Source organism: Salvelinus alpinus, chromosome 13 (genome assembly GCF_045679555.1).
Source record: "Salvelinus alpinus chromosome 13, SLU_Salpinus.1, whole genome shotgun sequence".
NCBI classification, from domain to species: Eukaryota; Metazoa; Chordata; class Actinopteri; order Salmoniformes; family Salmonidae; genus Salvelinus; species Salvelinus alpinus.
The window spans coordinates 10,824,258-11,048,127 of record NC_092098.1 but is presented as its reverse complement, the minus strand read 5'-3'; the positions used below and the strand labels follow the sequence as shown (position 1 = coordinate 11,048,127).

At 45.5% G+C, this 223,870-nt stretch overlaps 4 protein-coding genes, 1 long non-coding RNA gene and 1 pseudogene across 15 annotated transcripts; 4 read left to right on the top strand and 2 right to left on the bottom strand.

Annotated features, from left to right (window-relative positions):
• Positions 1-34,994: 34,994 nt before the first annotated feature.
• On the bottom strand, positions 34,995-36,693 carry LOC139538027 (uncharacterized; annotated as a pseudogene).
• Positions 36,694-38,544: 1,851 nt separating this feature from the next.
• On the bottom strand, positions 38,545-43,592 carry LOC139537049 (uncharacterized). The gene is made up of 3 exons (XR_011667455.1): positions 43,365-43,592; positions 42,972-43,056; positions 38,545-41,571 (listed from the first exon to the last, which is right to left on the bottom strand). It is a non-coding gene; the product is annotated as an uncharacterized lncRNA (long non-coding RNA).
• Positions 43,593-47,437: 3,845 nt separating this feature from the next.
• On the top strand, positions 47,438-50,020 carry LOC139537048 (transcription factor HES-7-like). The gene is made up of 4 exons (XM_071337885.1): positions 47,438-47,575; positions 47,698-47,793; positions 48,237-48,327; positions 48,774-50,020. The coding sequence occupies exons 1-4, from the start codon at positions 47,510-47,512 to the stop codon at positions 49,571-49,573; spliced, it is 1,053 nt and encodes a 350-aa protein (XP_071193986.1). The 5' UTR covers positions 47,438-47,509; the 3' UTR covers positions 49,574-50,020.
• A 3,202-nt stretch (positions 50,021-53,222) lies between these two features.
• On the top strand, positions 53,223-57,947 carry LOC139537047 (7SK snRNA methylphosphate capping enzyme-like). Of its 2 annotated transcripts, XR_011667454.1 has the most exons (6): positions 53,225-53,523; positions 54,011-55,947; positions 56,115-56,333; positions 56,567-56,690; positions 56,806-56,911; positions 56,986-57,947. XR_011667454.1 is itself a non-coding variant. In XM_071337884.1 (5 exons), the coding sequence occupies exons 2-5, from the start codon at positions 54,052-54,054 to the stop codon at positions 56,838-56,840; spliced, it is 2,274 nt and encodes a 757-aa protein (XP_071193985.1). In that variant the 5' UTR covers positions 53,223-53,523; positions 54,011-54,051; the 3' UTR covers positions 56,841-57,947. The 2 variants fall into 2 exon arrangements, 1 of the variants encoding a protein (XP_071193985.1); XM_071337884.1 differs by having other exon boundaries at positions 53,223-53,523; positions 56,806-57,947.
• Positions 57,948-70,227: 12,280 nt separating this feature from the next.
• On the top strand, positions 70,228-179,737 carry LOC139537045 (disks large homolog 4-like). 9 transcript variants are annotated; one of them, XM_071337878.1, is made up of 22 exons: positions 70,228-70,318; positions 110,613-110,774; positions 119,087-119,143; positions 151,936-151,989; positions 152,151-152,201; positions 152,881-153,005; positions 157,946-158,115; positions 158,335-158,471; positions 159,007-159,148; positions 159,310-159,448; positions 159,719-159,953; positions 160,169-160,271; positions 160,373-160,487; positions 163,105-163,281; positions 163,634-163,676; positions 163,779-163,809; positions 163,970-164,017; positions 164,120-164,221; positions 164,341-164,513; positions 168,977-169,089; positions 169,220-169,311; positions 174,850-179,737. In XM_071337878.1, the coding sequence occupies exons 1-22, from the start codon at positions 70,289-70,291 to the stop codon at positions 174,954-174,956; spliced, it is 2,406 nt and encodes an 801-aa protein (XP_071193979.1). In that variant the 5' UTR covers positions 70,228-70,288; the 3' UTR covers positions 174,957-179,737. The 9 variants fall into 9 exon arrangements, with proteins under 9 accessions (XP_071193979.1, XP_071193977.1, XP_071193975.1 ...); XM_071337876.1 differs by lacking the exon at positions 70,228-70,318 and adding an exon at positions 96,518-96,821; XM_071337874.1 differs by lacking the exon at positions 70,228-70,318 and adding an exon at positions 103,720-104,152.
• Positions 179,738-183,945: 4,208 nt separating this feature from the next.
• On the top strand, positions 183,946-218,756 carry LOC139537044 (ephrin type-B receptor 4a-like). Of its 2 annotated transcripts, none has more exons than XM_071337873.1 (16): positions 183,946-184,919; positions 201,263-201,333; positions 201,530-201,811; positions 203,318-203,708; positions 208,095-208,247; positions 209,697-210,032; positions 210,161-210,285; positions 210,940-211,114; positions 212,982-213,081; positions 214,357-214,418; positions 214,558-214,671; positions 214,785-215,032; positions 215,597-215,812; positions 215,905-216,248; positions 216,738-216,896; positions 217,096-218,756. In XM_071337873.1, the coding sequence occupies exons 1-16, from the start codon at positions 184,841-184,843 to the stop codon at positions 217,199-217,201; spliced, it is 2,961 nt and encodes a 986-aa protein (XP_071193974.1). In that variant the 5' UTR covers positions 183,946-184,840; the 3' UTR covers positions 217,202-218,756. The 2 variants fall into 2 exon arrangements, with proteins under 2 accessions (XP_071193974.1, XP_071193973.1); XM_071337872.1 differs by having other exon boundaries at positions 214,354-214,418.
• Positions 218,757-223,870: the final 5,114 nt, after the last annotated feature.

The window sequence follows — 223,870 nt, the reverse complement described above, 5'->3', positions numbered from 1 at the left end:
AGTGGGTCTGTGGACTTCTCCATGTGAATATTAAAATCACCAAAAATTAGAATATGATCTGCTATGACTACAAGGTCTGATAGGAATTCAGGAAACTCAGAGAGGAACGCTGTATATGGCCCAGGAGGCCTGTAAACAGTAGCTATAAAAAGTGATTGAGTAGGCTGCATAGATTTCATGACTAGAAGCTCAAAAGACGAAAACGCCATTTTTTTTTTTGTAAATTGAAATTTGCTATCGTAAATGTTAGCAACACCTCCGCCTTTGCGGGATGCACGGGGGATATGGTCACTAGTGTAACCAGGAGGTGAGGCCTCATTTAACACAGTAAATTCATTAGGCTTAAGCCATGTTTCAGTCAGGCCAATCACATCAAGATTATGATCAGTGATTAGTTCATTGACTATGACTGCCTTTGAAGTGAGGGATCTAACATTAAGTAACCCTATTTTGAGATGTGAGGTATCACGATCTCTTTCAATAATGGCAGGAATGGAGGAGGTCTTTATCCTAATAAGATTGCTAAGGCGAACACCGCCATGTTTAGTTTTGCCCAACCTAGGTCGAGGCACAGACACAGTCTCAATGGGTATGGCTGAGCTGACTACACTGACTGTGCTATTGGCAGACTCCACTAAGCTGGCAGGTTGGCTAACAGCCTGCTGCCTGGCCTGCACCCTATTTCATTGTGGGGCTAGAGGAGTTAGAGCCCTATCTATGTTGGTAGATAAGATGAGAGCACCCCTCCAGCTAGGATGGAGTCCGTCACTCCTCAGCAGGTCAGGCTTGGTCCTGTTTGTGGGTGAGTCCCAGAAAGAGGGCCAATTATCTACAAATTCTATCTTTTGGGAGGGGCAGAAAACAGTTTTCAACCAGCGATTGAGTGCTGAGACTCTGCTGTAGAGCTCGTCACTCCCCCTAACTGGGAGGGGGCCAGAGACAATTACTCGATGCCGACACATCTTTCTAGCTGATTTACACGCTGAAGCTATGTTGCACTTGGTGACCTCTGACTGTTTCATCCTAACATCGTTGGTGCCGACGTGGATAACAATATCTCTATACTCTCTACACTCGCCAGATTTAGCTTTAGCCAGCACCATCTTTAGATTAGCCTTAACGTCGGTAGCCCTGCCCCCTGGTAAACAGTGTATGATCGCTGGGTGATTCGCTTTAAGTCTAATACTGCGGGTAATGGAGTCGCCAATGACTAGGGTTTTCAATTTGTCAGAGCTAATGGTGGGAGCCTTCGGCGTCTCAGACCCCGTAACGGGAGGAGTAGAGACAAGAGAAAACTCAGACTCAGACTCCGACTCGCTACATAATGGGGAGAACCGGTTGAAAGTTTCTGTCGGCTGAATGAGCGACACCGGTTGAGCATTCCAACAGCATTTCCCTCCAGAAGCCATGAGAAAGTTGTCCGGCTGCGGGGACTGTGCGGGGGGATTTATACTAACGTTACTATCTGTACTTACTGGTGGCACAGACGCTGTTTCTTCCTTTCCTACACTGAAATTCCCCTTGCCTAACGATTGCGTCTGAAGCTGGGCTTGTAGCACAGCTATTCTCGCCGTAAGGCGATCGTTCTCCTGTATATTATGAGTACAGCGACTGCAATTAAAAGACATCATGTTAATGTTAGTACTTAGCTTCGGCTGTTGAAGGTGTTGACGAACCATGTCCAGATAAAGCGTCCGGAGTGAAAAAGTTGAATGAGGGAAGAAAGTTGCGATGGAAAAACTAAAAATATAAACGGTAATTAAAAACAAAACAAAAAAAACGTAAAACACACAGCAACACGTCTGCAGACTCAACAAGTAAGCTAGTGCTTTCTTAGTCTTGTGACAAACAAAAGCGTGACTCTCGACCGATAGGCGGTGAAGTTAGTATGGTCGGTCTAGTCAACGTGGTACAGTAGTGGGTTGAGATAAACGAGAAAGAGAGTAATTCTACCCTTCCAGGTAGAAAAGCTAGTTGGTAGGATAGCCAGGTTAACTTAGCCTTGCAGCTACACTAGTCAAGTTTCAGTATCTAGCCGTGTGATGCTAGCTACCACAGGAGGCAAATGGAAGAAAAAGCGGAAAAGCTCATTCTTACCCAAAGCGAAAATGTTCCTTTCGGTAAAGTCCCCCAACACAGAAGACGAGAGCTGAAAAACCTGCGCTCGGTGCTGTAACCTCGCAGGACAACTGCGAACAGTTGAACAGGAAAACAGATCAAGATGTGCTGAGGAGAGCTTAGAGTAGTACTCTTCATGAGGAAGAGGTGAGAATGACCAGAGGACGGCGAGTTTCTCCTTATCGTGAAGGGAGGGGCTCACCTCATTTGCCACTCAACCTTTCAGTCTCTGTCAGACCTTGTGTAATTGGTTCCTCGAGCTTCTGAGATTCAGATGAATCCAACATGTGAGACATCGAAACAAATAACTGTAAGAAAACCTTATATTTACTTTATGATAAGGTTTTTGTCACTGTGGATATATCTGAGGCCCTTTTGAGTAAAGTTTCACACAAGATCTACTTTCACTACCAATTCATAACTGCAGAAAAATCCTTCCATATTTTTGCTCTTATCCTTTCTTTCCACTTTGCATGTTTTACTTTCTCTGGGAAACAGGTGGGAACTTTACACTTGGGCAAAACCAGGCCCTTAGACAAACAATGAAAAAGCAAATGAAGCACAGCCTTAGGCAATCTCCTAACCGAGTAGGGTGGAAGAGACTTTAGGGAATGTTGTGTGTGTCCTGTTCTCACACATCAGATTATGTATCAACTGTGTTGGTGAGGAACTCTTTCGCCAAGGCAAAAAGAAACAGAGAAACCTGGACCCTTCATCTTCATTACTAGGAGTAGAAAACACCCCATAACTACACTGATCCTCTACAACTGTACATATGCCTACCATGCGGCCTAGAGAGTTGGAGACGGATGAGCCTCTCCTGCATGGTCCTGTAGTTTAGTGGTGGAGATAGCAGCTGCTCTTCATAGGGTTTCCCGCTGTGAAGCCTGAATAATTCAGCTAGTCCCATGTTACCAAAGTCAACAGAGCTGCCCTCCACTCCAAGCCCTGGGGACTCACACCACCAGAGCCTTCTGTTTACTGGGGAGGAAATAGAGGACAATACTACTACAGCTCAGCCAGACAGGAGGCCTCAGCTCAGTTAACTTTCAAACACTCCCAATGTGGAAGAAGATGCTTCCCCTCATTCTAATGTACCCAGTTTTCTCTCTTTGTCAGGGAAATAGTCAATCCATAACTCTGAGCTATACATATCATCATAGCCTATTCCACCCTGCAAGCTGAAGGGAGTGTGAATGCTCATTCTGAATTGAGTGCAAATCCAGCTGTTCTCATAAAACAATGTGTAACTTTCCATTTCATTAAATTAAATTGTTTTCAACAGAATATTTCTTCAAAGGCCTTTGGTAAAATAATCGGACAGGATTCTAGTGCATATTGCCTTTTCAAAGTCTAACCAGAAAGCTTTGATCTTAAAAAGTGTGTTGTCAGTCACAGGCAAAGTCAATACTTCATCAGCCAGAGCAGACATCAGTCAAGCCTAGTACCACACAATGTATTAGAAATAGATCATTGGTGTGGTGAGTCGCAGGATATCCTTCTGCAATATGGTTCGTTCGACAAGGACACCGCAAGTGCTGTTCAGAGGGTGGCTATGAGACACACATTTGAATGCAAAATAAGGCTGGAGGTGTTGTTAAGTGGACACTTCACACTGGGCATAGACGTCAGTTCAACGTCTAGTTTTGATATACATTTAGTTGAGTTGCCAACTAACGTGAATTTAACGTGAAATCAACAAAACATTTCACCATGTCATTGGATTTAGACAAAAAATGGTGTGGAAAAAAATACAAAATTCTCTTACATTGATTACTTATTTCAAATCCAATCAGTTTTCCCACGTTGATTCATCATCATCACATTACATTTTTTTCATTGAAATGACATGGAAACACCATTGATTCAACCAGCAGTGGGTTGGGACCCAGGGGGAGGGGTGTGTATGTCACTGTGTGTGTGTGTGTGTGTGTGTGTGTGAGAGCACCATGTCACGTCAACACCATATGTGGCATTATCAGATTTAAAGAAGAACTACAGACTCAAATCCCCATCTGACGAGGATGTGATTGGACATCCATCTGTAAAAGAGAACATTAACAGCTTCCTGTGGACCTTGATCTGCTCTCTTATACGTCTCATGTCAAAAATTAGATCCCCCCCCCCTCCAGTCCAAACTGATTTAAATAAAACGGTTGAATACCTCCTGCTTCTAAAAAGACACAGGGGTGGGTAACTCCAGTCCTCGGGGGCCTGATTGGTGTCTCAGTTTTGCCCCAGCCCCAGCTAACACACCTGACTCCAATAATCACCTAATCATGATCTTCAGTTTAGAATGCAATTTGATTAATCAGCTGCGTTTCCTAAAGATGGAGAAGAAGCGTGACACTAATCAGGCCCCCGAGGTAGAGAAACCCTCTCCAAACATGTTGAACAGAATGTTTAGGATTTTGTCTGGCATTGTGACAGCAAACGCAAAGTAGACAGTAACTTAGACCAACCAACATTTTGATCTCTGTCAAAAGACCATTCAGCACATTACCGCAATCGGACTGCTTAAGAAGATTATAACCTAGTATTTGACTGCCCAACTACCTTTATAGCATCCATAGTTTACATATTCAACAACTGAAATCAAACTAAGTCAAAATACTTTCTACTGAAGAGTATGCAAGTTTAATGAAATAATTGTGATATTTGGTTCTTTTTAGCTGTGATTAATTTCTCTACTGTGAAAACGTAATATATTTTGGAGATAGGTTGCCAATATATAGGCTGCTATTGCATTTGATCAGCAAACAGTATCATATCTATAGATCTGTGGGACATACACTATATATACAAAAGTATGTGGACACCCCTTCAAATGAGTGGATTCGGGCTAATTCAGCCACACCCACTGCTGACAGGTGTATAAAATCGAGCACACAGCCATGCAATCTCCATGGACAAACATTGGCAGTAGCATAACCTTACTGAAGAGCTCAGTGACTCTCAACGTGGCACCGTCATAGGATGCCACCTTTCCAACAAGTTTGTCAAATTTCTGCCCTGCTAGAGCTGCCCCAGTCAACTGTAAGTGCTGTTATTGTGGAAACGTCTAGGAGCAGCAACGGCTAAGCCGCGAAGTGGTAGGACACACAAGCTCACAGAATGGGACAGCCGAGTGCTGAAGCGCGAAGCCCGTAAAAATAGTCTGTCCTCGGGTGCGACACTCATTACCGAGTTCCGAACTGCCTCTGGAAGCAACTTTAGCACAATAACTGTTCGTCAGGAGCTTCATGAAATGGAATTCCATGGCCAAGCAGCCGCACACAAGCCTAAGATCACCATGCGCAATGCCAAGTGTCGCCTGGAGTGGTGTAAATCTCGCTGCCATTGGACTCTGGAGCAGTGGTACGTGTTCTCTGGAGTGATGAATCACACTTCACCATCTGGCAGTCCAATGGACAAATCTGTGTTTGGAGGATGCCAGGAAAACACTACCTGCATGCAAAGTGCCAACTGTAAAGTTTGGTGGCGGGGGAATAAGGGTCTGGCGCTGTTTTTTTATGGTTCAGGCTAGGCCCCTTTTCCCTAAAGCATACAATGACATTCTAGACGATTCTGTGCTTCCAACTTTGTGGCAACCGTTTGAGGAAAGCCCTTTCCTGTCTCAGCATGACAATGCCCCCGTGCAAAAAGCAAAATCGAAACGGTTTGTCGAGATTGGTGTGGAACAACATGACTAGCCTGCACAGAGCCCTGACCTCAACCCCATCGAACACCTTTGGGATGAATTGGAATGCCGACTACGAGCCAGGCCTAATCGCCCCTGCAGCAATGTTCTATTGGAAAGCCTTCCCAGAAGGTCGGAAGCTGTTATAGCAACAAAGGGGTTGACCAACTCCGTATTAATGACCATGACTTTGGAATGACATGTTTGACGAGCAGGTGTCCACATACACACCTGGAGAGTCATGGCCAAAGGTATCTTCCAGTGGAGGCTCCTCAGAGGAGGGCCATCAAGTAGCAGTACCTAGCTAGCTACCAGCTTGAGTGGGCAGTTTTTGCCGACAACACTACCGCAAATGTTGCTGAGTTTTTGTTGAAGAACCCCTTTCATTCTCTGGGGTACACGGAAAAGGTGCAGATTAAAAGCGAGGGTCGACCTCTGCCTGAGATCAGTTTCATGAAGAAGGATGCAAAGGTGAGGGCGTTCAATACCAATTGGTATCAGAAGTATAGCTGGTTAACAGGGAGCCTTTCATCAAGCCGATAAATCCGTGATAATCGAAGACTTCAACAAGCATTTCTCAATGGCTGGCCATGCCTTCCTCCTGGCAACTCCAACCTTGGCCAACAGCCCCGCCCCCCCCCGCTGCTACTCGCCCAAGCCTCCCCAGCTTCTCCTTTACCCAAATCCAGATAGCAGATGTTCTGAAAGAGCTGGAAAACCTGGACCCATACAAATCAGCTGGGCTTGACAATCTGGACCCCCTATTTCTGAAACTGTCCGCCGCCATTGTCGCACCCCCTATTACCAGCCTGTTCAACCTCTCCTTCGTATCATCTGAGATCCCCAAGGATTGGAAAGCTGCCGCGGTCATCCCCCTCTTCAAAGGGGGAGACACCCTGGACCCAAACTGTTACAGACCTATATCCATCTTGCCCTGCCTATCTAAGGTCTTCGAAAGCCAAGTCAACAAACAGATCACTGACCATCTCGAATCCCACCGTACCTTCTCCGCTGTGCAATCCGGTTTCCGAGCCGGTCACGGGTGCACCTCAGCCACGCTCAAGGTACTAAACGACATCATAACCGCCATCGATAAAAGACATTACTGTGCAGCCGTCTTCATCGACCTGGCCAAGGCTTTCGACTCTGTCAATCACCATATTCTTATCGGCAGACTCAGTAGCCTCGGTTTTTCTAATGACTGCCTTGCCTGGTTCACCAACTACTTTGCAGACAGAGTTCAGTGTGTCAAATCGGAGGGCATGTTGTCCGGTCCTCTGGCAGTCTCTATGGGGGTACCACAGGGTTCAATTCTCGGGCCGACTCTTTTCTCTGTATACATCAATGATGTTGCTCTTGCTGCGGGCGATTCCCTGATCCACCTCTACGCAGACGACACCATTCTATATACTTCCGGCCCTTCCTTGGACACTGTGCTATCTAACCTCCAAACGAGCTTCAATGCCATACAACACTCCTTCCGTGGCCTCCAACTGCTCTTAAACGCTAGTAAAACCAAATGCATGCTTTTCAACCGTTCGCTGCCTGCACCCGCACGCCCGACTAGCATCACCACCCTGGACGGTTCCGACCTAGAATATGTGGACATCTATAAGTACCTAGGTGTCTGGCTAGACTGCAAACTTTCCTTCCAGACTCATATCAAACATCTCCAATCCAAAATCAAATCAAGAATCGGCTTTCTATTCCGCAACAAAGCCTCCTTCACTCACGCCGCCAAACTTACCCTAGTAAAACTGACTATCCTACCGATCCTCGACTTCGGCGATGTCATCTACAAAATAGCTTCCAACACTCTACTCAGCAAACTGGATGCAGTTTATCACAGTGCCATTCGTTTTGTTACTAAAGCACCTTATACGACCCACCACTGCGACCTGTATGCCCTAGTCGGCTGGCCCTCGCTACATGTTCGTCGTCAGACCCACTGGCTCCAGGTCATCTACAAGGCTATGCTAGGTAAAGTGCCGCCTTATCTCAGTTCACTGGTCACGATGGCTACACCCACCCGCAGCACGCGCTCCAGCAGGTGTATCTCACTGATCATCCCTAAAGCTAAAACCTCATTTGGACGCCTTTCCTTCCAGTTCTCTGCTGCCTGCGACTGGAACGAATTGCAAAAATCTCTGAAGTTGGAGACTTTTATCTCCCTCAACAACTTTAAAAATCTGCTATCCGAGCAGCTAACCGATCGCTGCAGCTGTACATAGTCCATCTGTAAACTACCCACCCAATTTACCTACCTCACCCCCCATACTGCTTTTATTTATTTACTTTTCTGCTCTTTTGCACACCAGTATCTCTTCTTGCACATGTTCATCTGATGATTTATCACTCCAGTGTTAATCTGCTAAATTGTAATTATTCGATTTATTGCCTACCTCATGCCTTTTGCACACATTGTATATAGATTCTCTTTTTTTCTACCATGTTATTGACTTGTTTATTGTTTACTCCATGTGTAACTCTGTGTTGTCTGTTCACACTGCTATGCTTTATCTTGGCCAGGTCGCAGTTGCAAATGAGAACTTGTTCTCAACTAGCCTACCTGGTTAAATAAAGGTGAAATAAAATAAAATAAAAAAGCCACCTGTATTGCTGGCCTTGCCTGCTTTTTGGAAAGTCTGAGTCTTGGGCGAAAGAGGGTTACAGTGACTTGAAGAACATCGATCGTTCAGCTAAACGCCAAAACAAAATCAGGGAGCATATACACGCCGACATCAAGCTTCTGGGAAAAAGCCGCATCGATCATGACGAAGGTCTGCGTATTCAAACTGCGCAACACAACGAGAAAGTTAGGAGAAACAGGGATGTTCTCAAGCCGCTTATCAACACCACTGCGTTTTGGGGCACGCAAGAAGGACACGACGAGAGGGAAAGTTCCGCTAACAAGTGCAACTACAAGGAGCTTGCAGCTGTAATTGCACTTTACGATGCTTTACCTGCTGAACATATGGAACATTCTACTGTGTTTCTGGGATGTCGAAACCAATTAACCTATTTAATCCCCTATTTAATCCTATTAAATCAGTCACAATAGTGACCGTAAAAAACGTTATCAGTTATAAGGCTCTAAAAATGTTAGTGAATGATATATCAATGCATTTCCAGCAAATATTGAAATAGTAAAGTGTCTCAATGAAATATATGCAGTGTCACCTGTTTAGTGTAAATTGTCACATGACCAGAGCTGTTTCCTACCTGGTTGCACCATGAGAAGACGAAGGCTGCATCAAACTCTCAAACAAAAAGGTTAGTAAAGTATGTTAACATTAAGATAGGACAAAGATTTTTTGGTACACATCATCTTTAAGGTGTCTAGTATTGATACATGTATTTGCAATTACTCGGCTTTGTTCAGTGTGGTCATAGAATGAGTAAACATGTTGACGGCAACAATAGTGATCGTCGGGATAACACAGTGCATCCAGGTATACACATACTTATACACATACATAGTTCTTGTTCTACCTAACTTTCTACTCTGTACTTTCGTTTAGTTTCACTTTGAGTCAAGTTCTGGATATGTTGGATCTAGGTGACTGCCCAGACAAGGTCAGATATGGACTATGAGGGGGAGACAGGCCATTTGCCAGCCAGGCTGTTGAATGTATATGCTGAACCTATGCAAACAGATCATGACAGGAACAACGTTATCAGTGATGATGACCTACCCCTCACCACCGCACACTCTCCTCCCTGAGACTGGGTTGGATCATGGACCCAGTGTCGTTCTTGGTGTTGCAGAGCAATCTCAGGTGCCTCAAGGTTGCAAGTTCCTTCATGTCAACCTCTTCACTTCGCATGCACTCCTCGATGGAATTACAAAAAGAGGATATGGTCGCTCTGGAACGGAGGCAAAATCGTCTGTTTGATGTCCCATTCAAGCCACAGAAGGACTTCATGAAGTTACCCCGGGGAACCTCTGAGGTTCTGACCCAAGGAGACAAGTTGCTGGTCCGTTAGAAAGACAATAACATTGTCACAGTGGCATCAAGCATGGAGGAGAAATGCAGTGAGACCTCTGTCATGAGATGGAACAAGGAGTGACGTGCCTTTTGGCAAAGTCCCACAACCAAAATGCATCAACCGATACAATGAGCACATGGGTGGTGTTGAACTTCACAACCAACAGGTTTCAAGATACCAAATCTCCATCAGGTCTAAGAAATGGTGGTGGCCCATCTTAGCACGGTCTCTCAACAGTGCACTCATAAACAGCCATTTATTTTACAGGGATGTTATGGGAGGGACCATCAACCTGCTCACCTTCTCATGGATAGTGGCACAGTCTCTTATGCAAAGGTTTGTCACGAAACCACTGAGCCACGGAAGGAGATCTCTATTGGCTGCTACTGTTGAAGATCAGGCAAGATATGACAAAGCTTCTCACTGGCCAATCAACGCGATGCACCAGTTCCAGAGATGTCGTCATTGTGACAAACACACTACCTATGCATGTGAGAAATGCAAAGCGCCACTGCACATTGAGTGCTTCAAGATATACCAGTAGAAAATGAGATAAAAGCGAATGAAAAAGGACTGAAAAAGCCAATAAAATAGAAAAGTCAATAAAGGGTGAGGAGAAGCAGTACACCGGACTCTAGGAAGAAAAGAAAAGTCGACAGAAAAGGAAAAGAGGATGGAAAAGAGGATCAATTGATTCAAGACATACTGTATGACAGTAGGTCTGACTGGTCGTAGTTCAAAATAGTGATGCACAAACTAATCGTGCACTTGGTTCTGAAGCCTACCTCTATGATATATAATATACACTGCTCAAAAAAATAAAGGGAACACTAAAATAACACATCCTAGATCTGAATGAATGAAATATTCTTATTAAATACTTTTTTCTTTAAATAGTTGAATGTGCTGACAACAAAATCACACAAATATTATCAATGGAAATCAAATTTATCAACCCATGGAGGTCTGGATTTGGAGTCACACTCAAAATTAAAGTGGAAAACCACACTACAGGCTGATCCAACTTTGATGTAATGTCCTTAGAACAAGTCAAAATGAGGTTCAGTAGTGTGTGTGGCCTCCACGTGCCTGTATGACCTCCCTACAACGCCTGGGCATGCTCCTGATGAGGTGGCGGATGGTCTCCTGAGGGATCTCCTCCCAGACCTGGACTAAAGCATCCGCCAACTCCTGGACAGTCTGTGGTGCAACGTGGCGTTGGTGGATGGAGCGAGACATGATGTCCCAGATGTGCTCAATTGGATTCAGGTCTGGGGAAAGGGCGGGCCAGTCCATAGCATCAATGCCTTCCTCTTGCAGGAACTGCTGACACACTCCAGCCACATGCGGTCTAGCATTGTCTTGCATTAGGAGGAACCCAGGGCCAACCGCACCAGCATATGGTCTCACAAGGGGTCTGAGGATCTCATCTCGGTACCTAATGGCAGTCAGGCTACCTCTGGCGAGCATATGGAGGGCTGTGCGGCCCCCCAAAGAAATGCCACCCCACACCATGACTGACCCACCGCCAAACCGGTCATGCTGGAGGATGTTGCAGGCAGCAGAACGTTCTCCACGGCGTCTCCAGACTCTGTCACGTCTGTCACGTCTGACCGTTTGAGCAGACACATGCACATTTGTGGCCTGCTGGAGGTAATTTTGCAGGGCTCTGGCAGTGCTCCTCCTTGCACAAAGGCGGAGGAAGCGGTCCTGCTGCTGGGTTGTTGCCCTCCTACGGCCTCCTCCACGTCTCCTGATGTACTGGCCTGTCTCCTGGTAGCGCCTCCATGCTCTGGACACTACGCTGACAGACACAGCAAACCTTCTTGCCACAGCTCGCATTGATGTGCCATCCTGGATGAGCTGCACTACCTGAGCCACTTGTGTGGGTTGTAGACTCCATCTCATGCTACCACTAGAGTGAAAGCACCGCCAGCATTCAAAAGTGACCAAAACATCAGCCAGGAACCATAGGAACTGAGAAGTGGTCTGTGGTCACCACCTGCAGAACCACTCCTTTATTGGGGGTGTCTTGCTAATTGCCTATAATTTCCACCTTTTGTCTATTCCATTTGCACAACAGCATGTGAAATGTATTGTCAATCAGTGTTGCTTCCTAAGTGGACAGTTTGATTTCACAGAAGTGTGATTGACTTGGAGTTACATTGTGTTGTTTAAGTGTTCCCTTTATTTTTTTGAGCAGTGTATAATGTGTATATACAGTTGAAGTCAGAAGTTTACATACAATTAGGTTGTATAACCACTCCACAAATTTCTTGTTAACAAACTATAGTTTTGGCAAGTCGGTTAGGACATCTACTTTGTGCATGACTTTTTTCCAACAATTGTTTACAGACAGATTATTTCACTTATAATTCACCGTATCACAATTCCTGTGAGTCAGAAGTTTACGTACACTAAGTTGACTGTGCATTTAAACAGCTTGGAAAATTCCAGAAAAGGATGTCATGGCTTTAGAAGCTTCTGATGGGCTAATTTACATAATTTGAGTCAATTGGAGGTCTACCTATGGATGTATTTCAAGGCCTACCTTCAAGCTCAGTGCCTCTTTGCTTGACATCATGGGAAAATCAAAAGAAATCAGCCAAGACCTCAGAAAATAAATTGTAGACCTCCAAAAGTCTGGTTCATCCTTGGGAGCAATTTCCAAACCCCTGAAGCTACCACGTTCATCTGTACAAACAATAGTAGGCAAGTATAAACAGCATGGGACCACTCAGCCATCATACCGCTCAGGAAAGAGATGTGTTCTGTCTCCTAGAGAAAAGTGCAAATCAATCCCAGAACAACAGCAAAGGACCTTGTGAAGATGCTGGAGGAAACGGGTACAAAAGTATCTATATCCACAGTAAAACGAGTCCTATATCGACATAACCTGAAAGGCCGCTCAGCAAGGAAGAAGCCACTCCTCCAAAACCGCCATAAAAAGTTAGCCTACGATTTGCAACTGCACATGGGGACAAAGATCATACTTTTTGGAGAAATGTCCTCTGGTCTGATGAAACAAAAATAGAACTGTTTGGCCATAATGGCCATCGTTATGTTTGGAGGAAAAAGGGGGACGCTTGCAAGCCGAAGAACACCATCCCAACCGTGAAGCATGGGGGTGGCAGCATCATGTTGTGGGGGTGCTTTGCTGCAGGAGGGACTGGCGCATTTCACAAAATAGATGGCAACATGTGGCAGGAAAATTATGTGGATATGTTGAAGCAACATCTCAAGACATCAGTCAGGAAGTTAAAGGTTGGTCGCAAATGGGTCTTCCAAATGCACAATGACCTCAAGCATACTTCCAAAGTTGTGGCAAAATTGCTTAAGGACAACAAGGTCAAGGTATTGGAGTGGCCATCACAAAGCCCTGAGCTCAATCCTATAGAAAATTTGTGGGCAGAACTGAAAAAGCGTGTGTGAGCAAGGAGGCCTACAACCCTGACTCAATTACACCAGCTTTGTCAGGAGGAATGGGACAAAATTCACCCAACTTATTGTCGGAAGCTTGTGGAGGCTACCCGAAACTTTTGACCCAAGTTAAACAATTTAAAGGCAATGCTACCAAGTACTAATTGAGTGTAAACTTCTGACCCACTGGGAATGTGATGAAAGAAATAAAAGCTGCAATAAATCATTCTCTCTACTATTATTCTGACATTTCACATTCTTAAAATGAAGTGGTGATCGTAACTGACCTAAGACAAGACAGGGAATTTTTACTAGGATTAAATGTCAGGAATTGTGAAAAACTGATTTTAAATGTATATGGCTAAGGTGTATGTAAACTCCCGACTTCAACTGTATAAGAATTTTGATGACTCTATAGGAGAAATATGTTAATTCAGTATTCATCACATTATCCCACCGGTCACAATTATTGTATTCTATTATGTATTCTATAAATGTTGCAGCAGCTTAGGCTACACCTAAACATTAGAGATATCTTAACCCTCTTAGGCCTCACTCCCTCTTAGGCCTCACTCCCTCCTATCTGAGATATCTACTGCAGCCCTCATCCTCCACATACAACACCCGTCCTGCCAATCACATTCTGTTAAAGGTCCCCAAGCACACCCATCCCTGGGTTGCTCCTATTTCAGTTCGCTGCAGCTAGCGACTGGAACGAGCTGCAAAAAACACTCAAATTGAACTGTTTTATCTCCATCTCATCATTCAAAGCCTCAATCATGGACACTCTTACTGACAGTTGTGGCTGCTTTGTGTGATGTATTGTTGTCTCTACCCTCTTGCCCTTTGTGCTGTTGACTGTGCCCAATAATGTTTGTACCATGTTTTGTGCTGCTACCATGTTGTGCTGCTACCATGTTGTTGTCATGTTGTGTTGCTACCATGCTGTGTTTTCATGTGTTGCTGCCATGCTATGTTGTTGTCTTAGGTCTCTCTTTATGTAGTGTTGTGGTGTCTCTCTTGTTGTGATGTGTGTTTTGTCCTATATTTGTATTTTATTTTAAATTTTAATCACAGCCACCGTCCACGCAGGAGGCCTTTTGTCTTCTGGTAGGCCGTCATTGTAAATAAGAATTTGTTCTTAACTGACTTGCCTAGTTAAATAAAGGTTAAATAAAAAATAAAGATCTGACATGTATGGGATGAAAACGAGACAATTTTTCAGTCCTATCAACTGTAGGCTACTAATAAGAGCAAATCCATCCAGCCTATGTGCGCTGGCCCTTTGGTCAGGGTAACTAATTGATAAGGTTATGTATTTATAGTCCATTTTTGTGTCAGGAGAAAATGTGAATGTGATCAAATGTGGTTAATATTCAAAATTGGGCTGGTTAGGCTGCCTATACGTTTTCAATCCAACATAGTAGTGATGACAGATGTGAGTAAAAATGGTATATGGCCTACAGTTGAATAGGCATGCATGATACAAACATGCATAAAGCTCAGCCCTGTGAGTTCTATTGTCAATTGTTGTCTCTGTGTCTGGGTAGAGGAAATCCCCCTCCTAATCTAGTCTGAATATAATTCACAAGTATAAGGTAGCTGCAGTTTGACAGGGTTTTCAGCCCCCTCCCCCCATCTGATTAGGAAAAACTGGTCCCATCATAGCCCTTATAAAAACCTTTTTACAACGAATTAATCATTGTCATACCTTATAGGGGTCCAGAGTTTTTCTAGTTAGGTTAACATATAAAGAAAAACTCCAGGCCCCAAGGGGTAAAAATTGCCCCACCGCTCTGGGACCTACGGTGGCACCAGTCTGCTTGCAGTTGTCAGTTGTCATCAGGTATGTGGATGATCAGGGCTTTATTCAGGAACGTTTCTTGGGATACTTTGATGTGTCAAGTGGGCGAGATGCACAGTCTGTGTTTGACTTCATGGAGAAACTTGTTGTTCAACCTACGATGGCACAGCTATATTGGAATGTATCTGCTATTTGTATTTACAGCTAAGTCCCCTCCTGTTCCCTGTTTAAGAGATGATGACAGCTCCACTCCACTACCATTGTCAACTCTCTCCTGACATGAACTGAAGCCACGTCTCATGTGCCCACTCATTCACTGGTGCATTGAATGTTTCCTCTCCAAGCACTGTGAGTACCCCTATCAATTTTCTCTCCTTACTGTATGTAGAGTCAATCACAAACACAATCACATTATTACACATCAATGATTTTACTCCTTGCTTGGACTAACTCATTCTTAGGTCTTTTGTCTATTGTTTTTTTGTCTTCCCAGTCAAATCCTGTCCTGCACTGAAGTCAAGCCTCTGAACACCTCAACTCATGCCTCATATCTTGATTCAACCACTGCTGTGATCCCTTCCCAAAACGGTGTCAGTAGCCCTCTCATTCCCATTCCCTATAATATTGTAGTATCCATGTCTTTATTAAATGCTTTAGGTTAAAATAACCTAATGATTTTTGAAACACACTTTGACGGCTGCATGCGTTCCACGCCTACATCGTGGGTCTCCCACCCTCCTCAATTTTTCAAGTCACCAGCCTCCATTGGTATCTTCATATCACAAACCCTGCTGAGTTGAAGACTAAACCTAAGAATTAAACAGTACACTATAGGTTGCTTCTCCCTGCCTCTTTTTTTCCAAGTCTTCATTTATGAATGTACCCAGCTGCGCCCCTCCCCCACCATGCTCACTTGCCTGCCCTCAATCAAGCCTTGTGTCAATATTAATCAGCGTGTGGTGTGCCTGCTAGCATAGAGACGCATGAGTTCGTAGAGCGCACCTATCAGCACACAGGGTCTGACACAAAGACCCTATCCGTGACGGCTCTGGCCTGAGCAAGCCCCTCCCCCTGACAGCTGGGCTATTGTGTGATGTGACACTGAGGCTGCCTTGTTTCCCTTGGCTAAACCAGTTCAATAACTAATCTCAATGCAGCCAGCAGCAGCTTTTTCAACGCGAGTTTTGCAAACGAAGAGGACAACGCTCTCAGACCCAACGGCAATGCATAATCTGCTTGCCCTGGAGCTGTGCATGGGCTCAATAACAAGTTCACTTAACTAAAAGTTCACTTGGGCCGTCTGGTCTGGAGGCCTGCTTAAACCAGTAGGTAGATACAGGAGCTCCCAATGACAACACACACCATCTAGATTGGTCAAGATCTGTCATAATAATTCATTGCAATTTATTCTAACATAATATTCATATTTGATTATAATAGTTTATCAAGCACAATCCAACAGAATTGTATACGCTCTCTCTCTCTCTCTCTCTCTCTCTCTCTAATGAGAGGAGAGGAAAGAGAGGAGATGGGGAATGAATCATGGTAATGGTAATCATTGAAAGAAATAGATTTGGCTATTTGTTGCACAAATTGGCCCCCAAAGCTTTGAATGGGGCCCCTAGCCGTGTCTCCTTAGAGAGCAGAACATCCATCTAATTTTCACCAGGTCAAAGCGGCACCAAGCCATTAGGTTTCCAGGACGCTGAACATAGCTACGATATAGCGACAGAATCCATCATTACAGCTGGCCCATCCAAATGATAGTACTAAGGTGAATTATCTATGAAACATTATACTACTATTAAACTATTATTTCAACAATGCTGAGCATTTAATCCACTGCAGCTAGATGACACTCACACTCCAGTGTTTCCTAATAGTTACTATGCTCCTTCACATAAAATGGATGAGGACAGACGGTGATTGCCCCCCCCCCCCCCCCCCCCCGCACGGCTCTCTGCACTACAGACAGACATGAATGAATGAAAGGAAAACTGTTGGCCGAGAAACAGGGGCACGCGAGTTGGCTGTCCTCTCTTCCGTTTCAGCGCTCCCCTGCCTCAGTCACCACACTTGGGCAGGCTCCAGGCTCGTGCTCCTAATGGAGGATCGGCTCTGCTCTAGTCTGACGGGCCACAGGAAGGGAAGCACATGGACCTCAGCGTTCTGCCTGGACTCACAGCAACAAAGAGGGCCCGTCTGGAGCGGTTGGGACCTCAACCCTCAGGGAGGGCAGATGGTGCCCCGGGTCCGGCAGTTCATTAGCATTAGAAAAGAGAACCCGAGAGAGGGGGGGACAGGTACCCTCTCTACCCTCTCTTAGATTAGAGCAGGGGGGAGACCCTCTTCTATCCAGTAAATTGGAGCACAAAGGGAGACATGGTGTCAAGCTGTCGACACATGTGAGATACACGCCATTCATAGCACAACTCAAAGCAGTAGAACAGAGAGCCAGAGAGTCCAGCCTCCTTCCTGGATGGAACACAACCCAATACCAGATGCAACTGACATTTAACACAATTACTAACTTCAGTAATATTCACTAAAACAACTTTCAAAAGTGCTGCATCAAATTTCACAAGGATAACTTGCTCATCATGTGTTCATACAAGCCCATAAAGCAAAGTGGTCACTGTTTACAGAGCGTGATGTCTTTGTTTAGCCAGCATTGTTGTCCAGTTTACAGCTATAGCCCTTTACAAATGACTAAATATCATTTTATACCAATGGCTCATCTCATATAAACAACGTCATACTGCAGAGAACAGCCCAACCACCCAATCAACATGTGACCTATCAAATCAAATCAAATTGTATTGGTTACATACACATGGTTAGCAGATGTTAGTGCGAGTGTAGCGAAATGCTTGTGCTTCTAGTTCCGACTGTGCAGTAATATCTAACAAGTAATCTAACAATTTCACAACAACTACCTTTTACACACAAGTGTAAAGGAATGAATAAGAATATGTACATATAAATATATGGATGAGCGATGGCCGAACGGCATAGGCAAGATGCAGTAGATGGTATAGAGTACAGTATATACATATGAGATGAGTAATGTAGGGTATGTAAACATTATATAAAGTGGCATTGTTTAAAGTGACTAGTGATACATTTACAGTCGTATGAAAAAGTTTGGGCACCCCTCTGAGGCTGCATAATAATTTACTCTGTCATCACAGAAAATGATCACAGTGGCATGCCATTCATTTTCTAATAAAAGCTGAGTACTGGGGTATTGTCCAGACAAAGATGTTTAGTGTAGCAATATTAAGTTGTATGAAATTAAATCAGATGTGAAAAATAGGATATGCAAAAATGTGGGCACCCTTGTCATTCTGTTGATTTGAATACCTGTAACTACTTAGCACTGATTAATTGGAACACACAATTGGTTTGGTGAGCTCGTTAAGCCTTGAACTTCATAGACAAGTGCATCCAATCATGAGAAAAGGTATTTAAGGTGGCCAATTGCAAGTTGTTGTTCTCTTTTTACACATCTATGACCTGAAAACAAAGATTGTTCAACATTATGGTTTAGAGGAAGGCTACAAAAAGCTATCGCAGAGATTTAAGCTGTCAGTGTCCACTGTGAGGAACATAGTGAGGAAATGGAAGACCACAGGCACAGTTCTTGTTGAGGCCAGAAGTGGCAGGCCAAGTAAAATATCGGAGAGGCAAAGGCGAAGGATGGTGAGAACGGTCAAAAACAGCCCACAGACCACCTCCAAAGACCTACAGCATCATCTTGCTGCAGATGGTGTCACTGTGCATCGTTCAACAATTCAGCGCACTTTGCACAAGGAGAAGCTGTATGGGAGAGTGATGCAGAAGAAGCCTTTTCTGCACACACGCCACAAACAGAGTCGCTTGAGGTATGCAAACGCACATTTGGACAAGCCAGCTTCATTTTGGAATAAGGTGCTGTGGATGAAACAAAGATTGAGTTATTTGGTCATAACAAGGGACGTTATGGATGGCGGCAAAAGAACACAGCGTTCCAAGAAAAACACTTGCTACCCACAGTAAAATTTGGTGGGGGTTCCATCATGCTGTGGGGCTGTGTGGCCAGTGCCGGTACTGGGAATCTTGTTAAAGTTGAGGGTCGCATGGATTCCACTCAATATCAGCAGATTCTTGGGAATAATGTTGAAGAATCAGTCACAAAGTTGAAGTTACGCTGGCGCTGGATGTTTCAACAAGACAACGACCCAAAACACTGCTCAAAATCTACCCGGGCATTTATGCAGAGGAACAAGTACAATGTTCTGGAATGGCCATCCCAGTCCCCAGACCTGAATATCATTGAGAATCTGTGGGATGATTTGAAGCGGGCTGTCCATGCTCGGCAACCATCAAACCTAACTGAACTGGAGATGTTTTGTAAGGAGGAATGGTCCAAAATACCTTCATCCAGAATCCAGACACTCATTAGAGGCTATGGGAAGCGTCTAGAGGCTGTTATTTCAGCAAAAGGAGGCTCTAACAAATATTGATGTGATTTTTTCTATTGGGGTGCCCAAATTTATGCACCTGTCTAATTTGTTTTGATGCATATTGCACATTTTCTGTTAATCCAATAAACCTAATTTCACTACTGAAATATTACTGTGTCCATCAGTTATTTGATAGATCAAAATGAAATTGCTGATCCAAACACCCAATTATTTATAAATGGAAATCATGGAAATTGTCAGGGGTGCCCAAACTTTTTCATACGACTGTATTACATGCAATTTTTAATTATTAAAGTGGCTAGAGATTTGAGTCAGTATGTTGGCAGCAGCCACTCAATGTTAGTGATGGCTGTTTTACAGTCTGATGGCCTTGAGATAGAAGCTGTTTTTCAGTCTCTCGGTCCCAGCTTTGATGCACCTGTACTGACCTCGCCTTCTGGATGATAGCGGGGTGAACAGGCAGTGGCTCGGGTGGTTGTTGTCCTTGATGATCTTTTTGGCCTTCCTGTAACATCGGGTGGTGTAGATATCCTGGAGGGCAGGTAGTTTGCCCCCGGTGATACGTTGTGCAGACCTCACTACCCTCTGGAGAGCCTTACGGTTGTGGACGGAGCAGTTGCCTTACCAGGCGGTGATACAGCCTGACAGGATGCTCTCGATTGTGCATCTGTAAAAGTTTGTGAGTGTTTTTGGTGACAAGACAAATTTCTTCAACATCCTGAGGTTGAAGAGGCACTGTTGCGCCTTCTTCACCATGCTGTTTGTGTGGGTGGACCATTTCAGTTTGTCCGTGATGTGTACGCCGAGGAACTTAAAACTTTCCACCTTCTCCACTACTGTCCCGTCAATGTGGATAGGGGGTGCTCCCTCTGCTGTTTCCTGAAGTCCACGATCATCTCCTTTGTTTTGTTGACATTGAGCGTGAGGTTATTTTCCTGACACCACACTCCGAGGGCCCTCACCTCCTCCCTGTAGGCTGTCTTGTCGTTGTTGGTAATCAAGCCTACCATTGTAGTGTCATCTGCAAACTTGATGATTGAGTTGGAGGCGTGCATGGCCACCCAGTCATGGGTGAACAGGGAATACAGGAGAGGGCTGAGAACGCACCCTTGTGGGGCCCCAGCGTTGAGGATCAGCGGGGTGAAGATGTTGCCTCACCACCTGGGGGCGTCCCGTCAGAAAGTCCAGGATCCAGTTGCACAGGGCGGGGTCGAGACCCAGGGTCTCAAGCTTAATGACGAGTTTGGAGGGTACTATGGTGTAGAATGCTGAGCTGTAGTCGATTAACAGCATTCCTATGGTCCAGATGGGTTTGGGCAGGAATCTGCCCTACATGGAACGTGACCTCACTTTTCTCACAGTGCTGCCCAGAGCTCTCAGTCCAACAGGGGCCATGGCCTGGGCTGTTGATATCTTTGGCTGGGGATTACATTGTGTTTACCACCAATAAACCAGTTTGACCTGAGGCTCTGGACTGAGCTGAAACCACAATGAAATACCAGCCTATCTGTCTCAGAACCTTTCCCAAGCAACAGGCCTACATAGAGCTGAACAGCATCCCTCTTTTACAGGTCATACATACAGGCTCACTCAACCCATGCACATTATTGAAAAGAAGAAAAAGAAAGAAAGAGGGAGAGCACAAGGGAGACAGCATGAAAGCAGGCGAGAAGCTGCCCGTCAGGAAGACAGAATGCTTTCTGATCCTTGTGAAGTTGTCTCCCCCCTGTGTTCATTTAGGCAAACAACCAGTGTGTTGTCCCCATGATTGCAGACTTATTAACAACATTACGGTGGTCAAGTTGGCTTCAAGTTCGATACTCGTTTGACATTCGCGTCTAATAATGTTCATAATAAACAAACGCCAGGACGTGAAATGATCATGTTATCTATTTGGAGCACAACATTTTGTGAATTTATTTGTTACATATATTCATTTTTTTGTAAAAATCCAAAAGTATGTATTTGGCTATAAAAACACTGATTGTTTACATAAATCAACACAAAAAAACGAATGAAACCACACAAATCTGAATTTTGTAAATAAAGGAATTGTAGAGATTGTTTGCATTATAAAGATGCGTATTTACAAAACTGTATGACGGGAAAAACTATGCTTTGTAAGCCAAGTTCTCTTATCTTAATGCAAAGAAAATCTAAGGTAGAAGTGGGATGGCACTACAGAAGGAGGTTTCTGGGTTCAAATCCCATTTGGGCTATCCCTTAATTAAATTCGCTACACTGGTGTCACAGGTGGGATGACACTACTGTGATACCATCATAGGCATGCCAGGGCAAATGGATTTGAGATGAGGTGTGGGGGCGCTACTGGACTCACAGTCACAGGTTTGTGGTTTCGGAAACCAATTTGGGCTACCCCGTGAATTCACTACATTCAGGCACGTGCACAGATGGGGTTCTACCAGTGACGAGCACATGCCCCTTTTCCCTCCCACTCGCCAAGTGCCATTTTGGGTGGTGGTATAAAACACAATTCTATACAGTTTTTGGAGTTGTTGTTCTGAACCCACTGGCCAAAAGTCGGCGTGACATCGTCAAGTTCATCACCCTCCACCCCCACACCGTCCTTTGGTTGTGCCTGTTGGTCTGCCATGTACGGAGCTCACGCCTGTTTCCCAGCCTGCCCTGTACAGAGATTGCACATGCCCGGTATCAAAACATACATGGTTTGAGATGCGGTCACCAGTTGAGTATGTGCAGCTAGCTTCCTATTTTAAATATCAACAGTACTGCCACAGCAGAATAACATTTGAATAACACTTGATAACACTTGATTTACATCGTCATCAGCAGTCGGTCTGGTTTGGCTGATAACCTCTGCGCATCAGAAAGACACAGTAGAGAAGAGCGGCTGCATCTACGACCCTCTGACCCAACTCCATCCCTTCCTCAGTCGGGAGTTACACATCTACGACCCTCTGACCCAACTCCATCCCTTCCTCAGTCAGGAGTTACACATCTACGACCCTCTGACTCAACTCCATCCCTTCCTCAGTCGGGAGTTACACATCTACGACCCTCTGACACAACTCCATCCCTTCCTCAGTCGGGAGTTACACATCTACGACCCTCTGACTCAACTCCATCCCTTCCTCAGTCGGGAGTTACACATCTACGACCCTCTGACACAACTCCATCCCTTCCTCAGTCGGGAGTTACACATCTACGACCCTCTGACACAACTCCATCCCCTCCTCAGTCGGGAGTTACACATCTACGACCCTCTGACCCAACTCCATCCCTTCCTCAGTCGGGAGTTACACATCTACGACCCTCTGACTCAACTCCATCCCTTCCTCAGTCGGGAGTTACACATCTACGACCCTCTGACCCAACTCCATCCCTTCCTCAGTTGGGAGTTACACATCTACGACCCTCTGACCCAACTCCATCCCTTCCTCAGTCGGGAGTTACACATCTACGACCCTCTGACCCAACTCCATCCCCTCCTCAGTCGGGAGTTACACATCTACGACCCTCTGACACAACTCCATCCCTTCCTCAGTCGGGAGTTACACATCTACGACCCTCTGACCCAACTCCATCCCCTCCTCAGTCGGGAGTTACACATCTACGACCCTCTGACACAACTCCATCCCTTCCTCAGTCGGGAGTTACACATCTACGACCCTCTGACCCAACTCCATCCCTTCCTCAGTCGGGAGTTACACATCTACGACCCTCTGACCCAACTCCATCCCTTCCTCAGTCGGGAGTTACACATCTACGACCCTCTGACCCAACTCCATCCCTTCCTCAGTCGGGAGTTACACATCTACGACCCTCTGACTCAACTCCATCCCTTCCTCAGTCGGGAGTTACACATCTACGACCCTCTGACCCAACTCCATCCCTTCCTCAGTCGGGAGTTACACATCTACGACCCTCTGACCCAACTCCATCCCTTCCTCAGTCGGGAGTTACACATCTACGACCCTCTGACTCAACTCCATCCCTTCCTCAGTCGGGAGTTACACATCTACGACCCTCTGACTCAACTCCATCCCTTCCTCAGTCGGGAGTTACACATCTACGACCCTCTGACCCAACTCCATCCCTTCCTCAGTCGGGAGTTACACATCTACGACCCTCTGACTCAACTCCATCCCTTCCTCAGTCGGGAGTTACACATCTACGACCCTCTGACACAACTCCATCCCTTCCTCAGTCGGGAGTTACACATCTACGACCCTCTGACCCAACTCCATCCCTTCCTCAGTCGGGAGTTACACATCTACGACCCTCTGACTCAACTCCATCCCTTCCTCAGTCGGGAGTTACACATCTACGACCCTCTGACTCAACTCCATCCCTGCCTCAGTCGGGAGTTACACATCTACGACCCTCTGACCCAACTCCATCCCTTCCTCAGTCGGGAGTTACACATCTACGACCCTCTGACACAACTCCATCCCTTCCTCAGTCGGGAGTTACACATCTACGACCCTCTGACCCAACTCCATCCCTTCCTCAGTCGGGAGTTACACATCTACGACCCTCTGACCCAACTCCATCCCTTCCTCAGTCGGGAGTTACACATCTACGACCCTCTGACTCAACTCCATCCCCTCCTCAGTCGGGAGTTACACATCTACGACCCTCTGACACAACTCCATCCCTTCCTCAGTCGGGAGTTACACATCTACGACCCTCTGACTCAACTCCATCCCCTCCTCAGTCGGGAGTTACACATCTACGACCCTCTGACTCAACTCCATCCCTTCCTCAGTCGGGAGTTACACATCTACGACCCTCTGACTCAACTCCATCCCTTCCTCAGTCGGGAGTTACACATCTACGACCCTCTGACTCAACTCCATCCCTTCCTCAGTCGGGAGTTACACATGTGTGTCAGGGCAGCAGCAACACAGGTAGTTTGGACTCTTGCTAACCACCATATACTAAAATATCCACACAAGCCACTAGCCAGCCGTATATTGGGAGTTAGAAGATTATGACTTTTATATTATTAAGTCATTTTTAAAGAATTTAAGCGCATTGAAGATAAATCAAAATCAGTAAGAACAGGAAATCAACCTAGCCTAATAGCAGATTTACATCGATCAACATCAGTGATCAGCTGATAGCCCACCCTCTTTTCCAGATGTCAATCATGTCTTTAGGAGGCATAGAGTTTGTTGTTGCAGAAATAAGTTGGCCTAGAAAATGTAATTTTTTTTCCTACAGAGGCAGTTGATATCTTATGAATTTTGAGATATGAATTATGAGGCTCGCTTTTTTTTATTTTGAGCACATGCCCTCTGAAAAGTCTGTTCACCACCGCAACTACACTGATATCACAAGTGGGATTTCCCTCTGTCTGGCTGCTCTGAATAGACTCTAAATATACCATAGAAGCTCTTACAGACTCCAAAACAATCTCTATACAATGTTTACACCTTAAGGAAGCCTTATCAAGACAATTTAGCATTGTGAATGCAATGACATTTTTAGTGATCATTTATTATTCATCGACAGGCTTCTCAGAGTAGGCTGTAGATATACCATACCAGCTCTCACAGACTCCAAAGCCACTTCCACACAATGGGCAGAGCTTGGGGAAGCATTTTGAAGACAATTTAGAGTTGTGAATGCAATGGTATTTAAAAACAACATACATTTTTGTTATATCTAGGTTGCATACAACCTCTCACAGACTTCTAGCTTATGTCTGTTTAAAATGTAGGCTACACATTATAGAAGCCTAATTCAAGTCAGTTTAGAGTTGTGAATTCAATTGTATTTTTTGTTCAAATGTAATATTTCTCTCTAAAACATTTTCCTGTCTGGGTACTGTGATTATGTTGTACATAACCTTTTATAAACTGGGTGGTTCGAGCCCTGAATGCTGATTGGCTGACAGCCGTGGTATATTAGACCGTATACCACGGGTATGACAAAACATGTATTTTTACTGCTCTAATTACGTTGGTAATCAGTTTCTAATAGCAATAAGTCACCTCGGGGTTTTGTGGTATATGGCCAATATACCACGGCTAAGGGCTGTATCCAGACACTCCGCATTGCGTCATGCGTGGAACAATTAATGAAATGGACACCCCCCCTTTGTTTTTACACAGACTATTTACTTAAGCAATAAGGCTGGAGGGGGTGTGGTATATGGCCAATATACCACGGCTAAGGTCTGTATCCAGGCACTCTGCGTTGCGTTGTGGTAAGAACAGCCCTTAGCCGTGGTATATTGCCCATATACCACACCCCCTCGGGCCTTATTGCTTAAGTATATCTGTTGTATATAACCAACCTTAGGCCTAGCTAGGCATAGTCAACAACACAAAAAACCAGACAATGGGCCCTGCGGTGAAGCTAATATAACACTGTTAGTGTGTTACATGAATAATCAGCCGTAGTCTCTTGATATGACTTGTATTCACAATGTTCTTCAATCACAACAATTATATTCCCATGTCGAGTGCACAAGCTAACAGCTAGCCAGAAGGAGAACTACAAGATTTGAACTTGTAACTTCTGTTTTCTACTATACATTTCCTGTCTTAACCCATTAGCTATCTCTTTCCACTAGGTGGCAGTATTTACTCTTACAGATCATTCCCCCCTCATGAAGACGTTTACTAATTTCAACATCGCTATGCCGAAGTCGCTCCGCCATTTCCTGGTTGCTAAAATTCTAATAGTTCGCCTAATTTCAGTTTATGTGACAAACAAGCAAGTGTAGTGTAGAGCATCATTGTGACATCTAAACGACAGTGAAACATATTTTCCATAACAAAAAATATAGAATTTCCAGCTGTTTGAAGCTGGCGTCAAATCAAATCAAGTTGTATTTGTCACATGCGCCGAATACAACAGGTGTAGTAGACCTTACCGTGAAATGCTTACTTACAAGCCCTTAACCCACAATGCAGTTCAAGAAATAGAGTTAAGAATATTTACTTAATAAACTAAAGTAAAACATTTAATAAAAAGTAACACAATAAAATAACAATAACGAGGCTATATACAGGGGGGTACTGGTTCCCGAGTCAATGTGTGGGGGTACAGGTTAGTCGAGGTAATTTGTACATGTAGGTAGGGGTCTTATGGCTTGGGGGTAGAAGCTAAGGAGCCTTTTGGGCCTCGGTACCAAGTATACAAAACCGAAAGTAGAAATAGCAAACATAGAACAGGTCTACCACTTCTTAGACTTGCTTTCAATGCGAATTATAGATCTATAACCCACATTTCTATGTGAATTTGGTGGTCGCCAAAAAAAGTTGCATATTGCAGCTTTAACTAAAACAGGTGAATTTCCCCAAACATCAAACGACGGGCGTAACAGACACCGGGAATTTTCAACTTCAGTTGATCTTCTTCAAAACTTAACACCACTCCAGTTATTACTCATTTTAATGGCGCCCTGCTCCAGAGAGGAAAGCAAGTCACAGTTATTGTCCCCAATCGTGTGTTACAGAGCGCACACTCCCTCTGGATGGCAGAAACGCAAAAAATCAACACCATTCAACTTCGAGTCACAAAAAATCAACACCATTCAACTTCGAGTCACTTTCACCGACCCAACATTCCCCAACCTCTTCTCCACCCAATCTGACACCACATATGGATCTGCCCGAAGGCAAGGATCAATTCTTTCCAACAATCTCACTCCCACTGGGCCAGAATCATCTTTGTCATCATAAGGACAAGGCTAAAACTCGGTGGTCTTCACCGCACCTCCCACCGCAGTTAATTCATCCTCACTCTCGTCAGGTTTCATTTCCTTCTGTAGCTCTTCCAAAAGTTCTGTGTGATCCACCACTCCATATTCACTCAAAATGTGTTTCTCAATTTTCCCTGTCCACCATATTTTCCTTCATCAGATGTTACAGAAGGCTTGTGTCACGCCCTGGCCTTATTTATCTTTGTTTTCTTTATTATTTTAGTTAGGTCAGGGTGTGACATGGGGGATGTATGTGTTTTTGTATTGTCTAGGGGTTTTTGTATGTTTATGGGGGCAGTGTCTAGTATAGGTGTTTGTATGTCTATGGCTGCCTAGATTGGTTCTCAATTAGAGGCAGCTGTTGTTCATTGTCTCTGATTGAGAGCCATATTTAGGCAGTCATATTCATTGGGTATTTCGTGGGTAATTGTCTATGTCTATGTTGCATGTTAGCACTTAGTTTGATAGCTTCACGTTTGTTGTTTTGTTATTTTTGTATAAGTATTTGTTTCGTCTTCATTTGATTAAAGAAGATGTATTTATATCAGCTGCGCCTTGGTCCACTCTTTCACGTAACGACGATCGTGACAGCTTGTGCATTCCCCCATTCCATATTTGATTATAATATGTTCCACTTTTCTCATTTTTTCCCCTGTCAGCCATCTTACCCCCACCTAATGGCCACTATGAGTTAAGAGCAATCAACCAATGAAGAAGAAAATTAGGTGGTGGGCCGAAGCCGAAAAGAGTGAAGTTGATCGATCCCAGTCGAGGGAGGAACTGATTTTATATATATGAAAGTAAAACATTTTTATGATGACTATAACATTTGTTGACACCTTCAACTCTTGCACATTTTCTCATAAAAAGTATATTTAAACACTGTCTGCTCAGGCAAATTTGCCCCTACTGATAAACATGGACAATCAGTACTTCTGTACATACCCGTCATGAAGAAGGCAGCCAATGGCCTGCTTCTATCTACGATGTAAACCCAGCCTCTTGTGAAAACGTGAGCTGCTGTCTGATGAAGAGGAACAGATATGGCTAGCTAGCTCCGAAAGACTGAAATAAGATAAATATCTGTTTTTGAGTGCACTTAAGATATGTAGCATGCTAATATACGAATATACAACAATACGAATTGTCTTGATCATATGAAGAGTTAACGCCACTGACCATTTAGCCAATTTATTGACAGCGAGGCCAATATTCCAGTTTGACTAACCTAGCCAGCTACTGTGTAAATGTAAATTGTGTTTCATTAGCTAGCTATCTCTTCGTCTGTGAATTCCATTTTGTATAATGTTTATGGCAAGATTATATCTCTTATTTCAAGTAACTAGCTGCAGGGTTAAAGAAACATTCAATCATATACTTTGCATAGAAACCCAAATATGTGTGTGTGTGTGTGTGTGTGTGTGTGTGTGTGTGTGTGTGTGTGTGTGTGTGTGTGTGTGTGTGTGTGTGTGTGTGTGTGTGTGTGTGTGTGTGTGTGTGTGTGTGTGTGTGTGTGTGTGTGTGTGTGTGTGTGTGTGTGTGAGATGGAGGAAAATTACCAACCTATAAGCATTCTTCCAGTCCTATCAAAGGTAGCTGAAAGATGGGTGGCTGATCATCTGACTGATCTCATTCAGGGCAACTCTTTACATCAAATGCAATTTGGATTCAGAACTAACCATTCTACCGAAACAGCCAATTGCTATTTTCTGGATTGCATTAAATCTAAACTGGATTTAGGTGGTGAAGTCGGCGCAGTCTTTTTGGATCGTGAGGTTCTCCTATCTAAACTATCCTCCCTTAATGTGTCCACTGAAGTTATTAGTTGGATATATTCCTATTTGACAAACAGAAGTCAAAGGGTTCGTTTGGGGGACACTCAGTCGGACTCTCTTTACTATAACACTGGGGTCCCACAAGGGTCAATATTAGCCCCCCTTCTGTTTACCATCTATATAAATGATCTCCCACTTGCTTGACCACAAGTTAACATGCGGATGTATGCAGACGATACAGTTCTGTATGTACACTCCAAAAATAGCCAATTAGTTGTTAACAAGTTAACTGAAGCTATGGTACATGTTTCTAAATGGATGAGTAATTATTGCCTGCATTTAAATATCGACAAAACAGTTTGTTTGTACTTCTCTAAGAAATCCATTGATTCTTCCCAATGAGCTGTTCTTGTTAATGGGGAGAATCTGAAAGTTGTGTCTAACTTCAGGTATATCGGCATCATTTTGAACTCCCAACTCGACATTTAAGAAACGTGTGAAGAAGGTGGTTAACACGGTTAAGTTTGGATTGTCCAACCTTAGGTTTATAAGACCTTTCCTTCCTCTGGAGGCCGCCAAACTATATATGCATGCTATGATCTTCTAACAGCTGAGATATTGCCTCACATGCTGGTCACAACCAGGAGCTACTCTACAAACAAACACTTAAGATTTTTGATAACAAACCTAACAGTTACCACCATTGTCATATAATTTACAAACATAATTGCATTAAGCAGTATGTAGATGCAAACTTTGTCTTTAGGATCCTGCATGGTCTTGCCCCTCCACCCCTATGCCGGCATATCATGCTTATTAAGGAAAGCACCTCCAGGATAACAAGGGCAGTAACTAGAGGGGGTTGAGTTGTTCCTTTTCGACACAGTAAAATTGATCAATCGGCCTTCTCTGTTAGAACTACAATATGCTGGAATGCAATGCACATGGACTTTTGAGGCTGCACTGATTATTGTAAATATTCTTTTGAATTGAAAGCATGGCTCAAATCTATCCAAACCTGTACACATGAGTTATCTGTGGTTACTCATATGTAAGATGACAGTTGATGATATATTATTGGATGTAATGTATTAGTATTTTGTATTGCTCCCGAGTGGCGCAGCAGTCTAAGCCACTGCATCTCAGTACTAGAGGTGTCACTACAGACCCTGGTTCAATTCCAGGCTGTATCACAACCTGCCGTGATTGGAAGTCCCATAGCGCAGCGCACAATTGGCCCAGTGTTGTCCGGGTTAGGCCGTCATTGTAAATGAGAATTTGTTTTTAACTGATTTGCCTAGTTAAATAAAATTTGTAAGATTTGTGAGTATTTGTACTGAGGCTGTGTAAACTTACCTGCCCAGAGGCTACGTATGCAAATTAGTTTTTGGCTAACCCCGGCACATTTACATGGATGTTGCATTATTGTAATATTGATGTTGATTAATGTGCATTGTCCCCTATAAATAAATAAAGAATGGAGGTTTAAAAACGTCAGCTGCGTATGCATATTAGCCAGTACATATAGCATAGCCTACACATATAGAATACCTTGCAAAACAATCTTCTCTAAAAACAGTTGTACAATGTGCTCTGCAATAAGACAACCGGTTTGATTTCTAAACCAGATGAGTTCTCAAATAGCAGCTCCCCAATACCATGGACGGCATGCATGATGTTGGATGCATTGGAAGATAAGGTATGGAAAATGATAAAGAGCCTGTAGGATTATTGGAAAAAGCAGTTGGGAAATGAATGTTTGAGTTAAAAATACTAAATGTTCAGTGAATGTGAGTATATTTTGGTGGTTTACATGATTAACTTTCCAAATAACCTTCTAAAAGTTGACAGTGCCAAAATCTTGCAAATCCATTCATTGTTCTACTAACTATGACTGAGTGTGAGACATGTTTTCAATAATGTACGTTTAATGCATGTACAGTTGAAGTCAGAAGTTTACATACACCTTAGCCAAATACATTTAAACTCAGTTTTTCATAATTCCTGACATTTAATCCTAGTAAAAATTCCCTGTCTTAGGTCAGTTAGGATCACCACTTTATTTTAAGAATGTGGAATGTCAGAATAATAGTAGCTAGAATGATTTATTTCAGCTTTTATTTCTTTCATCACATTCCCAGTGGGTCAGACTTTGTTGTTCTTAAGCCATTTTGCCACAACTTTGGAAGTATGCTTGGGGTCGTTATCCATTTGGAGACCCATTTGCGACCAAGCTTCAACTTTCTGACTGATGTCTTGAGATGTTGCTTCAATATATCCACATAATTTTCCTACCTCATGATCCCATCTATTTTGTGAAGTGCACCAGTCCCTCCTGCAGCAAAGCACCCCCACAACATGATGCTGCCACCCCTGTGCTTCACGGTTGGGATGGTGTTCTTCGGCTTGCAAGCGTTCCCCTTTTTCCTCCAAACATAACAATGGTCATTATGGCCAAACAGTTCTATTTTTGTTTCATCAGACCAGAAGCCATTTCTCCAAAAAGTACGATCTTTGTCCCCCTGTGCAGTTGCAAATCGCAGTCTGGCTTTTTAATGGCGGTTTTGGAGCAGTGGCTTCTTCCTTGATGAGCAGCCTTTCAGGTTATGTCGATATGGGATTCGTTTCACTGTGAATATAGATACTTTTGTACCTGTTTCCTCCAGCATCTTCACAATGTCCTTTGCTGTTGTTCTGGGATTGATTTGCACTTTTCGCACCAAAGTACGTTCATTTCTAGGAGACAGACCGCGTCTCCTTCGCGAGAGGTATGACAGCTTTTGGTCCCATGGTGTTTAAGCTTGTGTACTATTGTTTGTACAGATGAACGCGGTACCTTTAGGGGGTTGGAAATAGCACACAAGGATGAACCTGACTTGTGGTCTACAATTTTTTCCCTGAGGTCTTGGCTGATTTCTTTTGATTTTCCCATGATGTCAAACAAAGAGGCACTGAGTTTGAAGGGTGGCCTTGAAATACTTCCATAGGTACACCTCCAATTGACTCAAATTATGGCAATTAGCCTATCAGAAGCTTCTAAAGCCATGACATCCTTTTCTGGAATTTTCCAATCTTTTTAAAAGACACAGTCAACTTAGTGTATGTAAACTTCTGACCCACTGGAATTGTGACACAGTGAATTATAAGTGAAATAATCTAAACAATTGTTGGAAAAATGACTTGTGTCATGCACAAAGTAGATGTCCTAACCGACTTTCCAAAACTATTTGTGGAGTGGTTGAAAAACAAGTTTTAATGACTCCAACCTAAGTGTATGTAAACTTCCGACTTCAACTGTACATTCGAACAAAGAACAGCATCACAAATAGTGTTTCAGCATTTATTGAGTACAGAGACAGTTAGCAAAGGTGTCTCAGGTAGTATGTTACGTACACTAGATGTTAAGTATACTAAATGTTTAGTATCAAATATATTTATATAGCCCTTCTTAGATCAGCTGATATCTCAAACTGCTGTACAGAAACCCAGCCTAAAACCCCAAACAGCAAGCAATGCAGGTGTAGAAGCACGGTGGCTAGGAAAAACTCCCTAGAAAGGCCAAAACCTAGGAAGAAATCTAGAGAGGAACCAGGCTATGAGGGGTGGCCAGTCCTCTTCTGGCTGTGCCAGGTGGAGATTATAACAGAACATGGCCAAGATGTTCAAATATTAATAAATGACCAGCATGGTCAAATAATAATAATCACAGTAGTTGTCGAGGGTGCAACAGGTCAGCACCTAGGAGTAAATGTCAGTTGGCTTTCATAGCCGATCATTGAGAGTATCTCTACCGCTCCTGCTGTCTCTAGAGAGTTGAAAACAGCAGGTCTGGGACAGGTAGCAGGGTTCCATAGCCGGTCAGGGTTCCATAGCCGCAGGCAGAACAGTTGAAACTGGAGCAGCAGCACGGCCAGGTGGACTGGGGACAGCAAGGAGTCATCATGCCAGGTAGTCCTGAGGCATGGTCCTAGGGCTCAGGTCCTCCGAGAGAGAGAAAGAAAGAAAGAGAGAAAGAGAGAATTAGAGAGAGCATACTTAAATTCACACAGGACACCGGATAAGACAGGAGAAATACTCCAGATATAACAGACTGACCCTAGCCCCCCGACACATAAACTACTGCAGCATAAATACTGGAGGCTGAGACAGGAGGAGTCAGGAAACACTGTGGCCCCATCTGATGATACCCCCTGACAGGGCCAAACAGGCAGGATATAACCCCACCCACTTTGCCAAAGCACAGCCCCCACACCACTATAGGGAAACTTCAACCACCAACTTACCATCCTGAGACAAGGCCGAGTATAGCCCACAAAGATATCCGCCACGGCACAACCCAAGGGGGGGCGCCAACCCAGTATCTAAATATTGTCTAACCTACCGTGGAGGGCACAATCTTACAATCCAGAAGTCTTACAGTCCAGAAATCGTATAGTCCAGAAAGGCCTGTGCCTCCGATGGAGACTGTAGAACTGTCATCAAAGCATGCTTCAGTATTCCCCTTTCTCTCTCGAAGCACTGGTCACCAATGTAGCTGACTGATGTAGAAAGAGACAAGGGCCTTAGCAGAATGCAATCTAATGCTTGTGTGGTCCAGAGACGAGAACTCTACCATCTGCGGCAAAAGCTATGGCTCCTGACTGGGACAATAGCACTCTACCATCTATGGCAAAAGCTATGGTTCCCGACTGGGACAATAGAACTCTACCATCTACGGCAAAAGCTCCTGACGGGGACAATAGAACTCTCCCCACTACATGTTACAATAGTAAAATGATCTGTTTGTAACCTGATGAACTGATTCTACATTGAGTTTAGTCTTTGAGATGCTGAAACCAGCCCGTGTATCTGTAGTTGGTGTTCTTCAACTCTAAAATGCATTACACTACACAAACCCACAAAGAAAAGACTACAGGCAAATGCATGTCTAAATATTGACGGCAGGGCTAGTTCAAACTGCATTAGGATGGTTCTCCTCACAGGTGAGTGAATCCACCCATGCTTGGTGACTTGTACTTGGTTGATCTCTGTGAGCCGGACACAGGAGAGCTGAAAGAACATGTGAGACACAAGAATTAATCAAATAAATAATCACAGCAAAGATATGTAGTTTGCTTAATAAAAATGGACATCCTGACAGTCTGAGGCAAGCTGCTCTGCAATCATCCTACAACAGTGGTAATGTGGCGTTTCTTATTTGTCAGTATGAATGAAATTAGTTAGTCCTGTCTTGATTACTGTATTAGATTTACACAACTTGTCCTATAGATTTTTGTAGTCTTAAATTAATACTTGGAATAAACTGATAGCTAAAACGTTCCTTTTCCCGGGACATGCTAGGGCTATCTGCTCCTGGTAGCTAGCAACAGATCTTGTTGTAACTACCTATCTACATTACTAAGGTTGCTGTGTTCAGCTAACTAAATAGTTAGATTACAAAAAATATATATATTTTTTTCTTTTGGAAAAGTTTTATTGTCACATTTCCTTTAAAACAGCTCATATATTTTTAGCTTTATTTAACTAGTCAGTTAAAAACAATTTCTTATTGTCAATGACGGCCTAGGAACAGTGGGTTAACTGCCTGTTCAGGGGCAGAACGACAGATTTGTACCTTGTAAGCTCGGGGATTTGAACTTGCAACCTTTCGGTTACTAGTCCAACTCTCTAACCACTAGGCTACCCTGCCGCCCATAAAAATGTCATGAAAAATGTACATGTTGTTAAAATGTACATGTTGTTAAAAACAATGGAAACAACCACGAATAAAAGTACTTTTTGTTGTTAAAACATCAAATCTGTAAAAGCCATTTTTTAAATGTGTACAAATGATTTAACAAAAGTAAAACATTTTTAAGACATGAAAACATGTTAAAAAAAAGTAACTTTGTTAAAAAGCTGTCTTTGGTCCTTTGTACAGGAGCGGGGTGAGTCCTTATCAAACTCACCTCCTCCTGCTCTTCCGAATCAATCAACAGCCTGTTCTTCGGGTCCCAGAGGAGATCCTTCCCCTAGGCGCATCGCCCTAGGTGCCGCAGCTCTGTCAGTCCGTGGCCGCCGGGACCTTGGGTGTTGTGGGGGACCCTTCGCTTTGGGTAGAGGCCCCCTTTCTTCTGTACCATCCCAGGGCTTCCGTGGCTACCATGGCCACTGCCTGGGGGGTGGTCTCTACTCGTTTCGCTACCAGCAAGTTGGGGGAGGACCACAGTGCTTCCTTCAGACACGTGAGGGTGAGCCAGAGCTTGGTGAAGGCCTTCGGTGGAATAGGCCTTCGGCCTACCCCATACAGCACGAGCTGGGGCATTAGGTCCTCCCCTGCTGGCAGACACGGGGAGATCAGGGGGCCTGCTTCCTTCCACAGGTCCCTGGCGGCTCTGCACTCCCAGAGCAAGTGCCTCACCGACTCCTCTTGGCCGCAGCCTGGTCGGGGGCACGCGGATATCCTCGCCATGCCCCGGGAGTGCATAACAGCCTTGACCAGGAGGATCTCGTGGGCGACCATCCAGGACAGGTCCCAGTGCCGATTCAGGAGAGCTGGGCCACGTTACACCAAACCGTTACGGGCTCACCTATAGCAAGCCCGCGCACTGGACACACTGGTTCCCGCTCCTGCACAAGAGAGAGAAGAGAGCGGTGCCCAGTCAAAACCGTGACTGCTTCCCTTTCCAGTTTAAAATGTCTTAAAAACTTCTGGAGCTGGGAGTAGTGTGTGGGGAGCAGGAAAGAGACTGGGGCTCGCAGGTCGACTGGGATCAGCCTCAGGGTTCTGAGGTAAGATCCCAGCCAGAACCGTGCAAGGGCCTGAGTCTTGTTGTTGACCCGGGAGGTGGCAAGAGTGAGATGTAACGCTGTGTTGCAGCTGCCCAGGAACAAGTAGAGGTCAGGCAAGCCCCCCCTTGGACCTGGGTCTCTTGACCACCTCCCTCCTCAGCCTCTCCGACTTGCTTAAACAGCATCCGTTCCAGAGCTAAAAGACTTGTTAGTGGGGGGATAAAAACAGAACTGATTAATTAAAGCACAGGTAAAATCACAGCTTTAATGATTAATACCTTGCCCTCAAAAGTCAGCTGTCGAAGTCCCCAAAAACCCAGTCTCTGTCATACTGTCCCCAGGATCCCACTCCAATTACCGCTCCCTCCTCCCTCCCGGTCAAACTTTACCCCCAGTACCCTTATGTCAGTCATTTTAACAATCAGTGGTAGTCTGGTCAAGTCTGGGTCAGCCCTGGCCCGTCTTTTCTCTATTCAGTCTCGCCCCAGAGGCTTATCTGTACCAGTCTGTCCTGTCAACAGATAAAAGGTCAGTACATAAAATGTTGACATGTCCATGTATATATACTTTACCTGATAGCAGTTTGTCGGACAGAGATCTCTTTCTCTGTCACCAGCAGTCTACTACCTTAGATATGGATGACGTGATTGGCAGACTTGATCAGCAGAGATAGTACACAAGTTTCGATTGGTTTACAGTTTAGTTCAGTTTGCCTGTCCAGCTTGCCTGTCCAGCTAGCGAACATAAAAGTAAGTATTTTTTATTTATTCGAAAATTGACATTGCCAAGAAACGGAAATGTGTTCAGAAGAAATAGATATACACAATATGTCAAATCCAGCTCCTCCTTCGACAGAGATCGATGGTCTCGATAACTAAAGCAAATAGCTTGCTACGGTTCACACGCGTATCTGCCCGCTCGTAGGTTAGAATGGTCCCACCTGATCTCGCCTCCTCCCGCCTGCCTTCCATCTTTGAGGACATGTATTTCCATTGTTAGAGCGGTCACTCAAATATCTTCTCAATATAATAGACAATATTTGGCGCTACACCCCAAATGTTTGCCCCGTTCTATTGATTTCAGCGTGATATCGATGGAAGGGAGTAACAACAAAAAGTGTTGCATTATGTTAAGGCTGCGAAGGTTCAACTGAGATAGGAACAATATCACACCTGAACTTGGTTAAAATAATTGTTTCATTCAAAAGTTAATAAATGGCAAATGCAATTTCCGTATATACGGGTTCACTGTAACATCACGCAGGATGAAAACAGAGAAGACACTTGTTCCTGACAAAGATATTATAATATACTCATGACAGAGATAGTTCCCGCTTCCGAGCCGGCCTGTCAGAGTAGAGACTGGGCGTGGTTTAGACTCACCCAGCCTATCGTTGATGTTGGCGCCTTAAGCCAGTCCTGGCCCCTTAGCGCATGTGATGTCCCGACGCTGTTGCTGTGTAGATTACGCTCCCTCACCACAAAGACTGAGGTCAGACAGCTCTGCAATATTGTCTGAGCTATTTGCACCTGTATACAAAGCCCACTGTTCTCGCTCAAGGCTAACCACAGCTTCCCAGCACACTTATCTGGGGCTAACTGTTACTTCCAGCACACACACACACACAGACACCCAGGATCCCAGGCCAACAGTTGCTAATATTCAATCACATGTGTTATAGTATTGGGTTATAGTGCATAATTCAGAACCTCACAGATGATCTTCGTGTGTATAGTTTATCTATTATTGTCTATTGTACACCATAGTCAGCAGTCTCCTGATTCACCCCCCTCCCTCTACACCCCTCCTGTGCCTCTCTAAGATTAGCACAGTTTCGGTCACACAGTACAGCGCCCTTCTTAACACACACACATTTTACACTGCTTGTTTATATCTTATGCCCTTGTACAATGTTGCATACACACATATATTTCAGGCTGTGGCCTCATGGTTAGGCTATGAGAACTTGTTACTCCTGAGAACAAAGACAAATTGTCAGGCCTACATGTGTCAGTAGTTCAAACTTTAATTAATGTAAAATCCTTCTAGTTTATAGTTATTTTAGCACGCTAAGCCTAGCAAAACCCCACAATTACACTTATAGTTGGCGACCCACTTCAGTCAAAATGCGACACTTCAAAATGTAGCTAGCTGTCTTCTACAAATTGTCCTCTGACCAGTGATGTACACATTATTCCCAGATTCCGTGTGGTTTTTGAGCTCTGTTCGTTTTAACAGGATGTGCAACCTCATCTCCACCCTCTCGCGCAATTGATTTCAACGATGATACGAGTGATTGACAAAACAGTGTTGCGTTTCTGTTTTGGTGACCCCCCCTATCAAAATGCTACATTCCTAAATGTAGCTGACTGTGTTCTGCAGGTTATCCTCTAACCAGTGATGTAAAAAATATATAACGTTTCATGAGGTTTTTGAGTTGTGGTAGTTTCAACTGTGCACATATTTCAATATATCACCAACTGTTTCTGCATATGTTGGAGTTGGTTGTTTAGCAACAGAATCGAGGTGGGCCCAACTATGGGGCAACACAGGGGGGCCTCGGTTTAGACTGTTGACAACATGTAATCTATATTTTGTTGAAATTTTGAAAACATAAATACATTTGCACAATGAGCACTTGTTGTCTCTCAAATACATAATTACAGTTGTTGGTTCAATAGCTAGCGATTTTTTTTGGGCCATATTGACATAGACATGATATCAGTCAAAACACCTCAAACCAATAAACGACCCACCTACGATTCCCCACATGGCAGCTTGTCACGATCGTGTGGAGGAGAGACGGACCAAAACGCAGCATGTGGAAAATAAGCCATCTTCCTTTTATTATAGAAGAAGGCAAAACGAAACAAAACACTTACAAACTAACAAAACAAATAAACGACCGTGAAGCTAATAAACGTAGTGCACACACACATGCTACAAACGTTCAGACATAGACAATTCCCCACAACAAACTAAAGCCTATGGCTACCCTAAATATGGCTCCCAATCAGAGACAACAGAAACCAGCTGTCTCTAATTGGGAACCCATTCAGGCAACCATAGACTTTCCTAGACAACTACACCCAACATAGACACAGCTAGACAACTATACTAAACATAAACCCAACTACTCTAAATAAACCCCCTAAACCTTACAATCACCCTGGACACTACAAAAACCCACATAAATACCCATGTCACACCCTGACCTAACTAAAATAATAAAGAAAACAAAGAATACTAAGGCCAGGGCGTGACACAGCTACTTGTCATTGTTTCTAGCTATCGGACTGTTCAGAATCATATCAACGCACGCCTTCCGGGCACAATCAGCCAACCCGTTTGGACACTTTAAATCTGTATTTTTACATTGGTCTATTAATCAAACTGTCTTGTCAACAGGAAGCATCAGGCAGCATCATTTTCAACTTAATTTTTAGTAGTTTAAATTGAACTTTCAACATTAATTTCCAATGGTATTGTACTTAATCAGGTAAAAACTGCTGAATGAGTCCAAAAACGTGGTGTAATTTATTTATTTTGATGATATACCAGAAACCAAGAAATGGGTTGGCTATGCTCAGTGCCTACCATTAGGAAGTTGCCTAGGCTACAGTTATTTTGTTAGTTTGTACCTGTGCTAACACTTGCTGGTCACCTGTGTACCATGTGACCAGTGACCTATAGCCTAACTCCATGTGAGATAGCCCCTACTGTACAAAACAAGTTAAAACATTGATAGACAGACAACATACATTTCATGACCAAAAGTGTGTGGACACCTGTTCGTCAAACATCTCATTCCAAAATCATGGGCATTAATATGTTGGTACCACCTTTGCTGCTTTAACACTCTTCTGGAAAGGCTTTGCACTAGATGTTGGAACATTGCTGTGGCACTTGATCCCATTCAGCCATGAGAGCATTAGTAAGGTCGGGCACTGATGTTGGGCGATTAGGCTTGGCTCGCAGTCGGCATTCCAATTCATCCCAAAAGTGTTCGATGGGGTTGAGGTCAGGGCTCTGTGCAGGCCAGTCAAGTTCTTCCACACCGATCTTGACAAACCATTTATGTATGGACCTCGCTTTGTGCACGGGGGCATTGTCATGCTGAAACTGGAAAATGCTTTGGGGGAAAAACTGTTGCCACTAAGTTGGAAGCACAGAATCGTCTATAATGTCATTGTATGCTGTAGCGTGCCTCTGCCCGGGCATTGCTCATGTCTGTCAGATTTTACAATGCCTGGACGGTTATTTAACGTATCCACTAGCCACATTTTATAGCAATCTGTCAGTCTATGACACAGTCGAGGTGATGTGTTGTTGATGCATGCAATGCCTGAGCAAGTTAACGACCAACGTAATGAGACTGTTGGTCTCATTAAAGCTTGGTCGCAAATGGGTCTTCCAAATGGACAATGACCCCAAGCATACTTCCAAAGTTGTGGAAAAATGGCTTAAGGACAACAAAGTCAAAGTATTGGAGTGGCCATCACAAAGCCCTGCCCTCAATCCTATAGAAAATTTGTGGGCAGAACTGAAAAAGTGTGTGTGAGCAAGGAGGCCTAAAAACCTGACTCAGTTACACCAGCTCTGTCAGGAGGAATGGGACAAAATTCACCCAACTTATTGTGGGAAAGTTGTGGAAGGCTACCCGAAACGTTTGACCCAAGTTAAACAATTTAAAGGCAATGCTACCAAATACTAATTGAGTGTATGTAAACTTCTGACCCACTGGGAATGTGATGAAATAAAAGAATCTCTCTACTATTATTCTGACATTTCACATTATTAATAAAGTGATGATCCTAACTGACCTAAAACAAGGAATTTTTACTAGGATTAAATGTCAGGAATTGTGAAAAACTGAGTTTAAATGTATTTGGTTACGGTGTATATAAACTTCCGACTTCAACTGTACCTTAGTTGAATGCACTGACTAAATATGCTCTTTTCACACCATAGTGCCATCAGACTTCTGATACCAATGCAGGGTGAAAGGGGGCCACAAAATGGTGAACCGGTATAAAAAAACAAATGGTATAGAAAAGTATTTTGTATTTTGAAAATACAAATTACAGCTCTCGATTGTATCTTGTTACAAAATACATTGGAGTGTTGTTCTCCCCTTGTAATACAAAATACTCAGAAGTAATTTAAATGAAATTTTCAAATACATGTAACAGAAATACTGCCCAACTCTGACTACAAGTTATACATAGTACATGTTGTGATCATCTAATCAAATGTATTTATAAAGCCCTTTTTACATCAGCAGATGTCACAAAGTGCTGATGGCAGAGTCGAAGTAATTGTACAAAAAATACGGATATATTCTGCTGTGCGGTATAGCTACAATATTGTCATATCACTGCAAATCTATGGAGCCCCTGAGTTCAGTGTTCACAACACTACATAAATGAATGACTCCGTAGCAGTTTCAGCAGCAACGGATGTGGCAGTTGTTTACAGTTCAATATCCTGTGGTAGATCAGAGCCACGGCCTCCACACAGATTGGCTGGCTGAGAGGTTCTGAGATTGGGCTTCTTTGGCAGCGTGTCTGTGGTGCTGCTGGGGAGCGTTGGGATCTCCATGTCGGAGCGGAGCTCTGTGAGGATGATTTATCCTGACTGCACAAAGCTGCTGTCTGTAGGGGGATTCCTGTATCTTCATAATGGGTAAGGACTGGTGGCGTGTTGTGCTGGGCAGCGAGTTGAGCTTATGCCGCGACCTCGATGCTCCTCACCTTCAGCTTTCTTCCTGTCCCCATCACCAGTGTTCTGGAGAAAGAGAACGGTGTGTTCCAGGATCTCAGCATTCTCCACTCAACACTGAGTCACAGCTTGTTGAAGAGAGAGAGAGATAGGGCAGGTTAATGCACAGTCATGCTACACTTCAGAGGAGCTGACACCTGCACACTGTAAACCAATGTGACGTTACTACTCAAAACTTTTGAGGAAACCTGATGTACTTAATATATTTGAGTACAGTTACTTAAAGTGATTTTGTAGTCATGACTCAAAAATGATAGTCACTGTGGCAAGTGTCAAACTCATTCCACGGAGGGCCGAGTGTCTGCGGGTTTTCGCTCCTCCCTTGTACTGGTTGATGAATGAAGGTCACTAATAAGTAAGGAACTCCACTCACCTGGTTGTGTCCATGAAAGGAAAAAACAAAAAACCAGCAAACACTAGGTCCTCCCAATGGAATAAGTTTGACACCCTGGCAGATTTGAGTTGTATCAGCTTGAACACTTTGAATAACACCCCCTTAGTGGGCCAGGCCTCCAATGTAAATTCCCATTGTGCCTTGCCTTTGAGTGAATTGTAGAGATACCACCCATGACTGCATTTGTTAATGACAGAGACATGGTTGTTAAATTTGTTAAAAACATGTCAGTCCTGTGGCATTCATCAAGTGAGTTCCTAGATGAATATTATCATTTATAATAAAATTCTTTGAGAATACATTACATATCACATAAGGCCTTATTTTGAGGCCTAGCTTTACCCTAATACAGTGGCCTGAAACACATGGTTTACAGGCCACATCAGGCCTGCAAGTAGGGTAGCAAAATTCCCAGTTAAAAAAACAAAACTCTGATTGGAGGATTTCCAGAAATATTCCAATTGGGATTTCTGGAAAACCTGGGAAATGTACCAGAATTTTGCAACCCGCAAGTCACATTATGGCTGCAAAGTGATTCCTATTGGAATCCAGCCAAAGTTAGGATATTCAACAGTTGGAATTTTTATTCACCAGCAATCTGCATTCAAAGTGGAGATCATTGGTGGAAGGACAGACCATGTTAGACCGGTGGGAGGTCAGACCATTGTCTCTAGTAAACCAGGGTTAGGAACAGTGTGGGGAGACTACCTAACCAAATTAAACTGGAACAACCATTTCAGTAACCGGTGAAAAAAAATTTAGCTAAATGATTAGATTAGTTTAGAAAAATGTATGTTATTTATCTTTGTGTAGCATATCAATCACTCATTGTACATGCAAAAACAGATATTAAAACACTTTTTTAAATCTACCTGCAGTAGAGCATGCTGAGTAAAGTGCATTTGTTATCATAACTTTTAAAAAATGGAGTCTCATTTAGTTTTGAGTCAGTACCACAAAAGTAATCATTACTTTTCATTGACTGACTTCAACTTACTATAAGTATTGGAGTTAAAAATCCTTGGGTTTACAGTGGTATAAGCTGCAATTAGAGCAGTCAAGTGAACTTCATACCTGATGTTGTGGCCCCTGCAGCAGCATTGTTCTCAGCCTCTCCAGACTGGTTCATTCTGTCTCTCTGATGTCTCTCCACCTGAGGCTTCAGGAGTTACAAGTGAAAGATTAATAAAGGAAATCATGAGTGGGAGTTCAGATCAATGTCTCTGGTAAACCACGCAGCAGTTAGAACAGCTCTTAATAACCCTTTTAGTCATATGTATCGTCATGATATTTTTTATAAATTATTTCATCATATTTCAATTGAATTCAACAAGCTAAGAATTTTGTAAACATCAAATGAATTTAGACTGACGTGAAATGTATGGTTAAGGCTGTTCATCAAATGAAATTATATATTGCAGACACCGAATACAATCACTTGAAAGTGGTACATTAATTATGTATTACCTTCTCGTCCATTTTCCCGTTCTCTGTTCACCCAACTAGTTTAGTATTTGTATTAATCCACACGTTTCTGCTGTGCGTAAAAAGCCTACACGGAGGAAACTCAGAGATAGTCCAGATGTAAATAATAATCAGGAAGAACCGTGTTGTTTCTCTAATATCTTGTCACTGAGGAAGGATATTTTCTCGATGTGACAATTTTGTCTCTCCACGACTTTTAAATCCGTAGGTGGTAGACTTGACTTTGGACTCCTCCCATCCCCACCGGGTAGCCAATCCGCACCACATGCCACACGCGTCTAGTAGGCAACGACTGAAAAACTTGATACATGATTCAGAAAATTCAGATCCCTGATAAATAAAACACATCTATATTTTACAAAATTATCCAATTAAATATATGCAGTTAATGTATTGGTTTGGTAAGGGTCACAATCATAGGATGGATATAAAAAGGATAATGAAAGCTGTTGGTTGAATCATTTAGCCACATAGATAATTTATTTTTTAAAGAGGTTTCTTAAACTGTATGATCATGTGCTTAGGCACAAGCCATCACAGCCATAATAACACCCGTGGGCACGTGTATGAAAGCTCTAACAAATGGCACGGGTATTGTAATTACAAGAGAGGTGCTGGCAAGAGTCGACCCGGATTTACATATGAATAAAGTGACACCTCCACCTCTCAAACAGACAGGCACACTTTCAGCCCCAATGGTTTTGCGCATTCCAATTGTCACAACACTTTATGCACAGACCCAACAAGCTTTTCTGACTAATTTATACAAACAAGCTGAGGATATTGCCTTCGCATACATAACTACCTATGTGATGAATAACTGTATTAATTATATTTGACCTTGTGTTCATTTACATTTAGAGGGAAAGTGTGCTGTGGGAACCATCGCACCTCCAGTGGCGACACATCTTCGCTAAATGATGTACAAATTCTAACAGGTAATAAACAATACATGCATTGTCAATCCTAAACCTTTCCCAAGGGAAAGGGCTGAACGAAAATTTCCCAGACTGTCAAGTCAGGGAAGAGCAAAGTGAATTTGGTCAACGTACTAAAGGCCTAACATAGCAATTGAATGCATTGAACCACCATAGGAAGTGTTTTTGGGACCAATTCCATAGTGGCCAATCCCTACAATGCACAAAACATTCAGTGAACGCTGTGAGGGGTAACATGCTTGATAATCTGGAACAAAAAAACAAGTTAAAGAGTTAGCCTATAATATTGAGGAATAACCGATTACATATTGCAAATTTTCACAGAAATCGAATGTTGTGCATAGGATCACCATTGATTTATCTCAAGTGTTCACACTGCGTGTCGCTAATGTAGCTATTCAGACTAGCCTACAGTAATAGGTGTAGCCGCGGGTATATTTGAGAAAAGTCTGGCAAGTGTAAAAACACTCTGTAGCTTGTGGATGAAAGGGACCTCATGGCGTTGAGGCACGCGCTGTCATAGCCACACCAAACCTGGCACTTGTGCGTGAAAGACAAATGGCATGTGTATGCCTATTACCGAAGAGCTGTTGGTGAAAGTTGACAAGTGAGGTGTTTGGCGAGAGTCGACGACCATTCAGTCTCCACCGCACACGCAGCACAGGCACAAATGGTGTTGCGCATTCTAATTGGCACAACTTTTTACGCACAGACTCAACAGTTTATGGTTTTCGATTTTGATCAATTCAGACAGGATGCTGTGGGAACCATCGCACCTCAGTAAGTGGCGACACTTGTCTTTTAAATTATGTAGCCTACAAAATCTAACAGGTAGGCTCATAAACAAATGTGTAAATCCTTGTCTTTCCCAAGGGAAAGGGGCTAAGGGAAATTTCCCGGTCTGTCACGTCGCGGAACAGCAACGTGGATTTGGCCAATTGTCCATAAAAAGTATGGGCCATTCTCATTGCATTGTACCACATGTTGTAATCAGTATAAGTACTGATACATTCCATAATCTAAATTGCGCAAATGCTAACATATGGTTAAAATATCATATTTGTTAGCCATTTAGTAATTTAACAGTATTGTAGAAATATAATTTGTGTGCGCATTATTCAGATAAGTTGTTACACTAAAAAAAAGTAAGGAACGAATTCATGAACATCCAAGAAAAATACTTACGATATTTTATCAGCATTTAGGTTTCTCTCGTGTGGCTGGGCTGGTAGTTTACACTGCCCTATCCTTCTTTGGCCAAATAGCCTTCAGATCAAAGGGATATCATGTCTCTCAGACACGCGCTACCATAACCACAACAACCCAGGCACACAACCCAGAAGTTGTGTGTGAAACACAACTTCAACTTTTGAGTTTGAGTTTGAATGAAATGTGACCCTCAGACCTAAGACTGACATACTAGGCAGAACGGACAGAAAGATTATGGCGTTTTGCACAAAACTCAGTATGTTATTCCAGCTATATGCTGAATGGATGTTCATTGAAAGGATTGTGTGATTTTTGTCAAGGCATTTGATTCAAGGCTCAATATTGGAGTCGATGTTTGGGAACAAACACACCGTTACAGGCTATTAAACTCCTAAATGTATACATTCTAACAGATAATAAACCACAACTCCTGCATTATCTCAAGAGAGAGAGATTGGTGACATTTTCCTAGTGAGTCACTTCAAGCTTGGATGGTCATTTAGTGCGAAATGTTCCCAGCTTCGACAACGCTTTGACACAAACAATTAACATGATGTAACAGAATATCACCAATAAGGTATTTGACATTGCATCTTAGAACTTGACCTATCCTCTCTGGTCAGATTTGATGATAATTTCCTTTTAATCATTTTGATTCATTTAATTAATGAATTTTTTACATGTACTGTTCTGTCAAAGTTATTGTGTTATACTTTTGTTTATAGCCTTTGCCCAGAGTATACAATATGCCCGTGGCAAAGTTGCACCTCTGTCCAGACTTCCCACTTATGCATTTGGCATTTGTCCATTCACTGCTGCTTTTTACGCGCGGCCATGCACCTCCAAAGACCACATTCTCGCTCCAATTTCTCACTGCAATTTCTCTCTTTCTCCCTCTCTCACTCCCCATGCATAGGTTAAAAGCTGCATTGCAATGGCCTATTTTTACGCATGGCCTTACCATAATAGATAAAACCGCAATCCTCGATTCGCGTGCATGTCAAATTTGGATTTCGTCTCAATTTCCCACGGCTCATTTGTGTATTTCGTGTTGATTAATAGCGCAATCTAACTTTCCCATGTGGAGCATATGGTAGGCTACTGCACGCTCACACAAGGTGCGACTGTTGTCATGCATGCGTAAATTGTCACTTACATGGAATGTATACATCATAAAGACGAGTGTGTTCGAGTTGGTGTGATTGTGTTCATTCTGACACTTTTTCAGCAACAGTAGTTTTCTGTTCCCACGAGAAAACCAACGTTCCCAAGGCACACTTCTCTAAAAGGCCAATATGGTGCATACATATGAAGTACTGTTATGGATAGTCAAAAGGCCTCCTTAGATGCATTGAGTCTGGAGACACACCCACCAAGCTCCAAAGACACATTTCGTACCAAATTGGTCCTATATTTACATAAAGCGATAACTGCTTTACTGGTCAATTGCGCCAATAATGGTATAAACGCATTCATTTCTATGCCAAATTAAGGTCAGAGAAGGCTAAGCCTGGCATTTACAACTCATTACGTTAATACTGTAAGCATATGGCTGAAAAATAATGCACAGAATCACACAGCCTACTCTTCGTCAGTCATAGCTACATGTTAGGATTAAGATAAATTGCTATATTATGGACTTTACGTTCATTCTAAATGTTTATGCTATATTGTAAATAACATATTCTAGATCATTCCAAAGATGCACATTGATTTACTGAAATGAAGCTACTGTATCTTTGAACATATACTCCATTTTGTGAGTATCAACAAGGCATGCAACGAAATGAGAACGGTCGAGAACGTCATTGTCACCTTTCAACCAATGACAGTCGGTCTGCTTGACCTTATAAGTAGCTTTGCGGCCTCATTTAAAAATGAACCAGCTTTGTTGGTTAGTGTGGAGACTTCATTTTCAGCTTCCTTGACCGGATTGGATGAATACATCGTTTTCTTTTTGGAAAAGTAGTCATTATTCATATGGGCCTACTTCATCGAGGAAAGTTGGAAGGATCAAACATGAATAAACGTAATGCCGTAAAGAGGGTAAGTCCAGATCGTGCGTAAAACTGATGTTTAAAAAATATGATCTATATTTTGGTGTCAGTGAGTTTGTTGTGGATTTGGTGTTGTTGCAATAACTGATGATGATGATGATTATTGTCTAGGTTCTTAAACCGGTAATTGAAAAGAAGAGGCGTGATAGGATAAACCAACGGTTGGATGAGCTAAGGACTATACTGCTAAGCAACACTTCTGACATGGTGAGTTGAGTTGACCACCGCTTTTCTAATTGCTGTCTGAAATCAGTTCATTGTCTGTCATTGTATTATCGAAAATATAGATCCGTTGTATTTCAATAATACACAATGTCAAGCTATTAATTACATTTCAAACAGCCCATACAACCACACGGACACCAGACCCATGTGAAAACTATGAAGAAATGCTATTGTGCGAAACATCCGAGTTTTTACCAACGTATCATGGAATTGAAAACGTAACTTGGTGTCTGTTAGGACCTTGATAGACACGTCAAAAATATAATTTAGCAATTTATATTTGTATTAAAAGTATTGTATTGTATTTAACCATAAAATCATCACTTCCATACCAAAAAATCATTCATAATTAAAATTCGAAATATTGTGCGTAATGGTTGATCGTAATGCAATATATTCAGTAGGATTATTCTTCTCTCTCACAGCGGCTGAAAAATCCAAAATTGGAAAAAGCTGAAATATTAGAGTTGACTGTCGATTACATACGAAGAAAAGCAAATGGGAACGACAGAAAAGGTATCTATCAATCCTAAATGTTTATAGTTTGCCCGTGTGTTTTTCATGTAATTTATTTCATAAATAGAAAGCGAAATACGCCCCAAACTGTTGATATAGAACATTAAATATTACTGTGAGTGCTAATAATTCTTTATTTTTCTCTCCCCAAAACCTCCTTATCTTCCCTTTGTTTAACTTATCTACAAACACCTACAAATACACATTGGCTCTTGCAAATTCTGTTGACAATTCTCCCACAAATGTACATCCTGCTTCTTCATACTGTCCTCTCTCTGTCCACGTTTGTATTCTCTCCAAATTCATCAACCATTCTATCATGATATTTTCTCATACTCTCATCTTCACATCACATGGATCCATCTCTCGATTTGTCTCTTTCTGTCCTCTCTTCTCTTCCTAAATGTTCTCCCTATACTGTCGGAATCACTATTGACCAACACTAGCCCTTTCAGAAAATCCTGTGAAAGAGTCCTCTGCTCCAGTGACTAGTGCTGTGAGTTCCAAAAGGACAGGCCCCATACATGAGCACACACATCCCCCACCCAACCCAATCTACAGTGCAGGTTTCAGAGAATGCATCTCCCGCCTGGGCAACTACATTGACAGCGTGGATCCCTCCCAGAGAGAGAGCTTTGTCCAGGAACTGAGGGACCACCTGGAGGCCCACAGTGCCTGCCCTCTGGGGAGTGTGCATAGCCAGACCTTTCCCCTGGACCTCCAGCCCTGGGGCTCTGGAGCAGAAGGACAATGCTTACTGGGCAGAGTTCAGAACAGGAAGAAAAGTACAGTGATGGGTCATCAACGAGCCAGCAGGGAGGCCACCTTCCCCTACATCAACACCTCTCTCCCCATCTATCCCAACACCTTTGTACTCCAACACCCCCACCCTACCCAACACCTCTCACACCCATACCCATCTCCTCCTTACTCCCTCTCCCCCCCACCCTCCCCTTCTTACTCCAGCTCCTCGACACCTATCACCATTACCTCTCCATACCTCTCCATGCCCTGCCACTTCCCCTTCTCTCCTTCTCCCTCTGAATATCGATCAGATTCCTTGTCATCCTCTTCTCACTCTACATCTCTGCTTGTGGCGCCTCTGGTACCAGACAATTCTCCCCTGGGTTCCAGTATCCCCAACCCTCTACGTCCCTCTGGCCCTGTGCCCGATGGCCCAACAAGGACTCTGAGGCGGTCACTGTTTCAGATCCAGCCCCAGGCAATATGGAGGCCCTGGCCCTGATATCCAATGGAGGGTAAGTGAAATCCACCAGGACACATACAGGTCTCCACAATCTGTGTTCTGAGAGCATCTGGCCATCCAGATCATCACCGGACGCGTTCAGGACATCATTCATCTTTCCTATTAAGCAGCGCGTGGTGAGGTCCGGCTAAGATAGAAAAATGTGGCGGTCAAGGACAATCAAAAGTTTTCTGACAACCTGTCACTGTCACTTTAAAAGGCCTTTTAACAGACGGAAGAGTTCCCTGTTGTGTTATGTTTTCTACAGAGTTTACTGTGTAGACTGCCTGGAGCTTCTCTTTGTTTTCTTTGTCATGGACAATCGATTTTCTTCTTTTACATTCCTAAACAGTTTTTCCCTGTCTTGGATTCTTTCCTAAATTATAAATCATGTAAAACATTGTATATATATTTATATTTGATCATGTACAAAGTCTTGTAATTAAACTCAGGAGAATAAAGTTCTTATTTTGCTAAATCACTTCATTTCCAACTTGACTCCCTGTATGTCAGTGCTAATGTGGCATTTCAAATAATCTCTACTGATTGATCTAAACTGAACGAATGGTTTAGAAATGTAATCACTGCTAGGGCCTATTTATCAAAAGCATGATCATAACACTATCATGGTTTAAGTGTTAGTTGTAACTGCTAGTTAGGCTATCAGTGTGGTTGAGATATTTGTCATGGTTTAAGATTTTGGTTCTATTGTAGTTGGCATTCAAAGCCCATTATCTATTGTGATTCCAATGAACAACCCTGGCCTATTGATTTTGGTTGTCAGTCCAGCTAAAGATATTAACTTCTTTAAATAAATCCCCCCAAAAAGGGAGAAGGAGACAATATTATGAGTCAAGAGCAAAGGAATACAATGCTCACTCAGAGGTAACGACAACATGCGTCTACGCCAGCTGCGATTTAAATGTAGGGTAGTCTAAATAAATTAACCTGAGATTATAATTTTATCAAAACAGTTTCTCTGGGCAATATGGTTAGAGGTAACAAAACAACTTTCCTGACGTTTATAGTCTACAATAAACCATTTTACCAGGGATACAGGAGGAAAACCTGGACATTGTTGGATAAAAAAATACAAATCACGATTTTACAATTCCCGCGAAAGGGGGAGTTCGATTAAGAAGAACATCGGTGGGGCATGGCCCATGACGTGAACGGGCAAAAGCCGTGGTGAGGGAGGAACGCCCTTCTCAAATGGAACAGTAATCTGCTCCGTTTGGTCATGTTGTCAAAAGGCAGAATGGTGCACCGTTCAGAAACGTAAAACCTCTCTTTTCCATAAAATATGTTCGAATTTTTAAACTAGTTTCCGTTGGGAATGCAGATAAATCGTTTGTATCAGTTTTGCACTTGGAAAAACAGAATAATACTCATTACTCCATGTGCTTAACCTTATGTCACTTGTTTTGAGCTACATCAGCTTGTTTTGAGCTGACTTCGCCGTCGGCCGGAGCAGGCCACCTCGGCCTTCACTAGTTACCACAGCCACAATTGTGGCTAAACCCTGACTATTTCAAAAATGTATCTTATTCAATCTGATTTGACCCTCCTTTTATTCATTTAGCAGACACTCTTACCCAGAGCGATTTACAGGAGCAATTGGGGTTAAGTGCCTTGCTCAAACATACAGATTTCTACTGCTCTATCAGTAGGATATTCTAACATCCCGTTCACTGTGTTGCCCTGTAGTCCTGTACACAGCAATCGGAAGGCAATTATTATTATACTTCACACACTGTCCTGATAACCTAAAAATGACGTGGTGTCACTGAGTTGGCGCTGAAGCGTGCCTCTCACTCTCTTTTTTTATTTTTATTATTTTTATTAACAACAAATCAATACAGAAAGTACATGAGGGAACACAAGTATATATAGATTATATACAATGGACAATCGAGCTAGGGGGTACAATATCACATTACAATTACACAAGGACCGTAAGGGACATACATACACTTACAATTCTAACTGTCTTAAAATACAGTTCAATTTCTTTTTGTAGGGTAAGAAAATGTGTTTTTTTGTTTGTAAATGTACATTTGTGTATATGAAATTTGGCCAAAATAATAATGAAATGAATTACATAAAAATGTTTCAGCTTATTTCTATCGCATGTAAAGAATCCAAGCAGTACATCTCTCCACAATAGTGTAAAATCTTCATAAATGTGTTCAATTATAAATCTACTGATGTCTTGCCACAGTTTTGAATACAATGCCAAAAAAGATGCAACACTGTTTCTGGGTGGTCATTACAAAAGGAGCAATTTGAGTTGATGTTTTCCTTAAACTTCTTCATATAGTGGATAGGCAGGATAATATTTATGAATAATTTTAAAGGAAACTTCCTTAATTTAGTTAACAAGTAGGTATGTGGCAACATCCAAACTTTTTCCCAACAGATATTATCAATAAATCCATTCCAATAAGGCATGACATAAGGTATAGATACAACATCCTGCTGAAACAAGGTTCGTATCGCTCTGTTGTTGAATGGACCAAAAGAGAAACAAATCTTTCCTACTGATGAGTCAACAGGCGTGCCTCTCACTCTCAAGCACCGGGATCTGAAGGATGTGGCGTGCTTAACCACACTCCTAACACTAAAGCTGCTACATCCATTTTTGTTTTTGTTTCAATTTAACTAGGCATGTCAGTTAAAAACAAACTCTTATTTACAATGACGGCCTACCTGGGAACAGTGGGTTAACTGCCTTGTTCAGGGGAAGAACGACAGCTTTTTAACGTGCCAGCTTGGGGATTCGATTCAGCAACCTTTCGGTTACTGGCCCAACGCTCTAACCACTATAGGCTATCTGCTTGATTCTTGAAGAATGTAATTTACAAATGCCTCCTGAGGTTAGTTCAACCTTTGTACCCCATCAGAAGCCAGAATATAAGCTTGTTTTACTCCAATGCTTTAAATTATGACCAAAAAGTATATTTTTGTTTTTATGGATTTTTATGGTATGGACAATTTTTACTTTGTGGCTGCGGTAACTAGTGACAACCGGGCACCCAGCTCACGCCCGGGACGCATCCCGGTTCTAAAACGAATCCAATACCTTTTTACCCAGTTCAAACTCCTCCCATCGAAGCGCACAAGTCATAAACAACGCGAATTTCTACAATTTATCTTCTTAAAATATGATTTTAAACCTAAACTAAACCCTAACCCCTAACCTTAACCACACTGCTAACATTATGCCTAACCCTAACCTTAAATTTAGACCAAAAAGCAAATGTTTGTTTTCAGGAATCTTTACGATTTAGCCCATTTTGACTTTGTGGCTGTGGTAACTAGTGGAAATCATGAGGGGTTGGGAGCGTTTGTAATCTGTTGTTTAGTCTTGCCTCTACAACATTTCGTTGATGTAAAAATTGTGAACTAAGTGGCGCTTATTGACCGTATACAGGGTTACAATGCATTATTTAATAGGGAATTTCTCCAAATGGCGGGGAATAACACATTTCATTTCAGACAGGCAAATTATGGGACAACTATAGTTTGTAAAACTAGGTCGACGTGAATTGGCCAACCCCTGCACGTCTGTAATTGGTCGATTTTAGGAAGACTGCCTAAAAATCGTAACCTTATTGGTTCTGAGGCCTGTCTAAGTGTGTAGCCTCTTAGCAAAGCTAAAACAACCCTTTGAACCTTCCAACCTGCGTGAGATTGAGCTGTTGAGCTCGAAGTTAAACGGAGTTTGTTGTGTGCAGCGAGCTTGCAATCATAGTGAAATTCACACAGAACTGGTTGTTTTATGAATTTTGGAGAGGCTTTTCTCCCAAACATAATATATTTATTTCAACAGTGAAAATAATATTAGCGAACAAATAAGCTATCAACGAAGCAGATGCTGCGGGGAACGCCAGTAACTCGGGAGGGAGTGTGGCAGTGACAGTTCAGCTTCACGGGAAGGCGGGGGAACGGTGAGCTGAGACTTGTTGTTGATAAACATACAGTTGCCTCATCCTGTAGCTAGACGGCAAGTTTGTGTTCTTGCATTTTACTTCGTCGCATTTATTCATGAACGCAAAGAGGTGGATTCGTGGAAAATATCGCCATTCATTAACAGTATTTAGGAAGCGTGTTCACGCGCAGAAGGAGGCATTGAGGAGATGGTTTACATTTCTTCATTGTAGACGTACACTCAACGTTTGCTGCCTCCAATAACTTCTACTAGCCTATATCCAGTGACATGTATGCATTTTGGGGACTTCTTATAGAATATCATGCAGGCACAAATCAAGTTGTCAGTAGATGGCAAGTTTTACAAGTTGTCATATTTTGAATGAGTGCTTGAAATAGCCAGGAAAGCAGAAACTGAAAACAATTGTCAAATTGAAGAAAATGATAAATATTATGATTTATAAATTTCAGAGATCATTGTAATAATCTATTTTTGTGTGTTTTCAGTATGGTGGTCCCATGTCAGCACCAAAAATATTGAGTGGAAGATGATAAAGATGTCTGTTGAAAAAGAGACTGTTCCAACCAGAAGTACGAAAGTGGACCCAGCACCACCTCTGCCACCCCAAAAACTCTCAGAATGCATTGGAAGCTGCAACAATACCACCAAAGTCCCAGAGGTCACCCTGGCCAAACCAGATAGCACTGATGGTGCTTCTACCTGCCCCATGCCAGACAGTGGGGCCCAAACCAAGCACAGCAGGTCTGCTGACCCCAATGACCAGACAGAGAGTGTTGGAAAGGAGGCCATGGTGACTGAGCAGCACCTTAACCCAAAAAATGGCTTGCAGCAGCCCAAACAGCAGCAGCAGAAACTCTCAAAGCGTCGCAGCACAATGAATGCAGGGTTCAAGCATCCAGCAGGTAAGAGACGACGACGGGCCAACTCTGAGAGTGACTCGGTTCTGCCCACCAACTTCCTGCTGGGAGGAAACATATTTGACCCGCTGAACCTCAACAGTCTGTTGGATGAGGACGTGAACAGGGCCCTGAACGCTGAGACACCCAGGTCCTCCCCGCTGCCTGCCAAGAACCGCGACCCTGTAGAGATCCTCATTCCCAGGGATATCACTGACCCTCTCAACCTTAACAGCAGGATGGGAGGTAGGGGCCTCCTTGTGTCGCCCTTTAAGAGTGGCGGCAGGAGGAGACACCGCAACAGACACCATGGAGGAGGTGGTGGGGGGTCGTCAGTCTCCGGGTTGGACCAGTCAGATTCAGAGAGAAGTGGTGAAGTGACCAACACCACTGCTTCTTCTCTATCTAACCTGGCATCTGCTAGTGCTGCGTCTGCCTCAGTTTTCGAAGCACCCAGTGTCCCAGCCATCTTGGACCCCTGTGGTGGTGATGGTAACGAGATCAACCCCTCCAACAGCAGGGATGAGGCCACGCTCACTGTATCAGCCCCCCAGGCCCAGCCTCGAGCCCCGGAAGACTCCTCGGCAGCCACATCCGGAGGCTCGAACCAGCTCACTAGCCGGCCACGCAAACGCAGACGCAACTCTAGTAAAACAGACCCTCCTATGGCCCAATCTACTCCTATGTCCAGGTCAGGGACGGAGGAGAAGGGCCGTGGAGCTGGGCCCGGGAGAAACGCACAGTCCTCCTTCCAAACCCCAGTGGTAGGTCTGAGGGGGTCCTCCCAGCAACAGCAGCCCCACAACCAGCACAAACGACAGCAGCACCAAGGCAACAAAAAGAAGTTCCAGTATGGGAACTACAACAAGTACTATGGTTACCGCAACCCAGGCTGTTCTGAGGACCCGCGGTTCCGTTGTCTGCGTCCAGAGTGGTTCCAGGGTAAAGCAGTGCTGGACCTGGGCTGCAACACGGGTCACCTGACACTCTGTATTGCTAAGAAGTTGCGGCCCGCACGCATATTGGGGTTGGACATTGACGGGGGTCTGGTGCACGCGGCCCGCCAGAACATCAGACACTACCTGTCAGAGCTGCAGGCCCAGGAGGCCCGGCGAACCACAGGGGAGGAGGAGAAGACCAATGGGCCGGAAGAGGAGAGGAAGGAGGAGAAGGCAAACAGACAGGAGGAGAGGAAGGAAGGCGTGTCACACTCAGGCGAACAAACACACAAACAGAAGGAAAGAGAGCACAGCAGGGCTGAGAATGGAAATGTCGAAAAGCAGGTGAGAAGCGACTGTGTCTCAGTGGAGGCAGCGGATGGTGTGGCGTTGTCGCGTCGCGCAGAGAGAAGAGATCAGGAGAGTGAGGCTGAGGAGAAAGACTCTGGAGCGCCTGCTGTTGAACTGGGGATAAGCTCCTTCCCTGTCTCCTTGCATATCTCCAGGGGGCCCATAGCAGCACCCCCACTCCCCAAAACACCCACCATGCCTCCCGGCGACTTCCCCTCCAATGTCTCTTTTATCAAGGTAAGCGTGCGTGCACTTCAGCCTTTGTTTCTTTCCATTTAGTAATCGTTATTCATTATATTAAAGATGAAATGAACAATACTGTGTTGCCTCTACTTCTGCTTGACCCTCAGAGAGAAATATCACACCCTGTTCAGAACTCATCCCCTTGCCCTCCCTCTCCTCAGGGGAACTATGTCCTGGAGAGTGATGTTCTGTTGCTGACCCAGCGGCCAGAGTATGACGTCATCCTGTGCTTCAGCGTTACCAAGTGGGTTCACCTGAACTGGGGAGACGGTGGCCTGAAGCGCCTCTTCCACAGAGTGTTCAGGCACCTGCGTCCTGGAGGCATGTTCATCCTGGAGCCACAGCCCTGGATCACCTACGGCAAGAGGAAGAAACTCACGGTGAGAGAGTGGGCAGTGTTGTAAGGAGCACCAATCGTGTGATCTGTTACACTGGCCAAATGCACATACAGAATTAGCCATATTGATGATAGCCAAAACAAGAATTCAAACCTTTAGCAAGTAGCCCGTTTCTTTGCACAATTCTTAACGGGGATGCGCAGCTGTGCTCAGCTCTGGGGCAGTTCAGGACTCAAGATGACATAATAATATCTCCCTATTTCTTACTGTTACAGGATAGCATCTTTAGGAATTACCACAGCATCCGCCTCAAACCAGAACAGTTCTCCACATATCTGACATCTGAGGTGGGATTCTCCAGCTACGAGTTGATCGGGACTCCTAACAGTTCGTCAAGAGGTAAGTCACTGGTCGATAGGTTACAATATCCATCTGATTCTTTCTTTTGTCCTTTTTCCAGTCTAGTACATTTTGTTTCTAAAACAAATGGATTTTAATGTTTTTTCCCCCGCAGGTTTTCAAAGGCCAATCTACTTGTTTCATAAATGAACATAATCTGCCAGGAAGTCCATTGAGCAGCATAAACCCAAACCACCACGAGACACCTTAATCTCCAGCCTGTAAGCATATCTCAACCCCAAGCAGACTCAGAGCTTTCTACATGCCTGTACATTGATGCTGTGTTGTTTTGAAGGTAAGGAGTCCAAAACAGGACACTTGACTCTATAAAACGACAATCAGATGGCTTCTCTACTCACCGAACTCCACTCCAGATGATGAGAAGAGATGCTTTGGGAAACTCAATCATGACTTTGGACTTTTTGCTCCCAATGCACAGGCTGTGTGTTCCATATTTGTTTTACTACTGTTTGTACTCTTGTTCAGTCAGGGACTATATTTGTTTCAGTTGGTTCATCAACATATCCAGCATTTTAATCAGAATGGACTGGCGAAACCCAATTTGAATCCTTTACAGAAAGGTTATTTCCATGTTATGTCCAAATGGAACTCATGTAGGGACATTTCTCACACTTTTTAATTTTTTAATAGGGTCAGTCTTCATTTTAACACGGTCCTTGAGTTCCTCTGTGTTCTAACTCACTGACTAGGAAAAGCAGTTTGTTTTCAATGTGACTTTGTGGATGAGTTGTGCCTGTCTTCAGTCTGCTCCTTGTCTGGATTGCATTCTTCCAGATGTCCTACTTTGCGTCCAGGGACTGTTCCTGCCTCTTTCTATTGGTAGTTGATTCAAGAACAACTGTCAGTCAGGTGGAGTTGGCAATGCTGAGAGGATGATCAATGTTTTTACTTTGGCTATAATAAGAATGACCAGTGTTTTATTTGGTTTTACTCCTGTTCTGTTGATTGCTTTTGGTACTTTTTCTTTCTTTCAATGGATTTGTGTCATGTGTTCAATATGATTAGTTGCTGCCAACTAATCATATGTAGTCTATACAGGGCCTCAGTGCCTAGGCCTCAGATTGGACTTAATCCAGCTCACTTTAACCCAAGTCAATTCATCATAATGTAATGTTGTTTACGCTTTACTCAATTCTTACGCTTAATACTTTGTTTACTATCACCAGCAGATGGGCAAATGCTGGTCTAGTTCTGATTTTGTTGAAATGTTTTAATAAACAAATCAATTGAAATGCAGTCGGTGCTCATTAGTCATTCCACAGAGGACTTCATCCACAGGCCCTGAAAGAGAGTGATTCTCAGTTTGGGCTGACCTGTGACCCACTAGCACCTCCCCTGGTAAGAGGGGAATGAGGTGACCTCAGAGTTACACACAAGGGAACTTTTTTGCCATAGACACACACACACAACAGACAGAATAGATGTGGTTCTGTAGTACAGGAGATGAACAGTAATGAATAGGCTATTTACAATTGGCATGAATACAATAGCACAGCAGGAGCTCTAGTAATGACTGTATAGGCTAGATATGGAAATAATTATCATTAACTACTACCAACAGTAAATGGCAAACACAAGTTACAACAATTCACTTCTGTATGCACTCCATCCCACAAATCCGCTCACAGGAGTGAAGAGACACTGGCCTGCACAGTCGAAGAGCTGTCAGGTGTCCTGCCCCCTAACAGCATGCCCCAACCAATCCGGGCCCAGGTCAGAGAGTGTTTGAGAAGCTGGTTTATTGTACTCCTAGACCCCTCAAACTCAACTCTGGACCTCAAAGCCAGTTCCACAGATTTGTTTTCATTGTTCCTCTAATCAGGGACTGATTTAGAGCCTGGGCACCAGGTGTGTGCAATTCATTATCAGGTAGAACAGAACCAGCAGGCTCCGGACCTCGTAGGGTAAAAGATTAATACCCCTGCCCTAGACTCTCAGGTTCCGGTCGTGGGGGATGGGGAGTGGAGTGTGCAGCTTGGAAGGGTTGTGAGATGCTGATATGTCACTGGCAGGGAATTTGTGACAGGCCCTATTAAGACAGTCTGATTGAATACACTGTACATAAAGATTTGATCAATTATACATTTGTACAAGTTTTTTACTACTCCCAAGCCCTTGTAAATTAAGCCCTGATATGGTCAAAGGAATCTACACTAGAGATTTGCTACTCACCTCTGTATCTGTTTAATTTGCACTGATATGAGGGAATTAACAACCAATAGATTGTCAATAATACAAAGTCCCTGATTTACATGCCATATATGATAAACTGTTTTCTGGAAGTTTGGGTTTATAACTGCCAGGGAGTTTCTCATTTCAGTAAGGTTGTCTGAATCATGCTATAACATTGTTTTGGGAGCTTGCTGTACTCATAGGAGAACCCTTTCTGGTTCCAGGGAGAACCCTTTTGAGTTCCATGTAGAACCCTCTATGGAAAGGGTTCTACATGGAACTCAAATGTGTTCTACCTGGAACCAAAAAGGTTCTACCTGGAACTTTTAAGGGTTATTCAAAGGGTTCTCCAATGGGCACAGCCGAAGAACCCTTTATGTTCTAGATAGCACACTTTTTACTGAGTGTACGCATGTTCAAAGGGGGAATTAAATTATTAATTTTCAATTATTTACAGTAAATGTCTTCGGAAACACTGCTACAAAGTTTTTTGGGTCACAAGGCATTTGCGTTGCAAATATGCCATAATAATCTCTAGGTTCTTAGTTGTCTTTCAGTTTAGCTGTCCTTCAGAAAGTACACTGAACAAAAATATAAATGCAACATGTAAAGTGTTGGTCCCATGACTCATGAGCTGAAATTAAAGATCCTAGACATTTTTTTCATACACACAAAAAGCTTATTTCTCTCAAATGTTATGCACAAATTTGTTTACATCCCTGTTAGTGAGCATTTCTCCTTTGCCACAAGAATATTTTGTTACACACACAATGCCACAGATGTCCCAAGTTTTCAGGGAGTGTGCAATTGGCATGCTGACTGCATGCATCACCAGAGCTGTTGCCAAATAATTGAATGTTAATTTCTCTACCATAAGCCGCCTCCCACATTGTTTTAGAGAATTTGTCAGTGCGTCCAACCGGCCTCAAAACCGCAGACCACACGTAACCACGCCAGCCCAGGACCTACACATCCAGCTTCTTCACATGCGGGATGGTCTGAGATCAGCCACCCGGACAGCTGATTAAACTGTGGGATTGCACAACCAAAGAATTTCTGCACAAACTGTCAAAAACCGTCTCAGGGAAGCTTATCGGCGTCCTCGTCATCTTCACCAGGGTCTTGACCTGACTGCAGTTCAGCGTCGTAACCGACTTCAGTGGGCAAATGCTCACCATTGGGCCTAATTTATTTATTTAAATTGACTGATTTCCATATATGAACTGTAACTCAGTAAAATCTTTGAAATTGTTGCATGTTGCCTTCCTATTTCTGTTCATTGTAACTCATATTTGTACTTTTCATACAGTTAGTATTGGTATTTTATGAGGATCCCCATTAGCGAAAGCAGCAGCTACTCTTCCTGGGGTCCACCCAAAACATGAAACATTACAATACAGAACATTAATAAACAAGAACAGCTCAAGGAGAGAACTACATAATAAAAGTTTTAAAACGACGGCACACATAGCCTATATATCAATACATACACACAAAATATCTAGGTCAAATAGGGGAGAGGCGTTGTGCCGTAAGATGTTGCTTTCTCTGTTTAAAAAAAAACTGTTTTTCTGTTCATTTGAGCAATATGAGAAGGAAAGGAGTTCCATGCAATAATGTCTCTATATAAAGGGGGGGGGGGGCAAAGTACAGCCCGGCCCGCGAGACATTTACAAAATATATATATATTTTTTTTTTCTCCCTTTTTTCTCCCTAATTTCATGGTATCCAATTGGTAGTTATAGTCTTGTCCCATCGCTGCAACTCCCGTACGGAATCGGGAGAGGCAAAGGTCGAGAGCCGTGCATCCACCGAAACACGACCCAGCCAAACCGCACTGCTTCTTGACACAATGCCCGCTTAACCTGGAAGCCAGCTGCACCAATGTGTCGGAAGAAACACCGTACACCTGGTGACCAGAGTCACTAGAGCGCGATAGGATAAAGAAATCTCGGCCTGGGAAAACGCTCTCCTAACCCGGACAATGCTGAGCCAATTGTGTGCCGCCTCATGGGTCTCCCAGTCACTGCCAGCTGTGACACAGCCTGGATTGAACTCGGGTCTGTAATGACACCTCAAGCACTGCGATGCAGTGCCTTAGACCACTGCCCCACTCAGGAAGCCCCCGCAAATTGATTTTAACAAACAATTGGTCCCCCAAGAAATCCGACCCTCAATTGAATTTCAAAATCACGATGTGGCCCTCGAGCCAAAAAGTTTGCCCACCCCTGCTCTATATAATACTGTACACGTTCTTGAAATTGTTCTGGATTTGGGGACTGTGAAAATATCGCTGGTGGCATGTCTGGTGGGGTAAGTGTGGTTATCAGAGCTGTGTGTAAGTTGACTATGCAAACAATTAGGAATATTCAACACATTGTTTTTATTAAAAATAAGTGATGCAGTCAGTCCCTCCCCAACTCTTAGCCAAGAGAGACTGGCATGCACAGTATTTATATTAACCCTCTGATTACAATGCAGAGAAAGATGTTCCGCTCTGTTCTGGGCAGCTGCAGTTTAACTAGGTCTTTTTTTGCAGCACTCAACCACATGACTGAACAATAATCAAGATAAGACAAAACTAGAGTCTGCAGGACTTGCTTTGTGGAGTGTGGTGGCAAAAAAGCAGAGCATCTCTTTATTACAGACAGACCTCTCCCCATCTTTACAACCATTGAATCTATATGTTTTGACCATGACAGTTTACAATCTAAGGTAACACCAAGTCATTTAGTTTACTCAACTTTTTCAACAGACATACCATTCATTACCTGATTCAGCTGAGGTCTAGAACTTAGGGAATGATGAAAGTACCGAATACAATGCTCTTAGTTTTAGAGATGTTCAGGACCAGTTTATTACTGGCCACCTTTTCCAAAACAGACTACAACTCTTTGTTAAGGGTTTCAGACTTCGTTAGCTGTGGTTGTTGAAGTGTATATATGATTGAATCATCAGCATACATGGACACACATGCTTTGTTTAATGCCAGTGGCAGGTCATTGGCAAAAATAGAAAAGAGTAAAGGGCATAGAGAGCTGCCCTGTGGTACACCACACCCTACATGTTTGACATTAGAGAGGCTTCCATTAAAGAAAACTCTGAGTTCTATTAGGTACATTGCTTTGGGTGCCATGGGGTCGAGCCTAGGGAGATTATCATGGAGGAACTGGTGGCTCAGTTTATCTGCAGCCAGCAGAAGCAACAGGCTCTCCAGGAGCAAGCGCTGGAGGAGCAGCACCAACAAAACCGCAGACTGGTAGACTTTGTGCTCCTGTATGGCCATCGGCCCTGCGGACTGCTGGACCTAGCCAAGGAAGTCAGGGAGGATCAACCGACCCCCCTTTGCAGCGTGGAGGAGATGAGAGAGAGGATGAAGTCAATTTGGCCAGTTGTGAAGGAGCACATGGCCCATGCGGAATGCAAATTCCTGGCTACGTGGCATGGGACCTACGACATTGTCGAGCGGGTAGGTGACGTCAAATATAAGGTCCGCCAACCGGGGTGGAGAAAACCCCTCCAGCTTTACCATGTGAACCTACTGAAGAAGTGTCACACACAAGAGACCCAACGACAAGCGCTCCGAGAGTTGGTCCAGCGGAATACGGCCGTGTTCTCCGAGGTGCCGCTTGGGGAAAGCAAGATACGTCAGCACCCTGGACCTGACAAAGGAGTACTGGCAGGTGCCGGTGGCAGCGGCCTCCCGGGAGAAGACGGCCTTCTCCACCCCGGGGGGGGGGGCTATACCACTACCGGGTTCTTCCTTTCGGGCTCCACGGGGCCCCAGCGACCTTTCAGCAACTCATGGACCGCGTCCTGCGCCCGCACTGTGAGTACGCTGCTGCTTATTTGGATGATATAATCATGCACAGTGACAGTTGGGAGTCCCATCTCTGTAGGTTACAGGTAGTGGTGGATGCGCTAAGTGATGCGGGGCTGACTGCAAACCTCCACAAGTGCAAGCTGAGCTACGAATCAGGCGGGGTAATGTGAAGCCCCAAGAATAAAAATTGGACGCCATTAGGGAATGGCTGGTCCCACAAACCAAGAAGCAGGTGAAGTCGTTCCTGGCGTTAGCAGGCTACTACAGTCAATTTGTACCTAACTTTGCCGCAATACCTTCTCCTCTCACAGACATAACGAAGTCACGCCAACCCCAGACGGTGCGATGGACGAAGGACACAGAGGCAACGTTCCAGGCCCTGAAGCACGCACTATGTTCGCACCCGGTACTCATCACCCCGGACTTCTCAAAAAACCTCCTGGTCCACACAGATGCGTCCGACAAAGGGGTAGGGGCCGTCTTGTTTCAAGAGCAGGAAGACAAGGAGCAGCCCATCATGTATGTCAGCAGGAAGCTCCTCCTGAGGGAATAGAAGTACTGGATTGTCGAGAAGGAGTGCCTCGCCGTGAAGTGGGCGCTGGACACCGTCAAGTAGTACCTCCTCGGGAGAAAGATCACCCTGATCACTGACCATGCCCCACTTGTGTGGATGGCAAGAGGTAAGGACACAAATGACCGCGTCACCTGCTGGTTCCTGTTCTTACAGCGATTCTCTTTCTCTAGTTGTCCACGGGTCGGGGGTCCAGCATGGCAATGCAGACGCCCTCTCCAGGAGGGATGCAAACCTATCCCTGAGCGCGCTTCATTCCCGGTCGGGGCTAAGGGGCTGAGGGGGTGGTATCCCGGGATGTCTACCCCGGGGGTTGGTAATGGAGGGGAGGTACGTGTCGTGACATTGGCTCCCTCTGCTGGGAGTACACGGGCTTGGCAACCTGACGCTGATGGCCCCAAGTATAGGTAATTAGGGGAGAGTGCCTACCAGCCATGCAGGCCACATAAAGGGAGCACCATGGCGCACCACGAGGAGGACAAAGAGAGAGGCAAGGAGTGAGCCTACAGAGGGGAATGAAGCTCCCGGAGGCATGGAGCCGAACAGGAGAAGAAGGACAGAGCCAACCCAGAGTTATTTTGGTGTTGTGTTTATTTTTGTTGCCTAGTAAAGTTGTGTTTTCTGACTAGAACCTCCCTGTGTGTCCATCTCTGCACACTCAACACCCCACGGTGTTAACAGGTTATGGTCAATAATATCAAAGGCTGCACTGAAATCAGTACATCTCCCACAATCTTCTTATTATAAATGTCCTTTAACCAATCATCAGTAATTTGTGTCCGTGCAGTACATGTTGAGTGCCCTTCTCTATAAGCATGCTGAAAGTCTGTTGTCCTTTTGTTTACAGATGAAATAGCATTGTATTTGGTCAAACACCATTGTGTTTGACCAGCAAGCTGATAGGTCTGCTGTTAGAACAGTCCGCTTTACCACTCTTAGCTAGTGCAATGACTTTGGCTTCCCTCCAGGCCCGAGGACAAACACTTTCCTCTAAACTCAGATTAGACATGACAGAAAGGAGTGGCCATAGTCAGCTACCATCTTCAGTAGCTTTCCATCTAAGTTGTCAATGCCAGGAGTTGTGTCACAGTTGATAACAACACTAGCAACAAAGCTATAAAAATAGATTTGATCCCTAAAATGATATTTCCAGATGTAAGAAAATAATGTCAGTCTAAACTGTAATAAGATAGACTGCTTCAGTGTATTTGATCTTGAACCCAGTCATCTCTCCTACTTGGATAAAACAATGAACCATATGGAGGTGTGCATGTGCTCTGCAGATGTACCTGTATCTGGGTTCTAGACTGGTTGGGGCAAGCATTTTAGGAAGCCCCGGTTTTAAGTCCTGGTGAAAGCAGAGATTGTATGTGAAAGGGGCTTTATGTGGCACAGTACAGTATGTGTCTGTTGATGTCATGGTGCCCTCCTACTTTACCGAAAATAGGACAATTCAAATTTTCTAGGAAAAGAACGGCCATATTTGTGGAAAGGTGGGCTGCAAAGTCTTCTGTATTGGGAGTTTCTAGTTTTTATGGGTGGCACTGTCAGCCCTGACAACTCCTATGGGGTTTCTGGTTTTTGTAGGGGTTTGTTGACTGATTTACAGTCATTAAAAAGGGTGCTAGGGCGACACTGTTTTGAATCATGTTGGCGATCTTGATGCCCTGATAAGGAAATACCAGAGCAGCCACAATATTAGTGAAGCTGGTTCCTCCTACACGCTAACATCTAAGAGCATCCATATCTACATGTACATACTACCTCAATCAGCCTGACTAACCGGTGTCTGTATGTAGCCTCGCTACTTTTATAGCCTCGCTACTGTATATAGCCTGTCTTTTTACTGTTGTTTTATTTCTTTACTTACTTATTGTTCACCTAACACCTTTTTTGCACTACTGGTTAGAGCCTGTAAGTAAGCATTTCACTGTAAGGTCTACACCTGTTGTATTCGGCGCACGTGACAAATAAACTTTGATTTGATTTGAAAATATTAGTGAAGCTGGATCCTCCTGCATGCTAACATCTAAGAGGATCAAAAATATTAGTGGAGCTGGATCCTCCTGCACGCTAGCATCTAAGAGCATCCAAAATATTAGTGAAGCTGGATCCTCCTGCACGCTAACACCTAAGAGCATCCAAAATATTAGTGAAGCTGGATCCTCCTGCACGCTAACACCTAAGAGCATCCAAAATATTAGTGAAGCTGGATCCTCCTTGATGCTAACATCTAAGAGCATCAAAAATATTAGTGAAGCTGGATCCTCCTGCACATTAGCATCTAAGAGCATCCAAAATATTAGTGAAGCTGGATCCTCCTGCAAGCTAAAACTTAAGAGCATCCAAAATATTAGTGAAGCTGGATCCTCCTGCACGCTAACACCCAAGAGCATCCAAAATATTAGTGAAACTGGATCCTCCTGCACGCTAACACCTAAGAGCATCCAAAATATTAGTGAAGCTGGATCCTCCTGCACGCTAACACCTAAGAGCATCAAAAATATTAGTGAAACTGGATCCTCCTGCACGCTAACAGCTAAGAGCATCCAAAATATTAGTGAAGCTGGATCCTCCTGCACGCTAACACCTAAGAGCATCCAAAATATTAGTGAAGCTGGATCCTCCTTGATGCTAACATCTAAGAGCATCAAAAATATTAGTGAAGCTGGATCCTCCTGCACGCTAGCATCTAAGAGCATCCAAAATATTAGTGAAGCTGGATCCTCCTGCAAGCTAAAACCTAAGAGCATCCAAAATATTAGTGAAGCTGGATCATCCTGCACGCTAACACCTAAGAGCATCCAAAATATTAGTGAAGCTGGATCCTCCTGCACGCTAACACCTAAGAGCATCCAAAATATTAGTGAAGCTGGATCCTCCTGCACGCTAGCATCTAAGAGCATCCAAAATATTAGTGAAGCTGGATCCTCCTGCAAGCTAAAACCTAAGAGCATCCAAAATATTAGTGAAGCTGGATCATCCTGCACGCTAACACCTAAGAGCATCCAAAATATTAGTGAAGCTGGATCCTCCTGCACGCTAACACCTAAGAGCATCCAAAATATTAGTGAAGCTGGATCCTCCTGCACGCTAACACCTAAGAGCATCAAAAATATTAGTGAAACTGGATCCTCCTGCACGCTAACAGCTAAGAGCATCCAAAATATTAGTGAAGCTGGATCCTCCTGCACGCTAACACCTAAGAGCATCCAAAATATTAGTGAAGCTGGATCCTCCTGCACGCTAACACCTAAGAGCATCCAAAATATTAGTGAAGCTGGATCCTCCTGCACGCTAACACCTAAGAGCATCCAAAATATTAGTGAAGCTGGATCCTCCTGCACGCTAACACCTAAGAGCATCAAAAATATTAGTGAAGCTGGATCCTCCTGCACGCTAACAGCTAAGAGCATCCAAAATATTAGTGAAGCTGGATCCTCCTGCACGCTAACACCTAAGAGCATCCAAAATATTAGTGAAGCTGGATCCTCCTGCACGCTAACACCTAAGAGCATCCAAAATATTAGTGAAGCTGGATCCTCCTGCACGCTAACACCTAAGAGCATCCAAAATATTAGTGAAGCTGGATCCTCCTGCACGCTAACACCTAAGAGCATCCAAAATATTAGTGAAGCTGGATCCTCCTGCACGCTAACACCTAAGAGCATCCAAAATATTAGTGAAGCTGGATCCTCCTGCACGCTAACACCTAAGAGCATCCAAAATATTAGTGAAGCTGGATCCTCCTGCACGCTAACAACTAAGAGCATCCAAAAACTCCCCAGCCAGGAGTTTCAAACATCAGCAATGCAAGCAGCTGAGTGAAGTTCTTGCCAAAAAAGTCAGTGGCTTGAGCTTTCCAAATGCAGTTGTTCAGTCCGAGTTAACTGTATCAAGTCAAACAATGTCTGACATTGTAAAGACAATCTAAGCGCCCCAGAGACGACTAATATTATTAGACACACTTCCCGCCTGATCCGCAGGAGGCACAGAAGGACCAATGTGCGGAGGTGCAGGAGAGGGGGTAGAAAGAGACATTAGGTCGCGCCATACCCCATGCAGCAAAACAAAATGCTAGAGTTTTTCTCTTCCTCTGTATGTTATGTCACTTTGTTGTAGTGCATTATAGTACCACTGGGTGGCATAACATTCCATGAAATGTGATTTCTGAAATGTTCGGCAATTTTCTTCTCAGGCTCCAACCCAAACCAGAAGACAAGAAACGGGGTTAAGTAGTGAGACATGGTCAGATCATCAAAACCTCAACAAAAAAAACAAGTAGCCTAATCTAATACTGTTATTACAAATGACCTTATTTAGAATTCAACAGTTGAAGTTCGAGTATTTGCACTTCTGCAAGGTTTTGCTTATATTAAGTGTTGCATGTGAAGAAGAAAAGTCCTGACATCCCTGGTTGTGATGTCTTTTTGTAACCTAGTTCAAGTCACAGCTGTGAGATTGACCAACTATCTAAAATAAATGTGATCCTCCTGCAGCATCCTCGTGGTCCACATGTTCCTCCTGGGTGCCATTCAGCTGACCAGAGCCTGTCCTTGGCCTACTTTGAGTCAGACTGAGGCAGCTGTAGGGCCAGCAGAGCACTCTTGTCTTAAGGAAAGCGGTACAGGAGGATGAAGACTGCATACTTCTTGGTGAGTGTTTTTCTCCGGTCTTCGGTACTGTACACAGCATTGGGAAGTGGTTTTGCTACTGCAATGCATTGTCTATCAGTGTGTCTCCTTTGTTCTCCTGTGTTTCCGTCTGTTATTCTATTTAGAGTAAATCTTTTGTCTCTGTTGATTGTTAGTGTGTATCTCCGGCTGCGTGTTGTTAAAAAGAGCAGGGGATGAGTAGGTAGAGACTAGTAATTTGGTAGTTGGACTAACTACGTCCACAAATATGTGCGAGAGAGAGGGAGGGAGAGAGAGAAAGGGCATGCAAGCTTGTGTTTTGTATTTTGGATATAACATTTTGTCATTATTCACACACGGTACTTTCTCTCGGTCACTCTTTGTAAAGTCTTGTAGCAATACTTATTTTATATGTGGTTTGTTGAGGAGGCATAGTACTGTATTTTAGAACATGAACACTCACAAAGTTTTGTTAAGCCAGTAGCGGTGTGTTGTGTGTGTGTGTGTGTCGGTGTGTGATCCCTCAGTGCCACAATAGGGTGGGTTATGCAATGTGGTAAACAGGTCAGCCCTTTTCAGGTCACCTCCTGGCTGGAATACTGTTGTTAATTAACACAGGTTGAGGTTCCAGATCAGTTGTTGTGCATGCTGTTCTACTGAGTCTCTTCCGTGGGCTCTGGAACCCTCTGGAACCCTCTGGAACCCTCTGGAACTCTCTGGAACTCTCTGCCTCTCCCTCAGGGGAGCCATGAGTCCAGAACAGTACCAGGAGCTTGGTTCAGGTTCTGTGCGTGGATGGATAGTTGCTGATAGGATTTTAGGATTTTGTATGAGCCTTCCTATGCATACTGTTCCGGTATGCTGCTTGGTGCTTTTTAACTTATTCATGTCTGTGTGTGTGTGTGTGTGTATAAATATGCATATGCCTGCATGTACATGCATAGCTATGTGTGTGGGTGTGTGTTGTATTTGTTGTAGATTGGATCTATGCCTCTCTCCACCCCAGGGAATAAGTGTGTGTTCATCATTTAGAATTGCTTTATTACTGCACCATTGGTCCTGCTTTGTCGGGAGCTGGCAGGGGGAGGGGGGGTTATGCTGCTTTTGTACAATTACCGAGCTGATGATGCAAAGACAAGGATGCACACGTTCCCCCCGTAAACCAGACTGTAGTGGTGCAGTCCATGCTCTTAAAGGCAAAGTGTACCCCTAAGATGCACAAATGATAGTATTCATTTTACTGCAATGCATTAACAACGGTTCCAGGCCCAATTCACTGCATTGGAATCAATCAGTCACAGAAAATACACCACATTTTGCACACCACCAGTTAACTGTAGAAACATATAGTCACAGAGAGTGAAATATGAGAATGGCAATGGCTTTATACCAAAAACACCCTCCGTGTATGATTATTCATTTCTTATTTAAAATCCTTATCCCGCTCCTCCTCTCACTGTCTCTCGTGTGTCATATGCACACGCGCACGCACGCACACACACATAGATACAACCATTCACATAGACCTCAGCAACACGGCAATGGCCACCTGACAACAACAACCATCCCTATTGCCACGGCAACAACTGCACCATTGCTAAGGCAACAGCTGCAGAGCACCACAACAACCAGAGAACATTTTCTCCTCTCTTCCTTCAGAATATGTGATCTTGGTTTTGGGGTTGGGTTGTTTGTGTCAGTCTGATTGTCGTATGGGTTTCCGTTTCTGTGATGCATATGTAATTGGCACTCTCTCCCCCACTACACATTTTATTTCGGTCTAATTCCTTCTGTCTTCACACACCACACACTCACTCTCTCTCCTTCACTGTCCCCTCCCTCGGCTCTCCCTCTCCATCCTCTGCTGTTTCACTGTCTAATCTCTATTTCTCTCTCTCTCTCTATCTCTCGCAGAGCGAATCTCCCCTTTTTCCCATATCACCTCTCCTTTCTACCTCCTTCCCCCCTCTGTCCATCTCCTTTCATATTAATCCTTTCTTCTCCTCTTTCCTTCCTCTCTTCCTCCTCTCCTCTTTGCCTCTTGCTTTAAAATATAGACGCGTTCCCCCTCTCCCTCTCTCTCATACAGATTCTGAGCCCAACCTCTCTCTCTCTCTCTCGCTCTCTTGCTTTTTCTCTCTCTTTCCCTGTGTCCCTCCCCCTCCCTCTTTACGTTTCCCCCTCCCTCCATCCTGTCTTTCCCTCGCTGGTTCAGTTAGTCAAAAAAGAGATCCACGGAAGAAAAGAAAAGGGGGGAAAGGCAGGACGAGAGAGAGCAGGAGTGGGGCAGGCTGGGGCGAGGGGTGTGGGGTCTCAGCCCTCTGTTGTGGGGGGGGTGGGGGGTTGAGATACACCCCACCTGTTTGTTCTCACTACCATGGACTGCCTCTGCATTGTGACTACAAAGGTAAGCTGACCTGTCGTTTCTTTCACTTAGAGTGAGAGTGAGAGAGAGAGGTGAACATGTGTGTGAGAGGGGGGAGAGAGAGAGAGAGAGAGAGAGAGAGAGAGAGGGGTTAATTACCTCCTCGTGCTATTTGCTTTGTCTCATCCTGTATCTGTGTCTGGGGTAAACGGTCAACGTAACAGGGCAGCATGTCTTTGCAAAGATAGGATATTTGATCATTGTTTCTCTCCTGTTAGCACAATCCCATTCTCTCTTTGTGGTCTTTTTGGCCCCTTATGTATTTGATTTGAGAGTGCACTGCCCGAGAGGCGTGTGTTAGAAAGCAATGTCCCTGTCTTTCTCTATAATTCTCTGTTTCTCCCACTCTTTTTTCTATCTCCCCCTCTGTTCGCGTGTGCTAGCTAGCCGTGATCTGGTTAACCTGCGTGACTGATTACTGTAGGAGTGAGTTAGTGAATAGACCTGTGGTTGTGGTGGTAGTTGGAAGGGCCATGGTAGGAGATGGGTCCGGGCTGGGCTCCCAGCATGCCTCAACCTCATTTAGACCCACTCTCACCCTAACCACTGCCATGTAGCTAGCTCACACTCTGAGTCTGCACACACACAAACACACACATACACACTCACAGCGTGTGTTATATCACACGTACGAGACAAGTGACAGGCTTGGGCCGATAGGCTGGGGCAGACCCTGTCGTGAAATTGGCTCCCATAGAGAGAGCGTTTATGTAATGCCGTCCAAGCCGTCTCTCATGGGCTGGTGTCTGTTCCTCAACCATTCAGCCTGCTTCCAGTCCCAGGCTCTCTCCCTTCCTCTCTTCAGGAATTCTGGTGGGTTTTCACGCACACTCACAGTGTCCAGGGCGTAGGAGCGTAGTAAAACCCCCCCCCCCCCTCATATAAGAAATTATTATAATAATTCAGAAAAACTTTTATTCAGAAAAATGAGTCACCACATTTGTTGAGGGACTGCTATTTTGAAAAGGCCTCTGCTGCTGGAACGTGAGTCACTTGCCCCGCCCCCACTGACTACTTCATTCTCACTCTCGGTTGTTACAAGCAGTGTGGCAGTGCGTAACACAGGAGGCTGCTGAGAGGAGGACGGCTTATAATAATGGCCGGAAAGGAGCAATTGTAATGGCATCATACACCTGCAAACCATGTGTTTGATGTATTTGGTACCGTTCCACTCATTCCACTCCAGTCAAAACCACCAGCCCGTTCTCCCCAATTAAGGTGCCACCAACCTCCTCTGTGTGAGTGATAGATAAAGCACTGTATAGCACCACCATCATTACTCACTGCACCAGGTAAAGTAACTGTTGTTTGCAACAACAAAGGAAGTTTAAGTAGATAAACTGTGATATGTTAGAATGAAACTTGAGCTACTATAAGCTTTTTCTCCTGGCTATTTTATTTATATTTAACCCTTATTTTACCAGGTAAGTTGACTGAGAAACAATTGTCATATACAGCAACGACCTGGGGAATAGTTACAGGGGAGAGGAGATGAATGTGCCAATTGGAAGCTTGGGATAATTAGGTGGCCATGATGGTATGAGGGCCAGATTGGGAATTTAGCCAGGACACCAGGTTTAACATCCCTACTCTTATGATAAGTGCCATGTGATCTTTAGTGACCACAGAGAGTCAGGACACCTGTTTAACGTCCCATCTGAAAGACAGCACCCTACACAGGGCAATGACCCCAATCACTGCCCTGTGATTTTTTTTGTGTGGAAATAATGCCTTTTCCTGGCCCTCAAACACCACTTCCAGCAGCATCTGGTCTCCCATCCAGGGACCGACCATGCTTAGCTTCAGAGCCATCCAGCAGTGGGATGCAGGGTGCTAGTTAGCTTTACATTTACAGTTTAGTCATTTTTAGCTGTGAGGTTTTATCTAACCAGCTAACGCTGGGTAGTTCTGGCCATGTGAAAAACTGATAGTGAATGTTTTCAACTCAAGAATACTTGCTAGCTACAGAATTGCTTGCACAATCACTATCTTAGTCTTCATCATAGTTAGCAATGGATGTGCCACCAGTCAAGAAGATAGTGCAAAGGATTGTAAGTAAGGTTCTTGGCAACTGCCTGCACACCACCCCTCGCAAACTAGCTGACAAAATAGAGTGCTTTAAACTTAGATGTCTTTAACTTCATCACAGTGATTATGGGTCATGAAGGTGTGTTCCATGTGTTAAGACTTTGGTGCTGTCATGACCATGGCAGGAGAGTGACAGCCATGAACAGACAAACATCCGGAGAGGGAGAGAAAGAGAGAGAGAGGCCACAAACCAACAGGTAAGATAGTGAGAAGTGTCTCTCCAAGCCCATAGAGTTCATAGACTGATGAGCTGTCATAATGTGAATCAATCTGAATGATCATATATGATCTCTGATTAAATGATAGCAGCTTAAAGGCCCAGTACAGTCAAAAATGTGATTTCCCTGTGTTTTATACAGTTGAAGTCGGAAGTTTATATACACTTAGGTTGGAGTCATTAAACTCGTTTTCCAACCACCCCACACATTTATTGTTAACAAACTATAGTTTTGGCAAGTCGGTTAGGACATGTACTTTGTGCATGACACAAGACATTTTTCAAACAATTGTTTACAGACAGATTATTTCACTTATAATTCACTGAATCACAATTCCAGTTGGTTAGAAGTTTACATACACTAAGTTGACTGTGCCTTGAAACAGCTTGGAAAATTCCAGAAAATTATGTCATGACTTTGGAAGCTTCTGATAGGCTAATTGACATAATTTGAGTCAATTGGAGGTCTACCTATGGATGTATTTCAAGGCCTTCCTTCAAACTCAGTGCCTCTTTGCTTGACATCATGGGAAAATCTAAAGAAATCAGCCAAGACCTCAGAAAAAATTGTAGACCTACCTTCAAGCAATCTCCAAATGCCTGAAGGTACCACGTTCATCTGTACAAACAATAGTACGCAAGTATAAATAACATGGGACCACGCAGCTGTCATACCGCTCAGAAAGGAGACACGTTCTGTCTCCGCGAGATGAACGTACTTTGGTGCGAAAAGTGCAAATCAATCCCAGAACAACAGCAAAGGAGCTTGTGAAGATGCTGGAGGAAACAGGTACAAAAGTATCTATATCCACAGTAAAACGAGTCCTATATCGACATAACCTGAAAGGCCGCTCATCAAGGAAGAAGCCACTGCTCCAGACTACGGTTTGCAACTGCACATGAGGACAAAGATCATACTTTTTGGAGAAATGTCCTCTGGTCTGATGAAACAAAAATAGAACTGTTTGGCCATAAAGGCCGTCATTCTGTTTGGAAGAAAAAGGGGGAGGCTTGCAAGCCGAAGGTCACCATCCCAACCGTAAAGCACGGGGGTGGCGGCATCATGTTGTGGGGGTGCTTTGCTGCAGGAGGGACTGGTGCACTTCACAAAATAGATGGCATCATGAGGTAGGAAAATTATATGGATATATTGAAGCAACATCTCAAGACATCAGTCAGGAAGTTAAAGCTTGCTCGCAAATGGGTCTTCCAAATGGACAATGACCCCAAGCATACTTCCAAAGTTGTGGCAAAATGGCTTAAAGACAACAAGGTCAAGGTATTGGAGTGGCCATCACAAATCCCTGACCTCAATCCCATAGAAAATTTGTAGGCAGAACTTGAAAAGCTTGTGTGAGCAAGGAGGCCTACAAACCTGACTTAGTTACACCAGCTCTGTCAAGCGGAATGGGCCAAAATTCACCCAACTTATTGTGGGAAGCGTGTGGAAGGCTACCCGAAACATTTGACACAAGTTAAACAATTTAAAGGCAATGCTACCAAATACTAATTGAGTGTATGTAAACTTCTGACCCACTGGGAATGTAATGAAAGAAATCAAATCTAAAATAAATTATTCTCTCTACTATTATTCTGACATTTCACATTCTTAAAATAAAGTGGTGATCCTAACTGACCTAAACAGGGAATTTTTACTAGGATTAAATGTCAGGAATTGTGAAAAGCTGAGTTTAAATGTATTTGGCTAAGTTTTATGTATTCTTCCGACTTCAACTGTATATATTTACAAACTAGAAGGTTGGAATAATACTGTGAAAATGATGATAATGCCCTTTTAGTGTAAGAGCTGTTTGAAAAGACCAGCTGAAATTTCAGCCTGTTTGATCGGATGAATTTCGGCCTGCCTGGTAACATTACCAGGCGATAAATGAGTTAATAGACCAATAAGAAAGAGAGTTCCTAATCTCTTTGCCAATAACTGCCAGTTTTCAGTTTTCTCCTCACCACTCAGACCATTCCCAGACAGTCCGAGCAAAATTCTTGTTTGAGAAATTTGCTATGTTTATTTTTGACCATTTTAATTGAAAACAATCACAGTAAGGTACTTAATTATTACCCAGAAATGATTTGATATTGAAACAAAAACAGCTACATTTTACCTTTAAACGAGAGCAGGGATGGGCAACTGGCGGCTCGCGCCCTTTTGAAGTCCCTCGGATCAATTTCCAAAATTGGAACTCAGTCGGGGTCTCAACTTCCTGTTGAGAAATACTGCTGATCAATCAAATTTCGAAATTGCACCTTGTGCATTCTACTGTTCTATTGTCAGTCACTTACAGTCAGTCAATTAGCCCATGCCAGCTAACATTTGTTAGATTGCTAAATTAGTTTAGCGACCAGCTATCTAAACTTGTTATCATGGCCCCATTGATTTTGTTAGTCAGTCTCACTCAGATATCATATTAAAAACTGCAGACATTTCTCTCCACCCTATCGCTAGATGTGTAGAATTGCAGGAAATGAGCTATAAAACAGTACATTTTCCTCTCTGCCCCTGGCAAATTGAGTAGAATTGCACAAAACTTAGTGTCACCTGACTGTGGATGTAGGTACGCAGACCCACGAGCTACTGCACCCCTCATGATGAGTTCAGTTTTTTTGTGCCCCCCACCCCAGGTCAAAGTTGCCCATCCCTGATCTAGAGGGTGTATTTCATGTGTTAACTTCATGCAGCCGTGATGATATTTTATTTTGGATAATATTGTGTAGATTGATTCATTTCAGTTTGACCTTTCATCCCTGCCTTTAAAAAAAATGTAAAACCATTTTTAACTGTTTATGTTGCTGGTTATTATTATTATTATTACAGTTTAATAACTGTATTATGAGTTGAAAACATGACGCTAAGTTTCCACCCATACAGTATGTAGAGCAGCAATAGTAACAACCTGACAGGGGAAGTGAGAGAAATACTAGGAAATGAATCGTACGGTAGCAGAGAATGAGTACAAAATGGTTGTTTCATTGAATATATCCACGTTAACAGTCACACTGGTATTCAGTACAGTATGAATGGCCATGGCCTTAAGACTGATTGGACTGTACCAGAGGAAGTGCCCCTCTATAAGGCCCCCCTTAGCATTGTAAATTCACCCATTTATAAAAAGTGCCCCCCCCTAATGTTGCTCCTACTCCCCTGCACAAGTGTCACACACATACGCACGCACGCACGCACGCACACTCACACACACACACACACACACACACACACACACACACACACACACACACACACACACACACACACACACACACACACACACACACACACACACACACACACACACACACACACACACACACACACTCAATCATTCAATCACTCTCACACACATTCACAAACACACGAACAACATGGCGGCTGCTCCTGCATGCTGGTTATGGGATGCTGGCTGTGGGATGCTGGCTGTGGGATGCTGGCTGTGGCAGTGTGTGGGAACCATGCCAGTAGGAGGAGCGTGGGACAGATGAAAACGAGCCATCTCATACACACACTGAATGAACTTGGGCAGACTTGTGGAAATGTGGTCCAGTATTTGCTCAGTGTGTGGGAACTTTCACCACAAGCCCAGAGTTTTTTTTATAGAGGGGGGAAGAAAGCTTTGTTTTTTTCAAATTAGGTAAATCATTGCTTACTTAGCCATGGAGAATCAGATTAATTTGCTTATCAATCAGTTCAAGTGTATTTGATGTAAGCTAGTTCCCTTGACAACAGAGCTCCTTATGGCCAGCTGACAGAGATAGCAGTGATAGGGAAGATGAACGTGGGGGTTAGGGAAAATAGGATTTTTAATGGGAATCCATTTTTTTGGTCCCCACATGGACAGTAAAACAAAAGTGTGTGTGGTTTTAACGGTTGGCAAAGCATGCATCTCAGTGTATTGCACATTTGATTCTGTACCACTGAGCAGAGACAATTAATGACGTGCTATAAATATGACAATATGGCTAACAGGCTTCTCTGGACTCCCTGGTGAGCTTTAATGTGTATTAATGCAGGCTGAGATGTATTTAAACTGCAAAGCAACGACAAGCTTAACTAGCTCAATTAAAGAGCAGAGAGAGAGAGAGAGAGAGGGAGAGAGAGAGAGAGAGAGAGAGGGGGAGAGGAAGAGAAAGAGAGAGAGAGACTCCATCAGGCCTTCATTTAATTAATAATACAGGTACACCTACGGTAAAATCTAACTCCTCACTCTCCCTATATCTATCCCTGTGTAGGATAACAACATGCCATAGCTATATTGTTATGGAATAGTTTTGTCCTTTGATAGCTTTTCATGTTTTGTACCTGACTTCAAGGAAAAGCGTTGATTCAACTCGAATTCAAAATGGCTGTGTCTTCTGCCCATCAAGCTGTATTCTAGCTCTGTGTTTGGTGCAATGGACCAGTAGAGAGAGAGGAGGTCCATGCCTGCTTCCATAGGCATAGTCATACTCTTTCATCCTCCTCTTTTTGCTGTTTCACTCATGATGTTTCCTCTGTCCTCTTTGCTCACTATCACTCGTTCTATTTACTCCCCCATACTATTGCAGAAGGCTGAAACATCCATCCCTGTTTGAATATAATTATGCCGGCTAACAGACCTCAGGAGTTTCTTTAGACATGCCATGAACACTGATCGAAGAATCGACTATGAAAGAGCACGGTCGGTATCCATGGATATCTGACAACCTTGTTCCAGGATCACACATCTCTCGCAGAGCGAGAAAAAGCTCGGAGCTGGCAGAGGGAGGAAGGCCCACTTTTGCCAAACATTCTGAGGAAGATGGTGGTCAATTTGAAAAGGGAAGCTAAATTCGTGCATGGAGAAGCGAGTCTCTTTAATGGTGGGTGATAAAGCATTAATGGTGACTGGCGGTAGTGCAGGTGAGGAGTGTGACAGCTCGTGTAGCCGTCAGGTAGCAGGTCAGCTGTGTGATTTGACCAGTGACGCCCACGCTCAGGAGGTCATGTGAGTGGTAATTGGTTTCCTGCAGCACTCAGGGGCTTTACCTGTGTGGGAGACTTTGGACCTAGCGATGTGAGCTAGCATTTACTGCAGCAGCAGATTGTATATGAGCACGATGTAAGGACCCTCTTAGTTAAATGGATAATAACAGATGATTGGCATTGAGCATCACTGTATCAAGGGTTTTGAATGAGACTGTTATTAACCCTTACTCTATAGAACACAAGTCAGCTAGAAATAAAGGACGTGTCAGTCAGCTGCTAAGTCTGACTTACAGTAGGTCACTTCCTACATTCTCACAGAGTGACTGACCCCTAACCCCTGACCCTTAACCCTGTGGATGGCTCTCTGTGTTCACTGTGAACAGTAGGTGAAAGACACAGGGGAAGTGAGAAAAGTGGAGGGGGAGGTCAAAATCAATTCTGTAAGTCTTTTTCAATCCCACGTTACATCGATGACAAAACATGTATTTACAGTAATAGGTAATAATTATGGTAGGCAGGTAGAGTATAATTGCTATGAAGGTGCAGCTTCTACAAAGCAGCTGTGATTGCATATTCAGGTTCTTGGGATTGCATCGTGGAGTTTATTTTTTACATGAATTAGGTTTGCAAACAAACGCAAATTGATTGTGATAAAACTTCCCCTCACTCTAAAACGATGACTTTTTATTATCACAGTTTACAGTTTTGCAAATATCTGACATTGTGTAATTTCATCCACCAGCAGCCAATTGAGCACGTGGACAAGGTTAGAAATTATACAAGCCACAAGCCACAAACAGGTAAATAAATAACAGACTATTCTATGACCATATACAGTGGCGGCCTGTCATTCAGGTCAGGTGAGGCTTGTTATTTTGGTGTACATTTTTTGCAAACAATGTATTTTTTAAATTTTTAAATATCATTGAGTTAATAAAGCCGCATACAAACATGGTCTCTTTTTTGTTTTCTTGAGTAAGGCAGCTCCAAAATGCAGGAGTTTCAGCCTAGCTCAGTGCTTTCTGTGGTGGTGGGGCAAGCCAGCAGAAAATACGGAGCGTTGCGCCGTGATTGGCTCAGTGTTCTGTCACTCATGGGGACACTACGTCTAAGGGTAGAATCTACTGGCAAATCCTTTTTAATCCTTGTCATATGAAGAGAAATTATAGATAAAACGTATCGGTGCTCATCGGCCTTTGGACATAAACATTACACAACAAGTTGGAAATCGCAAATTCAACAATGAGTGGTTTGTAAGGAATCAGTGGCTAACTGCAAGCATTGCAAAGCAATCATTAGCCTGCCATTCAGTGGCTGTGGCTGTGTAGTCCCAAGTCTAAGATTAAGGATCTTTTTTCCTAGTTTAAAATGATAAACATTCAACATTGGCCATGCTGTCAATGAAGTATGATTTGTGCCGCGCTCAAAACAACTGTTAACTCGGAACTGCAAAATCTGACTTTAGTGAGTTCAAGACATCTGGAAACTCAGGGGGAAATGAGCTACGACTGGGAAAATAAGTTTTGAACATTCATCCAACTCGGAATTGTAAATCGGGAACGCACCTCTTTCTAGAGCTACAACCTGAAGATTGCTGACGTCATCATGATTCAAGGTTTTTTTTTTTTTTAGTTCCCAGTTGTCTTGAAAGCACCATAAATCCAGAGAATTCCAGACTTTGATGACAAAATTTGATGACAAAATTTACCCACAAAGGACCGCCGCGCCACTTTCCTGTTCAAGTGAGCACAGCACAACAGGGTGAGTCCAAAAATGTATTGTATGCTGCTGCATAAATGATGTAATATTTCAGGGAGATATGTATACTGTAGCTAAGAATGTAGTATGTTGTGTAATGAGCTGTTAGTCGCCCATGTGCCTCACCCTAATAATTTGGTTGATTTTCACCTCTTAACTTCGCTTACTGTTCTGACTTGGTGGTGCACATGTAGCCTATAACCTGTTTTTGAGGAATGTAATCATTGAATATTGTAAGAGCTTTCATTGTCTGCTTATATGCCCCCTTTATTTATCCTACCGTTCTGACTTGGTGTAAAGGGAGAACACTGTAAGAACTGCCCATGTTCTGAATTCTGTCGCTGTACAGTTCAAAAGTGCTGAACAAATAGTTATATTGACAACGTCCGTCGTCGCTCGCTCATTAATGTCTTAATCGAAATTACGGATTGCCTCTTATCTGCTTGTCCTCCCCTTATGCCATAGTTTGTACATCTCAATTGTCAGTAGAAACCACATTTGTTTAAGCAAGTCAGCCATCAGCTATGTTTTTTTTAGGCAGTACATGAGGCTGAATTAACTGTTTCGCTGCCAGACAAGGCTCCGCTGACAGCCAGGTGTAGCAGTGGTATAGTGCAGTTCATGTATTGTTTAGTGTTGTGTCGTGGCTTTGCTGGCATGCTTCCAATTATAGTTTTTTTAGGCCCACCAAGATTTACATGCTAAAATCCCCACTGACTGTATCTATCCATACTGTACCTAGTAATTTAATTACCATGTAAATACAATGTTTTTGGGGACATGCAGGACTTTCATGTCAAGGTGAGACATCCTATTAACTAAGATAAATAACACGATGACTGTAACTGGGGGCTATTGTGCAGATGTTCTGAGATGTGAAGAATACTCGCCAGTGATTGAAAAGTTCACCCTCAAGGTCACTGTGATATGAGTTTATATGAACCAGCTGGTCAGGTCTTAAAATCCCATCCCTCTTTGAGAGGACACAGAGTTCTTTTCCCATTCTCCTTTCCTGTCGCTCTCTCTTCCTCCTCTCCTCTCTTGTCACACTCCCTTTGTCTCTCTCCTCCTTCGTCACATTCCCTAACCTCCACGTCTCCTCTCACACCCCCTCTTTTCCTATTCTGCCTTTCCTCTCTCCTCCGTGTTCATTCTTCCTGCCTCTTCCACCCGTATAATCTCCTGGATTTGCCTCTTTCCTCTTTTCCCACTCTCCCCTCTTCTTATCTCCCTTCTCCCCTCTCCTAGCTCACCTCCCCTCTCTCCACTCCTCCTCCCCTCTTTCCCCTGTTCCCCTGTCTCATCTCCACTCTCTAGGCTTTCCTCATTAGTGCTTCTGAATTATACATTTGACTAGATGTACTCAAAGTCAGCAGATATGGTCTATGCGGGCATGACTGGTGTTCTTGTATGTACTATATATGTGTATGCGGCTGGCTGCTTTGCTTTAGCTTCAGTGTGAACATCTCTCCACCAGCTGCAGCCAGCTTTAGCCTCCATGTTTGTATTACTGTAACACTTGATGCTGTGTTGCCAGCTCTCCTTGGTGTTTTAAAGAACATGAATATTCTTACTGACAATCTGAAGCTATGCTGTGTGTGTGTGTGTGTTTGTGTGTGTGTGTGTGTGTGTGTGTGTGTGTGTGTGTGTGTGTGTGTGTGTGTGTGTGTGTGTGTGTGTGTGTGTGTGTGTGTGTGTGTGTGTGTGTGTGTGTGTGTGTGTGTGTGTGTGTGTGTGTGTGTGTGTGTGTGTGTGTGTGTGTGTGTGTGTGTGTGTGTGTGTGTGTGTGTGTGTGTGTGTGTGTGTGTGTGTGTGTGTGTGTGTGTGTGTGTGTGTGTTGGCAGGATGGGGGTTGAGAAGCTGGTGACTGCTGCTGCCTGCATGTCGGCCTATTCCTGAGAGTCTGTAAGATGGAGTTTAGCGGTCATATCTGAGCCCCCGTCACCCCTCGCCCGCAATCAAACAGACCCAGCCACTTCATTATTCATTCAGCTGGTGCTGCTGCGCAAAACTCTGCTCACCTTAACTTCTCGGACAAGACTGTGTCTCCTGAGTCCGTGTGTTCACAGTGTGTGTTCACAGTGTGTGTTCACAGTGTGTCCAGGTGTGTGTTTGAATCAGGTCTGTGTTCACAGTGTGTCCAGCTGTGTGTTTGAATCAGGTCTGTGTTCACAGTGTGTCCAGCTGTGTGTTTGAATCAGGTCTGTGTTCACAGTGTGTCCAGCTGTGTGTGAATCAGGTCTGTGTTCACAGTGTGTCCAGTTGTGTGTTTGAATCAGGTCTGTGTTCACAGTGTGTCCCGGTGTGTGTTTGAGTCATGTGTGTGTTTTCACAGTGTGTCCCGGTGTGTGTTTGAGTCATGAGTGTGTTCACAGTGTGTGTTCATAGTGTGTCCCGGTGTGTGTTTGAGTCATGTGTGTGTTCACAGTGTGTGTTCACGGTGTGTCCCGTTGTGTGTTTAAGTCATGAGTGTGTTCACAGTGTATGTTCACAGTATGTGTTCAAAGTGTGTCCCGGTGTGTGTTTGAGTCATGTGTGTGTTCACAGTGTGTGTTCACGGTGTGTCCCGTTGTGTGTTTAAGTCATGAGTGGGTTCACAGTGTGTGTTCACAGTGTGTGTTCAAAGTGTGTCCCGGTGTGTGTTTGAGTCATGTGTGTGTTCACAGTGTGTGTTCACAGTGTGTGTTCACAGTGTGTGTTCAAAGTGTGTCCCGGTGTGTGTTTGAGTCATGTGTGTTTATATTCCAGAGTAGGTGTGTTTCTGGTGTAGTGAGGAGTGTGTCTCTATTTGTAATATGTATTGTATTGTATCAGAGTGTAGTATGTGAATTCATAATGTGAACTCATAATACAGGTATTTGTATCAAGCGTGCATTTCAAAGGTGCATTTTCAGTGATAGTAAAATTAGTTCAATTCAACTTTCGTGTGTAGAGTGTGTAGGGTGTAGAGTGTGTATGGTGTGTAGTGTGTGTAGTGTGTGTAGGGTGTGTAGGGTGTAGTGTGTGTATGGTGTGTAGGGTGTAGTGTGTGTATGGTGTGTAGGGTGTGTAGGGTGTAGTGTGTGTAGGGTGTGTAGGGTGTAGTGTGTGTATGGTGTGTAGGGTGTGTAGGATGTAGTGTGTGTAGGGTGTGTAGGGTGTATAAGGTGTAGTGTGTGTAGTGTGTGTAGTGTTTGTAGTGTGTTTAGGGTGTGTAGTGTATGTGGGGTGTAGTGTGTGTAGTGTGTGCAGGGTGTAGGGGGTGTTGTATGGTGTGTAGGGTGTAGTGTGTGTAGGGTGTGTATTGTGTGTAGGGTGTAGTGTGTGTAGGGTGTATAGGGTGTGTAGGGTGTAGTGTGTGTATGGTGTGTAGGGTGTGTAGTGCTTGTGGGGTGTAGGGTGTGTATGGTGTGTAGGGTGTGTATGGTGTGTAGGGTGTAGGGTGTGTAGGGTGTGGTGTGTGTATGGTGTGTAGGGTGTTGTGTGTGTATGGTGTGTAGGGTGTAGTGTGTGTAGGGTGTATAGGGTGTGTAGGGTGTAGTGTGTGTAGGGTGTAGTGGGTGTAGTGTGTGGGGGGTGTGTAGGGTGTAGGGTGTGTAGTGTGTGTATGGTGTGTAGGGGGTAGTATGTGTAGGGTGTAGTGTGTGTATGGTGTGTAGGGTGTGTAGGGTGTGTAGGGTGTGTAGGGTGTAGTGTGTGTAGGGTGTAGCGTGTGTAGTGTGTGTAGGGTGTGTAGGGTGTGTATGGTGTGTAGTGTGTGTGTAGGGTGTGTATGGTGTGTAGGGTTGGTATGGTGTAGTGTGTGTATGGTGTAGTGTGTGTAGGGTGTAGTGTGTGTAGGGTGTAGTGTGTGTAGTGTGTGTGGGGTGTGTAGGGTGTAGGGTGTGTAGTGTGTGTAGGGTGTGTAGGGGGTAGTATGTGTAGGGTGTAGTGTGTGTATGGTGTGTAGGGTGTGTAGGGTGTGTAGGGTGTAGTGTGTGTAGGGTGTAGGGTGTGTATGGTGTGTAGTGTGTGTGTAGGGTGTGTGTGGTGTGTAGGTTTGGTATGGTGTAGTGTGTGTATGGTGTAGGGTGTGTTTGGTGTAGTGTGTGTAGTGTGTGTATGGTGTAGGGTGTGTGTGGTGTAGGGTGTGTATGGTGTAGTGTGTGTAGTGTGTGTAGGGTGTAGTGTGTGTATTGTGTGTAGTGTGTAGTGTGTAGTGTGTGTAGGGTGTGTAGGGGGAGTGTGTGTATGGTGTATTGTGTGTAGTGTGTGTATGGTGTATTGTGGGTACGGTGTAGTGTGTTTAGGGTGTAGTGTGTGTGTTGTGTGTGTAGGGTGTAGTGTGTGTATGGTTTATTGTGTGTAGTGTGTGTATGGTGTAGTGTGTGTATGGTGTATTGTGTGTAGTGTGTGTATGGTGTATTGTGTGTACGGTGTAGTGTGTTTAGGGTGTAATGTGTGTAGGGTGTAGTGTGTAGTGTGTAGTGTGTGTAGGGTGTAGTGTGTGTATGGTGTATTGTGTGTAGTGTGTGTATGGTGTATTGTGTGTAGGGTGTAGTGTGTGTAGGGTGTAGTTGTGTATGGTGTATTGTGTGTAGGGTGTGTGTGGCGTATTGTGTGTAGGGTGTGTGTGGTGTAGTGTGTGTAGGGTGTAGTGTGTGTAGGGTGTGTGTAGGGTGTGTATGGTGTATTGTGTGTAAGGTGTGTGTGGTGTAGTGTGTGTAGGGTGTGTAGAGTGTGGTGTGTGTGTGTGTGTGTGTAGTGTGTGTAGGGTGTAGTGTGTGTAGGGTGTGTATGGTGTAGTGTGTGTAGGGTGTAGTGTGTGTGGTGTAGTGTGTGTAGGGTGTGTATGGTGTAGTGTGTGTAGGGTGTAGTGTGTGTGGTGTAGTGTGTGTTGTGTGTGTGTAGGGATTTGTGTGTAGGGTGTAGTGTGTGTAGTGTGTGTATGGTGTAGTGTGTGTAGTGTGTGTGTGTGTGTGGTGTAGTGTGTGTAGGGTGTGTGTGGTGTAGTGTGTGTAGGGTGTGTGTGGTGTAGTGTGTGTGTGGTGTAGTGTGTGTAGTGTGTGTAGGGTGTGTAAGGTGTAGTGTGTGTAGGGTGTAGTGTGTGTGGTGTAGTGTGTGTAGGGTGTGTATGGTGTAGTGTGTGTATGGTGTAGTGTGTGTGGTGTAGTGTGTGTATGGTGTGTGTGGTGTAGTGTGTGTAGGGTGTGTATGATGTAGTGTGTTTAGGGTGTAGTGTGTGTCGGGTGTGTATGGTGTAGTGTGTGTAGGGTGTAGTGTTTGTAGGGTGTGTGTGGTGTAGTGTGTGTAGGGTGTGTATGGTGTAGTGTGTGTAGGGTGTGTGTGGTGTAGTGTGTGTAGGGTGTGTGTGGTGTAGTGTGTGTAGGGTGTAGTGTGTGTAGGGTGTGTGTGGTGTAGTGTGTGTGATTTGTCGTGGGTTCTGTGTTGAACTGATAGAGCGGATGGCTCATATTCGATCTCCACTCAAGGACACAGCCTCTGTCTCCTCTATGCTTCCACCAGGCGTGTGTGTGTGTCTGTGTGTGTGTGTGTGTGTTCAGCCAAAGGGCCAGAGGAGCAGAGCAACTGATCCTGCCAAAGTGCTCCCAGGGCGCTGTTAGTGGAGCGGGGAGGGCCTGCCCCGGTGCCAGCCTGCTGCCACCACACTGCCATATTGAGCTGTTCTGTCTGAGACGGGGCGAGGATTACAGTGGAGATTCATGAAGAGTTTAGTTTCAAAATGCTATATACACCAATTTTTCCCACTTTTGTTTTTTCATCAGAAATTCTTGCGTATGGGTACCTTCATGTGTGTATAAAATATAACTAACTGTTTTTAGATATTTTTATTTCTAGTTTTTTTATCTGTATTACAATGGGTTGTAAAATGCTAAAATTGGTGCCAAACGCTATACACTGAGTGTATTATTCATGAAGAACATCTTCCTAATATTGATTTGCACCCCCTTTTGGCCTCAGGACAGTCTAAATTCATCCGGGCATGGACTCTACAAGGTGTCGAAAGCGTTCCACAGGGATGCTGGCTCATGTTGACTCCAATACTTCCCACAGTTGTGTCAAGTTGGCTGGACGTCCTTTGGGTGGTGGACCATTCTTCAGATCACACGGGAAACTGTTCAGTGTGAAAAACCCAGCAGCGTTGCAGTTCTTGACACACTCTGTCCGATGCGCCTGGAACCTACTACCATACCCCGTTCAAAGGTACTTCAATCTTTTGTCTCGCCCGTTCACCCTCTGAATGGCACACATACACAATCCATGTCTCAAGGCTTAAAAATCCTTCTTTAACCTGTCTCCTCTCCTTCATCTACACTGATTTGAAGTGGATTTAATAAGTGACATCAATAAGGAGTCGTAGCTTTCACCTGGACTCACCTGGTCAGTCAATGTCATTAAAAGAGCAGGTGTTCCTAATGTTTTGTCCACTCGGTATATATATCCATTGTTTAGCTGGAATGGAATGTTGGTATCCTGTATATTTGACTGTGATAGGTGGTTGTCTCAGAGAAACAAGTAGCAATACTACTTGTTTCTCTGAGAGTGAGACGGATATATAGCATTTTGCAACAAAATTGTAAAGGTTTTCTTCCTGGGGTGAAGGAGAGGACCAAAATGCAGCGTAGCCAGTGCTCAACATGTTTAATTATAAGAACAAGTGAACACTACAAACAACTTACAAAATAACAAACGTGCAAAACCGATACAGACCTATCTGGTGCAGAACACAAACACAGAGACAGGTAACAACCACCCACAACGAACACAGTGAAACAACCTACCTAAATATGACTCTTAATTAGAGGAACGCAAAACACCTGCCTCTAATTAAGAGCCATACCAGGCAACCCTAAACCAACATAGAAACACACAACATAGAATGCCCACCCAAAACTCACGCCCTGACCATCACACACATACAAAACAACAGAAAACAGGTCAGGAACGTGACAGAACCCCCCCCTCAAGGTGCGAACGCCGGGCGCACCAGCACAAAGTCCAGGGGAGGGTCTGGGTGGGCATCTGACCACGGTGGTGGCTCAGGCTCCGGACGCTGTCCCCACACCACCATAGTCACTCCCCGCTTCTGTATCCCCCTCCCAATGACCACCCTCCAACTAAAACCACCTAAATGAAGGGGCAGCACCGGGATAAGGGGCAGCACCGGGATAAGGGGCAGCACCGGGATAAGGGGCGGCAGGTCCTGGCTGAGGAACTCTGGCAGGTCCTGGCTGAGGGACTCTGGCAGGTCCTGGCTGAGGGACTCTGGCAGGTCCGGGCTGAGGGACTCTGGCAGGTCCGGGCTGAGGGACTCTGGCAGGTCCGGGCTGAGGGACTCTGGCAGGTCCGGGCTGAGGGACTCTGGCAGGTCCGGGCTGAGGGACTCTGGCAGGTCCGGGCTGACGGAAGGCTCTGGCTGATCCGGTCTGGCGGAAGGCTCTGGCTGATCCGGTCTGGCGGAAGGCTCTGGCTGATCCGGTCTGGCGGAAGGCTCTGGCTGATCCGGTCTGGCGGAAGGCTCTGGCTGATCCGGTCTGGCGGAAGGCTCTGGCTGATCCGGTCTGGCGGAAGGCTCTGGCTGATCCGGTCTGGCGGAAGGCTCTGGCTGATCCGGTCTGGCGGAAGGCTCTGGCTGATCCGGTCTGGCGGAAGGCTCTAGCGGCTCCTGTCTGGCGGACGGCTCTAGCGGCTCCTGTCTGGCGGACGGCTCTGTAGGCTCATGGCAGACGGGCGGCTTTGCAGGCTCATGGCAGACGGGCGGCTTTGCAGGCTCATGGCAGACGGGCGGCTTTGCAGGCTCATGGCAGACGGACAGTTCAGACGGCGTAGGGCAGACGGGCTGTTCAGACGCCGCTGGGCAGACGGGCAGTTCAGGCGCCGCTGGGCAGACGGGCAGTTCAGGCGCCGCTGGGCAGACGGGCAGTTCAGGCGCCGCTGGGCAGACGGGCAGTTCAGGCGCCGCTGGGCAGACGGCAGACTCTGGCCGGCTGAGACGCACTGTAGGCCTGGTGCGTGGTACCGGAACTGGAGGTACCGGGCTAAGGACACGCACCTTCAGGCTAGTGCGGGGAACAACAACAGGGCACACTGGACTCTCGTGGCGCACTCTAGGCCTGGTGCGTGGTACCGGAACTGGAGGTACCGGGCTGAGGGCACGCACCTCAGGGCGAGTGCGGGGAGAAGGAACAGTGCGTACAGGGCTCTGGAGACGCACAGGAGGCTTGGTGCGTGGTGCCGGAACTGGAGGCACTGGGCTGGAGACACGCACCATAGGGAGAGTGCGTGGAGGAGGAACAGGGCTCTGGAGATGCACTGGAAGCCTGGTGCGTGGTGTAGGCACTGGTGGTACTGAGCTGGGGTGGGAAGGTGGCGCCGGATATACCGGACCGTGAAGGAGGACACGTGCTCTTGAGCACCGAGCCTCCCCAACCTTACCAGGTTGAATGGTCCCCGTAGCCCTGCCAGTGCGGCGAGGTGGAATAGCCCGCACTGGGCTATGCAGGCGAACCGGGGACACCACCTGTAAGGCTGGTGCCATGTACGCCGGCCCGAGGAGACGTACTGGAGACCAGATACGTTGGGCCGGCTTCATGGCACTCGGCTCGATGCCCAACCTAGCCCTCCCAGTGCGGCAAGGTGGAATAGCCCGCACTGGGCTAAGCACGCGTACTGGGGACACAGTGCGCTTTACCGCATAACACGGTGTCTGACCAGTACGACGCTCTCTCACTCCACGGCAAGCCCGGGGAGTTGGCTCAGGTATCCAACCCGGCTTCGCCACACTCCCCTTTAGCCCCCCCCCCCCCAAGAAATTTTTGGGTGAGCCTCTCGGGCTTCCAGCCTCTCTTACGTGCTGCCTCCTCAATCCACCGCTCCTGGGCTGTGGCTGCCTCCTTCACCTCCCGAGAGCGGCGATTCTCTCCAACCCTTCCCCAGGGTCCTTTTCCGTCCATGATCTCCCAAGACCATTCCTCCTGTGTCCAGTAGTCCTGTGTACTGGGCCGCTGCTGCTCCCCGTTGCTACGCTGCTTGGTCCTGGTTTGGTGGGTGGTTCTGTAAAGGTTTTCTTCCTGGGGTGAAGGAGAGGACCAAAATGCAGCGTAGCCAGTGCTCAACAAGTGAACACTACAAACAACTTACAAAATAACAAACGTGCAAAACCGATACAGACCTATCTGGTGCAGAACACAAACACAGAGACAGGTAACAACCACCCACAACGAACACAGTGAAACAACCTACCTAAATATGACTCTTAATTAGAGGAACGCAAAACACCTGCCTCTAATTAAGAGCCATACCAGGCAACCCTAAACCAACATAGAAACACACAACATAGAATGCCCACCCAAAACTCACGCCCTGACCATCACACACATACAAAACAACAGAAAACAGGTCAGGAACGTGACAAAAATATGATTATTTGCCTCTCTGAAATGAAACAATCAAGTGATAGATTTCAAACAAATACATGTCTGTCATTGAGCAACCACATAGCCACGATTAATGTTCTGTACACAAAAAAAAACAAATCTACCAACATTTCTGATAATAGATATATGGTGTTTTGGAATGAAACTCTTCACATACTGTCAGGTACACTTGATACTTCACAGACAGCGTTTTCTCTCTGTGCGTGTGTGTTCGTGTGTGTGTTCGTGTGTTCGTGCTCGTTCTCCTGCTAGTGCGTTTTAGCGTTTGCACAGTTTACTTGTGTTTCTTTGCCAGATCTTCCTCCCTCCTCCTGCTCTCTCCTCATACCTGATTCCAGTCTCTTCATCCCCTCTTCTCATCCTGACCTCTGTCTTTTCAAAGATCTGTTGAATGTGTCTGTATTCAACCCCACGAAAGCTCAGAATAAATAATAACAGTAAATCATACCATAGATTTGCTTTGCAGTATGACTTAGTAGAATTAACACACCTGAACACGATCTTTCACAGACTGCAACCCACACGTCACTACAACCCACATCACCACACTCAAACCTACATCTGTACAAAGCCCCAGATCTACACACTCAGACACCCCACACACTGTGCCCTCGATCCACACACTCCAACCTATCCACACACAAAGCCACACACCTAAAGTTGCACCCACTACACGCATTGTACAGTCAGAAGAATACACCAATCCACACGCAAGCCACTTCAACAACCAAGTGCACTGACTCGCAATAGGAACGAGGAAGAAACAGTCTCGACCTTTGTCCCAAATCCTAATGGAATTGGAGATGTTGCGTTACACACAGAATCCACACACAGACCCGGTTTCCTGACTCTTTATCCTGGTGCTTGTTGGTGTCTGTGTCACTGTCTGTCTGGGAATCATCCCTGCTACAGACGACAGGTTGGATCTGTTGTGGGGTGTTTGGGCTTCGTCCCTTCACATTGGGTTAGACGAGTAATGCTGCAACGTGACCCGTCCCTAGTGTATGGACTTCTGAGTCTGACGGACTGCTTTACACTGCTGAATGCCTGACTGTGGCTAACTGGCTGGCTGTTTGTCTGACTGAATAGCTGGCTGGCTGGATGAATGGATGGATGAATGGATGAATGGGTGAATGGATGCTGGCTGGCTGGCTAGATGTATGAATGGATGAATGGATGGATGAATGGATGCTGGCTGGCTGGCTGGCTGACTGACTGAATAGCTGGCTGGCTGGATGAATTGATGGATGAATGGGTGAAAGGATGCTGGCTGGCTGGCTGGCTAGATGTATGAATGGATGGATGAATGGATGCTGGCTGGCTGGCTGACTGACTGACTGAATAGCTGGCTGGCTGGATGAATTGATGGATGAATGGGTGAAAGGATGCTGGCTGGCTGGCTGGCTAGATGTATGAATGGATGAATGGATGGATGGATGCTGGCTTTCTGAGAGTGGTGTTCCTCCACTCTCAATTTCCACTGCTGTCTCAGACCTGAGTCATATAGGAGGAATCTAAATGAGGAAGGAAAGGGGGAGGTGTGTGTGTGTGTCAGAGAGAGAGAGAGAGAGAGAGAGAGAGAGAGAGAGAGACAGAGAGAGAGAGAGACAGAGAGAGACAGAGAGAGAGAGAGAGAGAGACAGAGAGAGAGAGAGACAGAGAGAGACAGAGAGAGAGAGAGATGTCCTTTGGCGTCAAGGGAGGAGGAGATCCATACAAGACATCCCTTTGATCCCACACTGTATAAAGATGATGATAATGGTGATGATGTCAGAGGTATTGGCCTTTCAAATGGATCAGATACTATTAGCGGTCAACACACTCTTCAACATAGAATAGGCTGACACCTTGTGGCGTATTGTTAAACTGCAGTGTATGAGTGCATTAAATGTAAATCTAGCCCAGGGACACAGTGCTTTTCTATGGCTTCACTACTCATGTCACGTCATTCAATTCATTATATTCCTGTACATTACCCTAGATCCTAATTCACATAGCGTCTGTCGTTTAGCCTAGCTTTTAGAGCGGCAGGTAGCCTTGTGGTTAGACTGTTCACCAGTAACCGCTTGCTAGTTCAAATCCCCGAGCCAATGGTGACCCTGGCTGTGACCCCACTCTCAGGGGGAGATGGGATATGCAAGAAACACATGTACTATATGAAATTATTGTTATATGAGACCACTTTAAAACAAAGAATCAGTTGAGAGAATGAGCATGACTGTCTCCAGACCTAGCCTAGTGGTTTGGGAGCAATGGTAGTTTTCCCTGATCTGTTCATTTGAAATGGTCAAATCTGAAATTCTAGTCAGGAAGAACAGGGGGGCTTTAACCAAATCAAATTTATTTATATAGCCCTTCTTACATCAGCTGATATCTCAAAGTGCTGTACAGAAACCCAGCCTAAAACCCCAAACAGCAAGCAATGCAGGTGTAGAAGCATGGTGGCTAGGAAAAACTCCCTAGAAAGGCCAAAACCTAGGAAGAAACCTAGAGAGGAACCAGGCTATGAGGGGTGGCCAGTCCTCTTCTGGCTGTGCCGGGTGGAGATTATAACAGAACATGGCCAAGATGTTCAAATGTTCATAAATGACCAGCATGGTCAAATAATAATAATCACAGTAGTTGTCGAGGGTGCAGTAAGTCAGCACCTCAGGAGTAAATGTCAGTTGGCTTTTCATAGCCGATCATTAAGAGTATCTCTACCGCTCCTGCTGTTTTTTCTAGAGAGTTGAAAACAGCAGGTCTAGGACAGGTAGCACGTCCGGTGAACAGGTCAGGGTTCCATAGCCGCAGGCAGAACAGTTGAAACTGGAGCAGCAGCACGGCCAGGTGGACTGGGGACAGCAAGGAGTCATCATGCCAGGTAGTCCTGAGGCATGGTCCTCCGAGAGAGAGAAAAAAGAGAGAAAGAGAGAATTAGAGAGAGCATACTTAAATTCACACAGGACACCGGATAAGACAGGAGAAGTACTCCAGATATAACAAACTGACCCTAGCCCCCCGACACATAAACTACTGCAGCATAAATACTGCATAAACATGCTGCATTGCAAAGAACAGGCTCCCCTGAAGTCTTTTGTGTGGGAAAAACTGCAACCTCTGCATCTGTCTCAGGCAACACTGAATAGAGATACAAATATTACAGATTAAGGAAGATTAATGAACTGATTATATGAAGGCATAAACATACACACATGTGCTAACGCGCACACACGTGCAGTACACACACACGCGCAGTACACACACACACGCACAGTACACACACACGTGCAGTACACACACACACGCACAGTACACACACACGCGCAGTACACACACACACGCACAGTACACACACACGTGCAGTACACACATGCGCGCAGTACACACACACGCGCGCAGTACACACACGCGCGCAGTACACACACGCGCGCAGTACACACACGCGCGCAGTACACACACGCGCGCAGTACACACACGCGCGCAGTACACACACGCGCGCAGTACACACACACACGCAGTACACACACGCGCAATACACACACACGCAGTACACACACAGTACACATACACACAGTACATACACACACGCAGTACACACACACGCAGTACACACACACACGTGCAGTACACACACAAACACGCAGTACACACACGCGCAGTACACACACGCGCAGTACACACACACACACGCAGTACACACACGCGCGCAGTACACACACACGCACAGTACACACACACAGTACACACACACACGCACACACACACGCAGTACACACACACACAGTACACACACACGGAAGTACACACACACGCAGTACACACACACGCAGTACACACACACGCACAGTACACACACGCGCAGTACACACACGCGCAGTACACACACGCGCAGTACACACACGAGCAGTACACACACCCACGCAGTACACACACGCGCGCAGTACACACACGCGCGCAGTACACACACGCGCAGTACACAAACGCGCAGTACACACACACACACACAGTACACACATACACACACCCACGCAGTACACACACACACGCGCGCAGTACACACACTCGCAGTACACACACACGCAGTACACACACGCGCAGTACACACACACACGCAGTATACACACGCGCAGTACACACACACACACTACACACACACACGCAGTACCCACATGCACAGTACACACACACGCAGTACACACACACGCAGTACACACACACAGTACACTTACACACACAGTACACACACACACACGCAGTACACACACACGCAGTACACACACACACACGCAGCACACACACACACGCAGTACACACACACAAGTGCAGTACACACACAAACACGCAGTACACACACGCGCAGTACACACACGCGCAGTACACACACACACACGCAGTACACACACGCGCGCAGTACACACACACGCACAGTACACACACACAGTACACACACACGCGCACACACACACGCAGTACACACACACACAGTACACACACACAGAAGTACACACACACGCAGTACACACACACGCAGTACACACACACGCACAGTACACACACGCGCAGTACACACACGCGCAGTACACACACGCGCAGTACACACACGAGCAGTACACACACCCACGCAGTACACACACGCGCGCAGTACACACACGCGCGCAGTACACACACGCGCAGTACACACACGCGCAGTACACACACACACACACACAGTACACACATACACACACCCACGCAGTACACACACACACGCGCGCAGTACACACACTCGCAGTACACACACACGCAGTACACACACGCGCAGTACACACACACACGCAGTATACACACGCGCAGTACACACACACACACTACACACACACACGCAGTACCCACATGCACAGTACACACACACGCAGTACACACACACGCAGTACACACACACAGTACACTTACACACACAGTACACACACACACACGCAGTACACACACATGCAGTACACACACACACACGCAGCACACACACATTACACACACACACACACACGCAGTACACACACACACAGTACACACACACACACACACACACACAGTACACACACACACACACACACACACACAGTACACACACACACACACACACACACACACACACACACACAGTACACACATGCACACACATGCAGTACACACACACGCAGTACACACACACACATGCAGTACACACACACACGCAGTACACACACACACGCAGCACACACGCAGCACACACGCAGTAAACACACGCAGTACACACACATGCACAGTACACACACACAGTACACACAGTACACACAGTACACACACACACACACACACACACACACACACACACACACACACACACACACACACACACACACACACACACACACACACACACACACACACACACACACACACACACATTTGAGTGGTTTGTTTGTTTCTGACTCTGTATCTTCATGTTCCTCTTATGGGTGATGTCAGTTGCCTAGCAACCAAGCTATCAGGGCTCGATTGTTGCCATGACAACATGGCAGGGTATCATGAAGAGAATAGAGATGAAAGGAGAGGGAAGGAGAAATGAGAGAGGGGCTGAGAGACCAAGAGAGGGAAAGGGGAGGGGAGTGAGAGTGAGTGAGGGAGAGCGGGAGAGAGGGAGAGAGGAAGAGAAAGTGTGATAGACAGAGAGTGTGTGAGACATTGATGAGTGTTGATGGTATAAAATCCGGAGTGTGCAGGTAGGAGGGTGACCTCTGCGTAGGCGGCAGTAGAGAATGCCTGTGAATGCAGAGAATAGGAAATTATCACTTTTTTACACGGTAGTATTCACGCATTGAATACAATGCAGATGTTCTGTACGATAAACCATTTGTTGAGCACCGTGTCGATGAAAATGTCTAGATGGCTGTTAGATACAGAACATGTTTGTCCAAATGCCCTCCATCTAATCCAAGGGGGCTCTCAGCCCAGCCACAGCTATTGTCAAAACACATCCAGCAACTCAGTCCAATGGAGCCTAGTCCAGTGGGGTCAGAGCTATTTTCACTCTGTTTACCTGCTGGTAAAATGACATCATGTTACGTAGCTTTGGTATGAATGTAGTTGGATCTGGGCCAGCACACAGACCTTGACCCTGTTTACACATGGTATTGGTGTTACACTCTCAAAATGTCCTCCTGAGGCAAATGAGGCCAAGTGTCGACACATCAGGTAGAATGTGCACCAAACGGCCCGCAACACTGCGCCCTATCACGTTTCTATTGGGCACGAGACGGGGAACCTGTCGAATAAGGTTCATGAAATCTCAATGCCGATACATGATATTATTTTGGACCCTTTTGAAGGCCAGGTGTGGTTGTGGTCACCAGGTGTAAATAGGGGTATGTTAATGTATGTTAGGTATGACGGTGGAACATAGTTATATTTAGATTTTTATACTCATTAAATCATGGTAAACAAATGTTCTGTTTGGACATCATCAGCAGATCATATCGTGACATTCATAATTCACTACATTTGAACTCTCGTTTGATTTGATTTGGATTTCTTAGGATCCCCCCAATTAACCGACGCCAATTGCGACAGCTAGTCTTTACTGGGGTCCGATACATAACGAAAAAGACATCACAGACAAAAGACTTTACAATGTACATACATTTAAAACCATTAACATGTAGTGTGTGTGTGCGCCTATCAGTTGCACTTACATGTCAGTACACACACACACAACCAGTAGGTCACATGGTGGAGAGGCGTTGTGCTGTGAGCGGTTTCTTTATTTGTTTTTTTTAAACCAGCTTTGCTGTTCGCTTGCGCTATATAAGATGGCAGGGGGTTCCATGCACTCATGGCTCTGTTTCCTTGAATGTGTTCTGGACCTGGGGACTGTGAAAAGACCCCTGGTGGCATGTCTGGTGGGGTAAGTGTGTGTATCAGTGCTTTGTGTAAGTTGACTGTTTGCACAGGTGGTCTGAGGATTGTGAGTTTTACCTTCTAGGTTACGATACTAAAGCTACAGATTATTCAAAAGGCAAAGAAAAACATTTTGGTTCTGTGGCTATAGGTTGTTTTGGAATTGGACCAGCCAATAGGTCATTTGAGTTGCAGATGAGTTGGCCTACTAATACTTCTACTGTTGCTTAGGTAGCTCCACATCATGTTGATTATAATGTGTACTCCAAGTGCTGCCAGAACACAGTTGGCTATTAAACAGCTATAATTGACCCTGCACAGTGCTTTCTCAAATGACAAATATTTTGGTTGGAATCCATGTGTCCTCATTTGAAAAAGCTGCAACAATATCACAGTCCAATACAGTGTTTCCTCCACTCTCAATTCCCACCGCTGTCTCAGACCTGAGTCATATAGAAGGAATCTAAATGAGGAAGGAAAGGGGGAGGTGTGTGTGTGTCAGAGAGAGAGGGAGAGAGAGAGAGAGAGAGACAGAGAGAGAGAGAGAGAGAGAGAGAGAGAGAGAGAGACAGAAAGAGAGAGAGAGAGACAGAGACAGAGACAGAGACAGAGAGAGAGTGAGAGTGAGAGTGAGAGTAAGAGTGAGAGTGAGAGTAAGAGTGAGAGTGAGAGGGAGAGGGAGAGAGAGAGAGAGAGAGTAAGAACAGTACAGCATGTTTGACTGGAAGAGCAGAAAATACATGCGAAAAGCGTAGGTGAGGTCTACACTCTCTTTCTCCTTCTCTCCCTCTCTCTCAATTCTCTCTCTCTCTCCCCTCACTGGCTGTGACAAAGATATTTTGTGAGTCACGGCTGGATCAGTCCGCCAGCTCTCTCTGTTCAGACCCTAGCCTTAACACTGAGACATACACTACACCAACTCTGTCTTCCAGGAAAAACTCTCTCTCCTCATCTGCTACGACAACCCCCCTCCCCCTCCGTCTCTTCCCCTCCCCACTTCTCTTTTTTTATTTCACCCCTACCCATCCACAGTCTCCCATCTCTCTCTCCCCCCCATCCCTCCATCCCTCCTTTACTGCGGGTGTCTGAGAGGCTGTTTTTCTGTGTCTCTCGCTCATGAAGGGCCGCACTAAGCTCCCTTCACTCTGCTCGTGTGTGGTAGGTAGATTTACCTCTCTCTGTGTCTGTTGTTCTTTCCTCTCACTCGCTCTCTCCGTCTGTGTCTGGCATGTCAGGTCGAAGTGTTGTTGATGTGTGGGTAGTTGCTGTGGGAGACGGGGGTCAATCTGTCTGTCTGTCTGGTCGTCTATAGCTTAGCACCGATAGGAGCTGGAGGTAAAGTCTCTGTTTTTGTCGTATGTCGTGCATGCTGTGTTTGGGTGTGTTCCTTAGATTTACAGTTATGGAGGCATACGCATGTGTGTGTAAGGCAGGGTGGGGACTTGTGTGAGAGCGTATGAACGTGTCCTGGCACATGTGGGTCTGTGTCAGAGTAAGTGCATATTGAGAGTGGTTTTAGTAGACTTGTTGAACACAGGAGTACATGGATGTATGTGCCTTTGATATACTCCCTCTGTTTTTGCGTTAGATAATATTTGTTTGGGTGTGTTAGTCTGTACAGTGTGTGTGTGTGTGTCTATTGTTTCTATTTACAGTATGCGTGTGTGTGTGTGTGTGTGTGTGTGTGTGTGTGTGTGTGTGTGTGTGTGTGTGTGTGTGTGTGTGTGTGTGTGTGTGTGTGTGTGTGTGTGTGTGTGTGTGTGTGTGTGTGTGTGTGTGTGTGTGTGTGTGTGTGTGTGTGTGTGTGTATGCGTGTGTGTGTGTAAGTGCATTAATGGGAACATGAGAGCATTGATTAGTTACTGGGAGCCCAGGTCTCCTCCAGGCTTAATAAGCTGAGTGGACATAAACAGTGCCTGAGCTGTCTGGCCATTACTGCACTGAGAGATGACTTAATGTAGCCAGAGCTGTGTGGTGTGTGTTTGTTTGTGTGTGTGCATTGCTGCGTGCGTGTGCGTGCGTGTCAGTCTCACTGTGTTTGTTGTGTCTCAGGGTGGTGGGTGTCTCGTCTGGAGTGGTGTGACAAGGTGACGTGTGTCAGGTCATTGTATGTCCAGAGATGATGCAGGTCTCAGTGGTCATAGAGAGGTAGGGGGAGACAGACCGGGGCTAAGGGAGGAACGTCAGACCCTGTAACTATTCACTCCACTACAATTGGCCCCTGAGGAAACCCTATATCCCTAATGCAGGTAGGTGCATTTAGCATGTCTAGAAAAGAGCAGAAGCCAACAGACAGGATTCTATGAATGTCTTTGAGCGTGTGTGTGTGTGTGTGTGTGTGTGCGTGCGTGTGCGTGTGCGTGTGCGTGCGTGTGTGTGTGCGTGTGCGTGTGCATGTATGTGTGCGTGCGTGCGTGAGTGCGTGTGTGCATGTGTGTGTGCATGTGTGTGTGTGCATGTGTCAGGGTGAAAGGGACATATTGTTTTGTCACAGGGGCCTTGGTCACATTGGTAATCTGTGGTCTGAAAGCAGAAGTAATTCGTTTGCACCAACACATTATGCTATATATAGCTGTCATCTGCATGCATTGACGGCATAGGCATAACACATCGTTTATGGTAAATTATGCACTGTGGATGTAGTTCTTGTGGAGAACCTACATTAGTACATGTTCTATGGAAATACAGGACATGAGGTTTAAAAAAGGGTTAGGCATAGATGACCCCTGTGTTAGAGTGACCAAACATCTGTTGACTGCGCCTTTAAAGAGGCAACAGGTCTCTGGCCTTCCCACTGGAGAGGACAAAAGGAGTGATGTCTTCCTGCAATGTTAGTGTTAACCAATCTGTTCACAGAGACCCCCAGGATTGGACGTTACTCTTCCAGCCCAGCGCTATAGCACGCCAGATTCAACTAGTCAAATGACCAAGCCTTTGGTCAGGATTGAACCAGGGGTGTTAGTCGTCGCTGGCGTTGAGCTGGAAGATAAATGTGTAGTCCTGTGGGTCCCTGACGAGGCTCCTCCTTTTCAGGTTGTCCAACACTGTTGCTGTAGGTCTTAAACAGGTAACAACAGGTAGCATTCTCTCAACAGGTCCTTTCAGATAGCGCCTCTCCTTGGGTTTCATGTCATGAATATCTGACAATCTGCAAGAGCTGTTATGCCGGGATTCTATTTATGTTACCTTATAACTGTTTTTGAGTTGATGATACCATTCATAGTGCTTTCATCTGACCTTCCACTGAGACAATGACTGTAGTAGTATACAGTAGTAATCACATTTACATAGAAACTGTGTACAGAGAGCCTTTTACCGGCCAGAATCCCATTCCCACGTTGATCTGAATGGTCCACAAAACATTATGTGATGAGAGAAGAAAGAGAACCCTATTACAATCAAGCTTACATTTATCCAGGATTAGTTAGCTTGAATTTATCCAGAGTTAGTTAGCTTGAATTTATCCAGAGTTAGTTAGCTTGAATTTATCCAGAGTTAGTTAGCTTGAATTTATCCAGAGTTAGTTAACTTGAATTTATCCAGGGTTAGTTAACTTGAATTTATCCAGGGTTAGTTAACTTGAATTTATCCAGGGTTAGTTAGCTTGAATTTATCCAGGGTTAGTTAGTTTGAATTTATCCAGGGTTAGTTAGCTTGAATTTATCCAGAGTTAGTTAGCTTGAATTTATCCAGAGTTAGTTAGCTTGAATTTATCCAGGGTTAGTTAGCTTGAATTTATCCAGGGTTAGTTCGCTTGAATTTATCCAGAGTTAGTTAGCTTGAATTTATCCAGAGTTAGTTAGCTTGAATTTATCCAGGGTTAGTTAGCTTGAATTTATCCAGGGTTAGTTAGCTTGAATTTATCCAGGGTTAGTTAGCTTGAATTTATCCAGGGTTAGTTAGCTTGAATTTATCCAGAGTTAGTTAGCTTGGAATTTATCCAGAGTTAGTTAGCTTGAAGTTAGTCAAGGCCATTGTATCCAGTAACCCTGGTGGGACTGAGGAGTCTGTATGTTGGTCCAAGCCCTGTAGGGAGGCACCCAGTAATGAGTCTCAACACTTCCCTGCTTGGAACAATGTTACAACAGTTTAGATGACCTTTAACCAGCCCTTCCAATAAAGGTATAATTCACCCAAATTCATTAATTGGTTCATGAATTCATCTGTTTTTTGTTTTGTAGTCTATGGGTCAGAAGTGACTGTAACCGACAATTAGGCTTTTGTCACTTAAATACAATAACAATGTATCCCCGGTGTTATAATCAAACCTAAGTCACATCAAATCACAGAAGAAAGGAGACTGTATCAGTCAAGGCCAGTGTCGCAGGAGGAAGGAGACCTATGGCCTGACTATACTATGCAGGAGGCTGTACAGGAGAGTTCATGACTGTATACTGTAGGAAGATGTATAGGATAGTTCATGACTGTACACTGTAGGAGGCTGTAGAGGAGAGTTCATGAGGACTGACACTGTAGGAGACTGTATAGGAGAGTTCATGACTGTACACTGTAGGAGGCTGTATAGGAGAGTTCATGACTGTACACTGTAGGAGGCTGTATAGGAGAGTTCATGACTGTACACTGTAGGAGGCTGTATAGGAGAGTTCATGACTGTACACTGTAGGAGGCTGTATAGGATAGTTCATGAGGACTGACACTGTAGGAGGCTGTAGAGGAGAGTTCATGAGGACTGACACTGTAGGAGGCTGTAGAGGAGAGTTCATGACTGTACACTGTAGGAGGCTGTATAGGAGAGTTCATGAGGACTGACACTGTAGGAGGCTGTAGAGGAGAGTTCATGACTGTACACTGTAGGAGGATGTACAGGAGAGTTCATGACTGTACACTGTAGGAGGATGTACAGGAGAGTTCATGACTGTACACTGTAGGAGGATGTATAGGAGAGTTCATGACTGTATACTGTAGGAGGATGTATAGGAGAGTTCATGACTGTATACTGTAGGAGGCTGTATAGGAGAGTTCATGACTGTACACTGTAGGAGGCTGTATAGGATAGTTCATGAGGACTGACACTGTAGGAGGCTGTAGAGGATAGTTCATGAGGACTGACACTGTAGGAGGCTGTAGAGGAGAGTTCATGACTGTACACTGTAGGAGGCTGTATAGGAGAGTTCATGAGGACTGACACTGTAGGAGGCTGTAGAGGAGAGTTCATGACTGTACACTGTAGGAGGCTGTATAGGAGAGTTCATGAGGACTGACACTGTAGGAGGCTGTATAGGATAGTTCATGAGGACTGACACTGTAGGAGGCTGTATAGGATAGTTCATGAGGACTGACACTGTAGGAGGCTGTATAGGATAGTTCATGAGGACTGACACTGTAGGAGGCTGTATAGGAGAGTTCATGAGGACTGACACTGTAGGAGGCTGTATAGGAGAGTTCATGAGGACTGACACTGTAGGAGGCTGTAGAGGAGAGTTCATGAGGATGTGTGCAGCCATCCTTTAGAGGAACATGGCGACCTGACCATCAGGCAGCTAGCCAATGGACTATTCGATGGGGAATCCCGCCCCCTGCAGATGTTGTCATGGAAACGATCTGGCTCTTGTGGGGTTTCCTCTCTCGTCTGTGTGCTTGTTCACCCAATGCAGTGCAGAGCTGGGACGTGAAGTTCACCACTACACAATGCACTGCTGGGATACAAACATCACTGATACACAACGCAGCAGTGAGATGGGAAACACTATTACACAATGCCAACTCTCAATGTAGCTGTGGATTGTAGTTGGGTTGTTTTGTGGGTTCTATTTCAGAAAATGGGGGGGGGGGGGGTGTCGATGACTAAACAGAAACCTTTTAAAGATCCAGAGAAACGTTGAAAAACGTGCATTATTGATCATATATCCAAGCAGAGTCCCATGTGATGCGAGAGCTAGAAAGCAGTACTGCCAGAGCCCACTGAGGGTCAGGCCAGCCCCACGTATAGGCTGCTGTGACGGTGGCAGCTAGGGGCCACACTGTCTGTGGCTAGACATTGACTACATCATGGTATATGTCCATAACCAACACCATTATCCAGAGCCTCTTTCAACAGGCTATTAGTGTTTTGCATAATACTGTTTGGAAGGACTCTAGTTTCTTCTAATATGGATAATGCATATGTTCTCTTGAATGTTTATTAAACAGTTAGCGATTATTTCCTTTGGGTTGTTGTGACTAACAGCTTGTGGCAGTATGCATCTATCAATGCAATCTTTACCTTGTTTGTCGCCATGTGTTTGTTTGGATATATCTGAGTATTTTTTATCAAAGTACTGCCTTCATAATGTTTGGTACACCGCAACCAAGGTCGCAGCTCTATTTCAGAGCAAAATATCCATGGAAACCGCGTTGTGAGGCCACAAAGCACAGCATGCTTCGTCATCTACACATAATAACGGATAATGCCGAAACAGATAGAACCACCAACATGTTCTCTCGCTCTCTGTGTCTCTCTCTCTCACACACACATACATGCATATATATATATATATATGTATATATATACATTTATTTATTTTTTCTACTTGTTTTTCTTTTCTACTTGTTGCTTTGTTCCATTCTATTATTTGTCGACGAATAATAACGTGGTTTTAATGTTTTATGAAACAGTGAGATTTCTTGTTGCAGACATTGAGATCTCTCAGATCTAAGTGTTTTGGTATTGATCGGATAAAGAGCCCCATGGAGTAACTTTGTTGTGTACACAATTGATTTGTTAGTTTATGAACCACTGTGGTCTCCCTGGATTGGCAGCAGGTAAAACTGAATCCAGGATATTTCACAGAAACTGGAAATGTTGAACTTCGTAGCCCACACATACAAATGTTATCGTTCGCCACACTTTACTTGACTGAATCTTATTACAGGGGGGAGACAAGGGTTTTTGGAATGACATGAAAAGAGTATTTTATCTTTGCACACCCTGTGCGTCTCGACGGTTGCATCTGTTCCATTTAACATTGACGTCATTCGAGAGCGTGGAGCCCCACGCCGCAGTCGGTCCTGAGATGAATGCACAATATTTAGTCCACCTGCTTCTCTCGCTCCACCTTGTGGACGCAGTCGGCCAGCACCTACCACTTGAACCGTTTGATTCCGATCAGTTCAGTGTTACGTGTGTGAGTGAGTAAGTGAGTGAGTGAGTGAGTGAGAGTGAGTGAGTGAGTGAGTGAGAGAGAGAGAGAGAGAGAGAGAGAGAGAGAGAGAGAGAGAGAGAGAGAGAGAGAGGGGGGATGGGGGCATATTAGGCCTAATCTGGACAATAATTCTTTACCGGAAGAGGTAGAGCCTATAGTCTTTCCTATGTGTTTTAGCTAGGCCTCTGCTAAGTGCTTTCTAAAGAGCATAGAATATGGAGGCTCTGTCATACAATGATACTAAGACCTTGGATGACCTTGTGTGTGTCTCTGCGGGTTTGATCATAAGCGTCTACTTTAGATTGTTTTAAGACGGGTCTTTCAGTGCTAACCTACCGCCGCATGCTGACATAGGCCTACAGGTGTGACCGCATTTGCACGCTGAAGAGAGCGTGTTGCTGGCCACTGCTGTGTTGAAGCTTTATTCGCATTTCAGGACCATGGACAGTTCCTTGCAGACACTTTTCCATTGGTCCACGGGGGGGCGCCATTAGTACACCATTGGCACAATAGACATTGTATGATCGCTGCAGAGTTGGTGTGAGCGTGAGCAGCAGACAGTGTGAGGAGACTATGATGTGGAAACGTCAGCTCATGATAGTAAATAATTTACTGTTTTCGCTTCTGTGCATGTTTTGATACAAGTAACCTATTCCGTCTAATATCAGTCGTGCATGATGTGTTATAATCGATAGCCTATGTCCGCGTGGGAGCCTATAGCATAACTGCTTTTGTCTTGCTTCACAGATGCAGACCCTATATGTTCCAATTAGAATTGCGCATGAAATCCAAACCTTACGGTGGAGAGAGAGGGGGGGGGGGGGGAGGGGAGAGAGAGAGGGGGGGGGGGGGGGGGGGGAGAGAGAGAGGGGGGGGGGAGAGAGAGAGGGGAGAGAGAGAGCGAGAGAGAGAGAGGCCGATGTGGATGAAGACTTGTGCAAATCATGAATGATGGTGTTCTTGTAACACTTGAATAGGAGGAACATGAGGGATCAACAGCATTTCAACCTTAACATCTGTCCAGTGGCCAAGCTGCAATCCATAATTCATGTTCGTGAACGTAAAGTTATTTCTGAGTTGAACATCGGATTTCAACGTTGGGTAGCCTAGCACGTCTTCGGGTAGCCTACCAACCGTGCACAGCCTAGTCACCTGCCTCGACTACCGCTCTTCGACCCTCCCTCTTCTCCAGCATCGCGGCTCTGATGGTGGACGGGTGTAGTCTGGTATATGGGTGATGAACTGATGTCTCCGCCTGTTAGGAATCTAAAGTGCCCCTCGCCGGTGATGTGTCAGTGTAAGGTCATCTGCAGCAACCGGACTCTCTCCCTGATGTTCGGTTGCAAGGTAAGCTTAGAACAGGTTCGGTGTAACAGTTGTTGTAGCGACGCTATTACGTCGACGGAGAGAGAACGCGAGGAGATGATGAGCTGACTTAAAAAGATGAATGAGATACCATAGTGCGCGCGCGTGTGTCGGTGTGTGTATTTGTGCGTAAGCCTGTTCCTAGTTTGTGTTCAAAGTGCTATACAAGCCTAAACCATTCTGTTGACACAATGAAATTGCTGACTGAGCATTGTGATCATTTCCCCAAAGATAACCCACTACCTTACATTTCGGTGACTGTTCGTGTTTTCACTTTCCCCATTATGATTTCCATCGCCGATTTTCTGGGGTTTTGAAATATGACTATCTGCTGGCAATATGTGTTACATGTGTTTCCTGGTGTTCCAGGCCTGCGCATATGGATCATTCACGCCTCATAATACAGTACGGTATGTTCAGATCAACACCGTGGTCAAGCGTGTCTGCATGCCGACATTTAGATGTTTCATTTCCATAGGCCATTTCCATGGAATATCGACCGGCATAGCCTATCTGAGCCAGCCATGCATGTTACGTAGATGGTACCGTTTGATTATCTTCTAAAGACATGAACAACTCACATTATACTTCACAGTTGTGCTGTTCGAGACAATGGGCAGGGAGTAAACCAGCGACAGCATTGTTCTGCTTTACCATACAGCTGTGTGGTCATGAGCTTTGTGTTTCTCTTCCCAACAAAGAGATACAGATATAGCTTGTTGTTCTTGTAATCTGAGAGTTGTTTGTGACCTTGGGATAAATCGCTAAAGGCGTTCACTTTGATAACACCCGTCAGTCCATATAGGATGCTAATTGGTAGGGGCTATGTCTATTGTGAATCACTAGTGTAAGGAATGGTTCCACTGCTAATTAAATCACTGCCATGGAGACCAGACTGTGTCTATATTGACTGTATTAATGCCACCAGCCTTGGTAGGCAAAAGGTATTTTGGAGTGAGTTCGTTGAAAAGGTCTTTAGAACGTCTGTAGAACCAGTAGATTTGTCCCCCAGTGGTGGGCGAGGCGTGTGTGTTTCCAGTTGGGCAACCACATCCTGTGTATAGAAGTTAAAGGCCCAATGCAGCTGCTTTTATCTCAATATCAAATCATTTCTGGGTGACAAGTAAGTACCTTCTTGTTGTTTGTTTTTGCTTCAATTAAAATGGTCAAAACAAAGTTTCTCAAGCAAGAATTGTGCTAGAACTGTCTGAGTGAGGGGCCTAGTTGAATGAGCCTAATGGGAGGAATATGTCACCTGAAAAATAGCTGTCATTGGCAGAGAGGTTTGAAACTCTCTTCGTTATTGGTCTATTAACTTATACTGCCTGGTGATGTCGTCAGGCAGGCCAAAACTCCATCCCGCCAAAAGTATTTTCAAACCGCTCTTACGCTAAAATGGCGTCATTGTTTTCATAATTTCACGGAGTTATTCCAACCTCGTAGTGTGGAAATATGTATGTCAAACACAGGGAAAGCACGTTTTTGACTTCACTGGTCCTTTAATGCTTTCTATAATGCTTTCAAAGACACGTACTAATAAGATTGGGGTTGTCATATGGCCTTATCTGTAGGTTTGATTGCCTCACCCACCCATTCACACCCCCCCTCCCTCCCATTTTCAGGTGTTTCCGGGCTGACAGCTTGCTCTGTCTCCTTCCACATGGCATGGGATAGGTCTTCTGCCTGTTTTCCTCCCAGTCTGTTAGCTGTATCTAGCCAACCAATTCTTCTGTGACTCTGCCAAATGGCCATGCTGTGTCCACTAGCAAGGTGCCTAGGACTCCCTCCTTGATCTGGCCACAGTGATCTGTGTGAAAGTGGGTTTCTCTCTGGCCCACCGATTGACAGGGCTGTCTCTGACGTGTACAGATCCTTGGGTTCCCCCATGAGACCCAGGAAGCACCTCCACTTCACCTCCTCTCACCTCCCTTCAGCACCAGACACTACTGCCCACCTTCCCTCCCACCCTCAACACCATCCTGGTCCACACCCACACTCAAACAGACTCCACTCCAAAGCCACTACAAATAGCAATATGTCCCCTCCTCCCCTTCTACTCAGATCACCATGTGAACATGAGGCACTGGTGAGAATTGTTGGAGCGTACCAATCATTTGAAGTGTATTGAAAATCAAAATGGAAGTACTGACATGCACTTACTCAGAGACAGAGATTTTATATAAAAGGAGAGATAGTTGGCCAGCACTTGGTTTCAGTCTTAGCATGATTTATTGTTCTTCCTGTTTCACATGCTGGAAATAGGTCAATTTCCTGCCTACTTCCTGGGTACTACTGGACCAGGCTATTGTTCCACTGTGTGTGTTATGTTCCAATATTTTCTCTATACTGCTCAACTCCTAAGGTGATCTCCACGGTGATGATGTGCTGAATTAACCTCCGTGACGCACGTTCACCTCGCTACCTGGCAGTCATGATAGTGCTAGTCACTCCACTCTCATTGAAACCTCTGCTTTTCATGTGGAAGAGAGCGATCGAGGAAGTTCTGTCGTGCGCTTTGCTGCGGTTTATTACTCCTATTGGTAGTATGTGTAAATATTCGACTTTCTAAAATGAAGTCAGCGGAGCACGTAAGAGATGTTTGTTTTTCCTAGACCCATCATCAAAACCTGAAAGCTGTGTTTAGCGTGACCTGGTTTGAGTTGCTGTTCTGGTTGAGAGGGGTGGGGGAGGTCTTTGAGGATAGCAGTTCAAGTTGAGGCTAACTCTCCCAGTCGTGAATGGTTAAAGACTGTTTCGACCCAACGTGGAGATCAATGCTCAGCACACCCAGGGAATTTACTCATGAGCTCTCTACCGGAACACTGCCCTGGTCAGTGGGCTATTCACAGGAACCCAAGGACCCGCTGTCACTCACTGCCAACCAGCCAATAACACAATCAATAAGCCTGTAATACTCCTCACCTGCCTGCCCCCACAAAGACTCAGATGGCCATGAGTCATATGAGTCAGATCCTGCAGTTCTCTGTAGGAATGTAAATCGGTGTTGTCTTGTAAGTGTTCAGTTTATTCAGAGAGTTCTATTCTGGGGCTATTGCACTTCAGACAGCTAGCTGGCTTAGTAGTTTCACTAACACACTTTCCCCTAGATCAAGCTGACCCATTTATTCTGCCGCTTGTGTTGTCTTCTGTTGGATTCAGTACTGGACCTCTTCCACACTGAATGATCTACTGTATCTACCATCATGCCCTGGAGCTGGGAATGGGCTGGCGTATTCAGCACAGTAACTGTATGATAGTAAAGAGAGGATATTGAATTGACCATCTTCCCTCTTCCCCCTCTATCCTCTCTTCTCTCCTTCCCTCTCTTTCCCCACTCTTCTCTCTTCTGTTTTCTCCTTCCCTCTCTTTCCCCACTCTTCTCTCTTCTGTTTTCTCCTTCCCTCTCTTTCCCCACTCTCCTCATCTGTTTTCTCCTTCCCTCTCTTTCCCCACTCTCCTCTCTTCTGTTTTCTCCTTCCCTCTCTTTCCCCACTCTCCTCTCATCTGTTCTCTCCTTCCTTCTCTTTCCCCACTCTTCTCTCCTTCACACCCCACCCCTCTTCTCTCCTTCCCTCTCTCCCTGGTCTTTTCTGTCATTCCCGCTGGCTGGCTTGGCGTTACTCTTGCACAAGCCCATTACTGTGTAGACTTGCTGGGTTGAATCCCAGCCAATGGGTGGACAACTAAAACTAGAGATGCCAAAAGGTCAGTGGAACAAATGGAGTGAAGCCCTGGACTTATGTAAAGCCACATACACTAGAACATATGGTTCACATTCTCTTAATAACCCCAAATGATTCCAAATGTCTTTTTTGTCTTGATGTTTTGTCTGTGTAATCTCTTTATGGAGATGACCGGTAGTGATTGAACTGAGAGCTGTTGTGTTGTGTGTAGGCTGTCTCGGCCTGCCCAGCAGCTGTCCTGGATACACTGTCCCTTAAGACCACACATGAGAGATTTATTCGATTGAATTATCTTCCATTATCTTAAGTTGAGAGTAAGCATTAATTGGTATACAATTACGTTAAATCTAACTAGCAGTGCGTGTTACTGTAACTATCATGACACAAGGCGAGACCCAGATGCAGACACATGAGGCAGATGGTTGGAGTCTTACAATGCTTATTAATCCAAAAGGAGTTAGGCAAGAGAATGGTCGTGGACAGGCAAAAAGGTCAAAACCAGATCAGAGTCAAATAGGTACAGAGTGGCAGACAGGCTCGTAGTCAGAGCAAGCAGAATGGTCAGGCAGGCAGGTACAGAGTCCAGAAACAGGCAAGGGTCAAAACTGGGAGGACTAGAAAAAGGAGAATAGCAAAAAGCAGGAGAACAGGAAAAACGCTGGTTGACTTGGAAAAACTTACAAGACGAACTGGCACAGAGAGACAGGAAACACAGGGATTAAATACACTGGGGGGAAATCAGCGACACCTGGAGGCGGTGGAGACAATAACAAGGACAGGTGTAACAGATCAGGGCGTGACAGTAACATACGTTGTCACATCCAAAGTAGATCGATTTTCTTGTCTACCTCCACTCCTCTGATAAAAAAAGAAGGAACGTTTTCTAAAATGTTTACTCTCCGCATTTCTCTTTGTCTCTGTTAGCATCTGTTGTTGGAGGAGTCTTGAAACACATTGTCATCACCTCTCTCCTCCTCGCTCTCTCCTCCACCCCTCCCACTTTTGTCCTTGTTCTCCCTTTCCCCCTCTATCTTGACCCTCTCCCATTTCTCATTATCCCTCTCTCAAACCCCGCCCCCCCTCTCTTTCTCATTTATTCTCTTCCATCTCTCAAACCCCCTTCTCTTCCCTCTCTTTCTCATTTCTCCTCGTCCTTCTCTCAAACCCCCGCCCCCCTCCCTTTCTCATTTCTCCCCTTCCCTCTCTCAAACCCCCTCCCCCTCTCTTTCTTATTTATTCTTGTCCCTCTCTCAAACCCCCTCCCCCCTCTCTTTCTCATTTCTCATTTCTCCTCTTCCCTCTCTCAAACCCCCTCTTTCTCATTTCTCCTCTTCCCTTTCTCAAACCCCCCTCTTTCTCGTTTCTCCTCTTCCCCATCTCAAACCCCCTCCCCCCTCTCTTTCTTATTTCTCCTCTTCCCTCTTCCCTCTCTCAAACCCCCTCCCCCTCTCTTTCTAATTTCTCCGCTTCCCTCTCTCAAACCCCTCCCCCTCTCTTTCTCATATCTCCTCTTCTCTCTATGAAACTCTCTCCCCCTTATCCCCCTACCCATCTCTCCCCATCTCTCTTCCTCTCATCTCTCTCCCACTCTCTCTCCCTGTGTGTTTTGTGGTCTTGCTGTCTCAGTGTAATGTGATCCAGCAGCAGTGCTGACTGCCCCCTGCTCTGGCATGGCAACGCACTCTCTGCTCTGCTCTGGTTGCTAGGCAGCTGATCTGAGACCAGTCCTCTCCTCAGTGCACCTCCCTTGCCGACCCGTCTGGCTGCTTCCAAAAAGAGCAGAGGGGATGGTAGCACCGTGACACCAATCCTAATGCCACACTCAATCTCAGGCCACCAGGCAGGCAGGGGACACTCAGTTAACCCCTTGAATCTTCTAGGTTCTGAGAGGATAGGTCGAGGCTCATCTGACGGCAGTACGGCAGACTTTAGTGTAAGTGTACACAGCCAGGGAGTTGGGCTAGTCAGGAGTTAGCTGTGGACTGGTTATACAAACATTAACAATAACCCTTAGGTCGCTCCTGCAGATTTGCTTTATGATGCCTTCTTGGGCTGTGTTTGTGTTAAAACATCGCATGCACTTTTGCAGCTCTGTGTCATTACCTGAGTGTAGGCCACAGTGTGTGGCCAGCGCAGTGGGCTAGTTGTTGGGAGGTTGCCCAGGTGTTGGAGGTCAGTAGGGTAGGAGCTATGGTTATTGGTTAGTAACAGAGTGTTATCTTGCTGGGTAGGTAGGTGTCATGTGCTGCTCTGGTGTTGCTCCATTTGGTGGCGGAAGATAATGGTCTTAGATTTACTTCACAGTGGCCCCATTTAGGGCCCCATTTAGGGCCCCATTTTAGGGCCCCATTTAGGGCCCCATTTTCTGTCCGAAAACAGCCTTCAGATGCACTTGTGGGTTTGCTACAACAGTTTTTGTTATTTTTGGGCATAAACGGAACCACGTTGGAGCCGCCCGGCCTCCTTTAGGGGACGGAGTTAAAAACACATCGCTAAGGCCCTTTCTTGGTTGGTGCATTAAAAGTGTAACAACCACAGAAGCACAGAAAGTTGACATGGATATGAGTTACATTTTGCTGAGATGTAGGCTCTGTTTTGTCCCACAGGCACAGTGTCTGCATTGAAATGATAACTGTTGTTAACACGATCTACCCCTGATATGTGATACCTAATAGCATTAACCCCCCTCTCTCCTTCTCTCTCTTCCTCCCCCACGTCTCTCTCTCCTTCTCTCTCGTCCTCTCTCTATCCCTCTGTAGAAGTACCGGTACCAGGATGAGGAGACGCCCCCCTTGGAGCACAGTCCAGCCCATCTGGGTCAAGGGAAAAGCGCTGAAATGCTTCACATGAGTGACAAGAACCTCGCCGCCATGGAGGCAATGCATGGCTACACGCCACACACACACATCTCCCCTATCAAGGTAGGACACACACGCACACATTTTTATAACTACACACTACACACATACATCTCCCCTTTAAAGAAGGACACACAGACAATCACAAGTGAACACATCCCCCAATGCATGGTACCACCCACACACAAACACTACTGTCACACTGGGCGCACATACAAGGTGTTACTTACAAAAATAGCCTACATCTCACCCAGCAGGATCAACTAACTGTGTGTCATACAACAACACATCCATGTCGGACAGTTTGACTCTCTGCTCTCTTCCGTCTCTCTGCTCTGGGAGAGATGTAGCCCGTAGATCCATCTCTCTGCTCTGGGAGAGATGTAGCCCGTAGATCCGTCTCTCTGCTCTGGGAGAGATGTAGCCCGTAGATCCATCTCTCTGCTCTGGGAGAGATGTAGCCCGTAGATCCGTCTCTCTGCTCTGGGAGAGATGTAGCCCGTAGATCCGTCTCTCTGCTCTGGGAGAGATGTAGCCCGTAGATCCGTCTCTCTGCTCTGGGAGAGATGTAGCCCGTAGATCCGTCTCTCTGCTCTGGGAGAGATGTAGCCCGTAGATCCATCTCTCTGCTCTGGGAGAGATGTAGCCCGTAGATCCGTCTCTCTGCTCTGGGAGAGATGTAGCCCGTAGATCCGTCTCTCTGCTCTGGGAGAGATGTAGCCCGTAGATCCATCCCACTTGCTTACAGCTCCACTAGGGCCGCACAGGCTTCCTGTGTAGATTAAGACATCGCGGGGGCTGCTGCGAGATATGGCTCAGGAAAACATACCTGTCTTAATCTACACAGGAAGCCCGTCTGACCCTAGTGCAACTGTAAGCAAGCGGGTCGGAACTGTGGCCAGGGAGAGATTGTGAGAGCTAAGCTCCAAGACAAGGAGAATATAGAGGCTACAGTAAAGCTCATGGGCATGCAGCCAAAGGACACTACTGACATGAGTTCAAACGTGAACACAGTCACCTTACAGTACATTAATACTACAGCACATTAATGGGTGTATATGGGTGATTCTACAGAAGTGGTGCAAGTTTCAGTCCCACCCCAAAAAAACTATTAAAATAAACAGTTAGGTCTTCAAACGTAGGACATTTATTTACATCATGATATGTTCTAATTCAATCCCAAGGCAATAACAAACATATTGTTTAATTAATATTGTCAAAATCATTGTACCTGTTAAACTCTGAGCGATTGTTTTGGACCGGGTCCGGCGGTTTTTGGGTGGTACCCCCCCCCCCCCATTTTTTGGTTCAAAAATTTGAAAGTGAGATATCATTTGAAAGCTACAGTACTTGTCTTTTTGGAAATTGAACTCAAATCTTACTGCTGGCATTGTCATAAAATCTCCCTCCCCCAACACCCCTCCCCATAAAATACAGAAATCATGCGCTATGGTCATGTTCATAAAGTATGCAATGTAGTTCAAGTCACCAAAAGTGCAAACATTTAGTATGCATGGAAAGGGTACACCCTGACGGTCATTATAAAGCAATGCATTTCCTTCTCCGTCCACATTACCTTGCATGCATCTGCCACATACACCGTCGATCTAGCTTATCGTTTGCAATAGTTAAAGTGAATGGGAAAAGAAGTTTGAAGTTTGCCTGATTTCAACAACAAAAATAACACCATAACTTGACAGCCCTGGTTGCTAAGGTCCTTTTAAGATGTCAGGCTTGAAATTTGACCAGTGTGATTCACTACCCAGTTGGCCAAGAGACGTCATGTGATCTCCTACTGCCATCTAGTGGACGAACTGGGAATCAGACAGGGGATATATTTACATCAATGGATAGGTAGACTGAAGCTCTCGACCTCATATGTATGTCCTTCCTGTAAGACACGTTGCACAATCAATGTTACTATGGGAATATGCGCATGTTTAGAGCACCACAATAAGGCTTTCAACATGGCACGTCATAGGATGCCACCTTTCCAACAAGTCAGTTTGTCAAATTTCTGCCCTGCTAGAGCTGGCCTGGTCAACTGTAAGTGCTGTTATTGTGAAGTGGAAACGTCTAGGAGAAACAACGCCTCAGCCGGGAAGTGGTAGCCACATGAGCTCACAGTGCGTAGCGCGTAAAAATTGTCTGTCCTCGGTTGTAACATAGAGATCGAGTTCCAAACTGCCTCTGGAAGCAACATCTTCAGGAAAAAGTGTAGAGAATTGAGATGCATAGCCAGCAGAAGGGGCTCCAACCAGCCCAAACATTGACATCTATTTGACCAAACCATAGATGTCTATAATGTGCTATACTGTGATCTTCTGTACTGTACTGTACTGTACTATACTGTATAGAGTGAGGCAGGTAGCCTAGCAGTTAAGAGCATTGGGCCAGTAAAGGAAAGGTCGCTGGTTCGAATCCCCGAGCCGACTAGGTTAAAAATATGTCGATGTGCCCTTGAGCAAGGCACTTAACACGAATCGCTCCTGTATGTTACTCTGGATAACAGCTTCTGCTAAATGACTAAAATGTAAATGTGCTGTACTGTACTCGAGTTTACTCTACTTGAGTTTCTTACAATTGAAGAAAGGGCCCCTGGACTATTGCCTTGACCTTGTCATGGTTTCAACTCACTGCGTCTGGATCTTGGGACCAATGTCCTGGTATTAATCTTGGTCTTGGCTCCAAACCATAGGCAATCCAATTTGAAGAAGACAAAGCTCTCTGATCATTGGCTGATCACTCCCAACCCATAGGAATCCCCACCCATTTGACTACTTTTAAATGGTGGAAGCCCTCAATGGCAATAGCTATACTTAAACGAGTTGTACCCATACAGAGTCCTCTATTTATGATTGACACTTGACACCGAAACGCCTGTATTTTGCCAAAATAATGCTAGGTGTTTAAACATCTGACAACGTAATTAACTAGATGCATAAGTCATTCAATCAATCAACAAGTTTCAGATTCATACAGACAACACTGAACATTTTACAGAGAACAATAGAGATGATATTTATCTGAATTAAATTATAAGGTTTTGAAAATCTGTTTAAAAATCATGTTTTTACTATTTTGTGAATTTGGTATGCAAATAAAATGTATTAAATGAATCTGTAATAGGTTAATCAAAATGATCACTACTGTGCATGATTCTCCCTTTACTGCAACTATGTCACAGTTTCAGTAGTGACACATTTAGTGGGGTGGTAAGGAATTCAGGTAAAATGTCAAATATGCAACACTAACAGTGTGTGTGTGAATTATATGACATACAGTATGTTGGAAGACTTGTGCTGGACGTTTGGGAGAAATAGGTTAAAAAATACTTCGAACACCCAATTTGCACCACTTCTGTAGAATGACCCATATGCACAGACACAAGCACACACATGAATACACACCCCAATGATATTTCCATTGTTGAAGGGATACCAGGCTCGTCCTCTCTGATCTATACAGAACTGTCTATTTCTATCACTCTACATCTTTTCCTGTCCTTCTCTCCCTCAGTGCATTCTCTTGGGAAACATGCATTTACGTTTGTCTATGTTTCTGTAACCAACGTTCACAGTTTGTCAGTGTGTCTCAGTCAGTCTGTGTGTTGGATTTCTTTTGTGTACTGTGACATGAATGATATGACATATGATATTTGATATGATATAATATATTCAGCCTTTCCCTGGACTTATTTTGATCCAGTGGGCAGGAGGGTAGAGTCAAGGACCGTGAAAACGATCGCAAACCGTATAAGGTTACTTGAGGGAAAGATCATTATGACTTCACCGAGAATGTCTACGATGTCATATTTGGACCTTTGCAATATGACGTCACCGAAACATCATCAGCCCAGTTGAATCGTCCTACACTCCCTGTCCACAGGGCCTAAGGGGACTTGATGTCTCTTTTTTAAAACTTCTCTGTATATGCTGCTCGTATCAAACGCCCCTCAGTGGGACTGTCTGGTTAGTATAGATTTAGGCTGGATTTGATTACCACTGATTCAGGTTGTGGTGTTCCCGATAATACGTCACATGCATTTGATGGTTACCTCTACGTTGTGACCAATCAAATCCAATACCATTTGATTGGTCCCGTACACATATTTTGTAGATGTTATTGCGGGGTTATAGAGAAACGCTTATGTTTCTAGCTCCAACAGTGCAGGGTCTACCTAACAATAGAAAATGATACACGCAAATCGCACCAAAAAATAAAAGAAAGGTATGAAGAAAGATATGAATATTAGAACGAGCAATGTCAGAGTGCGGAATATGAATATATATGTATATGATGGTGTACAGTATGTAGACATTATGGACAGTATATGAATAGAAAAGGTGTGTACAGCAGTAGTTACAGTGCATTCGGAAAGTATTCAGACCCCTTCCCTTTTTCCACATTTTGTTACGTTACAGCCATATTCTAAAATTGATTGAGTACATTTTTTCCCTCATCAATCTACACACACAACACCCCATAATGACAAAGCGAAAAGCAGGTTTTAAGAATTCTTTGCAAAAGTATTCAGACTCTTTGCTATGAAACTTGAAATTGGGCTCAGGTGCATCCTGTTTCCATTGATCATCCGTGAGATTTTTCTACAACTTGGAGTCCACCTGTGGTAAATTCAATTGACTGGACATGATTTGGAAAGGCACATACCTGTCTATATAAGGTCCCACAGTTGACAGTGCATGTCAGAGCAAAAACCAAGCCATGAGGTCGAAGGAATTGTCCGTAGAGCTCCGAGACAGGATTGTGTCGAGGCACAGATCTGGGGAAGGGTACAAAAACATTTCTGCAGCATTGAACAGTGGCCTTCATCATTCTTAAATGGAAGAAGTTTGGAACCACCAAGACTCTTCCTAGAGCTGGTTGCCCAGCCAAACTGAGCAATCAGGGAAGAAGGGCCTTGGTCAGGGAGGTGACCAAGAACCATATGATCACTCTGACAGAGCTCCAGAGTTCCTCTGTGGCGATGGGAGAACCTCCCAGAAGGACAACCATCTCTGCAGCACTCCACCAATCAGGTCTTTATGGTAGAGTGGCCAGACGGAAGCCACTCCTCAGCGGCAGGGACTGGGAGACTAGTCAGGATTGAGGGAAAGATGAATGGAGCAAAGTACAGAGAGATCCTTGCTGAAAACCTGCTACAGAGCGCTCAGGACCTCAGACTAGGGTGAAGGTTCACCTTCTAACAGGACAACGACCCTAAACAAACAGCCAAGACAATGCAGGAGTCACTTCGGGACAAGTCTCTGAATGTCCTTGAGTGGCCTAGTCAGAGCCCGGACTTGAACCCGATCGAGTATCTCTGGAGAGACCTGAAAATAGCTTTGCAACAATGCTCTCCATTCAACATGACAGAACTTGAGAGGATCTGCAGAATGGGAGAATTTCCCCAAATACAGGTGTGCCAAGCTTGTAGCATCATTTCCAAGACTCGAGGCTGTAATCACTGCCAAAGGTGCTTCAACAAAGTACTGAGTAAAGGGTCTGAATACCTATGTAAATGTAATATTTCAGTTTTAGATTTTTTTATACATTTGCAAAAAATATATAGAAAACGTTATTTGCTTTGTCATTATGGGATGTTGTGTGTAGATTGATGAGGAACACATTTTATTTTATTTTATTGAGAATAAGGCTGTAACGTAACAAAATGTGGAAAAGGGGTCTGAATACTTTCCGAATGTTACTGTATAGTGGATGAGCCTTGACTAGAATACAGTATATACAAATGAAGTGGGTAAACAGTATGTAAACTTTCTTAAATTGACCAGTGTTCAATGACGATTTACAGTGACTTCTGAAAATATTCACACCCCTTGACTTACAGTCTCAGTTCAAAATGTATTAAATATAAACAATTCTCACCCATCTTCACACAATACCCCATAATGACAAATTGAAAACATATTTTTAAACATTTGTGCACATTTTTGAAAATGAAATACAGAAATATTTAATTTACATAAGTATTCACACCCGAATCAATTATTTGTATACACATCTTTGGCAGCAATTACAGCTGTCTTTCTGGATCTGGTCTCTAAGAGCTTTCCATACCTGGATTGTGCAACATTTGCCCATTATTCTTTTCAATATTCTTCAAGCTCTGTCACATTTGTTGTTGATCATTGCTAGACATCCATTTTCAGGTCTTGCCATTGATTTTCAAGTAGATTTAAGTCAGGTTTTCCTCTTGGATTTTGCCAGTGTTTAACTCCATTCCATTTCTTTTTTATCCCGAAAAACTCCCCAGGCCCTAAACGATTACAAGCATATCCATAACATGATGCAGCCACCACTATGCTTGAAAATATGGAGAGTGGTACTTAGTAATGTGTTGTAATGGATTTGCCCCAAACATAACACTTTGTGTTCGGGACAAAAAGTGAATTGCTTTGCCACATTTTTTGCAGTTTTACTGCAAACAGGATGCATGTTTTGGAATATTTTTATTCTGTACAGGCTTCCTTCTTTTCACTCTGTCAATTAGGTTACCATTGTGGTGTAACTAAAATCAGTAACTACATCCTCAGTTTTCTCCTATCACAGCCATTCAACTCTCTAACTGTTTTAAAGTGACCATTGGCCTTGTGAAATCCCTGACTGGTTTCTATCCTCTCCGGAAACTGAGTTAGGAAGGACGCTTGTGATTTTGTAGTGTCTGGGTGGTACATTGATACACCATCCAAAGTGTAATTAATAACTTCACCATGCTCAAAGGGATATTCAATGTCTGCTTTTCATTTACCAATAGGTGCCCTTCTTTGTGAGGCATTGGAGAACCTCCTTGGTCTTTGTCGTTGAATCTGTGTTTGAAATTCACTGCTCGACTGAGGGACCTTATAGATAATTGTATGTGTGGGGTACAGAGATGATTTAGTCATAAAAAAAATTACGTTAAACATGCAACTTCTGTGAGTTGTTAAGCACATTTTTACTCCTGAACCTATTTAGGCTTGCCATAACAACGGGGTTGAATACTTATTGACTCAAGACATTTCAGCTATACTTTTTTATTAATATATATATATTTTTTTTTAAACATAATTCCACTTTGACCTTATGGGCTATTGTGTGTAGGCCAGTGACAAAAAAATCGCAATTGAATCCATTTTAAATTCATGCTGTAACACAACAAAATATGAACAAAATCAAGGGGTGTGAATACTTTCTTAGGGCACAAGTCTCTATGGTGCAGGGCTGAGCACCGGGTGATGGCTGGCTAGTAACAGTAACTAAAGTTCGTGGCAGTGTACTTGGCAGAGGCCTGCTGGTAATGACTATTTAACAGTCTTTTGGCCTGGAGATAGAAGCTGTTTTTCAGTCTCTCAGTCCCAGCTTTGATGCACCTGTTCTGTCGCTGCCTTCTAGATGGTAGCGGGGTGGACAGGCCATGCCTCGGGTGGCTGAGGTCCTTGATGATCTTCTTGGCCTTCCTGTGACACCGGGGGCACAAAGTGGTGCAGGTGCGAGGTTACTGAACCTGCACCACTTTGGAATACTGACCTACTTTGTTGCCTTCACTTTGAGACTGTTAGATCCGTTATCAAGGTCTCATTTGCCCCCTCATGTGTTAAGAAAGAGGAACAGCAACTACATTTCTGCACTGGAGAAACTGAAATTACTTCAGGCGAAATGTTCTGTTTGTTGACATCAAAAACAATTACAAGTCTGGCTTTAATGGTACAATAATCATCAGTGGTCCTCAATGTTTATTTTAAAATGGATAACTCCGGTCCTAGTTGCTGATTGGACGAGGAGAGATCAAGCCGTTATACAGTTTATAATATGGAGTGCTACACCCCATGGCAGGAATAATGATGGTGACTGCAGATTTTTTGTGTTTTTATTTAATATTATTTTTGCACAAAACCTGATTGCATTTCCACGTCCATGTCCCGATTCCATTCTTGTTTCTCGCCTTCTTATCGTCTGTCTTTCCCTCTCTTTCCTACCACTCTGCCTTGTTTGAACAAACAATACTAACCCCCTTCTATTCCAGTTGAATAATTGTATAATCCTTCCTTTGTTTACTTACGTCACTCCTCCTCCTCCTGGTTTGGGTTGGGTTGGGCACTTCTCTCTGTATGTTACCTGCTTACCACTCTGCAATATAACCTCTCAGTGTATTACCTTATTATTACTCACCGCCCATTTATACTATTTTATCCCGACTCGCTTTCTTTGCTGTGCTATTACCGATTCCTCTCAGTTCACCCCCTTCCTTGTTTCTTACTTCCTCGCCAGTAGTTACCCCTCCTCTTTACCCCTCTCCTGCTCTACTCTAGTTACCCCCTCCCGTTTACCCCTTCTCCTCCTCTAGTTACCCTTTACCCTCCTCTGTTGTTTTGCAGCCGGTGTTGATGTCGTCAGGCCACAATCCTATGTACACCTCTGCTGTTTCAACACTGGTAAGAGCACAGCACCACCTGATGCTCACAGCGCTTCTGTTCTATCCTCACCATCATCATCATCATCATCATCATCGCAGTGGCTTTCTTACATCTTTACTAGTCATGTATTGTGACATCATTTTGAGTCCTGCAAGTCGAGCTTGGTTGTATTATCACAGTTTACTGTCTGTTGCGATAATGAGGTCATCTTCGCTGTGGTCATATTGCTCATCTGTGACTTGTGATTAGGAATTCAAATACTAGAATGTACATTAACCTTGATATGATGGTCCAAAGATCAGCCATGTTGGGCAGGGAGTTGTTCAACCATGGTTTGCCAGTGCTGTGTTAAGATATTGTGTAAGACGATGACTGTGAAGGATTTATCTGCACTGTATGTATGTTAATTAGCTAGCCAGCCAGTTTTGAAGGAATGATTCCATTCATTTTTCACATTAACTGCCAGTATGCAAACATTCCATTTCAACAATGAAGTCAATGCACAACCAAACTCTGGCTGGAATCAGTTGATGATAGGACTTAGACAAGTTGTAAATGCAACAAGTACTGCTATTGTATCAGATAATAGCACTGACAGCTTTCCAAGAAAACTACATCTGTTTACATATATTTTAGAGGCTATTCATACAGAAAATTGTTATAAAACCTGTATAAACTGTATTTATAATTATATGACTATATTTTAGGTTGACTATAATTTCATTACACAATTTCTGATAAATAATATGCCTTACTTTTATTTTCCTGCATAAGTAAAAGCAGGAAATGCATCCCCTATGCCTCTACTGCCATTCATTCCAAATAGACTGGTTTTGGATTTCTCCCTGACCAAGATGTCTGCCATTTTTACCCCATTATGGAACTTTGAGGGCATATGACATATCCCCTCTAGTAATGTAATAGGATCTCTATTGTCTGTGATGTGGTCATAATGTGGTCAAACTCATACAGAACCAACATCTGGACTGGTCGTTCTCACATTGCAGATTATGTTTTTTGCTACAGAGAGGTGTTACATCTTCTGCAGTATCCACTTGGCTAATGTCTATGTATTTTTTTAGGTGTGAAGTTTCACTCTGTTCTGAATCCAGGTGAAGCTCCTAGCGTTGTTATTTGTGGTGAAAAGCAGGTTCTGACTAGAGGGAGTACAGCTACGACCGGAAGTGACGTTTTCCTAGCAGGTTAGGATCATTTACTCAGCAGGTTAGGATCATTTACTCAGCAGGTTAGGATCATTTACTCAGCAGGTTAGGATCATTTACTCAGCAGGTTAGGGTAATTTACTCAGCAGGTTAGGGTAATTTACTCAGCAGGTTAGGGTAATTTACTCAGCAGGTTAGGATCATTTACTCAGCAGGTTAGGATCATTTACTCAGCAGGTTAGGATCATTTACTCAGCAGGTTAGGATCATTTACTCAGCAGGTTAGGATCATTTACTCAGCAGGTTAGGGGTAATTTACTCAGCAGGTTAGGATCATTTACTCAGCAGGTTAGGATCATTTACTCAGCAGGTTAGGGGTAATTTACTCAGCAGGTTAGGGTAATTTACTCAGCAGGTTAGGATCATTTACTCAGCAGGTTAGGATCATTTACTCAGCAGGTTAGGGTCATTTACTCAGCAGGTTAGGATCATTTCCTCAGCAGGTTAGGGTAATTTACTCAGCAGGTTAGGGTAATTTACTCAGCAGGTTAGGGTAATTTACTCAGCAGGTTAGGGTAATTTACTCAGCAGGTTAGGATCATTTACTCAGCAGGTTAGGATCAATTTACTCAGCAGGTTAGGGTAATTTACTCAGCAGGTTAGGATCATTTACTCAGCAGGTTAGGATCATTTACTCAGCAGGTTAGGGTAATTTACTCAGCAGGTTAGGGTAATTTACTCAGCAGGTTAGGGTAATTTACTCAGCAGGTTAGGGTAATTTACTCAGCAGGTTAGGGTAATTTACTCAGCAGGTTAGGGTAATTTACTCAGCAGGTTAGGGTAATTTACTCAGCAGGTTAGGGTAATTTACTCAGCAGGTTAGGGTAATTTACTCAGCAGGTTAGGGTAATTTACTCAGCAGGTTAGGGTAATTTACTCAGCAGGTTAGGGTCATTTACTCAGCAGGTTAGGATCATTTACTCAGCAGGTTAGGATCATTTACTCAGCAGGTTAGGGTAATTTACTCAGCAGGTTAGGGTAATTTACTCAGCAGGTTAGGGTAATTTACTCAGCAGGTTAGGGTCATTTACTCAGCAGGTTAAGATCATTTACTCAGCAGGTTAGGATCATTTACTCAGCAGGTTAGGGTAATTTACTCAGCAGGTTAGGGTAATTTACTCAGCAGGTTAGGGTAATTTACTCAGCAGGTTAGGATCATTTACTCAGCAGGTTAGGGTAATTTACTCAGCAGGTTAGGATCATTTACTCAGCAGGTTAGGGTAATTTACTCAGCAGGTTAGGGTAATTTACTCAGCAGGTTAGGGTAATTTACTCAGCAGGTTGGGGTAATTTACTCAGCAGGTTAGGGTAATTTACTCAGCAGGTTAGGGTAATTTACTCAGCAGGTTAGGGTAATTTACTCAGCAGGTTAGGGTAATTTACTCAGCAGGTTAGGGTAATTTAGTCAGCAGGTTAGGATCATTTACTCAGCAGGTTAGGGTAATTTACTCAGCAGGTTAGGGTAATTTACTCAGCAGGTTAGGGTAATTTACTCAGCAGGTTAGGATCATTTACTCAGCAGGTTAGGATCATTTACTCAGCAGGTTAGGGTAATTTACTCAGCAGGTTAGGATCATTTACTCAGCAGGTTAGGGTAATTTACTCAGCAGGTTAGGATCATTTACTCAGCAGGTTAGGATCATTTACTCAGCAGGTTAGGGTCATTTACTCAGCAGGTTAGGATCATTTACTCAGCAGGTTAGGATCATTTACTCAGCAGGTTAGGATCATTTACTCAGCAGGTTAGGATCATTTACTCAGCAGGTTATGGTCATTTACTCAGCAGGTTAGGGTAATTTACTCAGCAGGTTAGGGTAATTTACTCAGCAGGTTAGGATCATTTACTCAGCAGGTTAGGGTAATTTACTCAGCAGGTTAGGATCATTTACTCAGCAGGTTAGGGTAATTTACTCAGCAGGTTAGGGTAATTTACTCAGCAGGTTAGGGTAATTTACTCAGCAGGTTAGGGTAATTTACTCAGCAGGTTAGGATCATTTACTCAGCAGGTTAGGATCATTTACTCAGCAGGTTAGGATCATTTACTCAGCAGGTTAGGATCATTTACTCAGCAGGTTAGGGTAATTTACTCAGCAGGTTAGGGTAATTTACTCAGCAGGTTAGGATCATTTACTCAGCAGGTTAGGATCATTTACTCAGCAGGTTAGGGTAATTTACTCAGCAGGTTAGGGTAATTTACTCAGCAGGTTAGGGTAATTTACTCAGCAGGTTGGGGTAATTTACTCAGCAGGTTAGGGTAATTTACTCAGCAGGTTAGGGTCATTTACTCAGCAGGTTAGGGTAATTTACTCAGCAGGTTAGGGTCATTTACTCAGCAGGTTAGGGTAATTTACTCAGCAGGTTAGGGTAATTTACTCAGCAGGTTGGGGTAATTTACTCAGCAGGTTAGGGTAATTTACTCAGCAGGTTAGGATAATTTACTCAGCAGGTTAGGGTAATTTACTCAGCAGGTTAGGGTAATTTACTCAGCAGGTTAGGATAATTTACTCAGCAGGTTAGAATAATTTACTCAGCAGGTTAGGGTAATTTACTCAGAAGGTTAGGATAATTAACGTGGCAGGTTAGGAGACTTAGGATAAGGTTGAGAAAATGTTTAGGGTTAGTTAAAACTCTCTCCTAACCTGCTACGAAAAGTAACTTCCAGTCATAGCTGCACTCCCTCTAGTCCCAACCTGAGAAGCATTGGCTGCCTAGTCTATTTGACTGGCTGATTGCCAAGGTCAGTTGTGATATTGTGTCAATGATCTATCTACAGGATATGGATATTTGGATAATCCTTCTGTGAAGTTATGTATATTTCAAAGGAGCTTTAGGCCAGTGCAGCAAGGATTGACTGTGGCCAGGTGGGGGCAGTGTTTAGCTGTGGAATTCTCATCTCTTTTTTTATAACCTTGAAAAGGTGGCCACGCTGCATAAACAGTGATGCATATGTTTAATAATGAGGGGCAGAGTAGTTGTGAACAAATTGAAGTTGCTGTTGGACCATTATTCTGGCATTGAGGCGTTCAGTTACTGTTCGATTGAACGTTAGAATTGGCAAAACGAGTTACCTAAGAGTTACCTAAGCGACTTTGATGATGGCAGGCGCGCCAGCTTGGTCTCATAGACTAGACATTATATAGTAAACGTAAGGTTGCAAGTTGGAATCTAATCACGGACAACTTTAGCATTTTAGCTAATTGCCATCTTTTCAACTACTTACTACTTTTTAGCTACTTTGCAACTACTTAGCATGTTAACTAACCCTTCCCCCTAAACCTAACCCTAGCCCTAAACTCAACCCTTTAACCAAACTTCTAAACTTAACGCTAACCTTAAACCTAACCCCTAACCTCTAGCCTAGCTAGCGTTAGCCACCTAGCTAGAATTCGTAACATATCATACAAAAAAGGGTGATGGCCATCCATAAATTTATACATACCATACAAAACGTAACATATCACACTAAATGGAGTGTCTCAGATTTACATACAAAATAATATGAAATGCTCTGAGACCAGCTTGGGCACGCCGGTTCCAGTAGCTCAGAAATGGCCGGCCTCCTGGGCTTTTCACGCGCGATAGGGTCTAGAGTTTTCCAGAGAATGGTACGACAAACAAAAAACATTGAGCAGTCCTGTGGGCGAAAACAGCTCGTTGTTGAGAGGTCTAAGGAGAATGGCAGGAATCGTGCAAGCGAACAGGCGGGCCACAATCAGGCAAATAACGGCGCAGTACAACAGTGGCGTGCAGAACGGCATCTCGGAACGCACAACTCGTCGGTCCTTGTCACGGATGGGCTATTGCAACAGACGACCACACCGGGTTCCACTCCTATCAGATAAAAACAAGAAGAAGCGGCTCCCGTGGGCACGCCATCACCAACACTGGACTACTGAGGTGTGGAAGAACATTGCCTGTTCTGACGAGTCCCAGTTCCTGTTGCGTCATGCTGACGGCAGAGTCAGGATTTGGCGTCCGTGGCCCCATCCTGCCAGGTGTCAACGGTACAGGCTGGTGGTGGTGGTGTAATGGTGTGAGGAACGTTAAGTCCCATAATAACAATTGAGCAATGTTTCCATGCCCGAAGAATTCAGGCTGTTCTGGGGCAAATAGGGGTCTGGCCTGGTACTAGATGGTGTACCTAATAAACTGGCCACTGAGTGTATATTCTACATTTGAAATGTAGAAGGCAGGAAGGGTGAGGAGGGAGGGAGGGAAAAAAAGGTTTTAACACATGTATCCTCATATGGCGCGTGTGTGTGTGTGTGTGTGTGTGTGTGTGTGTGTGTGTGTGTGTGTGTGTGTGTGTGTGTGTGTGTGTGTGTGTGTGTGTGTGTGTGTGTGTGTGTCAATATGTTGTGTAGAGTGCGCCTTAGGGATTCAGCTCCCCAGACGGTCAGCAGTGATCCAATAAAGGATATCTCCCCCAACACACGTACACCCGCACCCACACACACTCTTGCCTCTGCATTGACAGGAAGACATTGATGTGGTTTTATAGGCAGATGGCAGCAGTTGTGGTGTCGTTGGCTGCTAGGTGCTTAAATGTGCTCAGTTTGCCAGCAACACTGAGGACTCCTGCCCTGTTCTGCACTGTTCTTATGCTTTATGGGTAGGATCGCCTCAGGAAGCACTGCAGTGGGTTGGCATGGCAACAGGAGATGGCCCTGCCCTTACAAAAAAAAAAAGTAGCGTGAAAAAAACCACGTGGTTTTCGGACACGTAAACATATCACGTGAAAAACATGTTATTCTCCTCACATGTGAAAGGTGGTGTTAACGTGTGAACTCTAAATGTAATACATGTGAAAATATGGTTACACGTCAAATTTAAGGTCAACATGTCAAACCGCAAATTTGACGTGTTTTTTTTTGTAAGGATGCTGGCTTAACCCTCCTCCTCAGTTATGGAGATGACGGCACCAGGGTCCCGGTGCTTTGGCTTGGAGCCCTTAAGACTGTTTTCAGTCTGAGATCTAAATCAGATCTAAATTAGACCTGTTTATGATAGCGCCTTCTGACAGGTATTTGACTGATTGGCTGTCAGCGCCAATCCAATGGTGTGTTTTTGTATCATCACCGCTCTGATCCGAATCAACCCTTCTTATACATGATTATATTGATCCTTATTACCCAATACTACTCCCCCCTATCCACTGCACTACACTGAACATTAGCCTACTTTACTCACTACACTATACTGTTCTATCACTCAACTGCTCCCCCGCCCTCTGCTCAGCATCCTCCCTCACTCCCTCGCCTCCCATGCAATGTATACTATTAGAGTTCAGTCGTTTGACCCTCAGATTAACTGCCATGTTTGGGTTACAGTAAAGTAATTTTTTTTCTGCAGGAATTCAATTAAAAATGTTCTCTAGTGTATTCCACCGGGGCTCTGCATTCTTCCTATTCCCTGCCTCTCTCCTCCCCTCCCTCTTTCTCTCTGCACTCCTCTCTGTATCTGACTTGTATCTTCATTTTCTCCATCTTCCTTACTTTTCTTTAATAAATGTTTAAAGACGTCCCTGCAGCTCCAATGTAATTACTGTGCAGGAGCAGCTCGCGTCTACTGGGGAGGGGAGAGGAGAGAGCAGAGGAAGGCAAAGACGATGCACGCTAGAAGAGGAGAGAATCGTCAGCATTAGATAGAGGAGAGGGGGGATTGTAGTGGGAGGGAGAGTAGAGAGTAGAGTGGGCCCTGTAATTGGAAGTGAGAGAAAATGAGGTAAGAGGGGGAGAAAGGTATTGTATTTACCAAAGTGAGGCTGTCAGCTCTGCATGTTCTTACATAACTCTTGTGTGTGTGTGTATGTGTGTGTGTGTGTGTGTGTGTGTGTGTGTGTGTGTGTGTGTGTGTGTGTGTGTGTGTGTGTGTGTGTGTGTGTGTGTGTGCGTGCGTGCGTGCGTGCGTGCGTGCGTGCGTGCGTGCGTGCGTGCGTCGTGCGTGCGTGCGTGCGTGCGTGCGTGCGTGCTTGTGAACGCGTGCACTTGTGCATATATACTGAGTGTACAAGACATTATAAACACCTTCCTAATATTGAGCTGCACCCCATTTTGCCCCCAGAACAGCCTCAATTCGTCGGGGCATGGACTCTACAAGGTGTCAAAAGCGTTTCGCAGGGATGTTGGCCCATGTTGACTCCAATGCTTCCCACAGTTGTGTCAAGTTGTCTGGATGTCCTTTGGGTGGTGGACCATTCTTGATACACATAGGGAAACTGTTGAGCGTGAAAAACCCAGCAGCGTTGCAGTTCTTGACACAAACCGGTGAAGCCTGGCACCTTCTACCATACCCCGATCAAAGGCACTTAAATCTTTTGTCTTGCCCATTCACCCTCTGAATGGCAGACACATACACAATGACTATGTCAGCTTGGCATGTTCTTACATAACTCCCATGTGTACGTGTGTGTGCATGTGTGAGTGTGTGTCTGTGTGTGTGTGCGCTTGTGTGTGTGTGTGTGTGTGTGTGTGTGTGTGTGTGTGTGTGTGTGTGTGTGTGTGTGTGTGTGTGTGTGTGTGTGTGTGTGTGTGTGTGTGTGTGTGTGTGTGTGTGTGTGTGTGTGTGTGTGTGTGTGTGTGTGTGTGTGTGTGTGTGTGTGTGTGTGTGTGTGTGTGTGTGTGTGTGTGTGTGTGTGTGTGTGCGCTTGTGTGTGTGTGCGTGCACTTATGCATTTACTTAGCGCTCCATCTCTGTCCTGTGTTGCTGTCCATGGTGCTTACTTTATTGGCTGCAGCAGAGTGGGGAGAAAGAGAGGAGGGAAGGGGAGGACACAGACACAACAGAGGAGAGAGAGAGAGAAACAAACAGAATATTGAATTAAACGTTAAAGATGTGCTCTCTGGTCCCAGTGATACTGTAGTAAAGTGACAGCCCTGTAGAGTCGAGCAAGCCTGGAAGTGGAGCACTGTCAACCTCAGCTCAGACAGACTGACTGGCTGACAGACAGACTGGGGCTGCCTGCCTAGTGGCAGACAGAGTGGGGCTGCCTGCTAGAGAGGACTAGCTCATTGGAAGGCTGCATGTCAGCAGTACATACTGCACTGCATTGGGATAACACTGTGTAAACCGCTAGGATGGTCGAGTGGGTTGCTGCTATGCCATGTTTAGTTGATGAGTGGTGCAGATTATGCTTTGAGCAGACCACGGGGATATTAAACATGTAGCAGTGTGTTTCACTTTAGATTAAAATGTCAATTTAGGTTTATCACTCCTTGTGCCATAGTCCCCACCCCAACCCCACCTCTACCCTCTTCAAACATCAACACCACCAACACAATCAACACCCCTCCCCGCCATCATAATTGCCATAAAACTTTCCCACTTCCCCTTCCCCGGGGTGGGAGGGGTGCTGCAGCCGCTGCACCAGCATAAACTGTATCTCAGTGAGCACAGGACAAGGGTAAAGAGACAGGGGATATTCGCTCAGGAGAGAGAGACTACAGCGGGCTGTTGTAAAGCGGAGGATGGAGCTCGAAGGGAGACACCGGTCGCGCTCCTCAGAATAAAGAATAACCTATTTTAGATCAGAAAGAGATATCCAGATGACGAATGTGTTTTTAGCTTGTTTTCCCAAATTAGATGCAGACATATTCAGTTCGATCTGAATGGCAAATACGTAGCCCGGTCCTAGGCTATTCGTAGGCTTGGCTATTTTGACAGCTGTTCAAAATAGCGCTATTGCTCATATTTGAACAGTAGGCTAATTATCAGACCGACAGGTTGGCTATACAATCCCACTCAAACCGCAGTGTTGGGAATTCCTCAAATGACCGACTCCACACTTGGATTACACAGCAGAGCAGGGGGTGGAAGGAACATTGTCGCCGGAATCCAAACTCTATTCCGCCTCTCCAGAGTTATTTTGGTACCCAGACCGGGACTGTGGCACCCCCGGATTTAAAAGTGTTTGTCTGGCTTTGAATGTAAAGCTATCTGCGTTCCCAGCCCAATGCTTGATATCAGGGGTATTGTTAAGATTTTTGTCTTTCTGTTGTTGAAGTAGGCTGGCCTAATTTTGCATTAGTTGAAAGTGCATGTTTAGTATGAGGTTATTTTAAAAGTATTTTTCACTTACATCGATAAATTCCCAGGCTATACCGATATTCCTAATAATTTTGTCATGTGGCAGACAAACTGCCTTGATATAATATGGGTTTATGAATTTGTCATGTTTTTTGGAGAGGAAACGCCCCTTGAGAGCACCTCCTCTCTTCTCTCTCTGCCACCCACTTATCCGGCTCGTCCATCATTTTGGGAGGTGAACGGTGTTTGTTAGGTTCCCCACGGCGGCTCAGTGTTCAGCACTCAGGCAGGATGTTCGTCTCCGTGTGGTATGCCAAAAAAATGGGCCGGCGGTTCATCAACAACGTCCGGAAAGCCAAGAAGCATCCGCACCATATAATGGTAGGCACCAATTAGAAGTGGTTGTTGACTGACTGGTTGACTGACTGCTCTGATGATAGATTTGTCAGATACAGCTATGTCATTTTGATATTTGGTATGGTTTCGGTGGTTTCCTATGGATTTTGAAAATGGGAATGTATCTGAAATGATCTAAATGAAAAATAGGAGATTTGTGAGTTTCTATGGAAATAGATATGATAGATCGGTTTTAATGTAATATTGAACATAGACATCCATTTAAATGTGGGCTGCACCATGAGTGAAGGCTTATTCCTAAGAATCTCTAGATAAACTGCTTTATGGAGTCAACAAACTGAATTGGTATGGTCATATGGTCCATGTCTGTTCCAGCACTTGCAGTCTGACTCTCATCAAAAGCTTTGTTTGGTACCAGTTTATCAGGATGGTCAACTCTCTGTCCAGAATGTCAAATGGAAACGCTTATGCTGGCAAGATAGGGAGAAATGATAAACTCTATTTGTTGAGTGAGACTTTTCTCAATTCAGTGGATGGTTTCTTTCATGGATTCTTTATACATTTGCTAATATTGGCACTTATAAACATAACACTTGGATTTCTGGAATGAGGATATAGCAGCCACACATTTGGCCTCTGAGAAATGCGTGAATCACAGACCGTATGTCCCAATAATGTGATAAAATCTTCCTTTGTAGCTCCTCTTTGTACGCTGTAGCGTAGCCCGTGTCTGTGTATGTGTGGGAGTATATTGTGCTCATAACTCTCTGACCAAATCCTTTGAGTCCCTTCTGTTGTAACAAAGTGATGCTACGCATTTGTCATTTACAGCTTCAGTGTGCAGAGGGATGTGTAGGAGGCCCTTATCTCGCTCTCCCTCTCTCTTAAACACAAACACATGCAGCATTACACACATGTACACACCCTATGGCTTTTCTGTGGGAGTGCATTTGAGGTTTTAATAAAGAACGGTGTGTGAGATAGAAAATGAAATTGTATTTGTCACATGCCCCTAATAGAACGGGTGTAGACTTACGAGCCCTTCCCAACGATGCAGAGTAAAAAAAAATCTAATATAGTAACAAGAATGAAGCTATATACAGGGAGTACCAGTACCAGATCAATGTGCAGGGTACAAGGTATTTAAGGTAGATATGTACATAAAGGCAGGGTAATGTGACTAGATAAGAATACAAATAAAAAATAAAGACCAGAGTAGCAGCAGCATGAGTGTGAAACTGTGTGTGTGTGTGTGTGTGTGTGTGTGTGTGTGTGTGTGTGTGTGTGTGTGTGTGTGTGTGTGTGTGTGTGTGTGTGTGTGTGTGTGTGTGTGTGTGTGTGTGTGTGTGTGTGTGTGTGTGTGTGTGTGTGTGTGTGTGTGTGTTTGTGTGTGTGTGTTGTGTCGGAATGTGTGTGTGGGTATGTAGTGTATGTGAATGTGTTTGGGTTTAGTGTGAGAGTGTGTATAGTGTGTATATATATTATTGTGAGTGTGCAAGATAGGGTCACTGCAGATACTCCGGGTAACCATTTAATGAACAATTTAATGGTCTTATGGCTATTTAGCAGTCTTATGGCTTGGGGATAGAAGCTTACTCGGAGAATGTTTGTACGAGAGCCAATGCTCCGGTACCGTTTACCGGAAGGTAGCAAAGTGAAGAGTCTGTGGCTCGGGTGGCTGAAGTCTTTGACAATGTTTCAGGCCTTCCTATGACACCGCCAGATATAGAGGTCCTGGGAGACAGGGAGGTTGGCCCCAGTGATGTACTGGGCTGTCCGCCCTACCTCTGTAGCGTTTTGCGGTCGAGGGCGATGCATTTGCCATACCAAGCAGTGATACAGGCATGCAGCCAGTCACGATGCAGGTAACCTGTATATGACAAACCTTTTCAGCCTCCTGAGGGGTATGAGGTGCTGTCGTGCCCTCTTCACGACTGTGCGGGTGTGTGTGGACTATGTTAAGTCCTTAGTGATGTGGACGCCAAGAAACTTGAAGCTCTTGGCCTGCTCCACTACAGCCCGTAGATGTTGATGGAGGCATACTCTCCTCTCTTTCTCCTGTAGTCCATGATCAGCTCCTTGGTTTTACTGACATTGAAGGAGAGGTTGTTGTCCTGGCACCACACTGCCAAGTCTCTGACATCCTTCCTGTAGGCTGTCTCATCACTGTCGGTGATCTATCAACATCGTGTAGTCAGCAAACTTGTTCTATTGGGTCATGCAGTCGTGGGTGAACAGGGAGTTCAGGAGGGGACTAAGCACACACCCCTGAGGGGCCCCACTGTTGAGGGTCAGCGTGGTGGAGGTGTTGTTGCTTACCCTCCCCACCTGGGGCTGCCCATCAGGACCTCCAGGATCCAGTTGCAGAGGGAATTGTTCAGTCCCAGGATCCTGAGCTTTGTGATGAGCTTGGAGGGGACTATGGTGTTGAACGCTGAGCTGTAGTCTATGAACAGCATTGTCACATAGTTATTTCCTCTCTTGTCCAGGTGGGAGAGGGCAGTGTGAAGTGCAATTGAGATTGCGTCATCTGTGGATCTGTTGGGGTGGTATGCGACTTGGAGTGGGTCCAGGGTGTCTGGGATGATGGTGTTGATGGCCAGCCTTTCAAAGCACTTCATAATTAAAGATGTGAGTGCTACACGGCGATAGTCCTTTAGGCAGGTAACCTTGGAGTTCTTGGGAACAGGGACAATTGTTGTCAGCTTGAAACATGTTGGGATTACCGACTTGGACAATGGGGGATTGAAATTGTGCATGAAGACACTTGCCAGCTGGTCTGTGCATGCTCTGAGAACGCACCCTGGTGTTCTGTCTGGCCCGACGACCTTGCGAGTGTTAACCTGTTTAAAAGTTTAACTCACATCGGCCGTGCAGAGCGAGATCGCACAGTCATCCGGAACAACAGGGGCTTTCATGCAGGACTTTGTTGTTTTCCTCAAAGCGAGCATAAATGGCATTTAGATCGTTTGGGAGTTCTGCATCACTGGGAATCTCATGGCTGGGTTTCCCTTTGTAATTTTATTATTTATTTCCCAAATTCGTTATCGTCTGCAAGCCCTGCCACATCCGACGGATATATGCTGATCTGCTAGTGTGTGAATGATGTCCCATCCAAATAAACCCTTGTAACATCCCCATTGCACGCACAGTGACACATGCGCACACACTGTTCATGCACGCACGCACGCACGCACGCACGCACGCACGCACGCACGCACGCACGCACGCACACACACACACACACACACACACACGTATGGATCTGCTCCCTTCCCCCACATATTCCCTCCCTTCCCCCACATATACAGTATCTCTCCCTCCTTCGTCCCCCCTCCTCTACTCTCCTCCTGTCCTTCCTTCGTTGGAGCTGTGCTGCCCTCAGGTCAGGGCCAGTCTGGAGTGTGCTGGCCTTTTCTGTTCCTGTCTCTTCTTCTGGTATCGCTCTCTATCTCACTCAGCATCTGTTTACCCTGCTTTCTCCCTTAAACAGAGTACACATTTAGACACAGCAGCTACAGAAATAGAAACCAATCTCTAGTTGCCTGACTGACTGCACAATCAGTGCTGTTTTGGAAGATTTAAACACTCCAATGAAAATGTCTGATTGTTGCTACTCACGCGAGTCCCTTTATGTCTCTAGATTGCAATATGAAGGGTATGCCAGATGAAGCAGTGAAGCGACCAGAGGGTTGTGGTTGATGTTATGAGTGATAGTGTAGGTGTGGGTATGTGTGTGTTAGTAGATCTTGTTGGCATAGCTTTTAGGTTAATTGTGGTTCATTTTGTCCTGACTGACTGAAGCCATTTGATAAGCTGCTTTGTGTTTTGCTCGATGAATTGTTGAGTGTATATCGGGGCACGCTGTTACGACACTTCTTGTGTTAACTTGCGCAGGCACACATTGCTTATAACACAGCTGTAACGTACAGCTATCCTACTCGCCATATGTTAGGCTTTTGATTTCCTGAAAATGAAGTCTGACAGAGACTAGGCCTGTTACCTGAATTAGCCTGTAAGATCCCTATTTTAGGTATGTCTTACTGTGCTTCATTTGAAACAACACATATTCATTTTCTCTAAAAGCTCTGTAGTCTTGAAGACAATATCTGCCGACAGCATTGTTCTGTCATTTGTCTTAACTGTTTCCAACTGCTACAGTGACATACACTAAATATACAAAAGTATGTGGGAACGCCTTCAAATTAGTGGATTCGACTATTTCAGCCATACCCGTTGCTGACCGGTGTATGAAATCGAGCAACAACGGCTCGAAGTGGTAGGCCACACAAGCTCACAGAACGGGACCGCCGAGTGCTGAAGCGCTTAGCGCATACAAATCGTCTGTCCTCAGTTGCAACACTCACTACTGAGTTCCAAACTCCCTCTGGAAGCAACGTCAGCACAAGAGCCGCACACAAGCCTAAGATCACCATGTGCAATGCCAAGCGTCTGCTGGAGTGGTGTAAAACTCGCCGCCATTGGACTCTGGAGCAGTGGAAACGCAAACTCTGCAGTGATGAATCACGCTTCACCATCTGGCAGTCCGACAGACTAATCTGGGTTTGGCTGATGCCAGGAGAACGCTACCTATCCCAATGCATAGTGCCGACTGTAAAGTTTGGTGGAGGAGGAATAATGGTCTGTTTTTCATGGTTCGGGCTAGGCCCCTTAGTTCCAGTGAAGGGAAATATTAACGCTACAGCATACAATAACATTCTTGACGATTCTTTGCTTCCAACTTTGTGGCAACAGTTTGGGGAAGGCCCTTCCCTGTTTCAGCATAATAATGCCCCCGTGCACAAAGCGAGGTCCATACAGAAATGGTTTCTCAAGATCGGTGTGGAAGAACCTGACTGGCCTGCTTAGAGCCCTGACCTAGTCCTGTAGTGTATAGTGTTTTAAAAAGGAGCTGTCTGCTTCCTGCTGCCAGTACAGACATGCTCTCAAGTGCCAACTGATCCTGAGGAGAGCGATGATAGATTTGTGGCTGGAGCAGAAACAAAATGAAGGCTTTGTTTAAGGTGTAGCAGCCATCGATCGCTTTCTTAATGAACACACAAAAAGTACCACTCCACCGCTCCGTTGATTCTACCTTCCCTCCAAGCTCTCTCGCTCTCTCTCGATCGTTCTCTCTCGCTCTCATTCTCTCTCTCTCACCACTGTCTTTCTCTGTGCTCCCCTGTTGAGGCCTGGTGAAAGCCTGCTGGTCAGCATATTTAGGCTGTGCATTTATATTTCAGCACTCTCTGAGGCCCAACTCCGATTTGATGTTAAAACATTTAAACTCTAGGGAGGTAGTGATCAGGTGGGGCTATTTTCAGTTGTCTGCCGGTGAACTACCTTTTAACCTCTGCCTCTCCAGCAGACTGATTGACATAACACTGGCTGTCACTCCATCACCTAAACCTGCACACTGACTCACTACTCCCTCCTCCTCTTCCATAGGAGCATGTGTATATGTCAACAGTACACTCAGCAAAATGCACCCTTGCAAGCACACACATCCACTATCTATCTCAATCAGATAACAAACAAAACACACATTCTCTCTCTCTCTGTATCTCACACACACACACACACACACAGACAGACAGACAGACAGACAGACAGACAGACAGACAGACAGACAGACAGACAGACAGACAGACAGACAGACAGACAGACAGACAGACAGACAGACAGACAGACAGACAGACAGACAGACAGACAGACAGACATGCAGCATCAATAAATGAACAACCTTACTTTAGGAAACGAATATATTTGCATGTTGATGTATATAGGGCTCTATCTCTCTCTTTTTCTGTCTCTCTCTCTCTTCTCTCTCTTCTCTCTTTGTAATGGCTCCAGGGTATCGTGAGGCTAGAAATCAAGCAATTACATCACGCTCCTTCAACCCCTTATCTGTCCTCGCAGTCACACTCCCCTCCATGGCTCTCCATCCTTTCTCATGGCTCTCAGTGTTTTTGTCATTTGCCCTTACCACTTGTCCTCTGGTGATTACTGCTGCTTGTTTAGACCCTATCAGCGGAGTGTGCTGGTGTAGTGGGCAGCTATACATGTGTCTATACTGTGTAGACGATATTCTACATACCTCACATGCAACTCGTAATAAGACTAAGCAATTAGCCTATTCAAATGTTTATCTAACTCTATAAAGATAATTAGCAATATGCAAGAGGCTTCAGTTGATCCATGTGCAATCAAGTATTATGGGTTTAGCCGACTAAGATCAACGAATGGTCATGAGGAGCGATCATTTAATAACTTTGTAAAATGAATGGTTTCACATACAAGGCATAAATCTTAATGTAGGCAACACTGACATTAACAAAGCCTTATTCTAGGCATATAGATTCTAAGGTTAATGTACAAGGCAAAGCATTGACAAAGAGATGCTTACTAGGCCAGAGGACTAGGAGCCTAGCAAATGAGAATTGATCATCAACTTTCCTCCATGGCTGGAAACAGGGTAAGAGAGAGAACAAAGGCATTTGATTACATTTATAACATCTGAAGGTGTAACCTTTCAACCCAAGACCAACCACCATTGACCAATCAAACAAAACCAAGTTTACAGTGTAACCTGACCACCAAGGCCCAATCTCTATAGGGTGTCACAGCTGAGAACAGTGTAAATAAGACAGAATTCCAGAGAGGACCATAAAACCTTTTTGAGAGTAATTTAGGGTTCACCCTGTACAGATACAAATAACCACAGAGATCATCCATCCATATACAGTTGAAGTCGGAAGTTTACATACACGTAGGTTGGAGTCATTAAAACTTGTTTTTTCAATCAATCAATCAATCAATCAATTTTATTTTATATAGCCCTTCGTACATCAGCTAATATCTCGAAGTGCTGTACAGACACCCAGCCTAAAACCCCAAACAGCTAGTAATGCAGGTGTAGAAGCACGGTGGCTAGGAAAAACTCCCTAGAAAGGCCAAAATCTAGGAAGAAACCTAGAGAGGAACCAGGCTATGAGGGGTGGCCAGTCCTCTTCTGGCTGTGCCGGGTGGAGATTATAACAGAACTATGCCAAGATGTTCAAAAATGTTCATAAGTGACAAGCATGGTCAAATAATAATCATGAATAATTTTCAGTTGGCTTTTCATAGCCGATCATCAAGAGTTGAAAAACAACAGGTCTGGGACAGGTGGCGGTTCCATAACCGCAGGCAGAACAGCTGAAACTGGAATAGCAGCAAGGCCAGGCGGACTGGGGACAGCAAGGAGTCACCACGGGCGGCAGTCCCGACGCATGGTCCTAGGGCCCAGGTCCTCCGAGAGAAAGAAAGAGAGAAGGAGAAAATTAGAGAGAGCCAAGATTTTCAAAATTTCCATAAATGACAAGCATGGTCAAATAATAATCAGGAATAAATCTCAGTTGGCTTTTCATAGCCGATCATTAAGAGTTGAAAACAGCAGGTCTGGGACAGGTAGGGGTTCCATAACCGCAGGCAGAACAGTTGAAACTGGAATAGCAGCAAGGCCAGGCGGACTGGGGACAGCAAGGAGTCACCACGGCCGGTAGTCCCGACGTATGGTCCTAGGGCTCAGGTCCTCCGAGAGAAAGAAAGAGAGAAGGAGAAAATTAGAGAGAGCCAAGATTTTCAAAATGTTCATAAATGACAAGCATGGTCAAATAATAATCAGGAATAAATCTCAGTTGGCTTTTCATAGCCGATCATTAAGAGTTGAAAACAGCAGGTCTGGGACAGGTAGGGGTTCCGTAACCGCAGGCAGAACAGTTGAAACTGGAATAGCAGCAAGGCCAGGCGGACTGGGGACAGCAAGGTGTCATCATGCCCGGTAGTCCTGACGTATGGTCCTAGGGCTCAGGTTCTCAGAGAGAAAGAGAGAACGAGAGAATTAGAGAGAGCATACTTAAATTCACACAGGACACTGGATAAGACAGGAGAAGTACTCCAGGTAACCAACTGACCCTAGCCCCCCGACACAAACTACTGCAGCATAAATACTGGAGGCTGAGACAGGAGCGGTCAGGAGACACTGTGGCCCCATCCGAAGAAACCCCCGGACAGGGCCAAATAGGAAGGATATAAAGGATATCCTTCCTATTTCAACCACTCCACAAATTTCTTGTTAACAAACTATAGTTTTGGCAAGCCGGTTAGGACATCTACTTTGGGCATGACACAAGTCATTTTTCCAACAATTGTTTACAGACAGATTATTTCACTTATAATTCACTGTATCACAATTCCAGTGGATCAGAAGTGTACATACACGAAGTTGACTCTGCCTTTAAACAGCTTGGAAAATTCCAGAAAATGATGTCATGGCTTTAGAAGCTTCTGAAAAGGCTAATTGACACCATTTGAGTCAATTGAAGGTGTACCTGTGGATGTATGTCAAGGCCTACCTTCAAACTCAGTGCCTCTTTGCTTGACATCATGGGAAAATCAAAAGACCTCAGAAAAAATATTGTAGACCTCCACAAGTCTGGTTCATCCTTGGGAGCAATTTCCAAATGCCTGAAGGTTCCACGTTCATCTGTACAAACAATAGTACGCAAGTATAAACACCATGGGACCACGCAGCCGTCATACTGCTCAGGAAGGAGACACGTTCTGTCTCCTAGAGATGAACGTACTTTGGTGCGAAAAGTGCAAATCAATCCCAGAACAACAGCAAAGGACCTTGTGAAGATGCTGAAGGAAACAGGTACAAAAGTATCTATATCCACAGTAAAACAAGTCCTATATCAACATAACCTGAATGGCCGCTCAGTAAAGAAGAAGCCACTGCTCCAAAACCGCCATAGAAAAGCCAGACTACGGTTTGCAACTGCACATGGGGACAAAGATTGTACTTTTTGGAGAAATGTCCTCTGGTCTGATGATACAAAGATAGAACTGTTTGGCTGTAATGACCATCGTTATGTTTGGAGGAAAAAGGGGGAGGCTTGCAAGCCGAAGAACACCATCCCAACCGTGAAGCACAGGGGTGGCAGCATCATGTTGTGGGGGTGCTTTGCTGCAGGAGGGACTTGTGCACTTCACAAAATAGATGGCATCATGATGTAGGAAAATGATGTGGATATATTGAAGCAACATCTCAAGACATCAGTCAGGAAGTTAAAGCTTGGTTGCAAGTCGGTCTTCCAAATGGACAATGACCCCAAGCATACTTCCAAAGTTGTGGCAAAATGGCTTAAGGACAACAAAGTCAAGGTATTGGAGTGGCCATCACAAAGCCCTGACCTCAATCCTTTAGAACATTTGTGGGCAGAACTGGAAAAACGTGTGCGAGCAAGGAGGCCTACAAACCTGACTCAGTTACACCAGCTCTGTCAGGAGGAGTGGGCCAAAATTCACCCAACCTATTGTGGGAAGCTTGTGGAAGGCTACCCGAAATATTTGACCCAAGTTAAACAATTTAAAGGCAATGCTACCAAATACTAATTGAGTGTATGTAAACTTCTGACCCACTGGGAATGTGATGAAAGAAATAAATGCTGAAATAAATCATTCTCTCTACTATTATTCTGACATTTCACATTCTTAAAATAAAGTGGTGATCCTAACTGACCTAAAACAGGGCATTTTTACTCGGATTAAATGTCAGGAATTGGGAAAAACTGAGTTTAAATGTATTTAGCTAAGGTGTATGTGAACTTCCGACTTCAACTGTAGATAGCATCAGAGTTATCCTCAGTGGTCAAGTTTCAGAGAGATACCAAACATGGAAAATATAGTATTATTCAATCACATTCAATAGTCAGTCCTCTGAATACTGTAACAGAGAGAAACATTTCGGCCCCTCAGAGTGGGGAAGGGCTGACTAGTCCTTTGTCGTTGTCCTCTGCCTTCCAACTCCAGGTGTCAGAGAGCACATACATTAGGGCCGAGCCTACACTGGGTTGGATCTTAGCATGCATTCCTATGGGGAGGATAGTGATTAATATCAGGATCAATATTCTGGTTGGCTGTGATTTTTATCCAGAGGTTCAAGTTAGTGGCTAGGGTCAAGGTTCGTTGTTGGATATCGGAGAAGGGGAGACAGGGGGTTCAGGGCGTTCAGTTTATCAGTGAAGGTTTAAGGGTGGCCCGGGAATTAGAGAGGAGGATAGGGTAACCGCCTCTAAGGCACGGAGATGGGAGAGCTGAGTAGGTGGCATAAAAATGGAAGTGGGCGACTGCTAAATCCACTGAATCCTGGCAACTCCAGCCTCCCACTCCTTGACAAAGCACAAGGAGGGAGTCGCCTGTCAAAACCCCCTGCAGGAGAACTGTGTGCACTGGGGGTTGTGCACTGACTGCAAAGTGTATGTTTCTTAGCCTAGATAGAGTGCCTATAGAAAATCTACACCTCCTTGAACGTTTTTCACATTTTGCTGCCTTAAAAATTGTATCTAAAAAGGGATTCAATTTATTTTTGTCCCCTACATATACAGTGAGGGAAAAAAGTATTTGATCCCCTGCTGATTTTGTACGTTTGCCCATTGACAAAGAAATGATCAGTCTATAATTTTAATGGTAGGTTTATTTGAACAGTGAGAGACAGAATAACAACAACAAAATCCAGAAAAACGCTTGTCAAAAATGTTATAAATTGATTTGCATTTTAATGAGGGAAATAAGTATTTGACCCCCGCTCAATCAGAAAGATTTCTGGCTCCCAGGTGTCTTTTATACAGATGACGAGCTGAGATTAGGAGCACACTCTTAAAGGGAGTGCTCCTAATCTCAGTTTGTTACCTGTATAAAAGACACCTGTCCACAGAAGCAATCAATCAATCAGATTCCAAACTCTCCACCATGGCCAAGACCAAAGAGCTCTCCAAGGATGTCAGGGACAAGATTGTAGACCTACACAAGGCTGGAATGGGCTACAAGACCATCGCCAAGCAGCTTGGTGAGAAGGTGACAACAGTTGGTGCGATTATTCGCAAATGGAAGAAACACAAAAGAACTGTCAATCTCCCTCGGCCTGGGGCTCCATGCAAGATCTCACCTCGTGGAGTTGCAATGATCATGAGAACGGTGAGGAATCAGCCCAGAACTACACGGGAGGATCTTGTCAATGATCTCAAGGCAGCTGGGACCATAGTCACCAAGAAAACAATTGGTAACACACTACGCCGTGAAGGACTGAAATCCTGCAGCGCCCGCAAGGTCCCCCTGCTCAAGAAAGCACATATACATGCCCGTCTGAAGTTTGCCAATGAACATCTGAATGATTCAGAGGACAACTGGGTGAAAGTGTTGTGGTCAAATGAGACCAAAATGGAGCTCTTTGGCATCAACTCAACTCGCCATGTTTGGAGGAGGAGGAATGCTGCCTATGACCCCAAGAACACCATCTCCACCATCAAACATGGAGGTGGAAACATTATGCTTTGGGGGTGTTTTTCTGCAAAGGGGACAGGACAACTTCACAGCATCAAAGGGACGCTGGACGGGGCCATGTACCGTCAAATCTTGGGTGAGAACCTCCTTCCCTCAGCCAGGGCATTGAAAATGGGTCGTGGATGGGTATTCCAGCATGACAATGACCCAAAACACACGGCCAAGGCAACAAAAGGGGTGGCTCAAGAAGAAGCACATTAAGGTCCTGGAGTGGCCTAGCCAGTCTCCAGACCTTAATCCCATAGAAAATCTGTGGAGGGAGCTGAAGGTTCGAGTTGCCAAACGTCAGCCTCGAAACCTTAACGACATGGAGAAGATCTGCAAAGAGGAGTGGGACAAAATCCCTCCTGAGATGTGTGCAAACCTGGTGGCCAACTACAAGAAACGTCTGACCTCTGTGATTGCCAACAAGGGTTTTGCCACCAAGTACTAAGTCATGTTTTGCAGAGGGGTCAAATTCTTATTTCCCTCATTAAAATGCAAATGAATTTATAACATTTTTGACGTGCGTTTTTCTGGATTTTTTTGTCGTTATTCTGTCTCTCACTGTTCAAATAAATCTACCATTAAAATTATAGACTGATCATTTCTTTGTCAGTGGGCAAACGTACAAAATCAGCAGGGGATCAAATACTTTTTTCCCTCACTGTATACACAACCTACTCCACATTTTCAAAGTGAAATTAATGAATTCAAATGTCAAAATTTAAGAAAAGAAAAAAACTGAAATATCTTAATTGGATGTCTCCACCCTTCCACCCCACTTGGTGGAAGCACCTTTGGCAGCCACTCCAGCTGTGAATCATTTGGAATAAGATTCTACCGATTTTGCACAACTCTTAAGGCAACATATATCCATTGTTTTTGTCAAAATTGCTGGGAATCAACAATATTTATATGTTGTCTCTGAATTTCAAAGTATTCAGATCCCTTCTATTTTTCCACATTTTGTTACGTTACAGCCTGATACTAAAATGTATTAAATAAAACATTTTCCTCATCACTCTACACACTATACCCCATAATGACAAAGTGAAAACATGTTTTTAGAAATGTGTGCAAATGTATTAAAAATAAAAAAAACGGAATACCTTATTTACATAAGTATTCAGACCCTTTGCTATGAGACTTGAAATTGAGCTCAGGTGCATCCTGTTTCCATTGATCATCCTTGAGATGTTTCTACTAGATTGGAGTCCACCTGTGGTAAATTCAATTGATTGGACATGATTTGGAAAGGCACACAGCTGTCTATATAAGGTCCCACAGTTGACCGTGCATGTCAGAGCAAAAATGGAAGAAGTTTGGAACCATGAATACTCTTCCAATCCACTCCTTGGTAAAAGGCACATGACAGCCCGCTTGGAGCTTGCCAAAAGGTACCTAAAGGACTCCCAGACCATGAGAAACAAGATACATATTCGTCGCCAAACACACTGATTCCAGGTCATCTATAAGTCTTTGCTAGGTAAAGCTCCGCCTTATCTCAGCTCACTGGTCACGATAACAACACCCACCCGTAGCACGCGCTCCAGCGGGTATATTTCACTGGTCATCCCCAAAGCCAACTCCTCGTTTGGCCGCCTTTCCTTCCAGTTCCTTCCAATTGTAATTACTTCACCACTATGGCCTTACCTCCTTACTTCATTTGCACACACTGTATACAGATTTTTGTGTTATTGACTGTATGTGTGTTTATCCCATGTGTAAATCTGTGTTGTTGTTTTTGTCGCACTGCTTTGCTTTATCTTGGCCAGGTCGCAGTTGTAAATGAGAACTTGTTCTCAACTGGCCTACCTGGTTAAATAAAGGTGAAATAAAAAATGTAAAATCCCTTCAGTGATGCATGGGGGTGGCAGCATCATGCTGTGGGGATGTTTTTCAACGGAAGGGACTGGGAGTCTAGTCAGGATCGAGGGAAAGATGAACGGAGAAAAAGTACAGCAAGATCCTTGATGAAAACCTGCTCCAGAGTGCTCAGAACCTCAGACTGGGGCGAAGGTTCACCTTTCAACAGGACAACGACCCTAAGCACACAGCCAAGACGATGCAGGAGTGGCTTCGGGACAAGTCTCTAAATGTCCTTGAATGGCCCAGCCAGAGCCCGGACTTTAACCCGATCGAACATCTCTGGAGAGACCTGAAAATAGCTGTGCAAGACGCTCCCCATCCAACCTGACAGAGCTTGAGAGGATCTACAGAGAAGAATGGGAGAATCTCCCCAAATACAGGTGTGCCAAGCTTGTAGCAACATACCCAAAAATAATTGATGCTGTACTTCCCACCAAAGGTACTTCAACAAAGTACTGAATAAAGGGTCTGAATACTTATGTAAATGTGATATTTCATTTTTTATTTTTTTTCTTCGTCATTATGGGGTATTGTGTGTAGATTGATTAGGGGAATCAACAATTGAATCCCTTTTAGAATAAGGCTGTAATTTAACAAAATGTGGAAAAAGTCAAGGGGTCTGAATACTTTCCGAATGCACTTTATAGTCAGAGCCATATCCATGTAATGCTTAGGTTAGAGCTCATGTCAAGTGTTATTGAAGTGTTTATCCCATGTGTAAATCTGTGTTGTAGATTTACCTGCCTCATCTAAAGCCTATTTTTTGGGGGTGTTGCTATAGGCCACCAAGTGCTAACAGTCAGTATCTAAAAAATATGTGTGAAATCCATGATACTGTAATAGTGTAAACAGAGAGGTCTACTTTCTTGGGGACCTGAATATTGACTGGTTTTCATCAAGCTGTCCGCTCAAGAGGAAGCTTCTCACTCTAACCAGTGCCTGTAATCTGGTTCAGGTTATTAATCAACCTACCAGGGTGTTTACAAACACTACAGGAACAACATCATCCACATGTATCGATCACATTTTTACTAATACTGTAGAACTTTGTTCTAAAGCTGTATCCGTACCCATTGGATGCAGTGGTCACAATATAGTGGCTATATCCAGGAAAGCCAAAGTTCCAACAACTGGGCCTAAAATAGTGTATAAGAGATCATACAAAAGATTTTGCTGTGACTCTTATGGGGATGATGTTCAAAATATTTGTTGGTCTGATGTCATTAATAAGTAGCATCCAGACGCTGCACTTGATGAATTTATGAAATTGCTTCTTCCAATTATTGATAAACATGCACCTGTTAAGATAACTGACTGTTAGAACTGTTAAGGCTCCGTGGATTGATGAGGAATAGAAAACCTCCTTGAAAGAGATGGATCAAAAGGAGTGGAAAATAAGTCTGACCGGCTGACTAAACTCAACAAAAAGAAGAAGAAACTGTATTATGAAGCCAAGATCAATGATATAAAACTTTATAGTACTTTAAATGAAATTATGGGCAGAAAGACAAATTCAACTCCATTCCATTGAATCAGATGGCTTATTCATCACAAAACCATTTGATGTTGGCAATTATTTTAATTATTACTTCATTGGCAAAGTGGGCAAACTTAGGCCGGAAATGCCAACAACGAACAGAACCATCGTATTCATTCATTAAAAACAAATAATGAAAGAAAAGCATTGCAAGATTGAATTTTGTAAAGTTAGTGTGGGAGAGGTGGGGAAATTATTGTTATCGATCAATAATGACACACCTCCTGGCATTGACAGCTTAGATGGAAAGCTACTGAGGATGGTAGCTGTGTCTATAGCCCCTCCTATCTGTCATATCTTGAATCTGAGCCTAGAGGAAAGTCTTTGTCCTGAGACCTGGAGGGAAGCCAAAGTCATTCCGCTACCAGAGAGTGGTAAAGCAACCTTTACTGGTTCTAACAGCAGACCTATCAGCTTGCTGCCAACTCTTAGCAAGTGTAACCGATGTGAAATGGCTAGCTAGATAGCGGGGTGCGCGCTAATAGCGTTTCAATCGGTGACGTCACTTGAAGTAGTTGTTCCCCTTGCTCTGCAAGGGCTGCGGCTTTTGTGGAGCGATGGGTAACGATGCTTCGTGGGTGTCAGTTGTTGATGTGGGCAGAGGGTCCCTGGTTCGAGCCCAGGTAGGGGCGAGGAGAGGGACGGAAGCTATACTGTTACACAAACTGTTGGAAAAAATTGTGTTTGACCAAATACAATGATATTTCTCTGTAAACAAGTTGCCAACAGACTTTCAGCATGCTTATATGGAAGGGCACTCAACATCTACTACATGGAAACAAATGACTGATGATTAACAAAGCCTGTGTGTACACCACCGGTCAAAAGTTTTAGAACACCTACTCAGTCAAGGTTTTTTCTTTATTTGTACTATTTTCTACATTGTGGAATAATAGTTAAGACATCAAAACTATGAAATAACACATATGGAATCATGTAGTAACCAAAAAAGTGTTAAAAAATCTAAATATATTTTATATTTGAGATTCTTCAAATTCCACCCTTTGCCTTGATGACAGCTTTGCACACTCTTGGCATTCTCTCACCCAGCTCCATGAGGTAGTCACCTGGAATGCATTTCAATTAACAGTTGTGCCTTCTTAAAAGTACATTTGTGGAATTTCTTTCCTTCGCGATGCGTTTGAGCCAATCAGTAGTGTTGTGAGGTAGAGAATATAGCCCTATTTGGTCAAAGACAAAGTCCATATTATGGCAAGAACTGCTCAAATAAGCAAAGAGAAACGACAATCCATCATTACTTGAAGACATGTTCAGTCAATATGGAAAATTTCAAGAATTTTTAAAGTTTCTTCAAGTGCAATCACAAAAAACATCAAGCACTATGATGAAACTGTCTCTCATGAGGATCGCCACAGGAAAGGAAGACCCAGAGTTACCTCTGCTGCAGAGGATACGTTCATTAGAGTTACCAGCCTCAGAAATTGCTGCACGAATAAATGCTTTACAGTGTTCAGAGGAGACTGGGTGAATCAGGCCTTCATGGTTGAATTGCTGCAAAGAAACCACTATTAAAGGACATCAATAATAAGGAGAGACTTGCTTGGGCCAAGAAACACAAGCAATGGACATTAGACCGGTAGATCTCCAAATTTGAGATTTTTGGTTCCAACCGCCGTGTCTTTGTGAGACGCAGTGTGGGTGAAAGGATGATCCCTGCATGTGTATTTCCCACCGTAAAGCATGGAGGAGGAGGTGTTATGGTGTGGGGGTGCTTTGATGGTAAATTCAAGGCACACTTAACCAGCATGGCTACCGCAGTATTCAGCAGCGATACGCCATCCCACACACCTCCAGGCTGATTAAGGGCTATTTTACCAAGAAGGAGAGTGATGGAGTGTTGCATCAAATGACCTGGCCTCTACAATCCCCCGCCTCAACCAAATTGAGATGGCTTGGGATGAGTCGGACCGCAGAGTGAAGGAAAAGCAGCCAACAACTGCTCAGCATATGTGGGAACTCCTTCAAGACTGTTGGAAAAGCATTCCAGGTGAATCTGGTTGAGAGAATGCCAAGAGTGTGCAAAGCTGTCATCAGGACGAAGGGTGGCTATTTGAAGAATCTCAAATCTCAAATATATTTTTATTTGTTTAACACTTTTTTGTTTACTACATGATTCTATATGTGTTATTTCATAGTGTTGATGTCTTCACTATTATTCTACAATGTAGAAAGTAAAAATAAAGAAAAACCCTTGAATGAGGTGTTCTAAAACGTTTGACCGGTAAGTGTATGCTGATGATTCAACAAATGAAGTCCCTGAAACCCTTAACAAGGAGTTGCAGTCAGTTTTGGAATGGGTGGCCAGTAATAAACTGGTCCTGAACATCTCTAAAACTAAGAGCATTGTATTTGGTACAAATCATTGCCTAAGCTCTAGACCTCAGCTGAATCTGGTAATTAATGATGTGGCTGTTGAACAAGTTGAGGCGACTATATTACTTGGATTTACCTTAGATTGTAAACGGTCATGGTCAAACATATATATATTCAATGGCTGTAAAGATGGGAAGAGGCATGTCCATAATAAACAGATGCTCTGCTTTTTTGACACCACACTTCAAAAAGCAAGTCCTGCAGGCTCTAGTTTGTCCAGCCATGTGGTCAAGTGCTGCGAAGAAAGACGTAGTTAAGCTGCAGCTGGCCCAGAACAGAGCCGTGCATCTTTCTATTCATTGTAATCAGCGGGCTGATATCAATACTAGGCATGCCAGTCTCTCTTGGTTAAGAGTTCAGGGGAGACTGACTGCATCACTTCTTCTTTTCATAAGAAACAATGTGTTGAACATTCCAAGGTTTTTGCATAATCAATTTACACACAGCTCTGACACACTTACCGAACCAGACAGGCCACCAGGGGTCTTTTCACTGTCCCCAAACCCAGAACAAATTCAAGAAAGCGTACAGTGTTATATAGAGTTGTTATTGCGTGGAACTCCCTTCCATCTCATATTGCTCAAATGAACAGCAAACCTGGTTTTAAAATAGCAGATAAAGCAACACGTCACGGCACAACGCCTCTCCCCTATTTGACCTCAATATTTTTTAGTGTCTACTGATATTTAGGCTATGTGTGCCGTTTTTAAATTCATGTAGTTCTGTCCTTGAGCTGTTCTTGGTTATTCATGTTCTGTATTATGTCATGTTTCATGTTTTGTGTGGACCCCAGGAAGAGTAGATGCTGCTTTCGCAACAGCTAACGGGGATCCTAATAAAATACCAATACCAAGCAAATTTAAGTCAGGACTGAGACTAAACCCATCAGGAACACTCAACACCTCTTGGAAAGCCATTCGAGTGTGTCTTTGTCATTAAAATGTATTTAATTGTCTCGCTGAAACTCTTTCCCAGGGTTTACAGAAGACTGAGGCGGGGTTTCCTATAATTTCTTACATTTTTTAGGGTGCACATTTAGTTTTTTCCCCGAGCACTACACAGCCGATTCATATAACCAACTCATCATCAAACTTTGTTTATTTGAATCAGCCAGGACTGAGTTTGGGAAACCCTGGTCTAGAGTGTATAGTTTGTTTGGTCTATCCACTGCTTGGATATTAAGTAATGTATAAGAGATGTGGGTTATGAGTGGTTTAGCAGCTTGGTTTTGAGGTTGGGAACCTGGAATTGAGGTAAGGGAGAGGTTGTATAACACCCACACTCCAATAGGCTCTCAAAGCATCTGTCTGCCATGAGATATGAGCCTTCCTGGTTATTTTTATTCCTGCCCTCCTCTCTCTATCTTCTCTCGCTCCTCTCTCTCTCTGACAGCAATGAATTAAGAGCCTAACGAGCTGCATTAATGAGTCTGTTCGGGGGGAGGGAGAAAGGGGGGGGGGGGGCACTGCAGAGAGAAGTTTTCTGTCGGGTCAGATGTGCTGTCTTTCGGTACAAATGAAGAGAGAAAGACGAAGGAAAGGAGAGAGAGCCGAGTGAGTGTAGGACTGTAGCCCTGTAGGAACACAAACCTGGGTTTCTGGCTGACGTCCAAGTGGTCCAGGTGAAGATGACATCATGCCTCAGGCGTCCTCTGCACTGTCAGTAAGTGTGCGTCTCAGCTGAATGACTCATCGCCATACAGATAGATTACCATGCACAAAAGCGAGATGGAAGGGAAACTTCTACTCCAGACGGGAAATGACACAGCTAATGACCATATCTCTTGATCTGCTCTCAAGTACCTCTGTTCATGATTGTATATTCTCTACGTCATAACATATTTTTGTTTGTCTAACCCCATAGTTACAGCATAGGTAAGCAAAAATCTAATCAAATCAAACTTTGTTTGTCACATGTGCCAAATACAACAGGTGTGGACCTTACCATGAAATGCTTACTTACAAGCCCTTAACCAACAATGTAAATAGTCTGGTGGCCATTTGATTAATTCTTCAGTAGTCTTATGGCTTGGGGGTAGAAGGTGTTAAGGAGCCTTTTGGTCCTAGACTTGACGCTCCGGTACCGCTTGCCGTGCGGTAGCAGAGAAAACAGTCTATGACTTGGGTGTCTGGAGTCTCTGACAATTTTATGGGCCTTCCTCTGACACCGCCTATTATATAAGTCCTATAGACAGTTTATGCTAATAATCATTTTCCCATAGAAGGGGCTCCCGAGTGGCGCAGTGGTCTAAGGCACTGCATCTCAGTGCTAGAGGCGTCACTACAGACCCTGGTTTGATTCCAGGCTGTATCACAACCGGCCGTGATTGGGAGTCCCATAGGGCGGCACACAATTGGCCCAGCGTCGTCCAGGTTAGGGTTTGGCCGGGGTAGGCCGTCATTGTAAATAAGAATTTGTGCTTAACTGACTTGCCTAGTTAAATAAAGGTTAAATAAATAAAAATAACAGCAAGTGCTCCCATAGGAATAGTTCTGGTAAGTACAGAGCAATGTCCATGAAACACCTAACAGTTCAATGTACAACAGACATGTAGCTGTCAAGAGTTAATTTAAGAGCCAATTCATGCAGTGATGCTTCAGATTACGTAATAGACGTAGTGGAAATTATTTGTATTCCCCTGTTGTTTTCGCTACGATTTTCTGTGCCATATAGCTAGGGCTTTTAGACCATCGGAATGGAAATCCAGGTTACCATGGAGACAAGCTTTCTACCATGGAGCTTCAGAGAACCCAGTGGCTGATGCTATACTGTAACCATGGTAGCGGTGGTCAGGACAGGAGTGAGGGATGGAGTGGGAGAGATGGTTGGCATCCTGGCTGGCTAAGAGCTGTGGGATGCCATGGTGAGAAATTGAGAGAAGGAGAGAGTGAGAGAATGACCTTTGTCCGTATGTTAACCTTATTATTGCGTAAGCACTTTCAGTGTAAAGGAATGGATTAGAGGGGCCAAACCTCCAGAGGATAGTTTGGGACAATTTGGCCAATAATGAATACAAACTGTCTGTACAGAGAGAACATGTGACGTTTCAATAGATGCGGTATGTGATGCATAAGGAGAATGGAGAAAGAGGAATGGTTGGATAGATTCACAACTTAAGGGATGGAGAGGGAATATATCTGGGACTCATTGGAACAGTGTGATTGTCTGTGCGTGTGTGGGGGGTGTGTGTGTGTGTGTGTGTGTGTGTGTGTGTGTGTGTGTGTGTGTGTGTGTGTGTGTGTGTGTGTGTGTGTGTGTGTGTGTGTGTGTGTGTGTGTGTGTGTGTGTGTGTGTGTGTGTGTGTGTGTGTGTGTGTGTGTGTGAGAGAGTGCGTGTGTCTCTGCGGGCTGTCAGCTGTGTGAAGGTCGGCAGGCTAATTTCATGCTGCTGCTGTTGTTTGCTGCTCTGTAAGCACTTTGGATGCCCAGTGTCTTCCTCATTTTAATCAGGGAGGTACAAAATTAAGAGCGGAAAAGGATAGAAGTTTAAAGAGAGAGAGGGAGAGAGAGAGAGAGAGAGACTGCTGTGCATTCTCTAAGAAGGAGTACAGAATGCAGAATAGTGCATCCACTATTTTTACAGTACACTCTTAGATAAAAGGGTTCCAAAAGGGTTCTTCGTCTGCCCCCACTGGAGAACCCTTTTTGGTTCCATGTAAAACCCTTTTTGGTTCCATGTATGTAGAACCCTCTGTAGAAAGAGTTCTACTTGGAACCCGAAACGGAACCAAAAAGGGATCTTCAAAGGGTTCTCCTATGGGGACAGCCAAAGAACCCTTTTAGGTTCTAAACTCAGCAAAAAAAGAAACGTCCCTTTTTCAGGACCCTGTCTTTCAAAGATAATTCGTAAAAATCCAAATAACTTCACAGATCTTCATTGTAAAGGGTTTAAACCCTGTTTCCCATGCTTGTTCAATGAACCATGAACAATTAATGAACATGCACATGTGGAACGGTTGTCAAGACACTAACAGCTTACAGATGGTAGGCAATTAAGGTCACAGTTATGGAAACTTAGGACACTAAAGAGGTCTTTCTACTGACTCTGAAAAACACCAAAAGAAAGATGCCCAGGGTACCTGCTCATCTGCGTGAACGTGCCTTAGGCATTGCAATGTCCGTACCGTGAGACGCCTAAGACGGCGCTACAGGGAGACAGGACGGACAGCTGATCGTCCTCGCAGTGGCAGACCACGTGTAACAACACCTGCACAGGATTGGTACATCCGAACATCACACCTGCGGGACAGGTACAGGATGGCAGCAACAACTGCCCGAGTTACACCAGGAACACACAATCCCTCCATCAGTGCTCAGACTGTCCGCAATAGGCTGAGAGAGGCTGGACTGAGAGCAACGTCACCTATGGGCACAAACCCACCGTCGCTGGACCAGACAGTACTGGCAAAAAGTGCTCTTCACTGACAAGTCAAGGTTTTGTCTCACCAGGGGTGATAGTTGGATTCACGTTTTGGATTCGTCGAAGGAGTGAGCGTTACACCGAGGCCTGTACTCTGGAGTGGGATCGACTCTGTGCGTTACAGGGAAGACGTCCTCCTCCCTCATGTGGTGCCCTTCCTGCAGGCTCATCCTGACATGACCCTCCAGCATGACAATGACACGAGCCATACTGCTCGTTCCTGCAAGACAGGAATGTCAGTGTTCTGCCATGGCCAGCGAATAACCCGGATCTCAATCCCATTGAGCACGTCTGGGACCTGTTGGATCGGAGGGTGAGGGCTAGGGCCATTCCCCCCAGAAATGTCTGGGAACTTGCAGGTGCCTTGGTGGAAGAGTGGGGTAACATCTCACAGCAAGAACTGGCAAATCTGGTGCAGCCCATGAGGAGGGGATGCACTGCAGTATGTAATGCAGCTGGTGGCCACACCAGATAGTGACTGTTACTTTTGATTTTGACCCCCCCTTTGTTTAGGGACACATTATTCCATTTCAGTTCGTCACATGTCTGTGGAACTTGTTCAGTTTATGTCTCAGTGGTTGAATGTTGTTATGTTCAAACATAACACCTTTAGCACCTTTTTTTCCAAGGTTGTAGATGAGATGCAACGAAAAACACTTTGGAGAGAGAAGCAACGAGAGGAGAGGGGCTGAAAGGGATGAGAGGAGTTAAACAGAGAGAAAGAGACAGAGGTAGATAGAGAGATGGAAGTCAAATACAGTGTACAGAGTGTATTCTTTGTACAGGATGACAGGTGACACCCTGTCGGGGAGCAGGTAAGCCTTCACCACCCTAATGCCAATAGGCCTGGCATGTATTAGAAGCAGCTCCCTGATTAATGGCATCTAGTCTGCTTAGAGATAGATGTCTTGTTCATGCTCTCAGCTTTCACAGGTTGGGCTCTGCTTTGCTCGCTACTCATCAGTGATGCAACATACGCCCGGAGGCTTTGTAAACACTGAGTGAGAGGAACCACACTGATAGCCTTGAAAGCTAACAGCTCTGATAGATGTTGCCACGATGTTGCCTTTCGTGATGGTGTTATGAAACGACTTCTTCCTTCTCCCTGAACCTGAATGTATTTACAGAATCATTTCACAGAGCGTTGTCATTGTGACACCAACCTAGGGCTTTGTTAGATAACGTTGACTCACAGGAAAGAGCTGCAAAGTCAAGGCCTTGTGGCTGGTGCCTTGTGGCTGGTGCCTTGTGGCTGGGGTGTAGAGCAGTCAGTCAGTGTGCCAGGCAGGCAGGCAGGACATGTCACAGTGACTATGTGTGGTGTTGTCATCGTCATTAGGCTCTAAAATGGCCGTGCTGTGACTGCAGGGTCTGCCTGCCTGCAGAGGGAGAGGCTCCACAGCCTGAGCAGGGCAGACTGACTCCATGCCTGCTTATCCTGAGATTCACTCAAACAGTATCTCGCTGTACAGAAGTAAAGACTGGGACAGGAAATGTTGTTTCTGCCATAAGGCCCTAACCCTGAAGATTTGGAGTGTGTGAGCGCGGGTGAACGTGTGGGCTAATACATTTTCTCTCCTTCTCTCTCTCCCTTTCCTCCCCTCTCTTACCTCTTCCAGGGAAATTCTCCTCCAGTGGTGGTGAACACTGACACGCTTGACGGCTCCCCCTACGTAAGAGTAATACTCCAACTATACTGCATTATTCACTGCAGAATACTCGATTATTGATGATCATCCTACACAATACTCATCCCATATTGCTGCGTGGTTTTCGTCCTAGTTTTTACTCGTCATTCATTGGAAGTGTGAAAAACACTGTCTTCCTCTCTCAGGTCAACGGGACAGAGGGGGAAATTGAGTATGAAGAGATTACACTGGAAAGAGTGAGTGTTTTACAGCAAATAATTATAACATAGGGTCAAAGCCTTATTATTATCCTACAACTGATCAGGGATAGCCAAATAACATTCAAATGTATGTAATCTAGTACAGTTTGGTCTGTAATAGTCATCATGTTTGACACTGTGTAATGCTGTGTGTAATGCTGTGTGTGATGCTGTGTGTGATGCTGTGTATGATGTTGTGTGTAATGCTGTGTGTGATGCTGTGTGTGATGCTGTGTGGGATGTCATGTGTGATGTCGTGTGTGATGTTGTGTGTAATGCTGTGCCTAATATTGTATGTAATGCTGTGTGTAATATTGTGTGTAATATTGTGTGTAATGCTGTGTCTAATGTTGTGTGTAATGCTGTGTGTAATATTGTGTGTAATGCTGTGTGTAATGCTGTGTGTAATATTGTGTGTAATGTTGTGTGTAATGCTGTGTGTAATATTGTGTGTAATGCTGTGTGTAATATTGTGTGTAATGCTGTGTGTAATATTGTGTGTAATGCTGTGTGTAATATTGTGTGTAATGCTGTGTGTAATATTGTGTGTAATATTGTGTGTAATGCTGTGTGTAATATTGTGGGAAATGCTGTGTGTAATGCTGTGTGTAATGTTGTGTGTGATGCTATGTGTGATGTTGTGTGTGATGTTGTGTGTGATGCTGTGTGTGTTTAGGGTAACTCAGGCCTGGGCTTCAGTATAGCTGGGGGGACAGATAACCCCCATGTTGGTGATGACCCCAGCATCTTCATCACCAAGATCATCCCTGGAGGAGCTGCGGCCCAGGACGGACGGCTGAGGTACGCCCCTAACTAACTACCTACAGCTAACATCATCTCCTCTTCACCACCCTCAAGTTGTCAATCCCAACCCTTGACTCTGTATACACACGCACATATACAGTTGAAGTCAGAAGTTTACATACACCTTAGCAAAATACATTTAAACTCCGTTTTTCACAATTCCTGACATTTGATCCTAGTAACAATTCCCTGTCTTGGGTCAGTTAGGATCACCACTTTATTTTAAGAATGTGAAATGTCAGAATAATAGTAGGGAGAATGATTTATTTCAGCTTTTATGTCTTTCATCACATTCCCAGTGGGTCAGAAGTTTACATACACTCAATTAGTATTTGGTAGCATTGCCTTTAAATTGTTTAATTTGGGTCAAACGTTTCAGGTAGCCTTCCACAAGCTTCCCACAATAAGTTGGATGAATTTTGGCCCATTCCTCCTGACAGAGCTGGTGGAACTGAGTCAGGTTTGTAGGCCTCCTTGCTCGCACACACTTTTTCAGTTCTGCCCACAGATATTCTATAGGATTGAGGTCAGGGCTTTGTGATGGCCACTCCAATACCTTGACTTTGTTGTCCTTAAGCCATTTTACCACAACTTTGGAAGTATGCTTGGGGTCAATGTCCATTTGGAAGACCCATTTGCGACCAAGCTTTAACTTCCTGATTGATGTCTTAAGATGTTGCTTCAATATATCCACATCATTTTCCTCCCTCATGATGCCATCTATTTTGTGAAGTGCACCAGTCCCTCCTGCAGCAAAGCACCCCCACAACATGATGCTGCCACCCCTGTGCTTCACGGTTGGGATGGTGTTCTTCGGTTTGCAAGCCTCCCCTTTTTTCCTCCAAACATAACAATGGTCATTATGGCCAAACAGTTCTATTTTTGTTTCATCAGACCAGAGGACATTTCTCCAAAAAGTACGATCTTTGTCCCCATGTGCAGTTGCAAACCGTAGTCTGGCTTTTTTATGGCTGTTTTGGAGCAGTGGTTTCTTCCTTGCTGATTGGATATAGGACTCGTTTTACTGTGGATATAGATACTTTTGTACCTGTTTCCTCCAGCATCTTCACAAGGTCCTTTGCTGTTGTTCTGGGATTGGATTTGCACTTTTCGCACCAAAGTACGTTCATCTCTAGGAGACAGAACGTGTCTCCTTCCTGAGCAGTATGACGGCTGTGTGGTCCCATGGTGTTTAAACTTTGGTACTATTGTTTGTACAGATTAACATGGTACCTTCATGCGTTTAGAAATTGCTCCCAAGGATGAACCAGACTTGGGGAGGTCTACAATTTTCTTTCTGAGGTCTTAGCTGATTTCTTTTGATTTTCCCATGATGTCAAGCAAAGAGGCACTGAGTTTGAAGATAGGCCCTGAAATACTTCCATAGGTACACCTCCAATTGACTCAAATGATGTCAATTAGCCTTTTCAGAAGCTTCTGAAGCCATGACATCATTTTCTGGAATTTTCCAAGGTGTTTAAAAGGCACAGTCAACTTAGTGTATGTAAACTTCTCACCCACTGGAATTGTGATACAGTGAATTATAAGTGAAATAATCTGTCTGTAAACAATTGTTGGAAAAATTACTTGTGTCATGCACAAAGTAGATGTCCTAACCGACTTGCCAAAACTATAGTTTGTTAATAAGACATTTGTGGAGTGGTTGAAAAACAAGTTTTAATGACTCAACCTAAGTGTATGTAAACTTCCGACTTCAACTGTATGCAAGTGTATGTAGACACATGAACATAGGTTCATGCATGCATATGCATATGCAAATACACACACACACACACACACACACACACACACACACACACACACACACACACACACACACACACACACACACACACACACACACACACACACACACACACACACACACACACACACACACACACACACACAAACAAGAACACAACCCAAGGCTATAACAGTGATGTAGGCTACTCATGTCAATGCCAGCTGAGTCTCAAAGAAAGAAGTCCCACTCTGGTGCCCAACCCCCTCCCCCACTCCCTCCCCTCCTCCTCCCCTCCCTCCTCCTCCCCTCCCTCCCCTCCCCTCCTCCCCTCCCCTCCTCCCTCCCCTCCACAGACTGCATTCACTCAGTCAGCCAGACAGATGCTTTTCACCACTGAGTCCACTCATCACAGTGGAGCTGCCTAAATATAGTCCTCCCCCTCTTCCTCCTCCTCTTCACCCTACCTAGGCCCTCTGTACTAGACCACACTCCAACATCCATCTCACTGTCAGCCTTGGCCTAGGGATTGGCTAGCACTTACACACTCTGTCCCTCACAGGCCTGTCCATTACTGAAGGAATTTAACATGGCATTTAAAGGGCACATCTGGGATTCTAGAAGGTATCATCAGAGGAGATGAAAATGACACGTCTACCCCGTCGCACAAGGCTGGCTGGGCTCCATCAAAATCACACTTTCCGTTATTCCTCAGACATTTGATATGTCTCTCACTGTTATAGAAAATTCAATAGCTTTGAATGCATCAAAATAAAGTTTGACAGTCGCTAGAATGTGCAGAAATGTGTCTCTAAAATGCATATTTACCCGTGTAAATGGACATGTTAAGCGTAGTCCACGAATGAAGCGTATGCAAAGCATAGTTTCTTAATGTTACCTTAAGAGCAGATGAGGTAATGGACAAGGTCATGCAAATGTCAGGTCCTGAATATTTATGAGCACCAAGGCTTTGACAAATGTGACTCACATTATATGGTGCTTTAAAAGCCTTGTCTGCTCTGTATCTACACAGTGCATACTCTGTGGACTTTAAAAGCCTTGACTGCTCTGTATCTACACAGTGCATACTCTGTGGACTTTAAAAGCCTTGACTGCTCTGTATCTACACAGTGCATACTCTGTGGACTTTAAAAGCCTTGACTGCTCTGTATCTACACAGTGCATACTCTGTGGACTTTAAAAGCCTTGACTGCTCTGTATCTACACAGTACATACTCTGTGGACTTTAAAAGCCTTGACTGCTCTGTATCTACACAGTGCATACTCTGTGGACTTTAAAAGCCTTGACTGCTCTGTATCTACACAGTGCATACTCTGTGGACTTTAAAAGCCTTGACTGCTCTGTATCTACACAGTGCATACTCTGTGGACTTGGAGCTGACGCTGAACTAAAGGGTTACTGGTGGGTGGACTGATTGACGGACGGACTGACTGACTGACGGACGGACTGACTGACTGCTCTTCTCCCTGGGTAGTTAGAGTGACAGAGTGAAGGCTAGGCCAGCTGGTCACGTGACATAGGACAGGAGGATGGGGCCAAGAGAGTACGCTGTAGAGAGGATGGTGTGCAGGGCTGTCTCAAAGGGGTGAGAGAATAGGCCCCCATCCCCTCCTCCCTTCTCCAGACCATCTCTGGAGACCTTCTCCCGTTCTTCACGTCCCTCATCAACTCATCCCTGACCACTGGTTGCGTCCCCTACGACTTCAAAATGACCACCGAGTCGCTCCCCTCCTCAAGAAACCAACACTCGACTCATCTGACGTCAACAATTATAGACCTGTATCCCTTCGCTCATTTCTTTCCAGAACACTTGAGCGTGCTGTCTCTGATCAACTTCCTCGTTATCTCTCTCGGAACGATCTTCTTGACCCTGACCAGTCAGGCTTCAAGACGGGTCGCTCAACCCGAGACTGCTCTTCTCTGTGTCACTGAGGCTCTCCGCACTGCCAAAGCTGACTCTCCTCTGTTCTCATCCTCCTAGATCTATCTGCTGCCTTCGACACCGTGAATCATCAGATCCTCCTCTCCACCCTCTCAGGGCTGGGCGTCTCAGGCTCTGCATACTCTTGGATTGCATCCTTCCTGGCAGGCTGTTCCTACCAGGTGACGTGGAGAGGTCTGCACCAGGGCTCAGTTCTCTCTATACACCAAGTTACTCGGCTCCGTCATATCCTCACATGGTCTCTCCTATCATTGCTATGTGGATGACACTCAACTACTTTTCTCCTTCCCCCCTTCTGACACCAAGGTGGCGGCATGTATCTCTGCATGACTGGCAGATATCTCAACTTGGATGTTGGCCCACCTCCTCAAGCTCAACCTTGACAAGGCGGAGCTGCTCTGCCTCCCGGGGAAGGTCTGCCCGCTCAAAAACCTCTCCATCACGGTTGACAACTCCACAGTGTCGCCCTCCCAGAGTGCGAAGAACCTTGGCGTGACCCTGGACTACACCCTGACGTTCTCTGCAAACATCAAAGCAGTGACTCGCTCCTGCAGGTTCATGCTCTACAACATCCGTAGAGTACGACCCTACCTCACACAGGACGCGGCACAGGTCCTAATCCAGGCACTTGTCCTCTCTTGTCTGGACTACTGCAACTCGCTGTTGGCTGGGCTCCCAGCTTGTGCCATCAACCCCCTGCAACTTATCCAGAACGCTGCAGCCCGTATGATTTTCAATCTTCCGAAGTTCTCTCATGTCACCCCACTCCTCCGCACACTCTACTAGCTTCCAGTCGAAGCTCGCATCCACTACAATACCTTAGTACTTGCCTATGGAGCAGCAAGAGAAACTGCCCCTCCCTACTTTCAGGCTATGCTCAAACCCTACAACCCAACCTGAGTACTTTGTTCTGCCACATCAGGTCTCTTGACCCATCACCGCTACGGGAGGGCAGCTGCCGCTCAGCCCAGTCAAAACTCGTCTCTGTCCTGGCATCCCAATGGTGGAACCAGCTTCCCCCTGAAGCTAGGACAGCAGAGTCCCTGCCCATCTTCCGAAAACATCTGAAACCCTACCTCTTCCAACACTCTTAAATAATCCTCTTCCTCACCTCGACACCTCACCTTGGTGGCAGACTCGTCACTAACAATAAACCTCTCTCTTCTCTCTCTCTATTTCTCTCTCTATCTCTCCATCTCTCTCTCTCTCTCTCTCTCTCCCTCTCTCAGTGTGAATGACAGTATCCTGTTTGTGAATGATGTGGATGTGAGGGAGGTGACCCACAGTCTGGCAGTGGAGGCTCTGAAGGAGGCGGGGGCTATCGTCCGCCTCTACGTGCTCCGCAGGAAACCAGCCGCAGAAAAAGTCACCGAGATCAAACTCATCAAAGGGCCCAAAGGTACAGCTCTGTTTGTGTTTGTTTGTGTGGTTAGTGCTTACATATTTATGTACCTGTCAGTTATTATTTACATCTTTCTTTCTACCTCCTCCATCTCTCTCGCTCTCTCTCTCTCCATCTCACTCTCTCTGTTTCTCTCCACCTCTCTCTCTGTCTCTCTCGCTGTCTCTCTTTCTCTCTCTCTCTTTCTCTCTCTGCTCCACCCTGTCCCTCTCATAGGTCTAGGTTTCAGCATCGCTGGAGGGGTGGGTAACCAGCACATACCAGGAGACAACAGCATCTATGTCACTAAGATCATCGAGGGCGGGGCTGCTCACAAGGACCAGCGGCTGCAGATAGGGGATAAGATACTGGCGGTCAGTCGTCACACACACACACTGGCTAGTAGAGGCCCACTTAGACAAGCCAGCATATCTTGTCCACTTCAGCAGCGTAGGTGCATTAAGAATCTCGATAAATAACAGTTGTAATTTTCACAGCCTGAGATGACTTTCATTAATATGGTAATAGATGTGTGGGATAGGAGAGTTATTTAACATCACCAGCACTGCTTCTGCTGCTGCCTGCACTGTGTAGCTCTACTGCCATCTCCTGGGCCATAGATAAACTGCAGATGAGTGGTGGATTAGACTCAATATGGGCTCCATGCAGAAACTACAAAATGGTGCCTGATCCACTGCTTTATTTCCCAATGAACTATGATACCATGCCTGTGATTTAAAAATAGCTTCAGAACATCCTCAGAGAGAAGGATCACGTTGACATTCCATTGACTGAGAAGCTGTGTAATATGCCTGTCAGCACTGCAGGGGCTATTTTACTACGTCCGTGATGTACAGGTCAGCAGGATGTGTAGCAGTAGGTCTGATCCCATGCTGTCTGTGGGTTCAGGTGAACAGTGTGTGTCTGGAGGACGTGATGCATGAGGATGCAGTGGGAGCCCTGAAGAACACAGCCGAGGTGGTTTACCTCAGGGTGGCCAAGCCTAACAACCTCTACCTGAACTCCTACAACCCGCCAGACCTTACCAGCAGTAAGTGTGCATGTGTGTGTGTGTGCGTGTGTGTGTCTCTATGTGTGTGTGTGTGTGTGTGTGTGTGTGTGTGTGTGTGTGTGTGTGTGTGTGTGTGTGTGTGTGTGTGTGTGTGTGTGTGTGTGTGTGGTCCTCTAATGGTCCATGTCTTCTTTCTTCAGCTTACTCCGCTCACATGGACACAGATCTTGGCCACCCCACCTACCTTGGATCAGATTACCCACAAGCCCTCACTCCCACCTCGCCCAGTCGCTTCTCTCCAGTGTTGCACAGCATGATGGGGGATGAAGACCTACCCAGGTGAGCAAAGCTTTCTGGGCTGACTCATATGCCAAATCAACCTATGGCTTTTCCCAAAGGCCTCTCATAGTAAAATGATGGGCTTGGTGTGAAAATGAAAAGCTCCCGGTGGAGATAGGATTTGGTTAGCATAGGTCTGACCCAGAGCTAACCAACGATTATTTTCTTTTTCTCTCTGCCTCCCTCCTTCTTGTGCCCCAAAATGTGGTGTCCCCATTTCACTACTCATTTACATCTCTCCCTCCCCATGTTACCTCTCCCTCTTGTTAGTCTCCTTCTTCCCCTCCATTTCTCCTCGTCTCTCCCTGACCCTCCGTCCCTCCCCTTCTCCCCTGCTCTCTCTGTCAGGGAGCCTAGGAGAGTGCTGATCCACCGGGGTTCTACGGGCCTGGGTTTTAACATCGTGGGAGGAGAGGATGGAGAGGGGATCTTTATCTCCTTCATCCTGGCAGGGGGGCCTGCCGACCTCAGCGGAGAGCTGCGCAAGGGCGACCAGATCCTCAGCGTAAGGACACACATGCTCACACACACAAGTGGATTCATATTCTGTACACACACACACACACACACATACTCACATGTGTATAGTCACGCAACCACACAGGCACACACTTACGTATATACACAAACTCTCGATCGCTCTCTTTCTTAGGCACACACACACAGCTTCATACGCACACACTTCTCTGAGTGTTTAGGGTGTGTGTGTGCGTGTGCCAGGTGAATGGAGTGGACCTGCGTATCGCCACCCATGAGCAGGCTGCGGCAGCCCTGAAGAACGCTGGCCAGACTGTCACCATCATCGCCCAGTACAGACCAGAGGGTGAGGCCAGCACTACAGTAACCTACCATTGCACACAACACTGCGTCACCGTACGCCAATGGACCATACATGTGCTAATGTATGTGTGTGTGTGTGTTCAGAGTACAGCCGTTTCGAAGCGAAGATCCACGACCTGAGGGAACAGCTGATGAACAGCAGCATGGGTTCTGGTCAGACGACACTGAGGAGCAACCCCAAGAGAGGCTTCTACATCAGGTACTTATTATACTGCACTTTATACTACCCCAAGAGAGGCTTCTAAATCAGGTACTTATTATACTACACTTTATACTACCCCAAGAGAGGCTTCTACATCAGGTACTTATTATACTGCACATTATACTATATACAACCCCAAGAGAGGCTTCAACATCAGGTACTCATTAATACTGCACTATATACAACCCCAAGAGAGGCTTCTACATCAGGTACTTAATAGTACTGCACTATATACAACCCCAAGAGAGGCTTCTACATCAGGTACTTATTATACTGCACTATATACAACCCCAAGAGAGGCTTCAACATCAGGTACTTATTATACTGCACTATATACAACCCCAAGAGAGGCTTCTACATCAGGTACTTATTATACTGCACTATATACAACCCCAAGAGAGGCTTCTACATCAGGTACTTATTATACTGCACTATATACAACCCCAAGAGAGGCTTCTACATCAGGTACTTATTATACTGCACTATATACAACCCCAAGAGAGGTTTCTACATCAGGTACTTATTATACTGCACTATATACAACCCCAAGAGAGGCTTCTACATCAGGTACTTATTAATACTGCACTATATACAACCCCAAGAGAGGCTTCTACATCAGGTACTTAATAGTACTGCACTATATACAACCCCAAGAGAGGCTTCTACATCAGGTACTTATTATACTGCACTTTATACTACCCCAAGAGAGGCTTCTACATCAGGTACTTATTATACTACACTTTATACTACCCCAAGAGAGGCTTCTACATCAGGTACTTATTATACTGCACATTATACTATATACAACCCCAAGAGAGGCTTCAACATCAGGTACTCATTAATACTGCACTATATACAACCCCAAGAGAGGCTTCTACATCAGGTACTTAATAGTACTGCACTATATACAACCCCAAGAGAGGCTTCTACATCAGGTACTTATTATACTGCACTATATACAACCCCAAGAGAGGCTTCAACATCAGGTACTTATTATACTGCACTATATACAACCCCAAGAGAGGCTTCTACATCAGGTACTTATTATACTGCACTATATACAACCCCAAGAGAGGCTTCTACATCAGGTACTTATTATACTGCACTATATACAACCCCAAGAGAGGCTTCTACATCAGGTACTTATTATACTGCACTATATACAACCCCAAGAGAGGTTTCTACATCAGGTACTTATTATACTGCACTATATACAACCCCAAGAGAGGCTTCTACATCAGGTACTTATTAATACTGCACTATATACAACCCCAAGAGAGGCTTCTACATCAGGTACTTAATAGTACTGCACTATATACAACCCCAAGAGAGGCTTCTACATCAGGTACTTAATAGTACTGCACTATATACAACCCCAAGAGAGGCTTCTACATCAGGTACTTAATAGTACTGCACTATATACAACCCCAACAGAGGCTTCTACATCAGGTACTTAATAGTACTGCACTATATACAACCCCAAGAGAGGCTTCTACATCAGGTACTTATTATACTGCACTATATACAACCCCAAGAGAGGCTTCTACATCAGGTACTTATTATACTGCACTATATACAACCCCAAGAGAGGCTTCAACATCAGGTACTTATTATACTGCACTATATACAACCCCAAGAGAGGCTTCTACATCAGGTACTTAATAGTACTGCACTATATACAACCCCAAGAGAGGCTTCAACATCAGGTAATCATTAATACTGCACTATATACAACCCCAAGAGAGGCTTCAACATCAGGTAATCATTAATACTGCACTATATACAACCCCAAGAGAGGCTTCAACATCAGGTAATCATTAATACTGCACTATATACAACCCCCAAGAGAGGCTTCTACATCAGATACTCTTTAATACTGCACTATATACTATATACAACACCAAGAGAGGCTTCTACATCAGGTACTTATTAATACTGCACTATATACAACCCCAAGAGAGGCTTCAACATCAGGTACTCATTAATACTGCACTATATACTATATACAACCCCACAAGGACACAACACTGCTACTACCAGGCTAGTACAGCACTGTGAACACCTCAGAGCACAACAACCCACTTAGACTTCAAAGAAATGCTGGACATCCAGAGCCATACTATATACAACCCCAAAGAGGCTTCTACATCAGGTAATCATTAATACTGCACAATATACTATATACAACCCCAAAGAGGCTTCTACATCAGGTAATCATTAATACTGCACAATATACTATATACAACCCCAAAGAGGCTTCTACATCAGGTAATCATTAATACTGCACAATATACTATATACAACCCCAAGAGAGGCTTCTACATCAGGTACTCTTTAATACTGCACTATATACTATATACAACACCAAGAGAGGCTTCTACATCAGGTACTTATTAATACTGCACTATATACAACCCCAAGAGAGGCTTCAACATCAGGTACTCATTAATACTGCACTATATACTATATACAACCCCACAAGGACACAACACTGCTACTACCAGGCTAGTACAGCACTGTGAACACCTCAGAGCACAACAACCCACTTAGACTTCAAAGAAATGCTGTATCTTCCTTTCCTCTCCCATCGTCTCCTCTCCTCCGTCTGTCCCAGGGCCCTGTTTGACTATGATAAGACAGCAGACTGTGGTTTCCTGAGCCAGGCGGTGGGCTTCAGGTTTGGTGACGTGCTCCATGTCCTGGACTGTGGTGATGAGGAGTGGTGGCAGGCCAGACGGGTCAGCCCGCAGACAGACGTCGAGGAGGTCGGCTTTATTCCCAGCAAACGCAGGTCAGACACCTCACATCACTGTCTGTATCTGTGTGTGTGTGTGTGTGTGTGTGTGTGTGTGTGTGTGTGTGTGTGTGTGTGTGTGTGTGTGTGTGTGTGTGTGTGTGTGTGTGTGTGTGTGTGTGTGTGTGTGTGTGTGTGTGTGTGTGTGTGTGTGTGTGTGCTATTTGTTTTCTCCGTTTGCATGTGGAATTGCGTAGACAGCATGATTGATGCTGTATTCTATGGTTATGTAGTGGATCTTTCACTTTCAGCCTTTCACGCTCCTTTCTTCCCCTCTCCCGCTCTCTTTATCGCGCTCTCTTTCTCTCCCTCTGCCCTTAATGCCTCATTTCATTCCTAACCCCTTCAGGGTAGAAAGGAAAGAGTGGTCTCGCATGGGCACCAAAGAGAGGGTAAGCACATAAGTTAGTGAGCGTCTATGAATGATCTTACACCAACGTCTTCGTCTGTCTCTCCCTCTCTCTCTAAACATCTGTTTTCTCTGTGTTGTGTAGGATCGCAGTCGGGACAGCCTCGGATCTCAAGGTAAGCAGCTGTAGCGGAGGAGATTTGCTCTGCCCTCAGTAGTGGTCGAATTGATGATTATTTTATTTAACTAGAATGACACAGTGTTCAGATGAACAGTAGCTACTGACTGACTTTACTGTCAGACTGACTGGCTGGTGTTGTTGTGTTCTGGTTTCAGGGAGGGACGATTCTCAACACAGCTATGAAACAGTGACACAAGTAGAGGGTGAGAATAGACTTTCAAGTACTATTTTATTCACGTTATACTTCAATTTACTCCTTATTTATTCCGTCTTACCTGTCTCTCTCTCTCTCTCTATCCATAAAGTGCATTATGCCAGGCCCATCATAATATTGGGTCCCATAAAGGACAGGGTAAATGATGACCTGCTGTCAGAGTTCCCTGACAAGTTTGGATCTTGTGTCCCTCGTAAGTATTGACCCATCGTAGATGAACCATTTCCCTGCTCGCCCCATTGGTTTACGTCGATCTATTGACCGGGTGATTGGTTAACAGCCTGACTGACCGCTTGTCCCCTCCCCCCACAGACACCACGCGGCCCAAGCGGGAGTACGAGGTGGACGGGCGGGACTACCACTTTGTGTCGTCACGGGAACAGATGGAGAAGGACATCCAGAGCCACCGCTTCATCGAGGCGGGCCAGTACAACAGCCACCTGTACGGCACCAGCGTCCAGAGCGTGCGAGAGGTGGCGGAGCAGGTGCAGCATAGATAACACCCCCCCCCCCCCCCCCCTAGAGATACAGTATATTATCATGATGTTATTAATGTGATTCTATATTATTTATAATGGGTTTACATGAGAGGGGTGATACATTAGGCCGCGCTACATTATTTAACATGGTCCCAACAGCTGCTGTACTGTATTGATTGGCTTAAGAAGTGTAAAAGGATCTGGCTGATTGAATCCCCTCCACCCTCCCCTCTGTTCTCTCCCTCCCCTCCACCCTCCCTACCTCCCTCTGTTCTCTCCCTCCCCTCCACCCTCCCCTCTGTTCTCTCCCTCCCCTCCACCCTCCCTACCTCCCTCTGTTCTCTCCCTCCCCTCCCCTCCACCCTCCCTACCTCCCTCTGTTCCCTCCCTGCGTCTCTCCCTCCCCTCCACTCTCCCTACCTCCCTCTGTTCTCTCCCTCCCCTCCACCCTCCCTACCTCCCTCTGTTCTCTCCCTCCCCTCCCCTCCACCCTCCCTACCTCCCTCTGTTCTCTCCCTCCCCTCCACCCTCCCTACCGCCCTCTGTTCTCTGCCTGCGTCTCTCCCTCCCCTCCACCCTCCCTACCTCCCTCTGTTCTCTCCCTCCCCTCCACCCTCCCTACCTCTCTCTGTTCTCTCCCTGTGTCTCCTCCCTCCCCTCCACCCTCCCTACCTCCCTCTGTTCTCTCCCTGTGTCTCCTCCCTCCCCTCCACCCTCCCTACCTCCCTCTGTTCTCTCCCTCCCCTCCACCCTCCCTACCTCCCTCTGTTCTCTCCCTCCGTCTCTCCCTCCCCTCCACCCTCCCTACCTCCCTCTGCTCTCTCCCTCTCCTCTACCCTCCCTACCTCTCTCTGTTCTCTCCCTCCGTCTCTCCCTCCCCTCCACCCTCCCTACCTCCCTCTGTTCTCTCCCTGCGTCTCTCCCTCCCCTCCACCCTCCCTACCTCCCTCTGTTCTCTCCCTGCGTCTCTCCCTCCTCCTTCCGTGTCTCCCTCCCCTCCACCCTCCCTACCTCCCTCTGTTCTCTCCCTGCGTCTCTCCCTCCTCCCTCCATCTCTTCCTCCCCTCCACCCTCCCTACCGCCCTCTGTTCTCTCCCTGCGTCTCTCCCTCCTCCCTCCGTCTCTCCCTCCCCTCCACCCTCCCTACCTCCCTCTGTTCTCTCCCTGCGTCTCTCCCTCCCCTCCACCCTCCCTACCTCCCTCTGTTCTCTCCCTGCGTCTCTCCCTCCTCCTTCCGTGTCTCCCTCCCCTCCACCCTCCCTACCTCCCTCTGTTCTCTCCCTGCGTCTCTCCCTCCTCCCTCCATCTCTTCCTCCCCTCCACCCTCCCTACTGCCCTCTGTTCTCTCCCTGCGTCTCTCCCTCCTCCTTCCGTCTCTCCCTCCCCTCCACCCTCCCTACCTCCCTCTGTTCTCTCCCTGCGTCTCTCCCTCCTCCTTCCGTGTCTCCCTCCCCTCCACCCTCCCTACTGCCCTCTGTTCTCTCCCTGCGTCTCTCCCTCCTCCTTCCGTGTCTCCCTCCCCTCCACCCTCCCTACTGCCCTCTGTTCTCTGCCTGCGTCTCTCCCTCCCCTCCACCCTCCCTACCGCCCTCTGTTCTCTCCCTGCGTCTCTCCCTCCTCCTTCCGTGTCTCCCTCCCCTCCACCCTCCCTACCTCCCTCTGTTCTCTCCCTGCGTCTCTCCCTCCTCCCTCCATCTCTTCCTCCCCTCCACCCTCCCTACTGCCCTCTGTTCTCTCCCTGCGTCTCTCCCTCCTCCTTCCGTGTCTCCCTCCCCTCCACCCTCCCTACTGCCCTCTGTTCTCTGCCTGCGTCTCTCCCTCCCCTCCACCCTCCCTACCGCCCTCTGTTCTCTCCCTGCCTTTCTCCCTCCTCCTTCCGTGTCTCCCTCCCCTCCACCCTCCCTACCGCCCTCTGTTCTCTCCCTGCGTCTCTCCCTCCTCCTTCCGTGTCTCCCTCCCCTCCACCCTCCCTACCTCCCTCTGTTCTCTCCCTGCGTCTCTCCCTCCTCCTTCCGTGTCTCCCTCCCCTCCACCCTCCCTACCTCCCTCTGTTCTCTCCCTGCGTCTCTCCCTCCTCCCTCCATCTCTTCCTCCCCTCCACCCTCCCTACTGCCCTCTGTTCTCTCCCTGCGTCTCTCCCTCCTCCTTCCATGTCTCCCTCCCCTCCACCCTCCCTACTGCCCTCTGTTCTCTGCCTGCGTCTCTCCCTCCCCTCCACCCTCCCTACCGCCCTCTGTTCTCTCCCTGCGTCTCTCCCTCCTCCCTCCGTCTCTCCCTCCCCTCCACCCTCCCTACTGGCCTCTGTTCTCTCCCTGCGTCTCTCCCTCCTCCTTCCGTGTCTCCCTCCCCTCCACCCTCCCTACCTCCCTCTGTTCTCTCCCTGCGTCTCTCCCTCCTCCCTCCATCTCTTCCTCCCCTCCACCCTCCCTACTGCCCTCTGTTCTCTCCCTGTGTCTCTCCCTCCTCTTTCCGTGTCTCCCTCCCCTCCACCCTCCCTACCTCCCTCTGTTCTCTCCCTGCGTCTCTCCCTCCTCCCTCCCTCCGTCTCTCCCTCCCCTCCACCCTCCCTACCTCCCTCTGTTCTCTCCCTGCGTCTCTCCCTCCTCTTTCCGTGTCTCCCTCCCCTCCACCCTCCCTACCTCCCTCTGTTCTCTCCCTGCGTCTCTCCCTCCTCCCTCCGTCTCTCCCTCCCCTCCACCCTCCCTACCTCCCTCTGTTCTCTCCCTGCGTCTCTCCCTCCTCCCTCCATCTCTTCCTCCCCTCCACCCTCCCTACTGCCCTCTGTTCTCTCCCTGCGTCTCTCCCTCCTCCTTCCGTGTCTCCCTCCCCTCCACCCTCCCTACCTCCCTCTGTTCTCTCCCTGCGTCTCTCCCTCCTCCCTCCATCTCTTCCTCCCCTCCACCCTCCCTACTGCCCTCTGTTCTCTCCCTGCGTCTCTCCCTCCTCCTTCCGTGTCTCCCTCCCCTCCACCCTCCCTACTGCCCTCTGTTCTCTCCCTGCGTTTCTCCCTCCTCCTTCCGTGTCTCCCTCCCCTCCACCCTCCCTACCTCCCTCTGTTCTCTCCCTGCGTCTCTCCCTCCTCCTTCCGTGTCTCCCTCCCCTCCACCCTCCCTACTGCCCTCTGTTCTCTCCCTGCGTCTCTCCCTCCTCCTTCCGTGTCTCCCTCCCCTCCACCCTCCCTACTGCCCTCTGTTCTCTGCCTGCGTCTCTCCCTCCCCTCCACCCTCCCTACCGCCCTCTGTTCTCTCCCTGCGTCTCTCCCTCCTCCCTCCGTCTCTCCCTCCCCTCCACCCTCCCTACTGGCCTCTGTTCTCTCCCTGCGTCTCTCCCTCCTCCTTCCGTGTCTCCCTCCCCTCCACCCTCCCTACCTCCCTCTGTTCTCTCCCTGCGTCTCTCCCTCCTCCCTCCATCTCTTCCTCCCCTCCACCCTCCCTACTGCCCTCTGTTCTCTCCCTGTGTCTCTCCCTCCTCTTTCCGTGTCTCCCTCCCCTCCACCCTCCCTACCTCCCTCTGTTCTCTCCCTGCGTCTCTCCCTCCTCCCTCCCTCCGTCTCTCCCTCCCCTCCACCCTCCCTACCTCCCTCTGTTCTCTCCCTGCGTCTCTCCCTCCTCTTTCCGTGTCTCCCTCCCCTCCACCCTCCCTACCTCCCTCTGTTCTCTCCCTGCGTCTCTCTCTCCTCCCTCCCTCCGTCTCTCCCTCCCCTCCCCTCCACCCTCCCTACCTCCCTCTGTTCTCTCCCTGCGTCTCTCCCTCCTCCCTCCATCTCTTCCTCCCCTCCACCCTCCCTACTGCCCTCTGTTCTCTCCCTGCGTCTCTCCCTCCTCCTTCCGTGTCTCCCTCCCCTCCACCCTCCCTACCTCCCTCTGTTCTCTCCCTGCGTCTCTCCCTCCTCCCTCCATCTCTTCCTCCCCTCCACCCTCCCTACTGCCCTCTGTTCTCTCCCTGCGTCTCTCCCTCCTCCTTCTGTGTCTCCCTCCCCTCCACCCTCCCTACTGCCCTCTGTTCTCTCCCTGCGTTTCTCCCTCCTCCTTCCGTGTCTCCCTCCCCTCCACCCTCCCTACCTCCCTCTGTTCTCTCCCTGCGTCTCTCCCTCCTCCTTCCGTGTCTCCCTCCCCTCCACCCTCCCTACTGCCCTCTGTTCTCTCCCTGCGTCTCTCCCTCCTCCTTCCGTGTCTCCCTCCCCTCCACCCTCCCTACCTCCCTCTGTTCTCTCCCTGCGTCTCTCCCTCCTCCTTCCGTGTCTCCCTCCCCTCCCCTCCACCCTCCCTACTGCCCTCTGTTCTCTCCCTGCGTCTCTCCCTCCTCCTTCCGTGTCTCCCTCCCCTCCACCCTCCCTACCTCCCTCTGTTCTCTCCCTGCGTCTCTCCCTCCTCCCTCCATCTCTTCCTCCCCTCCACCCACCCTCGCTACCGCCCTCCGTTCTGTCCCTCCCCTCATCATTCCATTTCCCTGCTGTGCTGTGTGAGTAGCAGGGGAAACACTGTATACTGGACGTGTCGGCCAATGCTGTCCGCAGACTACAGGCCGCTCAGCTACACCCCATCGCCATCTTCGTCCGGCCCAAGTCACTGGAGAATGTCCTGTACGTACACAATTACACACACACACACAAAGTATACACACCCTCGCACACACACAAGCTATGCACACACTCACACACTAGCTGTCTGACTTGTGTTGACTGACGATTGCGTGTGTTGTTTGTTGTGCAGAGAGATCAACACTCGTCTGACAGAAGAGCAGGCCAGGAAGGGCATGGACCGCGCTCTCAAACTGGAACAGGACTTCATAGAGTGCTTCTCAGGTAACGCTGGAACACTTTGGGCTGTAATTACAATAATTAACCTTTCACTGCAGTGGGCGACATCAGGGTCACACAGAGGGTTTCTTTGGTAGTCTTAAATAAATCTACACACATGGTTATGGGCTTATAAAGAAGACACCTGTACCATGTCAGATATAGAGTTGAAGTTTTGAAATGTAACAGAACTGTTTGACATTGTTATGCTGATGAATGAGGACCCAAAAGCGACGTAATAGAAACAGAGTCTTTATTCCAGTATTAAACAAACAATGATTCTCCTGGATATTATCAAAGGTAAATCCAAAACAGGAAACTGAAATCCTCTCGTCAGTAGAGAGGAACGACTGGAGACGCGACCACAGACTGCAGGTCGCTTCAGGAAGGCACAGGCCGTAGCTGACATAGACACCTGCTCACACGCAGCATCTGAAGAAGGCAAAAACACGACAGGGCGGAACAAGGACACAGAACAGCAAACATCAAACAAGAATCCGACAAGGACAGAAGCGGAAAACAGAGGGAGAAATAGGGACTCTAATCAGAGGGCAAAATAGGGGACAGGTGTGAAAGAGTAAATGAGGTCGTTAGGAGAATGAGAAACAGCTGGGAGCAGGAACGGAACGATAGAGAGAGAGAGCGAGAGAGGGAGCGAGGGAGGGGGAGAGAGAGGGATAGAAAGAGGGAAAGAACCTAATAAGACCAGCAGAGGGAAGCACAGGGACAAGACATGATGATCAATGACAAAACATGACAGTACCCCCCCACTCACCGAGCGCCTCCTGGCGCACTCGAGGAGGAACCCTGGCGGCAACGAAGGAAATCATCAATCAACGAACGGTCCAGCACGTCCCGAGATGGAACCCAACTCCTCTCCTCAGGACCGTAACCCTCCCAAACCACTAAGTACTGGTGACCACGTCCCCGAGAACGCATGTCCAAGATCTTCCGTACCTTGAAAATAGGTGCGCCCTCGACAAGGACGGGGGGGGGGGGGGGGAAGACGAATGGGGGCGCGAAGAAAAGGCTTGACACAGGAGACATGGAAGACAGGGTGGACGCGACGAAGATGTCGCGGAAGAAGCAGTCGCACAGCGACAGGATTGACGACCTGAGAGACACGGAACGGACCAATGAACCGCGGAGTCAACTTGCGAGAAGCTGTCGTAAGGGGAAGGTTACGAGTGGAAAGCCACACTCTCTGACCGCGACAATACCTAGGACTCTTAATCCTACGTTTATTGGCGGCTCTCACAGTCTTCCCCGCAGACGAAGGCAGACCGGTAATAAAGTCTAAGGCGATGTGAGACCATGGTCGAGAAGGAATGGGAAGCGGTCTGAGACGACCGGCAGGAGGAGAGTTACCTGACTTAGTCTGCGCGCAGTCCGAACAAGCAGCCACGAAACGGCGCGTGTCACGCTCCTGAGTAGGCCACCAAAACCGCTGGCGAATAGAAGCAAGCGTACCCCGAACGCCGGGGTGGCCAGCTAACTTGGCAGAGTGAGCCCACTGAAGAACAGCCAGACGAGTAGAGACAGGAACGAACAGAAGGTTACTAGGACAAGCGCGCGGCGACGCGGTGTGAGTGAGTGCTTGCTTTACCTGTCTCTCAATTCCCCAGACAGTCAACCCGACAACACGCCCTTCAGGGAGAATCCCCTCGGGGTCGGTAGAAGCCACAGAAGAACTAAAGAGACGGGATAAGGCATCAGGCTTGGTGTTCTTATTTCCCGGGCGATAGGAAATCACGAACTCGAAACGAGCGAAAAACAACGCCCAACGAGCTTGACGTGCATTAAGTCGTTTGGCAGAACGGATGTACTCAAGGTTCTTATGGTCAGTCCAAACGACAAAAGGGACGGTCGCCCCCTCCAACCACTGTCGCCATTCGCCTATGGCTAAGCGGATGGCGAGCAGTTCGCGGTTACCCACATCATAGTTGCGTTCCGATGGCGACAGGCGATGAGAAAAGTAAGCGCAAGGATGAACCTTATCGTCAGAATGGAAGCGCTGGGACAGAATGGCTCCCACACCCACCTCTGAAGCGTCAACCTCGACAATGAATTGTTTAGTGACGTCAGGAGTAACAAGGATAGGAGCGGATGTAAAACGCTTCTTGAGGAGATCAAAAGCTCCCTGGGCGGAACCGGACCACTTAAAGCAAGTCTTGACAGAAGTCAGAGCTGTGAGAGGGGCAGCCACTTGACCGAAATTACGAATGAAACGCCGATAGAAATTAGCGAAACCGAGAAAGCGCTGCAACTCGACACGTGACTTAGGGACGGGCCAATCGCTGACAGCCTGGACCTTAGCGGGATCCATCTGAATGCCTTCAGCGGAAATAACAGAACCGAGAAATGTGACAGAGGAGACATGAAAGGCGCACTTCTCAGCCTTCACGTAGAGACAATTCTCTAAAAGGCGCTGGAGTACACGTCGAACGTGCTGAACATGAATCTCGAGAGACGGTGAAAAAATCAGGATATCGTCAAGGTAAACGAAAACAAAGATGTTCAGCATGTCTCTCAGTACATCATTAACTAATGCCTGAAAGACAGCTGGAGCATTAGCGAGACCGAACGGCAGAACCCGGTATTCAAAATGCCCTAACGGAGTGTTAAACGCCGTTTTCCACTCGTCCCCCTCTCTGATGCGCACGAGATGGTAAGCGTTGCGAAGGTCCAACTTAGTAAAGAACCTGGCTCCCTGCAGAATCTCGAAGGCTGACGACATAAGGGGAAGCGGATAACGATTCTTAACCGTTATGTCATTCAGCCCTCGATAATCCACGCAGGGGCGCAGAGTACCGTCCTTCTTCTTAACAAAGAAAAACCCCGCTCCGGCGGGAGAGGAAGAAGGCACCACGGTACCGGCGTCGAGAGAAACAGACAGATAATCCTCGAGAGCCTTACGTTCGGGAGCCGACAGAGAGTATAGTCTACCCCGAGGGGGAGTGGTCCCCGGAAGGAGATCAATACAACAATCATACGACCGGTGAGGAGGAAGAGAGTTGGCTCTGGACCGACTGAAGACCGTGCGCAGATCATGATATTCCTCCGGCACTCCTGTCAAATCACCAGGTTCCTCCTGAGTAGAGGGGACAGAAGAAACAGGAGGAATAGCAGACATTAAACACTTCACATGACAAGAAACGTTCCAGGATAGGATAGAATTACTAGACCAATTAATAGAAGGATTATGACATACTAGCCAGGGATGACCCAAAACAACAGGTGTAAAAGGTGAACGAAAAATCAAAAAGGAAATGGTCTCACTGTGGTTACCAGATACTGTGAGGGTTAAAGGTAGTGTCTCACATCTGATACTGGGGAGAAGACTACCATCTAAGGCGAACATGGGCGTGGGCTTCCCTAACTGTCTGAGAGGAATGTCATGTTTCCGAGCCCATGCTTCGTCCATAAAACAACCCTCAGCCCCAGAGTCTATCAAGGCACTGCAGGAAGCAGCCGAACCGGTCCAGCGTAGATGGACCGACAAGGTAGTACAGGATCTTGATGGAGAGACTTGAGTAGTAGCGCTCACCAGTAGCCCTCCGCTTACTGATGAGCTCTGGCTTTTACTGGACATGACATGACAAAATGTCCAGCAGAACCGCAATAGAGGCAAAGGCGGTTGGTGATTCTCCGTTCCCTCTCCTTAGTCGAGATGCGAATACCTCCCAGCTGCATGGGCTCAGTCTCAGAGCCGGTGGGAGGAGATGGTTGAGATGCGGAGAGGGGAAACACCGTTAACGCGAGCTCTCTTTCACGAGCTCGGTGACGAAGATCTACCCGTCGTTCTATGCGGATGGCGAGTGCAATCAAAGAGTCCACGCTGGAAGGAACCTCCCGGGAGAGAATCTCATCCTTAACCTCAGCGTGGAGTCCCTCCAGAAAACGAGCGAGCAACGCCGGCTCGTTCCAGTCACTGGATGCAGCAAGAGTGCGAAACTCTATAGAGTAATCCGTTATGGATCGATCACCTTGACATAGGGAAGCCAGGGCCCTGGAAGCCTCCTTCCCAAAAACTGAACGATCAAAAACCCGTATCATCTCCTCTTTAAAGTTCTGATAAACGTTAGAACACTCAGCCCTTGCCTCCCAGATAGCTGTGCCCCACTCCCGAGCCCGACCAGTAAGGAGTGATATGACGTAAGCGATCCGAGTTCTCTCTCTTGAGTATGTGTTGGGCTGGAGAGAGAACACAATATCACACTGGGTGAGAAAGGAGCGACACTCAGTGGGCTGCCCAGAGTAACATGGTGGGTTATTAACCCTAGGTTCCGGAGACTCGGAAGACCAGGAAGTAGCTGGTGGCACGAGATGAAGACTCTGAAACTGTCCTGACAGGTCGGAGACCTGAGCGGCCAGGGTCTCAACGGCATGACGAGCAGCAGACAATTCCTGCTCGTGTCTGCCGAGCATTGCTCCCTGGAACTTGACGGCAGTGTTGAGAGAATCCGTAGTCGCTGGGTCCATCCTGGTCGGATTCTTCTGTTATGCTGATGAATGAGGACCCAAAAGCGACGTAATAGAAACAGAGTCTTTATTCCAGTATTAAACAAACAATGATTCTCCTGGATATTATCAAAGGTAAATCCAAAACAGGAAACTGAAATCCTCTCGTCAGTAGAGAGGAACGACTGGAGACGCGACCACAGACTGCAGGTCGCTTCAGGAAGGCACAGGCCGTAGCTGACATAGACACCTGCTCACACGCAGCATCTGAAGAAGGCAAAAACACGACAGGGCGGAACAAGGACACAGAACAGCAAACATCAAACAAGAATCCGACAAGGACAGAAGCGGAAAACAGAGGGAGAAATAGGGACTCTAATCAGAGGGCAAAATAGGGGACAGGTGTGAAAGAGTAAATGAGGTCGTTAGGAGAATGAGAAACAGCTGGGAGCAGGAACGGAACGATAGAGAGAGAGAGCGAGAGAGGGAGAGAGGGAGGGGGAGAGAGAGGGATAGAAAGAGGGAAAGAACCTAATAAGACCAGCAGAGGGAAGCACAGGGACAAGACATGATGATCAATGACAAAACATGACAGACATAGAAACAACACATGTACATATTTCTTCTTAAAATATATAATAATTGTTATTAATTATAAAATGATGAAAAATATTAATAGTATTCCTCCCACGAGGCCAAAGAGGGCGTTTTGGGTCATTGACTGCAGGAAAGGGTCTACACACAGGAATGTGTAGACCTAATTCTCCTCTGACTTGATCTTGATGTTGCCTCATAGTTCCTTCCACACACGGACAGACACATATCTGACTCTCTCTCTCTCTCTCTCTCTCTCTCTCTCTCTCTCTCTCTCTCTCTCTCTCTCTCTCTCTCTCTCTCTCTCTCTCTCTCTCTCTCTCTCTCTCTCGCTCTCGCTCTCTCTCTCTCTCTCTCTCGCTCTCTCTCTCTCTCCCTCTCTCTCTCTCTCTCTCTCTCTCCCTCTCTCCCTCTCTCTCTCTCTCTTCATCTCTACCCCTCTATGTCTCCCTCTCCCTTTGCTTCACCTTACCTCTTCCCCCTCTCCAGCTCTGGTGGAAGGTGACAGCTTCGAGGAGGTTTACCACAAGGTGAAGACGGTGATCGAGGAGCAGTCGGGGCCTTACATCTGGATCCCCACCCGGGAGAGGCTGTGAGGCTGCACCATAACCCACCTCCACCCCCCAACCACCCTCAGCCAGTCTGCCCTCCAGCCCAACCAGCGCTCAGAGAGACAGAGAGAGAGACACAGAGAGACACTAAGGCAGACACACACAAACACACACAGGGGGACACGTGAAGATAGAGACACATACTCACACAGAGAGAGAGACACAGAGTAATAGTAAAAGAGAGACACAGGTATAGAAACCCAGAGAAACAGGTAAGGACAGTATTTAATCAGTATTCATATATAATCCATGTGTGGTGAGTACTGAGCGAGACTGGAGAGAGGTGACCAAGTTGGGCGTGGCAAGGCAGGGCGGTGGGCGTCCCCAGGATAAGCACAGGGTAACGGCTCTGCCATCTCCCCCTCTCCGTCTCCCTCAGTCTCATTGGCTGCCTATGACATCCCCACTGACAAACAGGCGGGCAAAACCATCAGCAGCCCCTGCGATCCCTCTTTTTTTATATCCCTTAGCCTCCTCTCCTCCTCCTGTCAACTCTCTCTCTCCATTCAGGACATGAAACGGAGAGAGAGAGAGAGAGAGAGAGAGAGAAGGAGTGCATAGACTATGGAGGGACACACAGATCATATTGAGTCCCTCTGACCCAGAGGAGGCTCTATTCTAGTGAAAAGGCTTTGCTCCGTGTATGAACAACTAGGAACATCATCCCACTAACCAAGACTGGCATTCGCTCAATCACCCATGAATAGCATTTGCGAGGGCATTTTTCAAAAGCAGCTCAAATATAAACTCAAATTCTGAATTTGTGCATGCGTCCTCAAAGACAACAGATATGGGAGTTGAGGAAAATGATGGATAATAAGAAGAAAGGATGTAGAAGAAGAAGAGGAGAAATGATTGGGCGGTGCACACCACCCTTTTTCCCCCTCCATTTTGATGGGCGGGGAGTTTCTAGCATGTCTCAACAGAGAGGAGCAGAGCGGTACAGATGGAGAAAGAGGAGGGGCTAACTCACTGTGTGCATAGACAATGGAAGACCTCGTGTATAACCTCTGGGTCTCTTCTGTACGGCACACACAGTCAGCCGTACAGAAGGGCCATTCTAAATCCACCCGGCTCTTCTCCAAAAGCACTGGGCGGTCTGCTCTGTTTGTAACGGCCAGGCAGATTCCATGCTGAATGTTCTCTTAAGGCACAACAGCAGAGTCCTTAGCTTCAGCGCTTTAGTGTTAAGAGCACCACAGCCAATTCTCTGATCACTCTTCCAAATAGACCCTCAACAACCCACACACAGTGTTCTCACTGGCCTGTGTGTGTGTGTGTGTGAGAGAGTGTGTGTGTGTGGACTGTGTGAGGATTAAATCTCTCTTCCTCTCTACCACTCTTTCTCTGCCTCTTTCTTTCTCTCTCTCTCTCTTTCCTCACAAATTAAGGCTACGTATATATAACACGTTTAACAGACAAAATGGCCTATACAAATATATATTTTTAATGATGATTTATAACAGGAGTTAGAGCCTGTAAAATGTAATATCTCTTCAACAATATTCCATTGCTTTGTTTGGGTAAACTTTCTCTTGTGTTCGGGGATTTGTTTTGGTCCTTGACCATCGATTTGCCCTTCCACAACACACAGTCCTGACACACAAACACACAAAGAAACACATAATAACTGAGATATAACTGAGATATAACTGAGCTATAACTGAGATATAAATGAGCTATAACTGAGAGATATCTGAGGTATAACTGAGATATAACTGAGATATATCTGAGATATAACTGAGCTATAACTGAGATATAACTGAGTTATATCTGAGATATAACTGAGCTATAACTGAGATATAAATGAGCTATAACTGAGAGATATCTGAGGTATAACTGAGATATAACTGAGATATATCTGAGATATAACTGAGCTATAACTGAGATATAACTGAGTTATATCTGAGATATAACTGAGCTATAACTGAGATATAAATGAGAGATATCTGAGGTATAACTGAGATATAACTGAGTTATATCTGAGATATAACTGAGCTATAACTGAGATATAAATGAGCTATAACTGAGAGATATCTGAGGTATAACTGAGATATAACTGAGATATATCTGAGATATAACTGAGCTATAACTGAGATATAACTGAGTTATATCTGAGATATAACTGAGCTATAACTGAGATATAAATGAGAGATATCTGAGGTATAACTGAGATATAACTGAGATATAACTGAGATATATCTGAGATATAACTGAGCTATAACTGAGATATAACTGAGCTATAACTGAGATATAACTGAGTTATAACTGAGATATAACTGAGCTGTAACAGATATAACTGAGATATAACTGAGCTATAACAGATATAACTGAGATATAACTGAGTTATAACTGAGATATAACTGAGATATATCTGAGATATAATTGAGATATAACTGAGATATAACTGAGCTATAACTGAGTTATAACTGAGCTATAACAGATATAACTGAGCTATAACTGATATAACTGAGATATAACTGAGATATAACTGAGATATAACTGAGATATAACTGAGCTATAACAGATATAACTGAGATATAACTGAGCTATAACTGATATAACTGAGATATAACTGAGATATAACTGAGATATAACTGAGCTATAACAGATATAACTGAGCTATAACTGAGCTATAACAGATATAACTGAGATATAACTGAGTTATAACTGAGATATAACTGAGCTATAACAGATATAACTGAGATATAACTGAGCTATAACAGATATAACTGAGCTATAACTGAGATATAACTGAGCTATAACAGATATAACTGAGCTATAACTGAGATATAACTGAGATATAACAGATATAACTGAGATATAACTGAGCTATAACTGATATAACTGAGATATAACTGAGATATAACTGAGTTATAACTGAGCTATAACAGATATAACTGAGCTATAACTGAGATATAACTGAGATATAACTGAGCTATAACAGATATAACTGAGATATAACTGAGCTATAACTGATATAACTGAGATATAACTGAGCTATAACTGATATAACTGAGATATAACTGAGATATAACTGAGCTATAACAGATATAACTGAGATATAACTGAGCTATAACTGATATAACTGAGATATAACTGAGCTATAACAGATATAACTGAGATATAACTGAGCTATAACTGATATAACTGAGATATAACTGAGATATAACTGAGATATAACTGAGCTATAACAGATATAACTGAGATATAACTGAGCTATAACTGATATAACTGAGATATAACAGATATAACTGAGTTATAACTGAGCTATAACAGATATAACTGAGTTATAACTGAGCTATAACAGATATAACTGAGCTATAACAGATATAACTGAGTTATAACTGAGCTATAACAGATATAACTGAGTTATAACTGAGCTATAACAGATATAACTCAGCTATAACAGATATAACTGAGATATAACTGATATAACTGAGCCTCAGTGAAGCATGTGTATTATCTTCTCCAGTTACACATCTCACTTCCTGTGGCTAGAGTGTTTTGAGTTGAGGTACAGTAGCTATATAATACACTAGTCCAACTTATGGATGGGGAAAGGTGGTGTGTGTATGCGTGTGCATGTGTATGTGGGTGGTTGTGCATGTGAATGGGTGGGTATGCAAATGTGTGTGCTTGCGTGTGTGAGTTCCAGGCTCATGAGATTTGGTGCAATAGTGTAATGATGATATGCAATGAGACTGGGTTTGGGTGTCTTCAAAGATATATAATAATACGTTATAGGTATAATATATAAGTATAATAATATGTTTGCACTGACAGCATTAATACAGGTTTTAATAGGGGGAGTGAGAATAAGACAAAATAAAATATGGATTCCAGGGGTTTACAGACACTCGTTTGTATTTTGAACCATTTGTTTACAACTTTTGATTTGACGTTTAAAGAGTGAAGTTACTGGTGGAAGTGACCGTTCATATTTATTGTTCTTTTATTTCGTCTCACTTGCTTTTCCCAGTGAGAGATGGAAAGTGGTAATGTTTTGGATTGATTATTTATTATTAAGTGCTCTCACTGTTTCAGTTTTATTCACTTAGAAGTCTGTATATTCTAATTTGTATCATTTTTTTTTTCACTTAAAGAAATCTCAGTTTTTGGGGACTGGCCAGAACTGTTGTAAATACAGAGGGGTGTGGGGTATGGGACGCTGTTGCAATGCATACTGCTAATTGGACATTAGAGAAACCACCAGTCTCAGCACTGGTACCTGAGCCCACAGCCCTGCTACCGCCTCTAATACACAGGAACACATCACTTTGAGTGGGTCTCTCACACACACACACACACACACACACACACACACACACACACACACACACGCACACACACACACACAAGGCTAAGATATCAGCACTTCTTATTCTCTCTCTCTCACACACACACACACACACACACACAAACATACACAAGCACACACATTCTACATGAATGGAATAATAGTATGTTATTCATTTCTTTATTTGAAAAATCAAATGTATTTCTTATTCTCTGTCTCAGACATCCATATCATAGTGTGATACTCCTAAACAAAATATATATACATTTTTACTGAATAGACTGATGATAAAATTACATCGAAGTCAACTGATGCAGAACATATGTTTAAAATGATTTATCTTGCAAAAGATATTTAACAATGACAATATCAAGCAAACTAATATGTTTCATTTAAGTGAATCGCTTGTTGTAAATTAGCTATAAAGACAAGACAATTAATTAAAATAAGCTTTCTGGAAGAAAAACATTGTGTCATGGCACCATTTTGTTTTTGCAGAGACTGTTTCATGTTGTGTTTTGGGAACAAGCCAGGAACTAACCATGCAGGTAAGGTTGGTCCTCAGCCTGGGAAGAGGAAAATGACCAGAACATTTTGTCCTTTAGGGGGCACTCATATTCCATTTTTGTAGAGTAATCCGCAGTCTCCAGTTTCACCTACTGCAATCTTTTATTTTGGCTCTCCTTCCTTTTGTTGTGGTTTGTTTTTGTGTGTTTCTTGTTTTCCCAAATGTATTGTTTTTTGTTTTTCTCTTTCATTTTTTTCTCTCTCTCCATGTTCTCCACCCCCCCCCCCCTTCTCTCTCTCTCACTCCCTCCTAACTCTGCTGACACCTAGGGGACCACCCTTTTCCCTTTAGGAAATCACACAACAAAGATGCTTCCTCTGTGAGCCTGACATTTAGAGGTGTGTGTGTGTGTGTGTTCAGTGAAGACAGAACGCATGGCACTGCATTGTGTGAGAGGATGAGGTGAGCACCCCAACCCCCCCCCCCCCCCCCCCCCCCCCCGCTTACAATGTCAAGCATTTTGAGCATTGGAAAATCACTATATAACCAGTCCCACTTACAATGTCAAGCATTTTGAGCATTGGAAAATCACTATATAACCAGTCCCACTTACAATGTCAAGCACTTTGAGCATTGGACAATCGCTATATAACCAGTCCATTAGGTGTGTGTGTGTGTCGCTTGTGTAGCTGCGGGTGTGCACTTGGTGTGACTAATAGGGCATGAGAAGAGAGAATCACGCCATATTGGCTCCCCCAGTGTGATTAGGATCAGTCTGAGAGGCCAGTTACCATAGGCATATCTAACCCACTACAGATCTGCCAATTTGATATGCAGGGGACACTTCACAAAACCAGTAATAAGAACCTGTTCCTGCAGTCTGTTAGTTTCACTCTTGGTGGTGAATTCTAGCTATTCAGCTTCCTCCTTTGTATGTGTGTGCTGCCTGGCCGGATCCTTCATCTGCGCTCTGTGCTGATGTTCCACCTTACACTCATGGTGTGTACAGTCTTTGTGTCATCCACACATTTCTCACCGTGGCTCAGCACTTCAGGTCACAAGTATTCCATTACCGTTTCATTCATGAGCACATTATCTCGTCAGAACTGGGTCAGCTGTAGGGTTAGCTGTTAGCCCAATGAGATTTGAAATCCCAGTACTACAGACATATGTTTCTGTTGAATGGATTACATAAAAGTGTAAAACAACACCATTATCATCATCCTTTAACAGTAATACCTGGGTTGTCTCCCTGTAAGTAACCAGGTGTTTGGCTAGGGTGTCACTGAACTAGGGATACAGGCATGAGGTATGGGATTATGGAGCCGATTTGAAAGAGTGCCGGTGTTAGGATGTATGGGTTTGGATTGGGGTGGGCTGTTTTTACCATGTGAGGGGCTGAAGGTAGGGAGGGGTTGAAGTGAAGGGAGGGGTGGGTGTACTGTATGTTGGGATGGGGGAGCACCTGCTATGGCAGCAGTCTGCTTCTGTTCCATTGGCTTATGGCTGTGCCGCTCAAGGTCTCCCTGCCAGCTAAACATGAGACCATGCCCATGAGCCATGAAAGCAGTTCTTTCACAGCTCTCTCTCCCCTCCCTCTCTCTCTCTCACACACACACTCTCTTTCTCTCTCTCTCTCTCTCTCTCTCTCTCTCTCTCTCTCTCTCTCTCTCTCTCTCTCTCTCTTTCCCTCATGCCCATCTCCCATCCTCTCCCTCACTCTCACTTCCTGTGTCTCCTGTGTCCTTATCCTCTCCTCCTCCTCTCTCATCCCCAACCCCCCCCCCCCCCCCTGCCTCTCTCTTTTGCATAATGAATTATTTTGTGTCTGCGTTATTATTTAAATCCTGCATTCCACAGCACAACTTAGCACCCTCCCTGCGCCTTTCTACCCTCCGCGGTTACCATGGCAACCCCCTTACTTTCATGTTATTTCCATTTCGATATCCCAATTAAAGATGGGTGACGTGAAGTGATCACGGCGGGAGGAGAGGGGCTGAGGAAGACTGCAGCTGAGCGGCTTTGGGGGTAATTGCGGTGACTGTGCAGTTATAAATCAGTCATCGGTGTTATGGATGGGAAGGGTAAATGTTGTGTTGCGTATCGGAAGCAGAGATAAGCCGTCGGTCATTGCTACCTCACACCTGCTCCACTGTCTGGGGGATAGAGGATGGAAGGGTTTTGGTCCAGGATGTAACAGTAGCCTCAGATGTCCTGAGGCCATGGCAGAACAGTAGCCTGCTCACAGCCCCCCTCCCCCATTTACACACACTGACGCTGAACCACAGCCGACTTCACACCTCTGTGGCACTGTGTGAGTCTCAGCTCTTCACGCTGTGTGTTTCTTTCATTCATTATTGCTGGTTCCCTCTGTTCTCACCTCCGCCATGTCTCTGTCTCAGCCCAGAGAGGGAAGCCCCAGAAGTCTCGCCCAACACCCTCAGAGCTGTTAGCATATGTGTAAGGGAACATGGGGTTTATGGCCTGCTGTGGATGCGTACCGTCTCTGAGAAACTTGCTGAGCCAGCCGTATTCCCACCAACGTCTGCCTTTAATTCACATTGACAGAGTGAAAGACAGTGTTGTATACTGCTGCTGTAGTATTGTGTAGTGTATGAATGGATCTTGTCCAGGAGTGTGTGTGCCACAGGATAGAGCCTTGGATTAAGCCCAGTTAGACCTGACCCCATTTAACCTTCATCTGACCCAGTTACTCATGGACCAGACTTTTTTGGGGGCCACCTTGGACTCAAAAACACAACCAAATATGCTTCTCACTGCAACACACAGCTGCCCACACCACCTGCACAATGGGTGTACAGGTATGGTTTTGGTATTGGTCGTGTCTTCTATGCATACTGCTCATATTCTGAATCTGTGACATATAAGTGTGTCGGTCAAAGGGATCTTTTCGTGCAAATAGTTCAATTCAGCACCATTGATTATAATTCCCTTATTCTTTTAAACTGATTATCACATTCAGCAATGTAGGTTACATGAATTTATGCTACAGCAGTTTCTGTGTAGGACAATGAGTTTTATGTCGCCTAATATCTCGAGTGGAAATGCTTACGTGATGTTTAAAAAATATATATATATTTAACCTTTATTAAACTAGGCAAGTCAGTTAAGAACAAATTCTTATTTACAATGACGGCCTACCAAAATGCCTTCTGCGGGGAAGGGGGCTGGGATTAAAAATAAAATAAAAATATTGGACAAGACGCACATCACAAGAGACACCACAACACTACATAAAGAGAGACCTAAGACAACATAGCGTGGCAGCAACACATGAAAACACAGCATGGTGATGTGAGCATAGTATGCGCTAAATGTGGGGTGCAAAAAAGATTTGTAGCCCATTAAGTCACACACCCTAAAGAAATGAATAAAGAATCAGGTAGGTCTAACACCAGAAATGTCGGTTTTCTGACTTCCGGACTATACCATAATATAGGTATATCATAGAATATCATTATAAAATGTACTGTATATCATAATAAGCATTATTTTTCATTCTCAACGCGTTCTTGTTCTCAGCTGAGTGACAGTCTTTCACTGCTACTAATTGTTTTCCACTGGTCTTCCAGATAATTTACGTAAGAAAAGGACAAACCGCTCCTTCACTTTCATGAAGTCACTGCCGAGGAAATAACAGGCCAATACACAAAGTGGGCCCCTGCGACCCTGAATTGAGAGTGCATTTATTTGCATGGGAATGACATGAAACCAGACACAGTCTGCTGGTTTCTTCTCCAAATAGATTGTAGTAAGTAGCCTACATATATTGTATGCTTGCAGAGCAGACTGGGATGAAACTAAAGACCATAAAAGAGAACATTGTAATATGATCTCCACATCCCAAAAACCTGTAGGCTATTTCAATGTGTGTATCATGAATGAAACACGATAACACTTTGGTATGAGCAATATCACTCACCGGTATTTAGTCTACAGAAACTCTCAACAACGAAAAGGAAGAAACAGCTCTTCCATGAAATACAAGATCGCAAAAAAATATCACAAAAGTGGGGTCGAGTGAATACATACATTGATTTTCATATTCCTATTTGACTGACAGCTCAAATCGACCTATGATTGCCCGAAACTGTGTGCGTGAAGGCGGGGCGTATGCAGTCAGTGGAGGTTAGTGCTATTCGACTTTGATTGTGTGTGGTGAAACATCCCCAGTGAGACGACTGCGAGTGGACAGCGGATAAGTTTAGTTTTTTTGTTTATTATTACCTGAAAGTGATTTATCGTTAAAAAAAATATTTAAACTCTTTAATTTGTCAATCATTCTACATCACTGGAAACGTAAAGGCAGTGGCAACGAGACACGCAGTTGTTCCCGACCAATCGACTAGATTTTTTTAGGAGGATTTTTACCCAAAAAAATTCATACAATTATTGTTCTGGCCGTTTGGAAAGAAAATAGGCTACCGAAACGAACAAAACGCAGCAGTAACATTATTTTCGTTCATGTTGAGACTTGAGGGGGTTTTCAAGTGCTTCAATTGCGGAGTCTAGACATCGAATTGAGAGGACATTTGGGAGAAGTAGAGGGCTCGCGGACAAAGAGTGGACCGAATACATCCCAAGGATACGATAAGTTTCACATACATGCGTCCCCTTTTTGAAAATGACAGAGGGGACATAGGACAACGGTGCTATATAATTGTATAGCCAAGCTGTACAATATTCTATAGCACTATAAAGGAAAGTTTTCCCTCAAATGAAAGTTCATATTTGATTGACTATGCTAGATCTTTAAAGAAACTGGTGGTTGATTCTTTTTAATCGACTTATTCCATGAGATATTGACTTGCAACCGTCCGTCAAAGCAAGGTTTTCCTTGAAATGCTGTGACCACATTTTTGTATTACTCATTTCCAGTGAAACTGGTGTTTGAACTGTGGTCCGTGTCAGATGTGGTCAGTGTTGCGGCCAATGGGTACACGGTCCAGCTGACGGTGCCACTAAATTCCCAGTTACACGTTTTTTTGACCAACACGACCGAAGGAGTTCGTTTATATTACAGATAATCTGTATGCCATTATGAATTTCATATCCAGGCGCATTGCCCCACTTTGGCTGGTCCTGCTGGAATGTGTGCTTCTGTCGACAGCAGAGGAAGGTAGGTTGGATTACCTCCTGTACAATGTTCTCAAATATAACAAGGCTGTTTCATGTTCTGTCATTATGCTTATTATCGACGGGAAATGTACAGTGGGGTTATTAGGCTACCTAATTATTGAAAATATGATTAAGGCCCATTTTGCCTTCAGATTGTGGTTACATTGTAACAACAGCACCGTTACATTGTAACAGCCGCACATGGCAATGTAACATGCTAGTTGACAATTATCGTGATGGTTAATCAAACCTACACTCCTACATTAACTATGTTTACTGTACATTATGTTGTCTTTGTATAGAGAATCATCACCCTCCACTATCTAACTATTGCAATGAGACTTTTCCCCTTAATGAAGATTAATTTGACTGGCCTGCACAAGAGCCTATGCAAATGTCTGTACATAGGCATTTTAAAAACAGCCCAAGACAACATAAATACCTGGATTCATTTAAGACACGAAGGTGATAAGGAATTAGCTATGTGTGTGTGTGTGTGTGTGTGTGTGTGTGTGTGTGTGTGTGTGTGTGTGTGTGTGTGTGTGTGTGTGTGTGTGTGTGTGTGTGTGTGTGTGTGTGTGTGTGTCAGCGCACATTTGTGGATTTAGTGTGTCTTTATGTATGTGTTCTGGAAAGGTGTGGAACAGCACAGAAATGGTCTGTGTGGAAACATACACTACACGGCTAAAAGTATGTGGACACCTGCTTGTCGAACGTCTCCTTCCAAAATCATGGGTATTAATATGTAGTTGGTCCCCCTTTGCTGCTATAACAACCTCCACACACTACTAGATGTTGGAACATTGCTGCGGTGACTTGCTGCGATTCAGCCACGAGCATTAGTGAGGTCGGGCACTGATGTTAAGCGATTAAGCCTGGCTCGAAGCCGGCGTTCCAATTCATCCCAAAGGTGTTCGATGGGGTTGAGGTCAGGGCTCTGTGCAGGCCAGTCAAGTTCTTCCACACCGATCTCAACACACCATTTCTGTATGGACCTCGCTTTGTGCACAGGGGCATTGTCATGCTGAAACAGGAAAGGTCCTTCCCCAAACTGTTGCCACAAAGTTGGAAGCACAGAATCGTCTAGAATGTCATTGTATGCTGTAGCGTAAAGATTTCCCTTCACTGGAACTAAGGGACCTGAACCATAAAAAACAGCCCCAGACCATTATTCTTCCTCCACCAAACTTTACAGTCGGCACTATGCATTCGGGCAGGTAGCGTTCTCCTGGCATCCACCAAACCCAGATTTGTCAGATAGTGAAGCGTGATTCATCACTCCAGAGGTGTTTTCACTGCTCCGGAGTCCAATGGCGACAAGCTTTAAGCCACTCTTGTCGATGCTTGGCATTACGCATGGTGATCGTATGCTTGTGTGCGGCTGCTCGGCCATGGAAACCAATTTCAAGCTCCCAACGAACAGTTCTTGTGCTGTCATTTTTTCCAGAGGCAGTTTGGAACTCTGTTGTGAGTGTTGCAATCGAGGACAGACGGTTTTTACACGCTTCAGCACTCAGCTTCCCCGTTCTGTGAGCTTGTGTGGCCTACCACTTCGCGGCTGAGCCGTTGTTGCTCCTAGGCATTTCCACTTCATAATAACAGCGCTCACAGTTGACCAAGGCAGCTCTAGCAAGGCAGAAGTTTTACGAACTGACTTGTTGGAAAGGTGGCATCCTGTGACAGTGCCACATTGAAAGTCACGAAGCTCTTCAGTAAGGCCATTCTACTGCCAATTGTTTTCCCTAGGGAGATTGCATGGCTGTGTGCTCGGTTTTATTCACCTGTTAACAACGGGTGTGACTGAAATACCCGAATCCACTAATTTGAAGGGGTGTCCACATACTTTTGGCCACACAGTGTACCAGCTTCTAGACCGCATCCACCCAGACCATTTCTATGGTGTCTAACTACCAATCAATCCTGAACGGCATGGCTTGGATTAGTTCCACATTACATGCTGAAATGGAGACACCTGGTCCCTGCTTTCTACAAACAATTAACATGGTGCTGTTTGACAGGCATGGACAACATCCGAGCACGGCTATGACATTACAGGTGACTTGAAGGGATTAGTTGGGTATGCATACTACAACTTCCCTGTAATTAGCCACAGCAACGCCAAAATCAATTCACAATTGTGTTTTAGTTGATTAATTGAAGTTAAGCTCATTTTTCGAGGTTTTGCCCTCAGTCAGTGTCTGCACTATTACGATTCACTCTACGTCCTGGCCTGTAATGCTACTCTGTAGGCCTGCTTCACTTCCATTGAGAAGGGTTTTTGAGGATCTAGGCCTAGAATGTATCGTTTTCATGTCATGAACCCACCTCCAACATCTGTTCACTAATTCCCTTTTCAGCTCCCAACAGATGGAGCAGAAAGAGAAGCAGCGCTGGGAGTTAGGCTAATCTATTGAATGTGACCTCTCCCTTGTCTTTTAAAAACTCCACTTAAACAACCTATTTACTTTTTAAAATAATATTTGCACGGCATTTGGCGGTTTTTGAAGTGTTACCTCCATGTGGTGACTGCAGGACTGTGAAGGTATTAAAAAGGGCAATGCTGGTGATGATTAATTTGGCCAAGTTAAGCTTGGCGTCCGTGGGGGGTAGATTGGATTCTGTCCACAGGGTAAGATCCTCAAAAGGGCCCCAAACCCTCTGAGATTAGACAGTGTGTGTGTGTGTGTGTGTGTGTGTGTGTGTGTGTGTGCGTGTGTGTGTGTGTGTGTGTGTGTGTGTGTGTGTGTGTGTGTGTGTGTGTGTGTGTGTGTGTGTGTGTGTGTGTGCGTGCGTGCGCGTGTGCGTGCGCGTGTGCGTGTGTGTGAATGATTAAACAAAGGCTGATCCCTGTGCATATTGTATATTAGATATTTAGTGGTCTTTGTCGGGAAGAGTTTGAAGAAAGAATACACTTCCACCCCAGTGAGCCGGTGAGCCTTCACAATCAGCCTCCGAGATGAACTAACCCTCCAGAAGACGCCACTCTGAAGACCCATCCTCTCTCTGTTGCGTTCTCATTTCCTCCACCTACGCTTCTCTCTCCCTCCCTCACTCTGTCTCATACTTTGAATAGAGGGCCGCGATGAGTGACATTCTGCTTCACAACCCATAAACCCAATGTCTAAAACCAGCAAACGGTAAAATAATGTTTTATTCCGAATGCAAGAGGCCCTAGGTGAAAGAGTTAGGGCCTCGCCCCCCCCCCCGCACTCTTTTATTTTGTTACTCTTTCCGCTGACTCTCTCTCTCTGCTGTGTGAGCGAGGCAGTGCAGTCTGGACTTACCACTGTCTGCCCCGCCGCGGAAATGCGGATTTCTTCCCCCGAAATCCTATTAAATGGAACTGATTTTTATAAGAAAGGGATTTGCATTTAAAGCAATCCTCCCCCCTCACTGACACCCTCAGCCCATCATCCTCTGTGGCTTAATCCCACGATTAGCCCCTTGAAGAGTTAAACAGGCATCCGAGTCGTACAGCTGTAATGTACAGGCCAGTTTCCCTCTACTCTTCAGCACCACACACGGACAGACACATATCTGACTCTCTCTCTCTCTCTCTCTCTCTCTCTCTCTCTCTCTCTCTCTCTCTCTCTCTCTCTCTCTCTCTCTCTCTCTCTCTCTCTCGTGGCCTGATGAAGTTGCCTCCGCTGGCTAGGCTCGGCCTAGACAGATGGGTTCCTGAGTGGGTCTGGGTTGGCTTATCAAGACTACTTTAGTCACAAATGAGATGCGATGCAAATGGAAATATGACAGGTGGACGGTAGTCCGGGTTGATGAGGGGATAGAAAAAGCCCCCCCAGCCCACCACCACCAGCCCCCCAACCCATGCATCAACGTCAGTGGCACGCTGACAGTCAGGCAAGAAGCGGGGAAGGTGACCCACGTGCTCTCCTCTGCACCTCCACCCACACACCACTCACTGTGAGAGGGGACACAATGGGGACGACTAGAGAGGGGACCGGCAGCAGAGGACATGGAATGAGGCCACAGCCTTTCATATAAGACAGGGACAGAGATTGACACTTATGGAGAGAGTAATTTCTGCCAGTGGGTGAGAGGGAGAGACTGCTATCAAGTCAAGTAGAAATGAGAAAGGGCTGACGAGAAAGTGAGAGTGTGTTGAGTGTGTGCTGAGTGTGTGTCGTAGGTGATTATCAGAAGCGCCTGGCTGTGAGACAGAGGGACTTCCCATGCCTGTGTGCTCGCTGTGATTCCCCTGAGCCTCACAATATCTGTCCTATATACAGTAACAACACTGAGGCTCAGCAGGCAGCAGGCTTCCAGTCCCACCACACAGCTCCTCAGACAGAGAGAGAGAGTACACAACTTGTTCACACTGGTTTCACCATTTCATCCATCATCATACGCGATATCTCTGTCTTATTTCCCTCTTTGGAACCTACAAAATCTGTTCCAAAGGCCCCCCCCCCCTTCAATCCCACCATGTCTTAAGCCGTTAAGAGCAAAGAACAGTGGAAAGAAGATTTTGAGCTGTACCCCCTCAATGTGTCTGGCTTTCCTTGGCTGCTGAAAGGGAGAAAGAGGGGGATGAGTCAGAATGAAAGAGAAGACCCATGCAGAGCGAGTATTCTCTTGTATCTGGGCTTGGACGTGCCGATCTTTGGATGGTTGATGTAGCCTAAGTCTGTGCTGCCATTCAGAGTGACTGTCCCCCAGCTTCAAGCTGTTCACATCCCACTGCGGATTAGTCACTGAGAGACTGTGTGTGTTTGCGCGTGTGTGGTGTGTCTGCGTGTTTCATGTCACAAGGACCATATACAGTTGTAATAGTCTGTCATGTTTTTCTGGAACCAATGGGGACCCCAAAAGCTCGATATGTTAAAGAAGGCAGACGTTGGAGAGGGCCCCGACACTAAATGTTGGTCGTATTATTTTCCGCAGTCGATGCGTGTACTTTTTGCGTCAGAGCATATTTGAGTGCGTCTGTAGAAGTGTGTGTGAGAGAGTTGACCTTTTGTTTGGTATTTTTCCCAGTGTTCAGTGGGAGGGAGACTCTCTCAGTGTGACTGACATGGAGATGCATGCAAACACATTTTCTGTCCAGAGATAATTATAAGGATGCGACTTGAGTCGCGGGATGGGGAGAGAGTAATGGGCGGAACGGCAGAAGATTGAACGACAGAATTACAAGGACAGAAAGAACCACGAAAACACAACAAACAGTGAACATGCTAAAAGTGCACGGAGGTTGTACAGAATTTGAAAACGGACCTGTACCAGAGCCAAAGTGTGTTTCCTTCAACACATGGTGATAGTTTGTGAACTATCTTTATAAACTCTTTGTAAATTCTTATGAACGTAAAGAGTTATCGCCGTCACACTTGTTACCGTTGAGTCCCTATGAGTTATGAAACAGAAACAATTACAAATAAACACAACTCCTTTTAATTGGAGGTTGACTCTATCCTAAACCCTTTGTTCTAAACACACAGTGACACACACACTGGTTTAGTTGTGATGCCTATTAAACCCATGCCAACTAACTGCACCATTGTTGTCCACTCAATAATCGGCGAGGTTACTTGATCTTGTAGCGAGCTGTTCCACAGTGGTTCTGTTTTTCTCTCTAAGGGATGGAGGTGAGGACTCAAAGAGTTTTTTGTTCCACTCCAGCCCTACTTAATTAGGCTTTTATGGAGTTTAATCTCACCCATAGCTCAGTGTCTTTTGTTAGCCAGGGAGGGAGATGTGGGAAGTCAACTGGACTCTTTCAGATCACCCCTTTGGTGTGAGATTAGCTAAAGAACTCCAAATCAAACCAGGGCGAGACAAACCCAGAACATTACTTCTGCTGAACAATCTCCGCAATTCGCTAGCTGAAACGTGACAGAAATGTTGTGGTAATATTTCCCTACGTTCCGGAGACAACTACCGCAGTCTGTTGCATGGAAACGCTGCTGTCTCTAATTCTATATCTTCTGCTGTGGCACAGGAATTTCAGCCACCATTTTTTACCCCAAAAATTCAGAGGATTGAGTCAATTGGAGCCTGCACATTTCGGAGCCAAAATGAATACCAGACTCGGAGGGTAGGTTTAAGACACTTAATCCCCACTGCTATGGTCAGCCATTTTGGTTCCCAGCTGTGTTATTTAACTCTGGCTGCATACCCACACACATACCCACACACATACCCACACAGATACCCACACACATACCCACACAGATACCCACACACATACCCACACACATACCCACACAGATACCCACACAGATACCCACACACATACCCACACACATACCCACACAGATATCCACACACACACCCACACACATACCCACACACATACCCACACAGATACCCACACACATACCCACACAGATACCCACACACATACCCACACACATACCCACACACATACCCACACACATACCCACACAGATATCCACACACACACCCACACACATACCCACACACATACCCACACAGATACCCACACAGATACCCACACACATACCCACACAGATACCCACACAGATACCCACACACATACCCACACAGATACCCACACACATACCCACACAGATACCCACACAGATACCCACATAGATACACACACAGATACCCACACAGATACCCACACACATACCCACATAGATACCCACACACATACCCACATAGATACCCACACACATACCCACATAGATGCCCACACACATACCCACACAGATACCCAAATAGATACCCACACAGATACCCACACAGATACCCACACACATACCCACACAGATACCCACACACATACCCACACAGATACCCACATAGATACCCACACACATACCCACACAGATACCCACACACATACCCACACATACCCACACAGATACCCACATAGATACCCACACACATACCCACACACATACCCACATAGATACCCACACACATACCCACACAGATACCCACACAGATACCCACACACATACCCACACATACCCACACAGATACCCACACACATACCCACATAGATACCCACACACATACCCACACACATACCCACACAGATACCCACACACATACCCACACACATACCCACATAGATACCCACACACATACCCACACAGATACCCACACACATACCCACACAGATACCCACACACATACCCACACAGAAAAGTGACCCTGTCCAGTTCTAATAGCCAGTAGCCTGCTCCCAACAGTCACTGGATGGGGTTGTGGCCTGGGAGGGAAGGAGAGCACAGGGACACTAGTATCTACCTGCCTGGACCAGTCTGTTTGGCATACATCCCTGAAGAGGAGTACATCCAACTAGGAGTCCAACATTAACACCCTCATTCTCACTTTCTTTCCTCAATCCGTTCTCTTTCGCTCTCTCTCTCTTTCGCTCTCTCTCGCTCTCTCTCTCTCTATATATATATATATTTACAGTATATACACTGAGGGTACAAAACATTAAGAACACCTTCCTAATATTGAGTTGCACTCCCTTTTCCCCTCAGAACAGCCTCAATTTATCGGGGTATGGACTACAATGTGTCAAAAGAGTTCAACAGGGATGCTGGCCCATGTTGACTCCAATGCTTCCCACAGTTGTGTCCTTTGGGTGGTTGACCATTCTTGATAGACACGGGAAACTGTTGAGCGTGAAAAAACCAGCAGCGTTGCAGTTCTTGACACAGTCAAACCGGTGTGCCTGGCACCTACTACCATACCCGGTTAAAGGCACTTAAATCTTTTGTCTTGCACGTTCACCCTCTGAATGGCACACATACACAATCCATGTCTCAATTGTCTCAAGGCCAAAAAATCCTTATTTAACCGGTTTCCTCCCCTTCATCTACACTGATTGAAGATGTTTAACAGATGACATCAATAAGGGATCATAGCTTTCACCTGGATTCACCTGGTCAGTTTGTCATGGAAAAGGTGTTCCTAATGCTTTGTTCACTCAGTGACATAGATGCACCTCTCTCTCAAACACACACAGGCTACATGTAAACACACACAGGTCCATGCGCTATCATAACGGTGCCCTTATTATAAAGAGCAGAGAGTGAAGTGTAATGTTTCCTCAGAGGGCCTCTCGCTCCAGTAGGTCTGCTGAATGCAGTGTGAGGATGTCAGTGGCCAGTCCATCACTCCTCAGCTCCCTCCAGACCAGGAGAGAAGCAGGAAACAGGGAGGAGGGGAGTGGGATTAGAGGAGAGGAGGAGACCTAATCTCACAGGCTCAACTTCATGTCAAACACACACACTCTAAGAACTGCCGGTTTGCACAAACACACACACACTCATGCTCACATGCACATGAATAGTGGAAGGCGGTGTCTTAGTGGCAAAATGCCCTGATAAGCTTCCACTAGTCTCTTTTCTTCTCTCCCTTTCTCCCTTCATCTGTTTCTGTCTCTCTCTCCCTCCCAGCTGTCCCATAACTGCTTAACCCAGGTCAGCCCTGTCCAACACTCTCCCGCCCACCCTTCTCCCCACTCTTCTCCCCACCCTTCTCCCCACTCTTCTCTCCACTCTTCTCCCCACCCTTCTCCCCACTCTTCTCTCCACTCTTCTCTCCACTCTTCTCCCAACTCTTCTCCCCACTCTTCTCCCCACTCTTCTCCCCACTCTTCTCTCTACTCTTCTCCCCACCCTTCTCCCCACTCTTCTCTCCCCTCGCCCTCTGTTTTTCTTGCTCTTCCCCTCTCTCCCCTCCGCATGTTCTCCCATCCTACCCTAACCTGAATCTCTGTTCTCTCCCTCTCCTTCTCAGCTACCCTCCCCCTTTTGCTGTTCCTCTTCCCTTCTCTCTTTCCTACTCTATCTCTCCCTCTCTCTAGGCGTGTAGGGGTAATTGGCACTCTGAGTTTCCTTAATTAAAGCGGGGGTCTAATTGTAGTCGATGCAGGGCGAAGGCTCACAGGCCTATAATTTCCCTATCACACTCCAGAGCCACTGGAGGGGAAAGAGAGGGAGAGAAAGCAAGAGAGCGGAAGGGCAAGTAGCGGAGAGGTAGAGAAGAAAGTGAAGAAGTCGGTCTGTGATTAAAGAGAGGGTTTGTGTTCCAACTCGATGGAGTCATGCTATCATATTCAAGGTCACTTATGTAAAGAGCAGAAGCATTTGGGTTTATTCACCTGCTATGTGGAGTGGATGGGGTCGGAGCCTACGGGGACAGAGCTGGTCGTAGGAATCCTAGACTCTTCTGTACAGCCAGGCCCTGCTCTCTGGGGTGGTGGAAGGCCAGGATGAAGGATGGCACCAGCTTATATGGAACACTCTTGGGCAGGGGTCTAAGACCTTCTGGTCTGCAAAAAGCAGCAGGCTGCTTGCCTGTGTGTGTGTGTGTGTATGTGTGTGTGTGTGTGTGTGTGTGTGTGTGTGTGTGTGTGTGTGTGTGTGTGTGTGTGTGTGTGTGTGTGTGTGTGTGTGTGTGTGTGTGTGTGTGTGTGTGTGTGTGTGTGTGTGTGTGTGTGTGTGTTCAGTCAGCCCCATCTCAATGATAACCTCCATTTACTGTTGGATGGCCTGTACTCTCTTGGACATGTTTTTTCTAAAAGGGTTCTTCGAAGCCTCCCGAGTGGCGCAGCGGTCTAAGGCACTGCATCGTAGTGCTTGAGGCCTCACTACAGACCCGGTTTGATCCCAGACTGTGTCACAGCCTGCTGTAGTTGGGAGACCTGTGATGCGGCGTACAATTGGCCCAGCATCGTCCGGGTTAGGAGAGGGTTTGGCCAACCGGGATGTCCTTGTCCCATTGCGCTCTAGCGACTCTTTGTGGCTGGCCGGGCGCCTGCAAGCTGACTGCAGTCGCCGGTTGTACGGTGTTTCCCCCGACACATTGGTGCGCTGGCTTCTGGGTTAAGTGATTGGTTCGGAGATTCGGAGGACGCATGGCTCTCAACCTTCGCCTCTCCCGAGTCCGTACGGGAGTTGCAGTGATGGGACAAGACTGTAACTACCAATTGGAAATTGCGGAGAAAAATATGTAAAAATGTTAAAAAATACAAAAGGGCTCTTCAGCTGTCCCCATAGGAGAACCCTTTTGAGAACCCCTCTATAGAAAGGGTTCTACCTGCAACCAAAAAGTGTTCTTCAAAGTAGGGCTGACCCAATTTAGTCGACTGATCGATAGGCTGTTGGTCGACCAAGATTTGTTTAGGCAAGCAGTGGCAAATATATTTAAAAAAAAATGTATAACACATGAGACACCTGTCTGATTCACCCGTCTCAGTGGACTAATCCATTGCAAAGGCCACGGGGGTGGCTCACCAGTATCACCAGTAGTACATTTACCATTAGTTCCCATCATTTCTTATCTACAATGTTTGTTTGATTACGGTCATTTAAATATATTATTATTCCAGTCTTACCGTTGTCATTGTCGGAGTGGACACATTGTTTGCAGAGCGCACAACCTATGCTACACTTGTGAGAAAAGAGAAAAAGGTTTTGGTTTAGAGGTGAGGCTACCTGGCCTGCGTGCAAATGTAGGCTTACAAATGTGCCCATTTGGCACATTTGATCCGTATTTCTGATTGTCTTAACTCACCATCACTATGGAGCTTCTTACAGTCATTTTGTCTTCGCCTCAAACAGCAAGTAAACAAAGTCTGTTTTTACATCCATTGAGAATGACAATAGTTCCTTAACGTAGCCCATTTGACAGATATTTCCATCTCTCTCCCTTTCCATAACCAGTCAGCATGAAAGGGGGAAAAAATGTCATGCTCTGATCCGGTGGAAACGTCATAAAATAGGCCTACCTGATTCCTTCTTATCCCTTGCGCAAATAGTCTACAGCTGTGTCTGTTTGTCTGGAGCTCGCTGGCACAGGAAACTGAGGGCCCAGAATATTTATACAATGTTGCAAGTTTACTAGCATGATTGGGCCAGACCAAGTTAGTAGTTGATACAATGTTTTAAGTTTCTTGCAGACAGGCCATGCATATCCAATGTGATTTATTTGTTTTTAATCAAGATATTTTCTACCTGCAGGCGGCAATGTTTTTATTTGTTGGTTTATGTTGGCAATGGAAGTTACTTTTAGATTTGTATAATTTTCATTTAGATACAATTTTAAATATTATCTATATTATTTTCCTCTACTTATCTCCTTGTTGGAAGATATTACAAACTACTAAAGGAACATCTTCAAGGATCTGCTTTGCTGTATAGCAGCAGCAGTTCATGGAAAACATGAAACTTGCATTGGATAGAAAATTAAAACAATCAAAACAATTTTGATTAACCACATGACATGGATTTTGAGACATGTAGACTTTATTATAAATTTAATGAAACTGTTCCACAAAAATGAGCATATGAAAATCAAAACTGTCACGCCGATCAGTAGAAATGGTAGGATAACTTGGCACTCCAAATGGAAAAGGTTGCCGACCGCTGGTGTAGCCTATTACCGGCAACTTCAGGAGTGTAATGGCAGAATCTGCAAAGGCCAGCAGTAGCAGGCAGCGGGAGGAGGAAGGTCGGAACAGGTTTACTCCTACTGGTTAGGCTCTATTGATCTCTGGCTCCCTCTTTAGTCATTTGTGTGTCTTCATTTGTAATCGCAGTGCTTAAAGCATCAGACAAGCTCAGTAGCCTACATGTAGTTGATTATATTCAAACATAGGGTGTGTCTACAGTACATAAACTCTCGGTCGACTAAGATTATTTTTTGTCGTCGACAGCCCTACTTCAAAGGGTTCTCCTATGGGGACAGCCAAAGAACCATTTAAGGTTCTAGATAGCACCTTTTTTTCTAAGAGTGTACTCTGTCATATAGCGCGGTACTACCTGTCTGTGCATGCATACACAATGAGTAAACTTAACATTAGGAACACCTTCCTAATATTCAGTTGCACCCCCATTTTGCCCTCAGAACAGCCTCAATTTGTCAGGGCATGGACTACACGGTGTCGAAAGCGTTCCACAGGGATGCTGGCCCATGTTGACTCCAATTGTAACGGCTTTCGTCTTCCTCGTCTGAGGAGGAGAAATTAGACGGATTGGAGGACCAATGTGCAGCGTGGTAATTGTTCATCTTGATTTAATAAAAGTGAACACTCAAAATACAAAAAAACAACAAATGTGAAAAACCGAAACAGTCCTGTCTGGTGCAGACACACGAAGACTGAAGACAACCACCCACAAAACCCAACACAAAACTGGCTACCTAAATATGGTTCCCAATCAGAGACAACACAAAACACCTGCCTCTGATTGAGAACCATATCAGGCCAAACACAGAAATAGGAAAACATAGAAATATAAACATAGACTGCCCACGCCAACTCACGCCCTGACCATACTAAATAAAGACAAAACAAAGGAAATAACGTGACACCAATGCTTCGCACATTTGTGTCAAGTTGGCTGGATATCCTTTGGGTGGTGGACCATTCTTGATACATACGGGAAACTGTTGAGCGTGAAAAACCCAGCAACGTTGCAGTTCTTGATACACTCAAACCGGTGCACCTGGCACCACTACCATACCCTGTTCAAAGGCACTTAAATCTTTTGTCTTGCCCATTCACCCTCTGAATGGCGCACATACACAATCCATGTCCAATTGTCTCAAGGCTTAAAAATCCTTCTTTAACCTGTATCCTCCTCTTCATCTACACTGATTTGAAGTGGATCTAATAAATTGCATCAATACTGGATCATAGCTGTCACCTGGATTCACCTGGTCAGTCTGTCATGGAAAGAGCAGGTGTTCCTAATGTTTTGTCCACTCGGTGTCGAAAAACACTCAGACAGACACATGCATCCTGTCTCATAAAACATAATGATAGTTCAGTGGTAAACACTGATTACACACCTCATACTCACCACACACTCACCTCATACTCACACGGCTGGCGTAACCGGCTGTGCCTGGAGGGGGCTGACAGTTGTGTTTCCGCTGCTCCTTATGATTGATCCTCATAGGACATCAGTAGGAGAAGGTTAGGAATGGCACAGTGTGTGTGTGTGCGCGTGACTCCATTTTATAGGAGCACACCAGTTACCACCATGACGACGGTGTGTAATTTGGTTTCCTGTGAACTTGAGGCAGAACACACAAGCATGCCTTCCCATTCCTCAATCTCCACCTCACCACCATGCCTTCCCATTCCTCCATCTCCACCTCACCACCATGCCTTCCCATTCCTCCATCTCCACCTCACCACCATGCCTTCCCATTCCTCCATCTCCACCTCACCACCATGCCTTCCCATTCCTCCATCTCCACCTCACCACCATGCCTTCCCATTCCTCCATCTCCACCTCACCACCATGCCTTCCCATTCCTCCATCTCCACCTCACCACCATGCCTTCCCATTCCTCTATCTCCACCTCACCACCATGCCTTCCCATTCCTCCATCTCCACCTCACCACCATGCCTTCCCATTCCTCCATCTCCACCTCACCACCATGCCTTCCCATTCCTCCATCGCCACCATGGCTTCCCATTCCTCCATCTCCACCTCACCACCATGCCTTCCCATTCCTCCATTTCCACCTCACCACCATGCCTTCCCATTCCTCCATTTCCACCTCACCACCATGCGTTCCCATTCCTCCATTTCCACCTCACCACCATGCCTTCCCATTCCTCCATTTCCACCTCACCACCATGCCTTCCCATTCCTCCATTTCCATCTCACCACCATGCCTTCCCATTCCTCCATCTCCACCTCACCACCATGCCTTCCCATTCCTCCATTTCCATCTCACCACCATGCCTTCCCATTCCTCCATTTCCACCTCACCACCATGCCTTCCCATTCCTCCATTTCCACCTCACCACCATGCCTTCCCATTCCTCCATTTCCACCTCACCACCATGCCTTCCCATTCCTCCATTTCCACCTGACCACCATTCCTTCCCATTCCTCCATCTCCACCTCACCACCATGCCTTCCCATTCCTCCATCTCCACCTCACCACCATGCCTTCCCATTCCTCCATCTCCACCTCACCACCATGCCTTCCCATTCCTCCATCTCCACCTCACCACCATGCCTTCCCATTCCTCCATTTCCACCTCACCACCATGCCTTCCCATTCCTCCATTTCCACCTCACCACCATGCGTTCCCATTCCTCCATTTCCACCTCACCACCATGCCTTCCCATTCCTCCATTTCCACCTCACCACCATGCCTTCCCATTCCTCCATTTCCATCTCACCACCATGCCTTCCCATTCCTCCATTTCCATCTCACCACCATGCCTTCCCATTCCTCCATCTCCACCTCACCACCATGCCTTCCCATTCCTCCATTTCCATCTCACCACCATGCCTTCCCATTCCTCCATTTCCACCTCACCACCATGCCTTCCCATTCCTCCATTTCCACCTCACCACCATGCCTTCCCATTCCTCCATTTCCACCTCACCACCATTCCTTCCCATTCCTCCATCTCCACCTCACCACCATGCCTTCCCATTCCTCCATCTCCACCTCACCACCATGCCTTCCCATTCCTCCATCTCCACCTCACCACCATGCCTTCCCATTCCTCCATCTCCACCTCACCACCATGCCTTCCCAATCCTCCATTGGATTTACACTTGTTCCACTCCTGTTTAAAGCTGAGAGCGACCCTGCTCCCCCTTAACCCCTCATCTCCCTCTTTCCTTGCCCCCTGGGTGTCGATTTCTTAATTCTGGCTGTTGGACTGTGCTTATCAGCTCTCTGCAGCCTGCTACTACCAGGGAAGGATGGGAGAGAGAGAGTGGTAAAGATACGGAGGGGAAACAGGAGAGAGAGGGAGAGGGAGATGTCAGGGCTCTCAGGGACTGTCAATGGAGATGGAGAGAGTGAGCGATATGGATAGAGAGGGAGGGAGAAGTGTTTGACTTGTCAGAGACAGGGAGGGGAGACTGTTAAAGGGCGCATTATATCAAATGTGCCTCAGTGTAAATGACAGTCTGTCAAACCTGCTGGTTTCATATCAGCCTATCAGAATTATTGATGGCATGGCGCTGTTCTGTTCTAAACACAGCTGACCCAGAAAACACACAAGTGATAGAAAACTTTCATTCTATCTTTCCAAAAGCAGACTGTGCCAGAGAGTAGGGTGCACTAAGATAGATAGAAATAATTCCCTTATGAGGCAGAGGGAGGGCGGGGTGAGAGAGAGAAGGAACGGAAGACAGAAGAGAGAGAAGTTAGTATCTGTGCACTGAGGACGTGTATTAATAGATCAAAGGAAGCCTGGTAGTGGGGAGATGATGTGGGCACGACTGGGGATGGTCACGTGACCATCTTACCTGCAGACAGCCTGACCCCTGAGAAGGACCCCTGCAAGGAAACCCCTTAGGGACGGACATACTCTAAAAACACACCACTGGGATTCTGATGGAAGGAAACCTCGTTCCATCAATAAGTCATGGGCGGACCACAATGCAGCAAAGAGCCAATCTACCGAGGGACATCTGGGGGGAAGAGGCATTTTCGCAGGAAAAGAAATCATTTCAGCTCCGCTTGCCTGTGACATTTCTGCATTGTTCCAGTTCCGGGCCCCAGTCCGTATTGAATTACTCAATCATAGCAGAACAGTTCTTGGCTGTTAGGGACCTGGCAGTCTGCCTACACTCCAGGAGATTACGCAGAATCAATTCATTTGTAACCACGGCTGGAGGGGTGTTGTTGTGCCGTAGGTGTATGCGCAAGACAAGTGTGTGTGTTTGTTTGTGTGCCCACTGTGACTACTTCAGAGGGAGCTGGTTTGTTGTGTGCCCACTGTGACTACTTCAGAGGGAGCTGGTTTGTTGTGTGCCCACTGTGACTACTTCAGAGGGAGCTGGTTTGTTGTGTGCCCACTGTGACTACTTCAGAGGGAGCTGGTTTGTTGTGTGCGCGTGCATCCATGTGTCTATTGCGTTGCGCATGTGCATTTCGAATATCCCCTTGTTCCCACAGCTAGTCCATATGTCCCCCCTCTGCCCCTGAGAATAGAGAGGTTTCTCAGCAGTTTTTTTTTTTAGCTAGAAACAAGGGGGGGGGGGTCTTAGGACAGACCTGTATGGCACACTGACCGCAAACATGGAGGAGAGGGAGGGAGGGGAAGGGGTGTAGGGCTAAACAGAGCTAAAAGGCGAGGAAGGGAGCAGGGTCTATTTGGCTCAGGACTCAGTTGCTCCCTCTCTCTGTAGTGACTATATAATCAACCGCCTCTCTCTCCCTCTTTACATTGAAGCGGAGCGTTTAGCTAGAGCCAGTTGAATGACACAGTTCTACTGCCTCAGTGAATTGATCACGGTGAGCACCGGGAAGTGTGTCTGTCCGTGTAACTCTGCGACGGCTGTTGAAGTGTGTGAAGTGTCCTCCCCTGCAGTGTGTGTCCTCACATTTCTCGTGTCCGTCTTCACAGAGGTCCTGATGAACACTAGGACCGAGACGTCAGATCTCAGGTGGACCATCTACTCCCGTGACAACCCTCTGGTGCGTATACTGACCCCCAAACGAATCCTCTCTCTCTTCTCTCTCTCTCTGTAGAAATAGGTCCATCCGATCCTGGATCCTACATTTGAACTCACTTTATTCCTCATAAGTTTAGAATCTGTATACCAACTGTATAACAATGCCATTGATGGGCTTGCTATCTAAACATCTTGTCTCCTCTACCCCGCCGTCTCAGTGGGAGGAGGTGAGTGGTCTGGACGAGGAGAACAACAGTGTGAGGACCAATCAGATCTGCCAGACGGACGGCTTGTCCAGCCATTGGCTGCGCAGCGGGCTGATCCAGCGGCGGGGAGCGTCCCAGGTGTACGTGGAGCTGCGTTTCACCATGATCGAGTGTTCGTCCAGTGTCACACACCACCGCAGCTGCAAGGAGACCTTCAACCTTTACTACTACCAGGCCGACTCTGACGAGGCTACGCCCACTCACCCATCCTGGATGGAGAACCCCTATACTAAGGTACACAGCTATTGCATACACACATACACACACACACACACACACACACACACACACACACACACACACACACACACACACACACACACACACACACACACACACACACACACACACACACACACACACACACACACACACACACACACACACACACACACACACACACACACACACACACACACACACACACACACACACACACACACACACACACACACACACATCAACACTCAGCAACACATTCCTCATGGATGAAGAACCTCTACACTAAGGTATACACACCATGGGTTGGAACCAGTTCAGGGAACAGAACTGGAAACCGGAAAATAACTAAATTATTTGAGGAACAGAATCAGAATCAGAAACGAAAGTGATCTATACTGTTCCGGAACAGAAACTTTATTTTTTAAAGCATGGGAACTGGTTTTAATAACGTTGTTTTTTTCCCCAGTTCCATGAAAATCGCAAAACAAAGCGCCTATGCAAAGCCCTCACTCTGTCATTCAGAAATGTATTCCAGTGTCTGCCTGCCTGCCTGCCAGCTGGAAATCTTTGTGTGTGTGTGTGTGTTTGTACTGTAGGTTACCTGCCCCTCCCATCTGAAGCATAGGTTCCTGTAGCCTACTGACAACATTACAAGCATGATTCAGAAATTAGGGAGAGATGTTTAAAAGAATGGATTAACTTTTTCAATGCTAGTTAAGGATATTATAGTTATCATGTTTCACATTGGATTTATGAACTGTTTTTAATTCTAGCGCTGCTCTGAAAACACAAGCTCGTTAGCTCTGGTCCAACGTTAAACCAACTCGGAAGTGCAAAGACATTCAGAGTTCCTGCATAGAAGCCGCTCTTCCGTAGATATAATTCTGTGGGCCTAATTCAGATCAGGCATGTCATGACAAGATGCCCGGCGCTGCAAGGCAAGCTTCCCCCATCCTCTCTCCCTCTCTCCTCACCCGCAAAATATGTCAGTTGCATCTCACGCCCTACATTGTGACTGGCAGCACAGTTTGTGTGTTTGTCTTTCCTTATGATTTAACCATGTTGTTACGGCGAAATACAATTAGCTCTTAACGACTTTCCTATACAGATTAAATCGCTTACCCGCTCAATAGCCAGTTACTCTATCTGCGCTTATTGGGGAAGTCATTTAATGTCGAGCTAAATAAAATAAAAAACGATTACAAAGGTTTAAAAAGGAAAGGAATATTAAACTGTACTTTTGGGTCTCGAACCGGTTCAGAACTTTTCTGGTCGGAACAGTGCAACGGAACCAGAAAATGATGGTTCTGTTCAGAACGAAACGTTTGGAAAACAATTTTGGTTCCACACACAGCTGCTCTACACACACTGACATACACAGATATACATGTACACACACCCGTTATGGATGGAATCCACTGGAATGTGAGTAGGCTGTTGGGATGTTGGATGCCATGTAGAGATATTACTTCCTGTGTTTGTGTTGACCGACTGCCTCTCCCTCCTGTCATCCTGTAGGTGGACACAGTGGCAGCTGACTTCCTGCTGAGGAAGGGCGGAGAGCGTAAGTTCAATGTGAAGACCCTGCGGCTGGGGCCTCTGTCTAAGAGGGGCTTCTACCTGGCCTTCCAGGCCCAGGGAGCCTGCATGGCCCTGCTGTCTGTCAGGGTGTTCTTCAAGAAGTGTCCCGCCCTGGTCAGCTCCCTGTCCTCCTTCCCTGAGACTGTGCCCCGCACCCTCGTACAGGAGGCCCAGGGGGTGTGTGTGGACAACGCCGCCCAGCAGGGGCCCCGGCCACGCCCTCCCAAACTCTTCTGTGGAGAGGACGGCCAGTGGGTGGGCCAGCCCACTACTTCCTGTGGCTGTCTGTCCGGATATGAGCCCGCTGATGGACACAGCCGCTGCTCAGGTGAGAGGAAGGGGGAGGTGAGGGGGGGAGACAAGGGGAGTATGCCGTCTCATCAGTTTAGGTGGAAATCTATTCTGTCTGTCCTTTCACACTCACACAGAGTTGAGGCCTAAACAATGAAACAATGGAGAAGTAGCCGGGTGGGGGTTGGAGGGCGGGGGACAAGAGAGAAGAGGCTTACAGAAGCAGTATTAACCGGGAGTGTTGTGGTGGGGCAGGTTAAAGCCTGGGGGACTGAGGGAGGTCAGGGGGAGCAGGGCAAAGGTTAGAGGTGAGGGCGGTGTCACAGGGCTGGGCGGCTGAGGGTGGCGCTTAGGACATGTCAGGACTGGCTGTCAGACAGACCCAGTGAATCAGCCATGAATGGAGGGAGGGGAAGAGAGGAGGGAGGGAAAGGAGGAAAAGAGAGGAGGGAGGGGAAGAGAGGAGGGAGGGAAAGAGAGAAAGGAGGGGAAGAGAGGAGGGATGGAAAGACAGAAAGGAGGGAAAGAGAGGAGGGAGGGGAAGAGAGGAGGGAGGGAAAGAGAGAAAGGAGGGAGGGGAAGAGAGGAGGGAGGGAAAGACAGAAAGGAGGGGAAGCGAGGAGGGAGGGAAAGAGAGAAAGGAGGGGAAGAGAGGAGGGAGGGGAAGAGAGAAAGGAGGGAGGGAAAAAGAGGAGGGAGGGGAAGACAGAAAGGAGGGAAAGAGAGGAGGGAGGGGAAGACAGAAAGGAGGGAAAGAGAGGAGGGAGGGGAAGACAGAAAGGAGGGAAAGAGAGGAGGGAGGGAAAGAGAGGAGGGAGGTTGCAGGTAAAGAATCTTCCATTACCGGTACATCGAAGCCAACCTGACAACAGAGAGAAGCAGGGAGTATTCTCTCTGGGGAGGTACAACTCTCCTAATGAGTCAAATTATCCATGTACACACACACGCACACATTCACAGGTGGAGAGAGACAGATGGACAGAAATGCGGATAGTGTATAATGAAAAGCCAAATGTTTTACTCAAGCCTCTTGTTTGAAGAGAAAAAAAAGTACGAAAATGTGTGCACTCACTGCTGTAAGTCCCTCTGGATAAGGGTGTCTGCTGAATGACTCAACTGGAATGTTCTTATGTTCTATCCTCCTATTTCAGTGGTTAGATACAGTCTTTTGCTGCTCTGACAGGGAGTTGCTCACGAGCCAAAACAGCCACACTCAGCAGGTCATTACAGGCACTCCGCATCATTGCAGATGACTGAAAATGTTGGAGAAGAGCTCGTAAAGGCAGTAATAGAGCTCTGCCAAGCTAACGCCAGCACGCACACTGGTACGCACACACACAGTGCAGAACACTTCTCTTCCTCATGTCCACACCATCACACAGACACAATGCCACAGGCAGGCGGTGGGTTGCCTCTGTCCAGCTAATTACTGTGCTCTTATTTCGTTCTCTCAGTGTGTGTGTGTGTGTGTGTGTGTGTGTGTGTGTGTGTGTGTGTGTGTGTGTGTGTGTGTGTGTGTGTGTGTGTGTGTGTGTGTGTGTGTGTGTGTGTGTGTGTGTGTGTGTGTGTGTGTGTGTGTGTGTGAAACGGGCCTCCACCCCTGTCTCCCACTCCCCCCTGGAGAAATGTAAAGGGAAGGTCACAATAGGGTCACATTCCACACTCTGTGCTTTAAGGAGAATGGGAACACTCTCTCTTCTTCTCTCTCTCTCTCTCACTTTGTCTCTCCCACATGCTACTGCCTCAGTAACACTTGTCTGCACAATTACATTAGCATACACACACAGCCAAGTATATCATTTAGCAGACAGTGTTTAACTAACTTCTGTTGCTGTCTTCTCGTTTTAATGTAGCAGGTTGTACTCTTATTTAGCATCCCTCTCCAACAAAGAGGAAAGCGTGTCATTAAAGGCAGTGTGTGTGGGTTGATGTATGGAGAGTGTGCCGGCGGTGGGGGGGGCATAAAGCTCTTTAAGTGGCCCAGTTGGAGCCTATCTGTTAGCTATAAAACTCTCTCATCCCACCAGCAGCCAGCCAGCCAGTTAGAGGGTATTTACCAACAGCACTCTGATGCCTTATCTCTGACTCTGTCTCTCTGTCTCTGTCTCTCTCTCCCTCTTTCTCTGTCTCCTTCTTTCTCTGTCTCTTTCTCTGTCTCTCTCTTTCTGTCTCTCTCTTCATCTGCCTCTGTCTTTCTCTGTCTCTTTCTCTGTCTCTCTCTTTCTGTCTCTCTCTTCATCTGCCTCTGTCTTTCTCTGTCTCTCTCTCCCTATTTCTCTGTCTCCTTCTTTCTCTGTCTCTTTCTCTGTCTCTCTCTTTCTGTCTCTCTCTTCATCTGCCTCTGTCTTTCTCTGTCTCTGTCGCTGTCTCTCTCTCCCTCTTTCTCTGTCTCTCTTTCTCTGTCTCGTCTCTCTCTTTAAGTGGCCCAGTTGGAGCCTATCTGTTAGCTATAAACCTCTCTCATCCCACCAGCAGCCAGTCTTTCTCTGTTTCTGTCTCCCTCTTTCTCTGTCTCTCTCTCTTTCTCAGTCTCTGTCTGTCTCTGTTTCTCTCGGTCTCTGCCTCTGTGCGGCTTCGATGCTCCCTGGCGTCTGGTCACTGAGGTTGAGTCTGTTAGGGGAACTCTGACCCTCAGTGCAGCTCCACCTTCTGTCAAAAAGCCTTTTACTAAGATGCATTGTAGAGTCTGCTCAGTATCGCTGTAAGGATTCTTTTGTGATTCTTTGGGGATACTTATGTCTTGTGTCCGGTATCTGTTTGCACATGTTTTTAAAGCATGCACTTCTATAGTACATGTGCTACTATTCAAAGGCCCTCTTCACACACAATAGAGAGAGAGAGAGAGAGAGAGAGAGAGAGAGAACGAGAGAGAGGGTGAAAGTTACACCGTGTACACGGATAACAAAGAGAAAGTCTATTTATACTGTCTGGGAAAGGAAGGCCAGGGCCACTTGAATTGTAATGATGTCATCTTATTCAGCGATTAGGTTTGACGCGGGGCTTTTATGTAGCTTCCTGCCTGGCTGAGTTAGCACCTTAACTGTTTATCCTCTCTATTTGGTTAATGATAACTCGGCTCCAGGGAGTCGGAAACTGTTAGACAACCCGGCTTTGTATTAATCCTTGTAAACAGTGTTTCCCCTATATTCATTTGGCAGTGGCGGGCCGCGGCTGCTCAAACTTTGCCGCCACTCCAAGAAATATTATATATATATGATGAAATATGATATATATATGATGAAATATGATATATATATGATGAAATATGATATATATGGGAAATATGGTTGTTTAAAAATATCAATATATTTGGCATGGTAAAACGTTGTCAGTGTAATCTTAAATGACTAAAAACAGATATAAGTATGTAGAAAATATAAAGAAGATATATCTTTTTTAATAAGATCATCTTTGAGAACGAATAGTCACCTATAAATACTCAACAGTCAGAGAGAATCTCACATTTATAAAAAAGGCATGGCTTAGGGACCCCCATTGATTTTGTTATAACGTTTGAGTCACCCAGATAGCATAAGAACACTACGGCAAAATGTGTAGAAATGCAGGAAATTTGTTTTTAAAACTGCAGATTTTCTCTCAGAAACTCTGAACTACCCATACTTAGACACTGTACAAGTGGAACAACAACCCAAAACTAGCTCTACCTAACTGCTGATAATTTGCATAACCGTGTTATTCGATACAATAAAATACAGTACGATAAAACCCAACTTTATTGTTCCTCATGGGGAAATGCAATTAGTAGATAACAACTAAAACTTCAGTCATTTTCCTAAGTAGAGCAACGGCAGTTTGTTAGAAGTCTTTATCCGTGGATGATGTGTGTATGTGATGTGATGTGATTCGTTGTCATACTGAGTGGGTGTTATGACTAATGTTTTAGGAGTCTGTTATTATTACCCAATACTTCACAGTGGCTCACATAGCTCAAATTAGACCTTCAATATCCGCAAATGAATACATATGATCCCCAGTTATGTATTTGATTCATTTCTGTAGCCGTTTATTTAAACAGAAAGTGAACAGAGCAGATATTACAATAACACACGCACACACACTTGCTGTGCCGGATCCCCCTCGCTGAATGAGCCCGGTGTGTCAGGGAGCGAGCTTGATTTATGGGCTGTTTACACTGAAGCCGGGTGTCCGTGTGAGTCGAAGGATCAGAGGAGAGGCGAGCGCATTCACATCCATTTCATTGTGTTTATGTATCTTGGTGATGATTAATGAGCGTTCCTGTACTGTTTGTCTTTTTTTAACATGCTTTTTGGCTCCCAACCCGACCTGCTATGATGGGACACTATGCTGCCTGCGGTGTTGGTTTCTGATGTTACGGTTTGTGGCGACGTTCAGGGCCGTACTAACTTTCCTTCTCCCCTCTCGCTCACCCTCGTCCTCTCAGCCTGTCCTGTGGGTCAGTTTAGGTCCGCCTCGGCGGGCCAGTGCCAGGCCTGTCCAGGGTTTAGCCATGCTATGGTGACGGGCTCACCTGTGTGTCAGTGTCGTCCAGGATACCTCCGCGCTGACTTGGACACCCCAGACACCCCCTGCACCAGTAAGTGAACACATTATTACACTGGCTCATAATAATGGCTGGAACGGAGCGAATGGAATCAAACACATGGAAACCACATGTTTGATGTATTATTTGATTTTTTTATTTAACCAGGGAAGTCAGTTAAGAACAAATTCTTATTTACAATGACAGCCTAGAAACAGTGGGTTAACTGCCTTGTTCAGGAGCAGAATGACAGATTTTTTAGCTTGTCAGCTCGGGCATTCGATCTAGCAACCTTTCGGTTACTGGCCCAACGCTCTAACCACTATGCTACCCTGCCACCCCAGACATACTCCACCCTCTATTTACTCTCCCCGGATACTCTGCGCTATTATCTTTCCCTTTCAACTTGTGTTTCTCTTGTTGCCCTCCCTCCTTTGTTGTCCCTCGCCCCTCTTCTATTTCTCTTCTCTGGTGTTGTGCTCAGCCCCTCTCACCTGCTCTGTGGCCTTTTGTCCCAGGGCTGAGAGTATTGAGATGCGGTTCCTTTGTAACGGGTGGAGAGCGGGGCGTAGCCTGGATGTCACTCCCAGGATGGGAAGCGTTGATGGGTCGTGAGGGACACCTCAGTGTGGATTCAGGAATTTCAATTCAGCCGCGTGTGATGTGTGAATTGGAGGCCGTTTGAATTGGGCACGCTCACTCAGAATGGCCACGAAAAGAGTTCGCAAGGAACAGCAGTCTGAAACTCGTCTGAAGACTGAAACCCGTCGAGGACAAACAGAATTCCCCGTAGACTCTGCTCGCCGGTTAAATTACAGCTCTCCCTAATTAAGTCGAGACAGTTGATTTATTTGACCACTCCAGATGTTTTGACTAATCACAAGCCGTTTTCCCCCTCATCCTAGATGTTGACGTAAATTAAACCTAAATAACAGTAGGCCGTTGTGATGGTACACAAATGCCTCCTACTTGAGGCCACCCCAACCTCCCAGAGAGCATTGTGGCTGATTTTACTAAGCACTGCTATCACAGAAGCTGTAAATGGCCTAGCCACTGGCTCAATGACAAGGCACAGTCTCCTTAGCAGGAGCAGGAACTAATTCACACTGGCTGAGTGGCATTGCAATTGTGTTCCACTTGGCTGGCAGCAATCACAATCCCCCTACTACAATCTTCAGCTGCTGATCATTATCATTTAAAATGTGGACGTGTGTAATTGGAGCACCAATTCAATTCTGCATCACAATGTTGTTTCCTGCTGTGCCCCTCAGCCTCTCGTCCCTGGTGGCTCCTCCAAACGCAAGCTGGAAATGTATCTGGAACATGACAAGTAGCATGCAAGCGATTTAATTGACGATGCAAATCTGAAACAGAGGAACCGTAATATGGCACATTGGGCCAGTAAAGTGCCTTCAAATGGAAAATGTGTTTTTGTCTGATGAAATATTTGTGATTTCCTGATGAGGTGGTGTGTGACCCTCTCCTCTCCCCCTTGTCCTCCAGGGCCCCCCTCTGCCCCACGAAGCATCGTCACCCAGATTAACGACACCACGGTGACCCTAGAGTGGAGCGAGCCCCAGGACAGTGGTGGCCGGACTGACCTGAGCTTCTCTGTTGAGTGTTCTCTGTGTGGGGCCCCCTGGGGCCCCTGCTCTCCCTGCGGGGACAGTGTCAGCTACCGGCCCTCTCAGCGTGGCCTGCTGGGCCGCAGGGTGGTGGTCTGGGGCCTCATGCCTCACACTACATACACCTTCTCCATCCAAGCCCTCAACGGGGTCACCCCGCCCAACGGCAAGGGGGCTCCCAGCGACAGTGTCAACATCACAACCAGTCACGATGGTGAGAGAGAGAGAGACACAGAGAGGACGAGAGAAGGGTTTGTGGTTGGGGTCGTATGGTTAGAAGAGGAAGATTGAATGTTGTTTTTTATCTTTTAATGTCGTTTCTTTGTGTTGGTCTGAGTGCAGTTCCAGTTCTGGTGTCTGTGATCAGGAAGAGTATCTCTACAGAGAGCAGTCTGACTCTCCACTGGTCAGTTCCAGCCCAGCTGCACTATACTATCCTGCAGTACCAGCTACGTTACTGTGAGACGGTGAGGATGACCAGACGCTCTGTCCTCCCACTGTTAAATACTCTAGCTCTGACTCACCTCAGGTCTTAGGGAGTTGACCGTTACATCTGTGTACATCACTCTGACCTCCCTCCCACTGGCTCAACCTGGCGCTCTTATCTGCTTCTTCTACCACCATCCCTCTCTTCCTCCATCCCGCTCTCTCTCTCTCTCCGTCCCTCTCTCTCTCTCTCCGTCCCTCTCTCTCTCTCTCTCCGTCCCTCTCTCTCTCTCTCCGTCCCTCTCTCTCTCTCTCCGTCCCTCTCTCTCTCTCTCCGTCCCTCTCTCTCTCTCTCTCCGTCCCTCTCTCTCTCTCTCCGTCCCTCTCTCTCTCTCTCCGTCCCTCTCTCTCTCTCTCCGTCCCTCTCTCTCTCTCTCTCCGTCCCTCTCTCTCTCTCTCCGTCCCTCTCTCTCTCTCTCCGTCCCTCTCTCTCTCTCTCTCCGTCCCTCTCTCTCTCTCCGTCCCTCTCTCTCTCTCCGTCCCTCTCTCTCTCTCTCCGTCCCTCTCTCTCTCTCTGTCCCTCTCTCTCTCTCTCCGTCCCTCTCTCTCTCTCCGTCCCTCTCTCTCTCTCCGTCCCTCTCTCTCTCCGTCCCTCTCTCTCTCTCTCCGTCCCTCTCTCTCTCTCCGTCCTGCAGGAGCGTCGAGGTGAGGAGCAGGGGCAGTTGTGTAGCTACAGGGAGAGTGACAGTAACCAGGTGGTGCTGAGTGATCTCCGCAGGGCCACTCAGTATGACGTGCAGGTCCGGGCTCGCACCATGGCCGGCTACGGCAGCTTCAGCCCAGCGGCCTCCTTCCGCACCATGCCTGACGGTAAGGAAAGGCCCAGGCTTCACTCTTTCAGGGAGGCATATCCATATCCAGGCTCACAAAGTATTCTGGGGGTTTTCACTTTTTTTGTGTGTTCTTTCTGCCTTCTTGTTAATTTGCCAGATCACATTAGTTCATTAGTTACAACATTAGTTTTAGTTACAACATTAGTTCATTAGTTAAGACATTAGTTCATTAGTTACGACATTAGTTCATTAGTTACGACATTAGTTCATTAGTTACGACATTAGTTCATTAGTTACGACATTAGTTCATTAGTTAAGACATTAGTTCATTAGTTACGACATTAGTTCATTAGTTACGACATTAGTTCATTAGTTAAGACATTAGTTCATTAGTTACGACATTAGTTCATTAGTTACAACATTAGTTCATTAGTTACGACATTAGTTCATTAGTTACAACATTAGTTCATTAGTTAAGACATTAGTTCATTAGTTACAACATTAGTTCATTAGTTACGACATTAGTTTTAGTTACAACATTAGTTCATTAGTTAAGACATTAGTTCATTAGTTATAACATTAGTTCATTAGTTACGACATTAGTTCATTAGTTACAACATTAGTTCATTAGTTAAGACATTAGTTCATTAGTTCATTAGTTACAACATTAGTTCATTAGTTACGACATTAGTTTTAGTTACAACATTAGTTACAACATTAGTTCATTAGTTACGACATTAGTTTTAGTTACAACATTAGTTACAACATTAGTTCATTAGTTACGACATTAGTTCATTAGTTACAACATTAGTTCATTAGTTACAACATTAGTTCATAAGTTACAACATTAGTTCATTAGTTACAACATTAGTTCATTAGTTACAACATTAGTTCATTAGTTACGACATTAGTTCATTAGTTACAACATTAGTTCATAAGTTACAACATTAGTTCATTAGTTACAACATTAGTTCATTAGTTACGACATTAGTTCATTAGTTACAACATTAGTTCATTAGTTACGACATTAGTTCATTAGTTACAACATTAGTTACGACATTAGTTCATTAGTTACAACATTAGTTCATTAGTTACGACATTAGTTCATTAGTTACAACATTAGTTACGACATTAGTTCATAAGTTACAACATTAGTTACGACATTAGTTACGACATTAGTTCATTAGTTACGACATTAGTTCATAAGTTACAACATTAGTTACGACATTAGTTACAACATTAGTTCATAAGTTACAACATTAGTTCATTAGTTACAACATTAGTTCATTAGTTACGACATTAGTTCATTAGTTACAACATTAGTTCATTAGTTACGACATTAGTTCATTAGTTACAACATTAGTTACGACATTAGTTCATTAGTTACAACATTAGTTCATTAGTTACGACATTAGTTCATTAGTTACAACATTAGTTACGACATTAGTTACGACATTAGTTCATTAGTTACAACATTAGTTCATAAGTTACAACATTAGTTCATTAGTTACAACATTAGTTCATTAGTTACAACATTAGATCATTAGTTACAACATTAGTTCATTAGTTACAACATTAGTTACGACATTAGTTCATAAGTTACAACATTAGTTCATTAGTTACAACATTAGTTCATAAGTTACAACATTAGTTCATTAGTTACGACATTAGTTCATTAGTTAAGACATTAGTTCATTAGTTACGACATTAGTTCATTAGTTAAGACATTAGTTCATTAGTTAAGACATTAGTTCATTAGTTACAACATTAGTTCATTAGTTAAGACATTTGTTTTAGTTACAACATTAGTTCATTAGTTAAGACATTTGTTTTAGTTACAACATTAGTTCATTAGTTAAGACATTTGTTTTAGTTACAACCTTCTTTTTTTCTTTGCGTCTCAGGGCATGACTCTCCTTCCCAGCTTCTGGTGACCGGTGTCCTTATCGCCATGGGAATGCTGCTGCTTGTTACTGTCATCACTGTGGCTGTCTTCTGCATACGGTGAGAACCAGGGAGAGAGGGAGGATTGGGGGAGGGGGAGAGAGAGCGGGCAAGATGGGGACAGAAATACTGTAATGTGAATTTTACAAAAAAGGAAAAGCTAAAATAGAAATATGGGTCTTATCTTAACATTTGCCATGCTTTTGTATTTTTGCAACCGCTACCAATCTTATCACGCTTAGATTATGACTGTCACCTTCATACACTATGTCATATTTGAGCGAAACTCTCAAAGAGCCAAATCATTTATCTTTGTGACTTTGTGCTTACGGGGCTAGAAGTTATTCCGCTCATTATAACACTTTCCCTTGGCTTCATTGTTTCAGCAAATAGCTCCACATGCCCTCTGAAAAAAGGTTCTGGGAACATAGGGAACTAGAGAGTGAGAAAGAGAAAGGGAGAGTGGGAAAGGTAGAGAGAGAGGGGGGGGGGGTTGGAGAGAAGGGGTGAGAGAGAGCGGGAAAGGTGAAGAGAGAGGGGTAGAGAGAGGTAGGGCGAAAGAGGGGGGGTGGAGGGAAGGGGTGAGAGAGCAGGAAAGGTAAAGAGAGAGAGGGGTAGAGAGAGGGTGGAGAGTTGGGGGTAGACAGGATGCAGCAGTCCCAACCCTGTCTCCACAGGACAGGAGAACAATAGCTCTGACCTTGGGGCACACACTACACACACATGCAGAGTTGTGCACACACATCCACACATATTGTGTATTTGCACATACACTAAGAAGTACACAGTGTGCACACCCTCACGCACACACGCTCACACACAGTTGTCGGCCTGGTTCTACCGCCAGATGAGGGTGGAACAGTGGAACAGTATTGCTATTTTGGGCCTGGGAGAGAGTTAGAGTTAGAGAGAGAGAGAGAGAGAGAGAGAGAGAGAGAGAGAGAGAGAGAGAGAGAGAGAGAAGCAGGGGTCCAGTAGCTACAGGGCTGTACAGTGCTACTGGGATGGGCCTGGGCCAAAGGAAGTCTCAGTAATGGAGCCCTCCACCACAGCAGGCCCAGACACAGAGCAGAGTGGCTCCTGAATGTGCAGAACAGTAGAGGGCCCAGGAACAAGGCATTACTTCATCTACCAGTCATGTATTGTTTCTGAGACCGAGAGAGAGACTCAATGAGCTTGTTTGTGACACTAAGAAACCCTCACAGAGAGACCAGAGGTGTTACGTCACTGGACTAGCAATCTCTCTCTTTCTCTCTCTCTCTGACCCCTTGCCCCTTTTCTCTCGTCCCCCCTCTCCCTCCTTCCTCTCCCACACACTGTTCTTCTCGGTAGTAGACACAGCAGGATGAAGGACCCAGAGCTGAGTGACAAAAACGGCCAGTACCTCCTGGGCCAAGGTGAGTACACATACACACACACATACATAGAAATACTGCATACAGCTATTTTCAAAGTCATGTTTTAGTCTGTCTGTTACTTTGGCTGTTCCGTCGTTTACTTCCCCCTACCCTCCCTCTACTCCTCTCCTCACCTCAGGAGTCAAGGTCTATATTGACCCCTTCACTTACGAGGACCCTAACGAGGCCATACGGGAGTTTGCCAAGGAGATCGATGTTTCATTTGTCAAGATCGAGGAGGTCATTGGTGCCGGTTGGTGTCTCTTATCTCTTTGTTTTTCATGATGTATTGCTGCCTGTAAACAGACTGGTTGGTGCTGCAGTATCATGTTTGTACTGACGGGTGTTTCCCTGGCTCGTCTATAGGAGAGTTTGGGGAGGTGTGTCGGGGAAGACTGAAGGTTCCAGGGAAGAAGGAGAACTACGTGGCCATCAAGACACTGAAGGGCGGCTACACAGACAAGCAGAGGCGGGACTTCCTGTCGGAGGCCAGCATCATGGGCCAGTTCCAGCACCCCAACATCATCCACCTGGAGGGCATCATCACTGCTTCCTGTCCCGTCATGATCCTCACTGAGTTCATGGAGAACGGAGCGCTCGACTCCTTCCTTAGGGTCGGTCTATCTACTGTCCTGTCACTTTGTATCTCCGAGAGTCCTACACACACACACACACACACACACACACACACACACACACACACACACACACACACACACACACACACACACACACACACACACACACACACACACACACACACACACACACACACACACACAACTTGGCCGTGACCCCACTCTCCGGGAGTGTCTCAGGGGGAGTTGGGACATAAATGTACATTTTAGTCCTTTAGCAGACGCTCTTATCCAGAGCAGTTAGTGCATTCATCTGAAGATAGCTAGTTGAGACAACCACATATCACAGTCGTGGTCATTTCATTTTTCCTCAATAAAGTAGATATCAGCAGATTCAGAGCTAGGGAGGGGGGGGAAACTCCAGTGGGAGTGTTACTTCACAATTATTTTTTGGGGGGGTAAAATACACACAGGACAAATATAATCCCCCACCAAATTATTATTATTATTACACACAAACACACACAAATGCAAACGCACACACGCTCCACTTGTTCTCCTACAATTCAAACTTTCCCATCTCTCTCTCTCTCTCTGCAGTTGAACGATGGTCAGTTCACTCCCATCCAGCTGGTAGGCATGCTGCGTGGCATCGCGTCGGGCATGAAGTACCTGTCTGAGATGAGCTACGTCCACAGAGACCTGGCCGCCCGCAACATCCTGGTCAACAGCAACCTGGTGTGTAAGGTGTCTGACTTTGGCCTGTCCCGTTTCCTCCAGGAGAACTCCTCAGACCCCACCTACACCAGCTCTCTGGTGAGACTTACCGTTCTTCCTCCACACCAATCCCATATTGCATCTGGTTATGGTGTGTGGTTGTTGACCCCCCCTGTCCTCTCGTCAATCAGGGTGGTAAGATCCCCATCCGCTGGACCGCCCCAGAAGCCATCGCCTTCAGGAAGTTCACCTCGGCCTCCGACGCCTGGAGCTACGGCATCGTCATGTGGGAGGTCATGTCGTTCGGAGAGAGGCCCTACTGGGACATGAGCAACCAGGACGTGATCAACGCCATAGAGCAAGACTACCGCCTACCGCCGCCCCCTGACTGCCCCGCCCACCTCCACCAGCTGATGCTGGACTGCTGGCAGAAGGAGCGCTCGGCTCGCCCCCGCTTCGCCGCCATCGTCAGCGCCCTGGACAAGCTGATCCGCAACCCCGCCTCGCTGAAGATCGTGGCCCAGGAGGGTGCAGGGTGAGTGGGCACAGATCTCTAGGCAAGGGGCTGGGTGTGGAGGGTGTGTGGAGAGTCAGAAAAGGCCAGTGTGGGTTTGAACACAGCCTGTGGTAAAGACAAGGAGATGACTGTCTCACCAGATGGAGAGTATATACTGTCTCTTAAAAGAGCCCAGTCTTTATTCCATTGCTTCATTCCTAGAATACAGTCCTGTCTGTCAGAGTCAGTCTACATTAACCTCCTACTGTCCCTCCTCCTCTGTCCTGCTGTGACCTGTCACACTCTAACTGTGCCCATTCTCTCCCTCTTTCCCACCCCGAATACTAACCTGTCACTCACAGCTTGGGCCACACCCCCTTCCCCTCCAACAGCCATTGTTGTTCCCTGCCACTCATGCAGCCTTAGATCCCGCCCCCATTCTGTGGAAATGCCTGTCCCTCAAGGCTACATGCCTGTGAGGCCCCTGGTGTGCTAGTGACAGAGAGAGTGTGTGTCCCCTGTCCCCAGGCCGTCCCACCCCCTGCTGGACCAGCGGGCCCCCCCGGCCCCCTCAGCGTGTGGCTCCGTAGGGGAGTGGCTGAGGGCCATCAAGATGGAGCGCTATGAGGACAGCTTCCTCCAGGCTGGATTCACCTCTGTAGAGCTACTGGCCCAGATCACTGCTGAGTAAGTTCACAGTTCACACCTGCAACAATGTGTCTCTCTCTGACTTTCAAACCTCTTGAAGTTGAGTCACACTCTACGACCGTAGCTCTATGTCTCGGTCCGCCTATTTGTCAGTCACTCAGTTTGTCTGTCTGTCGGTCTGCCTGTCTGTCAGGCCTTCTGTCTGGCTGTTTATCTAACAGTATGTCCTTCTCCTCAGGGACCTGCTGCGTCTGGGAGTGACCCTGGCTGGACACCAGAGGAAGATCCTGTCCAGCATCCAGACTCTGACCATGACCAAGAGCCCTGGCACCATACGCTTCTAACCCCGGCACAATTTACCTTGACCCCCGACCTCTGACCCTCACCCAACACAGACACCAGCACGCACACAGCACATCGCACACCCATGGACCCAGCCAGCACCCTGCTACAACCACACAGTTCCTGACCCTGGCACCAACCGGGCCCATTCTTAGACGTGAAGTCCATCAGTGACTGAGCGTAGTGACAGCACCTCAAGTTGAACTAATTCTAGATGACCTTCCCTACTACCTGACCAACCTGTCCTTACTGATCAGTCAAGTGATCAGTCAGGCCTGGTGCCGAGGACTGGTAGTAGGCTGCTGTGCTCTCTATCCTCGATGCAGTGGGAAAAGTAGAAGAGGTAAACACTTTATGCAAAACATCTTTCAGTGAGGACCCATTACACTTCTTTGCTGATCTGAAGTTACGGGTTTTACGCGCCCCACCAAACTTCTGGGAGAGCGTGATCGTCCCCTTTTGATAGGCTGCTGGAGCCTCTCGGACTGCCTCTCTGGCCAGTTCATCCTCACTCCGCCTCCACTGCTTCACTGCTTGAATGTTTACCTGTGGTCCTAAACAAACTGGTGATACCATTGGAGGAACAGGCCAGTGCCAACGCCAACCCAAGGACTAAAGCTTATCTATTGGTGTATTCCGCCAGTGGCAGACTAGGCTACCGCAACATGGATTATTAATCCACGGGAATTATACGATGATGTGGAGGGATGACACCTTTTTCAGCGGACCTGGAAAACGTGTGTTTGGACTCTTATCGAATCGGCCTCACTTTTTCCTTTGGTTTCAAAATGGCCTCGGTTTTCCTCAGGTGTTATGGGTAATGTGGGCGTTTGGACCAGAACAGACTGTAGTCATACAAGCCTTCATTTCCTTATCTTCTTCAGTGACAATGTGTGACCCTCCTGGGTCAGTCGTGTGGGAGGAGAGCAGGACTGAGACGTATCAGCACTTTTATATATTGAACAGACAGAAGTTGGGTTTTTAGTCAGTTCTCTGTCTCTCCAACCCTCCTGTCAGCAGCTACATTACTTCCTGTGTTTCTCTTGGAGTATGGCTGGCTGGCATTTCCACTTCCTGTTGCTGCTGGACTGGGCAGCTCACTTCCACACACTCAGACTGAAGGAGGTCCCTGACCATTTTTACTTGGGACTTTGACCAGGAAAAATACCAGTCTGGCCTCATTATTTGGTTGATATTATAGGTGGTCAGTTTTTCGTCTTGCTTGAGTGCCATTTGATCTTCTATGTGGACTGATATCAAAATGCCTGTTCTATAAAGCAGAAAGCCCTCCCTGGGTTATGTAGTTAGATCTGCCATACAGAAGTCTCTTCAGATGCCACCATTTTCACATGTTTGGGGAGATTGTGTGGTTCCTTGTTACTAAAGGATTGTGGGAAATGTGGTCTTCACATTGAGGATCTGCTATGAAAACGGGAACCCCTCTTTTATAAAGTTTCCTTTCAAAATAATGTATAGGTATGTATGATTTGATTTGCCCATACTTTCTGTGTGTAATCTGTACTCAGTCACAATAAAGACACACACCGGTGTTTATCATCGAGACTCCTCATTCAGCAGCGAACGGAGCTTATAATAACAACACATTACACACACTCCCTCGAGAGATCTCAAACGCACACACATTAATGCAAACACACGCGCGGATGCAGAACGAAAAACACATGTAAGTGCGTGCACACTCATGCATTCTAAGTGAAGCATCCCGAAAACAGAGTGCATACATCCACCTACAGTATAATATCCACACTCCTGTAATCGTTTTAAGGTGATCCGTTTCCTTGGCAGCTCTTGTTTCAAACATTCCTCCCCGCAGATACTGTGACCTTCTCCACGGTGAAGTTGTGGTTCGGGAATTGAGCTTACACCCCTCCTCACCCTCACCACTTTCAGCTTAGCTACCTCGTGGACATTCCTATCTCTTTCCTTAAGAGGGACAGCCCAAACCACTGAGAGCTCTCAGCCTGTCCTTGACTCTGTTCTCTGACACTTAGCTGGGCGTTCTCCCCTCTGTTCCTCAGCTTCCAGTCCACTGGAGTAGTCCCTACTCTGCTCTCACCCTGCCCCTGCTACTACAGCCCCAGAGCCACAACCTCAGAGCCACAGCCTCAAAGCAGTCAGAACAGCCCAGAGAGAGCTCACCACAGGCTTACTCACACAGACTGTCTCAACTCTTACTCTGGGTGTCGGTTTTTTCAATGCTTTCAAGCTAATGTATGTGTTTTGATTATCTGTGTTATTGATGAGTCATTGCCAGGTCCCATGACCCTAATGTGCCCTACGCTCGGCTGTTTCAGAGGAAGTGTGTCACAGAGATAAACAATGAGAGGATGACCCCTCCGAACTCTGACCCTTCCTTCAATGTAAAACAATAAATGCCCTCTCCAACCACACCAGCACACTTCAAATAGGGTCTTTCTGCTGAAATCTGCCAATAAGTCCTGCTCTTAATTCTCCACACTAATACAATAAGTGCAGTGTCCCAGTTTGTAATGGTTTTATAATTTGATGTTTTCAACACAGGCAGTCCTGGGCTGTGTGTGTGCATATGGGTGAGTGTGTCTGTGTGAGTGGGTGGGTGTGAGAGATGGGTATTGAGCTAGCTCTGGCTTCTAGTGTTGACAGTGTCTTTGTGACCTTTAACCCCTATCTGAATGCCCATCCATTAGGGCCTTTGTTGAGGAGATAAGAGACTGGGCCAATCAGGTTTCAGCACTAAAGTAATTGTGTCGCTCCCCTTGCATTCCTGTGTGCACTCAAGTGTGGAGGCAGGGTGGTGAAGGCCCGAGCAGAAAGACAGGTGTGTATGTTTGAGTGTGAGAAAGAGAATCTGTGTATGTGGTGGTGTTGTTGAGAACTGTGTCTGCTTACTTTCGTTCCATATAGACTTCTTCTTACTACCAGGTGCAGGTCATGGAGAGTGCCTCTTGGGATTGAGGACTAAAGTTACAATATTTTGCTTATTTATCCATTGAATTATCAGTGTGTCCATCCATCTCTCTGTCAACCAGTCTGTCTGCTTTTTTGTGTCCACAACGGCACTGGCCAGCCTCTCCATCTGTCTGTCTGTCTTTACTCAAGCTTCAATGTGTGTTTGTATAGTCATCACTCACATATCCCTCATCCCCTTATCTGTCAATCTGTCTGAACTTCCTCTATCTATCGTTCCCTCTGTCCACACATCCACACCATCCATCTCATCCCCTGTCCCTTTCTCTCTCCCTTATTGGATGATCTCCCCTAACCATGTAATGAGGAATTGAAGGGTCTGGGGGTGTAGCCTTCCTGCCCCCCCCCCCCCCCCCCCCCCCGTGCTGGAACTCAAGCTCCAGGCTTCTAGGTCTCTCTGGGTAAGGATACCAACAGGCTCAGAGACAGTTTCTATCTACAAGCCATCAGACTGCTGAACACTTGAACTGGACTGACCACCTGCACTGAATCTCTGCACCTTAGCATTCATGTACTCACACATACACACACACACACACATAAACATTGATGCTACACACACATCACAACTCCTGTTATTATTGCTAAATACTGCACAATTTAGCACCACAATCCCCTCTTCCCTGAAACATGTATAAATATTGGACTATAAATTGTGCCTTCCTGTATTATACTTATGCTAAAATGTTATTCTATTCTACCGAGCCATTCACTTTACGTTCGTATTCTTATCTTGTATTATTTCTTATTGTTGTTGCGTTGTCGAGAAGGAACCTGCAAGTAAGCCTTTGGTTGGACGATGTATACCAGTGGTTCTCAACCAGGGGTTACTAGGACCCCTGGGGGTACTTGGCCTATCCACAGGGGGTACATGAGAAGACTCATGAGACCATAGTCCTACTGCTAAAATGCACATGAAGGGGTAAATCAGGGGTATTCTAGGCAGAGAGCAGAGCAGTGGTGGAAAAAGTACCCAACTGTCATACTTGAGTACAAGTAAAGATACTTTAATAGAAAATAACTCAAGTAAAAGTGAAAGTCACCCAGTAAAAAAGTCTAAAAGTATCTGGTTTTATATATACTTAGGTATCAAAAGTAAATGTAATTGCTCAAATATACTTAAGTATCAAAAGTAAAAGTGTAAATCATTTCAAATGATTAATTTACGGATAGCCAGGGGCACACTCTAACACTCAGACATCATTTACAAACAAAGCATTTGTGTTTAGTGAGTCCGCCAGATCAGAGGCAGTAGGGATGAGCAGGGATGTTCTCTTGATAAGTGTGTGACTTAGACTATTTTACTGTCCTGCTAAGCATTCAAAATGTAAGGAGTAGTTTTAGGTGTCAGGGAAAATGAATGGAGTAAAAAGTACATTCTTTTCTTAAGGAATGTAGTGAAGTAAAAGTTGTCCAAAATATAAATAGTTAAGCAAAGTACAGATACCCCCAAAAACTACTTGAGTCGTACCCTAAAGTATTTTTTAAGTACTTTACACCACTGCCACTGATGTGTACTATGTGTATCCTGTATATATGACTTATAAAACTTGAAACTTGAGGAGCGAGTGGAAGAACACTAGAGTTGTTCCAAGAAACCACTAAAAAGAGAAAGAATGACTTTAAGGTGAGAGGAGTGATGTGTTGTATTTTATGTCTGTGTGTCTGTAGTGGGGGAGTGTTGAAATGTGCCCATTATCTTTAGCTGAGTGCTGACCTCTCATAGCTTTCTTATCAAGGTGAGTTCTGTTTTAAGGATTAGCTTGGCCAGGGCCCCACTGCTGCTCTTAATTCTCACCAAATTGTGAGGCAAGGGGATTTCTTCACTCTAATTTAAAAACCCTTCGCCGCCGTTTAATTCCACTGTATGACTGACAACTCCAGCTGAACTGTCTGCTCCCAGGACAGCATTTCACACGGCTCTGCACAGCCATCTTATACAACTCCAGCTGAACTGTCTGATCCCAGGACAGCATTTCACACGGCTCTGCACAGCCATCTTATACAACTCCAGCTGAACTGTCTGATCCCAGGACAGCATTTCACACGGCTCTGCACAGCCATCTTATATAACTCCAGCTGAACTGTCTGATCCCAGGACAGCATTTCACACGGCTCTGCACAGCCATCTTATACAACTCCAGCTGAACTGTCTGATCCCAGGACAGCATTTCACAAAGCTCTGCACAGCCATCTTATACAACTCCAGCTGAACTGTCTGATCCCAGGACAGCATTTCACACGGCTCTGCACAGCCATCTTATATAACTCCAGCTGAACTGTCTGATCCCAGGACAGCATTTCACAAAGCTCTGCACAGCCATCTTATATAACTCCAGCTGAACTGTCTGATCCCAGGACAGCATTTCACAAAGCTCTGCACAGCCATCTTATATAACTCCAGCTGAACTGTCTGATCCCAGGACAGCATTTCACAAAGCTCTGCACAGCCATCTTATATAACTCCAGCTGAACTGTCTGATCCCAGGACAGCATTTCACAAAGCTCTGCACAGCCATCTTATATAACTCCAGCTGAACTGTCTGATCCCAGGACAGCATTTCACAAAGCTCTGCACAGCCATCTTATATAACTCCAGCTGAACTGTCTGATCCCAGGACAGCATTTCACAAAGCTCTGCACAGCCATCTTATATAACTCCAGCTGAACTGTCTGATCCCAGGACAGCATTTCACAAAGCTCTGCACAGCCATCTTATATAACTCCAGCTGAACTGTCTGATCCCAGGACAGCATTTCACAAAGCTCTGCACAGCCATCTTATATAACTCCAGCTGAACTGTCTGATCCCAGGACAGCATTTCACAAAGCTCTGCACAGCCATCTTATACAACTCCAGCTGAACTGTCTGATCCCAGGACAGCATTTCACACGGCTCTGCACAGCCATCTTATACAACTCCAGCTGAACTGTCTGATCCCAGGACATAATTTCACACGGCTCTGCGCGGCCATCTTATACACACCTCCCTCGGAGAGAACGTCTGACCTCCAAATGATCTTAGCTCCTATATTTTACCTTCTCCAAAGGCGGAAGTTGGGCAGGACAGAAGTTGGTCATGTCCTTGCACTATACCACTACCAACATGAGGAGATTCTGAAGGCTTTGCAGGACGCTTGGGAGATTGCATACTTTGCAGGGGAGTTAAATGTACGTTACGTTTTCAAAATGTTTACCTAAGCTTGGGTTTGAATGCTTTGAACGCGACTCCACCCAGAGCGGTTTCCCAGTCAGCCTTGCACTTAACCTCTCACTGAGGCCCCAGCTTAATCTCCCATCTTAAACCCAACCCCTCCTCACCTCTGACCCCCACAAGCGTAAATCCTTTTAGCCAATCCCCCTTGGTTTCTCTGCTTTTTCTTCTGCTGTTCTCTCCTCCAGTAAGCTCGGTTCTTGACGTGGTCTGAATGTCCTTCATCCTAACAGGGTCTTGATCTGGTCCTTGTCCTATCCTGGTTTACTCTATCCTATCTGGGTTTGGGATCTTTACTACTGTGGTCTGGTCTCGAGACCACTTCATCCATAAATAACTGTTATTTGTCCTCAAGCAGATCTGGGCGTCTGGCTCTTCGGAGAATTGCCCAATCGATGACCAATTCGACTGATTGTGTCAGAATTAGTAGAACGATGATACCGATCAGTATTCAATCTAGTTTCTGCTGTCATGTGACGTGTTTGTGTTCT

Excerpts from the sequence above, each read along its gene's own strand:
- LOC139537048 (XM_071337885.1), top strand. The coding sequence starts at position 47,510 with ATGGGCCTACTTCATCGAGGAAAGTTGGAAGGATCAAACATGAATAAA. Across the intron at positions 47,576-47,697 it reads AACGTAATGCCGTAAAGAGG|GTTCTTAAACCGGTAATTGA; the intron begins GTAAGTCCAGAT and ends ATTATTGTCTAG. Across the intron at positions 47,794-48,236 it reads TAAGCAACACTTCTGACATG|CGGCTGAAAAATCCAAAATT; the intron begins GTGAGTTGAGTT and ends TCTCTCTCACAG.
- LOC139537047 (XM_071337884.1), top strand. The coding sequence starts at position 54,052 with ATGATAAAGATGTCTGTTGAAAAAGAGACTGTTCCAACCAGAAGTACG. Across the intron at positions 56,334-56,566 it reads GCAAGAGGAAGAAACTCACG|GATAGCATCTTTAGGAATTA; the intron begins GTGAGAGAGTGG and ends TTACTGTTACAG. Across the intron at positions 56,691-56,805 it reads TCCTAACAGTTCGTCAAGAG|GTTTTCAAAGGCCAATCTAC; the intron begins GTAAGTCACTGG and ends TTTCCCCCGCAG.
- LOC139537045 (XM_071337874.1), top strand. The coding sequence starts at position 104,036 with ATGGGTGATGAACTGATGTCTCCGCCTGTTAGGAATCTAAAGTGCCCC. Across the intron at positions 152,202-152,880 it reads AAGAGATTACACTGGAAAGA|GGTAACTCAGGCCTGGGCTT; the intron begins GTGAGTGTTTTA and ends GTGTGTGTTTAG. Across the intron at positions 160,488-163,104 it reads AAGAGAGGCTTCTACATCAG|GGCCCTGTTTGACTATGATA; the intron begins GTACTTATTATA and ends CGTCTGTCCCAG.
- LOC139537044 (XM_071337872.1), top strand. The coding sequence starts at position 184,841 with ATGAATTTCATATCCAGGCGCATTGCCCCACTTTGGCTGGTCCTGCTG. Across the intron at positions 184,920-201,262 it reads TCTGTCGACAGCAGAGGAAG|AGGTCCTGATGAACACTAGG; the intron begins GTAGGTTGGATT and ends CCGTCTTCACAG. Across the intron at positions 211,115-212,981 it reads CTTCCGCACCATGCCTGACG|GGCATGACTCTCCTTCCCAG; the intron begins GTAAGGAAAGGC and ends TTTGCGTCTCAG.